Source organism: Ciconia boyciana, chromosome 2 (genome assembly GCF_034638445.1).
Source record: "Ciconia boyciana chromosome 2, ASM3463844v1, whole genome shotgun sequence".
NCBI lineage: Eukaryota > Metazoa > Chordata > Aves > Ciconiiformes > Ciconiidae > Ciconia > Ciconia boyciana.
Window position 1 is genome coordinate 158,960,122 of NC_132935.1, and position 288,358 is coordinate 159,248,479.

General features: G+C 39.9%; 4 protein-coding genes and 1 long non-coding RNA gene across 7 annotated transcripts; 3 read left to right on the forward strand and 2 right to left on the reverse strand.

Moving 5' to 3' along the window:
• The first annotated feature begins 517 nt into the window (after positions 1-517).
• MNX1 (motor neuron and pancreas homeobox 1) lies at positions 518-4,164 on the forward strand. 2 transcript variants are annotated; one of them, XM_072851533.1, is made up of 3 exons: positions 518-1,195; positions 3,168-3,323; positions 3,410-4,164. In XM_072851533.1, the coding sequence occupies exons 1-3, from the start codon at positions 595-597 to the stop codon at positions 3,892-3,894; spliced, it is 1,242 nt and encodes a 413-aa protein (XP_072707634.1). In that variant the 5' UTR covers positions 518-594; the 3' UTR covers positions 3,895-4,164. The 2 variants fall into 2 exon arrangements, with proteins under 2 accessions (XP_072707634.1, XP_072707633.1); XM_072851532.1 differs by having other exon boundaries at positions 580-1,195; positions 3,163-3,323; positions 3,410-3,860.
• A 10,896-nt stretch (positions 4,165-15,060) lies between these two features.
• On the reverse strand, positions 15,061-30,649 carry NOM1 (nucleolar protein with MIF4G domain 1). The gene is given in 12 exon segments (XM_072854709.1): positions 15,061-16,154; positions 17,163-17,272; positions 18,000-18,131; positions 18,492-18,624; positions 22,445-22,566; positions 23,193-23,360; positions 24,603-24,713; positions 25,244-25,567; positions 27,642-27,837; positions 28,789-28,913; positions 29,745-30,622; positions 30,625-30,649. Coding segments are annotated over 12 exon segments (2,502 nt in total). The 3' UTR covers positions 15,061-15,976.
• On the forward strand, positions 30,595-51,255 carry LOC140648538 (uncharacterized). The gene is made up of 4 exons (XR_012041267.1): positions 30,595-31,200; positions 40,087-40,201; positions 40,764-40,847; positions 50,965-51,255. It is a non-coding gene; the product is annotated as an uncharacterized lncRNA (long non-coding RNA).
• A 1,138-nt stretch (positions 51,256-52,393) lies between these two features.
• On the forward strand, positions 52,394-126,858 carry LMBR1 (limb development membrane protein 1). Of its 2 annotated transcripts, XM_072854710.1 has the most exons (17): positions 52,394-52,733; positions 68,665-68,737; positions 71,241-71,280; positions 73,725-73,864; positions 80,270-80,373; positions 101,274-101,400; positions 101,830-101,898; positions 104,376-104,440; positions 105,608-105,680; positions 111,775-111,855; positions 112,882-112,958; positions 113,191-113,268; positions 114,171-114,244; positions 114,478-114,568; positions 116,057-116,123; positions 120,583-120,744; positions 123,443-126,858. In XM_072854710.1, exons 1-17 carry the CDS (start codon positions 52,671-52,673, stop codon positions 123,523-123,525), a joined length of 1,467 nt encoding a protein of 488 aa, XP_072710811.1. In that variant the 5' UTR covers positions 52,394-52,670; the 3' UTR covers positions 123,526-126,858. The 2 variants fall into 2 exon arrangements, with proteins under 2 accessions (XP_072710811.1, XP_072710812.1); XM_072854711.1 differs by lacking the exons at positions 52,394-52,733; positions 68,665-68,737; positions 73,725-73,864 and having other exon boundaries at positions 71,262-71,280.
• A 6,821-nt stretch (positions 126,859-133,679) lies between these two features.
• Positions 133,680-148,786, reverse strand: RNF32 (ring finger protein 32). The gene is given in 11 exon segments (XM_072851629.1): positions 133,680-133,855; positions 133,858-133,918; positions 134,273-134,437; positions 140,468-140,576; positions 140,796-140,920; positions 141,368-141,400; positions 143,113-143,255; positions 147,964-148,169; positions 148,171-148,217; positions 148,220-148,234; positions 148,763-148,786. Coding segments are annotated over 11 exon segments (1,104 nt in total).
• Positions 148,787-288,358: the final 139,572 nt, after the last annotated feature.

The following is a 288,358-nucleotide window of genomic DNA, read 5'->3' on the forward strand; positions in this document are numbered from 1 at the left end:
TCGGGCCTGTTCGGGTTAGATAAGCAGGTCTAACAACACTGCTGACAGAGCCGGGGTTCGGTGGCAGGCCTGGCTCCCTGACCCGCAGGTGTTTATTCTTTCCGACTCGTTAAAAAGCGGTCGGCGGCGCGTTCGCGGCAAATATTTGCCGTGTGTGCGGGAACGGTGGAAAACTGTCACTGAAGGCGCGGCGGGAGCCCCCTCGGCCGGCAACGCCGGGCAAGTCCCGCGGCTGGGAGGGCTCTCCCCGCGGAGAGGTGCCGGTTCTCCCCCCTACGCCGGACCTTCCCCCCGTTAACCCGCTGCCCCCGCCTCTGCCGGAGTCCCCGGGGGGGGGGAGCGGGGGGAGCGGGGGGGAGTGGAAGGGGGAGGGCCGTCCCCGCTCCGCCGTGACAGGTGGGCGACGGGGCCAATGGCGGGCGAGGCCGCAGCGGCGCCGGCCCAATGGGAGCCGCCTGCGGCCCTTGAAGGGGCGCGCCGCGGAGCGCGGCCGCACTGCCGCCCGCCGCCGCCGGGAGACGCGGCCGGCCCGGGGCCGCCCGACGCGCCGCGGTTCCCCCCCGCCGCCTCCCGCCCCAGCCCGCCGGCGCTCCCATGGAAAAATCCAAAAATTTCCGCATCGACGCGCTGCTGGCTGTCGACCCCCCTAAGGCGGCGGCGGCGGCGGGGCAGAGCGCGCCGCTGGCCCTGGTCACCTCGCTGGGCAGCAGCAGCAGCAGCGGGAGCGGCAGCCCCCCGTCCTCCTCTTCTTCCTCATCCTCTTCGTCCTCCTCCGAGCATCCCGCCGGCGGCCCCGCCGACTGCCTGCGCACCGACAGCCCCTCTCCGCCGCGCCTCCTGGCCGCCCACTGCGCCCTGGTCCCCAAACCCGGCTTCTTGCCTGGTACCGGAGCCGGCTCCCACCCGCATCACCACGCCTCGGCGGCCGGCATGGCCCTGGGACTGCACCCCGCGGCGCCCGGCGGGCCGGGCATGCCGGCGCAGGCGGCCCTCTACGGGCATCCCGTGTACGGCTACTCGGCGCTGGGCGGGCAGCACCCGGCCCTCTCCTACTCCTACTCGCAAGTGCAGGGAGCGCACCCCTCCCACCCTGCCGCCGACCCCATCAAGCTCAGCGCCGGCACCTTCCAGCTGGACCAGTGGCTGCGGGCCTCCACCGCCGGCATGATCCTGCCCAAAATGCCCGACTTCAACTGTGAGTATTTGCCTCCCTCGGCCGCGTCCCCTCCGTCCCCCATCGCGGTGCGGGGGCCTACCGGGAGCTGCCTCCGTCCTCGAGGGAAGAAACCCCCTCCCTGCCGCGGCGCAAATGAGCTGCGGATTTAAACGGGCGGTGACTTGGAATTTTTTATTTCATTTTTATTAGAAGGAGGAAACCGGTCCGCAATGGGTAGCGGGAGTGTGGGGGTCGCCTCGCCGTTCCTGGCCCCTGAGGAGCCCCGACAGCTCGGTTTGTCATGGCAGGTTAAATAGGAAGGTGGCAAATCGCTTCCTGCCGTTGCAAACGCCCTTTCCCGCCGTCCACGGGGTGCAGAAGCCGCCGGGGAGGGGGGGACGGGGGGCGGTGGGGGCAGGGGCAGGAGCCCCGTGGTCTCCCCCAAAAACGCGCTCTCGATGTATCCCCCCAAAAATACGGGGCGGCAGGTCCCATCACCCAGCCACCGTTCTCTAATTTTATTTCTCTTTTATCGGAAATGGATTTATAGTAATTATGGCAGGCTCCTCTAGGCCAATGGGTGTAGGGAGGATCTGGGGTTAGCCAAAAATTTGGTGTCCCGCGTTCCCTGGGGATAATGAATAATGAAATAAATATAGTTGGCAGGGTTTAGGTTTGGGACCAGGGAAGGCTGAAAACGCTGCCTGGCAGCAGGCAAGCCCCAAGTCCCGGCCAAGGCGCGTTGCTGAGCACTAGGCCTCACAGCGACGGGGACTTTGTGTGCATCTGTTTTAGGCAAAGATCATTTTCGGAGGTGTGAGCTCTCTGCGGGAATGGTCGATTTAACAATACCGGAGGTGTAGTTTTACGAAAATCATGCCAGGAAAAGAATTGCGATTTTTTTTTTTTCCCCCCCCTTCTCATACTCTGCACACACATTCGCAGACAAAAAAGTCCATTGTTTTCGCTCGAATTGGGGTTGTTTAGACTGGAACATTCAGGAAGAAAAAAATAATTAGGAGAGCTGTCAGAGCCCTGCCTCTCAAACAAGGTGCAGGGGGGGAATAAATAACCAGAGAGAAACGAGAAAGGAGCCTCGGAAAATCGCACCGCGGTGAGAAAAATCTCCCCGGCGCGGCTGCCGGAGCGGCCGCTCTCCCTTGCTTTCTGCCCGCTTAACGAGCCGGCTCCGACCGCGGCCAGGCAGCGAGAGCCGCCCCTTCTTCGTTTTCTGATTTTTTTCCAAACCAAATAAGCCAAAGTGCCAAAATGGCCCCAGAAGTGCGTGGGAGCGCGGCCGCGGCCCATCCCCGCGGGTGTCCGGGCCCCGCGAAGGGGCTCAGCCCCCCCGTGCCCTTCCCCTTATCCATCGCCGGGCCTTTTTTTTTTTTCGTGCAATCCCCGATTTTAATTATTACTTCTGAACACGGAAAACACGCTGATTTTTTTTTTTTTTTTTCCCGGTCAAAGACAGTTTTCCAGCCCTCGCTGCTGGTTTACGCTCCGACGGGCGGCCGGTGCCCCCGGCCCCGGCCTGGCGGAAGGGTGCCCGCCTGCAATCCCGTTAATTAAACGGCTATGGGCGGGCTGGGAGTGCGGCAGGTTTAACTAAAGCATTAAACGGAGCAAATGGCTGCTCCCCGGAGAGCCCGGTACCCCTTCGCCGCGATCCCTGGCTCCGTTTTATTGTCTCGCACTTGCTAGACCCTTGGGAAATCAAGAGACGTATTTTTCTTTATTTCAAAGATTAAATTTAATTTTTTTGGTTGTTGTTTGGGTCCCTGAGGGGATTCCCTGACACTGTGCAAGCCGAGAAACCCCGGAGGCGGAGGACATCCCTCCGTCGGTCCGTGCTCCGGTGGATCACCGGCCCTCCTGCCCCAACCTCCTCCCACCGCCTTTCCTCCCTCCCTCCCTCCCCCGGCCCGGGGGGTGCCCGGCCACGGCGGGGCGGCCCCGCGCTCACCTCCGCGCTCCCCCTCCCCTCCTTTCCTTTCCTTTCCCAGCCCAGGCGCAGTCCAACCTGCTGGGGAAGTGCCGCCGGCCCCGCACGGCCTTCACCAGCCAGCAGCTGCTGGAGCTGGAGCACCAGTTCAAGCTCAACAAGTATCTCTCCCGGCCCAAGCGCTTCGAGGTGGCCACCTCGCTGATGCTCACCGAGACGCAGGTGAGTCCCCCCGGCCCCGCGGACGGGGGACGCTGCCGGAGGGGGGCGGTGGATGAGGCGGTGTCTGTGTCCCCCGTCTCCCCCAGGTGAAGATCTGGTTCCAGAACCGGCGCATGAAGTGGAAGCGCAGCAAGAAGGCGAAGGAGCAGGCGGCGCAGGAGGCCGAGAAGCAGAAGGGGGGCGGCGGGGAGGAGAAGGGGGATGGGGACCTGCTGCTGCCCGCCCCGGAGAAGAGCGGCGGGAGGAGGATGCGGGAGCTGCCCGACAGCGAGCCCGAGGACGAGGAGGAAGAGGAGGAGGAAGAGGAGGCGGCGGCCGGGCGATGCTGCCCTTACCACTCCTCCGACTGCTCCGAGGCAGACGAGGAGGACTCGCAGCCCCGGGGCCGGCACGGAGCCCCGGCGCAGCCCCAGTGAGCCCCCCCGCACGCCCCGCTCCCTCCGGCCCGGGGGGAGCCCCGCTCCTGGTCGGCACCGGCCCCGCTCCCCCCTTGTTCCGATTTCTCCCTGCTTGGAGGGGGATGGAGAAGAGGATCCCCCGCATGCCGGGCGGGGAAGAGGATTTACGGTGAATACAGTGTTGTTATTGACTGACAAATCAGACAAAACTTGAGCCCCCCCCCCCCCCCCATCCCTGCCCCCTTGAAGCGCACTCCTTTCGCTGAATATTGGAAATGTTTTGTTCTTACTACATATCGGGAAAACTGTTTATGTCATGAACGTTAAAACTGCTGGAAATCTCAATACTGTCTTTATTTTTGTATATTGTATTTATAAAAAAAAAATACCTCTACTTATGCATGTTAAATTATTCCCCAGGCCTTCCTACCTGCGCGATGGGTTGGAAAATAAACGGCGTTTTGTACTTGAGATGTATGAGCGCTCTGTGCGGGGGGACGCTGGGCTCTCCCGGGCCGGGGGGTCCTGGTGCTCCGGGCGGAGCCGCAGCGCCCGAGAGGGAGTGGAGAACCGGTTTCTAACCCGAGTTTAATCCGGTGCTGCAGCCGCCGTGCGGTATCTGCCATGGGTGTGGGGGAGCACCTCGGTACGGGGGAGGAACCGGGGTGGCTTCTCCCACCGGATTCTGCTTTGCTGCTTTCCAGCCCCCCCGGCAGCGGAGCGGCGGGGTCCTCTCCGCCGTGCCATGCTCTCGGCACGCCGGGGCTGGCAGGGGGGAGCCCGGACAGCACCGGGGCCCCTTTCCCGCCCCCCCCCCCGTGGGGCTGCAAACCCGGAGCCAGGGCTTGAGGCTGAGGGAGCAGCGCTGGTGTCTGGGCGGCTCGGTCGCAAACAAGCGAGGAGCTCCGGCGGGTGGAAGGGGGCGAGGGGACCCCGCGCCCTCCCCGGTAACCGGGGACGGGACCCCCCACCCCCGAGGGCCGCCCCGGCAGCCAAGCGCGGGCTTTTCGATAACTGCGGGATTTATCTCGCCAATAAATTTGCAGATCAATTCATTCTTGTCACCGCAGCTCTTCCACAAATCAATTATAGCGAATTTAAATATAATCACTGGCTCATCCCCACCAGCTCGGGGCCACGTCTGGCAATCCATCCCCACTCATGAATCACGGCGCGGCTCGGCTCCCGCTCCCGCGCTGGGCCGCGCAGGGGGGCGGAGGGACCAGCCCGAGCCTGAGGGTCCCCGGCCCCCCGCACCCCTCCGCACCCCCCCCACCCCGGGTACCGCCGCTCCCCCGTAGACCACCGGAGGATGAAGAGCTCCGAAATACCGAGTGTTCCCACTCCCGTATGCCTTTTTTTTTAAAGAAAAAAGCGATTCTTTACAAACCCGCGTTAACCTTTTCCATGAAAGCAGCACGGCCCCTCCAAACCGCTTCTAGAACAACCCGTCCCGTACCACAGGGGCTGGCGGATGCGGGAGATGATGGCAGAAGGAAGAGGCTTGTCCGTCACGGAGAGCTTCGGCTGGTGCCGGCTGGAGGTGGCATTTAGGGACAAGGGGGCAGTTCTGAGCTTACCGGCCCGGCACACCCAGCGCGCCGGGGGGTCCGCCGTCAATCACCCACGTTCAGGGGGTAAAACATAAATCTGGCTGGATCCCCTATGTCAAAAAAACTTGATCGGGATAAACTTGATTTGGGCTTGATGGATACCTCCCCCCTTGCGCGGAAACAATCTCGTCGGAGGCTCCGGTTTAGGTTTGTGAACGATTTCCTTTCGGCCGCAGGTTGTAGAGAATTTAAGGCGATAGAAAAAGAAAAGCATTAGCTGCTCGGCGATTTTCCACGCCGATGGTTGCGGCTGCACCTTCGCGGGTGAACGCGCGCGCAGAGCCGCGCAACGCCCGCGCAGGCCCGCGGTGCCTCCTCCGCCCTAAACCCGGCGGCGCGTCCGAGTTACTTCCAGCAGGATTTACCTCTCACTTACACCTTAAAAATACGTAAAACACATCAGTCCGGAGGACACCTCGTTATCTTAAAAAAAAATCAAAAATAAATAAAATAATAATAAAAAATCAAGCGCTACCTGAGATCACCCTCCCAAAAAAAAGATCCTCCCTCAGCCATTAATTTGCAATTAAATACCCGCTAATTAAGCTGGCAGACGTGCACCAGAGGGCCAGAAATTTACTGTATGCCCAAAGGTGTGTGTCCAAACGTGCCCCAGCCCCGCGGAGAGCGGCCCCGGGGGCAGGGGCAGCCCTTCCCCGACCCCGTATCAAAGTCCGACGGGTGGACCGTGTCTGTCTCCATAAAATTAATCTCCTTAAAGCCCAGCGTCTCACAAGAATACCTTCAGTGTTCCAGACTACAAGGGCAAATATGTTTTTCAGATTCTGTTTTTATGGACGGATTAAAGTTTATTTTCCATAATAGGGCACCTAATAAAACTCATAAAGCTCTGTCAGTCTTACAGCTGGTGGCCTCATTTAACACTTTCACTTCGTAAATCATTTTACAACTTGCCAGGTGTTTCCAAAACTGAAAGGAGAGGAGGGGGGGGAAGAGAGCGAGGAGAGGAGGGGAAGAGAAATTAAAGTCACTTAAAATATAGGTACGGTCCTTTGGCGGTGGCTGCCTTTGCCTTGTCGCTTGGAAGGGCTTCAAAGAAGGTGTCGATCCCAACGGGGGAGAAAAGCCTTTTAATCAGGATTTCCCACGCTCTTTTGAAGTGGGGATGCTCGTCCCCGCGTGCAGCGCAATCAAAGGCTCCGGGTGATTAGCGGAGCCCGGTAACGGGGGCGACGCGCTCCGCGCCCCGCTTCGTGCCCGGCCCGCGGAGGCTCCGCTCCCGCTCCCGGAGCGGCCCGGCCCGGCCCCGGGCGGGGGGTGCCCCGGGGTTTGCCCAGCCGGGCAGCATCGAAGGGACCCCGTTATCTGCCGCAGCCCCAGGTCAGCCAGAGCCCGGGCTGGGGACGGAGGGGACGCACCCTCCGGCTGAGCACCGCCCTGGGGTGCCCCCGCCCCGGGGTGCCCCATGGGAGTTGGGGGGTCGCTTTGCCTTGAGAGTCAGCACAGGCAGGGCTAGCAGGGCTTTAATCTGACCCCCTGTTTGTAATTTCATTATTCGATCGGTTCCCTCCCCCAGACACAGTAGGTAACGAGCCTCTTAAAACTTTCATTGCTGTACTTGAGAAGTGGTAAGTATGAACATGGACCTTTGGTAGACATTTTACTTGAAAAAGCAACGTGGTTTGGGCATGGATGTCATTAACTGGCAATTTCATAAGCATTAAGTGCTAAAACAAAAGAACCAAAATAGGATCCATATGTTCGAGGTAAACCTGCTAAAAGTCTTTCAAATGGGAAACCATAAATATATAATCCCCCTCAAACTCTCTGTGAAACTGCTGGGAATGAAATACTTCACCAGCAGAGAGACTATTGATTATTTCTGAAGTCCAAACTGGTGTGCTCATCCAAAACTAAAGGATTAATGTCACCTTTTTCTCTAGTTCTCACTAAGACCCCATCCCACACTCCCTCTTCCTCCTCTTACGCCCCTTCCCTTCATGCCTGCAGGGCCACGAGCGGGAGGGTTGCACGGCCACTGCTCCCTGTGTGATTGTGAGCGGCTGCTTGGGTCCCATGAATCCCTCCCGGCTCTGATTTCTATTCCCAGCTCTGATTTCCCTGCCAGGGCCTACACTAGGAGTTGGTTCCCCAGGTGCCACCGTGGGCACCAGTGATCCCTCATGGCAGTGAATCTCAGCATAGATCCCCTTCTTTCTTTCCCAACTCTCCCCTTGCGTGCTGTGAGTGCTGGGATAACCACATGGTGCTTCAGCTGTGAAAGTAGAAACATTATTTTTCAATTCTTCAATTCATCATTCCTGTGATGTGCAGGGTGCTTCTTGGTTGCCTGTTTGAATCCCATGAACAGCAACGCAGGACAAATAGTGGAAGGGATGAAGGTCCCAGGGCACCTTAGTCTCTCTTGGGCATTGTGTGTAGTGACCAAATTACAGTCCTTCTGTCCCCAAAAGGCTGGTGCAAGTCTGGCCAGAGTTAAATGCCAACCGCATGTTACTCTGGGAGTTACTTGGCGACTGATATTTTGATTTCTTATTTCGCACTAATGCTCATGCAATGAGGATCACATCTCCCGTGGGTTGGGTTGTCCCTGATTAATAGATTAGGCGGTTTTGTATTTTCTGGGACTTTTTGCTTTATTTTTCTTGCCTTGAGGAGTGAGGGGTTGTGTAATGTCTCCTCCAAAGAGTCCTCTGCTGGGGCAGAGAGCCAGGGAGGTATTTACTGTCTTGTTCTCCCTACCCTAAGGGCTCAAAATCTTTAGTTTAACTGAAGTCCTGGGGCTCTCCTCATGTGGAAATGGAGTGCCTGCATGGAAATGGGATCAGCTGCGACGTGCAGGATGTCAGCGTGGTTGTCCAGTGGTCTTTCTCTGATCACAAGCTACTATCAAAATTTGGCATTCAGCTTCCTTTTGGAAAAGAAACAGGTTTTGCTGCGTTAAATCTAACTGGGACTGGTCTCTCAAATCAGTAGATGAGAAGAACAATGTCCTTTTCTTCTTGTAAAACCCAGCAGAGACAATGGCTTGCAATGAATTGTGTAGCTGGAAGGCTTCACTCCATTTTACTGCTTGCAGGACATTTGCAAGCAGATCACAATTTCCTCTAATTAATCCATTATTTGAAATTATTATTCACAGGACTTCTGTTAATGTTCTTGGCCGATGGCAGCTTTTGGCAGGTTGGACTCATGTCTGAAGAGGGAGCAGGGATGGGCAATGCAGAAGCCTCTAATTCGGTTGCCTCTTCTCTTCTCGCAGAGAGGAGACGGGGACAGAGCATTCCTGTTCCCATCCAGCCTTGCTGGGCTGTGGGTACCATTTCCATAAATACAAGCAAAAGGCAGCCAGCATGGATTTTAACCTGGGGATGGGGCAGGGGAGCCATCCCAATTTAGAACAACATCTCAAGGGATGGGGCAGATCGTCCATCGCTTGCTATCCTCGGATGCCCTTTCTGGAAAGTACGTGAAAGCCAAGCACAAGCCACCAAGCCGCCTCCAGTGCTAATTTCTGCAGTGTAATAGTGGCTGGCGATGCGCAGAGGTCTGCATAGACGATCTAATGATTCTTTCTGGACTTCAACATGATGAATCTATAAAGTATGTATTGCTGTAGCAGCTAGGTGCAATTTTAGAAATGTTAATGAGTAATTACATAAAGGTTGTCCACAGCCATCGATGTTAATCACTGTTCTTTTGCCAGGGATAATTAAGATGACACTTCAGCAGCATCAGCCAGTGGTTCCTGCTGTCTCTGCTGCCTCCTTCTCCCTTCCCAGCTCCTGCCGCAGCTCTCACCCTCAGGGGTGAGATCCTTCAGGGATCTTCTTGACTACCTTCACCCCTCCCATTCCCTTAGCCCCCCAACTTTTCTGAAGGGCCTGATTGACTGTGGCCTGAGGATTTTTAAGATGTATATGAGCATTTCACGTGATCTTGTGAGGGTGAGCTGAGGGTGCCAAGGAGAAGCAGCCTTGGGTGATGCGAGGCAGTGATATGCTGCCTCCGTGGTCCTGCCCAGAGCATCACGGCACTCAGCTCCGTTCTGCAGGTAATTTGCTTAGACAATGTGTGCACCTTTCTTCGGCCTCCACCTCATGAACTAGCTGGCCTTCCCACCTTTTTTGCCTTTTTGTGTGCCTTGGAAACCTCTGATGAAAGGATCATGGCCAGTATTAATGACTGTGGAGGAGCTGGAATTACAGCTGTGTAAGTATATGGTTTGCTGTAATAGAGCTTATAAATTTTATCCACATTTTCACTCTTCAGCCGGTGATCAGACACTGTTCAGTGTAATGCAGGTTTCAGGTGATGGAAAGCCCATGATGGAGGTTTTAGCGGAGGAGAGAGACCCCGGCTGTGCCACTGAAAAGCGTGGGTGGGTGGGTTGGGGTGTGAGTTCATCTCGTGCTTCTCCTGCAGGTTTCCAGGGTAAATGAGTCGAACTGCCTGCGTGCTGGCTCCCCGGCTGTAGGACAGCGAGGAGACCAGTGTGGGACCTTTTCACCTGCAAGGACCACGGAGCCATGTTGAGATGGGAAGGCCAACCTAGGTGTCTGAAGCTGAATCACCCCCAGGGAGCAGGAGCTCTGGGCAGCATGTAGGTAGCTGGCACTTGCACCACGAAAAAGATCTCCCATTCTGTTGACCCTAAAACTGCCCAGAGAGGACACCTCTCTCGTTACTGCAGCTCCTCATGGGTGCTCTTTGCTTTGGGAGTGGGAGGAAGAAAACTCTTTCATGAGCTAAGGATGGCAAGATACCTGAAACCCCACTCCTTTATTCTTCCAGATCTTCATCTTTAGGACTGATAAATACATCTAGAGCTTACATTTGAGGGTGGATTTTAGCAGCAGAGGAATATGGGATAATGTTGAAAAAGCTTAATGTCCTCTTCTGCAAAACCTGTTAATCCTCTGCCTCCACTAGCTCCACGTCAGCCTTTGGGTAGCCCTGGCTCCTCCCTGGAGGAGGCCATTTCAGGGAAAGTGTTACTCAGCATCTGTGAGGGTGTCAAAAACCTGGCCAGGAATAAAGATTTGCTTCTCCAGCACTTAGCAGTCTGAAGGTTTCTTTAAACTCACAAACCTGGTGTAAGGTTTCACAAGAACAGGGCAGCCCAAGAAATATCGATGGGTCTAGTGTCTCTCCGGACCTGATTCTCACATTGCTTTCAGACCACAGATAAGAAAAATGAACTGAGTCAAAACCCACAGCAGCTTTTGAGCCAACCTACTGCCTGCTGCTCAAGCTCTGAAGCGCTGGTGAAGAGCTCCCTAGAGCCTCCCTCGACAGCTTTTATCATCGTAGGAAGCGTTTAGGATTCGCACGTGCTGTCCCTGCCTTTCTGCACTGCTTCCTAATCTCTGCTGCACAGTACCTGCATAATCCTTGGCGCAATAAAAATCTTCAAGAGACCAATAGGCTTAGTTTCATCTTCATACAAACCATTTAGTTAGGGAATTTGGAAAGTAACCACCACCTAGTCAATGTTTTAAGGGTGAATTGAACTTCAGACTAAGGAAAAAAAAAATCCATCCAGAATATACAGCTTTGGCTGAGGAAGTGAGATGATTTTGTGAATAAGATGCAAGCCTAGAAAATGCAATCAGCATGACTTATTTTTCCCCAGGGTGACACTGAGCATACCTTGACTTATTGTCTAGGTATAGAAATATATTGTCTAGTACAGACTTATTGTCTCTATACTAGAAAAATGCGTTGCTCCATCCCCTGACTGTAACTGAAGGCTGTTCCCGCTGTGGGCTTCCCTGCCTCCTAACAATATTCCCTGTTATTTCACGCCAGGGCCGTGTGTGCTGGCACACCCAAGAGAGATTCGAGGGTACTCTTACCGACTGAACGGTAAAAGGTCCGTAATGGTTTTTTTAATGAAAAATGTGTCATGCTTGGAAATCTTTCACATTTGAAAATGAAACAACCATTTCACTGTTACTGACAAAAGATTTTAAAGGAACTATTCAAAAAAGGTCTCTATTTGTAATCTTATTGTGTACCTCTCATTCTAGTTACGTTACTTCATAATTTTTTTAATGTGTTCACTTTGGAGTCCTCCATTCGCACAAACGGAGCCAGTTTTGGTGTGTGAACTGTTTTGTCCTAGGACACAAGTTTTAAGGAATATTTGGTGCCAGCTGGCTCTTCCTAAACTTATTCTTGATAGATGCTCATTTCATTTCCTTAAAGCGTTATTAGGGAAACCACATGATATCCGATTCTGAATTGTGCATGCATTTCAATTAGTGGAAGGCTACTGTAATTAGTTTTAAAGCAAGGCTGCAGGTCGCACCAGAATGTGAGGACAGCACAGCGGTTTTATACGGGCAGCTGCGATGTCCACGCCCGCGGGCCTCATGGTAAACTAAGCTTTACTGGAGGGCGAAGGAAAGTTCCTCCAGGCGATGAAATCACGAGAAGTGGCATATGGTAAAAGAGTCTTATCTACCTACAATTTCCTGAAACCAGTCCAAGACAAAAAAGTCTTGGGTAAAGCTTACACCCTGCCTTTGGAAAAGCGACCCTGCAGATCAAATTGTCTCCTAAAAACCTAAATGCTTCATCTACTGCAGGAAAAAATCACGTATTGATTCTCACACACACAGGACGTAGCCAGGCACTAAGCCGCTATTACACTCAATGCAACAAAAATTTGAGTATTAGAGTTGCCACTTGCGTATTTATTAATCTGAAAGCACTGTCGTGCACATTTGGCACCGTGCTGCTCCCGGGCTGTAACTTTTCACGTGCAAAGTTCACCCATAGAACAATGCGAATCAAACGATCCCAGATGTGCTTTAAGTACAGTATTGGGTTGCACACCTTCGCTAGCGCGAGGCAGGGCAGACCTGCTTGCGTCTGCGCTTTCGGAGCACGACTGATATCAACCCGTCATCCCCGGTGTGCAGGACAATGGAAACATGTCAAGTTGAAAAAGCCCTGCGGATACTTGGCCCATTCAGGTGCGGTGTTAAAACCCTGCCAAAAGGACTTGCATATGATTTATCAGCGTAACACTCTGGCCAAAGCTAAAAACCAGACTTTACTGCCCTGTTAATTTTGATACAGAAAACAGAGAAAGTTAAAACATCACTGTCCAGCTTAAAAGAAAACAAAAATTGAAACCGTGATAATAGCTGTGAGTGGATAGTGCTGTTTAAAGGGGGAATTGAAATCTTCTGCTATATAGCTAAAAAATCAAACATCCACCTTTTAGTTAAATGCATCTAAAGCAGATCACGTCATATTTTCCACGGGCTTGTCAGGCGTCAGGATTAGTGTTGCAACTGTAGGTGCTTGGTTTTCCAGTGTAGTGTATTTTTACCAATTCAAAGCTATTTTCTGCTCATGAAGTAGTAACTCCCCCAAACCTCCTTTACGGAAGTACTTTAGACATTTTAACTGGCATCTCTCTTATTGGAATGATCAGGGAACATTTCTCACAGAGGCTTGATGTCAGCTAATAGACGAATACTCAATAGGAAGAAATCTCGACATGCTGTATTTTGAGTTATGTGTGTTATTGAACATTTATTCCACGGCAGACAAAGCAAAACGTCTCCAAGCCCAGTGTAACTTCTCCAGCAGCCTCTGCTGGCAGTCAGTGCTTAGCGTGCAGTTCTGCAGGAAGGCACTTGCCAGCATTTGGGCTTGCTGCTGTCACAGAGACCTATAGCACTTACAACCCTGCTATAAGGAGGAGACACCTGGGCAGGGCTAGCTTTGCTGGTGACAAGTTTTTTCTCCAGGGTTAAAAATTATATATATAAAAATATATAATATATAGTTATACATATATTTATACACACATCTATAAAAATAAATAAAACATATATCATTTTTATATATATATAAAAATAAATAAAAAATCATCTCAGCTTTCCTTTTCACATGTGCCTTATATCCCTGGGAAGTGACTGGACCACAGAAGCACCAGCTTGCAGATGTGCATCACTAGCACCCTCTGACAGGCTTTCCACCTCTGTCAAGGCGTGGCAGTTTGGCCGGTAGGACCATGGAAAAAAGTGTTAAACATTACAAGATCCAAGACTCAGGAATTCTCATTTATGCTAGAACTGTCAAATTTCTGTTTGACAGTTATTCCCTCACTTAATCACAGTGAGAGGACGGGACCTACTCCGAAACACCCGCAGCAACTGTCCTTGTACCATGACTACAGCACCGTGGACTGGCAGCGTATTTTGGCCACTTGCCTTGAAATTCAGTTTTTCAAAAAAATTCATGTTTATACATAAATGTGACAAATGTAAAAGCTGCAGGCAGGTGAAGTCTGTTTTCTTCAGAAAAAAAACAACAGCTCTAATAACTCTAAGTTTGAACAGCACGTACTAGCTCTTTGGGATAAATAACAAATGCAAGTCCCTATTAAAAAAAAAAAAAGCCATTGTAATTTTCAACTGTAAGGTTAAAACCATCTCCTCTAATTGCATGGCAACACCTGCATCACACTGCCTCAGGCAGCTGCAGCAAGTGAATAGACTCAGACCCATAAAACACTAGGCAATCTTTCCACGGGAAGCAAAGGGTGGTCGATTCTGACCACCAAGCAAAGCATCCAAAGAAGGAACCAGCAGCCTGTCACATTTAATTTAAGGAAGATGTTTCAAGATTTATCTCGGAAGAGGAAAGTTGCCTCAACCTCCCAGCTAGAGCAGTGTGTTTCCATTTATGTGTTACTAAACCACAAACACGTTGAAACGCTGGGTCTACCTAAACTCCTGCAAAAAAGGTAATTAATTAGGTGGCTGCTGCAGTCTCAGGGGAGCGATTTTTACTCACCAAGGTTCCATGCATTCCACAGCAGCCAGTTTCTAGGGGCTTGCACAGATTTTCTCCCAAGTCCAGCCTCCAAAACTAAGATATGAGATTTGGCACAGTTGTTTGCAAGGGAGCTGTTTACATGCACCCTCCAACATTGTGACCTTTGCATCCATCAAAATAGCAACAATTCTTCTGCTGCCCATACTTTTGTGAATTAGCATGAATTTTAGAAATATTTTAACTAAATTTCGGCACACTCTTCTGCTGGTTGCATGTAAGAGGCAACTGAGGGTAAATGACCAGTTTTGTGTGCTTAAAAGCTGCCAGTGGTATGAAAGAGGCTGAAGAAGCATCTTGCTTTGTTCTTTTGATAGTCATCTCTTCTGTGTTAGTTGTTACCGTGCTCGTGTAACCTGGGATTTTGGAACTGGGTGTCTCTGCTCCCAGGACACCTTGTTCCCTACAACTTGCCCTTTCCAACAGAGGAAAGGTGAGAAAAACAGCTCCCTGGCTGCTGGGGGAAGCACTCCTCTGCCTGAAAACATTATTCATACCACTGAGCAAGCAGAGTATTCTACGTTCAACTCTTTGCTTAAAAAAAAAAAAATTAAAAATTCTTGTCCACCTCCCTTGCTGCAGAACTGAAAATTTTCTGGAGGATGCCTACTGGGAGCAGATTTTCCCCGACAGGGACAGATCCAAAGCAGCCGAATAGATCAATTGGTATCAAATGCAATTAGAAGGCACTGTGAGTGGACTATTGGACACCAGTGGGCAAGCCCAGTTACAGAAATAGGGCTGGCAGCTCTAGCCCAGGTAGATTATGCAGATGCAGTGTATATTGCAGACCAGAAAGTGCTTCTCCCTCTCCCTCCAATTTAAAGTCATTCCCTTCCTGGCAAGCCAGCTAGAGTCAAGCTAATACAAACAGCAGAGCCTTTACAAAAATTGCACTTTAATGTGTAGTGGTAAGGTGACAAAAGAAACAAACCATTAACACTGACTGTTACAGAAAGAAATGTACATGTGTTTTTTTTGGTTTTTTTTTTAAGAATTTGCTTGCATTTTTCATTCAGATGTTTAAGGAAGGTATTGTCTTGTTAAAAGACTCATACTGATATTATTCTTTATGTCTAGAAAAATCTGATTAACACAAGTGATTAGGCAACTAATTTTTAAGCTGCGAAAAACAGGCTAAAAGAGCAATAAAACTATGCTGTGATCTCTAAACCCAATGTAATTGGGCAAAGTCAGATCTTCAAGTCGTTTCACTACAGCTTTGAATCCAACTGAAGATCTTTTCCTGACCCACAGTCAGGTAAACAATTCACAGAATTAGTGGATAACTTCAACACTTTAAGAAAAAAGTCGATTTCTTCCAAAACTGACTCACCAGTACTTGTGCCATCTAGTGGCCTGTTTCTTAGGCAAGTACAATGATTAGTTATTAAAAGCCTTTGGTTAAGGCTGCTTCTTTAACATACAGTGGTCAGCATTATGCTATTATTTTAAATGAAAGGTTACAATATGCAATGCAGAATGCTAGTGCTGACTGGCAGTTATCACAGAAGAGAAATTCATCCTCTTCTCCAGATATTAACCATCAACATGAAGCACTCATACTAAAAAAGGACATGACAAAAAATATATTTTCCCTCTCTTCAAAAAGGCCTTGCATCACCTTCAATTAAACCTATAACTAGTGTGTAGAGTAAAGTAACTGTTTACATCAAAAAATGGATTCTTTAGAGTAACATGGCTCTACTCATTCTCAATTATTTGGGTCTGAAAGACTAAACACACCTTTGCATCTTCACGCAGACTCAGTTTTTCTACATATTTTATTATAAAAACAGAACTATAGCTTCAATTTGGATTCTTTTGCTTGCAAAGCCTTGGTTGCTAGTTCAATTCTTTCTTTTAATAAGCTAGCTTCTTCAGCACTTTTTTGGGCTTGTACATTTTTCAGTAAGAAGTGGTTAAGGAAGAGTTTCAAGCCTTCCCGTAGCATTCCCAGTTTGGGGTTGTCAGATATCCTGTAAGAATACAGATCAAAAATAGTATTTAGTCTTCTACTGTTTCAGAAATTTTTTTTTTCTTTATCTTCTGCAAATAGAGACATAGAAACAAATCCAACCTATAAAAGGAGCTTTTCTGAAGAGGCTTTCAAATTACCAGCAAGTCTACATTGGTTTGGCAAACAGCCCAAACACACTCAACATACAATTGGTTCTCAACAATAAAATGGGATATTGGAGCCTTAGACTTGCTTTATGTAAACAATTACATTACAGCAAAACCCGAGGAAAACACCACGTTTGAGCTTCCTTGTGGTACAGTGTTAATGGTTGAAACATAATCACCTAATTTTTTTCTAACTTTGTGACATTACAAGTTTAATACAACAAAATCACGGAATAATTTAAGTCGGAAAGGATGTCGGCAGGTCATCTTGTCTGACCTCCTGTTTAAAGCCAGACTAACATCCAGGTATGGTCAGGTTGCTCAGAGTCTTATCCACTCAAGTCCTAAGCATCTCCAAGGATGGATATTTCCCAGCCTCTCCAGACAACCCTGTCCCATACACAAAAATATGATTTTCCATACAATGTTGATGTAAAAAAAAATAATCCCCCAAACCTTTCCCTCATTAGTATTTCTTTATTTTTCCTTCTTATGCTAAAGATACCTTCTAGCAAAGACTGCTGGGCAAGTGAATCCCACTGCACACAGACAGCAAAGCAATAAGGAAAGCAGGTAATTACAGAGCTCTGCTCATGAAAATCCTATGACCAAAATGATACACTGAATATCCAAAAGCCTTATTTTGTATAACACTTCTCACAGCTGTATCTATATCAGAGCCTTTACTAACACACAAATGATACGCTTCCCCCCGCTCACCCAGAAGAGCTTACTTTTTAAGGGATGGATGGCTGATCTTTGGAAAAGGCACTGTATAATTCCAAACAAAATAAGCAAACTTCTTATCTTCTTAATTACTACTCACCAAGGGCTCCCTGGAGATCTCTCTGATCACTTACCTCACAAAAATGTCACTAAGTTCTTCAGCATCTGTTTTGGTTAAGAGCGTGCTTAATACTTGTCGCAAGAAACGGACTTTGGGTTTATCTAGTTCGCTGAATTCAATTACCTAGTGGAGAGAGGGAAAGGCAGAATTAGATTAATTCAAGTATTTCAAACAGCTGAATTATCTTCTAAATGAACAGCTTTTAGCACACCAACTGGCCTCCCATGTATACCAAGCCTTAAGTTTGGCACGGAAGAATTAGCTGAGAATGCTGCCTCCAGAAGCCAATCAATAAGGAAGCAGAGAAGTTTCTAAGGAATAACCTGTCTACTAGTACCAGAATACCGGATATAATTTCTCAATTAGATAAATACTTCAGAAGTACCTAGGACAGTCCATATAATTGCTTGTTTAACACATTTCAGTTGTTCTTCTAATAAAATTCTATGGACTCCTCATTCTGAAATTCAAGTGCTCAGTATATTTCTTTCTGGTCTAATAAAAATCAACATCAGCTAAAAAGCATAGCACAGAATCCACTGACAAAGCCTGTTAATAAAGGGGCCTCAGTTCCAACTCTGGATACTCTACAGAAAATAATCTTACAACTGCTCTAGACATAGAATTGTAGGCTTTCTGTATGCCTGGGTCACCATAGGTTCCCCTTTCCTCAAATGATAGCACTACCGTAATCAATGGGATTAATCTGGTAATTTTAGAACAAGTTTTGTCTTAGCTTATGACCATGAACAGCTAAAGTACCAGCTAGGTAACAGAGAAAATACATTTTCCATAGAACTAGCAAATGCAAGGAAAACACGGAAGTATTTTGAAAAGATGACACACCAACCTTGAGAACTGAAAGCGGCAATGACTTTGTCCTTATTAAGTGAGCCAACAGCGAAACCAAGTTGGAGATGGCAGTGGCTGACAGGTTTTCTAAGTCTCTGATTTTGTCCCAAATACTAAACTGAAATGTCACCTAGGCGTCAAAGGAAAAAAAAAAATCCTACAAGTCAAGTGACTATTTAAATGAGTAACAACACAACAAAACCTTTAGACCTTCTATTCTTTATGAGCCCTCTGTTAATTAACAGAGATGCTTGATCAGACTGTTCAATTCTTTTAAAATGTGTAGAAGAGGAAAGCAAGCCTTCTGCAGTAGTTATTCCTATTCAGAGCTGACCCTGAGTACGCCTTACTGAATGCATAGCTATACCAGCAGAATTTTTCCTCAGGATCAAGATCGTAACAGACATGCATCCATTCTCAGGTATTTAATAAATGTCTTCCTAACTACAGTAATGACACTAAACCAAAGCAGAAACAGATTTTTCTTCACCTGAAATCGTCTTTCATATTGACAAAACTTGTTAGCCAAAAATGCATAGAAGGGGTTATATGTCTTCTCCTGTAAGCAGCAGTAAAGGATAACGTGAACAATTTCTCTCTCCTGCTGATCTTTCAGTCCAAGCCTAAAATTTAGCAAGAGAATGAGAATCGTTTAGTAAGGAAAAAATTACTGCCACAAAGTAAGAGCTACAGTCAACATTCGAGAGTAATACTGAAAAAACCCCACCAAACACATTAAATTTTACTTGTTAGAAAGTTCTTACAAAGTCTTTAAAACACTGAATGGACTCAAACCCTTAAGACCCTGGGCTAAATCAGTATCCTGGTACGGCAACATGGAAATGCTACGGTATCATTGGTGTTAAAGGAGTGGCTGCAAAGGCAAGACCTCAACAGACAGAAGTGGAATGATACAAGTATAATTGCCGCCTGGGGAAGGAAAGGTAGCCCACTCCATATCTGTAGCTCTCCATGAAGAAAAACAGAGGAGAGGGCCCTGTCATCATGGAGTCTCGTGCCTTTGAATGTAGCAGTAGTACTGCAGCAAGCGCTGCTGCATGGTGTACCACTACAAAGGTTAAACAGTGAAACAAGAACTGTAGGACCCTGTTGTGGTTATCTCACACTTTTACCTACGGTCACAGGAGGAAAAACAGCCTTTGGATCAGCATAAGCCTATTTAGAGACACATGTCCAGGGCCCTTCACTTCTGTGGTACTTACTAGGGATAAGAAAATATTTTAAGATGTTTTTCCTACTTGGTGATATGAATCTTTTCATCTCTAGGTGAACTCCATGCTACATAATACCTGAAGGTCATTATCGTTTGACAGTAGCCTAAGAGGATGCAGTCAGTGATTTCAAACCACCTTAAAAAAAAAAAAAAGCCTGAAGAAAACAGTGAGTAGCAACGAGTACTTATGTTGGCTGCCTCAGCGTAAAGGCCAAGGACTGAACAGCCTTCCCACTTGAACAGCTGACCAGACTAAAAGAGGGCTGAGACACTTTGGCAGGGAATGGTAACTAACTTGCAATGCACCTGTTCTGTGAATAATATGATTTAGCTTCCAGGGCTGCCAAATGCTTGGCAGCATTAAAACCAATTAAAATGAAAAATGCTTCGTATTATAATCTGAAAAATGTCAAACGAAATTCTTTTCATTGCTTCAAGCTCAAGTTTCATATGGCATCAGTATAACTCAAGTGTATTTTCTAACTCAGTTTGACTCCACTGGAACTTGCTCTACAGTCTGTAGAGTACAGTTTGTCATTGCTTGAGTCTAATATTCCTCGTTTGTATATACCTCCAGACATCTGCCATTGCATTAGATCACAGACACGTACCAGATTAACAGAGAAAATATTGCCTCTCAGCCAAAAACCCCAGAATTTAAGGTTTTACAATATGAAAATCTGGGATGATTTCTAGGCTGATTGCTAATGAGCGGTGAAAACTTAGAAGTCTGCCTCTCCAAAAGAGACCAGCACTGTAAGTGCTGTCTCTGTGATATAATTTGCTTGCTCTCCCATCAGCCAAGTTCTATCTGATTTTATTACAGAGCAACAAAAGTGTGTGTGTGTTTGTTTTTTTTTTTTAAATACACAGGTTTTCAGCCACTGGACGTGCATTTAATAGATGACTTGTGAATTTACATTGCAATCACTAATTTGGTACACTCTCCTTTTCCTTGTTCATCATCACTTCTACCATGACTTGCTTATTTAGGAAATATTCATGTTGCCAGATGGTCGTAACCAAGTAAATTGGCACTTTGCTGTTCAATTTTGTTCTTACCTTCACTTCTTCACAGACCTAGCAGTATTTTCTCTTTTCAGACCTAGCATTCCTGAACATCTACATTTAAGAGTCTTTCACTGCTGAGCTTCACTACAGATTTCATAAGCTTGATAATCTTAGATAAAGAATATGCAACCACCTCACCTATTAAATCATTCATGAGTTACAATATGCCCACGGACTTGTATGGCTTGATCACTTTAGGAATTTCCCCCTGTGTATGGGACAACTGCCTCTGGAGTAGATTATTTATCACCAGCAGAAGCCTGCCTCTAAGTAGGCCAGTTATCATCAGCTGAAGTCCAAGACTATCATTGCCTTTAGATCAAAAATAGCAATACTCAAACCCACCTTTTAAAGTCAGTTCAAATGATTTCAGTAGATACAGTCACACACTTGCTATCCTAAATTACACACCACACTACAACAGGATATCTAAGACTTTTATAAGTTTCAATTTTTGTGAAATGCAAAGTTTCTCAAATTCTTCACCTCTATGAAATAGCTTAAAAAATTGCCTCTTCATCAAACTTCAGCAGCATTTGTTCCCCCTCATGTGTGAATGTGTGGTTTGTGAAGGAGGTGCGGCCTTTCAGCTGATGAAACAGATCAAGTCTCACTCTCTTCTCTTTGTCTCCAGTGATGTTTCCAGTCCTTCCTTTACACTGACACTTCTACAATCACAAGCTGAGCCACTTCAGGGAGCTGTTCTGGCTTCAAACTAATTACTTTCGTTTGATGTAAGGAGGAGAAAGACAAGCAGAACTATAGCAGCATGGATTTTAAATGGTTTAAATTACCATTTAACCACACCTCAACTCTGCCAGAGATCTAGCAGCAGATGAATCAACAAGCGCAGTTAAAATATTTCTTTATGTATTTCTCAGGCTCTTCCTCATGAGACTCACATCAAACATAGGAATATAAATTCCCATACACTCTGGAACGCATGTTCACATTAAAGTTAATTCCTTTACTGAAAATTCTGTGTACTTTCCATTATACTCTGCCAGATGTGGGCAGATTTGAGAAGTCCTCTCTCTGAATTTGCTGTATAAAAATCGGTATCAACACACACCAGGCAATCTGTAGACAGAGTTTTTCTGACAAGCCTGTATGTATACAGATTTGTATACTAGTTTAAATAGCACAGATGAGAGTCAAGGATCAATTTGCAAATTGAACTACCAGGTCTTGGCAAAAACTGCAGCAGCAGCAGCTAATTTCTTTTAATTGAACAGGCCATATTAAGATATTGGAATGACTCCATCACAGTCTTAAATCCAATCTGTGTTTTGCAGAAGTGGCATTTAATCAAATATTAGTTGACTTTATTACAAAGTCTGTTTTGGTTTGGTTAGCAAATTAAATAATTGCATGCCATCCTGGTAAGACAATTCCCTTGAATTACAAGGCTGCAATAGAAAAGTTCAGACTTGATCTCTCCCCTCCCAGTTACTATAGACTTACAATTAATATTCTGACAAACACAAAGAATAGCTTAGTTTGAGCTTTTCCCTGATCACATCTTCTTCTACACTGTTTGCCAAGTGGTAAGGAAACTGGTCTTAACTTGAAATGTGACCCTGGAGCAAATCCAAAGCTAATAAATTCTGCAAGAGGGAAGTGGAGGTGCTAGAACACTACCAGGTCATGCAAGTATGGACAGAGACCTACAAGACGGCTTAACAAGGTGGCAGGAAGTAAAGGAAGTGGCAGTAGCATGGAAATCCAGCGACAAAACCATGAGATGTTCTGAAGGAGCTTCTGGTCTGCCTCTGTAAGGAAGCAAGCCTGCAACAGACTTCAATCCGCTAGACTGGGATGCATATCTTCAATGCAAAAAGACACAAGCTTCTTAAGTCAAAAGATGCTGTAAATCACAGTTATACACATGAGTGACAATAACAGGGGCTTCTCCTTTCCTCTGACTGCCAGTCAGTTCTGCCTGCCCCCTACTAGTCCTTACACCAGGGTTTTGGTCCCTCTCTTACCCTTTTACCCTACGTGGAGCCCTAGCTATGCACTTCTTTAATTGTATTATCAATTAAATGCTTTTAAGCCCAGACCAGCAATGTTCTTTTTCCAATCCAGCTAATGCTATTTTTAGCTCTGGGCTGTCTTCTGTGCTAGTCTGTACTTACTTGAGAAGCTTTTCAAAGGCATCCAGGAAGTCTTCACTTGTCATCAAGACACAAAAAATACTTCTCCTGATATCGGTGTTCATTCTCTGCTTACGAGCAAGCTCCATTATCTTTGAACTCACCTGAAAAAAAAACCACAATTAAATGCTATTTTATTTATGCTTGCTTTAAGAAAGCTATTTCTGTGCAGCCTCTAGTAAGACCATTAATGAAGATCTCCAGTAAACTATGAAGCATCGATCCAAAGGTCCTGAGCTTTTGTCCAGAGGCATCATCAGGAGCTTTTTCAACCAGGGAAATATATTTTAACGTAAAAATAATTGGCACAATTAAATTAAGATGTGCTTCTCTAATGCAAGTCACTATGACCATCTCACCACACTACTTTTAGAATCAGCTTAGATATATGCCAGCCATGGACAGACAACACTACCTGCCAGAACTCATACTAGCAAATCCACTTTAGGTCAAGACTCTTCTTCCACTTACATGACAAGTTACTTTTGCAATTCCACAGGATAAGAAAAAACAAGCTATACCATAATATTTGTAGTAACAGCTCTTATGAAGTGCATGAGTACAACATTTTGAAAAATGTAAGAGCAGAATTTACAGTCCAAAAACTTAGTCTTACAAGAGTCTGTGAAGATTTTTTTGGTGGGCTCTCAAATGAACTTATTCACCTGTATGAAGAATATTCAAAAGATCACAAACACTTAGACTTATAACCAGCACTGCTTGGATTTACCTTTCCTATATGCAGTTTTTGCTGAGTCTTGCTGTTTGTATCATTGATCATTGGTACTCCACTCCAGGATGACCCTACGATCCACCAGCGACCAACCTGATCAGCACTGAGGAGAGATTCCAGGGAGACACGGAGCTGAGTTTCTTTTCCAGAACCACTGCTGTGAACCTTGAATAACAAAATACAAAAAACCCCAAAAGTGTTTATTTGAAGCTTTCTTTTTAAAAAAACAAAACAAAAAAACCCCAAATACTTTAATTACTTAAAATTACTTTAAAATAACTTAATCTCCATAAAGGTCTTCACATGTTTGCCCCCCACAACCTTTAGTTTCAGTCAGCAACCTGAAAAGAATTTACAAGTTTCCCATATGCTCTAATTTCTCAAATACAAGAATTTGCTTAAATCTACATTTAGAAGCTCTTGATTTTAAAATTTTTTTTAAAAAAAGAGACAATCAATTAAGAAGTACCCATCTTCCAATCATAAAACTTGATTAGAGTTCAGACTTGATGCTGACATTGAAAAATCACTTGCAGCACCTCACAATCTGGTCATGATTTTCCTTCTGAACACTTGTGATCAAATAAAATGACATGACAAACTGCCTTAAGTTTTGTACAATTAAAAAACCGAAAAGTTTAAACTCTTTGAACAAAATAAGAATTTTCACAAAGGATGCTAGAAGCATACTAAGAGGACTGCGAAAAACAAAGGAAATTCTACAGAACTAGGTTACCTAGCTTATTTTTGCCTGGCCTGTTATCACTGATGTGCACATCCTGCACTTACAAATTTCTGAAAAACAAGATGCTCTAGGTGCTGTGGACAAGTAGTGTAATTTTCTGGTTGGAGATACAAGGGACTCTAAAACCAGATTCAAGTCTTGTGAAAATGAATTAGTTCTCAAACCAAAGAGACAATTACTTTCATGCATTTTATACTGGATTGTTCTAGACAAACTGCCCTCTCTCCGCAAAAGAAAAACAAGAAAGAAAAAACATCCAGGTTTTCAGAAGTGTTAGACTTCGAAAATAATTCTGGTGAAGTTAGGAGCGGGTGCCTGCATCCAAAATCTATGGAAAAAAGAACTTGTCATAATGACTCATTTCTTCTGCACAATCATTAAACATCCCACAATCTCTTTTTCAAGTATAGGACTTTGAGGCAATGTCTTTGGCTAAGTATTATGTCCTTTCTCAAACTGTTCTGCAGAAGGCTGGTTGACTGCTGACTAAACTTAGACACAGGATATAATACTTAAGGATCTAAGAAGTGATTTTTGTCCACGAGAGTTTCAGACTGTTAAACAAATTAAAAAATACTATAGGTCATCAAGTCAACGTACAATACAAATAATTACTTCTAGTTTAAGAACAGCTATACTACATATGTCAAGAAAGTTCTCACCAGTGTTCTTTGCAATTTGCGGAGTTTTTCAACTGGTTCAGGATCGTAACCAGGAATCTTACGCATGTCATTATTCCTTAGTGCCAACATAGTCTCTAGCATAAATCGGACCTATTGGGAAAAGAAATATTTCTGTGGATTATGTGCTGTGAGTTTCTTTAATAAAGGAGAAAGTGTACTTTGAAATTACTATTCTGTGAGAATAAGCAGCTCAGCTGGCAACATACATCAAAATTTAGATTACATGAATACAAAGAAGGATGTTTACTTTAACTCCTATTATATTCATTTCTGTTCAAGCTTCAATTAAAATCTTAATCGGCTAAACACCATGCCTCAGTGACCATTTTTTGAAGTGTACAAAGTATCAGGAAACAGAAGCACTGTCCATTGCATAAGACAGAAAACAGTCCTAGTCTCAACCATTACGAGCATTTTGGTGTCTGTGTCCTAAGAACTAATGGAGAAAGACAGACAAGAAGAATGCAAATAACTGAATGCAACAACTGAACACTAATCGTAACTTAGAACCTAAATAGAGTGTAGCAGAAAACATTTTGGTAAATTAACACATGTATCCAAGTGCTCATTAAAGTCTATTCAGAACAGAAAATCTTTAACACACACGCACACACACATACCCTAGTCTGATCCTGGAGTTTCTTCTCTGCTGTGTTTGCTTTCCTCTGGGCTTCAGTGATAAGTTCCTTCAAAGCCAACGCATCATCTTTTCTTAAGGAAAAGCCCACGTTTTTCAGAAGAAACAAAATCAACTCAATCTCTTTTTCAGTGAAAGTGCTAACAAGCTTTTTCAGAATATCAAAGATCAGCAGGGAATGAACCACATGGAAGTTATACAGATGAGCAATCAAGGCAAGCAGATTTTCACATTCTTTCCCTTCAGCATCACTTTTACAGAGTTCATCAAATTTCTTCACCACGGCTTCCAAAAAGTGAGCGCCGACCTGGCAATAGTTCCATTGGGGGCGGGGGGGAGGGGGGGGGGAATAACCAGCAGTTAACCATAAGTAGATTTTATAGACATCTCTAAAACATTCATTTTTGAGGCACTGCCACTATTAATTTTAAAGAAATGTTGTTGCTCCTCTCAACCAATATGGATGTTCTACACTTACACATACAAATATCTAAGTGGTGTGACATTTTCTTAAAGTATATGTTATTTACACCTCATATATGCCATCCAGTTGCCTTTTAAAGTCTGTGCAAGGAAAGCAAATGTTATGAACTGACAGTACACATACATCAGAATTTGTTTACATAATTTTCATGGACACATATTAGCACCTTCCCAGCTGTCAGGCTAGCATGCTGTTACTGCTAGTCATTCATCCAGTAAAAGCTGCATGTCAAAAACCAAATGCATCACAGAGTTCAGCATTCCAGAACAAAATCCTTAACAGGAGGGTTAAAAAAAAAAATTGTAAAACAACCCCCAACATACCAAGTTTTCACAGTTGCTGAGCATGAGCTTAGGCTGATTTTGAAGTGGGGTAAGTCCTAGCCATTTGTCAGTGGTACAGTTGGGAAAAGAAATTTTGGAGTCTCTATATTTGTGAAGAGAGAACTGATGCTAAAGACTGGAATTATAAAGCATACCAAAATATAGGTAGGTAATGAACACATTACCGCTAAACAAGACTTCCCCCCCCCCATTATTATGGTGCTATTTGCTGATTGTTCTTACGAAAACCAAAGTCCCAACAGCAGTACTGACTTGCATTAGAAGCCTTGACGGGCTTAGGTTTTAACTATCCAACGATCATATTGCACAAATGTATAAACACAGCTATTGGAATCCCAACTTCTGCATTGCTCAAACTAATCTGCAATGCAGCTGTGCTATCACACTTTCGTGTAACGCATAAGCTACATTTATTTTACAGAAAAAATAATGGGGCTTTATAATATACTTAAATACTACAGCCTTAGATTCAAAGATGCTGTGCAACAGAGTCAGTAGTACAGAAGACAGTCTGGATATCATCTATCTATTTCTAATACCTATTATTATATCTATATCTAAAACCTATTACTAGGTATTTTGCAAAGTTTCAACTTCTAAAAAGATTGTGTTTCTCTTCTTAAAACAGCATTGTAATATTACGTTGTATTTGCAGTCAGAACTGCCTTTCAAGCAGCAAAGAGGAACAAAAAAAAGTTGAATGGCAAGGCTGCATGGAGAAAGCTGCTGTAATTGCATCCATCTGATGATATTTAATATGGTTTCAGAGACAACATTCAGATCACTATATGACAAACTGAAGAACTTGCATCAATACAGCTTTTTCATTGAGATGTAGAAAGAAAACATAACTTGATGGGAACATGGTGCTGGAGCACCTCAGTTTCCTGAGAGACATTTCACTGAAATTAGCTAAAATCTTCCCTTTGACATCAGTAGTTTCAGCTTCTTCTTAACAGTAAGCAAGAGATATTTATCTCAATCATTCATCAGGCCTAAAACCACAAAAAAAGCCTCCAAAAAATTTGCCATGCTTTTTGAAGTTTTTCATATTCTGGAGTCATTGATATACCTAGTTAATTCCACCAATGATTTGCATGATTGGGCTTAAAAAAAGGACTTTTTCTATGGATGTAAAAGGATTTCTGTAACTGCAGCGCTTTCCTTATCTGGATATGCATTGTTCAAGAACAATACCCTCACGTACCCAAGAGAACAGAAATGGATCAGTGTAATTAAAAGAGGAGAAAACTTGAAGCTTAAAAAATTCAGGTTTATCGATGCAGAAAGATTTTGATGAAAAAAACTGATGTTTTGACAAGTGACCAGTGGTAACTCATGGAGGAAATAAATTAATTAGATAAAGCAACAGACTTTGTCCCTTTCGTTTGTGGACACCTAGCAAATAAGCTACAAATACTGATGAAATTCAACTAGAGATGCTTTTTAGTGACACACAATCAAAAATGAAAAGGCAATTCAAACAAAATATCAAGGAAAACACTCTACAATATGTATTATTAAACAAAATCAGTCCCAACCACAAGAATTACCTCAATTCCTACATTATGATGAAGAATGCTGACCAAAAGGACATGCTCCATCATCAATCTTGCAGGCATGGCAACTGCAGTAACGCAAGCATTCATGAGAATATCTGTCAGAGTTTCATTCATGTCCTTTCTGCTGTTGGCCATGTAGAGCTCTTCCATCTGTCCACTAATGGAGGCCAAATTCGGTTCACTCAACCTATTAAGAAACAAAATCCAGTGTTCACTTTTTCTTCCCTTTACATGGTCCCACAATTTTCAATTTACCCAACAAACAACCTATTCATTTTAGAGAAACTAGCTTGGCTTAAGAAGAAAGACTGAAAAGATGACTGGAAGGGACCTTTTGTACATTGCTGTGTTCACTAAACTAAAAAAAATACAACATATGTTTAATTCTGGGTTTTTTTTTAGAAAATATTTACATGTAAAAACAGATTAGCAGCAGTATTTACAAAGCACTGCCAATGTACTTACTGTCACACTGAACAGACTTATTAAGGAAAGACTTTGTTCTTAGCAGTTGTAACTATAGCATATCACAGTCGTCGGAGAAATTGAGTATGAAAATACCTCATACTTTTCTAACATATAAGGTATATCAAATTCTAAATGACTGAACAAACAGCATAGTGTAGTCTGCATTTTACAGATAACATAGATAAAAGAAAATGCCAATAGATTTCTTATTTTAAAAATACCCTAAAGTGTTAATTACATTTTCTGTTCTTCAGTACTTTAAGCTATGAAATGTTGCTCCTCCTCAGTTGTAGTGTTGGAGAAATTTAATTTTATTTAATTAAAAAAAGAAAATAATGCTTTTTTGGGGGAGTTATAACTCACACTATGAGTTTTTTCTATAGGCATACGCCAACTGACACTTAGTGAATTATACCTAGCACTTGCAGGCAACTGCTGTGTGGAATTCAGCCCAATCTTAAAATTTATTTTCTAGATTTTTCAACTTCTATAATGACCAACTTTGAAGAATTTATATCAACAAAGATAATTATTATTAAGGATAGCAGACCTGATTGCCAAATTAAAATCAGTTTGTGAAGAGAGAAGTCACATCCTTGCCACTTTTCTTTGAATGATGAGCACTGTCACATCAAACCAGAAAGATTAATGACTTTCCTTATTATATTACCTATTAATGAGACCATTCACCATTTTCTTCAGTCTTCCCAGTTCTTCTCTTTTCTTGTCATCTAGTGTCTCCTGAGCTTTCCTTACTTGAGGGGGAACATACTTTGTAGCACTGTGATTATGACTCTTACCAGGAAAACAATAAAATAAGATACCAAATGAGACTAGTATCTTAAATATTTGAACACAAATATACATTTCTATTTAAAATTAATATACCAAGCTTAAGTATATCTTTTACCATCTAATAACTAATGCCAAAGGAACAACTTCATACAAAAAAGAAGCACACAACAAGTTACTGCTTATGACCAACTCGATGGCAGCTAAAAACCTCTTCCCTTTACATGAAATTTTCTTTAAGTTATTGTTATTAAAACCTGACATCTTAGGTCTTGGTTTTATCAGCTGCAGACGTACTTACAGTCTAAGTTAGTGCCATGTGGGCTAAATGACCCGTTTGGCCTCCTCTTCTCCACCTGTGCTACAAGACCTAAAGCAGGCAGAACCTCTGGGATCATCCAGAAGAAGTAACACTTCAGTTTGCAACAGATATTAGTTTTAACATAAGCACTTCTGCTAAGAGCAGAGAGAGCTTAATCATGTTCTTAAACTCTAAAGGCAGGGTAGCACCACTGTTTTGTTCCTTTTATTTGCTGATCTCGGATACAGAGACAAGGCCACAGGCCTTGTGCTTTAGTGTACTATCTACCAGCATCCTGACCTGGGGGAACTCTACCCTCCACGCCTAACAGCTGTCCCTGGGACTTGGCAGGCCTCTGAACTCAACACTGTTGCTGGGCCTGGCGCTGTTTTGATCCATGACAACACTCTGCATGGCCTGACTAGACCGCAAACACCCATGCTTTACAGAGCCGATGTAAACTCTGCTTTACGTTCAGGTTGTGGCATGTACTTTAAGAAGCAGGTTTGCGTTATCTGAGGCGAACGCCCTACCTCCTCCTCCTCCTCCTCGCCCAGGGGCTCGCTGGCCTCAAGCACCCCGCCGTCCTCGGGAGATGAGGACGAGCTCCCGCTCTCCCACTGTCCCTCCACATCGTCCCCCTCGGAGGGATCTGAGGCGTCCTCTGGCTCTTCCTCTTCCTCCTCCTCGTCCTCCTCCTTCGGCCCCGGCTGGCCCTCCCGCGGCTCCGGGGCCTCCTCCTCGTCGCTGCTCTCGCACAGCCTGCTGAGGCCGGCCCGGGAGCCCAGGGCACCCAGCACGTAGCCCAGCCCGTCCCGCAGGAAGCTCTGAGGCAGCTTCTCCGCCGCGGTCCCCTCCTGCTTCTTGCGGCGCTTGCCGAGCCCCAGCTGCCGCTCCAGGCGCCGGATCTCCTTCTCCTCCTCCTCGTTGGCCTCCAGCAAGGCCCGCTTCCGCGCCGAGGCGGTTGCGGCAGCCGGGGGGGCCGCGCGGGGTGTCGGTGCCGGCACCGGCGGCCGCACCGCCTCTTGCTGCCGCGGCGGCCCCGGCCGCGGCTTTCCGACGGCGGCGGCGGGCGAGGCCGGGGCTTTGGGGCGGGCGGCAGGAGCCGGCTTCGCTGGGGCCGGCTTCGCTGGGGCCTCCGCTGGCTCCCCGCGTTGGAGGCGGCGGCGGCGGCTCCGCTTGAGCCTGCGCTTCTCCTTCCTCGCGTCCCGGCGGCTCCTGCGGTTCTGCCTCTCCGAGTCTTTCAGCAGGGACAGCGGCGGCTGGTCGCCGGCTGCCTGCACGAACTCCTGCACCGCCTGCCGCAGCCTGTCCAGCTTCCCACCGCAGCGAGCGCGGGCGGCCACTGGCCGCTTCATCTTCCTCTCAGCCACGCCGCGCCTGGGCGCCGCCATCTTGGGGAAGAGCCGACCTTCCTCTTCCGCCGCGTGGCCGCCATTTCGGGCCGCAGCGCCCCCTGCTGGGCGTTGGCCGCGGGGCGGCCCCTCAGGCGGTCCCAGCTCTGACGAGATAGTCTCCGGGGGGCTGGAGCTCGCTTGAAACCCGTACCAAAGCCGCTAAATCCGTAGAGATCCCCTCTTTTTTTTACATATTTGAGAAAATGTAAGGTTTGTCCCTCTTCTTATAGAAGGGACTGGAACAATTCGTCCCTCATAGCTTTGGCTGCGGTTGCAAGGCCCTAATGCCTGCTGGGCACGAGGCTGTTGCTCGAGGCCGCAGGAGCAGAGGGATATCAACACCCCTGGCTTCTCCTCCACCTGCCCAGTCCCCCATTTTAAGCCCCTTCCAACCCTGCCAACCTCAGGTGTCTCTTCCTGAGCATGCCAGAGACAACGTCCACGTCTACAGCCTCTGTCCAGTACTAACTTCTGTTGGGGTGTTTCCATCCACAGCGGCGTGCAGGACAAGGTGATGCAGCTGCTGGGACCAGTGGCCCCTGCCACAGGGACGGGATCCTCCTTGCTTTGCCTGGCCTGGCACGCGCAGCAGGTGACAACTCGTCTGTCATTTATGTGATCAGAGGGAATTAAATGTCCCGTGGCAGTTTCCTGCTGTCAGCAGGAAAACCAATTGGTTGGTCTTATTTTTAGTCTGTTTGCTGTACTGGAGGCTTATGCAACCTGCTGGGTTTGTGTGTCTGGCCCTGTGTCTGTGTCTTGTCCTCCCACCAACTTTGAAATCTAGTGCCAGTTTCAGTCATGTCTGGCAGATGGCTGGAGTTCCTGGAAACACTGAATTTCCCCAAGTTTCATCAAAATAGGTGGCTGGGTAGAGGAAAGAATTTCTCAGCTGAACAAAGTGCCACAAGATGAGCTTAGACCTTAGCAGACACCAGAAAACACAAATGAAAGCCAGCGCATATGACCCAGTTTCAGAAAAAGGGTTGGTCTTGAATCTCCTGTGGGGACCAAGTCCATAGGAAGTCAGGCTTCATTATTTTGTTCTTTGGCGTTGCACTCCTGACCTCTCTTGAACAATGAAGTACTGCACAGGACTTATATTTTACCTGAAAATTTAATATGGTTTTATTATTCAGAAGATTATTTTTGTCTTTCTGTGCATGTTTCCATATTCTCTCATTACAGCATATGTCCTAGGTGACCCATGCTTCAGAAATCCAGCTTTCTCAAGGCTGATGCATAATGAATCTTTCACCCTCAGTGACAAAATATGTTGCATTGATTTGTCAAGGCATTCCTTTTGCTACATTTGAAACTATATATTATGCTATAATTTATTGCTGGGCTGCTCTTTATTCATGCACAGACAGCTCAAATGCATTTTGCATCCTATTTATAGATTTAATGATAACAGTAATCCAGCAGCATGCCAGAATGCTAGATAAATACAGCTGAATATAATTTGCAAAAATATTAGGTGCTTTTAAAACCCCAAGATTTGCATCTTCCGTCTGTCTCATTGTGTAATTTGTCATTCAGGGCAACAGAGCTTTCCCATAATGACAAATTTCATGTATCTTCAAAGAAAGAAAATGTCAATATTTGCCTTCTTCAGTACCTCATGTCACAAAGCAAAATGTGGAAAGTATGTATTTTGCTGAACTCCACAATCCCAAATTTGGGTGAAAATGGGCATCGTACTTTTGCAGAAAATATACTAATAGAATTATTATCACCTGTTTGTGAAGTAAAAATACTTTCTAACAATTAAAGCAATATTTCAGACAAATTATAAATATAATAATCAAGAAAATGTAATATTGAAAGGAATATCAATCTGCTTAGTAGACTAATTCAGCATTCAAATCTAGTGATGCCATATCTAAATAAATACATTACAACAAATATTTCAGATACTATCCTAGAATATTGTGGTTTATTATTTTACATTTACCAATTTGGCTTCAAGTACCTGGTAAATACAGTTGTTTTAAAATCTAAAATGTGAATAATTAGAAAGTCCTGTCAACTACTTTTCCAACTTTCCTGTGTTGTCTAAATACCAGAAAAGGGGAGAAATCCAGTTTGCATTTTACAAATTTCACATTTAGCTCTCTGCATCATATGGGCATCAATTACCACATAGGAATTCTGAATTGAGGGAACATTTTGTAATTATTCTTTGTTTTGACAGTGATCCTGCAGCAGAGAACAAGCCGCAAGGGCAGGTTTTGCATTTAGAATGAAATTGAACATAATGGTATGATTCACTGGAAATGAAAGTTCATATAGAATTGTTGCTTCAGTAAATTTTTGCTTCCTGCTGAGATAATATTTGTTAACAGATTTCCTTTCCTATTAAATTATATTAATGGATTATTCCCCCCCCCTGCAGAATGAGCAGAATACAATTCCTTTAGCTGTCTGTCTGCTATTGTCTCCTGGTCACCTCCCACATGCCATGAAAATGTGATTTAGTGACTACATGATACACATAGGTAGATTCTGGCTCTTTTGTAATTTGCAACTATTGAGAATATTGTGCTATTTATCACCACAGGAAAGATCAAAGCTGCACCAGGAAGAATTTTAGACTGAGCTCATAGGGTCATTCTTTGTTCTTATCAATGGAGAAAACAGCCTGATTCATGTAAGAATATCGCTTTACATCCAAAGCCTTTTTTGACTATGCAGACTGAAAGCTTTGTGCCAGAATGAATTTATTCTAAGCAGTGAGAGCCTCGGAACAGTGCAAGTTACTTGAATACTCTGCTGTGAGTCTCTAGCATGGCATCCATCTACTTGAGGTATTGTTTTCCCTCATGTCATACTGTCACCACTGGGGTCAGCAGAACTGAAATTTCTGGGAGAGAATGGCTGTGGAAGGATACTTTTCCTCTGGAAAACATTTTCCAAAGTCTCAAGGCAGTACTGAGTTGTTGGCTCTTCAAATGTGCTTCAGTTCCATCTATTTCAGAAGGTATCGGCAGGTGACGAAAGCGATTCCCTTAGTGTTTTAAAGATACATCCCTGTTGCTCAGAATCTTGTTTGTTTTTTTTTTTTTCCAGAGGGTTATGTGCTAAGCAATTTCTAAAAGCTCGGTCCTTATGCAGCTTAAGTCAGGCATGATGAAAACTGAACTACACAAATACTCTAGAAAAATCTCTGTCCTGGCACTTACTCCCACAATTTCCACAATCTTTGTACCTGACCTTGGGCTGGTCATTTATCTTCTCCATGCTGCTTTTGTACAAAATGAGTTATCTTCCATCATTCTGAGACTAAGGCCATGCAAATATATCCTGCATCTCCAGGTTTGCCTGCTGAAGAAGTTACCACCCACAGCATCTTCCCTTGAGGGGGCTTATTACTGTCTCTTTTCTGGGGCTGCCCCAACAGATTTGCTGAGTGAAAGCTGTTTGCTGAGTTTTTCATATAATTGCTTTCTTTTAGTCACTGAGATCAATGTCCTTTCAGTCAGTGCTGACTGGTGATACTCATTAAAAGAGATCTACAGTTAGTTTACACTAACTTAGGCTGTTTTGATTGAGACAAATTAGGAAGTAACCATATGAGTAGCTCTGCAAGGGGATGCAAGGGGATGTCTGCAGCTTGTCCTCCCCCCCTGCCCCCCCCAAAAAGAAGCAGCTGAAAGTGGTAACCTCAGCTGGCAAAACTAGAGTAGGGAGAAGACGTGTATTCACTGACTTTAATCATTAATATCTTTTAGTTCATTGGAAGGAAGGAGTAGGTACTAAAGGTTATTATTTAGATAAATGATCCAAAAGACAAGCATAAAAAAGACAGATATGCTGGGTGAAAGCAGAAACCCATTTCCCCAATCCATTAGCATTTTTAGTTTTAAACTATAAGGAGATTATCTAATACGTGACACAAGGATGACTGAAAAAATGTAATCAGATGACTTGTTATTAAAAGGAAGAGGTAGGTTGCAGCTAAAATGAGCTTTTAAATTAGTGCTTTCTGCACATCACAGTTTAAAAAAAAAACAATTATAAATCAGGATAGCATCATTGATCAAAGTCCCACATTATGGCACTTTGCATTTCCTATACAAAATTTATATAATCAAAGTTTTAGTGCCAAGAAATGTAAGTCTCTATGGGAGACTTAACTCTATGCTGAACGCTGACCTTACCTAAGGAACACTTGTATTATATTGTCATTTATAAGGCAGTTTTTGTTAAAAAAAAGTAAATATTTAACAAGGGACATTTCCTTTTCCCTCTGTTCTTTCTCCTTTGTTGTTAATTGCTTACCTTTAACATACCAATTGTAATTCTGTTCCCTGAAGATCAGTCTTTATTTTTATTAGCTATTTCTTTAATTCTGACAAGGCAACTTTAAAAAAAGAATATTTGGAAGTAGGAGTGACACTCTGGAATAAATACCTACACATACTTGAATTCAACAAACAAATCCTCTAAAATTAACTGTTACTTTGTTAAAATCACCTTTTACCTGTTTATTTATCTATAAAAAGTGAAAACACTGGCAAGAATAAGTATCGTGCCACTGACACAGGAGCAATTGCACCAGTAGTAGTGTGCAGCATTACTGTTCATCCCACTGCTAACACTGTCTTTTTTAATATGTGGTGTAAGGTAATTGTTTTTAGGGACAATTAATTTCCAGCAGCTTTTTGTAGCTCAGTGGGGTGCTCCTAGCTATTAACAAAAGTCTCACTGCATTTTTCCTGAGGCTTTGTTAAAGCTGCAAAATATGTATCTGAGCCAAATACAATGAAGAATTTGGAGGTCTTTCCGGGACAACAGCAAACTTTGGATCTGGTAATTTGTACTGTAACAATGATATCAATTTATATGTGTTCGTCATTCTACATCTTAATCTCTGTTCCTATAATGCATTATGTTACTGTTTGTAATACAGTATTAATTTAATATACAGTTCCTGTTCAGGAACTTACTTACCTGACCATAACCAGAGTGCAGCAGTGGACTGCATACCACATCTCTAGTTAACGACCATTCTCCCAAAGTACTTTGAAATAGCAACACTGATCTAACCTTGACAGACAAGATAGAATTCTTCTCCCTCAGTTTAGATAGACATCTACAGCAGAGCCAGTCATCCTGCTCTCTGTTTATAGTCAAATGGAGAGAAATAGTAACTTTTAGAGAAAAATCTAATCTAATCCATTTTAGGCTTCTGCCTCAGGACGAGATGGACAATGCCTTAGACTCCATTAACCCAATGGTTAGACCTCCATTGATTTAAAAGGGAGCCATGCACGACACTCTTAGATGCAGGCAACTGCATTGCAGATACCGAGTTAGGTGACTCGTATGCGAAGGAAGAGGCAGTGAAACAAAACTATATATGCATGAGCTGGAATAATCTCATGTTTACACAGTTGGTGTCTGGCACATATCCGACACTAGAAACCACCCTAATCTACTCCTACACCTGCTAACATCCCTTTCAAGCAATCACCATCTTTCAAGACTGCAGTTTTGCACCTACTTTAGGACAACCTCAATCTACCATGCACTTGTCCAGGTAATGCATTCCCTCATCTTTCTTCATGTTAACACCAGGACTTGTGGCATAATGCACCCAATCCAAGATTTGATCCAAATAAAACTAATAAGCTTTTCAATTGGGCTGGATTAATTTTCTGATTCAGCTACAAAAAGAGGTAGTTAGCAATAGGAAAGAGAAGAAAACTGCTCCTTCCAATGGCAGCATAGTCTAAGATCACCCTACATCAGTTATGAAACCACACCATTAGCAGATTACAAAAATTATTGTGTCACGGTAACCTGCTGGTAGGGTAGTTATTGCCCATGCTGCTTTAAAGGAGAATTCATTACTCTTAACAACTACAGCTGGTCCTTCTGTTGCCCGATCTGTAAGCACTTGCACCTGTGCCCAATATGAAATAGGTTTTGAAACATGGGTGAAAACAGGAACTATTACAAAAGCCCTTTTTGTGTAACTACAATGTTTATCATGAAAGGGTTTGTCTTTTTTTCTCTCCTGAATAATTTTGCAAAAAATAGCTTACTAATAAGTGAGCTAACATTAGGACAAAGTCCTACAACTGGATATGTATGTGTATGCCTAGGGAGCTGGTTGGTTCTGTACAGCTTGAATTTTCTACTTCTCAGTGGAATTTTCCTCCTTGCTTACTGGTGGCAGAGGTAAGATATCTATTTTTAGGACAACCCACATTTGTCTGGATGCACTTTCAGAGTGGCAGTGTTAAGCTTACTGTGGCCCATTCCTGTACATAATCACAGGAAAACACACACTTAAAATGAGGTAGGTGTTAGTATAATTTAGAATATTATGATTACAGAAATCAACTGAAGAGATGGTTTTATTTGTCATCTTATAATTGCAGTTGTAAATTCTTAACTGCAGATGCCATATTTTCATTAAGTGCTTAAATATGGGGCCCTGATCCCTGATGGGGGCCTCCTGCAGCACCATAATGAAAAAGAAACAACAATAAGAATAAATAACTGTGCCCTTGCTTATAAGCCATGCCAAAATGTTTGTTTGAATTCCTAGCTGTTTAATTAATCCTGAGTCCTGTATGTGAGTGGTTCCAGTTCTAAGACCTGTCATCTATGTGGTGATATTACTGCCTGGTTTTGAGGTCTGCAGATGAAAGAATAAGCTTGAAAGGAAGAGAAGCATACCAGCAATTTGACTTTTTTTTTTTTTTTCAGTAGAGAGGATAATTAAATGTATAGTAATACATGGCAATAATGATGATGTTACCTCTCTATGGATGAGGTGCCTGTATGCAGGACTCGTTTCCTTCTTTGGCATTCACAGAAGTGGAACTGCACAGTCTATGTGATCCTAATGCTGCTTTGTAAATTGGTTGCGGCTTCTTTCCATTTCAATTTCAGTATTGAAAGAAACTTGATCTAATGTATTTGAACACAGGACCAAAGACCAGATACAACTGAGTTCCAATCCTGATGTAGTAAACGTCCTCTTTGTAGCCTTGGGCGAGTCACTTAATCTTTGAATTGTGAAGCTTTGAATTTTGTTATGTAAAATAATTATAAAGATGTTATGATCTTAATTTGAGCCACATTAGTGGTGGGAGACCTGTTCAGATGCTCTTCACCACCCTTTACAAAGAACAAGGGTGACAGGCAAGAAGTGTCATTAGAGATACATCCGAGCAGCAAAATTCAGATACTGAACCTAACCTGGGTGTCCCTAAAGATGAAAAAGCACTAGGATTTAGGGTTCAATATGACCTCGATTATTTTTTTTATTTACAGAAGCAAGCAGTTGACCTGTTTTGTTAGAGATTCCGAATTCCTTATTCTTCCATAACTTTCATATGCCCAAGTGCAATTGCTTTTTCCCATCAGCAGAAAAGGTCATTCTCATTAGGAGACAAATAATGCAAATTGGATACATCCAATTTGCATATTTGAATATGCAAATGAACACACTTCTCATTTTTTTCCCCCAAGTACTGACCTCCAAGTCAAATGGAATTTATTCTACTCTAAGCTGAAAGTGAACTTCTATACAATAAAGATGATTGGGTGTCACAGGGCATCTGACATATTTTATCTAATTGTGATTCCAGGTATTTGATGGCAGACAGAAAGCCTGTGGCTGGATTTCTCAAGAATAAAAAATTAGAAGTCAGCCTAGATTGCAGTTTTTGTGTAGAAACAGAGGTGATTAAGCAAAATTATTAGGCCTGTTCAAGGCCAACATCAAAAATTGTTTTAAAGACCAGTGTTTAAGATTGATGTTACTAGCAGCCCCTTGATGCAGACTGGGAATGTAGCCACAGAACAATCCTAACCTCCAGCAATAAGGAAACAGAGATTCAAGGTCACTTGCAAGCTGAGGTGGTTTATATAGCACATTTCAATGCTTGCTTACATTCTGGACTGACCGTAGGTTCTTACAATATCAGGGACTGTCCTTTTATTAGGTAATCACTATGAGTGATTATCAAATGAGAAAAATCTTGCCATCATTATCTGTGATGGACAATACACTATTATTCTGCAATAATACACTATTATTCTTTGATAGAATTTTAAAATATAGTCGCATTTTTTTCTTTAGTAACTAGGTTGAATAAGGGTGTGATCCAGTGTTAGTCTCCAGTTCCTTCAAAAATAATTACACGCTAAAAATTGTAATACATCAAAAATTTAATTACATTAAAAGTGCTTACTAATGTTTTGTTATTACTCTGTTTAATCTTGGCATCTGCATGCCATCCATTAATTTATTTCAGTAAAAACTACAGGTCACATTGTGAAGTTATTATATTTCTATGTAGTAAAAACTCCCATTTTTTTTTCCAATGTGTCGCTTCAGTGAAGACATTGAGTGGGGGCACATGGCTTTGTGCATGCAGTGATGCATCTAAGAGAGGAAGATAACTAATATGATGCTTTAGTTTATGTATATTTCAGATTTGTATATAAGCTTATTTTTTCAGTTTATATTACTTGAAGTTATCAGTTCTTATAATTAATTCAAGCAGCCATTTAAATATTTCCTCCATGTTAAAAGAAAGAGTTTATTTGGGGCACAGGCATCAATGCTGCTCTTAAGTAAATAAAATATAAACCACATAATAAAATGGTAAACTGAAGAGACATTCCAACAGTAATTAAACTACATTTTTCTTTCTTTCATATACATACTCTCACAAACTCATATGAAAGAATACTATAAGCTGCTGCTTCTTTATAAAGGCAAAACTACCATACTCAGTAAAGTCAATAGACAGTGATTTTGTCAAAAAAAGGAAATACCGGTACCTTGATTCAAATTAACTCAGCATACAAATCAGTATATTTTGGCTCTTGTAAAGAAATTCTGTAGAGGGTGCTATGAAATGCTGTCTTCCATAGCAGCTTATTTTAATACTATTGCAGGGTAACAATATATTTCAGAGAACTTTAAATATAAAGTAAGCACACACACACACAAAAATATATAAATACACAGACACACATTATGTATAAGTATACATAAATTCATTTAATGATTTTAGAATGTACACTTTAAAATTTATTGCATGAGTGAATCTTTAAAAAGTTCTTCCAAAAAATGCAATAAACTTGTCCTGCTGACATTGTGCATAAGTATTTCTTATTCCACAACACAGGGCAGGAAGAACTATCTGAAAATTATCGTCTGTAGTTATTTCTTGACTCATGAATCCTTTGTGAGGATGTGTGCATAGCAAAAGGACAATATAGTTTCTCACATTTTCTATTACTCTCAGTACTAAAAATGGCATTGGCCAGACGGAAGAACATATTTGTGATTGCTCTGAGTGTACAGTGTAGCTCACAAGCATTTCTCTCTGTAACGGTGGCTGGAGTAGCTCCCTCTGCTCAGTTATGTAATTCCTTGTGCTGTGGAACACGGAATGAACTGGATCAGAGAATTCATTCTGATTAAATTTTTTATTTTTGCTAGGTTATTTTCCCCAAGTCTGTCTGGCCATGTATTGCTGTGTCAATACTGCTGAAGGGGTAGTGGGAACAACTGAACAAGAACAAAGCTGGACACAATCAGCTCTACAGCCCAACAGGTACTTGCTCGGGTACTTTTACAAAGTGCTAAAATGAAATCCTCACTTGGGCTTTTCGGAAGCTCTATGGAGATTATTAGCCTGCAGTAATATAAAAATCAATTAGATGTAGGGAACTTGGAGTTGTGCAGTGTCTGCTGCAGGATTACTTCACAATGCCACAGAGAAAGAATTTGAGGCTTCCTTCAGAGCTATTTGCCAGGAAAGCTAATGTTCCCTCAAACCTGTCATGATTCAAGGTATGACCAGAAAATATGACGGGTAGAAGGATGTACCAGCAGATCCTGCTGCGTGGTGGTGGTGTTGAAGACGGGAGTCAGTGGTGCGGATGTAAGACAAAGGAAGGGAAGGAGCATGGCTGGCATTTCAGCCATTAGAAAATTGTACCTTGCTAAGGTGTTGCTAGTGTTTTAATGTGGTGTGTGGGGTGAAGAGAACATGGAAAGGTTACAAGCTCCCTGCTGTGTGACCTCTACTGCTACAACAGAAAATCCAAACATATGCCATAGCATACAGTGTTATTTAGGACAACAGCAATGTTCAATAATGATTTCCCTCACAGATTTGCTGGCAGCCTGAATACATTCAAGACTAAATGTCACTTTGGTAACAGAGTTGAAGTGTGGAGAAGACCCATCTGAGAGAGGTTAGTTGTTTTCTTACTTTGTTGATGATATCCAGGTGTTAATACACAATGAGACAGCAAATAGGTCTGAAATTATATTCTAATTATGCTAATTCTGGGAGCATACAACTCTAAATGGACCAAAGCGTGTAGTGGGCTACGGTTTAAAAAAGGCGATGACATCAGGTCAGCGTATGCCTTGAGTAATGGCACTTGGGTACCCACAACGATAACAGGACAGAGTGCGTTATAGGGAGGTGGGCCGTCAGGCTACAGCAAGTGTTCAGCGCAGACGTGACCACATTAAATAGTAAAACTCTGTCATATGCTATGCAGCATTACCAGTACTTCAAAGAAAACTACGTCCTGTGCAATACTTTAGCAGTGACTACAAACTGCAGAGTTATTTCCTATGATTTGTTATTTTTACTATTCAGGACGAAGTGAGCCCTTTGTATCCAGGTTTCCCAGTGTGCCTTACAGTGACTTTTCATGTAGGCTTTTAATGTATGTTTAGCTTTGGCAAATTAACAAACAATACAAAAAATACTGTTTCTGTAAAAGCAAATAAGTTTGGAGGTATCAACACACAAGATACAAAACAATATGAATGTATCCTATGAAACCTTGTTAACTTTGTACTATCCCTACAGTTTAAATAAGTGATTACTCACAGAATGATATGATTTAGAAACAAAAGGCCATCTGTCTCAAACAGATGACATCTTTGTAACCTTATGAGTACTGAAAATAGAAAAACTAGATTCTGCAAGTTTATCAATAACCAGTTTGTAGGAAATATGCTTCAAAGAAGAATGAAGGAATGGCGTACTGGCTTTTACACTGAAGAAACTCCTCATCTCTGTGCTTCTCTAAAAACTCTGCAGCCTTTTATCCTCCCATGTATGATACAGAGCCGGCATATTGTGGTGAGCTAAGCTCATCAGCAGCTCTGAACTTGTCACATGATGGGCCACATGGAGCTCTATGCTTTTTTTTCTCCATAAGGTGGGACCAGAATTTTGGGAAAGCCTGACTGCAACAGCCATATCAATGTGGAACATGTGGAAAATAGGGGGAATTGGCTAGAGGTAATAAAGCTGAAGGACACCTATAGCAAGGCCACAGGTATGATTTAACTCCTTGGGCCAGGGAGAAGATGCACTCCTATGTCTGGTAGTAGTTATTACAGGTTGAGCCATGTATGACCACATCTTTGATGAGAAATGGGGTCAGTGACCATTACCATACACTGGAGATTGAAGGATGAATATTGACACTTTCAACCTTATGCAGATAAGGCTGGGAGTTGTTCCACTCCTCTCATATCAGGCATTAGCAGCATGTAGGAGAGCAGGGCACACCTGGTCAGGCAAAGAAGACATCTTATGCAGTTCAACAAGTTCAAGATGCAACTTGAAAGCCAGTAATGTAGGCAGACTTCTCTGCTGCTCCTCTGTTGAAAGATCAGAAGACACATGCCTTTTCTATGTGTAGGATTCAGCCAACAGTGAGAGGGCTTGGGATGATTCATCCTAGCTATGGATGAGATTTACTGAGGGAATGGCAAACAGACAGGCCAGGGAGTAGTGGCATTGTCATGAAGAACTTTTGACCCTGCCTGCACACCTCTATTTGGAGCATAGGAAAACCTGAGACAAAGATGGTGGCATCGCATAGCCATGGTGGCATATGCTAAACCCGAATCGCCAGGGGGAATTGTCAGGGTGTGCTTCTATAGTTGACCGGTCCTGGATTCAGGTGCCTCCATGAATCCTCCAATCTAGGAAGCAGCTTCAGATATACCTGAAAGCCTCTTAACAGCCTGATCAATGCTATTTGACTAGACAATCCAGGCAAAAGATGGGGCAGAGAGAGCATCTGCAACATTTTTAACATAGTTGGTGGCATCCCCAGCTTTATGAGATCAGGGGAAAGAGATATGCCAGGGCCCCAGCACCTTCAGTGAGGACCAGGCAGGGTGAGGGTTGTTTTTAGTTGGATGTGGCTAATCTCTGCCACCTACCCAGAGGTCAGTGGGTAGATGTGGCATAGGTGGAGGTTCCTGGTGGGGCTCATCAGGGGCCTGTTGGGACATTCAGGGCCCTGACAGCGTGCCCCAGGGAACAGGCTAAGTACGGTCTCTGCTTGTACTTAGTCTGAATGTACTTTGAGAGATTCCAGGTGTCCTAAGGAACATGGGAAGATAAACTATGTCTTTCGGTGTCTGATAAATGTCTGCCTCGTTTGAGCTCACTTCAGGAAGAAGGCTGACCTTTATGAGATACTCTTCTCTTGTGGTTTTTTTTTTTTAGTCTTTTAAAGTGTGGCCTGGTATTCAAGGCACAGTTCTTGGCAACAACCTCTCTATGCGAGTCAGAATAGGTGGAAGTGAAGAAAGCAGATGACAGATGAGAAGTGTGTGGACAGTAGTCTCTAGACAAGCCTTGGATTTCGAGGGTTTGTAGGACAGCTGCGTGCTTTATTGTATGTTATGTAGACTGACCTTTCCTCTTGCCTAGGCTGAGGGCTATGGCTCAATAAAACTGAAAAAACCCTAAGCAGGTGCAGTGTGATAGTGACTTTCAAAGGGGTGCCTTATGGAATGGCATGAAGCTGTGTCAGGGGAAGTTCAGATTGGACATTAGGAAAAGGTTCTTCAGTGAGAGGGTGGTCGGTCACTGGAACAGGCTCCCCAGGGAAGCAGTCATGGCACCAAGCCTGTCAGAGTTCAGGGAGCATCTGGATGATGCTCTTAGTCATACGGTTTAGTTTTAGGTAGTCCTGCGAGGAGCAGGGAGTTTGACTCGGTGATCCTTATGGGTCCTTTCCAACTCGAGATATTCTATGATTCTGTGTGACACACCACCTGTAAAATATGGTCAAATATCATATGTGTGCCTTGGAGCATAGACATATATGGAACATTCAGCATGGCGTATCTCTGCAGTTGCAATCACTGGCAGGGTGGGTATAATTTGAATCTAATGCATGGCTTACAGGACCTAAAATTAGGAAGATGAAAATATTTTAAAGAGTTGGATGAATCACAACCTATTCCTTGTTCTGTCCTCCCACCTTCAAGACAGTATGAAATCTCTGGAGTCCTCCATTCAAATACTTAGATATACCCAAATGTTTAAAGTCACTAGAGATGGCTTTTGCTTTTATATGAGGGCCAGAGGACTATATATCATCCCAGGGAGGATCCTGCCATATTTTTGTTACTTGGAGGTGTAACTACTGTAATGTAATATCTACTTGAGAAAGGAAGTTAAACTCTCAAGAACAAATTAGCTAATTTCACGTGATTTTTGTTAAAAGGCCTGCTAGATCTGAGTCTAGTTTCTGAAAATAAGTATTGTCTTATGTTATAAAATAACCTGTTCTCATTATGTCAGCATTTTCTGATAGACCACTGGTGGAATGGATGACTGCTATATGTTCTGTGGATCAAACACTGATCATCGGAGCTCTACTTAGAGTGTAGTCTTTGATGGGATAACTGCATAAAGTTCTCCTGGTCAGGAGATCAGACTTGACAGTTGTAGCGGCCCTTTTTGGCCTTCCAGCCTTTGATGCTAGCAATAAGCTTATACAGCGAAGAGAAACTTTAGCATGGTAACTGGCAGATATTGTAAAAGTGCATTATATATATGACTGTCGCATGAAGAAATACCTGCTGAAATTTATTTGCGATGTCCTTGAACAACATTGAATTCTCCAGATTAGGTGGTGCCTGTGGAGCAAACCTATTCATTTTGCTAATGAGACAGAGGAGGAAGATAAAGATATAAAAAATGCCTGGCATCATATTTTATTAGTCACCCAATATAATTATTGACAGGGATCGAGGATGTTAAGTTCCAGAAAAGGACTACTTATTATCTTAACACTCCTGAGATGCATTAAACACATTTGAATTTAATTAGAAAGGAGTATCCATGATTTAAGAATAAATCTTGCACCTATTAATTTTAGAAATTAAGATGATTTATTTCCTTTAAAATTTCTAGCATTTTGGATAAAAGTCCTTCATAAAAGGTGCATGGCTTACTTTCAAAGACTAAATTTATACAATGGGATTTTGTCAACCAGGCTGAAAAACGGTTGTAGTTTAACACTGGATAGATTTTTGAAATGCCTTCTGTGTGATATTTAACAGTACAGTCATCTTAGTTGTGATGAGTCAGGTACTGAATTTAAGAGAGAAAAAGAAAATTATTTAACTAATACAAAAAATGTTTTTTAATTGTTTAATGATTTGGCAGTGCAACCCATCTTCTCCAAAAATTGTAAAATTTCATTTCTCAAAACTATGTAGCTAACAAAAAATGACTTAAGGATAGTTTAGAATGAGCACAGATGGTCCAGCAGATTAATGATTTCATTTATTTTTTTTTAAGGACAATGAGTACAGCCATGTTAAGTAGTCAGGAACTGATAATATGGGTAGATATTTGCATTTTCATAATTTATAATACAGCTAATGCATGGTCACATGTTTTAGAATCAATAGTAAATTGGCAGACTAAGATGTCTAATGAAAGAGGTTGAATGGCCCACAAATCAAAGGAGAATATTCAAAAGGGACAGAGAAACAATGAAAGGTAAACAATTGGCAAAACTCACAGAGAAAGCACAGATGTAGTGATGGGTGAGGCTCTATAGCCTGTGTAGCACGTTGTGTAGATGTAATGCTATAGTGCTATGTATGCAACAAACAAAAGTGGAGCAGGGGCTGGAGTAATTTTAAATGGTATTATGTAAGCACTTCAAGAATGGGAACTAAACATAGACTGAAGAGAAAGCACAGGAGTGAAGAAAGCATCTGTTCTCTAGCAACAGAAAAATTATTTGTGACACCTTGGTTTCAGAGACACATGCTGGTGCTATTATTCAACCAGTGGTGAGACAACATTAAAGCTTCTAATGATTATTTGCTAACACAAAAAATATTGGCTTCACTCTCAAATAACTCTTTTGGATCCCATTATGATGTTGCCATGGAACCAACCCATGATATTAGCAAGCTCATATGGGCAATCATAACACTCGCAACCAGTAGAATAAGTTAGTACGTCAGGAAGTTCCCAAAGATGAGAGAAATTATAAGAAAAATTGATTTGGATTAAAAAAACAGGGATGGAAATGAATTTTTTTTTTTTAAAGGATGTGTTTATTCTGGTCGACAAATCACTGCTAATACTACTGGCAGATGACACAAAAAAGTTGGCAAATACTGGAAATAACAGACTGGTAAATTATGAAGATGAGCTAATCATACAGAGCAATCTGAAATGTTTGGGAAGCAGAAAACAAAAGAGGCTTGAATTCAGTCAAATGTCCATGGATGCATCAGGAACAAGGAATCGAGGTCCTGTCTACAGAACCAGGGCTGTATCTGGAGAAGAGTGATTCAGAATAGAAATTATGGATTGCTGCTGGTTGATATGAGCAAAGTTCAGAGGTAGCCACTATTTTCTCCCTCAAGGAAATGATTGCTCTAGGATTTGGATTAAAATGTCCCTAAAACTGGCTTTACTCTATATAAGCAAATAAGTGGACATGGCAACCCAAAACAAAGATAAAGAGCCATTAATCTTACTTTAGGTCTGCCACAAGGAAGTCTCTTACCTACAGCCAGACCTCTTGTAGCAGGAAGACCGGAGTAGACACAAGTTTCTTCAACAGCACATCCCATTTGCTTGTGGGAAGTAATAATGTTTTTCACCTCTGAAGCTGTGTGCTGTTTTCCTCTGTAATGGCTAAAATGGTCTGTAACAGAGACCATAAACGAAGGAGGTGATTTTACATCTGTTCATAGAATTGCTGAAACCAAACCTAGAATACTGCTTTCAGTTCTTTTGCCTACATTTTAATAAGTATGTTAAAAGTTTGGAGAGAATTCAAGGAAGAAAGAAAAAAAAATTGAGTTCATAGTTGAGAAAAATCTTTAAAGAGTAAATTTACTTAGAGTAAATCTTTTTAACTGACTGAAAAGAAGATTTTGAGGTGAATTGTGATTAGTAGGAAATATTAAGTATTAAAGTTCTTAGCTGTAGCTGGGAAGGTCAGAACAAGAACCATAGGTAGAAGCTGAAGGCAGTAAAATTCAAATCAGAAATAAGGCATGATTTTTAATACAGATGGTAATTAAATATTGAACACACCATAAAGAGAAGTAGTGAGTTTTCACTCTTTTGATCCATCCACTCTAGCTGAACATCTTTCAGAGGCTGACTGAATCAAACACTAATTTCTGGGCTCAAAACAGACATAGACTGGTGAAAGTGAGGCTTTTTTAGTTGTGGGTTTTTTGTTTGTTTTGGTTTGGTTTTTGATTCTTTGACTCTGTAACAATATTGACCCTGGCAGGAGTTTAGGAGTTCTACCAATAAATACCTACTTGAAGAATCAGCCAAATCAGCGATGGATAGACAGCATGGGGCAGATGTCCCTGGGCTTGTTCATACATCTATAGCAGGTGAACTTTGACTTTTATATGCAGCCACATATCCTTGAATATTTCCTTTTATCTCATTCCTAACCACGTTTAAGCTGCAATGTGGTGGGGTTTTTTTGGTGGCTGTTTTGTTTTGTTTTGTTGGGGTTTTTTTTGTTTTGTTTTGAGGAGTGTTTTAAATCCTCACAGTGGGACATGAAAGACACAGTAAAGGTGAATGGAAGCAAAATGAGCTTTCAGTCATTTCATGCTGCCTAGATAGGGAATGGAAACTGTTCTGGCTTCATGACATGACTTACGCTTCCTTTACCTAACAACACCAAGTTCCTGCAGAGTTTATGCCTCTGACTATAAACTCTGCAGAGGTCTTCTGACTCTAGGCTCCTATCAGTGAAACAAACCTAAGGACTAGAGGGGTTTTATTCAACACTGAATCCAGTTCCTTGGTTATTGAAAGCAATCTCACTAAACTTTTTATAAATGGACCCAGCTCTAAGTTAAAAGTAGTGGAGATATTTTACTCAGATGTTAATTTCAAAAGCTTGTTCAAAACTGTATTACTTTGATGATGCATTTTTTAATTCTAGTTTTGGGGGTATAGATTCATCAATATATTGAAGAATACATATATAAAATCCAGCACATACCTATGTGGGTCTATACTGAAGTAGTTTATATGCATTTTTTTGGTGCCAATGTTCTAATTTTTGATTTAAATTTCTATCCCTTGGCTGTTTCAAAAAATATGTATCTTGTGGCATAATATAGCATTTAGCTGGTGAGTTAGTGTTACTGGGTTGACACAATGAAGATACAGGCTGGAAGTATTTGGAACAAAAAAAATCATGCTTTTTTATTTTAAAAAAGCAAACAAATAGAAAATAGAAAGAAGGTATGAATAGAAGTGAAATGCCGGTCAGCAATATTTCACGTTGAATCCAGATCCACAACTGATGATCTGGCTTTCTCAAGTTATAATGCAATTCTTGCTATGCTTTAGCTTCCAAAATATAAGACATTGAAATGATCACCCAATAAATAATCTTAACGTACATAATTATGATAGCGTAACATTTCTTTTATACTGTGATAAAGTTATTTTAACTTTTCCATCTTTCTTTTTGTCTTCCATAATTGGCTTTTGAGTATGTAAAGTGCTGGGTATTATTTGTGGCGTGTGTTTACCCTAAGTTCTCTTTAAAATCAATGATCATTCTCAGCAACATACTAAATTGGGCTTCAGGCTTCAATCTGGCCAATTCTTAGGCAATATCTCGAATGTAGTCACCTAAGTAGTCATATTAACTGAGAGAAGAACTTCCTATTTTCTGTTTAGTCCAAGCTGCATTTGGCTGAATGGTGACTGGAAAAGAAGGTCTCACCTATTCAAATGCTGCTAGATAAATTTAGATTTAAAGGCATGGTGCCAATTTCACATTTACAGTTAAAGAGGGTGATCTAAAATCCATTGACAAATTCTGTGGGAACCTTCCCAGTGTAACAGTTCCAACTTTAGCAACTTAAATTTTAGCCAATTCAACTAATTTTATTAGCTTGAATATCCAGACATTTTTTCTGGAGAATCTGAGAGTTAACCCAGTGCACATAAAACCCTCCTTGGGGATTCAGGATACCAGATAACACAGGGTTATCCTGAAGCTGAAAAACTGTTCATTTAAAACTAGTCTGAAAAAGAATAATCTGAGCAAAATCTATTAAATCCACTTCACTTTTACGCTGAGCGGTTAGGCACCACTAAATGTTAGTAGAAGTCTGTTTTTTCATTACTCCCTTTGTGTGTGTATATCTGTACATTAGCAACTTGAGAAAATGTTCTATGTACACCTAAATCATGTCTAGATTAAACCTAGACCAAGCTCCTTAGGGTTGCTGAGGAATTCCTAAGAATTGCTGAGGACAGTCTCTCCAGCACTGTCTCTGTTATGTCTGAAGTATGGAGGAAAAACATCTAGGAGTCTTTTAATCACCCTCTGGTGCAAGGTCCCTCAAGCTTAATTTTTGAGGTTTTTCTTTTGGTATACTTCAAAATACTACTTTTGTACTCCCATCAAAAACCAGTGGGTTCATCAGTCAGCCTTCTTGTCAGTTTGTGGCAGCTGCCTACTCTAGACTGCATTTCCTTCAATATACATAGATTTTGCTGTGGTGGCTACCATGACCTTCCTTCGTGATGTAGACACCTCAGAACTGAGCAATAAATTCTGCCCAAGAAAGGATCGAAGCTATTTTTTTTCCTGTCTTCTTAGCAAATGTAAATGTGTATCATGTTTCTGATGATTCATCTGCTATAAATGGAAGAAAGAACTTGCCAGTCCATAGTATGAGACAAATTATGTATCTCCTCCTCAGGTATATTTCAAATTAAATATATTAAAAAGAAAACATACAGCCCGAGTGGAAGCGGAAGGTTCAATTCTGCTATGTCTCAAACTTAATTTTATTTCTAAAACAGCTACAAAAGTACAGCTTATTTTCCTTACAACCTTCTATTTCAGAGCAGCGTTTACTATGTCTGCACATAAAGTTAGAAATGTATGAAATCCTTAGCGCCTAGATACAACTCTCAGGCCTCCTTAATGAAATAAACTTAGTTTCAGATTCAATGAGCTGTTCCTTAGCAGTGGGTGAATCATTTCCCAGGTAGCTCAGGAACTGAATCTTACCTCAGGCCTAGATTCCTCACCAACTGGCAGTAGGTATTGGTATTTACTGGCAGAGGTTCCCTAGGAGCCTATAGGTTGCCCTGCCCTAAGCTTAGTTCCTTCTCTTGACTCCTAACTGTGTCTTTCACTGCCTCTTCTTCCCCAAACTGCTTCACTCTTCCATCTGCTTGTCATGGGTCATCCTTGTTGCCTGGACCACCTTGCTGCTTGACTGTGGCCTGAACTCCAACCGTGCTCCTCCTTTGCCTTGGTATTAGTATGTCTATTTTAAATACCAATTGCTGGCCTAATCTCTGATTGAGCCCATTTTTTCCCCTTTGACTGGACCTTCTGGTCTCCCCAGTTCCTACATCTGGTTTGTTCTGGCTACAACACTTCTGTCTTCATCACAAACCCGGTGAAGGCCTACGTGCTAGGTTCCTCACGCCCTGGTTATAATACCACTGCAATTTCTTGTGTAGGTCTTCTATATGAGATTATGAAAGCTGGGAAGCTATCTGTTCTGTACAAACATTAAGTATGACACTTTGTAAGAGCAGGGTTTGTCTTTGAGTCCACTGACATAATTTCTGTAGGCAGCTGTGAGAGAATTAGATTTCTCTGGGGACAGGTTGTTGCAGTTGTGTTTGTTGTTGCAATAAAATATATTACTTCTACCTATAAACCTCATCTTCAGTTATGCTGTTCTCTCTGGACCAGCTCCTGAGAGGGGAGCAGCACTAGCCACTCTCACAAGCCAAAGTCTCATGTAATGTTCCTCTTGGCACCTACAGATGCTTTCACCGCTTTCAATGTACCAAGAAGAAAAGGTGAGTAGGAATAGTTGAAGAAAAAAGTCAAATGAGTAATCATATTGTCTATTGGACACAATCTAGTGCTGTGCAGGGAATAGCTGTAAAGTAGGTCAGCTTTTCCCAAGAAGCATCTCAAAGACTGTGCTCCCTGTTCCTTCAGGTCTGCTTTTAATGGTCCTCTCCTGTTCCTACAGCCTCAATGAATACCTAGGAGGTCTCCCCCCTCAAGCAGTGGACTTCAGGAGGAGAGAGACTGGGGATATTTCTGGCCTCTCACACCCATGGTGTGATTCTGCCTGCAAATACCTTGTCTGTATCTTCACAAGGACCAGAAGAACATGGGTGAAACCATGGCTATACTGAAGCGGAAGGAAATTCTGCATTCGGAACTACACGACATACATTACACAGTCAAAGATTACTTTTACTAACTCTAAAATTTAATAAATACTTCACCATCTGCTTTTAACCAAGAAAATGGGCCAGAGGCTGGGTAGTAAATATAATCTGAATTGTAATTGGCATGGATATCGTGTATAATGTATCAACAGATGTAGAGAGGCAGAAAGTGATGATCCTTATTTTTGAAACTTCCTTGGAATAATACTACATATTTGGATAGAAATAAGTGTTTGATTTGCTAAATCACAATCTATAATTTATAGTGTGGCCTAGATTAATAGCTTTTGTGTATATTTAGACAACTGATCTACTTACAAACTGAGAAACAAAGAAGATTGCCTGTGTGTATAGAGGGGGTAGGGAACAACTGGGCGATTGTGCCTTCGTACTGCGGCGCGTGGCCAAAAACCACCACAGCAGTTTGTCGATAGAAATCACTCAGAGGCACCAAGCTGCTCCAGGCAAGTGGAACGCAAGTTTGAACTTCGGTTTTAAGTACAGTCTTTCAAACCAGCAGTTCTGATGCATTTACAGGGCAGGCCGAGTTCAAGGAGGGTCAACTAGACCAGAACATCCCCAGACTCCCTCACGTTGCCCGAGTTCAGTGGGGCCAGTAGCTATCGGGCTCCCCGGGGGGGTGTAACCGCTGCCCACACCCGTCTCCTGAGGGGCCGTTGTGGGGGACTCTCGCGGGCGACCCCTGGATCAGGACAGCTCCGGTGACTCCTCTCACGGGGACGGGGCTGCTGCCCGGCCCTGCGCCTGCAGCTCTCCCCCTTCCCGGACCCGGAAGGGGTCTGATCCTTCCCCCGCCAGCGCCTCAGGCGCCTCAGGAGCCTCCTGTCCTGTCCTGTCCTGTCCTGTCCCGTCCCGTCCCGTCCCGTCCCTGCTGCTCCCAGCCCCACGACGCCCTCGGGCACCGCCTGTCCCCGCCAGCCGCCCCACGGCCACAACGCTCCCCTGCTGGGGGAAAACCACCCAGCGCCCCGCCCCGCGCCCCGCCCCTTTTCTCTCCAGCCACTCCTCTGGCTCCGCCCCCGCCGCGGCCACGCCCCTTTCCAGTCTCACTCCCGCCTTCCTTTGAGCCACGCCCCTGGACGTTGGTTCGCCCTCCCTTCGCTTAACGATAAGCCCCGCCCCTTGCCCCTCCCCCGCCTCGGGGGGTTTGGCCACGCCTCCTGGCGGTTGTGGGCAGGGCCGCGGTGTGCGCGGGGACGCTGCGTGGTGACGCAGCAGGAGGAGCTGAGGCGGTGCTGCCCGCCCTTCCTCCTCCTCCTCCTCCTCCTCCTCCTCCTCCTCCTCCGCGCCCCGCCGGGCGGTGACAGAGCGGCGGAGCCAGCCGGGAGCGCCGCCGCCGGGGCCCCTCAGCCACCGCCGGGGCCCGGGGGAGCAGCCGGCGCTGCCGCTGGCCATGGTGGCCCGCCTGCCGCCGGGGGGGCAGGAGCAGGCGCGGCGGCGGCGGCCGCCATTGCGCGCGGGGGCCGCGGGACTATGAAGGATGGAAGCGGACGAGGTGACGATCCGCGAGCAGAACTTCCACAGCCAAGTGCGGGAGTACACGGTAGGAGACACCGCCCTCGCACCGCCGCGCCCCTGCGGCCCTTCCGTTGGGCCCCCGCGGCTGCCTGCCCTCGCAGCTCCCCAGCTGCGCGATCCCCCCTCCCGCCTTCCTCCCTGACCTGTCATTGCGGTGTCCCGGAGGCCGCGCTGCCGTGGGACTCCCCCCCCGCCCCCCGCCCCGCGCCTTGCCGTGCTCTCCGCCCCCCCCTCCCCGGTCCCCGTCGCCGGGCAGCCGTGGGGTTGTCCCGCTCTTTCGTTGCCTGCCCTTCGCTGCTTCGCCCCTCGCCCCAGCTCCCGTGTCCAGACTGACTCGGGTGGCCTGTCCCGTGGACATAGCTGTGCGAGCATCTCCTTCTCCAGGCTGGGTGTGAGGATCCCAACTCTGACCCCGTTGTGGGTCTTCCTCTCCCGGTACCTTCAGCGAAAAGGGGAAATACCGTGTATACATGCAGGACATGGGCGTGTTTCTGAATGTGCTCTTGTGCGCTGTGCTGTGTGTTCAACACCTCAGGCTTCAAGTGCAGCCTTGGTACTGCTAGGTTTGCGTGGGATTCCGTGTTATCGCTGTGGTACTAAGCTCCTCCTGTCTTTTGCTGCAGTGTTTACAATGGATCCCTGTAACCTTCATGTTTTCCCTAACCCCTCATGTCGTTCTTAGTGCTGCTGCTGCGTGTCCTATACTTTCCAAGTGTAGCGATACAGAGTGCAGTGCCTGTGCTGTCCCATCTTCCTCAACCTTCTGTAGTCAAGTGCAACACTACACCTTACATGCAGATGGAGAAAACTGTTGCAGTTTCCTCTCTGCCTCATAGTTGTTTTCAGGACTATTCAAAGCCAACAGAGGTGTTTTGGTGGAGCTTGTCTCTCTTCTGCTTCACATCAAGGAGGGAAATACATGCTGCACATAGGAGACATGCAGTGTTGTCTTCTATGCACATGCTATGCTAACTTAGCTGGGTAGTTGCATTCACTTTGCAGTTACCGCTGTTATTTTTCAGCTGTATTGGGAGACAATATTAAATATCGCTGTTGACTGATTTATGTAGGCCTATAGCTAGGTTATTTGATAAAAGAGACTTGGAACCCTAGTGTGTTAATTTTTTTTCTATATTTTAAGAATCCATATGTTAAGACCTTCTTGTTTTTGGTGAAGTATTATATTTCTGGGATATTTTTTTCTGAAGAGGGCAAAACAAGTCTGTGTGAAGACAACTGTTACTTTAGGAGATTTTCTGGACCTTCACTTTTCTGTGTGTGGATGTAGTGTATGTTGTGAGAGCTGTGATCAGTGGAGGGGCATAAAAAGAAAAATACTCTTTTGTAAAGAAGTCTTTAAGGATTATCTTAATCTCCTTTGTGCTATGAAAACACAGGTGTATGTGCAAATCATGCATCTCTTCTGGATGCTAGCATCCATCTTTTCCCTAGTGTCCATTTTTCCTTTTGTATTTCTTTGTGCGCTACTTATCTTCTACTTACGTCCTCCAGAGTCTTGTTCTGATACATCGTATGCTACGTATTGTGCTTTTGTACGTAGTAGGGTGCACAGATTTTGAGTCTGAAGGAATAGCTGTGTGCACCGTCTCCAGGTACTCTTACAAATAGTGAAGGTCTATTAAATTCTTAAAGAACTAGCTTATCTATACTGCAGCTACTTCTCTAAAGCTTTTTCAGCCCCTCTAGTGCAATTGGTAACTCTTCCTATTTGTGTAATCATGTAAGAAATTACATAAGACATCAAGAACTCATATTTTACAGGTGCAGTGTTGCTTTCTTTGGACAGTGAAGGCAGGATATTCAGTGAATGACTTCTTGCTCTTGAAACTGTACTTTGATCTTTAGTATTGATGACAAGTCATCTAAGTTATTGTTCAATCAGTGGGGATAATAACAATTTGCCTTTTAAATCATGCATTGGTACAGCTGTGATCTTGTCTTTAACTTAGGTTGGAAGACAGTGGGGTTTTATGAGGGCATAAACTGCTGCCATCCACAGCTGAGTATACAACCTTCTTGTGGCTCTCGCGTAGCTGCAGAAGCGTATTGCAGGTCTGATTACACTTGTGGTTAGTTTAAGCATAACAAAGTACACAGAGTATGTTGTTTACATGTACCATTATGTTAACATCCCCTCCTAATCATTCCTGCCTTTGCTGGTCATGAAGTTACATGGTGAATATAATTTCTTAAAATATGCAAATAGACAGTTGTCATGTGGGTAGTGGATATAATCATTGGCCCCTCAGCTGGAGGAGGGAACGTTTCTGACACATGCACAAGACTGTCATTCCAGCTGCAGGTGGGCTGGGGGCAATGGAGCAGTTAACAGAAGGATTTGATGTTTCTTGTGTAATGTTACAGTGGAGGAAATCTCTATCTGCCTGTAAGAAGTAAGTCAAATTTATGGAATCTGGTACTATTGTCTTTGGAGACCTGGTTGTGTGGCCCAATCTTTACTGGAGGCTAAAATGGTATATTCATGAGAGGAGAGAAATCAAAGTACGTTGATGTAGTTGAAAAGAAAACCCTTTTCATGCTTCTTTTACAACTTTTATTCATTTTCTTTGAATAGATACAGCATTTCTAGATCGTGCATTCTGATGGAGTCCTAAGGGTATGCTAAGCTTAACTTCAGTGTAATGCTTCATTCTGTTTAATCTGTTCTCTTAACTGGCAAGCTACAAAGTTTTCCATAAAGTTGTGTTATGTAACAAAAATTGAAGGCTTGTTATCCTTCTGCTGGTGGTGCCTGTCTCTTTCTGTGGGTGCCAACTTGTGCTAATTCCACCTTGAAAAGAGAAATGTTTCTGACACATGTTTATAGCTTGAGCAAGGGTAGTAAAAGATTATTTTTTTAAACAAATCCTTCATCTGCTTTTGAGGTGACTGTCTCTGTGATTTAATGCTTAATTTAACTCAGGCCCTTTCACTCTTGACCTTGTTTGGAGTGTCTGAGTGGTACCTGTTTTTTTTCAAGAGGGTGGCTGTTTGCAACAAAATAATCTGCCTTGTATTTTGTTTCTTCATGAGGATGATCTTTTACTAATAGGAGGTTAACTCCCTAGTCTAGTTTCGGCATGGCTCTTCAAATATGGATCTGCTGTGTTGAGGATATGTTGTTTGGAGTAGTTATTGAAAACATCCAGACTCTTTCAGACTTGTATGAACTTTAAAATTCAGATTCAGTGAAGTAAACATGGAGATTGAGAACTGATGACCCAGTATAAGAGATGTGACACAGCCATGAGTTTGCTCTAAGTCAGTGAGAGTCTTGAGTTCAATAAAGCCGGAGTCATACTCAGTTCTAATTAAAAGGGGCATCTTTCTGAAAAACAGCTTTAGTTGGTTACAAGATATAGAAGAGTGTCTGTGTTCTGTACTCGATCAGCATTCGTGTGAAAGAGTTGTAAAGGCCAGACAATATTCTGTACTGGTCTGATACTGTTAGTTTTGTACACTTAATTAGTCTGCCTTTCTTGTTCGTTTAGATTCATTTATAGTTTGCTGAGATCTTGCACATCCGTGGAAGATATTTAAGCTTTTAGGGAACTGCTTTTCCCTTGTGTCCTGTTATAATTATGTTGTATAAACAAACATAATAAAGTGTTCCATTCTCCATTACTATTGTTGTGAAGTGTTTATTTCAAATGCAAATCAAGTAAGTGCAATGGTTCAATCTCTTCGTGTTCCCCTGGGTTTACTTTTTAGAATGTTCTTGCACTCCTTTTTTTCCAGTTTGAGTCTTCTATTCTGCAATAGTAATTTGTATTTTTAAAATTTAGATCTACTTTTTGATGTTATTTTTCCATTTACAAAGTGTAGGATTTTGAGTGTGTAAAAGTAGACACACACACACTTGGTTATGAGGTTTCTTTGGCAAAATAAATACACTGTGCTTGCATTTGTAGTGTGGGGAAAACTGTGGAAGAAAACAATTTGGTGGCCATAGAATTATTAGTTAGAAAGCTTAAGAGCAAACAATTTATTTGGAAATGACTTAATTATATTAAAGATGTCATGAAAAAAATCAGTCTTGGCAGAATAAGTTCAAATACAAAAGTGCTATTATAACTCTAATTGCTTTGTGCAAGTCCAGGCAGACATTGAAACTGGTGTAGTATGTAGTTTTATGAATAATGTCAGATGCTTCCATTTGAAGGACTAAATGTCTTCAGGGGTGTAGGCTTCAGATGCTACATATTGGGAGAAAGTTGGTTTCTCTACTTCTTAATGCAATTCCCTCTACAAAAAGGCTTTTTTTAAAACAAAACATACCACTTTTAAAATTTATTTTTGCTTCAGCTATATTAAGGTTGGTTTTTGTGGTTTTTTTTTTTATTATTTTTTTTTATTTTTACAGGTGATACAATGGTTATTTAGGGTGTGTGTAAATCAGAATCTAAAAATTTCCAGCAGTTTATAAAGGCAGTTTTAGGTAGTTGCAACTGTATCATGTCTTTGATTTTTGTATGCAACTTCACGCTAATACCACTGGCTTTGTTTTCTTCTCTGGTTTCTTTTTGTACCTTTTGTCCTCCCATCCTATTTTGGGGTAGAGAGGTGTTCAGGATTCTTCTATGTGAACTAGTGCGTTATGGTTACTGTTGGCATTTGTGCCCTATATATGGCTGTAAAATGAGAAAGCTGATTTGAGTACTGTACTACTCCTGTTGGTAGTGTGTTCTTGTTCCTGACCAGCTCTGCGTCCTTAAATTTATGCCCCAGACAAAAACTGTAATCTTCATCGACCCTTTTTTATGCCAGAAGTGATGATATTCTGATAGTGGGCCAGGAAGAAAATGCTGACTAGAAGCATGAGTGTGTGTGGCTCTCTTTTTAAGAGCAAACTTATTACAAATACTGAAATGTTTTTGTTTGAATGTTTATGCAAGTTTTATCTCTTAATCAATAAAATTGATGCCTTTCAAATTTTTTTATCTATGCTCTGAAAATTTGAGGAGTGATTTATATCTTAAATGGCTTCTTGTATCTCAGAAATAACTTTGCCTAGGTTTGTTAACATTGCTTCTTTTTTTAAATGCTTTGGAAAAGAATTGTAACTGAATAAAGGAGTATTTGTGGCAGTGGCATGAGAAACAAGGCTGAAAGATTGGTACATTTAACATAATTACATATATAAAATGTTGGCATCATTCTATCATCTTAAAAATATACCTGTACTTGTAAACATGGGTGCTGTACTGAACTTTAAGAAGTGATGAGTCATCTGGCTGCTGGTCCTCAGGATCAGCACTGGTAGATCCATCTGGAATCAATAGGCATCTCCAAGTACTTGGCGTAGACAAGTGGCTAGAGAGATGCTTATTCCCAAAATAGGAACAAATTTTGGAGAGTTCCACTTTTTCCGTTTACATAAAATAAGCATGAAAGGCTGAAGTGTAAAAAGTTGCTATTAGTTACAATTCAAAATAATTCCTTTTGAATCCTGGTGTGTTTATTTGTGGTAGCAATTGACCAAAAGGGTGACACTTTCATGGGAGGTACAGACATCTGTTTAAGAAAATTTAGATTAAGGTGTAAATTAGATTTGAGAAAATGTAATGAAAAGTGAAAGAACTGATAGCAAACAAAACTAGTTATTGATTACAAGACCACAGACAAGCATATCCATCTTGGGTTTTGTCTGGATAGCTGGTCATGTAGTAGAGGGACTGGATAAGATGGCAGGATGTAACTGGGAGATCGTAGGGTTGTAATGATTGTCTTGGTCTTTGCTGTGATTGAATTTATAAGCCCAAGACCTTCTGGAAGGAAGTGTTTTCAGAGATGTTGAGGTGGGTTGAGGGGTGGGTGGAGCAGAGCAGCAGAGAAGGTGGTAGTATCAGAGTGGAGAGAGAATCTGAAGCATGTTGCCAGTGAAGTTATGATAAGAAAGTGAGAGTTCAGTTCTGGTGACATGGATGGGAATTTGGATTAACTATCTAAAGAAAACATTTCATTCAATATAAGCTTATTGCTTTTATTGGAAGGTTATGTAAGTTATATGTACATATATATATATATATATGTGTTTGTTTTTTTTTTTAAACTGCAGTGCTTTCTCCTTTCCTGTCTTTCACCCTCCCCTATTTCGTTTGGTATTTATCCTCATTTAGGGAGGGCAGTGATAACTCTTGTTGAGAAAGCCTTAGCTTCTGTGATACTCCCTGCTCTCTCCATGCCCTCCCCCTTGCCTTGAAAACCACGGATGCTTTCCTGTAAACATGTACTTCTGTCAAATGACTAGGGACACTGACTTCTTGGTAACATTAATGTGCAAGAATTTACATAACTTATAACACAGGAACAGGAGAGGCTTTGAAAGTCATAATTGTAGTTTAGGTTTTTATGCATATAATAATTAACAGCCTGGGTTGTTGGATCACTCTAAAAGGTAAGCATACAGCTAGGTAGAGATGACCTGGAATAAGTTACTACTGTAACCTCCTTATTAGTCATTCATGTGACAAGTGAAATTGCTTCATACTTTCAGCAGCTTTGAGCTGTTGCTCTTTGGGGCTCAATTTACTCTTGTGAAGATGGTAACAAAACTCATGTTGACATTTTATCAGCTTGGTGTTGAATATGTATCGTAGTGTTGCTGAGCTGCTTCCCACACAGAGGTTTCTAGTTTCTTGATTAACTGAATGTATTAAAAGTTGTTTCTAACTATCATCAACATGGTTCCAAGAACGACCCCAGTGCTTTGTAGTGTTTTGATATTTGAGCACGTTGATAATAATTTTGCTTTGAAAATTTTGATTAACTGGAAAATATTATTCTACAGAACTTTGTTTCAGTTCCTCTGTTTCCATATCACGTGTCCTTTCCGCAGCAAGTAGTATGTATATAGATGGCATTGAAGCCTGTGTATGGCTGAGTTTAATATATAGAGGATAGAAGCAGTATATGTGCATGATTTCCCCCCCCCCCCCTTTTATCTTCTTAGCTTATAGTGGTATGGCTTCCAGTGTTAGGCTCCACAATTGCAATCGAAACGTGGTGCTTCACGGTTTTACTGTTGGTTTTAAGTGCCTGTTTATGCCTTGAGTATCCCATTTCTTCCATTACCTAACCATTACCTAACTGTTGTTCCCATCAGCTAAATATGTTAAAAATAGTAAGTATTGATGCTCATGAGTTTGTGTTGAATTTGACAATAGCAACACGTCTAAAATATTTGCTGAGTTTAAGACTGTGTTAACTTAGGTCTAGTAGAGAGTCCACATAATTGGTGAGAATTATGAAAACATACAAGTATTGCAGTTTAAATATGTTTTTGTTGTGGGAGTGGGGGTGAAAAAAAAAGTTGTGCTACTTAAAAATTCTATAGTATGTATATGTGAGAAGACAAGGAAGAGAGTTTTTATGAGTTAGGAGGAGAAAATTCATTAGCTCTGTCTTCTAAGAGTTACGCATCTTGCCCTGGACATTAATATTAGCCAAAGAAGCTGTCTTAACACAAATAAATAATTTACCAAGTTTATATTAATGAGAATTTTGAGGTTATTTTTTCAGAAAGGAATTTTTAATGGAATGACTCTGTGAAGTTTTAATATAACTGATTATTATAGCCTGGCTGTAAAGTGTTGAATAATAACTTCATTCAGTGGCAGAATGTTAGCATGATCTAGGTTGGTGCTGTTGGTGTTAATTCTAGAGGGTGTTTTTAAATCTTCCACTAATGCTGAAAACTATTCTTGAATCCAATTTTAATGGCATTGCTGTAGCTCTTACAGGTCAAAGAAAAATGACCTGCAGTCTTTTTTTTTTTGAGGGGTTTTGAATGTGTTACTGGGTATAGAATACAGTACCCTGAACAAAGGTATCTTGGGCCTATTACTAAGGGTTGTGGAGGTGTCATAAAATACCTGTTTTTCCCTCTACTCAGCAACATAAATACATTCCCATTAAGTACATAAAAGGGAATGAAAAGCTAACATTCATATATTGATTTGAATTCCTTCATTAGTTTGAAGTGGGGCTCTGCTGGTGGTGAAGTTAACGTGAAGGTAGTTTTAAGTGAATGACATATGGAAGCTGCCTTCTGAAGGGCTGTAGAGGCTGGGTTTTTTTATCTTCAGCTGAACAGTATTTCTAGCACATGGAATATGTTTTTGGGTTTCTTGTACTTTGTTAGATCCTGAAATTTTTTCCTAGATGAGCAAGTCTAGGCACCCAGCCTCTGAAACACTTGTGATTTCTTCATGACTTAGGAACCAACAAAAAAAAGTGGGTCAACCTCTTACATGTGTCTTAAACCAGGGAGGAGTCCTGAGAGGAGACCATACACGTTGGGGAAATCATAGGTGTGGAGGGCTGTGTTAATGAGTAAAATTAATCTGTAGTCACAAGACGTATTTGACATTCTCATAAGGTTGAATTTAGTGTGTCATACTAAGTGTATAGCCTGTCTGGGTTAGAGTGAACTTAATCTAACCACAGAGCGTAGAGTTTTTAAGAATAAATAATATTTCATTTTGAGAAAAATGAGGTGTCCAAAGTGGATGATATTATGAATGCCGAGGTCAAACTCAGAGCAGAGCTAAAAATTTTAGTTTTCTTTAGGGTACGTAGTTTGTTATAGGTAACTGTTGACACATCTAAAACAGGTGGAATACCTTGTTTGCTTTTTAGATGTCAGTAGGATAATGCAGTGATTAGAAATAGCCCAATGAGAACTGCTTGTCTCCACCTGTATTTTCTTGCTATTTATTCCTACTATCCTTTCCACGAGTCAACAAAAGTGGGTGCCAAGTGGGACAGTAGGAGGAAGCTTTTTAATTGCCATGTGGTGTTTTAATGCATATTAAAATACTTTAGCAGCATGAGAGCAGGAAGAGATGGGTCTACAATGCTATATTTAGTTGTTTTCTATTATAGAAATTAAAACCGAGAAGTACAACACTACTACTTTTCTGTAAGCAGTAATCACAGTCAAGCAAAACACTGACAGTTCTGTTTTCCACTCTTAAACATGTTCTTAGATGTATTCTACAGGGTGGTGTTACCCAGGGTGATTTCTGTCTTCTCTTTTCTCTGTGCCGTTTTTTCTATTTACGGAGAAGGACGCTTTCTGTAAAGTAACAGCAAGAAGTGGAGATATTCTTCATTATATTCTTCATTATGTCTGTAGCTTTTTTTTTGCATATCCTTTGCATAGAAATTCTGGTGGATGTAATAGCAGTAACTTTTTTGTTTTAATACTGACACAGCCACTACTTCAAAATAAAGTTATTTCCTTCCTTCCCTTATTTCTTAGTTTTTTGGAGCTTCTTGATCTTTCATTTCATACATAGCATAGTACAATGCTGTTCACTTCTTGTCTGTCTTCTCCAGATTTACTCTCCCTATTCTAAATGGTAGTATGCAGTCAAGTGGGAGGAAATGATCACTTTTTTCACTTTGATGCTTTTCAAGTGGAAATCTTGAACCTGTGTTTCACATTTGGAAGTGTGTTATATCAAAGAACATTACTAAGGTCTGTGACTTCTTCCTGCAAAGGACTTCTGTGGTGGTTCCTTACCTCTAAAAGATGTAATTCTGTAAGATGGCCAGCTTTTTCATAGTCAGAGGACATCCCTGACACAGTCCTACAGGGGCCTGTGCTTACACTAATACTTTTAAACACTCATAAATGACCCGGAGAAGGGTATGAATTACAAGATGACAAAGTTTCTAATGGTGCTGATTATTCAGGATAGTAGAAAAGAAGGCTGACTGGACCGCAGCCTCCTGCTCAAAGCAGCGTCAGTTATGAGATCAGACTAGGTTGCTTAAGGCTTGAAAACCTCCAGGGATGGAGACTGTACAACCTTGCTGGGCAACTGGTTCTACTGCTTGGCCCTCCTCATGGAGAGGATTTCTCTTTACCTCCAGTCTCATCCTCCCACTGTGCACTGCTGTCAAGAGCCCAGCTTTGCCTTCTTAATGACCTCCTCATAGGTACTGGCAAGCTGCTATCAGGTCCTCCTGAAGCCTTGTCGTCCTCAGGCTGAACAAGCTGAGGTCCTTCAGCCTGTCTGCACCAGGCAAGTGTTCGAGCCTCCTGACCATCTTGGTGATCTTCCTTGCTGCTATAACCAATGTCTTTCCTATATTGGAGGCTCAAAACTGGGCACAGCAACTACATGTGACCTGATGAATGCTGACTGGAGAGAGATAATTACTTCCCATGATTATTAGCTTAGCTTCTGGTAATACAGCCCAGGATGCTCTTGGGAGTGTTTGCTGCCAGGGCATACTGATTGACAGGTATTGAACAATTACTGGACAACGCAGCTGTATTTTTTTTTCCTGGGATAAACTACAGCTATATTTCCTGCACAACAGTTAGGAAGAATATCATGCTATGTAAATAGAAGCTGTTGATCTTTCTGTACACGAAAATGCAGCTTTTAATACACACACACACACACACACACACATGAACTACAATTGTGAATGATGGTTGTATCTTGTGCATTTTGAGCATATTCTTTCTTAGCATGGAAGTGTAGCTCTAACACTTGCAACAGAATATGATGCTTTACCAATCTGAGGCATGAATTTCAGTGCCAAAGTTTTAAAGATCATCCACATGGACAAATTAATGCCAGCTGATCTTTAGTAACTGTCAGTGGGCTAAGTACAATGGAATTTGAGTTAGCTAAAACTTTTATTGCTTGTGTTTAATGCTAGACTCTTCAGTGCCAGCCGCTTAGATGCACTTAGTTATGAACTGAAATGCATGCAATTTATCTCCAGCTCCATTCTCACAGGAGCTGAGAGCTGTCTGGGACAGATCCAAAAGTATGACTTGGATCATACTTGGATGACTTTGGATGACAGATCTGAAAGTATGATACTATGGAAGAGATGGATACAAGATACCTAAGAATGTAGTGCAGTGCATCTTCAGAAGTAGCCTCTCTTGGCCTGTCTGGTGTGTAATCCAAGCAGGAGCATAAAGCACTTCCTTTCCCAAATGAAGTTTAAGAACTCCAGGGGAAGATGGGTTTCTTTTGCTTGACTTACAAGAGGTTGTATTTAGTCCATGCAAAGAGATGTAAATAAATTATATGCTCGAGGTTTAAAGACTTCTTAATATGCTGCCTGTTAAAAGGGAGCCCCTAGATAATAGCGTAGAATCCATGCATGTTGTTTTCAGTTACTGAGTGGTGTGGAGGGGGAACACAAAAAAAGACATTAAAAATTATTAAGAATTGCTTCGCCTGACTGTTTGGCTATAACCATATAAAATTCTCGGACTCCTCTTAACTTCCTTTATATTTTGATGCAGCTGGTCACACAAGGACTGAGAGTATTTCCCCTGTAATGTGACAACGTACCATAGTTGGGTTTAAAGGAGCTTCCCAGGAGCAGTCTAACTGTGGCAACAGATCCACAACTACTTTGCCCCTCCGTAAAGTTGGAATGAATTTAAGGAAATAGATTTTAAGATTGGAAGTTATTATTTGTTGGTGTGTTCTTTTTTTTTAAATTGACACTATCAGGGAATGTCAGAAATCCTTATTCATCACAGTTATGTACATTCTCTGCACAGTGTCTTCACTTTTGCCTCAAGTCAAACTTGGAAGAGCTTCATTTGAGCTCCAGTGAAAAACTCCTTGCAGAGAACTTGGGGTTATGAGGAATATAATATGTATATTATATTATAATATATAATATTATAATATACAATATTATATTATATATTTTATATATATAATATATATAATATGAGGAATATAATGTCCTAGATTTGCTGCATTTGCAGCATCCTTAACTTTTGTCAGCTTTTATTGTGGAGATGGGTGATGGCATAAAAGACTGCTTTTTGGTTGAAAACATGGCTTGCAGTATGATTTGTATTTAATATTGCATTCCAATATTGGTTCCAATACTGGCACATATAATAGTTTTCTGGAGAAAAGATGGCATTTAACGAATATAGGCTTTTTTTTCACTGAAGATATCGGTGTAGATTTATGTATGGTGTTTTTTTTTTTATTAGTGCCCTATTTCAGTATGACTACCTATGCTTTTTAATAAGTGATTAGAAATGAAAGTTGACAGATGATTTAGGATACTGTGAACATATGTATATGTGAATTTGCCCTCTTCTAAGGTTTTTTTTAAGAAAGTCAAATTAGGAGTTGTTGAGAACTGTATTTTCTGAAGCCACATCACTATTGGTAGAGTGTTTCTTTTGCATATGCCAAGGGCTATACCCAGGAAATGCATTGAAAGGTATTTCTTAAACTAGGGTCAATGCGCCTTAGTAGAAGAGCTGTAAAGTGAGTAAGAAACTGGCTGTAGTGTACATGACAATAGGTGTTGTGTTTGGGGCGGGGGGAAGCTACTATTCAGTTTCCCCAGGTATCAGTATTAAGAGCAATCTTGCTCAACGTAGATGAAAATGAAGTAAAACATTCTGTTGTTAGCACAAAACTAATTCTTTAGGAGATGTAGGTAACACAAAGGAGGGTTAGAACATGGTGCAGAAAGGACTCGATTACCCCAAAATAATAGATGTAGTATGAAATTAAGGTGTGGCTTTTAAAAGGGGAGGGAAAAAAAGAGACATGGTGATGAACTTGAACCCTAAAAACAAGTTTCTACTGTAACTTGAGAGCTGCTCTGCTGGAAGCAATTGGGGAGGACAGCGTGGATGGATTCAGCAATCAGAGGGTAATGCTAAGTTACTAGCGTGGTTCTCAGGTGAATGTGTTGAAGTATTTTCAGTACAGAAAGGAAGACTTAGTGCTGTTATATATAACTGTAAGACCTTACCTGGAGTACTACGTACAAGCCCAGTCATTCCTAATTGAGAAACATGAACTGAAGCTAGAACAAATACAAACAAGGGCTGTATTTTTTTCACAGTACAAAAATGTCCTGGAACAAAGAGCGATATGAGGAGTAAGAACAGAGGATTGCAGTGTGACAGGACAGTGGAATCTATGCTTTGGCTATCATGGGCAACACATTCCTTTTCCCCAACTTAACCGAGTTCCACTCTAAAAATAGTTAGGATGCTGGCTTTTGCTACTCCCTTTAGAAAGCTATTCAGAATGCATGATTAGAAATACTTCAGGATCATAGGTTTCACGAAGTATAAGTTGAGACTGAAGTAATATTTCTGAGTTTGCTTATTGACTTGTTTTGGTCAGTATGAAGAACTTTTAACTTATGAATACTCTTTTGTTAAGATCCTAAAGCTTTCACTGATTATAACTTACTCGATTCTTTTCTTGTTGATTTGTTTTAGAATTATGTGTATTTTCAGTAATAACTTTATCAAATATTTACAAAATCGTTCTCAATTCTGACAGAAGTAGAGGGATAATTACGCTAAGATATATAGTTACACCTTATTGCTGAGTTGCAAAGTAGCTGTCATCTAAAACTGGAAATACAGCGTTTGACAGTTCATGTTACTGGACAGCTTTCTCCTGCTGTGCCCTCAAAATACCTCCGTTATCTCAGTGGTACCTTGTAAGTACAGACCCACATTTTCATTGTAACCTTGCTATCGCAGATAGAACAAAGGTCACCTATTTTATTTGAAGATACAAACAAGACTGCTGTAATTTTTATTCTTGTTTTAAATAAAATTAAACAAAAAACCAAGCTTAACTATATCTTTAAGTTTATTTTACACAGGAGCAGTGTTATTTGGGTCTGATAGATTTTTTTTTTTTTTAAAGAATTTTAATGACCCTGTATATGTGATACCTAATTTTCAAAAGTGGATGCCTAAAATTAGATGTCTCTATCTATAGCCTTGGTCTAGTTTTCAGAGGAACTGGAAACCTAGAGAAGGACTCTTCTTTCAGCACTGACATTGTGTTTTCCAATACTGACAGGACAAGCTGTGTCACAGTACTCTGAAAACCCAAGGCTGTTCTCAGATTTTGTTCTTCCTGATTCAAAAATATACCAGCATTTTTTTTAATTAAATCTTAATAAAATGCTTTATTAATAGAATTCTTTATTTAAATAATTAAATTCTTTATCAAACCCCTTTCCTCCTTGAGGCATCTTCTGGAAAGTTGGAGTGGTGAACTCTATTCAGATTACATAGTTGAATTCAGAGATCTAGTTATGAAATGTAATTTTCAGCATCTCTATTTCAGATATCACCGTTGTGTGTTGCTTGCGTAGAGAATGAGTTCAGTTGCCATTTTCGGATCTATGGCACTGTAATACTTCCGGGGGGCATCCGTAGGGCAGTTGCAGGCACCCACATGCCATGCTCAGACACTTGGCTATGCTTTGGGGTTGGTTTTTTTTTGTCTAAAAGGTCTGACTACATGAAAGAAATAACTTTCCCAGTTTATTTTTATTAGTATTTCCTAAAAAGTCTCTTTCCTGATTGGGTGATACATTCTTTCCCCCTCTGATTCTGCTGATTTGGATGTAATATGCTTATTTAGATGTAAATTTTTAAGGGATATAATCACTACCCTCACTTTCACTTTTTCCTTTCACTTAGGGTAGCTTTTCTGCTCCTGATTTTTTTAGGACAGTAAGTTCTTAAAGGCAACAAATATTTAAATGACTGATTAAAGAAATAGTTCAGTTGTGGCCCAGTGAAGTAATTTTGCAATTTCAGATCACAAAGCAGATTAAAGCTCAGACTGAAGCAGAACCCATTTAGGGTGCCAATATTATGAACTGCAGATCCAGGCAGGGCCAATTAAACAAAACAGCTTGTACAGGTAATAGGGTAAACTCAAATAATAGTAAAAACTGCTAAAACAGTTTTGCCTGATTCCGTTGGTTAGCTGCTGTGTGTTAAGACTTATTTGGTGGCTGTTAGTGTTGTGCACAAGCAAAAGAATCTTAACAGTTTGGACTACTTCAAGTAGCTTCTCAGCCTGTGGTGGGTAGGTTATCTGTTTCCCGCAGGCTAATAAAAGGCAAAATACATTGTGTTGGTATACAGCACTGTTCGCTATGACTGCTCAGGTACTAGTGAAGGCTAAGGGCCACAGCATCACGGAATGGCATGCTTTGTTCTTGTTTTGTTTCTGACTCATGTTTTTAATAGTTACCAACAAACAAGATTAAGGAAGCAGTGTTGAGCCACTGATGCCTCATTCAGGAGCAAAAAAAATGTTTTTTTTCTTTTTGTTTCCTACAAAGGCTTGGAGGGTTAAAACTGTCTTGCTGTTTGATTCCTTTCCTCTGAGATTTCCAACATATTTGTAGGTGTGTTGGTCTTACCTTATTCTATTGAAATTCTAGTGCTAAATCTTAGAAACAGCTTGATGCAAGTCATGCTGGGATCAAGGTACATCTGACTTAAATAAGCTACCTACCTTAGGAGGAGGGAAATTGTGCCCTTGGCTTCTGACTGTAAAGGAAATGTCGTGTTTGACTAGTTCATGCTTGGACACCCACCTTAGGCAGATGAGTCTCTCTTGTGTGTATTGTCGCCTGGAATTTGTTTGATTCAAGACATGATGGTAACAGTAAACATAACTGCTTTCTTCTTTCCACATATGTTGATAGTTTACTCAAAAATAGATCTTCAAGAGCCCATCGTATAAAATATGATTACCCATAGGTTACATGTGAAGGGGATACAAAGCGTGGTAACTTTTACAACTCAAGTGGATTCAAACTTTAAAAAACAACCCACCCCACCGCACCCACCCCTCCCCCAAACAAAAAATCGCACTGTAAATAAGGCTTTTTCTTAATTTGAGAGTAAAACTTGCTGGCCATATAATTGATCCAATGCCTGTTACTCTAATTAAACTGTTCTTATTGGTTTAACTTTCTATTAATAAGATATAAAACATAACAGTGTTGACATTTACGTAGAATACAATTTTGTTGATCTGAATTAAATTAAATTGCTGATACTGGATTTCCTGTTTATTCTTATTATAATCCAGGCATTTCTTCACAACCTAATAAATGCAATGTTTTTTTTCCAGATCTGTTTTCTCCTATTTGCTGTTCTCTACATAGTTTCCTACTTCATAATCACAAGATACAAAAGGAAAGCAGGTAAGCATAGACTTTTTAATATCTTGAAAAATAACTTTGTTTTTCAAGTGAATAGGTGATTCTTTTTCTCTCTGCCTCCACAAGGAAAGCAGAACAACTAGATTAGATCTCTGACCAAAAGGGTTTCTCAGGCTGCTGGTCTGTGGCAGCCTGGACTGATCTGATTGCATGTGCTGCTGTCTTGCTCTCTATCTGCTCCCTTTGTCTTGAGCCATGAGTTTCCATCACCTCCCTTGTGCCCACTCTTGCACTTCCCAGACCCTTCAATGGGCCTTCTAATATCACTAACCAAGGGACAGTGCACTGAAGCATCTTGGAAAAGGATCAGTGAGTGCTGTAGCTGGCACTCTGAGTGAGAATGGGTGGCTGTTACGGAGGTGGTGTGGATGGCCACAATCAGTTGTTCTGTTGTGATTCTGTGGCAGACTAAATTTAAACATTTTTGACAGGGAAGAAAGGGGAGAATTTCAAGTAGATGCTTCTGCCTCCCTTGCCTTTAGATCCTGTTGTTCTCCTTTCATGTCAGCTTTTCCAGAATAAGTATCTTCAGGTTGTGTTCTAGTACCAAAATCAAGTTCAAAGCTATAGCTGGTAAAGTGAAAAGGTTGCCAGTAATACAGAAGGGAAGTAGCGGTTTTCTTCTAAAAATCCTGCTTTGCTCAGGTACAGTTATTTCAGTGTTCTTAATCTGTTCCTTATGACCTTATCACTGAAGTCTGATTCCTTGAGATAATCCTGTATATTTTTTTTTCCCTTTAGAAACATTGTCTGTCTGAAATTAATCTGTAGGGACCCCTGTCATTTTAATCTATATTTCTTCTGAAGACAAATAGCCTGAAAACCAGTATAAAATGGCAGAATCGTTGACTCTTGACAGCTTATCTGGGACCTTGGTGCTCGGTAATAGTCAGTCATGCTGGAGAAGCATTCTTATTCATGATGATCTTGGCACTTTGAACTTCAGTGGAAACTGTTTATTGAGCTATAGTGACCTGTGTTACCAGAGCTGCTTTCTTAGATGGACTCATGTTTTAAAAAGTAAACTCTTCAAGAAATTTAATACCTTTAAAAAAACAAAGTGCACCTCTTTAAACATAGAAAATAGTTAAACAAGTGAGTAAGACAGATACTATCTTCTGATCCTGATGTATATTTTGGATACCACAAAGCTGCTACCATTTGGAGATAGGGATGAACAGGGAGAGGGAACTGGTTTGGCAAATACTGTTGGATGTAAAGACACTTTTATTACCTCTTTGGCAGTTGATCACATCAGCTAGTGAGAGGAACTGCTCTGCCAGCTCTCCTGACTTTATGAAAGTTTTGTGAGCATTTAGTTAGGCAAACTTTGTAGCCTGCTAGGATCTTCCTGATGAGACATGTTTGAAGAGTTAGCACTTCTGGAATTCTTTCAGGACAAATTGTTTGCTGTTTCTACAACAAGCTCTTTAGCCAAAATGATTCATAAGAGACCTTGACTTAATCTCTCAAAAAACATGAGATTCCCATCAAAAACCCAGAAACAATAACCCAATGTACTTTCACAGAAGAATTTCAAAATAACATGATGTTAGTGGCTACATGTTTATTTCAAGTGTGTGCATGACTCTTAAGAACTTGAAACAGCTGTCTTTATTTATTCTTAGATTTTAAAATATGATTGAGTTACCTCTCATGGAAAACCTGGGAGACTTAAAACAACAAAGCTGACTCTAAAGTTGTTTCAAATGCAGAAATGCATACATTTGTGTACAGATGTGTGTAGAGAAGGATCTAAAGAATAAATGAAAGATATATTAGTGATGGACCTCTGAGTTAAGTGCTGATAGTATTTTAAAAAGTTGGAATATTAACTATGGAATAAGTGAACAAAAATGGTCTAAAATGTGAAATAGCAGAAGGGAAACCATGATATCTTAAATCCAAAACAACAAGAACAATGACAACTCTTCTTCCTCCTCTCCCCCAAATCCCCAGGAGTGGGAGAGAGGGATGAGTAAGGGGAAGCAACTGAGTGGTCATCACTACTATTGTGGGTATGCTTTCTTGTTTTAAAAATACATTAATACTGAAAATGAAACATCTATTTAGGGATTTATAGTAGTAGTTAGTACGGACCCTAAGACTCTTCCCGTAGCTTGCCTGCTCTCCATAGTTTCAGAGATGCCCGAAGGGACAGTTCCTAGCAGCAGCCGTGGTAGTTGTAGTCTGAAAGCTTGTTTGCTGTAGAGCTCTCTGGAAGATGTTTCCAAGAAGTTTTGATCTGCGTATTTAAATAAAGTGAAATAACTTTGTAGTTACATTGATTGAAAAGAGTTTAAGACTAGCAAAAAAAAAAAGTATTCATGTTTGGTAGGAACATTCTTAAAATATAGATGCTAATAAATCGTTTTAGTAATTCTAAATTTTAGTTGTAAATTAAAATTATTCCTATGTATATACATTTTAGCCTGAGGAAAGGTGACTAAGTATTGAATATAACCTGCTGTAATTTAATTTTCAGATGAGCAAGAGGATGAAGATGCCATTGTTAACAGGATATCGTATGTATAGCTCTTTTTTGCAGAACTTCTTTTGCTGAATATATTGTTATGATAGGAATCTTGTATGCTTCCAAATAAATAACAGTCCATTTTAAACACAACAGCAAATAGATTGCTAAAGAGCAGAGGAAAAAGATTTGATCAAGTGGCACCTTGTATTATGAAAGGCATGACAAGAGGCAACGCAGTTTGGTCTAGGGCTTTTTTTCACCTGTGGTTTCCCTGGTAGGCATGAAGTTGGCCAGAATACTGCATGAGGACCTGATGCAAGAGGTGGAATTCAGTGCAAGACCTGCACCTAAGTTTAGGTCTCTAAAATATAGGTGTTTATATGGGAGGTAGGTGTTTAAGTTCCTCCTGCAGTTGATACAAGCCCTGTCAAGGGAGGCAATGGATCCTGGAAAGAAACTTAGCTCACCCTGAAGCAGACATCTGTATTTGATTATCTTAAAGCTTAAAAAAGAATAACAAATGGAAGACAAACACTTGCCAGATCTGCTGGTCTGCCAGCATCTCACTCTCCTCTTCCTGTTCCTTTGTAAAGCTAGATATTAATCTCTCCTATTTAAATATGTCTGAAGGTTTACAGAACATCTATGAGCTGTTGCTGCCCTCTGTTATGTGATTTGCCAAACAATGTGGACTTGCTACTTGCTTATTACAATGTTCTTAGCTCTTCTATGGTGGTACTGTCATCCTCTTGGAAGGAGAGCTCAATGAGTATTTTATTGATTTGTCTTGTACCCTGGGAAAGTGCCGAGTACATTGCAAGCTGCTCACTTTTAGTTGTGCGTTAGTGGCAAGCTTGAAAGATGTACAAAGATGATGTAAATCTTAGGCGCGCTTCTCCAGGTAGTGTCTGATACCCATGCTTTTTTATGAATTTGAAATACTTATTTGCCACAAGGTCTACTTCAGATCTAGAGAGAGAAGAATACATACTTTGAAATGCTATGAAGCTCTTTGCTCTCAAGTAGAGGAGCATTTCTCCTCTGCTTTTAAGACTACAGTGAAGGCTCTTCTAGACTGAATGATTTTCATAGCAGCTGTGGTCTTAGCATGTTACTGAATTTTTCAACATTCAGAGTAAAATTTGTCTTGTTAACTGTTATCCCTCCTGTATCTATTTTCTAGTTTAGCTCTAAAATACGAGAAATATCAATTGTAAATCCTGTGTCCTTCATGCGAAAACAGTGTAAAACAAGATTAGCACTTCCATCAGAGTAATAGCCTTTCATTAAAAGTGTTGTTATAAATATAAAATGCTTCTTGTTCTTTCAGCCTAAGCTTTCTTGTTCCTTAAGTGTGCATGTTATTTTCCAAAAAGCAATAACTGTCAAACATATGTAGATTGATATTTCTTTGCTTGGCGTAATTGTCAGGACTTAAGAGGTGGGTGCGGGGAGAAAACAAAGCCAAACTGCTGTAGCACCTTGAAAGGTTTAGTGTGTTAGGCTTCACAATTCTGGCTTAGAATACATAAACATCCTTAAATAAAAGAAGAAAATACCTCAAACCAACAACAAAAACATAAAGAATGTATTTTTAAAATAAAATTAGTCACCCAGACTTTCTTCTCTAAGTTAAGTATTGTGTGAATGAAGGATAGATCTGTAGACTGTTAAGGAAAAGTAAGATCTCTGTAAGCAACTTCCTGACATTCCTGTTGTAGGAATGATCTATTTAAGTTTATCTCTTTTCATGTAATTTTGAGAATTATTTCTAAATTTATTCTAGCATTGGATTAGTTCTGTAAGAATGTTTTTGTTTGTCTTATTTTTTTTTGAAGAACACAGTTCTTTTTAATGCCACAAGATGGCATTTGATATAAGTTGTATTTGGGATCTGAAAAGAATAAGCTTAAACATTTTAAATAATTCTGACAATGTCTCTGTATTGACTTTACAGCTATCAGAAAACCCTAAGCTCTGAGATGATACTTGAATAACTACTTTGTTAAAGAAAAGCAATATTTTTTTTCAGTTTGGTGTTAAAATATTTATGTATAATTATCCCCACTTTTTAGACATTAAAAAGCTGCTGTGCTCTTAAAAATTGTAATAAGAATATAGAAATGAAAACTTTTTTCATTCTGAGTGTGTATGTGGGAAATAAAAACTACAAGAGGAGACTTATGAAATGATATTCTGTGAACTCCAATAATTTATCCTGTGTATGATGCTGGAATTGAATGCATGCAAGACCCAAGAGAATAATTGTGGTAGTTGGTGAAAACTAATTATTTTTACTAGAGTCTGTAAACTACTTGGTATTTGAAATTTGCTTTTTGGAAGTGAAATATTGTGGAAATCGGTTTCTCCCTGACCCTTTACAATGTAAGAATGTGTTGCCTTCAGACACTGATTAATAGGTAGGCTAACTACTTTTTTTACCCTGTTCAGAGCATGTTGGTGGTAACAGTGGTACATTTCTTTAAATTTCAGGCTGTTCTTGAGCACCTTCACTCTAGCAGTTTCAGCTGGTGCAGTCCTGCTTCTACCTTTCTCAATAATCAGCAATGAGATCCTGCTTTCTTTTCCACAAAACTACTATATTCAGTGGTTAAATGGCTCACTAATTCATGGTTAGTACTCAGCATAATGTAATTAAAATGGATGTCTTCATTATATGTGCACAGATGTTCTTATTTTCAAACTAATAACTCCATTTTCATTTAAGATGCTAATTGAATTGTTAATATGTTATTGGCTAGTTGGTTTTGCTGCTGTGTAATATATCCAAAAGTCTGTCTTAGCTGTTCTGTTGGGTTTGTTTAAAGAATTATGTGTACTTGATGGAACTAAATGAAATTCACTGCTTTGAATATTGATGTAGAATAAGAGCTACTAGAAGCTAACTTGAAAACACACTGTTCAAACTTCCTCATGTGTTAATGTAAGATTCATAAGCCTGTTTATGATGATACATATAAAATTATTCTCAAGATAAAAAATTTGTTTTAAGAAACTTGCTAGCTATGAGCAGTTGGGATTGGATAGTTAAATTCAACTGTTAGTGATTTATTTGTAAACAAGGAAAATTATAGAATATAAGTGTATCGAGTATGGTAAAGAGGCCCAATAAAAATGAACTTTTTCAAGGAAAACAAGATGCAAGAAAAGAATATTACTTGTACTTGCAGAGATGATGCCTTGGTGTCTGGCAGAGTGAGTTCTGCATGCTTTCCGATATTGGTTAACATGCTTACGACTATGACTTGTATAATGGATACAAATATTTGAAAATCATTTGGACACTTGTATGTGTCTAAGGCAAATAACTGGTGGAAATAGGACATTCTTTAGTAGATTTGGCTGGAGACAGAAGATGGTACCTTTGCTATGTTAAACAATTTATTTAATCTGGAACAAATAATGTACAAGTTAACTGTGCTGTCCTTTTTCTCTTCTTGTGAAGAGATAGTAATTGGGCTTTGGAGGATTTTTCTCTGAAAATGTACTCTTTTTGCTCAAGGTCTGATAATACTCACAGATAGCAAATTCTTGAATTCCAGATCCAAAGTTTTTTACAGCGAATTAAATGTGGATAGTGAAAGTACTAGTTTCATCTTTCTGAAACTAGTTGAGTATTTTTTGTGTTATCTGGACAGTAAAAAAAAAAGTGTGGTTTTTTTTTTTAAACCCTTGAATAAAGAGGAGCTGACTGTAGGTGTGGTGGTCAATGATGACCCTGACTGTGGTGACGGAGTAGTTTAAGACCTGAGAAAAGTGAGGAAGAAAAATAGTAGAATAAAGACATGAGACTTTAAGAGAGTAGACTTTGTCCTCTTCAGGAAATGTGTATGTGGGATCTTACTGGAAAAAGCCCTGAAGGCAAAGGAAGCCAGGAGAGATGCTTACTTTCAAGGATAACCTTCAAGCACCATAATGTGCACCTCAGTGTGCAAGAAAATGAGCAGGTGTAATAGGAGGTCGACTTGGCTTAATGGGGAATTCCTGAGCTCAAAACCAAAAAGGAAGTGTACAGAAGGTAGAAGTAGGGGTGACCTGCCCAGGAAGGGTGTAGAAATATCACCTGGGTTAATATCCTGGTGTGAAATTAGGAAAGCCAGGGCACAGCTGGATTTGCAACTGGTGAGGGGTTTGTATAGAGCCAGCTTCTTCTCTGGGGCATGCAGTGAGAGGCGACGAGCAATGTTTGCAGGACTTAAAGCAACAATTCTTCACAGTGGGAATGGTTGAACACTGGAAAAGGTTGTCCAGAGAGACTGGGAGATCTAAATCCTTGGAAGTTTTCCAAAACTCAGCTGGTTAAAGCCCTGAGCAACCTGATTGCAGCTGCAGTTTAGATGTTTTAAGCAGCAGATCAGACTACATGACTTCAGAGATTCTTTCTAGTTGAGTTATTCTGTGATCTGTTTTGTCACACATCATGGGGGATTGCTAATTTGGTACGTCTCCTACTTGGAAGAAAAAAACCCCAGCTAATTCTCATTTTTCACATGGATTTAGCTGCTCAGACAGATTTATATTCTTTACTCCCAAACATGGACAAAAAATTAATACTTAATGGAAAATAATCCTTCCTTCTGTGTCTGAATTGACTTTGGAAAAACTACAATAAAATATTTCAGAGTGAAAATTATATAATAACAAATTCAGAAATTTTTACTCTGTCAGAGTTGCTACAGTACTTGGGTTAATTAGAAATCTGCCGGAAAAAGTAGCTGTTGCATAGGAAGGCCTTTGAATTTTCAAGTGACCATCTTCTTTTGATTTTAATGTGATAATCTTTTGAAAGTACCACTTTATGCATGCACAGTATAACTTGTATTTCTTAAGTCCAATAGTAATGGTTAGCAAGGAAGTAAATTCAGTAAAAACACCAAAGTCTTGGTGTTTCCAAGTTTGACTGTGTATTGCAAAGCTTACAGTAGTAAGTTCAGACATGACTGAACTAAACCGAGATTTACCACAGCTGGTGAGAAGACTTCAGAAACATCAGTAGATTTTTTTGGATGGGATCACGGGCTTCTGTGACTGCAATTTGACAAAAATCAGTGTTCTTGGTTTCAAAACGTTACCTTGGGGAGGGGCTCCCTCTTGTGGTATTCACTAGGTTGGCACAATAGCATTGCACTGCTCTGTAAAAACCTATTCCATGTAGCGGCCATACATTTTTGAAATTAGTTATGAAATATGCGTGCAAGTTTTGAGAGCTGATAGTGCTATCACAAGCACTCAAGTTCAGAAAATGTTCATATCTCCATAACACTCTGCCTAGGATAGCCTTTATGTATGGTTTGCTTGACAAATGTTATCCAATGGGAAAATTTGTATTGCTTTAAAACACTTTGGTGTTGCTAGATTTATCAATTACAGATAGAGTCTGAGGTACTTGAATGTAACATTAAGGGGTTTTATACTGTACGTTGTTGCATTAGTTGTGGCATATAGAAAAATAGAAAATACATGCCTCTGATTTTTGAAACTGGGCAGAAAGCCCATACCTGGATCTAGTGTAAACTCTCTTACCTAATGCATGTTGAACTAAACCCAGAAATACTCCTGACAGCCGGATGTTCCCTTGTGCTGTTGTTGGATGCAACCACCAGGTGGGGGTAAAACGTAATGAAACTGCCGTGAATAAGAAGGTCGAAAAATTGCTGAGGGTCTAATCTGTTTGCCAAAGACTGAGAGAGTTTTAATTTTTATGTTTTATTAACTTGTTTTATGGGGGGTGTTCCTAGGTCGCTACAAATGCAAAAAAAAAAAAATTCCAATAGACTGCTTAAAGCTTTTATATATGTTGATATCTGAAAGTCTCTATCTCATGGAATTTTATGATGCAGTCAATGTAGTAGGAAATAATTATTTTTCTGAGTCTATTATAATTTGATTTCTGAACTATCAAATTAGGATAAGAGATATGGTAGGGGAAGAAGAGGGCCCTGTATGTTCCTCACTTTGAGGAAAGTGTATATGTATGTCAGTAGCAGTACAGCACTGTCCTTACCTCTCATAACTTTACAAACATCTTGTAGCTCTGTAGTTTAATATTCTGTAGATGTGGTTCCTATCAGCTGCTAATGTCTAAATTTTTGGATTTTAACTTCTTAAAAATCACCCCAGATGTGCACCACTTTCCCCTCTCTTAAGATGCTCTGTACATACTATACAGCTCCTGAGCACTGTTTTACATCGTAGATATACATGTAATAGAGCTGCTGAAATTAGAACACCCCGGTATTCCACTTTACATCAGGTAACTGAATGCACTGTCTTTGTTAGAGAAAACCACTGAAATAAGACCCTCACCCCAATGTAGTAGTATTTCTACTCTAACACTGGTGTCTTCATTTTCTGGAAAAAAAGGAAAAAAAACCCCCACATTCTGCTTGAGTTAATGTACCTCTAGTAAGGGCTGTTAATGACATTCTTGCTGATGTTGCTATGTGTGAATGTTCCTTGGATGGTAACAGGAGCTTCCTGGCTAAGCAAATTCAAAAGGAAAAATCCCCCTCTTTGTTAACTGGAGTTTAGCCACCTTTAGGTTGTCTCTTTTCTTTAGCAATTATTATATTTCACGCATCTTTTGAAATTTTCTTGTTTTGTTTTCCCTAGCTTATTTGGCTAAGTTTGGTTCTTGGTGTCCTGGTGCTATCAATTGCTGAAGAAGTAGATTTCTTGGCCCCCCACCTCCCTCCTCCCACCCTGTTCTTATTTCTATTTGAAATTTAATTTCATTTAAAGAAAAAGGAAGTATAAATGGTGAAAGCATTTTTTAAGGTGGTGTAGGTGAAGATAACTGCTAATTATTTTACATTTGGAACTAGATACAGGAATTTCTCTTAATAATGATTCCCCAGACATGCAGTAAATGTTTCTTTCCTTCCCTATTCTTTCCAAAATGGAAATTTCAAAGAAAAAAATGAGCAAACCTGTACATGAGAAGAAAGAAATAACCAGAGCTGTTAGTTCAAATTTTCTTATCATGGGGGATGTTCTTTTTTGGATTTCAGGTGATATAACATAGTCCTGCAGAATTGCGGAAATGTGTGTGTTTTGGGGAAAGTGGGGGACTAAGCCTGTTTTTCTCAACTGCAAAATAAAACCTGTGTTTTCTGGATGCAGAACATGTGACACTAGTTAAACCTGTTAGCTACACTAGTACTAAATTGCAGGTAAGCTTCTGCTTTTAAAAAGAAGAAACACCACATCCTGCACAACTTTTGATAGGATGATGATGGGTTCATGTTTATGCACCAGAAACTGGCTGTTCAGAAAGTGTTCAGCTTAAAAAATCTTAATAGAGGAGATACCCTTAATGGAGATCAGTTATCACTTCAGGTTGTTTTCTAAACCTTTCCCCTTCCTGCAGATGTCACATGTGTCTTACAGATGTCATAGTTGTAGTCAGTTGTTGCTTTTTCACCTAGATCACAGAATGGTTGAGGTTGGAAGGGACCTCTGGAAATCGTCTAGCCTGACTCCCCTGCTCAAAGCAGGGTCAGTTAGAGAAGGCTGCTCAAGGCAGTGCCCAGTCAGGTTTTGAATATGTCGAAGGGTGTATATTACAGAACCTCTCTGGACAGCCGGTTGCGGTGTTTGACGGCACTCACAGTGGGAGAAGTTTTTTCTTACATTTAAATTGGGTTTTTTTGTTTTCAGTTTGTGCTCATTGCCTCTTCTCCATTCACTGGATACCGCTGTGAAGAGTCCAACTCTGTTTTCCTTTCCCCCTCTCTCATCAGATATTTATATACATTGATAAAGTCCTCTCTTCTTAAGGCCAAACAATTCCAGCTTTCATAGCCTCTGCTTGTGTGATAGATGATCCAGTCCATTAATCATCTTTGTGGTCCTTTGCTGGACTTGCTCCAGTATGGCCATGTCTATCTTGTATGTAGGAGCCCACAGCTGGATGCAGTTCTCCAGATGTGTGCCACCAGTGCTGAGGAGAGAGGAAGGATCACCTCCCTCGACCTGCTGGCAGCACTTCTCCTAATGCAGCCCAGGATGCTGTTGGCCACCTTTGTTGCAGGAGCACATTGCTGGCTTGTGTTCAACTTGGTGTCTGACAGAACCTCTAAGGCCTTTTCTATAAAGCTGCTTTTGGGATGATTGGTCCCCAGTGTGCGCTCTGCCCACTTGTCCAGCCTGTTGAGGTTCATCTGAATGGCAGGCCACTGTTCCTCCCCATTTTGTATCATTGGCAAACTTGATGAGGATGCAGTCTCTCCCATCATCTGGATCACTAATGAAGATGTAAAACCCAATATCGACCCCCTGGGGTACACCGCTGATGACTGGCTTCCAGCTTGACTTTGTACTGGTGATCACAGCTCTTTGAGCCTGGAAGCTCAGCCAATTTTCAGTCTACCTCAGAGTCCGCTTACCTAGCCCATACTTCATTAATTAGTCTGAGGCGGTTATGGGAGATGATGCTGAAAGCCTTACTGAAGTTGGGATAAACAACATCCACTGCTCTCCTCTTGCCCACTGATCCTGTCATCTTATGAAGGCTGCTGTTGCTGTTACCATGATATCTTCTTTTAATTTGGAGGCGATGGTGGTATTTGTGTATTGCTGATGTTAAAATCCATTATTTGTCTAAGTTTCTCTCGAGGAAAAAAATATGGGAGGAAGTGAGTACACAGAACTGAATTTTGTGAGATTCACTGATGGTAGTAAAATAGTTTTGTCCTGAAAATTTTTTGAACAGTTGTCTAAACAGCCTGGAGTGGGATATTGTGGAAGTAGTCCACCTGAGTTTGCAGTCTGTCTTCCAAGATTTCAGACAGTTGCTGCTGTTTAAATTGGCATTCAATTTTTATTTGAAGATTGTTATGCAGAGAAATGGGTATTTTTCAGCAATGACCTGTAAATAACTATGTATCCATAAAAACCAGGCTTCTGTTAGCACTTGTATGTATACTGGATTGTTATATGTAAGGGAGGAAAATGTAACATCTTTAACTTTTAAAGCTGAGAAACTTATAATGTAACCTTTTTCTTATTTGTTGCAGGCTTATGGAATCTTGCTTCTCTTTTTTCAAATTTATGTTTGTTTGTGTTGATGCCCTTTGCCTTTTTCTTCCTGGAATCGGAAGGATTTGCTGGCTTAAAAAAGGTAGGAAAATACTGTTAAATACAGAGTAATTACAGTATGTATTCAATTTTCAGCCCTCACTTCTGGTGAAACTGAAATTACAAATTTGGGAGGACTTGGCACTGGGATTTGTATGCTTATGTGAATGTTTATGTATAGATGTGCACTGTTGCACAAGGAGGTGAAGCGAGTAGTCAACTTAAGACGGCTGAATATTTCAGCGAAGCATGGAATTTGGCAAAGCAATTTCTGAACAATAAGATGATAATGATTATATTAATATGTGAACTAAAGAAATATAATGAAAAATTGCTATAATGGGAAGCACAGCAAAAGGAATTTCAAATCATAAATATCAAATAAATTAAACCGGAATGACTGTCTGGGGACCAATTGTAGTAGGTTTTCATTAATCTTTATCATCCAAATGATTACACTTTTGTTTTTAATGATACTACCCTTGAGGGAATTCTGCGCCCTTTGGATGGCAGTTATTGGAAAGCAAAGGATCTTTAAAAGTGGTCTGAAATCAGGAAAATGAAATGCATTAAAGATGGATGCAAAAGGCTATGAGTCATTGGTGGATTGCATGTAACATAAATCAACAAGGGGATGATTGTGGTGGGAAGGAAAAGGTAGTTCCTGGTTGCATTGACAGGAGTGTGGCATGGAGGCAATGAAGTTGCCATTTTTGTTCTTGGTGTAATTGGGGAAAACTCAACTGAAGTACTGCATCCAATTTGGGATTTTAGGGTTCATGTAGACACTTGAGAGAAAACAGAGGACGGCAAAGAAAATAAGATACTTAGAAAGTACAGCATGAAGGAAAATTTTAATTCAGAGAGAATAATGTGAAGAAACAGAAATTTTATTCTATAGCTGAAGCTACTGGGTGGTTACATAGACTGAGCATGATAGCTGCATCAGAAAGGACCTACAGGACCCAGCCAAGATGGTGTGTAAATACTTGTTTGGTGTAGCCTATTCTGAGCTCCTTGATGCCACTGCAGTGTTACTTTGTATTGCCTGAACTGTGGATGTATCCAAGTTACTTCAGTTACAAGTTTGAATGACCAAGCTAATGAGTTCAACTTCAAAGGAGTTTGGGGATTTGCTAAGTATTGTCCATACTACTATGTTTAACTCTACTTGCCCAACTTGGTTGGAAAACACTCTCCTCCCCTCTTCTTCCTTCACTTCAGGTATCTATAGGGCTAAGAAAACTTTCAGCAGCTCAGTTTGTCCTTTCATTTTTCAGGTGGAGGCCACTCAATTTTCCTTTTGGCTCTAAGTATCTAGCCACAGCTAATGTAATCTTTTCTTATAAAAAAGAAATGTTAACTGATTTTAGTGGGGTTTGTGTCTCCAGCAGTCGAACCAAAACCAAGGATTCTCTCCTTTAGCGTACCATGTACAGTACTGCTGGTGTGTCCCCTTGACTTGTACATTTCTGTTGGCTCCAACAGATGCATTATGTATCCCAGCTGCATTAAACTTGCACTTTACATAAAACTTTAATAGTTACAGCGTAACTTTTAAACTTATGACACTGGCTATCAATAAATCCCATTCAAGATAAATAGGATCACCATTGCATGTTTACACTTGGAAGCATTTGCAACTCCAGATGAGATAGAACCATAATCTGTCTGCGAATGTCAGGAAAAAGATGATTGTTGGTGCTTTAGAGTAGTTTTGCTTCTTCATGGGGGTAGATGAGATCAGATTTTAGTATCAAAATCCACCTGTTGTGAGGAGGGGGGGAAACCCAATTTTTGGGATGTTTTGTTACTTTGACTTCTCCTGGATGTTTTTGGTACATCCCAGAAGCCAAGTGTGATTCCTAGTACAGGTACTCAAGGCCTTTGTCCAATGTCTGTTGTACCTGGCAGCTCTATTTAAAAGTATCCAAAATGGATGCAGGCGTATACTGAATTGTTTTACCAGCTTTGAGTGAGCCCTAAAGCTATTGGTGAAGATAGGAATTGTAGTCCATTTTTATATGAATATACCTTGTGTTGTATTGCTTTCTTAGAAAGTAAGTGGCAAATGTCACTTTTGGACTAAGTTGATAGTTAAAATTGAGTGTGCTGTTCTGTTCAAATTCTGATGCAGATAAGTGATTCTGCTTGCAATAAGTACTATATATGTTAAAGAATTACATGACATAATGGGGTGATTGGAATCTGGGAAAACTTATGCTTAATTGAACTCAGGATTACATGTAAGCTTTTCAGTACTGGAATCTGTGAAGGGTGCTTCCCATCTTTTTTACTTCTGTTAGATTTTGACACATTGCTTATCTCTCTTCAGAGAAGATTTTGAGACCATGATCACCTTGTAGAATTCTGGTACTTTAACAAATGATTTTGGTTTTGATTATACTTGTGCAAGTTTAAAAAAAAAAAAAGCCATATTTTGTCATTCATCACATCAGATTAATGGGCCAGAGAGATAAAAGATCATTCAAATGCTATTACTGTTAACTGGGAAAATCAGATTTTAGTGATCTCAATTTAGAAGAACACTTCATACATTTGGGAAAACTTGCAGCATTTAAGAGAAGAACGATCTACTGTAAATGTAAAGACATTCAATAAGGAGGTTTGACACAGGATATGTAATCTTTAATCTTTCAGTTGGGAGCTGGATACAAGGAGTAGGGAAAGCAGTTGATTCTAGATATCCAGCTCAGCTCAAAACTTATATAAAAAGACACTTCCAGTGGAAGCTTTTATGCAGGTCATCTTGAATTTGTCATAGAATTATCTTCATTATAATGAATAGATAGGCCACGTAAGATTTCGGTGTGCACAGTCAAGATATCTATTTGAAGGTGTTCATGTAAGAATCACTTGTTGCATTTGAATAGAAGTTCTGAAAATGAATGATTAAAAGAGGTTCAGTCCTGAAATTGAATGGATTTTTTTCATTTTTAAATGGATTTCTTTGTTCAGCTTAAATTGCGACAGTAATGTTAGTCATTATCACATATGGGTCTAACCCCCAAAGTTTTTAGCCGTCTGTTTGAGTGTTTATCATAAATTGTGCTATAAAAGTTGACTTTTCCCTATTCACTGTAATGTGAACTTTTTGCAAGCTATGATATTTCAGATAGCTCATAGGTTACTATTACGAGCTTTGTATAACTTTTCTTTCCATGTTCTTGTAAGGAGGTATTGCCCCCTTAACTGCTTAACCTTCATGAATCAGAATGGGTTTGATTAACCATCTTCCAATTTACTATGGCTTTTTTTTCTTGGTTGCTAGTATACTTTCTAAATGGCACATGGCCCCTCTTATAGACTCTTTTCAATTCCCCAGGGCAACAGTTTAAAACAACCAAGGACTTGCATATTGTGCAGAGGAGAGAAATACGGAAATTAGGCACTCACCATGGACGGATGCAGCGTTGTACTGAAAATCAAACTGATTCTCTGCCTAGTTTTTAATTAAAACCACTATGTTAATTCAAAAAGAGCATTTTGGGCCTAAGGGGGTTGATCATGCCCTTTTAAAGAGCTTAAGTGCTCTTCCTTGCTATAGTTTATTTCCATTTAATGGCAGTTACAGACTTCTGTTATCAGGAAAATAATTACAAGACCAATATTGGAGGTGTATAATATATGTATGTGCATATGTATATCTTTTTGTATATATGTGTACATGCCATGTGTGTATTTATGCACACGAATGTATTTTCATACACATGTGTGAATTAGGCTTTTCAAGGCTATTGAAGTAGTTGGAGGTCATTGTGATATATTACACCTTAGCCGGTGCTATTAACTGAGCTATTGTAGTACCTGAAGTAACTTTAATCTCCTGCATTGGTATTAAAAACTTTTTCATATTTTTCTATATTCTTTTTGTCTTCCTTTGTAGAGTCTGTGCATAAAGATCTATTTCTTGTTTAGATACTGTTTCAGTTCTTTGTCGCTGGCCTTCTCAAATTCTGTAGTACAGTTATGAAACAAAGGTGTCAACTGTGTTTCTTAATGTCAGAATTAACCTCATTCTTTATCGTTCTCTCTAAAAAAGGAAAATTGTGGTATTTGCAGTTGAGCATCTGTAGTTCACAGTGCTGATGTTTCCATGTGTGATAACAGACTGCACAGAAAATTACATGTGTGCTGCTGTGTGAAGGAGGCAAGCATTTTTGAGGAGATAATTGCTATACCTTTTCTTGACCTTTAAAATATGCTTTCTCTCGATGTAACTTCAACGGAAATTTGTATTTGTTTGAAGTTGACAAAGATAAAGATGTTTAGGCGTAATTTCCTTGTAAGAAAATACAAATAGTGCAATTTACTGCTGTGAGAAACTGGAATAACTAGGTATTGCATAATCACGAGTGTAGAGTTTTAAAAAGACTTTATGAAGTATTTTGCCTTAATACTGATCTTTGAACTTGAAGTCATGGCATAAAGTTTAACATGAGCGACAGCAACATCCTGACCAATTATCCAAATTATCCAGACATCCCAAAATGGTCAGAACACAACACACAGAGTCTGTGGATTAAGAGGTTAACTCCTGGAACATCAAAAGAAGTGCATGATAATAAAAACAAATAGTACAAAAATTTGAGGTAACTTCCTTGCTTAATTAATTAGGTAGACCAGGTGGAAGCGAAGAGGCCAGAGCTGGTGCTCAGAATGTCTATAAAGCTGAGCAACATGACAGCACAATGGAGGAGGAACAAAGATTTTTTTAATATACTTCTATCCTGTGTCACAGTTTGAAATTGTCCTGGTTTATGTCCCTTTTGGCAAACTTACATAAAAGTGACCCTGTACTGTATTTTATGACCAGATGACTTTTTTCCCAGTGGCTAATTTGTATCAGACCCCCATCTTAAAGAGACACAGAAATGAGTAGGAAGTCCAAGCCGGTTTGTCTCAATGAGCTTTCATTGCATGCTTTCATTATTTTTGCTCGTTTTTGCCACTGATCATCCATAAATTGTTGGAAATGAGTGATTAAGGAAGTGCTGCTTAGTGTTAGTGGCACATGCACATTCTTGGTATGTTTTTTTGTGGGTGAGAGGAAATCGCGTACTGCACAAACAAAAAGGAAAACTCCTGCTGGGATCCTTTCAAGGAAATTTAACTTGCATAATGTTTTGATCTTGGTGTTTATTACAGAAAATAAGAGTAATATTTCACCAGCTATTGTTACGTGTCAGCTAGTCTCTCCATCTGCTTGCCTTTCCTTGATATCTCTTCCCAATTTCTCATTGAGTTTATTTTAATAAAAACACCACTTAAAAATGTAGCAGTTTATTCATACACTTAAGGCAGGTGAGATGGGCCAGCGTTCATAACAGTTTATTGCGTAGTGCTTGCTACTGTATAAAGATTTGGCTGTCATGACTGCAAAGTCCTGCCTGTGTTAGCAGTTGCAGCTTAGCCGGTGCAAGTGAACGTGGTGAGTAGGTTCCCTTCCAAATAGTGAAATACAGTGGCTTCTGCTGTTAAAGGCAGATTTCCTCCCTTCCCCTCTTTCATTGGAGCATGGCTTTTAAAAATGTGTGTTGTAAATAAAATTACTTATTTGGGGAAGGAGTGAAATGTTGAAGCTTTGCAAAAATACAGTTACTAGCATTTTTGAAATGGCTTTTTTTGCTGTAAAGGTAAGCTATTGTTACCTTGCTGAGCAGCTGCAGTGTGTAGGTCTTCCATCTCCTCAATATTTGAGTTGATTTGATACACTCTATCAATAGCAATGACTTTTCCTCGTCATGTTACTATATAAGACGACTGAACTAAGCTTAAGTTTCTCATGTGTTGTATTGCAGTGCACTGTATTTGCAAACTCTGGGTAACTAAACACAGTAATAAACAGAAGTGAAAAGTGAACCTGCTGCTTTTTCCTTTCTTGGTGGGTATGGAAATTCTAGTTTCTATATTTTTCCACGTAGAAAAGCTGTACTCCCCAGTTTTGCTGTGTGTACCAGTAGAACTCTGGTACAACTATAGGTGTAGAGCACTGTAAAATACATTTTCAGTATGTGATGAAGCCAATGTAGGAAGTACATTCAAAATTAGCTGTGGAGCATTTACTTTCAGAAACTTTTTTGCTAATCTCAAGCAGTATTTCATGGAAAGCAATTGTTCCTATAATACAAAATACTGGGGCAAGTGGCTTCAAAATCCTTTCCACTATGAGATTATCTCCAATTAAAACCAGTCGATTTTCTAAATTTGTCTTGATTTTTCTGGAAAAGTGGTTTGGAGAGTGCAAAAGTCTTGAACCTTGTTTGGAAACAGCATTTGACTTCGTGTTTTATGCTTGCATGTACCTCCGACTGCAATACCCATGGGCCACTGTGTGTAATGGCTCACCAGATAGTCTTGAGGTACCCTGTTAACGGTGTATGTTTATTTGGCATTTAAGCTCATATTTATTTGTCTATAAAATCATTCAGCATGAACTGAGACTTTAGTGCTCTGATGTCCATGAAATGTTTACTAGTATGTAACTGAATTATTGTACATTATATTACAACCCATTTACTCATTCCATTAGTAATACCAGAGACAAAAGTTGTTTAATCAGTCAGATCAAAGGCAGCTGTTTGGTTTTGTATTTTTGACATAAGCTAACATCTTAAGTTCAGATATGAAGTCCAGTTCTTTAAACTGGAGTCATTTAAAATGACACCACTTAAAATTTATTAGACTTTTGTTGTTGTTTAGAAGCAGATCCTGATTATTCTGGGCTTCTGATTTGGCAAGTAGCTTGATCAGGGTTTTTCCTCCTCCCTGTTAAAATAAAAGCATACTTAACTGACAGTTATACAAACCCATAACATAATCTCTAAGATGTAAGGTGGATAGTGAAGGACTATATTTAACAGTAAATCTTGCGTTAAGAATGGTGCAGATCTTGACTTTTTGTATGCTTCCAGCTTCTGCTGAAGTCTCAGAAATGGTGTGTACGCAGCTAAATGTGGAGTGTGTTTATCATTTGTAACATAGAGGACAGGCACATCTAATGTTAAATTTGAGAAGAACTTATAAAATGGCAAGAAATGGAAGATGAGAAGGTTTAGCATACTTGTTAGCATGTCACACTGACAAGTGTCTACACTAAACGCTGAGAACATGTTAGAATTACAGCTTTACACTACCAGGTCCTTTATTTGCAGTTCTGCAGAGGAAAAAAAATGTTCTTACCTTACAGGTATATTTCAGCAAATTAGTCTGAAAAGAGTTATGTGAGCATATGGCCTGCTTTTGAGGACCTGTGATTGGAATATGTAACTATTCTGTAGATTAGTATGAGATGAAAATACCTTTGTCTGTAGAAGTATTGCAGGGATGTCTGGTTTTCTGTCCTTTCATAATGACTGTAAGACGAAGTTAAGTTAAAGACAGTAAGAACATGAAAATTACTACAGGTAGGTCAAGAAGAGGTTGGGGATGTTGGTTGTATTAATCTTTGCATTACAAAGCCTAGACTTCAGCATGCATAATTTTTTTTTTTTTGGTGTCTGTATTTAGACATGTAGGAACAAAGGCTGTGCAGGACAGGTAAATAACATGCATGTATTCTTCAATTTAGGGGCACATCATGTTTCAATGAGAGCAAGATAAAAAGAAATTCAAGAATCAGTGGCTAGGGGAGAGAAACTTGCAACTGAGGAATAATGGCTTAATGTGCATTTGTTTTTGTAGATATATAAAACATTTTATAAGGTTTTATAAGATGGCTTGCTTAAGTCAGTTGGGGACATTATATGCAAAATCTGTCCTTTTTATTTTGCCATAAGGAGATCTGTGGTTTGTTGAATATATGTAACAGTTCTGTATCTGGGGACAGCTGAGGGGGAAATCAGTGGATGTTGGTTGGTGCACACATTGGATCAAGATGTGACGAGATGTGATCTGTGCTCCGTTTCATTGAAGTAGTTAAATGTCACTTGGTTGCTTCCATAAATTAGAATGTACTTCTTTTAAAGAGGCCTCAGTGTAAGTTACAAAAAATAGGCTAACAGGAGATAAGCTAATGGTATAGTTTGTTCGGCTTAGCTTTTCTGCACTACCTGCCTCACTGCGAGTTCATTAGCTGAGCAATGATTCAGCCTTTCTGCAGTAGTTTATGGGGTTGAGATTATAATTACTTTTTTTGACCAACTCTTTAACGTAGATAGAAAAGCAAAGTGTGTCAGGTTAGTTTGTGTTCTTGCAACGTTTTCATGTATTTGAGCTATGGAAATTAGTAGAGTAACAAGATGAAACAGGGATTGTTGGTAATATTGGGGTAAAAATACTGTGCAAAGAAAATCCCAAACACGCTCAGTGTTGTTTGAAAATGTGGTTTTCTGACCATTACTTCTCCAGCATACTGTGAGAAACTGTATTAGATGACTGATGCATTATGAGTAGGTAGAGTCATCTGTAAAACTAATTAGTTTTCGAAGCTAGCTCTGGAGCATTAGTTATTCCACCTCATCTGAGCCAGGAACAAAATGCATTGCTGAACTTTTGTGCTTTCCCCACTCCTACGTCGTTCTGAACTTGTACATTTCTGCTGTATTTAGCATGCTTATGGTTTGTGGAATTTCCATAGTTCTTTGCTAAAAGCTTTAATATGTAGCTGGAAGCCTGCAAATGGAATAAGATATGAATATTTTTCTCTGCTGCTCTCTTAGTGAATAAATTGAGTGGCTTTTTTATGTTACAGTTTTTATTTGTTTTTAGGATAACTTATGGAATTCTGCATGAGTAAAAATAGACATGTGAAATACTTCTACTACTTGTAAAGTGTACAGATGGTAGAGCTACCAATACTAAGCTTGAATCTCTTCATTTATCATTGATGTAAACTGAAGCACTGGGTTCTAAAATACTTTTTTTTTTTTTCCCTAAGATACTTTTTTTTTAGGCAGAAGTGAGTAGTTTTCAAATTTTGTTTGGATGGAGCATTCTTAATGCCCTCTATAGACCCTTCTGTTTGTGGTAGATGATAGCTGTATATCTAAACCCTGAGATGTATTGCTTCATTTTTTTTTTATTGTCAGTTTATAATAAAATTCATATAACTTTCATTTAAATAGAAACTTTTGCTATCCTTTGGGAAGGAAGCGAGTATTCACACATGCAGAATCCCTGAAATAGCTGTGATTCAGGGGATCTAGAAGCCTCCTCTGTTAGTCAGTGGAAGAAGGCAGATGCCTCTCAGAATTTGGCATGTCCAAGTTAGAGGCTTCAAGAAGGCAATGTGAACACCTTTCCATCTCAGTATTTGGGTTTCTTTTATTAAATGATAAGAAACATTAAATTGATCTGCTGCTGTTTTTATTTGAGCATGGTGATTTATTTTATAAAAATGGCTGGTTTATGCATGAGGAATATTTTATTAAGATTTGAATATTTGAATATTTTCACATTAGTCTGTGTTTTTGTTTGCGTCTTCATTGACATCAAATACTGACCTTTCAGAACAAGCAAAAACATTGTATCTATTTTAAGGCTCTTCATGCACTTTGTTACTTTATCTAAAAATAAAAAAATACTTTACAGATTTAATAGAAATGTCATTTTAATTCAGAGAGGAAAAATGCCATATAATTTTATATTGATAGTAGCAAGTTTTAATATAAATATCTTAATCATAGAAAGGCATGAAACAATTTTCTAATAGGCTTCTTTTTATTAAATGAGGCTTTACTAGGTAAACACCACTTCTGATTCCCTCTCTAAAAACAATGGTTTTTTTCATTAATACTGATAACCAGCAATGTGATATTTAGACCTTTAGCCTATATTACTTATTTAGTATTACTAGAAATACTCCACGTTAAGCATTGCTCTATATTAAGAATTACTTACTCTGAATTGACAACACAAGGAAGGAGCTAATGCATCTGTAGTGAGGATTTGTAAGGCAGCCAACAACTTTATTTACAAAGGAGGGGAGGAAGGTGGACCAATGAGTTTGGCTCCCGTCCCTGGCCATTTTCTTTTTTTATTTTTTTCTTCTTTTTTAAAAATTTTTTTAGTTTTATTTTATTTTTGGTGTACCTTTTTGAAGGATATCCTAGCTTATTAAAAGGAACTTCCAGCAGTCTGGTGCTTTGGCCAGTTCCTAGAAGTGTGCTTTGTTCTTGATCTTATTCACTCTTGCAGGGGGTTAGTAACAGACATTGACACCAAAAAACCTTCTGGTTTCTCTTCATTTTAGAACATTAATAGCGACCTCTGTGCTTCTTGTGTCATTTGCTTTTGGGAGCTGTCTTTGTGGTTTCTTTCTGCCAGAAACACAATCACAAATTCCAAGTTTTTCTTTATACTTTTGCATTACTTATCTTAATCCTCTGCCAAGCTACAAAGAAGTTGGAAAATATCTATTTATCTTCCTATCACTCCAGTCTAGCAGGAAAGATTCTTTCTGATCCAAAAGTAAATGATTAGAGGGAGACTCATAGTGTCAGAAATCCCACAGCTCCCATGTTGTTGTTGCAGGTGGCTTTGGAAAGTCTGGGAAACTTGGTAGGTGGAGGGAGTGGAGCATCTAAGAGCTAATTAGTGAGGGCTGGGCTAGCGAATGGAACAAGAGAGGAAACTTGTGGGGGAAAGGGGTAGCATTGGGACAGTCATCATTTTACTATGTGCATCCTTTCGTTTCTTACTTCCCTTCTCCCCAAAAGGTTTGGGTTGTATGCTTTTACTATAGTGTCAATAGATCTGCATTTGTCCTTTTTAGTAAGAGCTTAGACACAATCCTGTTTGGTTTTTGGTTTTTTTTTTTTTTTTTTTTGCAATAGTTTCTTTCTGCAAAGGAGGGAAGGGCAGGCTGCAGCAGGGTAGTCGCATACATCTGACAGCTGTAGGCTGTAATTCTATTCCAGCTAGTAGGTGTTTGCGTTTTCTCTGACATTGTCTAGCTTTTCCTCATTTTAACAAATTGGTATGTCTTCTGTTACAAAACTTGGAGGGAATGTTTTTCTAATATACTGTTTCTATGTTAAATATGCAAGAATGATACCTAGATGTGGAAGAGCCAGGTGTATGCTCTTTCCTTAAGTAATTTGAATCCATGTATTTGAAACAATGCTTTAACTACTAGGCAATAAATGAATCTTATGTTATCATTCTCACTGGAGTCCATTTTGGATAATTAAATAGATCCTAGGGAAAAAAGTGAAAGAACTGTTTTTTATCCCAATCACGAGGATGCAAGTCTGCAAGGAGTCCATCTTGGTTCTTAGGTTCAGTGAGTTATTTGCATGCAATGACATCAACAGGAAAGTTTGACAGATATGGACCCCAAACTATATCTGTGGTTTGGATACTCTTCAGGGACAACGGAGAAGAGGGCCCAAGTTTTCTTCAGCAGAGGAGTCACTCCAGTGGGTGTACTGCATCCTGGATAGATGTCCTCTTCACCAGTCTACTAAATAAAGATGTCTTTTTTTTTTTTTTTTTGACCTCTAGTTGAGTGATTTTGGTCATTCATTTCCAGCTTGGCAGGCATAGCTCTAATGCTTATTGGTACATGTTTTTAGCCAATACCCAAAGAATTCCTCTTGTTTTTTCCCATTAAGTTCCTTTACCTTTCATTTTGTTTTTCTCTCTCCAGTTCTTAGTTTCTCTTTGAAATTTCTGGATTTTGTTACTTATACTGTGTAATTATTAAATTCTATGCAGTTAAATGATTTCAGCTGCCTCTTCTTGCTCCATTGACAGAATGGTAACCACCATGAAATCACTTGGGAAAAGATACTAATGCAAAAATCAGCTGAAAGTTGCTGGAAATGTTTTGTGACTATTAATTTAAGATTTGTATTGTGTGGAAAATAAATATAAACTTTAAAATATGCTCGTTCTGTTGTGATGAAAAGTATTCGTATTAATCTTAAAATCCCCACACACGCTGGAAAGATTCTATGAGGGAAAAGGTGGTGTGGGAGAAGACAGTCAGCACTGCTTACCGTCTGGTCTTCAGTTCTTGCATGGGCAAGGAAACTTTTTTTAATTGCTTGAATCTGATGCCTGAATATATTATTTCTTGATGAGAATTTTTTAGCTTGCTCTGTGAAGGTTCTGAGTCATTGGCTTCTGCATTTTTAAAATGAACTGAGTTTTCCTAAAACTACAGCTTCTGTTTTTGACTCAGTAATTTGTGGTAGTCTCATAAGGTAATGACCCCTTGACTAAATATCAGTGTGCTAAATGTAGTATGTGTTTCCGTGTTACCTGATGGAAAATGGGTCTCCTTTATTTACTAGAAAAATTGTTTCTGCACTGCCTTAAATAGGTCAGAACAAAGATTGCTCCAAGTACGGTTTCCAACCATAGAAATGGTTAGAATGCTTGAAGCTGATTGCTTCACTAATGCTCACAAATTGAGAGAGAGGGGGTATTGTGCTAAAAATGTAATTGATGTTAATATATAACATCCCCAACCTCATACCTGCTGTAATTCTTGGGTTTGTTTAGTACCTCCATTTATTTTCTGCAGATGTTAGCATGCATGTTTGTTGCAGTCAGCCTCTCACTGAACAAATCTGAAGGTTACCAAGACTCCTTTTTTGTCACATGAAAACAATAGGCTTCATGTGTACTTTCAATGTGCCATGATTGCAGAAATGTTTCCCAGGCTTTCCCCATGGGTCAGGGCATGGTGTAAAAAGTAATGTTTACCTACCTTGCAAGAGGTCAAGATGTCCAAGCAGAACTGTGTTCAAATATTCAGCACCATAGAAACTTTGTTAGGACTCACTGGTTTTGTGTGTCACATGTTGTAATTTTTACTTAATAGGTTTTTTATTATGTTTTTTTCTGCACAATTTGCAACCAAATTAAAATGTAGGATAACTGGAATTAACAAAAGCTGTACCATGTCGTACATGGGTGATGTAGTTCCAAAAATGTCCTTCTTAAAGGAGCTAATAATATGTTCATCAAAATCACTATAGCTAGGTAATGTTCCAGCAAATAAATGCTTTTTCTTGAGGTAGGGGTGGGGCTGTAGTTCTTTGGTTTTACCAGGAGTTTTGCCTCTAACGGAAAGAGAAAATAACATGTTGCAAGTATTTTTACTCCTTCCTCAGTGTTAAAGCACAAGAACTCTTGGTAAATGTTATCTGTACGTAAATGTTGAAATCCTTATGGTATTAGAAAGCATTAAAATTATGCTAAAATTGCTGGAAATTAATATTTGTGTTCCTAATCACAACTGGCAGAGCAAAAAGTGGCTTGATTGCTTTCACTTATGTAATAATTCTTTCCCAAAAACTCACAACTTGTGAGTTTCTGGCACAGGGTTGTGTCACTGCTTGGAAGATAACCGTTATCTTCCACAATGTGTTTCCTGGATATATGGTGCATGTTTTACCTTAGCTTTGCAAGGATGGCAGTTGTCAGAGATTTCCTTTTAAGCCTTTCCAGATTTTGTGTGTGACTCTTAATGGAGAGAGGAGCAGTCAGCAGGTTTCTTGCCTACGCACTGTCCTTGTAGTCAGGAAAGATCCCTGTGCTAAGTGCTAGTTACGCAAGACACCTAAAACCTCTGCACAACCAGTGTGCAGAACAAGGTCTTCACTTGTTACCTCTGCTAGCTAAATGGCAAAGCACTTTGTATTGTTACATTTATATAATTCAAAATAGTTATAGAATTTCAAATGGGGGTGGAAAAACCCCAACACTTCTTACTGTCTCCATTATCAAGAAATCTCCCTTTTCCTTATTGAAAAGCTGTAAGAAACTGTCACCAAACATATGTTCTCTTATAAAGTAAAAACCAGCCTCTCAGTGTTATGCATGAACACACGTAGTGGGAAAAGTCTTAATGTGTTGCAATTGGCATAATAGTCATCCTGCTTAACAGAAATGTACTGGGGAGGAGAAATGGTTTCCTTAGTAATTATACTTTTTGACTTCCTTGTATGACATCCGTCATCCCTTCAGGACTGTTGTTGCCATTGTACTTCATTGGGCTTTTCAGCTGAAGAATTACCTTTTTTGGCCGTGTGCTGGTTTTTAATATGTTTTGGATATTTTTCATCCAGGGTGATGTATCTGTGTCAATCATAACAGGAAAGAAACATGGTAAGATTTTGATGATGCCTTCCAGAGTAGCAACTAAAAATTTGTCAGAACACTTCTAGAATAATTAAAACCTTTCTTGCTAAAATTAGGCTTTTCTGGAAACATGAACCCTTAGGCCCGCTGCTCCAGGCAGCATGAGTAGCTCAGGATTAAACAACATAAAAACTTTTGAATGTCTCAGCAATTGAATTTTAAAGAAGTAGAAGTCTGAGAGTCAGATATCTCTAAGGCTGTACAAACCACAAGATCCTTAGAATGTGTTCGTAGGACAGCTTTTATTTGTAGGCATGCCTTGAGAGCTTCAAATGCTCTTTTTGTTCATCTCCCTGCCACCCCCCCATTAGTATACAGAGAAGATGACAGCTATTACTAGGCTTCTGGCAAGTTCCAGGCTGCTGAGATTGATGTGTTAAACATCTTTCCTTTAAAAAAAAATTACACTTGATTAAGTGCTCACGTTAAAGAGCTAGGTGGATTTTGAAGACGTGCTGTGAGTAAAAATATAGGTGAGCTGTTGAGTCTAAACTGTGAAACTTTGAAGTTTAAAAAAAAAGGCGGGGGGTTAGAGGGTATAATCTGCCAGTCTTTTTTTCCCTGATTTTCTTGATAAACAGTTTAATTGTAATTTCTATCAGATTATAGTAATTAGCTTCCAGAAGCTTTTGTTGACCATATATTTTTTTTCATTGTCCACAAGAGACTCCTTTTATGTATCAAGTTGGCTGGCATGATGCCAAGCTTCTGCTTCCCTGGCAATAGGGAGCCACGCAGGTAATTCCCTTTCAGAAGTCCGTTTTGCCTTATGGATAATCTGAAACTCCCTTGAGGAAATTGCAAGCTGTTGGATGTGTTTTGTTTTCCTGTTTAGCAGTTACCAAAGATCATCTTACGTGCTTGTAGCGCTGGAAGCAGTGACAGGTGATGTTTTGTTCTAGATGCCTTCATGGAAAAAGGCTTCAAATTTGAGCTACTAAAACTAAAATCACTGTCCAGCAAGAGATAGTGCCACCTTCCTTCAAATTGTGGTTCATGCTTCCCAAAGGATGGCCCTAACTGAGTCCATCCTGGGAACAACATTCCTCTCATTTTTGGACCTACAGAGAAATTTATGTACGAATTGAAGACCAAAGATCAGGTTCTTCTCAACACTTCTACCTTTCTTTTAGCTCGTGTTATTGCTGTTCCTTTCCCTTTTGCTCTATCTGTTTCACGTCCAGTTCATCTCTTTCTCCTTCTTCGTAGTGTTTTATAGCCTTCCCTTTTCTCTCCATATCCTTGGGGAGCAGGAGCAACACCAACACCTACAAAAGTGAGGATGCTTTCTGAGCCCCTTCTCTATAATAAAAAAAAAATCTGTTCATGTCATGCTTGCTTTTTTGAGATCTTCAGGGAGTGTCTGAAGAAGTAACCACGGTCTACATTGCTTCACCCATTTTCTTTGAGGACTATATGTCCTGGTTACAGATTCAGATTTTCTAATCTTCCTGACTGGCAAATAATCTTTCTAATCCCAGGCTTTATTATTTTTCTAGAATTTTTTCTAAATTTCTACATAGTTTCTGTTATGTAAATTAAAGTAAATTAAAACTACAAGTTTTTTTTTGAAAGGAATATGTTTCTTTTCTAGGTCCTCCTGTTTCCCTTATTTCTTTCCCACTCCTCTCTCCTCGTGCACACAAATGTAAGCTGAAGTCACAGCAATATTCTTAGTGTGTAGCAGTGAAAGCATGAAAAACCACCACCTTAGCATGTATTTCCATTCCCCATTTAATTTTATAACTTCAAGCTCGATTACATTTTGTGTAGTGTGATTTTTTTTTTTTCTTTTTGATATCTGGTATTTGTAGCACTGTAAAAAAGATTTTAAAATCTTGGGGTGTGGGTTTTTTTTGTTGTTACCTCTCCAACTTAACCAGCACCCCAGCAGTAACTGGCCAAGAGAAAGTGAGGGATTTGACCTCCTCAAAATTGACATGCTAATAGAAGTAAGTACTGCAGGGGTCAGCTTCTCTTACTGAAAATAAAGTGTATTGCCTGAGCTCACTCTTCTTGTTTAGAATTGTCTTATCACCATATTTAAAAGCAACACAATTTAGCCTGAGGTGGAGAGGAACATTTTTAATTATTTCTAAAGGCTACGGTTGTGTTCATCTCGTAAGTCTATAGCATGGGAGCGTTATTTAAGGCTGTGTAGTTAATGCTGTGCTGAAACCCGAGTTTGATGTTTTAATTGATAGCGGTGTCAAGGTTGTTCTCCTTATGCCCCCCTTAATAAGCTGTATACACACTTATAACTTGTTTCAGTCTGCATCTTACGTTTGAATTCTTCTTTAAATACTAGAACATAGGATAGATGCAAACCAGTCTTTTTTTCCTCACCGTGTCAGTATCCTGGAGGTATCCTTCTGGTGCTTCACTGTGCAGTCCATGCTTGGTTTGGAGATAAATAAATCCCTCCTCCCTTAAAACAGGTTAAACTGCAAGTGGAATCGCATTAAAATAATTCATAAGACAGTTAATTAATTGTGGTATATGCATTCTGTTCGTAATGAAGGACACCTTAAGAATGAAGTAGTATTTGTGTTATCAAATGCAGGTTTGAAAGTTGAGATCTAGAACAACTTTCTGAAAAACCTGATGCAAGCTGGTTGGTTGTATAGTGCTTACTTTCCTTGTTCTTACCTGTCAGAACCATTAGGAAAAGAATAGATGAAGACTTGCACAACTTAATTTTCCTTCTCGAATACAATATGGAAAGCTAAAAACAGAAAGTATTTTCCCATTCCTCTTTCTTATAATCAGTTTAGTTTCCATAGGGATGTTAAGCAGTGATCATAGGAGCTCATGAGGCAATATCTCCTGATTAAACAATCGAACTGGAAAACTCTGATGTAGAAGGTGACTATTTCCCCCTTCTTCCCTTACCCGCACCTGTAAGTGTGCGTATGTAACGCATGCGCACGCACACTTAACTTGCTGGGTCGGTCACCTCCTTCATTTGTGTGGTAAAAGTTTCCTTTGTTTCTATTTGCGCACTGACGATGAGGAATCAAAGAACTCTTCCAATTGATTCAAATACAGTCACTTTTTTAACACTAAGATTTAGTGCTGTGTGACTATTTTCCTTTGCTTAGTTAGAATGCTAATTTGAAGTAGTCCTAACATACCTACACTACACATTTTTTCATATTGTACTCATTTGTTAATTCTGTACTCAAGACAGATACGATGGTGTAGACTGAACATGAACAATAAGTGTACTCTTACAAGTTGATTTGAAATCTCCAGTTTTAGATGGGATTGTTGCTGTTTTTGAAGATGGCAGACTCTAATGCTTCTTTTCAACAAACGAATGTGAGGAGTAAATGGACTCAAAAAGTACAAGTATTATGTGAAATAGAAGTGGCAATATCTTCTGTGCCATGAAGATATGCCGTGACATTTGGTTCATCTAAGAAATCTGAGTAATATAATGGGGCTGTGGGAGAGAAATGAAATGACTTGAAGAAATGTTAAGCCAAAACCAAAATGTCAGTGAAGAGGGTTTTGTTCAGAAAAAAAAATAATTCAGCATTGAATTTCAAGGTTTATTTGTATAGTTTTGCTTTCATTGAAATAAAATGAAATGTTGCTTCTATTTACCTGTTTTTTCTTTCTGTTCTCAAAGTCAGGACTATAGATTTTTGCCCAGCTATTAAAGTAGTGATGTTACTAATGATAATGTTCAAGCTTTAAATTTTTCACCTGAACAAACAAAACTACCTTCAGCAAAAATAAGAAGTAGTTAGGGTGTCTAAGGCTCACTTCTTTGTGTTGGTTGTGGTGTGTTTTTTTTGTTTGTTTTTTTTTTTTTTTTTTTACTGTGAGGGTGCCTGATCACTGGCACAGGTTGCCCAGGCAGGTTGTGGAGTCTCCATCCTTGGAGGTACTCAAAAGCTTCCTGGACACGATCCTGGGCAACCGGCTCTGGGTGGCCCTGCTTGAGCCTGCCAACCTCAACCATTCTGTGATTCTCCAGAAGTTTTCTGTGTGTGTGTGCTGGGGGGGGGGGGGGGGGAATTCTGTACCTTTCATTCCTTACAAATAGCAGCTATTTGACAGGTCCACTAATGTATGTAAGTATGAACTAATGTGCCTGGAACATTAATGTTTTAATAGGGCATAGTCTTATGGGTGCCTAATTGAGATTAAGTATTTACCTATATGCTTTAAGCATCTTGATTTTTCTTTTTTTTTTTTTTTTTAAATCCTGGACTGTTACCAAGTATTCATTAGCGCCTATGACAGAACGTTTCTATCTAGTCACTCCACTGAAGTTCTTCAAAACATTACGATTTTACTATTTTTAGATGATCATCAGTGTGTGAATCCTGTTGTTTGTGTGTGTGCTGTGTAATATAAAAATTGTTCTGCCCTTGGAGTGAACTGGCAGTCCTGCTTTTCAGTACATACATGAGACTGCAGTATTGTTGATGTATCGCATATCATATGATAATCATCATATCACATATCACATGTTGTGCAGAGATAGGTGTAACTAGTGAGAACAGGAAATTGATCCAATTTTCTGATAATCAAAGATTATTCAAACTAGCCTGGAAACCAAAAAATGGGGAAGGCTCGTTAGGCAGCTAACTGGCTGTTTTTAGAGTTTGTGCCAATGGTACTTTTTGCCAAAAGCAGTGGTTACCTCTGAGTACTTGCTGTGGCCATCTCTCTCTTTTTGAGAGAGAGTGTTATTTATATTGTCCTAATCTTACCTGTCTTCAGAGAACACTTGCAGTAAATAGGAAAAAATGTTATTTACAGTTGACTATCTCCATCACAGTGTATTTCTTGTTTATCTGTTTTGACAATTGTGCTACTCTCTCCAAGGGAGGAGGATTTGGTGTTTGGGTCACCATGTAAAATGAAATATTCTCCAGGTTTGTCCAGAAGAATCTGTTGCTGTGAAACTTGAAGTCAGAGAGGCTGAGATTTCTGCATGTGTCTCATAGTAGGGCAGTAAGGAACCCACTTTCTGTGGCTAAGGATTTCAGAAACCCAGAAGGTAGCTTTATATTTTCCTCTGCCTCGGAGAGGAAAGGAGTCTTCAAGGTTTTTAGGAAGCTTGAAGCAGATCTCTGTGCATGCATCCTTGAATGTTTTGGGGTTTCTTCTAATCCTGTGACTTTCTTCTGTGGTAAAGTGAAGGCTGTATATCAAGGCTCAGTACTTAGACTGTAATCTGTTTGTTTCCTGGTAATTTATTGCTCAAGTTCAAAACTTTAATATTAAACGTATGGCTATTTAATCTTCAAATACATATATTTGGCTTAGATGCTCACCTTCAAACTAACTCATGGAAGACTGAAAGCTAGTTTCTGAGCACTACAAAAATAACATTTTAGTAACTTTTAACAACCTCAAAGACACTTTTATTAGACACAAAATACGTTCTAGGAGTAAATCCATATCCTCTCCATACTACCTTTAATTTGAAATGTGGTGTTTGAGATCCTTTATGGAGTGGACTTAATCTGCCCACTTAAGCCTGAAGGGGAATTTTGTGAAGCTCTCTTTTTGTCTGGTTCTTCCTTTATGCTACCTTAGCTGTTCTGCAGAGGATGGATGGTGGAGAGGAATTGGTGTGCTAGAAGGGATCAACGCTCATGGTTAGGATGCCTGAGGTCCTCATTCACAGCTGAATGCAGTGGTTAGGTAGGGAGCGTAATTTTCAGGGTAAATGTCATGTAAAGATTACCCTCTTGTGTTAAGCAGTGAGGGAAGAGGTGATAAAAATAGACAAACAATCAAGTAAAACCAACTTTCTGCTTTTAACCTTAAAGTAGACTTTTCAGTGGAATATGCCCAAGTTGGGGTGAACCTGTGTGAGAAACAAGAGATTGGGTTTGCTTGTGGAGATGTATACTGGCAAATGAAGAAAAATAAAAGTAAAATTGTTATATGAACAGCAATCTGATGGTCCCTTAATGGCATGGATGTCTGAAGAAAGTGTCCCAATAGGTCTATTGCTGAAATTAGTAAAAATAGTGTTAAAAACACCAGTAAAAAAACTCCAACTAAATATGATTTTGTGTATTATTTGGTATACTTACATTTGCAAACCTAACACTCAACTATTAGAGCGTTGTTACATTTTTAGACTCGAGCGAATGCTATGATACAACCTTGTAGACCTGTGACTTGTGTGTGTTGGAAGCGAGGCGTACGTGTTCCATCGGCGTGGGGCGTGCAGAGATGGGAGGTAATGGACACAGCAGCGTGTGGGCAGATTAGGAGTGAGCAGTACTCCGGCCGTACACTTGAGGGCTCTGAAGACTGTGCGGAATGGTGCAGAAGCAATTGCAGCTGAAAAATGTATTTTAAGTAAATTGGTGCATTGTACCTGCGCAGGGTTTAATGCTTGCTGGGCCATTTGGCTATTTGCCATAATTGGCTTTCCATTCCCTTGATTGGAATCATAGATAAAAATTTGCTAATCCACTTTCTTTGCTGAAAGTATTAGAAAAGTAATCCATCTTTTAAAAATGCTCAAGCAAAATCGTATGGTATAAAGAATACTTTATGGAATAATGAGATTAATGAGAACTGTAAGGCATATACAATTTAAAACATTTTTCTATGGTTTTAAGGGGAAAAACACAATCTGGGCACTATAAAGCCGTAAGTACTTCCTTTTTTTATGCACTGCCTTTTAAATGTGTATTACATGTTATGCTTTTGTCTACATGATAAAATGTGAGTATGTATTTAGGAAGAAGGAACTGCTATTTATTTATATTTTTCTTATGTTTGAAAGTATCTGATTCAAAGTTCTTGGCTGTGTTCTTTCCTCCCTCTCCCCTCTTCTGCCCACAGGGCATCAGAGCACGCATTTTGGAAACCCTTGTAATGCTTATTCTTCTTGCACTGCTTATCCTTGGAATCGTATGGGTGGCTTCAGCACTCATAGACAATGACGCTGCCAGTATGGAGTCTTTGTATGGTATGAAATTTAAAAAAACACCACACTCATTTCATTTTAATTATGGAAATGGAGGTTTTCAATTAAATGTATTTCTAGTAAATGCTATGTGAGTATTGCACAGGTTGTGAAGAAGCTGTATTAATTTAGTCAATACCATTTTTTCTGTTAAATCTGTTTTTAGCATGCTGAGAAGTTCCATGCTCATGTGGACACGAGGTATGTTAAAAACAAGTGACTTAAGTGATGAAAGCTGAAGATATTTTTCAAGCTAAAGTATTTGGGGATTTAGTTGCCTGCAGGATTATTAACTGACTAATTCTTAGTTTATACTTGAAAATACAATTGTTCAATCCTGAACGCTTAAGAAAAGAAGTTAATGCAGTCGTGTTTGTGACATAAGGAGCCTATTTGTAATAAGCTAAGGCTGTGCTCAATATTTCTTTACAGACCTCTGGGAATTCTACCTCCCGTATTTATATTCCTGTATATCACTGATGGGATGCTTGTTACTTCTGTGTAAGTATTTTCCTGATTATTCCAAAAGATGTATTATTTTATTTATTTTTTTTAAAGATTAAAGGAAGCTGGTTTTCATTGTGAAAATTAAGAGTGTGAAAAATGTTTTTTTTGGTTGTTGTTTTTTTTTTCCATTCTTAAGTTTAAATTCAGATATAAATTTGTTTGGGTTCTGAAGCTTGTGAACAAATGCTACCTTACACTTTCAGGTTTTGAGGAACTTCACACATCACCCAAAATAATTTCCATCTTTAACTTTTTAAAGCAGGTATTTGAAAAATAGGGACTCCATTCTGCAAAGAAAGGCACAATTTTTAAATGAGATGTCTGCAGGAGGTCAGTAGTATGGAGAGAAAGTTATTTTGGAACACTTAGTTTGTCCTATATTCATTAAATGATCCTGCTTCCTTTTTTAATTGAAAATCTTCCTGTATAGACAGAAGCTGGAACACAGTGCGGTTAGCTTTCATAATCACAAAACTGGTATCTGGCCAGTCTGGAGGTTAGTTATATGATTGTATATAAACCAAATGCAGTAAAAACCCCCAACCTTATACCAACTGGTCGTAGCCAGAGTTCAGTCATCCATGTTTAGGGGAATAAGAAAGATGATGGAAGGCTCCCAATCCCACTTATAATTTCAGTCGTGTGTGTCGTGTGTCCGTTCCCCCCCCAATAATTTCTAGAAAATTGCTGAGGGGAGAACAGAACATCTCCCTTTCTAGATTATCATCATTCCACCTGTTCTCCAGGCTTTATAGGTTTACAGCTAACACTTACAGGGCTGTCACTGGAGAAAGGGTGGGGAATGATAGTTTGAAACTTCCTTAAAACTAAGCAGATCTGTCTCTGAAAGGTGTTGCTCATAGAGACCTCAGTGAGTCTCCTTAGGTTCTCTGTATGTGGAGATCCTTAAATCCACTTTAATGGAGGAAGGGGGGGTAGTAAAAAAAAAAAGTGGTTCTGAATGTCTCATGTAGGCTGTTCAAGAGTGTGATTCACAACAGTTGCTGAATGTTTTAATGGGGAAGTTGGCCTGCAAACTTCCTACATCTGTCTTGCAGTTTGTTTCTGCAGAGCTGAAAAGACAGCATGTGTTCTGGGGCTACTGTAAACCAGTTCACCAAAATAATTGGGATTAAATGCCAATTTTTGGAAGAGTTATTTGTAATTTATATGGGCAAATCACTGAAGTTATTTAAGGCCTTCCAAGCTGTTACATCTGTGTAGCTGAAAGGGCAGCATACAGCAGTGGGAAAGTGGTAGATGCTGGGGTAGAGCTTCATTAGATCTTCAGCTGGCTTAATTGCTGAAGCAGTGTATGAGTGAGGCATATTGTAGTGGTCATTTGAAGCACCGCTTGCTTTCTCTTTTCTCCTTTTCCTGCAGGCTTCCTCTGTAGTAAAGGAAGACTAGCTTAAGTTAGCCTTTTTGAATACTCTTGTATTTTTCCTGTAATACATAGTCATAGTGAAACACTACTTAATACAAATAAATTTAATCCTCGCTATAAAATCTTGTGTGCTTCTCCTTTTTTTGACAACACTGTTTTATTATAGTGGAAACTATAAATGCATATTCTCATCCATGCTTTTATAAATTCCTTCCTTCTCCTTCCATCTCCTACACACTTCAGTATTTGAAAGCTGTTCTCCCTAAACTATTGATTTTTACTAATTTCTGTTATCATGGTTTGAGCCTTTCTCCCAACAAACGTGTATGCACCATACCTGGAAACCATCACAGGCTATGATCAAAAAGGGCCAATTGTTATTTCATAGAAAAGTAGCTTAAAATCTGGTAGCTGAGCCTACTATCAACTGAAGTTGCAGTGTAACTTTCAGAGCAAAGCAGCTTCACGATCTCTTGGCCTTACAGCTACACCTGTGCTAATAGATGAAATGTGCTTGAGATGTTCCCCAGTGCTATGGCCAACTAGTGTCGTTCCATCCATGATATTGCAGTTTGCAGAAGGTGGCTGTGTACGTATTGCCTCATGATAATGGTTCCTGGGCTGCCTGAACTCCAGAACTGCACCTGGGAATTGTTTGGGAAAGTGCTAACTGGCCCAGGGCAAATCATGCCAGGGATGGTTCTAGCAATTTACTGGTGTAGACAATCAAGTCTTAATGCCCAGGAATGTATCCTGGCACTGCTGAATTTACTCATGTAGACATAGCCTCTGGTGCCACATGCTTTGAATAAATAACTACTTGAGCAAGTTTAAGGTATCTGATTATATGATGTTCCTCGTTGGCAAAAAAAATCAGTTATGCTCTTAGAGGGCAGAGATGCTTGTCTTGCTCAGAATTCATATGATAGCAATGCGTTTTAAACTTCTTATTGGAGTTTGAAGCTCTCGCAGTTCTCTTCAAAACCATACTCGGTTAGATGTGGAATAGCACATTGAACATCCAAATAAAAATTGGTCTTTGACTTACAAATCACTGTTTTGCATAATCTTTCTTCTTCTGCAGTATGCACGCCGGTGGGACTTTCACGGATGTTTACAGTAATGGGTCAGTTGCTGGTGAAGCCAACAGTAAGTGTGACACAAATCTGTCCTCGCGTGCTATCTGTTAGGAGGTAGAATGGCATTAGGGTACTTTCTTTTAGAATGGTTGCACTTCTACATAATTCTTGCTTCAGCTCATCAAAGTTTCTATAGTCCATATTTACGTACTTGTCTGAAATTTTTCATATAGCACAGAAGTGTGTTTTTTTTCCACAGAAAAAGTTTTTTTTAAATAGTATAGACTTCCTCTGATTTTCCAGTTTATATAACTGCTACTAGCATTAATATTTATTGCCAGTATTGCCTACGTCTGTTTTGCAAATGCCTGAAAAGTGTGGGCTTGTTCTGAGTTCAGGAGCAAAGGATACAAGAGCAAACTAAGGCTGGATGACAAGAAGGGTACCTGGGGGTACACTTAGATGGGTGCAATGTAGGTAGTTGGCATCTGTAAGAACTTGTTATACGTAGATAGTCTACTGTTCTTGTACTGAACACTGTGAGGGAAGGGAGAAGCTTGTACCATGTGCAAGTACTCTAGTGACTTTGCTGGCATGTTTCCTAGTTTGTATTTACTAGAATTTGGGTGCACTTAGGTCTTGCATTCCTTTTCATTAGTCAGTTCAACCCTGAAAATACAAAGAAAATACACGGTGTTTTGCTATCTGTAAGCTTTAAACTCAAAGCATCTGATAGTAAGGTAGAGAGACTTCATTTATTTGGTTTTAGCTTCCAATAGCAATTTATATTTGCTTGAAATATTGGCTTATGTGAAAAGTCACTTTTTAATATACTTTTTCAAAATCTGCAGTTATTTTTGTTTAAATCAAATGGAGTGTGAAGGTTGATAGGCTGTTAATTTTTTCCCTAGAAATTATTTAAATGATTTGAGTATAGGTCAGATGTACTGTCCCTTCCCCTGTTCCCTAAGTCTCTTCTCTTTAGATTGAAACTGAATATAAGAGCTTTAACCTGAAATTAAAACTTAACAGAAAGTTTGCTTACGGTAAAGAAATAGATCTGTAACAGAATGGAATAATCTTTCGTGGAGTCCTTATTTGTGTCAGTATTGTAAAGTTGTAGACTGTATATTTAAAATATAGGTTACTAGAACAAAACAAACCTGACTAGATTAGTACCGTCAGAAAAACAAGTGACTGATACTCAGTCAGTTCATGTTTCTGTTTCCAAATACAGATCCTTGAAGACCTAGATGAACAGATGTATATCATCACTTTAGAGGAAGAAGCAATTCAGAGGAGGCTTAATGGTATGCTTGTTCTGATACCACTTCAAATACAGTATTTAGAGTAGAGTGGTTCTGGTCACGAGTGTTGATCTCACTGTTACATGGCCTCTTCTCTCAAAATAGAAAATTTAAACATCTTAGTATGTAACAAGCATTATAGGCTTACATTTCATTGCTCACTGTGTTGTTCAAGATTGGCGCATGTGTGTGTGGTTTGCTTTGTTTTGGTTTTTAACATGTTCAGCTCTAATATGTGCTCTCTGTTCTGAGACTGAGAAAGCAAACTGGGTAGTTGACCAGACCCGCCACCCTTACTGCAAAATAGTTTGGATTGGTAAATGATTGTGTTTTAGCCTTGTCGGAAGAACAATGAGCTTATATTAGCAAGAGGCTCAACTTCCTGCATTATGAGTTTTGGCTTTTATTTGGAGGATTTTTTCTGTTTCAGTTCATTATTATTTAGAATCTTATAATTCATTATAATAATTCATTAAACATCAGAGGAGTCCTTTCTATTCTAGGAGCTATTTGGTGAATTTAATAATTTTAATAGTTCTATTAATGAATAATTACAATGAATAATTATACAAATGTTTTAGACCTCTTGTATTTACTATTACAATTTTGCACTTCATGATAAGGTGTTTCTGTTTTGAAGTATTTCAAAAGCAGTATGAAGCTCTAGCTTCTAAGTAAGAGTATTGCAGCATGGCAGGCATGATTACGGAAAATAGATCAGTTCCATAAACCTGGAAATCATATTGTACAAATTCTCTTTTGAATTGCTTTTAACTGCATGGATAAGCCATCCATCCACAATTTATACAATTACTTCAGACTGGAAAACCAAAGAATATTGATGTAATGACACATCCATTGTTGTGTTGTCTTATGACTCATTTTAGCCTTAATTTTCTTAATTTCCTGTCTTTCTCTCTTACTTTTCAGTCTTCTGTCATATATCTCAATCTTTTCTTCTTTCAAGTCTCAGTAAGTCTTCTTTCGAAGTTGCGTGGTCAGGGAAAGCACCTTTGATAACAGTGGATCATGGTGGTCGTCTTTATTCCAGTGTTTAAAATTTGTGGAGAAGTAGTGACTTCTTTGTGCTAAAATCAGCCATGATTTCAGTTTAAAAGTAATGTTCACGTTTGCTATTTTGGAAGCTTAGGTTTTTATACTGACACACGTATATATATGCACACACATACAGACACACAAAAAGGTACATGCAGTGAATGTCTTTGAAGCTGTGATGGGGTAATTATAATTGTTCTGTGTGTTTGATGTTAGCTAGCAACTGTAAAATATTTGTTACTGAATATTTTATGTTGTCATGGTGATTGTGCTTATCTACAAGAACAGCGATACAGAAAAATGACCCAACAGTTATTCGGGTATCTGTTAGAAGTAGCACAGAGTGGTTTCCACTATTCAGGTGGAGAATGTGATTATTTAGGCAGTGATTGTCTGCTGTTTTTCTGCGTAGAAGTCTAGTCAACAGCTGTTTATATTGCAATTTAGTAATATCACTCATGAGGTGGACCTAGCCTGTTTGTAGCCATCTATTAATTGGATCTGGATTTAGGATGTGTGCAGGTGGCTTCCCTAACCGCTAGCCAAAAGACTGGATTCTCTTCCAGCGAATCGGTTAGTATTCAACATTAAGTGGAACTGCAACCCACCCATGCTGCACAGAGCTCTCAGCAGCCTGCTCTTGAGAGGTGAAAGATGTGGGGCTTAAGTGTCCTTTGACAGGAGAGGGAACTGAATTCTTCTGTTTCACATGCTGAGGGAATGGTACTGACACCATCATCTGAAGGAATGCTTGAAAACCCATAGTTTGGTGTACTGAGAAAATTAATGGGTTGAAGCTGAAAAGTAAATAAAACTTTAAACTTGGATAGAGCATGTAGGTGGAGGGCAATATGTTATATGCACAAGAAGATACTCTGCAAGATTTTTGTGAGTAATTATTTAAGTAATTTATAAGAATGGTTCTCATTTATGTGGCAAGCACGGAAAGCTTCATCTCTGCCAGAAGACTTTCTAATACATACAAATTATGCCAGAAAAATAGATACCATTTTTGGCAGAACTACGAAGACTCATGTTTATCATGTTTCTTGCATTTTTAAAAAATGTGTGCAAATGGAGGTGTGGTGCTAATTACATTAATAAATGTAGTGCTGTGATGTTAGAGGCCATAATCTGTGATTTAACAGCCAGATTGTCTAAGTATTCTTGTTGCTGTATTGGAGCAGATATATGAGGCTACACACTTCCCATGCCATGGCTATTGCAACTCTTCCACAGTTGTGGTAGTGGAAATATATGTGCTTAAGTAACCCTGCTGGACACTTTTGCAGTAAAGTGTTCTGAAATATATACTCAATTTATATGTATAACCAGAGAGTTGAATTTTTATTAAAACTGAAGAGGACCAGAGCACAGGCTTAAGCAATACTTGGTGATTGTCAGTGCTGATTTTCCTTGGTGGAATAATTGCTATCACTCTCCTAGTGCTGCTTTGCCCTGTCCTAATTAATATTTCCTCAGACAATGCCTGGACATAGGAAGGGGGTAACATGAGTCACTGTTCCCACTGAATAGGCTGGGTAAAGCCTCTGTTTTCAGAGGAGGAAAAAAATTTAGCTGTGTGAGCTGGTGCCCTTCTTGATTCATATAGATGTAACTATTGTGGCGGTGATGCCATTGGTGGAATAGGCTGTAAAGCTCTTCATATTTGAAAATAAATCTAACTGTGAAACTGCATATCTTCTTTGCGGAAACTGATTTTCTTCCTTCTCAGATGTCTACAATGTGTAACTGAAAATTGGAGAAGGAGGGAGGGGAAAGTTTGATCGTGTTATCTACCCTAGTATTTTTATCTACTGAAGAGATACTGGGCTTTGGGAAAATGTTTGTTTCCAGTGTATTATATTTCAGTACCCACATCACTCCTACAGTCAAAGAATAAAGCTGGGACTTTTTTATATTAAAAGAAAAAAGTTGCCTTCAGCTATTAGTTTTCCTGAATCCAAAGAGATGGGTGGGGTAGGATCAAAAATACTTACTTGATCAAAGTTATTGGCTCTGAAGGTATCCTTACATAGGTAAGAAAGATGAAAGGTGTTGTTTTTATTGCACGCTAGTAACAGTGTAATTTTGAACTAATTGGTGTTGAACTGCCAATCACCTAGGGGGAATGCAAATAGATACTCTTACAATTTCCTTTGAGGTACTGAAATCTTATGTCGGGGCTGGAAGAAAAACAGAATAATACCGTTAAATTGACCTTAAATGAGCTGCTTTGTGGCTTTCTTGGAGAATCCCTTCTAACTTTTCATTGCTAGTCCAAACAAGTCTTGTCTACCAATTTGATTTATTGGCTAGACAGCGCTGACATTGAACTTTGTGCGTGTTTGAAATAAAGCTAATGTTATAGAGCTTTTAAGAATTTAGCTGCATCCTTTTCAAATACTCTTTTGACTGATCTGAAACTTTGCCTTCCCCTCTTGTAAAATATCCTTTTGTATAGCAACCTGTTGTTTGCTACTATTTTTAAGGAGGAACTACAACAGCACTTAAATATGATTCAGAATTTCTACTGAAGTGTCTCTTAGGGACCTAATGTGATCATGCTGACTTTGTTGGAAAGAATCCCATGAATATCAGTGTTTTGAGCTCTGGATTTTTATATTGAGGGAAGGAAACAACATATATCTTGACTAAAGCTTTTCCTCAGAGACCCCTAAATCAATTATGGAGAAGAAGAAAATGTCAGATGCTAACTTGAGTTTTCTTACTTTTTCAACTGCTTCCATTAAAGTTCTTGAGACTTTTTCCACTGCGCTCTATAGCTATCCTGTTTCTCAACTCATAGTAATTAGTCATTCCATAAAACAGATGTTTCAGACTTTTTTCAGAGGGAATGCATCAGCACAAAAGCTTATTTTTATAATGATAATGAGATTTGTTTGTTTTTTTTAAAAAAACCTTTTTCTAAAAACCTCCATATTACAATTACTTATTTAAAAAACACTGAGAAATTAAACTGACATTCATATTGCAGGAACTTCAAGTGAATAGAAGTTGTTACAAAACAGCATTTGTAGGTCTTACTGGTTAGTCCTGGGATTTGAGAAACTTATATATTTGAAGCCATTGTAAATATTACCACGTACACATTATATCACTGATATCAAAGATAAATGTTTAGGTATAGCACAGAGGTTATATGTAATATGCAAAAATATGTGTGAAAGAAGTGGATAATTAAACATTTAAAAGTTAATTTTTGAAACAGTTGGATGCCTCATTGAGAATTTGACTGCATTGAACAAATCAGTATTAATACTCTGAAATAAAAAGAGTAAGGTTTTTTTTTTTTAAGTCTAAGAAATACTCTTGTATATCTTGGTTTTCAGGTAGGACCTCACTGTGCTGGAATATGGAGAATGTGGGGGCTGGATGGGATGAGAAATTTAGCTTGTCTTGTACTGAGATAGCTGGGTGGATGAGCAGACAACAGAAAATAAGGAAATAATGAGACTGGACTGTAAAGTAGTGTTAGCGTGCCAGCAACCTAAGTGCTATTTAGTTTTTGTAGGCAAATGATCAAGATGTGAGATAAAAGCCTGTCCAAGACTATTAATCTTAGAATTTTATTAAGAGTGTTTAAAAAAAAAAAAAAGTATCTGGAGCATGGTGCTGTTACAGGTTAGCCCGCAATCAAAGGTGAGGCCGAGGGTAGGGAATGGCCAGCAGGTGAAGGGTGTCGATGTAAATCAAGAAAGAAGATAACAGAGAGGACTTAGGGCTTATTAAGACCTTGAACTGTCACTGCCACAGAGTGAGTTTGGCCTGGAATAGACAGGGAAAATATGAGCCCTCTTAATGTATTTTCAGGTGAGATTATTCAGAAATAAAAGGGATGAAAGTGGGGCAAAGATGAGTGGAGAGTGTTTCTAACTTATGCTGGGAATAATATTTCCAGTTTGTGATTGCAAAGAGTAAAAGCTAAAGTAGAAATAGTGAGATCAGAACTGAAATAGCAGCTCTCTAGTCAGCGTTTCAGAGCTGTATCGTTGCTTGAACACTGTGCAGTGTTTGTAGAGGAACTGGAATCAAGGAGAGAAGCCACAGTGTGCTTGCTTGCACTAGGAAAGATGGGTGGTTGGAAGAGAGTGGGAGGTTGAAGAGAAAAAGGATGGAGAGGGAACATGGGCTGGGTTTCCTAGAGCCCACGTAGGGATAGGAGGAAGAGTTGCTGAGCAACTTTTAGGCAGAAAATCAGCAAGGGAGAGAGGAATTAATATTACGGTTGTCAGTTTTCAGCTGGTGTAGAGGAGAGAGTTTGAGGAGTTGCACAACAGTGATATGCATATGCTGTAAACTGTAAAAGGGAAGGTGAAGGAATATGGTCTCATGGGTGGTTGTGAGGAAAATCTAATCATGGTTGTCAGAGGGAGCTCTGCGGCACGGAGAGACTGACCAAATCAGGCAAACTGATATGAGCAGAAGATATGTCAACAAGCAGATATCAGCAGTATGGAAACTGAGTTTGCTGAGTAAAAAGGACTGGGGAAAGGGAGAGAGGGACAGAAGCTGAAAGTGGAGGTCCAGCCACCAGCTTACATAGTTTGGAGGCAAAGGTCCACTTTGTCTTTAAGCTGCTAAATAATAATGTCCTTGAAGAGCATGCAGAGATTCTTTACATGTGATACATGAATCATATAGAGATACAAGAATGAGGCATTTGAGACATCGTGTGTCAGGCTGCCACACCATAACTGGTTTTTGGACCTGTGCAACAGTTCAGCAGTAGCTGTTCTTGTAGTTCTTGCAGCAGCTGGTCAACAGAATAGGCAGGGATCACAGAAGGTCACACTGTGAAACCTCTGATGTGTTGAACTCTTCTAGTTAGATGGAATTAGAAGGTTCTTGACTAAGCCTCTGTTTTTTTGAAAAGTAGTTGAAGAGTCTCAAAGAAACACCTGCAGTTTAAAGCCACAAGTGTTCATGTGATGCTTCCTAAATCTGAATTGTCACAGTGTCTCTTACAGTACTATAGTTAGTCTCATCCAAAAGAAAATACTCTCTTCTGTTTTAAAAGGTGTATCTTCCACGGTGGAATACCAGACAGTAGAGTTGGAACGGGAGCTTGAAAAAGTGAAAAGCAAGAAAACGAATCTAGGTAAGAAACTTTTTTCTACTGTTTCGTGTGGATTGCAGTTTTGTAAATGACCTTAAGATGCTGTGTTTAGCTTGTAGCAGTTACTTGATTGATTCCAGTTTGTTCTTAACCAAATTTGTGCACGTGCAGTCCTTTCGAATTGGCATAGTTTCTACAAATACATTACATGGAATCATTGCTCCCCTCTAACAAACAAATTTAAGTAAGGAGTCTGATTTGGATCTTATTTTTAACATAATTTTAGAGAAATTGTAACCCTCTTGACTTCCTTGCCTGGACCTTAGTAGCACAGTCTTCGTATATAATGATAGGCTTATTTGGGATAATCTCAGACATTACTTTCCTCTCTGTTTTTGAATTATTTCTGTAAAAGTCCAATTGTGTTTAAGAACAGTAAAATAATTCTTAGCAGGTTTGAGTCTTTTTAAAACTGAAAAGTGATACTTCTGGTAATGGCAGCCACTCAACAGGAATCTCCCTACTTTATTCAAAGGCTTGCAGGATTTTGCATTTATCAGTGTGCTATGTGCAAAACTAAGACTGTGGTAAGAAAAAGTTGTTGGGTTTTCTTTTTAGACATACTAGTGATGTCCAGTGAGTTAGTCTTGTATCTCTTGCTTTGTAAGAGGAAAATACTGTTTAAATATTTGAAATTCCCTTCTGTCCCTTTAGGTCATACTAAAATATACATGTAAACAGCATATTTTTAAATTCAGTGTATTTTAAACATTGCAGAGCTGCTGTATGCCAGGGCAAGAAAATGTTATGGTGAAACATGCCTGTAAACGAGAGAGAAAAATCAGCTTCTCTGTTTCCCCAGCCTTCCTCTAAAGAGGCTTCATATTTTTGGCATTGCTTTGTACAGCTCTTCAGGGTGGATATTTTTATGAACTGGTCAGTGTCGGTTCAAGATTACTTTTGTTACCTATAGTTATAATGAGAGCTTATAGATAGCTGAATGATTTTTACTTGTTTCATTCAAAGGTGATCTACGGTATTAAGCTTCTGTTTTTCTCTTCTGAACAGAACGGCGGAAAAAAGCTTCAGCTTGGGAAAGGAATTTAGTCTATCCAGCTGTTATGATATTGCTACTGACTGAGACGGTAAGAATTTTTGCTCTTTTCTTTTTCTTTTTCCCCAACAAAAAGTATGAAGAATTCTTTGGTCATTTGGGGGAATAGTTTTAAAATTTTTGAGTGATGTGTGTTTAAGCAACAAACTTGATATATTCTTTTCTTGACGATTTTAAAAGATGAAATCTGGTAAGGATAAATGTATACATTTTTAAAACGTGGAATACTTTTAAATAACAAGACTGTTTCTATTTCTTTATAGTCCATCTCGGTCCTCTTAGTTGCTTTCAACATTCTTTACCTGTTGGTTGATGAGACGGCAATGCCAAAGGGATCAGGGGTATAGTAAACCTCTCTTATGAGTTTTATAACTTTAGTAAAGCTTTGGAGCCCTTACAAAAGTGCAAGTGAGAACTTATGCTTTAATAATGTCAAAACTAATGAGCCTCAACCTTGACTTTGCTTCTAGGTTTCGGTGCTGTGCATTCATAAACATTTATTACGTGTCCTGTTATAATGAGTTCTTAATAAAACTAGTCCAGAATCTTTATGAAGATACGTTGATTCAGTAAAGTAAATCAGTAATCTGGAGTTTGCATTTTACTCATGTCTCCTACTTTTATACAGACTAGAAATGTTCAATTTAAGAAACTATGTTAAAAACCAACATTAAAAGCCTGTCTTGGTTTGTGTTCCTATTAGAAACCATTATATTTTTTCCTCCTTTATTATAAAAATACTTCAGGGAAGTATAGAACAGCACATTGAGTAGTAGTGTCTTTAATCATGAGGGTTTTTTCATTAACTTGGTAATGCTTTCCCCTGCGTGTAGCTGTATATGAGCTTGCAGAGCTGTAAAAGGTGTTTGGTGGTGATGGCCACTCTGCCTGTGGTATTGCGAACAACTAGAAGTGTCTTCTTTTGAGACATCTTATTTTAGTTTCCAAAGTAATGGAGTATCTATAAAATGCAGCATGGTGGGTAGATGCAGGGTGCGTAAAATGTGAATCATGGTACCTTCTGTCTTAGTAATACATTTCATTCAGGTTTGAAAGCTAGCTGATGCAATTGCATAGGATGGGAGACTTGCAGGTTAGAACATCAGAATGCCCCTTAAATACTGAATTGAGAAAAGTCTGTATTTCATGTAAGATGGTAGGTTTTTTGGTCCTGGTAGAAGTTAACTTTATGAACAGTTGCATGTATCTTGATAAATTACGCAAAGTATTTTTCTCCTTGTAGGGGCCCGGAATAGGAAATGCCTCCCTATCCACCTTTGGTTTTGTGGGAGCAGCACTTGAAATCATTTTGATTTTGTATCCTTTCTTTAAGAATTCTGTCTGTTAACAAGTGTTCTGTCTAGTTTTCTGGGACACTGGTAATTTACTAAGACACTTGCCTGGAAAGAAGAAAGAGATAGGTCAGTTTTTCTCAAGCACTCGAAGTGTTTTTGTTTTTTTTCTTTGGTTCTTAAGACTTTTAGGAGACTGCTGAGGACTTGAGTGAAACTTGCATTCCTTGGAGGTTCCTTTTTCCTTGATTCTCACAGCTATCTTATGGTATCCTCTGTCGTCGGCTTCTACAGTCTTCGTTTTTTTGAAAATTTCACTCCCAAAAAGGATGACACAACTATGACAAAGGTAAGGTAAAGTCTGTGATGAGGATGGGCCCCTCCTCTCTTTCTTGCCACCCAAGACAAACTGACTCTTTTAGTTAGTAATTGCCCTGAATGGCTCATTTGCAGTGATCAGTATTTGTTTGTAAGCTGCGTAAACACAAACTGGAAGATTTTCAAAATGCTGAATGAGTGGGAAAAAGGATGTGCTCTGTTTAGTTTGGATGGCATCCATTCACTTGTAAAAAGCTGGGAATAGCAGAGCTTGTTAACTAGCTATAGAAAAGCTAGTGAAAGAACTTTTTTCAAAGGAAACGTATTGCTAATGAGTAACTTTGATTGTGCTAACTGTACTTCAGGGAGCTTGTTTGAAATCTGAAGAACTTGGTTGCTAGAAGTAATACAGACGAAGTAATTCAAATTTGAATAATTAAACTAAGACTGAGGAGGCCTATTCAGCAACATTTTGCAGTCTGAGGCTAATTTGACTTTCTACAATTTAGCACTGGCTTCAGAATAACAAATGCTGTTACCTAATGCAGAGGAACATGCTTAGGTTTTTGGCGAAATATTCCCACAGCTGACAAGGGGAGGTGATCAGTAACCAAGGAACAGATGTTGAATTTCATTATTTTTTTCAATGTGTTTCATTGTTTTTTGTTTTTTTTTTAAAGTGATGGATAAAGACATTTTTACCATAAATTGTTGGAAGTGAGAAAGTAGATAAACACACAATGGTTATAGTAGACAGGTAGTAGGGAGTTGGAATGTTCTTAATGTTTTCTATTGATTGTTTACAGTATACCAGGAATAGCGTAGAAATAAATAGCTAAGGCACAAATGTCTTCCTACTTTCAAGAAGTTTTCTGTTTTTTTTTTTCTTTTGGGTTCTGGTAGAATTACAGCTGAAGAAAGTGATCTCTTGTGAGAGAAAGTTTCAATTACGCTTTATAAAGGCTTCACAAAAACTAGAGTAAAATCTAACAGCTGTGAATTTTTTTGTACTATTTAAAGTAGTCAACAGGCATTCAATTGAAAGGAAGCTCTTTGTTGTAATTTTTTAAATAATGCTAATCCTGCAAGCAGTTACATACAAAGCTTAAGCTGATGTATCAGTCATCTATTCTAAGCCCATGGAATGGTTCTTTTATAAAAGTTTGCAGGAATTAAGTAAACAGTTGATGCCTTGCAACATGGTAGTTTTGAATAATTTTGAATCTAAGCATATGTAACACTTTGATTTAAAAGCAAATGATTACATATTTGATTTTTTTTTAACTCGTCTCTTGGATCATCTTCATCTTGTGTAACACCATATGGAGAAGTGTGACAGAAGTAAGCAAGACTAACAGTATGTTACTGTAAATTAAATTGCTTTAGGTTCAGTTTGAAGAATGTAACTTTTAGGAATTCTTCTTTTTCATCTTGAGTACTGTTGGGTGGTGTTTTGTTGTTTTTTTTTCCTTCAGCAATCCCATTTATAATTTAAATGCTGTTTGTCATTTTCAAACAGATCATTGGAAACTGTGTCTCAATCTTGGTGCTGAGCTCTGCTTTGCCAGTGATGTCAAGGACACTGGGTAAGTGAAATGGAAGTAGAAAACATTGTAATAAAGGATGTTTAATTGAGTTTAAAAAAAAAAAAAAAGGAAAAAAGAACAGCCTGTAGCTGTACCTTTCATAGCATGTGTTCAATTTGCCATCACTTTCAATAGAAAGAGCATGTACGTGTGGCCTTTTCTACACCAACATGAGCTGCTGAAAATACATTCTACATACACGAACTGCAGAACATGCATTCTAAAAAAAAGATGCTAAGCATTTTCTAGAGAATATATTCTTTTAAAAAGGCAGGTCAGATTTTAAACTTCTTAAAACAGGAGATGATGAGAAGAATAGATGCGGAGACTGCTTGTTCAGGGCAGTATAAAATAGTTTCATGTTCACTGTGAAATTAGAGTGCTCAGTTTTTGTGAAAAAATACATTTGGAGATCTCAGGTATAAAATTTGGGATAACGAGCGCAAATGTCTTTTTAAAAACAGTTAATGACTCTAAATTGATTAAGTTTTTTATCAGCAATGATACCAGGCTACTTTCATTTTCCCTAAAATAATCTGCTTGCTTTCTTTGTTACTTCAGTTTTCAAATATAAAAATTTGGAATCCAGCACAGGTAGAACTGAAGAAGTTCTGATTTTATTGTTAAGAACTGGCAGTAGCATTTGAAGTGGAAAAACTATTTTAACCAGTTGGAAAGACAAGATGTTTTGCATCTTCATTTTGTTTAATTAGGTAATCTTCAACTTGAATTCTTGAAGTTAGATGGCAAGGCTATTACATGTTTAAGTAGTGCAGGATACTTGCAGCTAATGTGAATTTCATTGGGAACATTAAGCAGAACAAAACAAAAATCTTCCCCTGGGGCTGTACGAGCCTTAAGTACAAGCTTAGGAGTTTAAGCTCAGGCCCACAGACCAGTTATGTGTACCCAATAGTTCTGTAGCTGATTTTCTTTTCAAGCAGAATACTATCAAATCAAGAATAGTTAACATTTTCCAGTAAACTATACTGTATATTCTCATGCTGTGTGTATCTACAGATGATGAGTTTTATTAGATTTACTAGATCATTTCTATAACGAGCAAAAAACCCTGTAATGCATTTTGGAGAGTTGAATCTTAAAATACACATTCTAGAGTTCATGTTTTAAAAATCTGTAGTAAAACTTCACAAAAATACAAAAGAATAATTCAAGTATTTAAGTAGTGTAGTTTTAAAATATAGCCAGTATGATAAAGATCTAAGTAGGAAAGCAGTTCTAGCACTTAGAGCAAGATGTTATGTTGAAAAATTAGTGTTTTACAATAGAATTTTAACATTAGTATTGTGTCCACTAAGTTACTGCATTCATGATTTGCTTAAAAAAAAAATCTGTTAATGATCTATGAGATTAACAGTTGATAATAAATGCATTCTGTGGAAGTAAGTATACATGTGGGGTGCATTGTTGTCTCATAGGAAACAGATTAATGGTAAAACTGACGAGAAAAAAAAAAAGACTAACAAATGAAATTCCTGAATAGTTTGCCATAGAGATAAATGAAAGAAGAAAAAAGATGGAACAATTAACACAGAGCTAACAAATGCACAGCTGTCCAAACAGGATTAATAGAGTGTATTAGAGTACAGTGAGTCATGTGGTGCTTTGCAAAAATATCAACATGTGTTGCACTACATGCTACCGCCCTGTGGCACTGAATAGATGAAAAGAAATAAATATGTTAAGCAGATTCATAGTCTTTTCACTGTATTAAAAAAGCGAGTTTCTAGACTATACGGAAAAGACTAGGCTTTATCATTATGGGAAAGGTAAAAAAGCAAAAGTTATCTAATACATGTACTGACCTTTTTCCAGTTTTAAAAATGGAAATAAGATAATTTTTTTATGTGTTTCATAGCATTCTCATCAAATACGTAGGTGGTGGATGTCTCTAATCTGTCATTCTTTTAGAATGCCAGGAAAGTTTTTACTAAAATAAGTTATTTTACTAAAGTAAGATAAGTCATCTTTTCCAGAACTTTTCAGCCCTTTAGTACTCCTTCTTGAAAAAAGTTTCCCACCAGCACCATATTGCTAATCACTGTGAAACAAATGGAGAACAGAGCACTTAATAGCCAGGAATATAGAGATGAGGAATCGCAAACAAAATTGAATTTTCTAATATACAAAAGTATTCCTAGAATTCTTCTCTCGATTATTATGGTTAAGTTAATAGTGATTTAAAACTTATTTGTATGTACAGTCTAAAAACATAGTATTTCTTTTTCTTTAAACCTGAACAAGTATTTAATATTTTATTTGGTAAATTGTCACCAACTTTATTGGATCTATATTTCTGTCCACTAGAGATGTAGCTTTCTGTTCAGTTACTGAGTAGTCTTTCAGATTGCAGTCTTGGGAATTTTTTTTCTGTGGGCTGAGTAGATACTTCTGTAAGAAAGTCAGCAAAAGCTTTTTATTCCTTTTCTCCCACAAACTTATAAAATGATAGTGTCACTTTTTTTTTCTGATGAGCAGTGACTTTTTTTATTCATACGAGGAAAATGAATGTAACTTGTAGGCAATATTTTTTCCCACCTGCTCCAACAGAAGTGTCAGGCTTCACTTTTGTTTGTCCTCATAACACCTACTCTATTGCTCGCTATTCTTCTGAACCCCTTTGTGTCAAGGGGTATTTTTGCTTTTCCAAAGAACTCTTTACTCAGTGCTCTACCTGTGTTGCTTCTTTTCCTTTAAAGGTCTGGAAGCCTGTACGTTCAAACTCGACTTTCTCAATTTTTTTGTAGCTCAGCATTCTGACTAAAACACTCTCTGCTTCTTTGAAAATATTCTTAAGGACACTGTTTGGCTTCAAGTGTGAAAGCAACTCTGTGTTTATTATCCTTCATCTGTTCACTGGTTGATTCAGTCAGCCAGTTTCTTCTTCTTGTGCTAAGACCTTCTGTGCTTTTCTGATATCTCTCCCTGCCTCTCTTGCTATTTTCATCAGCTTCAGTAATTTTTTTTTCCTGCTTTATCCTTTGAAAATTCTCCTTTTCATTTGCTTCATTTTGGCATGCTTTTCTTAGATACTAAATTTGATTTGCCTTTTTTTATTTATTTAATTGACTGATGCTGAGTGCAAGAAGTGTGCGTATCTTTTAACATTGTGATAGCTGGCTGTAAGTCTTGGGTATCAAGGTACAGTGAGATTCGTAAGTGCCAGGTTTACCCTTGAAAGAAATGTAACTGACCCTGAATTCTATCTCTCTTCATTTATTGCCACTGTTGATGTCACAGTTCTTAAAAGTCCCCAAACCTTTTCAAAATAAGATGATAGAAAACTCGCTTCCAGGAACTTCAGTGCCAGGGTTATTTTCTGATTGCCTAGTTTTCTGCTGCCATTTTAGTTCTGGGATGAGGTAAGCTTCCTTCCTTTGCTCTCTTGGTCTTAACTGTTAGAGCAGACATCACTGTGACATCATTTGTGCCAAAAGTGTTTTGGGAATATAATGGTTTATCAATCCTCGACAACTGTTACTTGGGTATCACCTCAATATTCCGCCATTTATTCAGTGCAGTCCTTGATGTGGACCTGGCAAAGGAACAACCTATGGTTCTTCCTCTTTCTGCCTTCTGGGACAGACCTTATAGCTTGTAGACGCTTCCACGTTTCGGAAAGATTTGGCTGGCTTAGCTTTAGTGATTGACTAGCCTTTGTTCAGCACAAAGCCCAAGTGTCAGTGTTAGGAGGTCCACTGTGAAGAAGACCTGTCAGCACTGTCTTTCAGGCAAACTCTTTTCCTTCTTGGCAGATGCTCTGTGGCTATAGTGGCAGGTGGATCTAGGAGAAAAACTACAGCTGGAAAGATGTCTTTAAACTTTGGTTTCAAAAGCAGTGGCTCTGAAAAAAAACACTTACAAAGGCTTAGAATTTACTGTAAGATACCGTGGCTCTCATGGAAAGGCTTTTTGCTACCTGTATTTTTTTAAAAAGAAAGCCTACAGTGCATTTCATCCCTTTCTGGAATAGATAAAGATTTCATAGAAACTGAGATTTCAAGCAGTTTTCATACTAGTACTGATTTTTTTCCCTATTTTTATTGAAATATTTGAATATTGAAATATTGAAATTTTTCATTAACATTTTTCAATTTTTTCAAAATTTTATTGAAATATTGAAATATTTCCTATATTTATTGAAATTATAAAAGCAGAATTCTTATCTAAAATAGAGAATTTACTTCAACTCACATTATTCAAGCATTTTACTAGGAAACTTAAACATTTTGATAAGTGTGTCTTACCGTTTCATAGTGGCCAATGAAGTGGAAAATGACCTTGAGAACATTGTCTCGTGTGTTTAACCATGTGTCTTACAGTGTGTTTTCTGAAAGAATTTTGCTGCCATATGTAAAAAGCCACAGAATGAAATGTTTGTGTTTCTTAAAAAATGTAATCAAGATTTTGATGTAAATCTTAAATGCAATTTTAACAGGAATCACCAGATTTGATCTGCTTGGAGACTTTGGAAGGTTTAACTGGCTGGGAAACTTCTATATTGTATTATCTTACAACTTGCTCTTTGCTATCATGACAACATTGTGTCTGGTCAGAAAGTTCACTTCCGCTGTGCGAGAAGAGCTCCTGAAGGCATTAGGTAATACAGCACTGAAAACTTAGTTTGTACTTGAACGTTTCCTTTCTCCACCATTGCTACCTTGACATGCTACTGTTAAAGTTCCGTTACAACTCACAGAATTTTTTTTTTGGTGGAAGTTTCTATAAGTTAAGGTGAGAATGCATAGCTTTGTGTTATTTTCTGAAGAGTCGAGAGCTAAGGTACAACATTGATCTTAATGATATGTCTGTGTAGTTATTGATCTGCAGTTAGATTTTCAGCCTTTAGAGAGCACAGAAACATTCTTATTGCTACTGAGCCGTTATTCCAACTTCAACTTGTTGTTGGCGTTGTATTCCAACTGTGAAACTTCAACTTGTGTGTGGGTTGGCTTTTTTCTTTTTTTGTTTAAAGCAATTTATTAATTCCCTGAAAATAGTTTAGTAGAAGTCTTAGCTGCCTTGTTGTGATGCTTTTTTTTGAGCACTACGTGTTCAGAAAATCTTTGGACAGAGTATACAGAATCTTAGTAACTGGCTGAGTAAAACCTGTACTTGATATAATCAAAATTTTGATCAAATTGTGCATTCATGTTTCTTGGCCATATAAGAAAGGCTTGAAACATATTTGATACCAAGAGGAGAAAATGTACATATTTAGTAATTGTGCTGTTACTATATCTTATCTTTACTAATTAATGAAGCTCCTACCTCTTTAGAACCCTAGAGCAGTATTTGCCTAAATTGAGAGGACTAATGGTGAAACTTCAGTGTTTCTTTATAACTGTGGATTCAGTTTGTAGTGCACTGAAAGGTACTTACGTTAGTTTCCACTGATGCCTGCTTTCCAGAGTTGTCACCCTGGTAAACAAAACCCAGAGTGCACCTCTACTGGTGGCAATTAAGTTAAAATCAGACCTACTAAATAGGGAAATACAGAATGACTGGCAGTGTAGGATTATAACAAGCCATTCTGTGATTTTTGATGTTGAGTTTTGAAGCTCCAGGGGAACAGATTAGTGGGCCAGGAGTGTGTAAATCTGTCCATTGATTTTTATGCTGAAAATATTTTCAGAGAAGTTCCATTGCTGATTGAGACAGGTGATGTGAGTATGATGTATTTGACATTATCCCCCAGCTTTTAGTTAAGGTCATTTTATGAGAAGACCTTGATTCATCTCTTTAAGTTGACTTGCATAATCCTTTTTTTTTTTTGTGTGCAACTGTTTTGACTGTAGAGGTATTACTTTGTATAACGTAATGGCTGTTGCAGAGCTATGAAAGAAATAAATTAACATCAGTCAGCATGGGCTTATAGCAACAGGTCTGATAAAACTTTAAAGTTTCTCTCTTAAAGCAAATGGTGTAAAAGATTTATGTTGATAATTCATGGCACTTTATTAAACATGTAGTGTTTAATAAAAAAAAATATGTTGAAAGCAGATTAACAAACTTCAAAACGCAGGCGGAGTAGGATAATGGTCATTGGATGGCATCATTCTAGAGGATTTTTTAGCGATTTTTTTTTTTTGGTCTTTTGCTATCACATATTGTGTGATTTTGTGTAAATATTGTGATCAAAATGGAGAAGCAATGTAACTGGTGAAAGGTTTACATTTGACACAAGCAGGGAGTTACAAATTCTGAAGAGCACAGGTTCCTGACACAAACTGGCTTTGCTTTCAGTGCTATGCATAACAAAGTGCCTGTTAAAAACTGTCACATGGAATTCAAAGAATGAGAACCAGAATTGGTGTGCTCATTTCTCTCCCAAAACTGTGACACTGAGGACTAGAGGCTGGTGGAGCATCATAGCTAATTAGTGGAAGGTAAATTCCTGCTGCAGGCCTGTGACGAAAAGAATTCATGTCATATTGGGACTTAAAAATAATACAATATTGAGTAGATGTTGGTTTTTTAGTAGTGTGGTCAGGAATTCCAATGATGCAAGAAATTTAACTTGGTACATCATGGCACTTCAGTAAAACTCTCACTATAGTCTACGCTAAATGAATAAGAAGCTCTTTCCATTTTTGATCCTTAATTTTAGAGACTTGATAGGAGACTTCAGAGAGAAACTGTAGGAAGCAAGAAAGGACTGCCATCATACCTCTTGTGAATAAAACACAGCTAAATTTACCATCCTTCCCCATCTACCCCCCCAAAAAAGAGTAGTTTAACTACTTGCCTGGGACAGGATGGGAGACTTTAATTAGCACTCATAGTAGAGAACTATGCAATAAGAACAAATGGCTGGAAATGGAGATAAATTAGTAATAACGTAGGCCTAAAGATATTATTAGACATATGAACAATTTAGAGAGGTGATGTGGTCATCACCAATGATCTTAAGATCAGCAATGGATGCTTTTCAGAAAGATGCTATAGTTTAAAGGAAATATTTTAGGTAACTATTTTGGTCTTTGTAGGTTGACAGAGTGAAGGATTGCAAGTCTTTCTCTGTTCTTAACGTCTAAGTCTGTGATTTAAGCAATGTGAAGTTAGACTTCTCTTGCTTCCAAGCATGTCCATTGTAATGGACTTTTCTCACTTAAAACACAGCTGAGGGAATTTCCCAGAAGTAATTCTTACCTGAGCTAGAATGTCAGCTCTGGTCTTCAGCAAATGCGAGTCCTTAATCCCAAACTAGAATTTGGTTTGTATGTATTATTTTGGATAGCTGTAGGCATGAACCATGGGAGAATCTCAGTTTTTCCTTATTGTGTAATGTTTTGCAGGATTAGATAAACTTCATCTGTCAAACAATCCAAGAGACTCGGAGATAAAGCCGTCTGCAAATGGGCATCAGAAAACACTGTGATTAACAATCACCTGCAATCAACATAGCTGAAAACATCAACCTCATGGCATTCCTGTCATCTCATCAGCATTTTTATATTGGTTTTATTTGTTGATAATTTGGGTCCAACCTTGTCTCATTTTTTGATATTGTGTGCTTCTGAGGAAGTTGAGTATATCAGATTCTTCTCTTTCCAGTGAACTTTTGGTCTGCTTGTTTATTTCCCAGTAAGTTAATGCAGGAGGTGCCTTGAAGACTGGAAGCTGAAGAGAATAATGCATTCCTTTTTATTTGTTGACAGTCTCATATCTTTAGATATAAACCTGCTACCATTTGAATGCACAGTACCTCCTGTGTTATATAGACACAGCTATAAAGAATAACTTTGGGACTTGGGTTAAAAAAAAAAAAAAATACACTTGAAGCCCTCTATGACCCTTACTGGAAGTGTAAACTACCTGGAGTAGGTATTCTTGACAGTAGATAAACAGTTCCACTAAGAATGTGTTAAAACTGAAAGTAACTGGTAGAGATCACAGTTCCTTTCGCACTGGGGACAGTAGGCTGTTCATAGTCTAATGTCACGAAGCTTTCTTGGGAGGCCAGCGTTTTCAGCTTCCTGTTCTTAGCTCTAAATGCCAGGTTGCTTTACTGGTAGTCAGACAATGTCTTACCGAATAGAGTGAAGTACAAGATGAAGATTAACTTCAGCGTTAAATCTGAGCCTAGTACGCTTTGTAAAAAGCTGTGTAGACCCCCTGTCACAGCTCTTACAGTTCTGTAAGCTATTGTGCCGTGGAGGTCACTTACCCTGCCAAGTACATCCCTGTAAAATTCTTTATGAACTACTGTGTATAAGCAGTACTTGTAATCAATGCAAGTAGCACAGGCCTAGGAGGCTGCAATTGCAGTTTTTTACAGTCTTCTTTAATTTGAAGTAAATTATTTATCTGAATTTATACTATAGTTACCAGGATTTCTGTTCAGTGGCATAATCCAGTATCTTTCACTAGCCTGTTTTTTAATGTACACATGAACCTGTATATAGGCCTATATGTGTAGATACCGTAAATTAAATTCTAAGCTTATAGAGATGACATAGGTGGCTTGGTAAGTAAAACTTGTGTGTTCAGTCTTGGTAGTATGAATTTCTGCGGTGTTACAGTTTAACTGCTCGGAGGCCTTAGATTCAGGATGGCATCGGTGGGTGGTAACGTCCTTTTTCTTAGCATTACTCCAGCCTTAGGAATCCTTTAAGCAGTTTATAGTAAAGAAAAAAACCCACCAACCATAACCCAAGTAAGTATTCAAACTCTGGTTGCACTTTTGTCCTCCTCTGCTGGAAGTCATCTTCCAACAGATTGGCCTGGGGACACCTTCAGTGTGTGCCCATTCCGTAGCGGGTCAGATAGCGTTCCTGTTCACTTCCCATTTCCGTAAAACAAGTATGTCTGTCTGTAGTTTGAGGTCTGATACGTGATCGAGTGGTGACAACTCCAGCGTGGTTCCGAAGTAAGATAAACCTTGCGTCAGAAGCTCTTTGGCTGTTCTCCCGAGATGACTGCTCTGGGCTGCAGACCTTACTGCTGTGTGTGTGAATGTGAGCTTCCCCCCGCTCCCCAGAGTGCTTAAAAAATCAAGCTCTAGTATACACGAGGATTTCTCCGTGGTTTTGGGTTTTTTTTGGTGTGGGTTTTTTTTTTTTTGCAGCTGCCTTTTCTGACTTGAACTGGGGCATAATGTAAATACTGCTGTAGTAAATATGATGCTAGAGAGTTACTTTTTTTGGTGTGATTTAGTATAAAGTCAAGGCTTATTAAACTGACTATTGATGTGTTGTACTGAGTCTTGGAAGACAAAGTAAAATTGCTTGATTTCACTAAGATTTACAAGCATCTTTTCTGTTGTTTGAGTTTAATGCTGACATTTTAGTGAGAAATCTTTATCTGAGTCAAAGTTCTGCAACCGAGAACAGGGAGCTGTAATTAAAAGTTGTTTTAAAATGTGTTTACATTTAAAATATTGGGAGATTTATTATTAGGGGTGTCATTCAGGTATTCGCAGAGCTTGTAGCCTTATGTATTAGCATTATGGTTAAAAATAACTGAACTGTATCCACTTGTCCATGCAAGTGATTGTGTGACCAAAATTGTCCTCGTGTCTTAATGGGGCTGGTGAATTGTGGTGTGTGAGGCTAGTCAGCTTTATTAAAATATTTCTATTACAACTTTAAGATGTTTTTTAAATACATTCTGTGAAACTGAAGAAATGTATTAAAGGAATAAATCTAGGGAATATGAACCAGCATAGGTCTTGCTCTTCATGCTTTTGGAGAGATGTTTGTCCTGGCATCAGTGACCCAAGATCATAGAAAAAGATGGGAATATAATGTGTATGTGGTTTCTGAAAGTGAGTTGGGCAATTACTTAAATTGAGCAGAGACAGTCCCTGCTGGTAAGCACACAAGTTTCAGGGAAGACTTTAAAACTCTCTTTCAAAAGAAATGCTACAGCCTTGCCTGTTCCCACCCCTTCTGCTGGATCCTACTGTCAGAGATGTGTAGGTTAAGGCTATGTTAGCGAAGATTTTTACATTGAAATATGGAGGATGGTTAAGATGCTGTGTGGTTTCCAAGGTGGACAAGAAATTCAGAACTACCCTGTGCAACTACTGACAGTGTTTTGTTTTAAAATCAGCTGTTTATATTGTGTCACTGCCCACATTAAAATATGCCTTTGGCCTTGAAAATGACATGCTTATGCAAAACTTCTTTACAGATACAATGCTACAAATATACTACATGTAAGATACAGGTCACTATATACTTTTCACAGAAGCATATGGTCACTTAAATACAAGCAACTGGTAATTCATTAATGGATATTGACGATACATTCCTAGTATTTTGACTCATGTAGAGTCAGGTGGTCTATACCTTCAAGGTATATACAGCTGATCTTAGTAACATTAACATCTGCCTCACTTCTTATGAGGCAAAAAGCACATAAATGCTTCCATCTTCAAGTAGATACCACACAAGACCAAAAAATAGATGTAAACTAATTGTTTTAAGTTAGCCGTTTCTTGGCTTTATTCTGTGTTGGTAGCACAATATGAAATGCAGTGGCAGAACTGTAATATTGTGGGATTTCGAAGCGTAAAGCACACATACTTATCACTGTAAGCTAAAAAATAATAGTATTGGTTACTGTACAAGTAACAGTTTTTGCATTCATAGGAAGCTTTGTTTACTGTCTGTAATGTGATGATTGTCTTTGGCCCTGTTCCTCCGATGATACCTTTTACCCTGTTGACTGTTTCAGTGTCATAGAAATTAAAGGATTTGACAAGTTGTTTTCCTGGTCTGGTTCCAAAGTACCACCTCGAGTACCATAGAGGCACGGCTGTGCGCTGCAGCCGAGGCTGTGCAGACAGGAGCTCGTGCAGCCGTGTGCTGAACGGGGCGAATGCGGGTGCTGCGGAGCGACGCTTTCTCCAGCGTGTCAGCAGGAGTGACGAGTGCGAAGGGGGCTGCAGCCCCCCCCTGTCCCACCAGGTCTCTCCTGCTTGCCCATACGTCTCTGCAGCAGCTGATGCTACTTCAGGTGCTCACATGTGCCCACTGCTGTGTGGTAAAGACAAGAATGCCCTTTTCTTAAAGACTTTACAATCAAAATGAGAAAGGAATAAGGTGGAAACAAAGAGCAATTGGCTTCTTCATGCATGTGACTTTCCTTGAACATTGCAAGAATATTGTAACCTAGTCTAGGTTACTTTCCTTTCTCTTTCTTTTCCTCCTCTTCCAGAATCAGGATGGGCTCAGCCTTACGCTTAGTGAACTAGCATCTACAATTTTGAAATATCAAATACGGGAAGACAGCTAAATCCTGTTGTTTTACATATACTCTGATTTTTAAAAGATCAATTTTTTAAATCTAGGTAAAGTCATTTAAGCAGAGACAGTACACTAAGGCCATGTTAACCTCTTTAAAAAGAAACGTGTTTAGTTTTGTTTAAAAAAGTGTTGATGTGAACTGTGAACCTTTAAATGCTTTAAGGAAATAAGATCCCCTACCCCCTAGTGTTAGTATTTTTGTTGTTGTTTTAGTGCTGACTTGAGACAATATTGCATACACTAACTTCCCTCCCCAACCTGTATATTTCAGGAGCTGAAATCTTGAGCTCCTGAATATTGAATTTACTATTGGCAAACCGGCAAGTTATTTGTCACATTAACAGCATTTGAACTTTACAAACCTGCCGCTTCTGGATTCATCCTGTTCAGAGAGAGCAATCTAAGCCAACAGCCATCACCCAGATGGTGATAACCTCTGCCACCATGTTCTGCCTTGCCCAGTGCCCTTACCTCAGGCAAACAGTCTCTGACACTGTCGTAAGAAGTTGTGATGCTCCTTTCCTGTTCCAGGTGTGAGGACATCAGCCTGTGGTTTGTCTGTCTGCCACATGCAGTTCTGGCTGCTGAATTGGGTTATTTTTGCTGGGGATTGCAGACTCTCAGGGTTTCCAGGTGATAGCTGTGCGTGTTCTTGAACCGTAGCTTTTCACTGTCAGCTCTGTTTTGTTGGGACTAAGCAGTCACTCAGGATTTTCTGGTTGTAAGTTTCTGTGCAGGCCATTCTGTGTTTGAACGGCTTCTTGCTGTCTCAAGAATGCTGCACGGTTCTGAATAGAACCGTGTCCCCCCAGACCATGTCCAGAGAGGATCTCCTACAAGTTTCATTTTAAAAATTAAAGCCTGACAATATGGGTCAGAATCTCAGGAAGGAGAACACATCTGGTGGGGAATTAACACTAAATGTGACTTCCAGAATCCCTGCTGTGCCCGATGACTGGGGAGGGGTGTGTGTGGGGGAAATGCCATGGAGCTCACCTGTGCAGACAGTCTGTTTTCCATTCTTTTTCTAGTTGATCTTCAAAATTCTGTATGACTAAAAATAGATTTAAAATCCTTAAATTCATGAAATTCAGGGGCTGATGAAACTTTTTGCTAGATCTGGCCTTAATTCTTGGAGATATCTAACATCTTGGCTTGCTTTCCTTGTTCATCTTTTCAAGTTATTCACTATCTTATTTGATGGCATTGATATTAATAGCAGGTCCTCTTCTTGATGTGGACGAAATGTGAACAGAACAAGAAGAATTTACATAGATCTGATGTCTGATCTGTAAGAATATTTACCAGCAGGAGACATAAATGGGAAGGTTTTTTTGAAATGTTTCACAATTGAAGCACCTCAAACTCTTCTTTCAAAGAGAAAGAAGAAACACATGTTAGTACTTGAAAGTTGATTGTATGTTCTTTAAATATGCCAGTAATTCACTAGCACTGAAAAGAACTTCATAAATTCTTAAAATCTGTTTTGTGATTCACAGTGCAACAGTATCCTTGACTTTAAATTTATAGAAGCCTGTGAACTTTTGAAGATAGCTCTGTCTTGGCAACAGAAAACCTGAGGCTGCTCGCTAGTTCTGTATTAATTACTATATTTTTCTAAGTAACTTTTTCAGTTTCATTTATTGCTCATAGATTTTTTTATATATACTTAGCATTAAATGTTTTAACAAATATAGAAGGTGACTCCAAACAATCAAAGGGATAGTGTCAGAAATACCCTGTAAGTGTTGATCATCCTGACATATCTAATTCCAAGCTATTTAAAAGCTGTATCTGTGTGAAGGCCTCACATAAACATAGAAATTAGGAAATCCCAATTCTTAAAGGCTTCAGGTATCTGACTATTCATTTGTACCTACATGAGCACTTCAGGATACTGCTTCTAAATTGCCTCTAAACGATTGTTGTATGTTAACCTCAAGTGTTGCTGTTGCTCCTCCCCCTCCCCCCCCCCCCCCCATTACATGAAGTTTTATAGTCGGCATCACTGGATGAAGCTCCTCTCATGAACAGTGCTTTATTTTGCATTCCTTATGTATTCAGTGCTTCCATAGATACCAGCTATTGAAGTATCGGGGCACTTGCTTTGATTTGAATGTATTTCTTTTCCCACGTAGTCTATACAGAGACATTGCCTAGTTAGAAATGTTCTTCCATTGTGAAAATGTCAGTATTTATTCATTCATTTGTGCTTGATCATTTTTTTTTACTACTGGATTCCATTAAAACAATTCTGTCATTAGAGTGGGTCCTCTAACAAATTACCAAGAGCTCATGTAAGTCTGAATTAGGAGCGAGACGAAAATGGTTTAGTCATTGCATATATATGTGCTTTTAATGTTCAGTAGTGTGAGGCAACCGGCCCACTTCTCGGTGAGAGAGCAGCGTGCTTGTACAGCCGATGTGAGGCCACGCCGACGGCAGTTACTCCGGAGTAGCTGACGTACTGTGGAACCGCTCTTCGGTTACTGTCCTTGTAATTTGTAGAGTAAGACTACGGCTCTTGATGTGCCTTGCTGCCTTACTCGATGGGAGGTCGAGATGCATCATTCTGGTGTGTCGGCAGCATGTAACTCTCATGTTTTGATCAGTCACAGTTTGCGTGGTGCCAAGGTAAGACTCTTCGTGTGTTCTCTGTACCTTTTGTATTTCACGGGTATGAGCATGTTTTGGACCGTCTCTCTCCTTGTAAAATGATCATTCAGAGAAGTGGCATGATGGTAGTACTGCTTTTGTGAATATGATAGATGTGTTTAAGTGCTTAAGGAGAAGATTAACTGTTTTCCCCCTAACCGTAAGTTTTCCCAGTCTGGGCCAAAATACTTAAATTCACAAAATCTGTGCGAGTAACTTTCTCCTCCCTGGCTTTATATTACAAAACAAAGTTGAGCCACTTCCCATTTTTTTAAAGGTAGGTTTCAAAGTATTTTTGTCTTATTTGGCCTGACTTCTATTGCTTCAAAAACAAATGGATAGAAAATGAAGATACATTTGGGTCATGGATTTGAAATCTTAAAGTGTATGAAACACATGCTTGTACACAAAAAATATGGTTAGATTTCCTTTACTTTCTTGTGGGGTTAGGAACCCAGCCCTGCGTTACCTAAATAGAAAACGTGAGTTGCTCTTGTCTTCACGAAGCTTTGTCTCTCAAATTCCCACAGAGGAGACAGAATATTCTTTGAGTGCTGCTGGCTGTCTTGTCACACGGGATCAGCGTCACGTGGACTTGGGTGACGCGGCTGTAAAAATCCAGTTCTGAACTAGTGTTTCTATGGGTGTTGCTGCTGCGGGCGCTGTAACAATGGCAGCAGGTATCTTCTGTCATGCACTTCCAGGTCTTTCACTGCAGTGTTACTGGTTAAGATTTCAGTTTACAAAAAAATAAAATAAAAAAATTACGCACAATCTTAACTGTGTGTGAGGCTGAGAGATGTTGGATGGGATCTGTGGTCCCCTCTTGGTCCGACTTGTGCTTAAGGCTTTGTAAACTCCGCAGTCTTGAGCAACTGATGTTTGTTTCACATGGATGTGTCTTGGACCAAGGTAAAATATAGCTGAAAAATTATGCTTTTAGTGTTACTTTAATCAGAACAATTTTCTGTGTACATACCTTCTCCCCACCAAACCCCTCCTGGTTTATTTTAGGTCATCCAGAAGTATGTTTTATAATATTCTCAGTTGTGGATACTTTGCTGTGTTATAAAACTAAATGAAAATACAGTGGTAATGTTTGGTTTTTTTTTCCTTTGTTTGAAATGTTACACTGAATGTTTTGTAGGAGTATTTTTTTTACTGTGTTTTCAATAAAGTTGAAGTGTGATTCATAGTGGAGTTTTGCTTTTTTAAATTTTATTTTGAGCAATGGAAAAAAAATCTCTGTGGTATTCTAAATTATCCTGTTAGTAGTTAGTGTGAATAGTTGCATTCCTCTCTTCTTCCTTCCTCCCCATAATTTAACATGCTTTTGAGATTCTCAAATGGTCAGGTTTTTACAATATGTGATGTGAGGTATGTGAGGGAGATTCCTGTACATTCAGAGGCATTACAGCCCTGTGTTTAAGACAGGTGCACAATTAATTTGAACCCTCTACTTTAGGTAAGTGGGGTTTGTTTATAGAAGAGTATGCTGATTATGTAATGTATCCGTCATTTCCAATAGCTTAATAGTTTGACTGAAGAGCAATTTTTATATATTTAAAACCCTGACCACCATGTTTCCTAAGCTATTTGAAACGTAAACAGCTTCAGACTTTCCATTTCATGGAAGATTTTAGGCCGTTTCTAAAGTTCAAGAATCATGTGGCTGGAAGGGACCTGGAGACGTCTGATCCGTTCAGCTGCACAGGATCAAACATACCTACGTTATTCCTGGTATTTAACCAGCCTGGCAGGGACTGTCTGCGACGTGATTTCTGTGCTCTCTCTAGGCAGTATATTCCAGTGTTTAATTGTCCAGGGTTTCCTAAATGTCAAATGTGAACGGCCCTTGCCACGCTTTAAACTTTACTTTGGTTCTCAAACGTCCACAGTAAGACAAGTCTTTCTGCTTGCACCAGCTTTTTCCACACCTGAAAGGTTACATTTCCCTTTATCTTCTGTGTAAGAAGTGCCTCCTAATTCCCTCGACTGTTTTATGTAGGCCTCTCGCCATCCTTTTTGCTGCCTGTGGGAGCCCTCGTGTGTTTCTGGAAATGCAGAGCTCAGAGCTGGACACAGAAACCTCCAAGCTTGAGCCCTTACGTTACATCATGTCTTCAGTACGTTTTTTGTTTGGGGTTATTTTTGTTTTGGTGTTTTGTTTTGGTTTTTTTTTCAACATAATTCATTCATACTGAACTTGTGTTCTCAAGTATATTTCTAGGTGTCTTTTTACAGAAAGTCTCTATATTGCTATCTATAAGATGCAAGTCATCTCATACAGGGGGTTATTCCTACATAAGTGTATATTTTGCACTTTAATTTTTTGTGACACTACATTTTCTGCTTCATCTGCAGGACTGTATCCTGTTACAGAAATGAACTGAATTGGCTTGATGCGATTCTCTTCTTGGCATATCCCATGTCAAATACTAGTCCTTTTTAAGTAGTTTGTACCAGTGTTTTTCTGGGAAATGAAGCAAAACTAATGTCTGCATTTCCCCAGGATTTCTTCCCTCCTCCCCGGTTTCAAGATAGGTTTATCAATTCCTAGTCCTTTGGAGTGTCACACATTCTCCACAAGATCTGGTAGACAACCAACTCCAAAAGCCCTGTAGACAGCTTTCTGGCTGCCCAAAAGCAGAGTCGATCAGCAACTGATCTGTAAAACACTTTTTATGTAATGATTCTCTAATACAGCCTTTCCCAATTCCAGCTTAAGACTGTAAACCCGTACACCTGGTATCGTGGGGACCACCTCACTTAATGCGTGACACTATTTGATCTTGTCAGCATTATTTGGAAGCTCTCTATCATTTCTGTAGTTGATCAGTTATTGCCTTTTTATGCAAAATGAATTTTCTTGTTATCTTGATATGTTGGTATTTAATTTTGTTTTAGTGTCTGACTCTTGTCTTAATTTATAAGAAAAGTATGAGCACATAATCTGTGGTGACCTGACTTAGTTTCAGCAATGCATAGCTGAAAAGTCATAATCATAATCATAATTATTTCTCTTGAAAGTGGTCAGTACTTACTCTGGTTCCAAGTTCTCTGAAGTTCTGAAATGATCCTGCATCTTTGAGGATTTTCTCTACTTTTATCTACCTACAGCTCTCTCGAGTTGGTCAGAGGCATTCAAGCAGAAGCAGCAGCCAGGGTTCTAGTTAGTAAACGTGGCTGAAGGAAAAGGGAAAAAAGGTATTTCTTGCTACAACCACCAGTTGCAGTAGTGGCAGTCCTTGTGAGTGGGAACCTGTGCTGCAACAAATGAGGTGTAAAGAAAAAAAACCAGGTGAGGGACAGTAGCGGGTTATTGCTGAATGAACACAATGCCCGAAACAACTGCGGCTCATCTTTGGGAAAGGGAAATGAAAATGGAGGAAGCTGGGAGTGACAGAGGAAGAACAAAAATGCTGGAAGACCAAAGGTGAAACTGAGTATAAAAGGGAAGCAACAGCACCCTTCTAACTTTCATTTCTCTAAATACAAGGCGAGTACCATTGTCCATACAAAATCATTTGTTCTTGGAAGATCTGGCTCTGAAAAGGCTCCGAAGTTAGAAGTACATGTAGATCGTAGCTGACAACACGAGATAGTTCATTATGAGCTATATGTATCAACCTTTGAGGATTTTCTTTTGATAATATGAGTGACATAAAGGACAAATATGTCATTCTCCCAAGGAAAACTCTTCAAATGCTTGAAGACAGGTATGATGAAAGAAATGTGAACAAGAAAGCAGAACAGTCTGTCGTGAAAACTGATTGCTGTTACCAGAAAAGAGACAGGCAGATGAACGGTAGGACTGAGTGGCATGATACAGATAGGACAGTCAAATATCTCTTGCCGAAATGCCTGAGTAAAAACAAACCAACCAACCTGTAGTGAAACAATGGGAGGTAAATAAATCAGCAATATGCTAATTCAAATGTTCAAATATTATGACTGTAATATATTTTGAGAAACTATTAACACTTTGATTCTACATTTTGTCTACAGCCTCTTTGGGCTCTTTGAGTAGAAAAGAGATGCTGCTGAGGTAAACCTCTGAACTGTAAAAACCTTTTAATATTCCTGATTTGGAACAGATGGACCAAAATTTAAGAAAACAGAAAACACTCAATTGTGCTGAAAAGACTGCCATGCCTCAAAAGAGCATAAAAAAGCTTATAAATGCAAAACACTTAAAAATAAAAAAAGCCAACCAACCTGCATCTGGACCTTCTCCCAGTCAGTTTCACTTACTAATATTTCTTTTCCTTCCAACTGCTGAAACACATCTCGACTTGCAGCTATAGAAGAATCTATCTCAGAAAAAAAATCATCTAGGTTGATGTTGTAAGAACTCAACAGTCGATTGCTGATCTGTTGAACCTGAAAAGAAAATTGCCTGCTGTTAGATTTGGAGTTACTTACAGGTAGTTCATACATGGCTGAATTGTGAGCGGTGGGACAAGTGGGCCTGATTAGTTGCATGATCTGTGGAATCTTGTTCCAATTTGCAGCTGGTGTCCAGTGCTGATTTAGAGGTTAAAAGCGTAAGGTCCCCAGACTCCACTGATGGACTATTATCCTTCAGAGAAAACACAGGATTTTCATCACTGAACTTTCCCAAGATAGCTGTACTATTTGTGACCCATATGGGTGCAGCACAGAGGGTACAGCTGTGTTAGAGAAAGGGAGTATAGAACTTAGGTGAGCAGTGGTTATTTGATGGGAAACCAGTGCATCTATGGGGTTAGTTAAAGGCATGATAACCAGTGAGGGAAGAGGCATCTTAGGTGTTGTCCTTGGTATGGACTTTCATGACCTTACGTATGTTTCTGCATATTGCGCATAGGCCTAAGCGATCTGGTCGTCATATCTGAACATGCTCCTATCGGTGCTCAGCAAAATAAATACCTAAAAGCAATGAATGCTTTTCTTAAGCATAATCATCTCCTTGAGTGCAAGCCCAGCTCACTGTGGCCACTTTCTCTCATTGCTACCACAGCAGCTGAAGGTTCTGCGGGGAGTCACACAAGTCTTAGACTTGCCTTTTGTGACTCTGATTGATTGTAAATGCTTTCAGCAGTTCTAAGGAACATTTCAACACCTGTATTGTGGCAGTGCAATGTGAGCCTTTCTCTCCATGCATTTCCTGTGAGTGAAAACGTGATAGGAAAACAGGGAGCCATCTTCTCTGGGAGGATGGATGGAAAGTGGAAGGTGAGGTGGCAGAAGGGTTGTTGTCAAGGTCAGACAGCCTGTTGGTACCTGAACACCTTCCTGTTGTTTCATGGCACTTTTTTTTTTTTTGGTAGCTTTTCTCTACCAGGACATGTGCTCCCTTACAATGGCTAAAGCATGTAGCAGAATATTCAAAGTGAACTTTTCTAGGCCCAAAGGAATCAAGAGCCATTTCCCACAAAAAGCCCACAAAAATCTATCCAAAAAACTCACTTAACATCCTAAGATTCCATTTAGACTTTGAATTTCCTAAATTTCCTTCTAAAACTATAAAAAAACTCATCAGTTTTTTTTTTTAAATTATGTCCATATAACATGCAAGTATGAAAGTGTCTTCCAGTGAAACCCATAATGTTTCTCAATAGACTTTAGAGACAAACATTAGAAGTGTCCAGGCAAGGGAAATGGTGAAAACCATCACGTAAGACAAGTTGTTTGCTTCTTGATGTTAGATTTGGTCCTGTGTATTCTTTTTATTTTATGGTCTGATTTGCTGCTGAGACCAATTATGACACTGTATTTCCAAATGATCCTGATGCAACAGTATATTGAAAAGATGTATCCATGTGTCAGCACAAATTGGATTTAGTTACCTTGTTAGTTAATGCTGATGTATCAACCTAACTTAAAAAAACAAACAAACAAACAAAAACCCCCTCAAGACCCCTTGTATAGTGTATGTATTTAAATCACAATGCGATAGGAAAAGCAGCAGCCCCTTCTGTACTCTGTGGGAGAATTCTGTATCTAGCAAAGAGCAGATGGGTAATCTTGTGCTCCCCTCATGACTGTTCACTGACAAGAAAGAAAAAAAAAATTGATTCTATCCTACGCAAACATGCATGCGGACCTTCAGTGGTATGTGTAAAACAAAACCCAAACAAACAAGAATCCCACCACAGGCCTCCTTCAATATTTACACTTTGTGGTCTCTAAACAATCCCAAACGATGACACTGCGGGCTTCCTGAATGAGACATGAAGTACTAATGCACTACACTTTAATCAGGTTGTCTTTAATATTTTAATGTGATTATGTATTTAATTAAGCAATAACAGTCCTAGTAAGTTTTATCTGAACTGTTGTTACCTAGGTTCTAGAACTGAACCTACTCCACATTGCAATTTTAACTGCTCTTACTGATTTCATTTTAAAATCTGACTTCAGGAAGAACAAGGTAAGATTACACCTACAACCTTACATAATTCATGGTTTCTGTTCAACATCAAGTAAAGGTTGATCCCTTTGAAAACAGTTTTGGTCCTGATTTATGCTTGGTCTTCATTTATATTGGTATCAAACTTGAACAGACCTGAACTATTTTCATAAGCAAGCTAGGGGGATGTAAAAGAAAGCTAAAGCAGCCATGACAATGCTTTCTAATAGCCTCTCAGGACCCAAAATTGGAGGAAAAGGAACCACGTTTTGACTCTGCCCTTATTCAGTGTCTATTTCTGTGCACATGAGAGCAACACAGACAGTATGTGGTCAGTCCCAGGACTTGGCTTGTCTTTGTGAACTATACTGTGACTAGACATCCTGCTGAGGAATACTAACCAACAAGGAGAGCTCAAAGCGGTGGGCAGAGCAGGGCTGGGGTTGCATTAAGCAAGCAGTGCCCTCTTTCTGTCTGTGCCCGGGCTGCCTGTTCCTTTTTCCTTCAGCAGGGAGAAGCCCTCCATTTTTCCCTGAGCTTGCACTTGTGTTTCCCTTCCCCATTTCACTAAGCGATCCTGAAAGTCCTCTCACGAGCCTCCTTGAGCAGGAACTGTAAAAATAGAGGAAAACTCTTTTCCTTCCTGAGACAGTGATCTATTAAGTTCCCCTGCTGCTAAGATACTATCTGCTTTGAGCTACTCCTGTATTTTCTGCAGTATGACCTGACCCAACCCATATCCATCAATCAGCAAATAAAGTCTAAGGTTGGGAAGAAAAAAAAGTGTCACTGAAATTTAATCCAAATTTTTTGCTAACTAACTGGCACATTGGTGTGAACTATCAATGTGAACAGAAAGGAAATAAGCATTTTGTATAATTTGTTTCTGTTAACATGTTCTAGGATTTAAATACTAAATCCTGCTGTGTCTTAATGCATAATACTGAATAACCTTTTTTCCCCAGAACAACTGAAACTGATTAATTGAATTTATTTCTGAAAACACCATACCTCTACATTTTATGTCTGTGACTTCTTAAAACTTGAATCGAATGGCATAAACCGAGTATTTGAAATACTATCAGTATGAACAACTACATCAGTCATCTGTACAGCAGCACAAGACTATGATAAAATAAAACACTGAAACAAAGCACCGAGGTGAACTTTGTCCACAGGGAAGCCTTTTTAAGTGATCCAGTGTCAGCAAATTGCTTACTAATGTGTTGACTTATGGCAACCCTCAAAAGTAAAATGAAAAGGTTGGAATTTACAGCATATCAATGAATCAGTTGATAAGCTTTTACTGGTTTAATATCCTCCTAGTTTTGCTGCTTGGAGCCACTTCAAGTTAGCAACAGAATGTTTACCATCTCCATGTGATAAAGGAAGTCAAACGACTAAACAAATTCCAGGACCATTATACTGTTTGGTGAGATTTAAATTAAAATCGTTGGGAGAAATCATGTGGAAGGGGGGAGGAAGAAACTGAAGTCAACTACATCATTTCACAATGACTTACCTCGCTTCCTAACAATGGCAAGATTTTTAGCAAAGCTGGAGATAATGTAATGCATTTGAAAAGATTTAACTGCACCAATAAAAGACTATACCACAATTAAATGACATACAGAAGTGACATTTATAGGTAGGATCAAAGAAATTCACTACCTAACATGCTGAAGCAACACCCTGCTTTCTGTGCATAGTAGTGCTAAAAAGTAGTCTACTTTGGTTTCAGTGACCTTTCTTATCTCCTTTGATCTAGATTATTAAAAATTTTAATGATAGGTGTAATAAGGGCTACTGTAGCACCCTGAAACAAGTAATATGGGTCCTTCCTAGTACTAATACTTCAGACCTTGTTTTTTATTTTGTGATATTTATTTAAGAGTATGAATCTTGACATTTAACCTTTGTGATCCTTCTAGAGGAGGCAGGGATATTAAAAATGTGATTTTTTTTCCAGTTATGATGCCCTTTGATTATGCTAATGTTTAGGGAGTGACATTTTAGAAGCACGGCACAAGTTTGAGAGGCAAAATTTATTTTAGAAAAGCTTTTTAGCATCTGGAAATGGATAGGTCCTTGTGAAAATTTTCTTTAGTGTTTTCATTAACCAACACTTAAAAGTATAAGAGCGAACGGCAGGAAAACTCATCTACAATTCCCACTTGAAAGCCACTAAGAAAAAAACCTATATATCCTTTAATCATAATTGGTACTGAATTCATTTAAACCTGGCTAATCCATATGAGAAGACTTTATAAATTTATTCTTAATAGGTGGTGAAAAAGTAATGCCCATTTTGTTCCCTGCAAAATCCTGAAGTGTTACATAGGAGAATAATTTCCTAATGCTGTGGGCTATATATGGAAACTATGTTACATGGAGACTTTCCCATGGCTTATAATCAGCTGATGAAATGTGGGCAGTTTATCAGTCTGTTTTTCCCCTAAAATAGCTATCTAAGATAGGGGCCCTAAAAGCTAGCCCATTGTGGGTAGCTTGGGAGACAGCTACTGTAGACATCTGAAGTTCAGTGAGAGAAATGTTAACAAATGATGCTCAGCTGCAGCTTTTGGCATCATTAGAAGCCTTCTTCAACTTCCCTTTACTGAGACCTTGTTTGTAGCTAAGCATGGTATCTTGAGCCTACAGTCACAGTCTTGAGGACTGTCACAATCCACCGAAGGATTCACTTTTTCCAAACTTAAGTGCTTGAGCACTTTCAAGTGTAACATTAGCTTTCTTCAGTTACCTCCATATCCCTTTCCTCTGTTACGGGGAAGGACTTTGTATTGATTCCAAAGGCAGCATAGCAACCAGCAAGCTGTCTCTGTATTAAGGCTGAGAGCAGTATTTCCTCTCCCCTGCCACTGTTACCACACAAGCAGAACAGTGGTACCAGTTTTGTTGCAAGAGTCTGCAAGATCACCTCTAGGGTACCAACCTCACCATCATACATACATGCATAACAGTGCAAGAGAGGGTCTTTGCCTTCAAATCTCTCCTCCAACAGGATACAACCAAGTAAGCGTGAGAAATAATGACAGCCAGTAAGCAGCCTTTTTCTGCAAGCATTCTTCTCTTTAGCCTTTTTCTCCAAGCACTCTTCTCTTTAACTAAAGAAGTGATTTAAAAAAAAAGAAAAAAAAACAAACAAAAAATGAACAACCAATGTAAGTATTGGTTTAAACCTACCACTGATTTAGCTTGCAACTTGGGTAAGAGTATTTTCCTCATTGCACACAGTAGCTACATTTAAATGGCTGCCTTGTGTGGCTTTGTTAATCTCTGTTAACCAGGCTGTTTGGTAATCTGGACTGGAAGATGGCCTCTCTGGCTCCCTGAGGGACGGTTTGGTAATTGCTGAGGATACGTCAGAGCCGTTTTTGTTACTGAAAAGCTGAACTGGACTGGCCGTTACTAAACTGGGGGAAGACTGGAAGTTGGCAAAGGAGGACTTGAGGATTGCACAGGGACTCTGCAGCAGCTGTGTGCTTAAAGGCAAGCAGGGTCATTGCAAAATGGTTGCACCTGATTTGGCCTCATTTGTATGGGGTCAGGACCCTCATTTATTACAGTCTGACTTGCATCCGAGCAGAAGTTAGAGAAGGGCAAAGCTATGGAGTGGAACTACCCAGTTCGGTGTCCAGTGAGGGAACAATGACAGTGAAAAGAAGTTATGATTGTTTATGGATTTATTCATTTCTCCCCTTGCTATACCCCCCTCATATAATTCTATAGGAAAACAGATTACTGTGCTTTATCAAAAAGAGAAGGGAAATACAGAGCCCCACAAAAAGCCCTTAAAATTAAATTATTTTCCTTACTTCTACATTGTAAAGAGGATGGAATGAAGAGACTAACAAAACAACTGAGTGCCTCCAGTGCTGCCTGTTTGATATGAATAAGAAGGAATAAATGAAGAGGTAGAGAGCTGATATTCAGGAGTTTTGATTTAAGGGAGCTGAATCAGACCAAAGAAACAGACCAAAGCAGCAAATGCAACATACCTTTTTCTCAAAGAATTGCTTTCTTTATTTGCTGTCTTTAGGAGGCATTGTTTTTCTCAAGTTTTTATACCATTTTCTAACAATATATCCCTTCCAGGAAGCTTGAATTCTGTAAGACACAATTTTGCTCAAGAAGAGGAAACTCTCATTTATATAATTTTACTATTTATATGAAACAAACATTTTATGCATTTTTTTAAAACTTTAACTTTTGTAGTGCATTCATTCTGTCTAGTTTCTTATTATATTAAAGTTTTAACACATTTGGAACATTATTTAGAAATAAATATTGTCCAGTGACAACACCTGTAGCAGAAGTAAGGCTTACCTAGTAGCGCACTTTATTTTAAACAAGCGTGCCCCATCATGTATCACTCTGGTCTGATACTGCTCTTTTCTACACATAGGGCAAGACTTCCTACCTCTAAGTTTTTCAAAGGCTTTCAGGCGTGCCTGAAAAAATAACTGCAACTACTTACAATATATTTCATATCATTGGAACAGATAAAACAGGATAGATTACAGAATGTAAAAAGTTTATTCATCAGTCCATGAACACTCTACAAGATGCATATTTTTATAATTAAAGTGTTAAGAGAATTTTGTAAATCTCCATATATTCACATGAAATTTCATGAATTAAACTATTCCCACTTAGTATACAAATGTGTAGCTCAGTTACAAACTATGTTTTCCCATATGGTTTTAGAAAAGGTAATAAAATGGAATAAAGTGCTTCATCATAAAACAGCCTTAAATTATATTTCTTACCATAAAAATCTGGAATCAAAATTACTTTTCACGGCGATTACATTTAATTCATTAGAATATTCACTTAAGTAGTTTAATTAAAATACTCATGTATTATGTGCTTGAATAGTTATACAAAAATGTACCCACTTTATAGAATACATGGGAAGATGAAAGCAGCACCTGTTTTTCAAGGAAAAAAAAAACAAACCCCAACAAACCAAATCTGACTTTAAACCATTCTAAAAGCTGAAAAGTAAAAAATGCTGACAAGAAAAATTCAGACTGCCTGAAAGGTCATCGGTTACTCTGCAGTCTTTCCGTGAAAATAAAATCAGTCTTCTATAGAAATTACTTAACATATTACATCTTAAACCAGTATGTGAATTTTGTGTTAACAACACATGGAGTAGCAGAAAGCAAGAAATGCCAACTGCTACTGACTGGAGGAAAAGATTATAAAACAAGTACTTAAAATGAAAGCTGATTAATTTTTTTCCCTTTTCCCCACAGAGATGTTAAATTTCAAGAAGTGATATACATCAAATGCAGCATTTCACACATACAAAAAAACAAAAGAGAAAGCATGTTCACAGGCTGCAAGAAAACTTCACCTTTATCTGACCTAAATTCCCACCAAATGCTGATGATCTCCATCCTGACAAAAGATACAGAGTTGGACAAAAAAGGCAGTTGGCTCTTAGAGGAAGGAAAAACTGGGAAAGGAGTGAAAACCAGAACAAGTAGTGTGCACTATTGAGCTGGCAAACACAAAAGGATTAATGGCTAGCAGCCAGCTGAAGGGAAAGCTTTCAGATACAGTGGCTTTCTTCCCTTGAGGGAGGAAAGCTAACGAAACACTGAGGACAAAAAGAATTCCAGAGGCATTTCCCTTTTTGTGCCAAATCTAAAGTAATCTTTTTAATGAGTGCTGTCTTTTGCTCTCTCTTGTCAAGCTTTAGACTTTCAGGGTAGCCAGAAACTGGCAGAATGGTCTTTTGCCAGATCCATCCCACCTGTCTGTGGACAATGGTACACCTTCAGTTAATGTTGCTGTAAAAGGAAGCAAAAGCCCTGTATCTAAGGTTATTAAAAGATCTTGATTCACATGGCAGACTTGGCTGTAAAAAGTCTTCAAGAAAAATTAAAAAAGGGAACAGGCAGAAAGAAACCACCCTAAAAAGCACTGTGGAAAGAAACTTGCAAGCAGTTGGGAAAATTCTTCTAATTACCATCATCACCTCTCTGAAGCAGCACTCCTCTTCAATCAGTCACTTGTCCCTTTTGCTTCATATTTGCAAGATGATAGATGCGAGAATCCAACAAAGCATGATGTATTTATGCTTATGCTACACACATGCATTGAATAAAGCCATCAAGGTAAAATGCAAGCATTTCTTCAGACAACCTAAGGAAGTGACTGACTGGTATTAAGAGTACACCTACCTCCATTTTCCAAATAGAAATAGCTATTGTACTAAACTGCAATTAAAAAGACTTGTGAGAAAACAAAATATACCTTAAATTGTATAATTAGTGAATATTTACCATTCTGATGAATGAAGGCTAGGATCATATCTAACAGGAGTTTAAATGAAGCAAATAATAGCCTATATCTGCTTTGCAAGAACAGATAAAAAGGCTGATTACCTTCTCCTCTGCTGTCATAAGTTCAGAAGTGAACAAACACTACCAACCTTTCTCTACCATGTCATGTCCAAAATGCTTTCAGAGTTGGCCACTGACGGCTGGGTCCAGCTATTCAATGCTAAATGGTGTCTTAAAGTAGAATCTTTCATTTCTTTCCTTTCTTCCTCCAGCTAATGATTTTTAGCAGTAACTCTGGAAAAACTTTTTTAAATACAATGGTGTAGTTCACACAATTATACACGTACCTGAGGCTGAAGTGGAAATTCTTCCCTGCATATTGCACAAGGCTGTATGGCATCTCTATGCTGTATGGATCTCTGCCTTATTTTTACTCATTCTTCAGCAGTTAGTGGCAAGGAAGGAGGCTCAGCTAGGCCTAGTTTCTGAGCTGTAGACAATAACAACAACAAATTACTGAACAATACCCATTGGCAGATGCAGACAATGGATTTTCCTCATGTGAAATTCATCGATGATGCACTTATTTAAAAATACTTTATACAGATACTTCATATAAATCTATCATCAGACAAACCACTGGCAGGCAACATACTCCTTACTATTAGTTAGCTATTCAGTAATTGTCAGAACCTCTTTTACATACAGGATTTATACAGGAAATTTTAGAAATGTAAACTTTTATTTGCTGAGTAATTTGAATTTATTTTGATACCTTTCCACAGCCATTACGAGGGAGACTATTAACTAGACAATGTAACAATGCATGATAATTTAATTTTGTTTGTACAAACAAAATCTCTGTTAGAATTCATTTTTGTGAAGGTTTCCTCAACGTTACATTTTTGTATTCACAAAAATAAAAATGAAAAAAGTGGTATAATAAAAAACTGTTGCTGGTTCAAAATGCTGAAGTGTAATGAGACTGTGATGGATGCAAGAGAAATAAAGAGCACAAAGAAACAGAGAGATGGTTACAAGATACCAGTGATAGCGTCACTGTGATAGCTGAGCTTGTCGATCTCAAATGACAACTGTGAGGTGCCTTGCTGCATGTCCATGTGAAATCTCCACCTTCTCAAAGACGGAATCAGTGAAAATACTTACAATATTCCCCCCCAACCCCACAAATGACAGATAAAGTCTAGTGTCAGTATCTCAGTAGTAAAAAAAGATGCTAGTAGGTACAGCAAAGAATAGATCTTTGTCATCTTTGGAGACCAGAGCAAGCAGCTGGTGTGGACTGACCAAAGTCAACGAAGGAATGTCCGAGGTATGTGTAATAAGCCAATAACGTGAGTCCATGATGAGGCCTCAATGGTATTTGCTAAAACCAGAAAGGAAGAGGAACATGCAATAGTTAGAATGCAAGCTGATGGCATCTAGATGAGAGTTTTAGCTCTAAATGGGAAGGAAAGGGTCAACTCTTTCATTCATACCAAAATCTTTGCATAAGCCAGACATTAATAAGCAGCACTTTTTTGTTCTGTATAAGCTTTCAAAACCCCATCAGACAGACTGTGTATCCAAACTAGGTAGTTGTGAAGAGAAAAGGAATCCTAACAAACCAAAGAATGGGGTTTTGGTGATCCACTTGCTCAAGTATCTGATTATTCTAGGATAGGATTTGTTAATTTTTGAGACAAAAATTCTGCTCCTGAGCTCATCCATCTACAGATGTGTATCGTTAATCATTTAAAATTTGCACAAAACTGTCTTTGATCTTTTTAAAGAACTTTTGTGAGGTAATAAAGGAATCGTAAGGAATACTTTCTTCCCTCTAGTTGAACTATCTGCCTAACCTACTTCCTTGTAAGCTCATGACACCCTTCAAACGTAAATCAATTTGATTTCATATCTTAGAACAACAGGATGGCTTTGAGATTTCAAGCTGGGTCAGTTTACACTTTTGGAACTACGTGGAAAGTGTTTTCTCTACATATGGTTTGGTTCACATATACCCCACCTTGTTACTTTTGTTACCCTTGTAAAGGTACCAAGTCAAAGGTAAGCAATGCATATAAACCTAAGTATCAAAAGAAAATTTGCATCCATGAATGCCGTGGATGACACTGGTGGTCATATATGAATTGTCTGAGAGGCACACTATTTCAGTTCCTGGACAACTCAATACCCAGACACAAATACAGGACCTCCACATGTGCGGGAGCTCACAGCTCTGCCTGCAGGCTATGGGCTAGAATTCAAACCACTCCGTGTCAAGCAGCAAAGCATGTACATATGTATTTACGGCATCGTAATTTCAGAATGTAAAATATACGCTGTATTAACATAAAATAGCATTGTGTATCAATTTTTGGTGCAGTAAAATGCTTTTATCTGGTGCTCTTGATGGTGAAAAATAATATAAGCTTTAAGAGAAACATGAAAGATCCTGCAAACTTGCTAGAGTCTCAAAACTAGTTCAGAACATGTATTTTGCTTAAAGCTTACGCATGAATTGCTGAAATTGGTAGCTGAGTGACAAGGAAGTTTTCTTAACTACAAGTGCTTTCCCTCTTGACCATTCAAACCCTTGAAGAGCATATATTGCACAGAACAGTGTTTCTGCTACAAAAGAAGAATCAAATTATAAAATACATAATAAAAGTTTCAGTAAAAACATCTATCAAGTTTCATCTGACAGTAATACCTAGGAGTATCAGTGAATGAGTAAGGAAACAAGATCCCGTTTTGATAGTCCAATATACACAAGCCATGGTCTTTATGACAAGAAAATCTGGATCCACAAGGAGTGAACAAGACAGCAAGCCAGTCACAGCATGAAAGACAGTATCACAACACAAAAAATGCCTACCCTTGATTTTCTTCAAGCACTGTGGTCAGAGACTGTTTTAAGGAAGACAATGAGATGGCTTTGTGGAAAGCCTTTTGTATACCCCCGGGGTATGAAAAAATGCTTATTTAAAACTTTCAGAAATGGATGATTAAAGCTGCCAAATAGGAAGAGATTGGCGGCAAAACCTAACTTCTAAATAATATAAACCAGATGGGATATTTGTGAGGGACAGGTTATACAGGTGTTTAGAAGGAAAGCTTTTATACAACATAGTTGAAGGAAAACTGGCAGCAGGACACACAAGAAGGGATATGTGGTTGAACCAAAAGGCTCTGTGAAGATATTCTCAAAGCAGCACTTTGAATAAATACAAGCAACGAAAGCCTCCATTTATCACAGCTCAAGACATCCAAGAGTTTTCATCCTTAAGCATCAAGTTTACAAGCCCAACCCATTTCCTGACACACCCATTTACAACCAAGTGAGTTATTTATCCTAAAATGAACATTAGCAACGTGATTACATACATTAACCTTTAAACTATTATTATTTGATTTTAGGACGCAAGTCCCTATTGAGAAAAATGTAATGTTAGAGGCCTGTGAGATTTTGTTTGACTACTCACAAACTCAAGATGAAAAAGCGGCATTAAACTACGTTTTCAAAGTTGTTTCACAGCTGTAAGGTTTAAGCCACACAATTCTTATTAAGAAGAGAAAGCTTGACACAAGCATTTTAAAACAATGAGAGACTATAGGTGAAAATACTAATAAGCAAAACCCAGAAACAATTGCAATTTTCAAAAATCTTTCAGCACATTCTTTCGAATCACTTGCACAAGCATTCATATGGGACATTTCAGTCAATGCTATGATTTAAAGAGAAAATACTTTGTCTTTCTTATAATTGCAGAGAACATGCTCACACTTGGGCTGCATTTTTTCACCACAACCTTTAGCTTCCATAATCACTCATTATTTATATTTGCGTTAACCCCAGTACCTCTCTGCTGTTTTTTCCCCCCCACTATCCTCTCTTCTTTCAAATTCCTCTTCAAAACGAACCAAAGAAAAAACCCTCCCATCTTTAGAACTATAACCATGTAAACATAGTAATAATCACCTTGTCTTACTACCTTTGTCCGATCACTTGTTACACTCACTTGTTGTGTATTATCTTAAGTTACCCTCTTAACCTTCAGCTGATTCCAAAAGGCAGATGCCTGTGCTTGTATGGAGCCTCATTGATTTACATGGTTCTCTTTAGAGCTGGGACTACTGTGACAGTTACTATAGCAAAGGCAACATGATCTTCAGAGAGGCCTAGGGGCATTTCTACGAAAAAGAATAAATAAAACAATTATTAATGATTATGAAAGTTTATTATGCTTAAAGCTGCAAGTTGTGGAGCCGGAAGGTCCTTTAAGAAATGCCTAATCAAGACAACTGAAAGGACGGCGACAAGATGTTCATGGCAAGAATACCGTAGAAACCTTTAGAAAAGGGAAATACAAGACTGAAACTGATAGGCGGGAAGCCCATTTGGACTCCTGGTCTGTTAATATGCTCCCTGGCTTTGTTTATTTAAGCAATATCGTCTGTTGCTCCTGTACAACTGTATTATTATCATACTATTTAAAAGTGAGTTTTCTCACCAGGCATCATTCCAAGCCCTCACATCTGTGACTTTTATCTTGTTGCATGTTTGCTTCTAAATTTGAAAAAGGTATTTAACTACAGGTGTTAATTCTTCCCGGGTTTAGCCCCAGGACCACTGTAAAAACAAACCTTTTTAACTTTGAGTAAAGGTGGGTATATATTAACAAAGAATACGTTTAATGCAGCACTAGTAAATGTCTTTTTACTGAATAAGGAATAAAACAAACCATTTCAAATAGACTTAAAAAAAAAATCTTAATACTAAAGCATTCCCTCAAATAAATACAATATCAAAATCACTGATGTTTGCTTGCGAATATAAGGTAAAGAAAGTTATGACAGTGAATATACAAAACATAGTGAAAAAAGTGTAAAAGACTTCCCACCTCTTAATGAAGAATTCTTCTTCATCAAGGTGCACTAGCTTCTTCATTTTTACCTTCATTGTCACAAGAATAATATTTTTAATACATTTCAGATATGAAAAGACACATTCAAGCCACTGATGGCAATTCCATTGTTTACCTGATGGCCTAAACTGCTGAATTTTGACAAATTTTGAAACAAGAACTTATGTTGTTTAACATTAAATTATCTTATTGAACAGAAAGCTTAGCTTCCTCATTTTAGTTTATTTTAAATGAAAACAAAAATTCACAAATCAGAATATAATGGTTTACCTAATGTTAGCTGTGCAGGACTGGGATCAAGAACATACTCCTTTTCTGCATCTTCCTTGTTTTTGTGGCAAGTACTCTTTTTTCTTAGTCCAGTATCTACTACTGCTCTGACCATTTCTTTGTTCACGGGTTTGTAAATGTTCTTGGTATTCCTTGTCCTTGACTTAAGAGGATCTGCTAATGAAAGATCCTGGAGCTGATGACTGTATTATATGATCCTGTAAAGCAACTGCAGAAACTGCTATCGTCTCTCTGGTTTGGAGGAGCGGCCCTAGAAAGAAAAAAAACCCACAACCTTGAATAATTATTGTTATGAATGATTTTAAAACATATTTATTATAGTAAATTAAAAGAAATTCTGCTCTTAGCCAATATTTTTGACTTGTCAAAGGCTTTTATACACGTGCAACTCCCATACTTGAAGCCTAACGTACAATTACCATAATATGAAATTTAAGATTGATGTTTCTGACACATCCTAGTTTTAACTTATAAAAAGTCAAATGAAATCTTTGATTTATCATTTATATTAAATAAAATAGCAGTAATTTTTAAGTTTTAATTACTGAGCCCATAATTATTATATGCAATAAACTCATTATGGACTATAAAAGTTTGGCATGCCCAAACACATTTTTACTTCAATATAATTAAAAACAATCCCAAAGGCTAACCCTGCCTTCCAGAACACTGCATATAAACAAGAATATATTATTTTTATACAGGGAATGGGCTTATCTATCTATTCCTCCATTTCTCCCCACCCTTCTGCCTTATTTTAAAAGATGTGAAATCATACCTTGTAAAAATCATGATGCTCCATTGATAATCTCTAGCTGATTTTACAAGAGTCGTGTGGCTCTACAAACAGACATGTACAAGAACTTGAATAATATTTCTCAGCAGAAATGGCCTCATTGATAGCAGAAGAGAAACCTACCATTTCACTCGTTTTCTCCTAGGCCTACCATGGGAGACTGCTTAACATGTATTCCAGGCACAGAAATTAACTCTGGATCCATAAACCTCCAACTGTGCCCCTCTCCTGTCAGCCTCATCTCACCCCCAGTGGACTGCCCATAACGTACACAGAATAGCTTCAAAATGAATGGCGGTAATCACAAATTTCAAGCTGAACCAAGGAAAAAATATGGCCACAGCAATAAACCCCATTGAACTGTCCTGCCAGATTAGTTTATTGTAGGCAAGGAAGCCTGTGATACATAGAGGAAGGACGATGTTAGCAACCCCTTTGGGGCTGAAGCTGCTCCGCTGCAATCTCAACCATCTCATCGGTACAGCAGGAAAACCTATGGCGCGGCTCGGTAGCGGAGACTGGCAGAGGGTGAGGCAACACCCTTTAAAGCTGGCTGTGGCAAACAGGAGCCGCTTACAACGCTGTTCTGTTTCAGTGTGTAGTTGTTCCTCCTGCTACCACAGCCAACCGTGTGCTCCCGGAGTTATGGCTCGAGTCCGCCTTCCACCTCTGGGTGACCAGAGTGGCAGCACTGTCACTGCCACAGCCCCTCACACGGAGCAGCCCCGTCCGTGGGCGGGATGAGGGCGTCGCACCCTGCCAGTCCGGCCACGCGGCCGGGCCACCTCACGGCACTGCTGACCCTGCTCCTGGCCTTGCACCAGCCCCCTGCCCGTTGTCTCGTTGCTCTTTTTTACCTCTCGTATCTTTTTTACCTCACAGACCTCGTCTCCGCGCCTGACACCGCCCCAAGGGCCGCCCCGCGCACCGGCGCTCATCCGCGGCCGCCGCGACCGCCGGTGCCTCTCGCGGGAGGGGCCGCGTTGCCAGGGAACGCAGCTCCCCGGCGTGGCAACGGCGGCCGAGGCTGTTGCGCAGGCGCGGTGGGCGCGCGGGAAAGGCGCCGAGTAGGAGACGGTCTTCTCCCTCAGGCGGTTGTTGCCTGTCGCCTTTCCTGGCCCGGCCTCAACGGCTGCTCGTAGGGATGCCTCTGCAAATGGCTCGTTGCTGATTTTTTCCCCAACACCGAAGCTGCACACTTTCCAGTGTCTTGTCCTCGCTGGTTAGTGCTTTCTCCTTTAGATCCTGTGTCTGTGTTGTAACAGGGGGTTGGTAGTGCACATTAATGGAAGCCCTCCGTGTGAATTTTGACCTGAAAACTATTTTTCACTTTGCATTTTTCAATTTTTAATGTGTATTTTTAACTTCAGAGCTGTTTTTAACCTGGCAGGTGGTAAGATGAGAGGGAGGCTCTGCAATTATCATACATGGAAGGACTTCCTTCAGCAGTGGCCTTTTAGCAGAGCTCTCCAGCTTCTAAAAACTTCCCAGCAATGGTGATGGGGATAGCATGGTCTTCGGTCATTTGCTCCAGTAGTTTCCCTGGTTAGTGATGAACACTGAGTCACTATTTGTGCTGCATTAGCGCCAGCTGGCTGTTGATCTATGATCCACTGGGGATCAGTTAAGTTGTGGGTGGCTCTGGCAAGAAGAACACCTTTAAGGTGATTATTTCGGTAGTTGTGACTGCACCTCTTCCTAAGCATGGCTGGGTGGGAGTTTACGTTTTCCCCTCCATTTAGCAAAGTCAGGGTGGCCTGTTTGAAGTTACGCACTGGTGGCTTTAAATTTTAAGGGAAACAACATCACTGCCATTCTGGGTGACCTGTGTTTTTGGCAACTCTATAGAGTCACCATTTAAAAAAAAAAATTCTATACAAAGAGAACAGATGAGCGGTATCCATATAGATCACACCAAAGATCTTTGTGACCTAGTGTCCCATCTTTGTCCATGGCAAAAAGCGGATAGCCTGGGGAGACTGCAAGGCTGGGGTTAGTGTACAGCAGCAGCTCCTTCAGGGACTTCCCAGGCTTCAGAGCATGGCTTTCTGGGACAGCAGCATTGCCCTTGTTTTTAATAACCACTGATGTGTTTCCTTCAGATTCAGAACTGTGCAAAGGTACTTTCTGCCCCTAGTAGGAGTCTAGGCTTCTTCTGGACATTTTCCTGATTATTCTCACTTGGCGGCCCTTTATTTCCCAAGAGGACAGGTACAGATGCTGCCTCAAGTCCAGGTGTGCCATTTCTTTAATCTTTTGGGTTTAAATAGTTGTCAGAGTCCTTCTCAGCTGCTACTGACTTGAGAGATTTGTTTTCTTGTGGAACTGACATTTTCCGAGCAAAAGCAGTGAGGCTGTCCTGAGAGTAATCCTTCAAGCAGCATATAAATGGAGTGATTAATCCACTGGATGCACTTCTCTGTAATTATAAATAATTACTTTAAAGTCAAATCTGCAAATGAGAATACCTCTGTGTACTGTAGGGGAAGACGTAAAAAGCAACTGAAGTGGCTATCTTTAAAATGACATTAAATCACTGATTGTTTCTAAAGACAGGGGAAGAAAAAAAAAAATAATGGTTTTTAAAGTGAACTTGCAACTTAGCTTGACACCAAACCTGACTCAGTAATACATGAAGGGATATTTTACAATATAAACTTTTAAAGATTTTTAGTAATAAATTTTAATTAGTAAATAAAGTAGAAAACTTGATTTTCTGCTGTCTAGAATGTAAATGAAAATGTAAAGGCTGTAATATTTGCAAAGATAAACCCATTGATGTGTAAAAGAATCATTAGTATGTATAATTTGAATACAAAGATACTGAAAAATATCTCTCATACCTATTTTTGTTTCACTGTTTTACGCTTGAGCTTGGTCCAGCATTCTTGTGTCTTTTCAGTCTTGTGTCTTTTCAGTATTGCATTACTTTTTTTTTCTTTTTTAGGAATCTTTGACTGAGTTTCTCCAAGTTGCTAATCAGCTTCTTTTAAAATAATGTTTGCCATCTCTTCTATTTCTGTCATACCTCATTAAGGTGATCCTATACACATGTATGCTTAATTAAAGCTTTTCATTAAAATAAGCCTTTAATCCAGAGGTGCTGGGCCTTAATTGAAACTCAGAGAAGATTAGTGTCGTCTCTTATTTTGGTTTTCACTTTTACTGTACTTCCTACTGCTTCTGAACTAAAATGTCTATATTAGCCTTAGCTGATACATGGTCAGGAAGAAATTAAAATTCATACTGGAGAGTAACATGTCTCAGTAATTGCCATTTCTTATTAAGTGCCACCTTTTACCAAGAGCCTCCACTTCAAATGCAAAAGGTTGCTTTAAACACTCCAAGGACATTAACATAATGAACACGCTGCCTGTTTTGAAGGTGACTAATAAGTGACTAATGATACCTGTTTTTATCCGTGTGTGTAATTTTAAAATGTTAATTGTGTGTTTAAATAGTGCTGAAATCATGGATCTGTCTAGAATGGTTGAGTTTTACAGAATTCTTTTTAAGAAGATTTAGGAAAAATGAGAATTTTAGCCACAGGTTAGTAGCACTCATCTGAGGTACCATACGATGTACTAAGTTTTAAAGCCTTTTTGAAGAAGTAAGACACAGATTCAACAGCTTCTGTTCTTCTAGAACAAAATGCACTAGCCAAAGAGCCAATCCATTTTCTTCTTGTAGAGCTGCAACCGAGCATGGTACTGCTAATTAGCAGAGGCAGGTGGCCTGCTGCCATCAATGGGATGAGAGTAACTTTTCAGGAAGAGCTGATAAATTGTGTGGGTTGAAGAAATTTTGTACAGAAACAGCAATGCTAGGGCAAAGGTTTGAAGTAAACTTTCGAGTATAGTGACTGTAATGAGCTTCACTGAAGCTGTGTCTTTATACCATGATACCATCTGTAATATGTTTTTACACTTCCATGTTAGAGGAGTGTAATAAAAATATAATATATTTGAAAGGAATGTACTTTTGTGCAGGTTACTTCAAATTGATTGACATTTGAATAGCGGTTTTAAAAGAACATGTTATAAAAATGTATATTGACACAATAAGTAAGGCCTGTGTTGTAAACAGCAAGAATGGTGAGTGCTATACCTTTTGTAAGCTTATCCCTGGAAGGGTTGTTCTGTAGTATTGTTACAGTGATGTTGGGCTGTGTTATTGTCTCTAAACCAAGCTCCAGGGTGTGGAAAGTGAATAGGATGGGTAATGACCTTTGCATGTGTAAAGATATAGATCCCCCCCCACTGCCCCCGGAAGTAAGGACATTTATTGCTGCTGAAAGTGTACAAGCCAATAATTCTTCTAAGAATCAAGTGCACTGCTGTCATAAATGATGAGAGCTGAGTCTGAATGCGTTAACGAGGAATTCCAGCTTGAAATACTTCTGCTGGCTGAGGAAGGCAGGTTTTGGCAAATCTGCACATGTGAGCCATGCCTTTGACTCAGCAAGGAACACGGTGTCGCAGAGCTTTGTAGTTTCCCAGTTAAAGGTTTTTTTGTAAGAGAACTGAGTCAGACATCCTTAATTATAAAAATACAGTGTCTGCTCTTTCTTCTCAGAAGCTTGAAAATGTTTTACCTCATTTACTATTTGTTCACATATATATTAAATATATTTATTGTATTTGTTTATATGTATGTGTACATACACATACTGTGTATTTTTCATGTTGTGCTTTTTGTTTACTGTTTGCATTTTCTGTCAGTTTCTGCTAACTTTCAGGCATTTGCTTCCAACTCAGTAGGAAAGCTGCATAGTTTTAGTTTGTAAGGGTAGTAGAGATGTTATTAGGTCCCATGTAAAGTCCTTTCAAGTCAGTGAAAAGGCTGTCACTGGTTTATAGTTGAATTAAAAATCTGTTCTGTTAAGTAAATATTATTTCCTTCTCAGGGAGGAAAAGCTTAATTTAAGGTGAAACTTGTATATGTACATTTTTGGAACAAATTAGATTCCAAGCCAAATGTGATTTCATGCATGACCATTGATTTTTATTGAGCATATGTCATAGTGAAAATTTTTTTTAATCCAATAATGGACATATTAGTAAGGATTTATAGATCTGAAGTGCTTTATATTTGTAAACACTTTCAAATATTTTATAAGAATGCATTGGAAATTACTTAGGTAATGTTACTGTAAAAAGAACAAAACCAAAACATCTGGTTTGCAGTATTTCTGATGCCTGTGTATTAACTGCATATGGTACCAGGTTGTGTAATGCAGTAGATGTATGACTGTTTAGTTTTGGATGTATCTGTGAAGTGCTGCGTATGTTGTAATCTGTAATTTCCGGTTAGATGAATATTTGCTTAATGGAGACACTTTCCACTTTGTGGGAAATCCGTTTAATTATGTAAAGGGTGAATTTTCTACAATTGTGTACTGTGGGGTAAAAGCCTTGAATTCATACCATTGTCAGCATTTAATGCACTGATATTGTTTCTTCCTCTCTGTTTGTCTTTGGAGAGGTCCTCATTCCTTGAGGATGAAGTAAAGCTCTGGTTCCATCACTGCGGTCTTCAGAATTAGCACTGAAAACACAGGATTCTTTTCCTGGGTTGATGAAAGTAATTTCTTGTTTGCTGTGTCAAACAAAGCATGCTATTTGTCACATTGTGGTTTGTGTATCTTTTAAGAAGCTTTCAACTTTGATCTGAGTCAAGGTACACTCAGTAGCACAGATGACAGAAGTAACAAACCAGTGATGTGCATTGTCATTCATACAAACTCTTTAAGTCAACAAATACTGAGACTTAGATGTAGAAAACCATATTGCTTTTGAGGGGGCTTGTGCATTCTTGTGAGAAAATGCAGACCTTTGCTTTTCTTGTTTCAGACAAAGGTGTGGAACAATTTATTAGTTAAGGATTCAGTTCAGTGTCTGCAGTCAAAAGGTGCCTCTTGTAGTCCAGATTCTGGCCCTTGCTTATATTTTCTAGGTAAACAGTTGCATTTAAAAGACATTGTAGAGGTGGGCTCAGTAGCACATAAAAGCTGCTTTCTTCAAACTGTCATCACAGAGGTTTTCAGAGCATGCTTTTAATACTTCCAGCCCTGGCGTTTGTGTCTCTTTCTCCGTCCCTCCCTCCCCCCCTCTCTCTTTTTACATTAAATGCTATTTGAAACAGGGGTGTTTTTTTTTAAATGCCACTTTCACGTGCTTTTTACCTGATCTGTCTGTAGGGAAATTAACCTTTTGTGTGTAACAAGACAGAGGGTTAGAAAACTGTTTCACAAAAGTACCCTTTTAAGAGAATGCAAAAAAGGCAATTCTAACAAATGAAGAGTTGTTCTGAACGGTTGTGTGATTCTGGAAGTTATGTCTTGCCACATATTAAAACTTTCAGGTTTGAGGCACAATTTGATCATCCAGTCTGACCTTCTAAGATTGTGCAAGGAATTTTATGCGGTTAGCAAAGTTTAGAACTTAAACCATTTGTTTAAATCATATCTTTTAGAAAGCCATTCAGTTTTCATCTAAAAATTTCATAACTTGGGGGAGGTTGTTTGTTCGAGTGGTTAATTATTGTGACTGTTACTCTTTATGATATCTCATTTGAATTTGTCTGGCATCAGCTTCTAGCCATTTGCTCTTTTTATGCCTTTCTCAGCTAGGCTGAAGAGCTCTTTATTAACTGGTATTTTCTCCTTGAAAAGATACATTAACAATGTCATCAAGTCATCCCTCAATTTTTGTTGCTAATCTGAATAGATTGGGTTTGTCAGACCACTCTTGAGACATTTGGCTAGGCCTAGAATGTTTTCCTGTCTTTTTTCCACACTGAGCATTGTACAAATTTTCAGCTTTAAAAAATTAAGCTACCTGAACAATACAGTATTCTGTTCTTTGTTTCATCAACAACTTATACAAAGCAAAAATATTTCTTATTCTTCCTCAGTACTATATGTTTCCTGATAGAACAAAAGTGTATGCAGCAAAAAACATTCTTCACAAGACAGGGTATTTTTCCATAGTTTTGCTTTTCTCTTCTTGGTATTTTCAGATGAAAATGTCCTATTTCTTACGTGCTGTTCAGACCTCTCATCTTTGCAAAATATACCCAAGAATAGGAGCTACAGTAAGTAACTGCAGCTGTGTTGCAGCAAAGGTGTAAAGACACCTCAAGAGGAACATTTCAATAAAATAATAAAACTTGCCAATACTGATACAAGGAGCTTAAAGGAAACTCTGGGTAGGGCTTAATGTCTGGCATCAAGATAATATAGGTGTAATTTATCACTTGTGAAATATGGTGCTCATGAAGAAAAATCAATGAGGTACAATAATTCATTTCTGTATACTGTGTAGGAAAGACAGATTGGGATGTGGAAGTGGGAGGCTGTTCTATAAATCCTATAGTTTTTTTTCAGGCAAGAAAAGTGAAGAGTGTACGATACCGTGAGAGAATAGCTGGGCTAAATACTACCTTGAATAGGTTAAGTATGACAGTAAAGAGCACAAAGCAAAGACTGTTTTCTTCTCCAATGGGATTTTAAGGACAGTATGTGTAGAGGTAGGTGACATCATTCAATGTCATGTCAAAATGTGTATTATACAACACAATATAAACTAAACACCTTATAAACCTAAGGTTTGTAACACATCTAAAACTTGGAATGTGACTTTCGATGTTTATTTTAAATAATAGGTTTTTATTATTATTTCAAAGCCACATCCCTGTAATACAAGTGTAATTAATCTCAAATAAGTTAGAGGAAATCTGAAGAATGTTTAGAGTTACAGTGATAATGTGCTGGAAATACATGAGGAGTCACCAGGGCACAAAGGGAACAAACTGAAAAGACAAAGAGTTTATGCAGAAACAAAGTGTTTTGGTTGCTTAGAACTTCAGCAGAGCAGATCATAAGAAACTACCTGCCTTAGCATTCACTATTTACAAATAGCAAGTGTTGCCAAAAGCAGTGATGTATATACAGGGTTTTGCAACAACCCATGGAATTAAATGACAGTGAAAGTCTGAACATGTGGCATTCATCCAAGAAATCTGAAGGAGCTAAAGAATTCCTAACTGAATTCCTATTAAAACTTAGGTAATTAATCAGCAAAATGTGATTCAATAGAGGAAAACTGAGGGTAGCCAGCTTCATACAAAACTGTTTTGGGGAAAATGGTTCTGAGAACGATTCCAGGAATTAGAATGGTGAACCTTTCTTTGGTGTCAGGAAACTTAATTGATAAAATTGTTAAAGATAAAAAAAACCATAAAGAACCTGGATGGAGTATAATTCTAAGGAGAAGTAACTGTGACTGTTGCAACAATATATCTTGCTGCTCCAGCCTTATAGTATATTTTAAAGGTTAACAATTTAATGGAGAAGGTTGGCAATACAAGTACATATATAGTTTTATCAAAAAGATGTGAGTTCCACAAAAAAATACTAGATGAGGTTTTTAGACAGTAGTTAGTAACACAGCTAATCATAAAAAAGAACTTGATAATTAAGGTTACACAAATAAAGCCAACGTGGGGAAAAACTAGATCGGTTTTAGAAAGCAAAAGATTTCATCAGAAAAATAAATCAGTCGGTGGAATGTCCAAGGATCATTGTGGATGCGTTTAAACTGCCATCGAGACAAAGCACGTGCACCTCTTGTTCTGACGCAGCACAATAAGCAGGTCTTATTACCTGAGGTGCCATGCAAGCTGCACTGTGTGCTTCCCTTCCTGCACCGTGCCAAACCGTGGAGGTGTAGCAGCCTGGGACAGCACTGTTGCAGAGCTTTTTGTGCTGCACCCTATTGTGAATCTGTGTTTGGAGGAGAGGCTAGAAGTGGTGACTAACGACATCCCAATTTGCTGATGAAACAAAGCATTTTATCACTACATTTCTAAGATAAAAACCCAACCTCAAACACAGGAAGGGTCAAGGGGGAAAATAGAAATGATTAGAGGCATGTGGGGAGCTTCTTTACAAGTAAATTAACAAGAATGGTCCAGATTTGCAGCTGATGAAAATTGGCATGGTTCCACTAGAATCAATGGCACTGTGCCAATTTACACCAGCAGAAAATCTACCTCAATGCTTTTTTAATATGAAAAACCAGGGTGATTATAGCAGAGACCTGCAGTAAAAGACCAACATAATTACAAAAGCAAGGCTGCGAAGGTTAGGAAGTGCCAGAATCGACGTTACGTTTGTCTTTAGAGGGGTGTTCTTTTTTGAGTGTTGGTTAGGATCAGTTTTTACAGTCACTGCAAAGTTGCTTCCTATTTTTTGCTGTAGAATGCAGATTTCTCCTGTCTATCCCAGTCTGCTCCAGTCTAGCCCTTTCTCCTACCTTCTCACAGTTCCTATTCCATTGGCATCAGGGAGGTTTCTTAACTATTCTGCTTAGGCACCATAGAGCGAAAAGGGGAGCAGCTGAGAGCACAGGAGCCAGCTCAAATGCCCATACTGCTGTCAAAGATGTGCCTGCTTGTCTGCCGTCATGCCCAAATTAGATTTAAGATGGGGAGTTCACCTCCTGCCTCTAAGTCTCTGCAACACACAGCTTAGTGGGAGCTGTAAAATCTTTCTGGAAAACTGAGTTAACACTTAGGTGGTTGGCCCACACTCAGCTTAAGGCAGATTTGGCTGTGGTGTTAAACTGCCTGGGTTATATTGCCCAGATGTGTATCCACAGATCTTGGGCTGCAGCATAAGACTAAAAGTCATAGCTTTTCTGATCTCAGTCCCTGTGCTGCTTACACTGGTATCCCCTGGTTGCAGAAAAAGTCCTGCATAGACTTTTAGGACAAGGATAGAGAACAGTCAATTGCTAGGATTAAAATATGGTCAATGTGGTTTTATTTTCAGAGCTCTAGGAGCATGGAACATGTTAGCAGGAGACAGAGGCTTTAAGTCTGCCAACTCTAACAAGACTCCCTTGAGCATATGTAGAAGGACATGCCCAAATTTTATCTCTTTTCTGCAGTTGTCACACCAACAATATCAGTGACAGGCACAAGTTTTTGAATGTAGACAAAACAGTTTTTCCACTCACATAGAAGGCTTTTACAGAAACTTTCCAGAAAATTTTCTTCCCGAGACAGAAGCCTGACGTGGAAAACAATTGAAGTTTGGCAAGGTTGTAAGCAACTGAACACATGTAATAAAGTGGTGTTAAACCACTTAATTATAAACATAGTTACCAGCTAAATAATTTGAATAGTGAAGATGTGCTTGATGCAGCTAATTGCACTTCCTGATACTACCTGAAATAAAAGGTGAATTAATGAGAGGGAAACACAAAGTTAATGAGAGTTAATAAGATACAAGAAAACATGCATATAGATACATCCACACGGGGGGGTGAGAGAGGGAATCCACGTTGCTTCTGTAGGGCAAGCTACTGCATAAAGTAGTAATTCCATCTATAATTCATTTTTTCCCTGTAAGATTTCAATTTGTTTTACCAATCACCATTGCTTCATAAACTCTCATCACAATCTTTCTTGCTCATCTTCTCATTTGCCCTTGCCTCCTCACCTATTTTTTTTTTTGGTTTGTTTTGGCCTGAGTGGAAAGTCGTTCAAGGAGTCAGCGTGCTCATCTTGGAGAGGAGGAGAGGGATACCTTAGACCCTGGCTATGCATTTGCCTGCCATTGTTTATGGCTATCATTGCCTTGTGTGTGTATCCAGCTTGACAGGGTATAAGCTGGTTTTGGGGGATAGGTGTTACTGAAGAACAATTTGAGATGAGGTCATTAGTATCCAAAATGATTTGTTTCTAGTAATAGTAACTACGGCTGCTATAAAAGTCCAGTTAAACCCAAGATTTTTCTCTTAGCATTGTATTGCACAATAATAGATCTTTTTAAGGGATTGTTTCTTCTTCTCAAACAGAATTCACTTAATATTTTAGAGACTGGTCACTGGGCTATTGGTGCACTCTGATGCCCAAGTATTTCTAATCTTTAATTTTTCTCCCTGTTAATTTTTAATAGAGATTTTAAATTTCTATTTTAAATGCCTATTTAAATGTCTATTTAATTTCTATTTTAATTTCTTATTAAAAGACAGTTAAAAGATAGTAAAGCTGCATCATCATCCTCCCTTTAAAATTTCCTAATGATCCTGATATTTCTAATTAGAGTTTATCTCAAAGGTAGAAGAACCAGTAAAAGATTTGTTGACTGGAGATACAAATGCTGTTGCTAATAATGTGGTAGTGTTGTAGCTATTGTGCTTGTGTGAGGCTTATGTGCCCGAGAGAAAATAAATATTTATTCCAAGTATATCTGTTAATCTAACAAATGTTATTAAGTCTCTTATATATATTATCTCTCCTAAGTAGAGCTTTGCATTTTTTTTTTTCTAAAGGTTATACTTTGGATTTGGAATAATAAGCAAAATCAGACATTCTGTCAAAAAAATATGCTAACATTTATGTAGTTAGTCCATACAATTAAAAAAGTAAATCACAATTTAGGTTTAGCCTTTACGCTGTCAATACTGGTGGAAAGGTAGCTGAGTAGTTCTTGTTGAATGAGATTTTCTCTAATGTTTAAGCCACCAATAAAACCCCCAGTTAAGCCCTTCATAGGAAACTTAAGAATTGACTGATGGGAGTCACATGGTTAAATCAGTGCTTGTTATTCATAATTTATTCAATGGTTGATGGAAAAAAATTGTCCAATTATTTGACAAATACTGCTTGGCAAGATGATTTACAGAGAATAATGCAAGTATTTGTTGAAGAATTTAAAGTGACAAAAAATGCCAAAATTACGGCCTTTATTCTCAATGCAGTGATTAGAGCTGATTGAATGATATTCAGACAGTTTGACTAATTTTGAATAGTCCTTACACAGGCAATATTCCCATTGACTTCAGCTGGAATGTTGCCAAAGTAAGGACTACAGGATTGGGCCTTTGAGTGTAAATGTCTTGAAAGGGTCCCTTTATAAAGCAGCAGCTTAAATTCTGAACTGCAATAAGAACCCATTTTCACTTTTCTCTGTTACTTTGCCTGTTCTGTGGAATTGCTCTGGATGAATGTTAATCCCATTCCCTCTTTATCAGTAGAGGGTGCTATGGGAGTTTTGTGCTCTCCAGTAGCCTTTTGTTTATGCACAGTTCAATCTAATTTAAGTTGAACTGACCATTTCAATGGGAGTCAAGTGTGTATTTAAATGGTGTGTGGGAGAGCCATAATTTAATGGCAAATCATTTCCTTAATTGATTCAAGTTAAAGAAGGGAGACATTTTAAAGTGGGTAGTTTCAGATTCCTGGCCTCTACCCCCATACCTTCCTAAATGGGTCACTGAACATGGTCTTATACCCTTACGTGATAAATGATAGCATTTTCACGTATTTTTGAGAGGCAGATTTGGTATTCCAAACTACTAGAAATGTATAATGAACTAATATTTTTGAATATAGAGTTCAGTGACTTTTTAAAGTTCCTGATTTTTTTTAATATTAGTAGGATTTTAATACCAAAAGGTGTTTACAAATCCCTGACACAGAAATACTCAAAAGTGGAAAAATGGTTTTGGTAAGCCTGTATATCGTATGCTTTGTTGCAAGAGTGTTAAGATTTTAAAGTCAAGTGTAGAGGAAACAGAAAATACATAAGCAATCTTAATTCTGGTAATTTTTCTGATTGTTCATCCACATCCTGACAGGGATATTAAATTACATGATTGCACAGCTACTTTTTTCTATGAGACGTCTGCGCCTTTAACGTATACAATAGACACCACTGAATAGGAGCTTTATGAAATGTTTCTTTTTATCTGAATTGCTCAGTGTATGCCACTGAGTTATTTGCTGCACACCATTCTGTCCAGCATTGAATGCATGATTATCGACTTCCTCAAGTACCTTTCTATAGTGCTACCATAAGAGGGTAGTTTATTAATCCTTTGATTAATCACTGTTTAATATATTTTTGCATTTAACACACAGGGTCAGAAAAAATGGTGAAATGCAAGGTAAAAGTGATCACTAATTTTATCAATCCAATTTGAGATGCCTTAAACCTGATACATTTCATAATACTTTGCACTTCTTGTAGCGAAAGCAGATGTGTAGCTGACTCTTCCTGCAGTTCTGAATTCTCAGCCCTTTCATAAATCAGATTCTGTGATCTCAGAAAATCTGGATTTTCAGAAAGGAAGGGCCAGACAGTCAGAGTTCAGCAGTGAAAAGTTCAGGGTGATCTTTTCAGCATCGTATAGGCTGTGGTCAAAGCTGAGCAGACTCCAGTACTTGAGGATGACATTTTTTTAACCTTAAGACCATGTTTTTTCCTTTCCTCATGCACTGCCTCTCTTTCAACTCCTGCTGTAAAGGAGAGAGGATCTTAAAAATGGCAGTCTCATTTGCTGCATAGCTGTGATGGGTTCCCAGACTATTGGCCTCTTGGTACACTGAATGAAATGGTTTCATGTGGATGAACATCTAATAGTTAAAAACTACTGAGGTGCTGAAGTGAAGTTATGGGGGGATTCCAGAGTGTTGGGTTGGGTTGGTTTTTTTGGTTTTTTGGTTTTTTTTCAGCCTTAGTATTTATAATGCCATCCTGTAGAGGGAAATAAAACTTTGAAATTGTTGCAAATGTGGTTGTAAAGCTGCACCTAGAAACATACTGATTGCCTGAGACACTGGCAAGGCCAAAGGATGCACTGAACAGTCTGCTGCCATTTGTTCTTTGTTATGTGGCCCAGCTTCTGCTGTACACTTTGTAATAGAGCTGCTTTATCCAATCTTCCCCAAACTTTTCTGCCTGATCCTCATTCCACTGTGATAATTTGTGATATTCCTTTCTAACTGTGACTGAGGAGAGGAAGGATAACAGACAGAGGCAATAAAAAGCACAGGAGGGAGAAAATTTACTGCTTTCATTCCTAGGCAGTGGGCCTGGTGGCTGCACACAGGCAGAAAGGCTTGCAAAGCTCTGCCAGGGGATGAACCTGCAATTTGGGAGGACGTGGCATGCACACCCCAGCTGGCCCAACAGGTTTAAGTGGGTGGAGCTTGCTTCTTATTATCTGCTATATGGTCACAATTTCCGCTCAGTCTGTGTGGGCAGATTTGTAGAAGCTCATAACTTGGCTGAATTTGTGGACATTTTCACAGGAACAACAGAATATTGACACTGTGGCAACTGCTATGCCATGTTTCCAAATCCTGATCTGAGTCATGGAGGGAGCTGTAGCATCTCCACCAAACAGCTGTAAAAGGTGTTTTTTATTTAAAAAAAGAAAGGGGGGAGGGAATGGGGGAAGCAATGTATTCATCCTCTCATCTCTGAGAAAGAGCAGAAATGGTTTAGGTCAACATTTCTCAAAAACTTCAGCCTTAGTCAGAGCTATTTTCAAAACTTTCAACCCAAACCAGTACAGCCTGAGGAAGCTGTGAAATCCTGGAAAGATGGTCTTTTAATGGGAAGTCTGAGACAGCCTTGTTTAAGAGCACTGTTCTCTGCAGACAGTGCATTCTCTACTGTAAAGCATAATCTTCTGGCGGTGAGAAAATTTTGTTCATTACTTTTGTAGTGTCTCCTAACCCTCTTAGAAATACATATTTTGATTTACTCTAGTCCTTGTTAATTCTGCTCCACATACAAATTTGGTTTCCTCTGGCATCATCAAAAGCCTTTTTATGTTTGTTTTTTTTTTTCTGAAATAGCAGTTCAAAATCCAAAGGTGACTTCTATATTGTTTGAGGCTACTGATAGAACAGGTGTAACATGATGAGTTCCCTGAAAATGTTTGTAATAATATATAAAAAAAGTTGGCTTTCTAAATTGAAGACTATCCATCTTTTTTGTTTGACACTGTAACCAATCAGTGTGCTTCACTTCCAAATGTATTTAACTGGAAATTTTGCTTATTGCTCATTTTCACAGTTGTATTCTTAGTGCTTCCAATAATAGAATTTTCTTGTAGGTCACGTTAATGTCATTCTTGCTTACTGGTCTCTAGAAGATGGTCTTCCTTTCCAGCTACTAAGGAATAAGTATGTTATTGTTAAGGATGTTGTTACTGTGACATGACTTGTAAGTACAGAAGTGAAGAATTTCTATATTTAGGTAGGTATTTAGGAAAAGTGATATAATACTCTTCTTAAACCTAGTGCTAGAGGAAAAGATTTTGCTTGTTGTTTATTTGCTTATATTCAGTGAATTGGAAGGGGATTTTAAGTATTGATCTGTACTAGAACAAAACAGATGCGGAGAAAGTAAGTGAAAGAATTGTACCTTAGAAGATTTCCTAGCAAATTTCTTTCTTTTACCCCATTAGATCGCTCATCCTGAAGGGACTAGTAAAATGCAGTCAGTGACCAAGCCCATCATCATTTGAGTAGAAAACAAAGCAGTTCAAATCATGTCTGTATCCATATATCACTTGTGGAAGAGAGAGTGGTCAGATTTGGTTATGCTAAAAACTATTCTCTTCTTAGGTCCTGACTTGTGCTTTTAGTTTGCTTAAAACTGACATTTTTTGTGCAATGAGTTCATTGTCACTCAGGACCTTATCTGAAAAAATGGTTGAGCATGTGCTTAGCTTCCAGCCAGTGAGCCAGCCTGGTCATTTAATGTATACTTAAACATCTGAATGTAGGTAAGATTTACTTCCAGGTTTGACCCTGTGGCATCATGACAGGTTACCTGCAATGAGAGTGAGTTAGAGAGGTCAGTGTCTGAGGTATATTGCTTGCATAGTCTTTGCTAGGAGCTTTCAATGGTGGGCTGTGACAGTTTATTCAGTGTTATATCTTTAGAGAAGACCCAACTGAAGCTTGTAGGCATCCCAAATAATCTTATTATTCAAATATTGTGTATGTTTTTCTGTTTCCAAAGTCTCTGACTGAAACCTCAGCTCCTCAAACAATTTTTTAGTTAGTAATTCTAAGAGGAAGTGTTATCTATTGCTATATATTTTCAGATATGTGATAACTTCTTGTTGATAAGGCCCATGAAACTTTTTACAAATAAAGGACTGGTCCCTGCACAAGTGAACGCAATGTTATCTTGTAATTTGCTTTTGTATACCAAGACCATTTTGTAGACCCTTTTTCTTATACCCATTGAGAAGGTTAAGTGAAGATGGAGATTTTTCATTGCATGTAAATATTAGGCTGTGTGTGTGTTTTTACTACTGCTGTAATTCTCTTTAAGAGTTGCTGAGCACTGAAACATAAGCAGTCAGGGGAGAATAAACTGTTAAAACTATACTTGCTCATCAGGAGGAGCTTTCTTGCAAAATTCTGTAGCATAGAAAATTTTTTATTTTGTTAATTTTTACTGTTGTAAAAGTCTCTTTAACCTGCATTTCTGCAGGTTGCAGTAAGGAAGCCAACGGTTTTCCCATATGCTTTCCTTGTTTGTTCAGATCACTTGCAAAATTGTTGGCACCGAACTTAATACTGCTCTATCTTTTTCTTTAATTATTGCTAAGCTCTTCTCCCACACTGTGTGTTCTTATTTTATGTTATGTCCAGCGTGAACAGAAACTGTCCTCATATTGATCCTTGCGGTGACCTGCTAATCATTTCCCTTTGCCCTACACTTTTCCATTCACAAGGGCCTTCTTTCTTTGGTATCCTCCCAGTCCAATAAACAGCTCCTTCCCAGTGCTGGGGATGTTTAACTTTTAGATTAGGATATCAAAAGGCCTTCTTAAATCTCAGGCAAATTATATCTAAATCTGTTTAATATCAATGTTTATCAGATCCACACTGGCTATAGTAATCTGTTTTTCCCATTTTGTGTCTCAATTATTTCTGATTGCATCCCACTGATTTTGTTTCTTTTTCAGCCCACCAGTAAATAAGATCCCCTATTTTCAAGGATTTTGATTATTTTTACAGTATACTCTTGTGTTGAAAGCATTTGAGCATTCTTTCCAAGAAGGATGGGAAAAGGAGGCACTACAGAAGGAAAAACTTACATGGATGAAGGAACTGGAAGAATGAAAGAAGAAAAGAAAAAGCAGGGAAGTCTAGTTATTGATCTCCCACACAGATATGGTTTATAATTAGAAGTCACAGCTCCATGTGGAAGGAAGTATTTGTTCCTTCATCACATTATTAATGTAATGTAATATCCTTTTGCCAGGGCACCGTACAATATCTAAAGTACACCTGTAAAGTATTTATTAGGTATCAATGCATTTGGATTTTGGCTTGAACACCAAAGTGACCTAGAATATTTTGTTCATGATGATCCAAAACCTGCAGGGGGGCAGATCTTTCCAGTCTGAGTCACTTAGATAACACAACAAATCAAAAGGCCTGGATGTTCAGAGGGCAGAGCACTTACAGCATGAATTGGGAAAAGTTCAAAAGTGGGTGCTCACCTTCTGATAAATCTTTATGAATAAACACTTTGCAAATAAAACAAAGCAAATTGGAAAAACAAATTGGAAAAAATGTGTGAGGTTTTCCTTCATAAGGTTTAGTGTGTTCACTAGTTACCTTGCCAGCTTCTGTCAGGAGGGACCAGGCAAAAGAGGACTCCTTGCATATATATGCTAGACATATGCTAGTGTGATTGTTCCTTATTTTGCAATAAAGCCTTATAAGGAACTGGGACTTAAAATTCCAAACCCTGCCCATCTGCTGTTTCCTTGATGCTAACAGCAGACTGATTGGGAACTACCAAAATATGCCCCCATTCAATAAACAGTGTAGGAAATTCCAGTTTCTCCTGCTTATGGAAGCTTAGACTTAGTCTAAAGGCCACCTGAGGTCATTATGTATTGCATTATCTTCCAGTGCCTTTATCCTGGGAATTCCAGGAAGTCATTTATCTCATGATACAATAGCCTTTGGTCAACAGCTTGTACCCTTTGTACGAAAAGTAGATAATGGCTAGTACTAACAATACTGTCCTGGGAGTATGGGTTGTAAATCCCTCCCAGGAAGTCTGGCAAATACTTGGGTATTTAGCATGAGTATTTGAGCTAACTTCATTGACGGTAGCTTGTGTATGGCTTTGTGCGTGGCAGTGACAGTGGTGTAGATACTGTGCCAATGCACATAAAGTTTGAGTAGATATTTGCCAGCATAAACTCCACTCATTTAATTACTGACTGTATTTCTCTAATGTGGAAAAGTGTGGTGGAGAACATTGTCCACAGTACACTAGAAATTCCATTACTATTCTTGAATGTTAATCAAGGACAGCTGACACTTTGTCATTGTGAATGGTATTTCATAATGCTGATGTTATCAGGTTGCTGCTTAATTCCTCATCTGTCACCTTCAACCTTATCCTAGTGCTTGGTGAATAAATACACACCCTTCCTTTGTAAGCATTTTTAGAACAGTCAAAGAATTTTCTTATATTTCAGTTTTTCTGTCTGTAGTTACCCACTATCATTCTTTAAAGAGCCTCTTGATGTCACATTTGTACCATCCATGTAAGTGAAAGAACATAGCTGCGATTTGAAGTTCAGAAGCATGGAGTGTTTTGATGTTCACTTTTCCTTGTTCTACTGCATTTAAAAAACCAAAACAATTCAGCTTCTGTTACCTTTTTATTTAGTGCTTGGAAAACCCTTGAGAATTACTTTCCTGGAGATTGATGTCTGTTGTTCAGTCTCAGCTGAATGAGTAATATTGGCACAGGTAGGTGAAGCAAACGCTGTGTTACACTGTACTATCCCTTCCCTCTTCTTCCAAGACTGTGTGTTAAAACCAGCAGCCCTGGAGAGACATGATATGGATCTGGACATGGAGATCCATGATTCACATAGCCTAATCACCACTTATTTAATGCTTTCTGTTGCATGAGAGTCCTTGAAAGCCTAAAGGCAACAAGCAACAAGAGTTAGGATTCGGATAGATTTTGGGCTGTAAGAGTCTGGACCATGAGATATTAGGAGCTGAAGTATGACCACCATACTTCCTAGAGAGATTGATGTGAATAAGCAGAGGGGAAAGGAGCTGGGTTTTTGTTAATGACTTTAGAGGTGTAAAATAGTTGAATAGTAAGATGGTAGCAGCACCTTGCAACATCTTGTGACTTGCTTTAGATTGGCATGGCCAGCTTAGAAGTGACAACATCTGTATTCCTTCAGACTTGGGGATCTCAGAGGTGTCTGTTCTTTCTCAGATCTTTTCCACTATGTTCCTCTTTACCTGCCATAATGAAACTCTTAAATGAATTAAATGCATTGGAAGCCACCTCTGAAAAACACAGCAAATTTTCTTGAGTATCCAACTCCAAGAGTGGGAAAACGCTTTGTTGTATTTTCATTAGGAAGTGGGAAAATGTGTGCAGCACAAGTGAGCTAAGGAACAGTGTTTCTAGGTAGTAACACTCTCAAATAAAAACCAGAAATACTTTTTGATGTCTTTGCAATCTGTCCAGTACCTTCAGATGGATTTGGCTTGGGTAATGCATGGTATCCTATATACCACCCTTAAGCAATGACATGATGTTACATAATGTTATATTTTGTTGGCAGGCCTAAAACTTTTCTCTTCTGGGAAGAAATTTCCCAGACTATATTCCCACAAGAAGTATGTTTTAATATGGATGTCCCTGCTCCTTTTTTTCTTCTGTTCAAAGAAAATGTCAGCTTTCTTTTCCATTGGCCAGGAAGCATTTGTAAGAGGTTAAGTGATACTACAAATATTCCTTAATTGAGTTTAGATGCATTCCATGCATTTTTACACCAGCATCAAAGAAAACATCTTTCCAAAGATAAGCAGCAGCTTCTCATATTTCAAAAAATCATCACGTATTTTCATCAAGCTTTCAGGAATGAAAGCTACTGGACTGCAGTGTTGTCATAATAAAAAAGAAAGGTGCACACAGAGGTACTGTGATCCAAAGGTGACAAGTGCTGAACAAATGGCGCGTGAAGACGTCTTCCTAGCTGACAGCATCCGTCTCCATCAGTTATTGCTCTTGTACTGGTTCAGCTATATTTGATCAACTTTCACATGATTATCCTGGCAGGAGCAGGTGAAAGCAGTCATGATACTTTGATTCAGAGTAACGTACAAGGCAGTCTGAAGGAACCTTTCATTAGCAGTTGATACTCAGTTGACAGTGAGACTCCTATGAGGAAGTCAGGATGAAAACAGTTTTCCATTTCCCTCCTTTATAAGAGAGGTTTGGTCAGGGTAGTATGAGTGTAGTGAATTTCTACTTACTGACTTGTCTGTTAACACATCTGGTATTCAGGTTTACCACTGCAAGATATGAGTATAGAAGGGAGGCCTTCTGTTCTTTTTGTACTATTTGTTTCTTTGCATCTAATATTTTCAGTTAAGTGACATGGTTATTCTTTCACTTGGGTTTAAATTTTAAAAGCAACTTTGAAACACACCTATTCCTGTGACAAAACCAATGCAATTGTCTGTGTGTGATTTTAAAGCATTCCAGTTTCAAGCATCTCAAACTAAAACCCAAACTAAAACTTCCCAACAAGAAGTTGATTATATTGGTAGCAATAACATTATCCAATTAAATCAGTCTTTTTTTCCCCCTTGTAAATCATTTGCAGATTGATTCCAATGTCTGTGAATGTATTTCTTTTTCATAAGTATTCGCCAAATCATTCATGGCAATTTAATTTCATTTTATGGCTTCTTCTGGGCTATTTCCCTGCTCTATTGTTGTTTTTCACTGTATACTTTGGGGTTGGTTACCTAGTACACATGATAATGGTTTTGCTTTCCGAATAGATTATGTAGAGCTGTTGATGCACATCCCAAGATGTTCACATCAAGTATGAGTCTTTGAAACATTCTCCATTCATGCAAATGAAAATGAGTTCAGGAGAATATGCACGAATGATGAATAAAGAGATTAGAAACCTAGTTAGTCTGAATAGTTTTTGGAATATGAATACTTCTTTTTTTCTGTATTTAACCAGCTCTAGTGTTAAATAATTTAATTTTAGTGAAGAACAAGATTTAAATTCTTGTCAACAGTGAAGCAGATGAGGTCATGCAAGTAACTCCAGTGGGGTTATAGTTTCACCATATGTTTCATTTAAAAACTCTTGGAACCTGCTTTTTTTTTTTTTTTTTTTTTTTTTCATTCAAAGCCACTTTAAACAAACAGAAAGAATAAAGGCTCCATAACACAAATGAGAATCAGGCCAGTGGTGTATTTTCATATCCCTAATATCTGTGCCTCTTCAGCATTCATTGGATCTCTTTGTCTCATGTGATCATTTCATGCACCTTCCATTTCTTGTACCTGACATCCTACTGTTTGTATCTTTTAATCTGTGTCCATCTCTTCTCACCTCTGATACTTTACAGTATTATTTGACCCTAAACTTTGAGTGACATAACCTACCTTAATCAGATGGTTTGGTTTAGTTGGCTACTAATGTTAGCTGCTGACAGTTGTTATCCTATACACATTTGAGAAAGAAATGCCTTTTGTGTTACACCACTTTATGTTTTACTTTTGCATTTAATCAAATATTCATGTTTTGTCACTATTGTAACCTATTAAAAATTCTCTCCTTTGCTACCAGGAAATGTGATTTTTAAAAGTAAATAGATGCTTATGCAGGCTTTAATGGTTGTAATTTTTGCACTTCCTCCTCCCAGTTTCCTCAGTGAGACAAACTCTTCAGTTGTTCTTTATCTTCCCTGAACCATGAATGGTCAAGAGTGAGGTGAGATTGAACTGTGTTGGTGCACTGCGAGAGATGAAGGCTGGTTGGAGAAGTTGAGCTGTGAAATAGAATAGAGAGGGTACAAATGGCAACCAAAACCATAATTTGAATTTTTTACTGTGCCACATTTACACAGTTGCATCAAAATTGGATTAGCTCCTCACCTGAATAAAAGTTAATGAGATATTAAAATAAAATTCTGCATAGCTAGATTCTACAGAACCTCTTCTGCTTTTTAATATTAAAACCAGGAACTCATACGAGTAATTTACGTTTTCTGCAATACCTTCTCAGTTTTTCCTGCAATTGAACAAGACTTACCATTAATCAATATTTAATTACTTATAAGATTGTAAAAGGGTTCCATACCTTATTCTGGATGCCTTGGCATAATATTCTTCAATAAGCATGTGAAAGTGGAGTTCTCTTCCAGTATCAATAGTTACAGTGAGCGCAGTTAACTAAAATGTGCTCCTACAGGCAACACCCTAAACAAAGTACTCCTTTAGAGACAAAATCATCAGGAGCTGAAAGGCCTCAGCGCCTTTGTGGCTGTTGTTCTGGGCTCATACACTCAGGTTCGCAGTGAATGTCTGATTGAGAGCCCTGATATCTTCAAAGTTTATTATCTGTGTCCTCCATTTTTATGGTCTTTGTTCACTGCACTTGCAAATACCCCTCTTGTGTCCTGACAAACTCCTTTAGCAAAAAGAAGTGTATGAGGAAAAGCCTCGAGTCATTTGGTTTTTATTTGCTGTAATAACGAGCTGCATTGTTGACTTTCCATTGTTTTTCAGTGAGGAAACTTTGTTCTAATATATGTTACATTGCTTGGTTGTAGTGATGCTCAGGTCTGCTGTTGTAAATGAAACATACAACATTTGCCTTGTAGGGGATACCTGGTTCTTGATGCAATGGGTATGAATAAATGAGTAATCTTTCCTCTAATTCTTATCAGTGTTCTCTTGATTCTGATCTAATTTCTGACTGCACTGGCAAAGGTCTTGAAAACAACAGAAAGCTTCTTGGAAATAAGAATAATTTGAGACACACATTTTGTGATTATATTTTGAATATGAAATTAATTTTGACACAAGAAGGTGCACACTGAAAGTGGAAACTTTGAAATTCCGACCCGTACTATCCCACCAAATGCCTAATTCTCTATTACATCATGAGGTTTGAGAGTTTCTTTTTTTTTTCTTTTTTTTTTTTTGACAGTGGCACATTAGAGAGCAACTTAGTCTTTGATCCGTAGAATGTCCATATTCACTCTCAATGTTAAATGAAGAAAGAATTTAAAGCCCAAAGGCAACCAAAAATACATCAATAAAACTTTCAGGCACTATAACAATTGAAGAAGTGGGGGCCTTTTCAGAGAAGCAGCATTTTTCATTCCCACAACAGATTTACTGCTCATCTTGTGGATGTACCATTTCAGATGAAACTGAAGCAGCAGACAGCAAAATGCATCACAGATTTGGGGCATCTTGGCTGTAAGAGGGATTTTCCTTACGGTGACATCCCCTGCAGTGCAGAGGCCTGCCCAGTTTCAACTGTCTTTAAGTAACAGGGAGAGATTACAATGATAGCATAGACACAGAAGATTCTTACACTATAAAATTTGTAGTAAAAAGCTGTTTTCTTTCACCTGCGTTTACTTCTATGGCATATCCTTTTGCCTGCACAGCTGAAGTGATCATTATTAATTAAAAAACAATAAAACATATACCTCCTCTTCAGGTTGTCCCATTTCTCAGCACTTCACTGCCACTGGGAGAGGCCACGTTTGGAAAATGCCCAGTTGCTCCCATGCCTTTGGGATGGTTACATACTGTAGAATTCTTGAAGTTTAACCTGATTTTTTTTCTTTATTTTACCATGTCTATTTTCGTTCACTGAGGTTGACTCCAAGGAATTTTTTTTCGCCTTCCTGTGAGAAAGGAGGACACCCAAGGCTTTTCTTAGAGTTTACATACATGAAAAAGTGAAGAGAGATCAGGCAGAAAATTTAAATGCCACCACTTGCATAGACTAAAATTGTAAATCCCTACAAAGTAAGGCTAATTAAAGACCCTGTCTTCACTAGAAGACTATTCATACTTTGTCTTACTCCAAAAACACCAGGTACCTGGGGGATTAGTGAGTGCCTGCATTATCAGATATCTGGCATCAAGTAACCAAGCAAGATGTCCAAACTTCTGTGATTCATTGGAGCTGTTTATATTTTTCCAGCTGGAGCAGGCATTCCTCAGCTCTGGGAAAGCAGGGAGGGAAGTACACCACACCTCCAAATCCCGTTTACTTTCTCCTTTCCCACAGGAGAGAATCACTTTGTTGAGAGACAAGGTGGTTAGAAGTTAATTGCAATTTAATTACCCCACCCATGTATACCTTTGCAACTGAAGGGAAAGACAGCCTCTCAGTTGCTATCTTCATGCTTTCAAAAATAGCCCAGGTGAGGCTTTCAAAAGAGGTCTGTAAAATTGGGGTGTACTTTTTACACATATAGTCAAGTGGGTCCCCCAGTCTTGCTCTCACAAATGCCACGGGGCAGCATGGCTTTTTTTGGGGAAAGGTGGTGTGTCTCTGATTAAAACTAAGATTTCTGAGACCAAGCTAGATATTTTCATAAATCAATTAACACAATACTAATGACAATATTACTAGTTTTATTTATTATTGCTACGATGCTGACATATAGGATGAGGTCTTCTTTCCTCCAGGTGCTATACAAACATGAAATAAATAGACAGCCTCCCTTCAAAAGAACTTAAATATTCTCTTACAGGGCAAATTTTCAGATAAACCTCTGAAAATCTAATCTATTCTATGGCCATGATCTGTTTTAAAAATAGTATAGTTATTAGGCTGATAAAGACTGCCTTTTAGCAGGTCTGTATTGTGCCATTAACTTGAAAACACCATTATTGTAATATGATTTTTCTTATTACAATTAAAGATTGTCTTGATTTTACAGGATTGGGTGTAACTGGGTTTTATAGAAGCCTCTATAGTGAAGTTCAAACATTTATCTGAATTCAAAGGTGCGTGTGTCAGTATAAGATTGTAGTTTACTCAGTATACCTGGTACAGAGGTGGGGTGAAAATATGTGTAACAAAGTAAATGTTAGAACCAGCATTTTCTGGGGAAGATTGATGTGTAGTAGATACGGCAGAAGACTGAGTTTCAGGAATCAAGTGCTGCTTTTTTTGTTGTTGTTTTCATTGTAAAATGTTTTAAATTCTTGTGTGAAAAGGCCTATGTAAATGCTTAGTATTGGCTTGTTCCCATTTCTTCCACAAGCTCCTTGTTTAACCAGGGACTAATAATCACTTAGCTTTTGTATGGCTGAGTTTACTCATGAATGTATTCACTATGAGTATTTAGTCAGAGATGTCTTTAAGTTCCATTTCTTTTTGAATCTGAAGATAAAAGGCTCTATTTTAATAACTAATTCCTGAAGCAATACTGACATATTAAGTAAAACAGTACACAATTTTTATAGTGTCTTCTATTAAAAATACTAAGCACTGAATGTTTTTTACAGACGTATATTTTCTCCTTCATATTTAGAGAAGGGGAAAGATGTATGCTACTAGCATTTTTGAAATGCAAGAAGAGCTGATGGTAACACGGTGCATCTACAAACAGTGCTCTGCAAGGCTCTGAAGCCTCTGGACTACTCATTTTAAACTGCAAAACACAAAATTTAACCTTGGACACCCTACAGGATGGTTTGGCACTATCTGAACGAAGTCCTTGGGGAAAGTGACAAGAGTAACACTTTGTACTTACAATGCCTTTTCATTGGAATAGCTCTTCGTAGTGCATTTTGCAGGTGGGGAAATTGAAATACAGAGGAAAGGCAAGGCTCCAATGCAATGAGACACTAAAGCACATCTTTATTATGAGCGATTGTTCTTTAACTTAAAATTAAGCATATGCTCACATGTTATGCTGGTCTGGGGCTGAATCGCTTGTTTAAGGTCAAACAGCAGACAGTTCCAGCATTAAGACTATTGGAATCTGTTGATTCTTGCTACTCTGCTTTTTTCCTAGATCGTGGATAACATCAACAGCAGAGATGAGAAAATGCAATCATTAGAAAAGAATAAACCTGACCAGCAGGTGTTTAACACTTTTACAGAATATGACATTTTCCATCTTCACTAGCATTAAATAACCAAGCAACGCTGATGGTCATGGAAGAGAATATACTACGAGAAGAAAATGCCGTTAAGGGCATTCCATGTGCAATTCAAGGCTATATGTGCATTGAAGAAAGACCATTGAACTCTCCTGAGAAGAGTAAAGTTGTTAGTAATAGTGTGACATTAAGAGATGATGTGGTTATTATGCTCTTTGACATTAATCCTCGCTAATGCTAACTAAAGTTTTGTGCATGCAGCTGTATGAAAAAAATATCTGCATTTGCCATAGAATTCCTGCAGATCGACAGCTTTTGTTATACAAAGTGTATAGTATTCAACAGACACTTTAGCAATAACATATTTTTTCTGCTTTTATAAAGATGTAAATCATTCAGTGCAGTGTATTTGTACAGCTAAGATATTTTATTGATATCAGGTTGCCCCAAAGTCCGGCTTTGGGCTTTGGAAGGGACGACATGGTTTCTGGAGGTTTGTTGTTTTGACAGGATTAAAGAATGTAAAAGACTATTTGTATTAAACAGATTAAGCTGTTAGTAAACATGTCCCCTTTAAATTAAGTGGTGGTGAAGACAAAGAAAGTGCTTTGTTGTTGTCAGATGGATTTGTCTTAAGTCAAATGGGCAAACAAGTTAAACATCAGTCCTCTTTAAATCCCTAATGGCTGTGCAGATTAAATCTCAAAAGGTCTGTAAAATGAGTAAAAAAATCAAATTGCTTTACTTCTTCCTGTCATTTACTTTGGCTAAAGCATTTTTCTTCTTCCTTTTCTTTTTTCTTGTCTTTTTTCTTCTCATCCAGCTTTAGAGAACTTTGTTTTCAAACTGCATTAGCATACAGACAAATATTAAACAAGAATTTCACTTCTCTGCAGTCTTGTCACTTGTGATGAATACATCCTTGCCCGGTAAGTGCTGGTGACACATCATTGTGGCAGCTTCTGCCTCTCAACAGAAGGATAATTAATCTTGCTATCAACACTCCTAAACAGGGGTAGCTAGTTCAAAGTTTTATTCCATAGAGCTGCTTTGTGTGGGGTGGGATTCCTTCATTTGAAATGGCTGCCTGTGAGTCATGGCCTTCCTGTGATTAGCTTTTCTTTAATGCTGGGGGTGTTGATCTGTGTGGGAACAACAAAATGCGCGGGCTTTGTGCTGTTCTGACCTGGCACTTTTATGCCTTAATAAAGTAGGTGGGTACAGCATGCAATTCAGAAAAGACACCAAGAGCTAAGGTGGCCTCATAGGAGTGTGGAAATGGATTCAAGGTGTCGTTCTGTGGGTTCTTCTATCCGTGGGACTACAGTGGGAATTTGTGTGGTTTGGTTTCTGGCAGGAAGAAATCCTGGGTGCACACGTTGTTTATACGTCCTAGCTATGAGTGTGAAAACATTTTCTATGTGCATCCAACAGCTGTCAGCATCAGAAGTATTAGAAGGGGGACAGACTGCTAGCTAGCTAAGCATTTAAGACTGAGTATTCACAACTTTTTCCCCCATGAATTTCATAATTCCAGCAGCTCTGTGATGATGAAAATCAACCAACAGAGTATTTGCTCCAACTGGATTTTCATTCAGTTTATTAATGATAAAGAAACCCAACTTCATGCATATTAAAGGAGTGTTGATTGAAGGTCACAGAGGTGTTAGCTGTGGTGTCCTGGCTAAATTCCAGTTGGCTAATTACAATCTGCCTTCCTAAAACTCCCTTGTAGTTTCATTATTTAGTTCATTAGCTCTTTATATTTTGTTCCAAACTCTTAGTAGCACGGCTTTATTTTTGTTAAAGTGCTTTCACCGTTGAGCATGTTGGTTCATCAGAAGGCAAACGGTGAAGCCAACTTTCTGCCTCTTTGAATGCGATATCAATGATATAGGTATGGGATCTAAGTGGGAATACATCTAGCTCCAGTAAAAGCAACTGAGGCATGTTTTACAATGTCATGTCACACTCTGTGACTGTCATTTGCTATGCTAGAATCAGATGGCACACATATGGAAAGGTGTATCTTTTTGCTATTTTCTTCCAGTTATCTAAACACATCATTTGACACGATTTTTCCCCCCACTCTTTCATTTTTGAATTGCATGCTACTTACTCCTGCTTGCCTGATGCTTTATACCCTTCTGGCAAACATCCTTTTTTTGCAAAGGTCAGTTGAACCAAGCAGGTCAGATGGGCAATCTCTTTTTGCTGCTTGTCTCGTACCAGTTGCTTTTCCAAAGGCGTGTGAGCTATCCGTGGCCTGTCTAAAGGAACCATGCTGGGAAACACCTAGGAATATGTTTTCTATTTGGTGGTGCAGAATACAATTGCCTTCTACTCCAGATAAACCTCTGTTTGGTCAGGCCTCCCAAAGATCTCTAGGAGACAGATGGGTTCTGTACTTGGTTCTGAAATCAGGCAATCATGTTGCAGCTTGCAGAGCTGATCTGTAAAGTTAGGTGGCAGTTGGTATCTGCAGTATTGTTTTCACACTTAACAGGGGTCACACATCAATGGTGTTTCGTAGTAACAGACTGAGATCAAATTTGGCTGTGGTCTGTACTGACTTTACTCTTGTACTCCACTTGTTATTTTTGGTTGTTGAAGGTCCACTGCGAACACTGATGGAGAAGAAGCAGTGAAGCAGCTATTTAGAAATGGGTTCAAATGCAGTTGAAATAATTGGCTCTAGAGATTAGGTCCGTGCTCTTAATTGAAAAAAGGAAGGAAAATGATTTATCAATTATTCAAGATGTTTTCTTTGTACAAAACATTGAGGGTTTTTGTAAGTATACGTGTCTCAGTATAGTGTTTTTATTGAACTATTAAATGTAATTAGAAACCAAAGGTAAATGGTGTCTCTGAGTCAAGAAAGCCACAGAGGAGCTGAGTGGTGTCTGTAGCTTTCTGAGCACTGTCAGTTCCCCACGAAGCCTATCTAAGGGTGATTAGCTCTTTACTCACGCTTACTTCAGCTTGTTTCTAACTAATGATGATTTACCATTTTGCTAAATGCTAAGCAGCATTTGTTTGACAGAGTGCAAAGTGCAGGCTTAGAGAAGAGCAGGTAAAGATTCACTACAAAGGGCCTGTCAAAATACTTCTAAAATATACTGTCATAGTGTTAAACAATTTATTAATAAGCCTATTAATACCCAAGGATCTTTTTTGTGTGTGTCTTGAGGTTCTGTTAAAAACATCAGTGTTTAAGATGCTATCCACACAGGCTTAATGCCAGGGAAAGCAATCCCATTAAATTGGACCTCATAAATATTTCATGAGGTCCAATTTAAAATTAATCTTGGCATGAAGCCAAACCAGGCAGTATATTTGCTACTGTATTAAAAAGAAGCAGCAGATGAGGTATTTCTTCCACAATAGTAATCTGACTGGATTTTTGCACAATCCTAACAATATTTTTAATAATACAGCTGTTACTTTTGGCAGGAAGAAATTAATTTCTTTCATCACTCGTTCATGCAAGAATCATACAGCAACTAGCATATTTTAAATGTCATCATTCTAGAAGATATTTTTTTTTTTTCTGGTGATGAAATCTCTGTTTTCTGAAAAAAAAATCACCTTGTTACTTGAAAGGAAATAAACAGTCAGATCTGTAACTTAACAGTGAGAGTGTAGGTTTCTTTGGGAAAGAGCTATGAAGTAGTCAATTTTCAAAAGGGATTTAGGCAGGTAGGAGGTTTTCAATGTGATTTGAGTCTGAAGTACCTAAGTCAACTGGGAAATAAAGTTTAGGTTTTTAAGTCATTTTGAAAGGATTGTGAAATTTACTTCTGGTCACAGTGTTAGCAGGCAAATTGGAAGAACTGCAGTTTGACAGCAGTTGAGACTCAGTAAAGATATATCCCTAGGTATGATCAAAATCTTCTAGGAAAGCCTTTATATATTTTTCAGAGACAATGTATCCTGATTTAATGCCTCTCTGAGTCAATCGGGGTTTTAATCGGTGGATATGGAATCAGAACGCATAAGACATAGGCAGAGAAAGGGCAACTCATTTACTTTGCTCATTTAGGAGATCAGATGGTTCTGGGGGACTGCCTGATGGGAAAAGAATTCAGGCTGCAAAAAAATCATTGCAAAAAGAAAAAGTCTCCTACTCTTGTCAATAAGCATCAGATGAGATTTCTAAATAATTGCTCATTTTTGACAAGAATATTAGGAGACTCTTTCTTTTCTGTCTTTCATGTATTGCTTATTCTCCTAATCTGTGACCAAATTCCCGCCTCAAGAATTTCCCTTGTACATTTGGAAACCACTTAAAACTGTGTGTGTGAGCAAAGGGAAAAAATAATAAATACAATGACAGTATAAGTGCTTGAGTAACACTTTGTGTTGTATGGCTTTAAAACTGGTTTGAGGATGAAGAAGAAAGCCTTTTATGCTGGAATAATTTCTGGGAGACACTGGTAAGGAACAAGATTACAGGGTGTTTAGAGATGTGCGTTTCAATAAGGAGCAATCACCATTCATATGCATACGTTTCATTTAAATGCATTATATACACTAGCAGATTGGGAGGCAATCCTGAGACATTGAACGTAATTTATTTGGATTTGAAGAAAGCCTTTGCTTTTGTGCCTTACAATGGATTTGATTTACTAAGTCAGGAGACGTAGTGGAAGCAAATTCAAATGGACTTGCATTTGGCTGAGGAAAGAGGAAAAGCAATAATATCGATGTGGAAATGGACAAAGGTAATGTGTAGGAAATGGCATGGGGTTCAGCTCACCTGACTTGCTGCCTGAAATTCTTGTTTAGGGGTAACGGAGTGAAGGGGGAAGGGGAGGCTTCTTCAGATAGCAACTTGTGCCTCCTGTCTGAGAGATGAATTGCATCCTCTTGTGAAGGTGCTGCTGTACCCCATTTACTATAGATGGAGTCTAGAGACCTAGCTTGGACTAGATGCCTCATCTGAAATTAGAAGAGGTGAAGCTCAAATTTGTTATTTTCTTTTTGTGTTAATTGTCTCTTTTCTTGATTGCAACCAGTGAGAGACCTAAGGGTCCATTTATTTCATCTGGGCTCTTCTCTAGTGGGTTTTGGACTGGGCCCTCTAGCCTTATTGGTGGAAGGGAAGGAAATTAAATGCTTCCTGTCAAGGAAAGGTGACCTTGATCAAACACTCTGTACACTGGCAATACTGGATGGGTTATGCAGGGAAGGAGCGAACGGCTCTGGCAGCCAGCAGGGATGCACTGAGGATGGGTCACCTCCAAGCTGATAGTGAGAGCTAGTCACAGCTCAGCAGCGAGGTATGTCAAATGCTTCAGTTACATATAATAATCTTCAAGATCTGTGTTTAAAAGAGTCTTTGAGATATGAATAAAAGGGCATGTAAGAAACCAGAGGGGCTTGTTCCTCCCAAAGAGGGGCTTGTCAGTATGGGGGAAGTGAAAGATGCAGACTTTTGAGAAGTAGGGATTTCATTAGTTCAAGGAACTCTAGCCATAAGATTTTTATTGTTTAGCAAAATTTGGTCAAAAGTTGAGTCTTGTTTAGCTTTCAATTTACTTTCCAGAGTTACGGAATCACAGAATGATTGAGGTTGGAAGGCACCTCTGGAGTTTGTCTAGTCCAACCCCTCCTGCTCAAAGCAGGGTCAGCTAGAGCAAGTTACTCAGGGCCATGTCCAGTCGGGTTTTGAATATATCCAAGGATGGAGACTCCACAGCCTCTCTGGGCAACCTGTTTCAGTGTTCAGTCACGCTTACAGTATAAAAGTTTTTTCTTATGTTTAAATGGAATTCCTCGTATTTCAGTTTGTGCCCATTGTCTCTTGTCCTTTCCCTGGATGCCACTGAGAAGAGTCTGGCTCTGTCTTGTGTATACCATCTCATCAGGTATTTATACCCATTGATAAGATCCCCCTGAGCCTTCTCTTCTCCAGGCTGAACAATCCCAGTTCTCTTTGCATAACAAATGGTCCAATATCTTAATCATCTCTGTGGCCCTTTGCTGGACTCGCTCCAGTGTGTCCACGTCTCATAGTGGGGAGCCCAGCACTACAGCTAGCACTCCAGATCTGCCCTCACCAGTGCTGAGTAGAGGGGAAGAATCACCTCCCTCGACCTGCTAGCTGTGCTCTTCCTAGTGCAGCTCGGGATGCTGTTGGCCTTTGCTGCAAGGGTGCGTTGCTGGATCATGTTAAAATTGGTGTCCACCAGGACCCCCCAGGTCCTTTTCTGCTGCTTTCCAGCTGGTTAGCCAGGTTATAATGAGGTTGTTCCTCCCAAGGGACAGGACTTTGTGTTTCCCTCTGTTGAACTCCATGAAAGTCCTCTTTGCCCATTTCTCCAGCATGTGGAGGTCCCTCTGAATGACAGTACAACCATCTGGTCTATTAAACACTCCTCCAGTTTTGTATGGTCTGTAAACTTGCTGAGGGTGCACTGTGTCCCATCTTCCAGTATTAATGAAGATGATAAACAGTATTGGCCCCAGCATCCATCCCTGGGGTACACCACTGGTGATTGGCCTCCAGCTGGTCTTCATGCCAGTGATCACAACTGTTTGATCCCAGCAGTTCAGCAAGTTTTCAGTTCACCTCACAGTTTAGTTATCTAGCCCGTACTTCAGTTTCTCTGTGAGGACGTGGGAGACACCACTGAAAGCCATCCTGGAGTCAGGATTGAACATCATCCACTGCTCTCCTCCACTGCTGTCCGTTCTCCCACCAAGCCAGTCATCTCATGGTAGAAGACTATCAGGTTGGTCAGGCATTTCTTCTTCATAAATGCATGCTGACTAATCCCAATCGCTGTCTTGACCTTCAGATGTGTGGAAATGGTTTCCAGGGTTGTTTGCTCCATCACGTTCCCCGGAAGGTGAGGCTTCAAATGATGCAAAATAACATAAAACAATAATTATTTTGAATAATTAGATTTTGACTTCAAAGTCGACCTCCACAGGTTAATATTGGTAGATCCAGATAAAAGATGAAATAAAATAAATGGGAGGAAAGATTACACGGTAGGGGAGGGTGTATAAAAGCTGCAAGGTCAGTAAAAGAGGCTCTGAGATTCTTCTGCCAAGATCTTTGGCTTCCTTGGACTTGAGGTCGTCCAGGAACTAAACAGCAGGCAACTACTAATGCCATCTGCTGGAAAAGGGAAATTGCGACAGTGGGTCTGCTTCCCCACACTATTTTTAATCTACTAATCATGATGAAGATGGCTGTTTTGGAAATAGTCTCATTCTGAGGGAAAAGCCATTATTATGCATCAGCTCCTTGGAAAACAATAACACAAATGGAAGTTTCTTACAATGGAAGGTCAGTTTATCGTATGTACATCTTTATATACTGGAGTACATGCAAGGCCATGGTAGTGCCATTGTTATGAGTCTCGCCATTGCTTTTAGCATTGTTCCCTGCGCAGCCTAGATCCTGTTCACAATACCTTTTTCTAGATACCAGATTTAAATACCCAAATATAAGAAGCTAGATTGTCTGTCTGCAGATAATCAGCTGTTTTCATCTGCTTTTTCCTGCTCCTTTCTTGCTCATATCCTCTCAACAGAAAGCGACCCTGTTTTCTTCTTTGCCCAGGAGGTAAATTGTGAACCAATAAAGACCTTCCTGAGATATGCAAAGAATGGAGAGCTTGCAATGGTTAAGAGTGAAGGTGAGAGCTCATGTTTTATCAAAGAAAGGATATATGGAGTGGTGGTAAAAAGATAACTTAGCTGGGTATATAAGAAGGAAGAGAAAGAAATGAAATAAAACATCATAGTATAAGTTAGAGTTAATAAAATGACAAATCTGGAAGCTCACCCACTCAAAATGACAAAGCGGGTAGAAAGGCTGGAGTCTGCTAGTTAATAACAGGATGACTGTGATTCACCCAAGTGACTGCAGAAAAGGCAAACAGAAAAACCGTCTCAGACGCGGTGTTTCCAGTAGTGATAAAGAGTATTGATGTCATCACAAAAAGCATTGTTAAAGCCTAGCATTGTTTAGCCTAGCAAACATTGTGCTGTAAGTGTATACGGCTTCTCTCTGTAAACCTATCAAGGGAGGAAAAACACTAGTGCTATTGAAGCTAGAAGATAATGTTGGCATTAAAACAAATGGGTTTAATCATCCACAAGTAAGGCTGGCAATATGAACAACATTTGTAAGTATCAGAAAGAGCAGTTAAAGTTCTGGAGCTACCTCCTATTACAAACTGTGGGGAGATAAAAATTTAAATAGCTTAATGATGGAGTGTGCTCAGTTTATAAAAGAGTATAATGCAGTAGTCTATGACAGCTCACACTGTGTCCCAAGAGCTTTCTTCTAGTAAACATATTGCTATAGTCACAAGAGGTGGGATTCAGTTGCCTAGCCATAGGTATCTAGTGCCTTTTGAGATACCTTAGGATATAATGGCTGGCCTTCAGCTGCCACTCCTGAAGGGTGTAAGTCTCTCAAATCCTGCGTCACATCTGATGGGTGTCAGGTAGATGCTTCAGAGTCTCTATGGTATCTCAAATGGCATTAGATGCTTGTGTCTGGGCAGCTGAATCAAGCCCTGAAAGTCAATAGACGAGAAGTTAGGAAAGGTAAACTCAGCTTTGCTTATCTCTGGTTTGTAGTAGTGAAATATCAGCACATTATGCTGATATAGTGTGCTCTTGCATCAGCTTATTAGCTTTGATATGTGTTTACGTTTGTTTTTTATGAACTCATTAGAAATGAAGGAATTAAAACTATGTGAAGCATAGTTTGTGACTTATGTAAAGAAATACCTATTGCTGCCGAATACTAAACTATGCTGTAGAGAACAACATAGGAGCAGCCAACAGAAAAATCTATACAACACAAACATTTTTTTATCACTATCAGCAGTCTATACTGTCCCCTTGCCCTCTGCAACTTTCTTCAGTAACCAGTGTTCTCTCACATTTTAAATTGATGGGTAAACAGTGACATCTCCAATCTTACTTAAACGTGTCAGCTTCCCGAGGTGCCATTATATGTTTGTAACAGCGTTACGGTATAAGCTGTATAATCTTTGGTACTAATGAATGTTTGTCTTAAACTAATAAAATATAGGATGACTCCAAAGCCTACTGAAATGAATAAAATTAGTTGAATGTTATATTGATTTAGTGAGATTTAGAACAAGCTATGCATATGGAAATAGGATTAATTAATTTTTATTGACTGCAACATAAATGGAGAAAATTCTCCAAGAAGAGGTAGAGGTGCCCTTAGAAGTGGAACTGGATGATATTTAGTGAAACTCTGGATTTGATATTAGATAAATTTGGCACTCTATGAAAGCAGATCAGCATTCCATTCCAGTTGTCATGCTCCCCTTTCAAAAGTAGACTTTTATCTTTTGCCTTCAGAAGGAAAGCATGTGATTTTTGCAACCAGGTGTTTCTGACCATATGCCAATATTATTAATATCAACACATTAATAATATTATTAGAAGATTATCCACCATGCATAAGGACCTACATAGCATTTGCAATTTCATATGTTAATGAGTTTTGGGGATAAGATGGAAGTTGAAGTAGATTTGTATCTCTACAATAGCATGCAGCATCCTGACAGCATGCTACTGTTTCTCCATTATATGGGGTAAGATTTATACCAGACAACCAGCACACAAAGTTGAAAGCATTATCTTTGGCTATATATTTTATAGGGGAATTTTTTTAATAGAAGGAACTTGCTTGATACTAGATAAGACTTTCTGTGGAAATTATGGAGCTGCAACTCAGCTATCCCATTTGTAAGCTACACCTGGAAAAGGAGAAAGCATTTGACTGAGTGGAGTGGCAATGTCTACTTAACGATAGTTCAAGAATGTGTATGAGATACAGGTGATGTACCCTATAATATCAGAGCTTTCGTTTTTGGAAGTGATTTAGTTTCAGTTCTGGCAATGCTTTACTGTTGCTTCTATTCATTCTGTCTTTGGAGTTTCACGGATGAGGCCATTGCAGAATTATGGGGTTTATGGCTCTGCTAATTCAATTCTGCACTACTGATTTAGATATTTAATGCACTCCTGAACCAAAGATATTTTGGATTTTCCATGGCACATCTAGATTCAGCCAACATTTTAATTTTGACTCACTTTATGGTGTGGGATTTTCTCTGTCTTTGAAATCTATTTAATTTCCCTCCTCTTCCCGCTTTAAAATAAACCACCAAACCACATTGCGTTTAGACTGATTTCCTCTGCAGATGTATTTTTAGATTGACCGGTGTTACCCTATTATTCCTTAACTTACATTCTCCTTTGTTTCCTTTTATAGGTTGATGGCCCTAATGTGTTTTGATGTATTTACATTTCTATATGCAATCTTTTTCATTTTTTATAATAAATACTGGGATATGTCTTAAGAGACAAAGAATGTAACTCAAATACTTACCTTCTAGAACACATTTTTGATTTAAATAAATTAAGAAATAAAAGTTCTCTTGTGCAAAATCCACAGTTCAGTTTAGGCTGACTAAATATGAAATGTTAAAGCATAACAGTAGGAAAAGCCAATTTGGACCCATATTTTGCAGATAGATGGAATCTACAATGTGGTTACATTTAGGCTTAGTAGAAAACAAACCATTGCCTGCATAGACAGGCTTAGGTTACAGCAGAGGAGCGTTTCTTACCCTAATTTTATGGTTTTTATGTAGTAAACGGGTATTCCCAAGTGGAGTGAAATATCTTTTGAACTTTCTCTGGAATCTCAAAATTGAAATTACATTGTTCTTCTGGTGTAAATGGGTATAGACAGGTAACACAAGGCCAGGTGAATTGTATCAAGAAGGCATTTTTATTAATTTGGCATGCTTACATAAATGCTTTTAGTCTGGATGGCAATCAAAGCTCTGAGATTTGAACTAATGTCAAACCCTTAGGACAACTTCTTGGTATTACCACATAGCATGATGCTTGCAGAAAGCTAAAGAAATCTAGCAAGTATCATGTGTTCGATGAGTTTGGCATACCTAAAACATTCTTTTGGTTCCCCAAGAGTAAATTGCAGGGGAGAATTAGATGTTCATTTTTACAAATATGAGTGGGTAAAATTCTCAGTTCTGATAGAGGATTATATATGGAAGTAAATTTTAAATGTATCTATTTTTAAATGTTGCAGGGAATGGGGGACGCCATACATGTACTTAGAGGTAGGATTGATTATTTCTTAGATATGGTTTTATTCCAAAGATCAAGATTTCTTGAAACAGGACTTTGTGATTTACCCTGTTTAAGACCGCATCAGCCATAGATAATTTCACAAACATCGATAGCATGTTATAGGTAAAAGGAGATACCTGTGATTTTATGCACTCATGCTAACCCGAATAGTTTGTATTTCTAGTAATGGTGAAGTTTTTATTCCATTGATGAAGAAGGAGGGGGAGAGAATTTGATAAATAACTGAGATCGTTCCAAACAAATTGGGTGGCACAAAGTAAGGAATATACATGAAAGGAGGTGAAGAGGATGGATTTGCCAGAACTAAGGAGTGTAGGAGGAGATGAAAGTAGAGATGTGGCTTTGAAAGAAAGCTTTGAAAGAGAGAAGGAGAAACATGGATGTGGGAGATTTGAGGAGACACACTGAAGGAGAGGAGCTGTAGGGAGCTGAGTTTCAAGTGCAACTGAGCCGGAAGGGTTGAGAGTGAGAATGTGTTATGGAAAATGGGAAATTAAGTTGAGTCTTAGCAGTGAGAATGATAATACAGGACACAGCTGGAGACGTAGAAAGTGGAGAAGCTTCAGGGTCTGGATATGAGGGCTCCACAAGGGAAAACGATGGGGATTTCAGCAATAAAAAGGCTGGTGTCATCAAACAAGTAATAAGGAAAAGAAATGCGTTATTATTCATATTGGGTCATATTCTCTTTGAGTTAAATGGCCTTTACCAAAGAGAGTTTGCCTACTGACGTGCACTACTAGGATTAATTGATATCATAAAAATATAGGCAACTTGGGTATAACAGGATCTGTAGAAGGTGGAGAGACAAACCTTTAGGGTATTGCAGAGGAGGTCACCTAAGTGGCTGAGAAAGGTAATTAGCCTGGAGGAAATTGTCTGAGAGAAAATCAAATGAAGAGCTTCAGAATGCAAACTGAGAAATGCCACTGTTTTTTATCAGTTTTGCCTCTCCTAAAGATTTATAAGAGACATTTATTGCACCAAGCAGTTGCTGCTATGCTAGTGGACTGCAGATATAGGAGCAGAAAGATTGGTGTTTAGAACAGATGAAGTTGCCTCTTGAGAAGAATGGGTGACAGTCTGCACTTTAAATTTTGTTTTTAAAAATTGATTAAACCCATTTACATCTTCCATTAAAGCAGAAACCACTTGAATCTTAATCTCATTTTATCAATGGTCTAGGATTTTAGAAGAAAATTTTGATTTTGCCTCACCTCTGTTTTGATGAATCAGCATGCATTTTGAGAAATCTCATATCAAGGCAGACAGGTCTGCATTTTTGTTTTCTTTTACAAAGTGTGTTTATTTGTGGTAGGTATGTTCAAATAGACTTTATATTTAATCTAAACCACCACATCTCAGGAAATGATCTAGCATAAAGTCCATAGTTTTTATTCTCCTCTTCATTTTATAAATAGGAAATCACTGACACTGATTTCTTGTGAAAAGAATGTATTGATTTCTTAAAAGTAGCTAGAGAGTAAAGGTACTTAAAAGAAGTGTGGGTGTTCAGTATCTTTTGGGTTCTCAATACATTTTTTTAGCCTCTTGCACAGGTTTCATTTACATTGCTCTTCCTCAGCATTAAAAAAAGGACTGGGAGAAAGCTGGTGAGTTTTTGAGGACTTCACCATATTACCTTGCTTCTATAATTACAGTGACTTAAATCAACTGATTTACTCCACTCTGAAACTAAGTAAGTCTTACTCAGCCTTATCGCACATATTTATCAGCACAGTTCTGTTTTAAAATGTTATTGGCTGTAGCAATTACAGTCTTCATAATTTATGATATTATAATATAAGCTCTTTTTTGCCTGGAGCTCTAGAATTTATTTATGTATGTTTTATTTACATAACATATTTATTGCTTATGAAAGACACTTCAGTGGTAATGCTGAAGAGCAAAAACATGGAATGCATGCACAGAAGAGTGGTTTTAAGGTATGTGCCATCTTCTTTGAGATCATCTTGCGAAGCTGGTAGTCCCAAGCAGCATCCAGAAATGATTCATTCCTTTCTTCTAAGTCGGTCTATTCCCATTTTAGCAAACTACTCCATAAATGGCATGTTTTCAGCATGCTCTCTGTGTGTATATTTAGCATTTGGACTTCTGTTGATACCAATAGCACTATATGGCTAATTTCTGTCCATCCATTCAGAAATACATATCCAAGAAAATGGGGCCATGTAGGAATATAAGTTTGGTATTGGTGACCAGACTCACTTTCTAAAAGTTCCATTTCCTGCTTTGTAAACATTCCAGGGCTGAGTAATAATGAGCTGTAAATCTTGAACATAGTACCAATGAGCGTCGACGCATTGCTTAATGCCTCCAGACTCCTGATTTGATTGTATATTTGTGAGGAACAGTGCACCTTCTTGCTTAATCTTTCTGAGTTTTGAGACCCTCAGTGTAGTGTCTTGATTCCATAAGCTGTTGGTGCTCCATGAAATTTATCTTCTATTAGCCAACTAGACCAACATTAAGTACTAAAGAAGCAAAACAAAGGTGCTGGTCTTGGTTTGAAGAAGTTAACTGCTATAAATGTGAAAATTAGTAATCGACTTTAGTAAAATCACTCCCAGAAACCTAACTGGTTTCTGCAGACTTGTAGTATAAGACTATGTGTAATGTGAAATTCATGCGAGTCTGCTCCCAGTTTTCAGGACCTCTTCCTTGCATGTAAGAGTACTTCCAACGTGTACGTGCAGTCCCAGGGAAATGAGCAGAAACACTAAAATGGGTAATGGTTCTCAGGTTGAGCCTCTGCTTATAATAAGAGTAGTGGGTGGATCTCAATGCAAACAAAAGCTTGTCAGTACACAAGATTGTGGCTTCCGTGGACACATCATCATAATTAAAATCTTACACTTACTCTGTATCTTAAATTCCAATGGAATATCAAGAGTTCTCAAAATGTGATCAATAAGCTAGCCTTAAAATATGACATATTGAAATACAACGTAGTGTCTTGCTTTTAAAAATGAATGGGATCAATACATTTGTTTAGATGTCCACAGTCATGGAATTGATTAATCTTTAATTCTGAAAGGTAAGTGAAAGTGCCTGAAACATTTAATAAAATAATACATCAAGAGGATCACTATAAACACAGTGAACCCTATGCCCTAGAGATGCCAGGAAGGAATGTGCTTTTCATAGGTAATGCTTGTTGCTCTGGACACAGTGTTTCTTCTGCAGGTTGTACATCCAGCATGACATATTAATGTCACTCTATTTCTTTTTAGTATTGCTGATTGCATGGTATTCAAGTGTGATTTTTGCTTTGGTTCAGCAAGGTGGTATGTCATGGGCTTCCATACTCATGTGTGACTTGCAGATAAAGAACTAAACAATAATTGAAGCTCAGAGTGAAAATGTTGGCATCATGTTTTGGCACCATAACTTTAAGTGGTTCCTTACTTAGACTGTGGCGGCTGGGTAGGAGGGTTCTGCTAAGAAGTTGATATTGCAAAAACTACCATGCTTGACTTAAGCAGACTGCTTCAGAGGCAGTTTAACCAACTCCATGCCAATCAATGGAAGAGTTGTACAGTATTTAGCAGGAATTTTTTTTCTTTTTTTTTTTTCCAGTCAGTGTGATCACAGATGTTAGGAGACCCTAGGCCAACTCTGTAGGCATCTACTGATAAGTTATCACTATTGAACATGGATTTCTGTGTCAGGCAGAGTGATGCATTACAGAATATTTTACTCATGCTACTTGTATCAGGGAAGGAGATGGTTCCACTTTGCAAACAAACTTGCCTCGGCTGTAAATGTTTATGGAACACTTTATTCCTGAAGTGAGTATTATATATTCAGTTATAGGTGGTACAAGATGATTTGTACCACTCTGAAGTAAAGCTAGTTAAAAACAACCACCTAAAGTTAGTAATAAAAGTGATGTCCCAGCAAAGTATGTCTCTAATATAACCTTAATAATCCTTCCATTGCCTTCTGAATAGTATATTTGTTTTGAAAAATGTTATTTTGGGTGAGTCAGAGTGATTTGTGAATTTAGGTTACAGTGAATATGTTTTCCTGAAGAAACTACCACGAAAAAGAATCATGCTTCATTGTAATTGCACAGCCATGCCTTACACACTTTACAGTACCCATGCCAAGATTTGAGAGCTTATTTGCTAATTGCAGATAAATATGCCACTTAATTAATTAGGTGCTACACACCCTCAATTGTATGTATCTATCATACTGATTTAATTTATAGTGATACATTTGTCTGAATAATTTATTGTCCACGGAGGGAGGTAAATCACCCTGTTTATTTAAGGCATCTAATTTAGGTGTGATTTAGGACACTAGAAGTTAGGAACTTCAGTTTCCCGTGTTAGGGGAGAGTAGCAGGTACCTCCAGAGGGCAATTCAAAGCATGTACATCTGGACACGTGAATACACTCCTCCTTGTGAGCAGTAGTAATGAAATTAGAGAGTTTATCTTACAAAACAGGATGAGTACTAATCACTAGGCATTCTCATGAGTTGCCAGAGCCTTGGATTCAATTCCTCCTCATCCTAGTCTTTTTATGTGTCCATGGAGGCACCTAAGCTCATCCTCTCTTTCTGCATCAGCTCCTGTTAGTGATGTGACTGTCCTCAGTCCTACAAAGTGAGAGTCATCTGTATCTTGAAAATCTGATTCTTGCTTGCTGAAATTTGATTGTCATTTTGTATGTTCTTTGGAACAATGTATAGTTTGCTTATTTTCTCTCCTGTATCATTATCTGCATGTCATAGAAAAATTTGAATCATCTGTGCTTTAGAAATGACCATAACTGGAGCATAGTAATTATTTGGTGTATATATATGTGTGTGTATGCAGCTATAAGCTTAAGTATATGGTACAGGACATTGCAAAGGCAAAGTGATGTACATAGTGTTACTGTTTTTAACGCAAGCCTTTTAAGAGTTAGCAATTTATCAGGGAACCAGACAGGATCTTAACCTTTTTTTGTATGAAATGTCTATGATCATAAAGATTTTTAAATTAAAATTTTTGCTGAGCTTTGGAGGGGAATCTCACTTACGAAGTATTCCCCCAAATAAAACTAAACCCAGACAAACAATAGCTACATATAAAGGAAAAGTATTGGTATACATTCTGTTACTGTATCTTTGTTAAGTTTACTAAGGATACGTACAGTGTGGTTGTCAGAATATATTTGCTGCCCAATGACATATAAATAAATAACAAATCATGTCAATACATTTGAGAGATCTTAATATTGTTAAAGAATTGATTTACTAAATACATAATTTGATGGTTTTACTTAATAATATGCTGTAATGTGGAGTTCTGTCACAGTGACCCTAAGGTCAAGACCTGCAGTTTATGGACTATTAATTAGCCATTAAGTCATTCGCTCATCTGACCTGCAAATCTATCAGATTGATGGATAGCAGAGACCTTTATGTTCCTAATAGGTATTCTATTTAACTTTCAAAATTTTCAAGCAAAGTTTGATCACTGAGTAAAATGAAGTGAGAAGAGAGCTTAACAATTTTTTTAAGGCTATTTCATCACCTTTCACTTGAAAGCAGATATTAACTTGAAGAATACCATTGCTGTCTTCACTGTTCTCCCAGGACCACTGACTGAACAGTGCAACTGGTACCTTAATTTCTTTTCTTTAAAAAGAGGAAATCAAAATGATTTTTACAGATCTTTTGAATGCGTAATATCAAGCATAAATTTTAATTGCACTTCATTTACTAAGTGGTGCATTACCTCATCCTTTGGTTTTAACAATGGATTTTCTATAAATCTTCATATGGTTAAACATGATAAACTGCTCAACATATCATGGAACATGGCAGTGCTTATTAGCACTTGAGAAGTTATTGATTGCTTATCTTGATTAATCTTTTATGGGTCTCTGTAGTATTAATTCCACAGAAAAGACTTTGGAAGTTCTGTAGCATTAGTCTCCTCATTCATACATTCACCTTCAATTACATGGATTTCTCTGACTGCTCTTGCTAGATTAATTATAACCTCTTTGTCACCAGATCTTGCTTTCAGTTTATCAAGAATTAGAATTTTAATGAAAAATACATATTTAAAAGATTCTAAGAAAGAGTGGCATTAATGAGATGAGATGTTTCCTGCAATTTGGTAGAAGGAAGAAATTCTTAGGTTTCTGGCATAAGGAGAAGCGAGTATCAATTTTAGAGGCAGAGTTTATGATGTAAGGGTTTTGCCAGATATTCAGCTACTTCATTTCAGATACAGCCTGGGAAGTTTCCTCTCATGTTTTAACTTAATTACAAAGCTTTTCTATAACAAGCAGTATCAGCTTTATCATAAAGAAGAGGAAGACTGCAGCTTGCTCACCAGTTTTATCTTTGGGAAGGTAGGCAAAGACACAAGACCTGCCGGATAAATGCTAAGTGTATCCTTGAGGGTAGGTTTCCTATGTCCCAGAGAAGTACCTGCTCTAGTCAGCTATAGGCTATTTTAGAATATCTTGCCTCTCATTTTTTAAATGGAAATCTTGATATGTTTGCATCTTCTTTCTGGTGAAGAGTGAAAATAAATTCCATGATTCAAAATTTCATAACGTCTTTGGTTTTGGATGGTCCTAAAGTCAGAGAGCATAACATACACACTTGTAGGCATAAGGACTTGGTAAACAGAGGTCACTCTAACAAAAATATCCTGACCAGAGATTTAAGCCACAAGATCTGAGAAGTTAATATTCCGGTTTTAATTTAATAGAATGTCATTGTTTCATGGTTAACTACTGATGAATACTTGGGTGCTGTGTGGTTTGCCATCACCATCCCAGTGCGCTCTTGGTCTCAGTCTCTGCTCTGCCTCTACTCTCATTTTGCAGTCTCTCTAAATACGCATTTAATGAGCACTGGGATTTGGGGAGGAGGGGAAGAGAAGGCTTTGTAGCCACTCAGTGTCCAGCCTGGACTGTTGCGTGGCAGCTTTATGGACTTTGCATTTGCTACCTTTTGTATAAAGACATTAAAGAAATCTACATCTATCATATGTGTATATTGAAACCTTAGCGGATTGTACAGTTATGGAGGAGTCCTAATATGATGCTGTGAAACAACAACAGGAGGATGTGGAAGTTTCCAGTGATTTACAGTGGGGTTGATCCTGCTCCAATTCAGAAGAATGGAAAAACTGTCATTGTCTGGAATGGACAGGGGTCAAAATGGTGTCACTGCAGCAGCACTTGTGATGATCTCACTTTCTTACAGTTCTAAACCATTGGCAAGAGCAACAGAGCTCTGAAGTAAACAAACAAAAACCCCATAGCAATAAAAGGCTAGCTTTATTCTGATGTTAACATCATATTGAAGGAGTAATGAGTCATCTACCTTATTAATAATGGGCAGATTTTCAATACCAGCATATTTTATTGTCATCAATCCCTGTTGCATGTGTAGGAGCTGGAGTACAGCCAAAAGGAGAGGAGTAGAAAGGACCTTTGGTTTCATAGGTTAAAAGAAAAAAAAAGATAGAAAGCAAATCAGCTCAATTCCTGTTTCTGTTTAAGTTGAAATAAAAACATCTTTTGACCTTGAAAAGGCCAATATTTCACCCTGCCTCAGGACTTTTCCCTTTTCTGTAACATGCTTTTATATTCAGTGGTAGCTGTTGGGAGCTCTGCCATCTTCACAGATGTGGTGTGAGAGGCTTAACTAATCTTGGTAAAGGGCTTCACATGGAAGGTGCCATGACAATGCAAATCATGGACAATATTGGTGACTGACTGAGTATTCACGAACATCTGTAAAGGAATCTCTCATGTCTGCATTGTATTCCTAGGAATATTTTGTATTATGTGTTAGTTCTGAAAGCTGTTGAATGTTAACTATTGAATATTTACAAAGTTATTACATAGGCAGACCAAGTCACTCCTTCCAGATACACTGAACAAAGAAATGGACCTATGGTGACTTCCTGGCCCTAGGACATTTATCAATCACATCTTGAGGACAAAGATTTCACCACACAAATCCCTCGGATTTCATGTAGTGTCAGAAAGGGCTTAAATGGAGATATTTTATTTTACGGGAATGTGCGGGCTGCACAGATAGATAGCAACCTGCCACGAAATTCTCAGTAAGTTGGCATAAAATAGGATTTATACTTGGGCTGCAAACTAAATGGATACATTAACCAAAAGATCCCTATTAGGGGAAAAGAAGTGGGCCATGACTCTAGTGTAGCCTGAGGGTCATGGCAGCAGCTGCAGAGCAATTGTTCTTTGTGTCATGCAAAATGTTCATCTTCTCTTGTTTCCACATGGGTCTCTACAGAGGGAGAAAGATTTTATTCTCTAATAGTACTGGGGAAGTTATTCCAGTCATTTTCAAAGGGTAAACACATGATGTTTCTTATTAAGCTATACTGTCAATTAAAAAAAAAAATCAGTCTGAAAGAATCCTCAAGTTTGCTTAACTTTATTTTGAAAAAGTAGATCAGAGAAATGTCTTTCAAATGCAAGCTGGTCATGTTATGTCTCTAAGTTAGTCTCAGTATCAAGATTATATGAGAGGGGTTGCATTTTTCAAGTTGACTTTCTGAACTTCATGAACAAATTTGATTAATAGGTAATAAAATTAAGAGCTGCAAATAGTAGCCATGTCTGTATAAGCAAATGTGGAATTTGCACAGGGAAAAGTTTAGTTTAAAGTTTAGTGAGTTGGTTTAAAATTTTATTCTCTGTGTCTACAATGTTTGCAGGTAAGAGCCTTCAGCTTCTACTTTGACCTATACAAAAACGTGCACATGCCACACCAGTGTGTTTCTTGAAGGTGCTACCCCTGTGCTGGACAACACTTGTGCTCTCTCACAGCCCTTTAACATCTGCATGCTCAGAACATCTGCAGTATGTATCATCCATCCTCTACCGTATGGTGCAGGGCCCCTTTAAAACCAGTTAGGGAAGTCATGTGAAATACTTTGCGATTTTTGCTGGTTGAGGACCTTTGCAGTTAGATGGTTTTACTATGCTGCACTGTGTTTTTTTCTTTAATGAAAGATGCTTTTACTTGAAAAAATAATCATTGTAGGAAAGCTTTTTTGCCCAAAATCATGTTACACAACATCAGAAATGAACATGTTAAAAATTAATTTTCACTTACAATCTCTTCACTTAAAGGGTAACCCATAATTCTCATAATACTCACTTGAACTTAATGTTTTCCTGTCTTCTAATGGACATTAATTGAGAGGGATCCATCATCTAAATGATACTCTAGTGCAGAGAATCACTTAGAAAAATGGTGCTATAAACTGGAATCTCTATGGTAAAAATCAATCCCTGGAAGCTGGTTAGTTTTAAGGAAAGATATTACCTAGCTGTTAGACTTATATGTAGCTTTATTATGTTTATATTAATTTGCATATGGAGTTTAAATCTGTCATTTTTCTAATACGAAGTAAAATGATGGCTCTCATATTACAATTTTTTTTTGTTTACCCATACTTCCATGGAACACTCTGTCTTCTTCACTGATGTAACTGCATACAGTTTGCAAGATTTTAAGGATGTCCTTACAACATTAATTAACAAACACATTCTTTTCTGCTGAGGGTTTCAAGAAGAGTCCAAGAAGTCCTTTCTTATTCACATTGGGTCTGTAACTTATTCTAGGTGACTGCTTTTTACTGCTTGTGGAAGAATCCTAGGAACTGAAACCTGAGGTAAGAACACTGTTGTTCTCTGCTGCACAAGGGGATTTTCTCCAGCTTGAATCCTTCTGTTGTAGCAGAACTTGGTCCCTTTCTGGTGAGAGATCACCAAAACAACTGTGGGAAAAGCCTACAGGACATCTGGAGGAAGCCCCCGAGTCATGGGTTATCAGATGTTTGAGAGTATATTTTTGGAGAGGGATCATTTTGTATCAGCCCAGTCCTTAGCCATCTCCTCCTGACTGCTACCCAGGGCCTGACACCAGAGATGATATATGGATGCCACCCTACTAGCATGCCTATTCCCCAGTTCTAGTTTAATTAGATAGATAGATAGATAGATGCCCAGGGCACTGCTTCCCCAAATCCAGCCTCCAGACACTCTCTTTCCAGATGTTTGGTGTGTTCCTTCCAGCTATCATCAATATCCAATAGCTTCATTTCCGAAGTGGCTCAAGTAAAGACAGCAGCAGTCAGTGGGACCTAGGGATATTTGCATGCTGCGGACATGTTCTCCACATACTTTTCATGTGTCTTTGCTTGTGTGCTTGTTTTGGCTGGGATAGAACTAATTTTCTTCACAGTAGCTAGTATGGGGCTATGTTTTGGATTTGTGCTGAAAACAGTGTTGATCACACAGGGATGTTTTCGTTACTGCTGAGCAGTGCTTACACAGGGTCAAGGCCTTTTCTGCTTCCCACCCCACCCCACCAGCGAGGAGGCTGGGGCTGCACAAGAAGTTGGGAGGGGACACGGCTGGGACAGCTGACCCCAACTGACCAAAGGGCTATTCCATACCATATGATGTCATGGTCAGCATAGAAACCTGGAGGAAGAAGAAGGAAGGGGAAGGGGACGTTCAGAGTGATGGCGTTTGTCTTCCCAAGTAACCGTTACACGTGATGGAGCCCTGCTTTCCTGGAGATGGCTGAACACCTGCCTGCCCATGGGAAGCAGTGAATGAATTCCTTGTTTTGCTTTGCTTGCATGTGCAGCTTTTGCTTTACCTATTAAACTGTCCTTATCTCAGCCCACGAGTTTTCTCACTTTTACCCTTCCGATTGTCTCCCCCATCCCACCGTGGGGGAGTGAGCGAGTGGCTGTGTGGGGCTTAGTTGTTGGCTGGGGTTAAAGCATGACAGATTGCCACTCACAGTCAAATAGGGAGCAGGACTGACAAGGAGCTCATGACCACTGCACCATTATTGAGAAAGTTTAATACAACGGCACTAATGAGGGCCTTGAGACTATCATATAAGCATGATCAAATATCTGTGATCCTTATGTATGCTTTAATGAATGCAGTGCAAAACACTTCTATTTTATTTTCCATGTTTTGCAGCTGGAACTTTGAGATGTGGTAGAAAAAATTTCTCTGAAGTCATTTAGGAAATCTGTGGAAGACCCAGGGATAAATGCAGTCCTGCATCCCAGTCCAATAATTTAACCAGAAAATATTTATCTCTTCTCTTCATAGCCTCTTGCAAACTCCAAGGGCCAGTAGGGCTAGATGAAAACTTTAGCAATATGTACTGGGTACCATATTTGAAAATTATTAAGAAATTCATCATAAAAGACAGCAATGAGTCTCCTCTGACCAGCTTTGACCTTGAAATATCCTTCTCCCCTGACACATCAGTTTTCGCTTTCAATAGCTGTGAGAAGCATTTTCCTCTGAGAAACCGTGGGTATTCCTTTTGCCAGTTTGTAAGCAAAACACAAAGCAATTTTAAAAGCTGTCAGCTACAATGACTTCTTCAGGTTAAAAAATACCCTTTGTTTTTCCAGTAACTGCTAATGGTTTAAAGCACTTTCATAAAAATCTGCACTTTGGGGAAAGGGCTAGTTTTATATATCTTTATTAGAAAAAAAACCCCAACAAATCTCCAGAAATCCAGCAGCCTTGATATATGAAGGATTTCCTTCTTCCTTTATAGGAACCTGTACCGTAACCTTTTTTTTTTTTTTATTCCTCAGATTTAGACAGAGACAGCCTGACAGTGTCTGGTGCTGTTCTTCTCCTTGCCACTTATGTATGCCTCCTCACAGACTATGATATCACAACTCATTAATCAGGCAGCAGGCTGGCTTGAGTGAGATCAGAGCGTGGGCCAATGCCAGTGCCCCTTTCCTCTGATTCATCAGGTGATTTTTTTTTTTTCTTAGTGTGCTCACAGAAGTGTATAAATAGAAACAGTATTCAATATTTTATCCCCAGGCTAAATTTAAAGGTTTCACTGAGATCAGGTGTATAAGATGGGCTGAGCATCTAAAGTAAGATTTGTTAAGCAGGTAAAGTAGGTGGCAATTGCTAAAATACTGTGTAACTAGAGAGGTTTTGTTTAAGAGCATGATAATGGAGTCTATGCCACCTTTTATAAAGAAATGTGAAAAGAAATAAGGAGTCTTCACTTGCTTTACATTTTCATATAGGGGCCAACCTATTTGCTCTGGTTTTTGTTAGTGAACTACAGAAGGCAGATCACTAACCAATGTCCAGACCTGCTAGCAGAGTTACCTGGCTGCAGAGAGAAAAGCCAAATAGTTCCAAAGTTGGGCAAGATATTACCCTGAATGGATTAATTAGGAGGCTCTGGGTTTTGTCGTTAACACTACTCACATTACTATTTCCAAAGTATTGGGGAGCATAATCCCAAGGATAACCGTTGGCTCTTGAAGAAAATAAGTTGTTACTAAAGGAAGGCAAAGAAGTTTTGTCAAAGAAACTCTGCTGATTTAACTTGGATCTTTGTGTCCCCTTGCAAGTGGGGAAAAGAAGCCAAGGAGGTGATTGAATTCATGTCCCTTTTGCAAAGGGTTGTTCATTGTATTGGAGTCCATTTTTTTTCTCTCCAGGTGGAACATCTTGGCTGAATGAGGATTCAGCCTCTTCCGGGGGTGACTGATCTGTTCCAACATGACAGCAGTGCTAGGACATTACTTGTGTTTTTTAGACATTCGCTTAAATTATACCTTCCTCTGTGGCAGTTCTGAAGAACTGCAGGAAAGGACAGTCAGTGGCTAAGGACTGGACTGTAGCTGCCTCCTTTGCAGAGCAAAGGCTCTCAAGCCAGATAAAGGAACACAGCAAGAGGAGCAAGGAGTAAGCTCTTTACAGCCTACACATGACAATCTGCAACCGACAGTGTCTGGGATAACACAGAGAAGTACACTGCAGTTTTTTCACTTTTCCAGTGTCAGCACAATGTACACTGGGGAGGTTGTGTCATTGCCAGCAAGAGCTAAGATGAGGCCCTACAAAATGCAGAAAAAATACTCATCATTTTGTATTAAAAGACACATTTCCATCTTAGTGAATGCAAAAATCTTTGCTTTCCAGGAATATCTGACTGGTCCAGGCTACTGAGTCTGTATATTCACAGGGCAAACCAGTATTGATTAACAGTGAGTTTCCAGGTGTTGATCCTGACTCCTGAATGAGCTTTTTATTTTCACTTGGATGGCAATAGCATGGCAGTAGCTTAGTTGCAGCTGAGTTGTGTAAGAAGGAACCCAAGTGTTATCCTGTGGCACAATGGGTTCATGAATTGTGGATTTGAGGAAGAACTCTTGTCAAATCATCTAGCAATCTAGTTCTCAAAAGAAATTCCCTTTCTTCCTGTATCTTGATTACTATGAGCTTTTCTACTTGCTTTTCTACTTACTTACTATGAGCTTTTTTACTTTCTTCCTGTGCATCCCATTTCTTTGTTGCAGCCCTTACAAAAACCTTCCTTGCCTATCTTTCCAGCTTTTTTATTCTTCAACGAGCTCATTCTTTCCTGCTTCAAAAAATTCAGGCTTTGCATTCAACCCTTTTCACACCTCTGTCAGTACCATTCTATGTGCTCTTGCCTATGATTTCTCCAGTTTCCTTTGAAGCCAGCCAAGTCCATTTCCCCACGTGTCCATGTTTTTATTTTCTCTTCTCTGATACAGAGAATTATGGTCTATATCTCTCTATTTCTTGTGACTTAATCCCTTATTTGATATCTATTTCTGACGTGCACCTTTCAGGGAACTAGCTCACAAGCCTTAAGTAGAAGGCTATAGATGCATAGCAGTGTTTATGTTAGCATAAAAAATAATTAGATAGACTGGGGAAAAAAAAAGGTCTCGGACAGTTCAAGCCTTTGATTGTGCATTATGTTACTTCTTCCTTTCACTCCATACTCGGTTTGTATGCAGTCTCAGATACTAAGCTCCTTAGGCAATCTAATTCAAAATGTTTGTACAGCACCTTACACCAAATACAGTGCAGGGGCTATGCTCAGCCTTGCCGATCGGCAGTATCAGTAACCATCTGCATGCCTCCAACATTCGGAGGTTCTATTCCCCACTATGTCAAATCGAGCTGGTCTGTGTTTACAGTGATTTAAATCGAAATTGAATTTGGCCCAAATTTTAGTAAAACATTCTTCCTAAAGTATCACAGTGAAGTCAATACTCTTATTGTTTCCTGCTGTGTCTTTATTTGCATGTTAATGGCAGATTATTGTCTTTTCCAGTGTACTTCCCCAGAGACTCTATGCATGTTTTTATTGATTAGTTCCTCTTCATTTAACATTTAAATGGATATTTTCAAATTGGTGCAAAATTATAATAGTGTGTTTGCTCAAGGCATTTAACTGTGGTATTAGCAGAATCATCCAAGTCTGCTGATTATGCATGCTCTGTACAAAAGAGTTTAAGGACTGCAGTGCAGACCTGCAATTAGGTCTGAGTTACACAAGCAAATGAATCCTGGGCCAAAAGCACCCATCATCTCATTTATCTTCCTCAAATGTTAGTGCAGGTGAAGTATGAAAGCAGAAACTACACATTAACATAAGAAGAAAATAAATCTGAATTTGTAGCCTTCAAAAAAGTTCTTAATCTTTTTTCAGTTTATATAAATGTTATATGCCAATCTTATACATTATCTAAATTATCTCTTTCTGTTGTAGAAACTTGGGAGTGGAAGCTTTTAAAAAATGAGGTTTTATTAGGTTATCATGCATACTTTACTGCATACAGTAGTGAAAATTTTGGCTACGTGAACATGCACTGTAAAGACTGGTTTGCAGCTTTAAGAGTATGGGCTCCAATCTCACCAAATTACATAAAACTCATCTGGCCTCCTCAATATCTAAGTAGAAGAAGCATAAAAGCTGAGGTTTCAGCAAATAACACTTTATTTAAAAACACTATTTAATTTAATAACACTATTTATTTAATAACACTAATTTCGGGGGGGGGGAGCATGAGGGAGCATTTATGGGTTCTACTGGCCTTGCAAATTGGCTTGCTTCATTGTTTCTACAGGGCTGGCAGAAACAATACTGTTTCTCAGTTGTTTCTGAGAGGCCTGAAGATATGGTCATCTTTGCCTTGTTTCTTCTGAGTTAATCTTACTTCCAGCCAGTGCTTTTAAATAGTCTCAGGGTGGCATTGGGTGCCTGCTAGCAGATCCCAGCTGAGAGTCATAACCTGTTGAAAACACAATGACACAATAGCCATTTTCACAACAGAAAAACCCAGCTCTTCTGGCTGAATTCAACTTTGTTAATTAGAATCACAGAATAATTTAGGTTGGAAAAGACCTTTAAGATCATCGAGTCCAACCATGTCAGACCTTACAAACACCCATGGTCTTTTTTTTCTACAGTTGTCTTCCTTTCCCTGCGCTAAGGTGCAATAAATGTAACTGCTCTGCTCAACAGCTTCTCAGTTTTGCCCAAAGGGTTCTTTTGGGCTGAGCAGGGAGCACTGCTTGGAAAGCACCCTGGTGCTCGGGAGAGAAGATGCTACCTCTGTCAATAATGTTCTGTTGGTGTGTTTCGTGCCTCACAGTATGTTTTGCCATTAATGTTTAAGCAGATTATATACCTGAAACTAGAAGGTTATGAACAATCCTAAAGTCACAACAGAATAGGCTCTTTGTGGACAATGGGGGGAAAAATATAGTTCACCTGATGTGGAGGAGTTAAATGGCAAAGCTCTGAGTGATCTCTGGGTGGGATGGATGCACTGTGTGTGAATAGCCTACACAGCTCACTGTCTACCTCTCGGGGGGAAATGGAGGTTTTCACCCAATTCTGTGGAATTGGTGGAACTTATACTAGAAAGTTTTGTACAAAGAAAACCACTTCAGATTTCAAATAAATGGAGTTAGCATATGTTTGCTAAAACTGGCATATTCCTTGAATGTCTAATCAAATGTTCTTTAAGACCAGAATTTTAATGCACTGTGGTTATTTCACAGGGTGCATTTGTGTTTGTTAGGACACTTAAATGACTGAATCTCAGTCCTTCTTTGGTGGCTGTAAGGAGAAGTATCCAGAGTCCTTCCTGGGCTGGGCTCTTCAGGAACCCGCAGCAGGAGGAAGGCGAGGGGTCCCAGCTGCCACTCTGCAGAGTCTTGTGTCAGGGAAGGAGGGAAACGCAGATCTGGAGTCCTTCCTGTGGTGGGTCTCTGTGGTTCAAGAGGACATTATGGATCTCCTTCCTTTATGCATTATAAAAGAGTGTTAAAGTTGGTTTAAAACAATCGGACTGGGAATATAACATAGCTAAAGCCTAGAAAACTGGGGCACTGAAATCGTGCTCTAGCTGGTTACTGTGGCACAAAATCACACGCTCCTTACAGGATCTGAAATTACGTAAGGATTGGTTAAAGGTAGAGTTTTTGCTTTTAACTCTGCATTTCCTGGCTGTTGTCAGCTTAAAGCAAGCCCTAATGTTATTTTAATGTAGTTTGGTGTGTGGATTGCATCAAAGTAGGTTATATATTGATTGCTCAAACCTCAAAGCTCTGGAGGTAAATCTCTACTGAGAAGTGTCAGAACTTCAGTTAATACACGTATTGATAGGCACAAGATGTCACTATTGTGCTTACTGCAGAGATAACATTTGTGTTGAAATTTTAATGCCCATAATGTTTAGCCTTTCTAGACTATGGCAAGCTAATCAAAGAACCTTCTCTGGTATATAAATCACTGCACACTACTGAAAATTGTAGACAAGATAAATCAAGATTTTCGATCAATTCAGTCTTCAATCATTCTTTCCAGCAGCACAGAAAATATAGTCCATGCTGTACTTACAGTTTGATAGCAAGGAGATGTTTAACATCAAGGTTGGAGATTAACGGTGACAAGTTTTATTGTGGAGAATGTGAAAGACTGAAATATTAATTTCTAGATTGATGTAGAACTCCATAATTGAGGCCATAAATCAGTGCTAAAATCAACTGGATTATGCATCATCTGAGCTAATACTCTGGGTCAACATGTTCAAAAACTAGTTTATTTAGTCCACAGTTTGAAAATCTGGAAATTAGAGTAGGAAGGTGAATCTGGTTCTGCACAATGTATTCTATTCTGGAACTTTGGTAGTGTTCACCACAATTGAAGAAAAGTTTTTTTCCTCTTCATTTTCACAGACTGTTCCTCTTCTTTTGAAGACTTATGAAGTGTTTTATTAAAAGATCTGTATCTAATCAATAAAGGAGGTGGTTTATTTATAATGAACACCTTATTGTACCATTCAGTCTCTTTTGCTGTTTGTGAGTTATCTGCATATAGTTTTTGACCTTCAACATTTGTTCATTATATGGAAACATTTATTTTAATACATTCCAGCCTATGGGCTTCACTTACCTTGAAATCAGAGTTTATCAGTATCTGCTGTTTATTCTGCATGATTGGTCACCGAGGGCATGTGGTTTGTTTTTTTTTTTTTTCCAGTTTCTGTGCTGAAAACCACAGAAAGCTTTTAAGCTGAAGCTACTTCTGCCTGGGAATTTAGGTCCACAGTGGATAATGACATACAGAATAGTAATTATATAGTTGAAGTCTTCTCCAGTATCAGTAATGGAGGTGTGTCCGGGATAGACATTTTCAGTGATACCTGGAAAGGAAAAGTGTATTTAAAAAAAACAAACACCTGTTCTCACAAAGGAATTTCTCGTGCTTTTGCCAGTGGAGGGCTGCATTGGTAAGCTGTCCCACATTTAGAATCTAACTTGTCTCACACCAACTTTTTCTCTTGAAGTAGATGGGAAGTGTGTAGCTGGTCAGAACTACATTTCCCAAAACACAATTCATCTAAAAAAAAAAATATAGAAAAATTCTGCTGGCATGAGCTGCAAAGGGGCATGCTGGGAGCTGTAGTGTTGGCTGGCAAAGCAGCTGCGTAAAAACCCAAGGGTGGCTCTATATAGTGTTTTATCAAGTGTAATTGCTTTGGGTTACCCTGTGAAAGACTTTTGGCCAAGTAATCTCTATATGAAGTCAATGAGACAAAAAATCATGCATTCAGAGTTTTTGTGTGATTGATTTCCCTTCATGTTACAGGTGGCTCTCCAAAACTGATGGAGTGAAATGGTTGACTGCCCTGGGTGGACAAGAGGGAAAATGCATTGTGGTTTTGGCATGATATGTTTCGGACAGATTAGAAAATACTCTGTTAATTAGGGGAATTCCAGGCATGTACAGGAAGCATATTTCAATAACCCACGATTATGTTGGGTTTCATGTAAAGCTATTTGTTTGGCTGCCAAAGTGTTTTATGGTGTGATGCCAATTGTAATATATTCAGAACCCAAGCTAAAAAAACCCCTCCAAACTTTGATGCTTGATGAGTTCATAGGATGGGAACAGAAAGACAAAGAACCTTGAAAACCTCAACATGAATAATGAAGGTAAATAGACAGGCCATTCTGTATTGTGATTAAAACATAAGGAACTTTTGGGCATTACATAGCTATCTAGAAATTCAAAACTTCTTAAAACAAAAGCATGTACTGTAGTATCTCTATTATCTATTACACTGCACAATTTATTATGAGCTGACTTACTTGCCTGTCCTTTGTGGAAGGAGTGCGCTGCCGTTCCAGCATTATTTCCACCCTCAGAGAATTACTGGCATCCTTTGAAAATACATCGAAATAAAAGTCACTGGCATGTTAAAGTTTTCAAGAGAATCCTTAATAGTTTATAGATGCAGGGCAAATAACATATCAAATTGTATTTTTGGGTATATTATATGCACTTAGGTAAATATGGCAGTTTTGTAAGTACCATAACCTGTGAGTTCGTACTTGAAGCGATAACTGGAGCTATGCCAGAGTATCCAAAGCTCTTACAGAGGAGTGAGATTTGATGAAAGGTTGTAGGAAAAAAAAAGAAAGGTGAAAAAATAAGAGGAGTAATACAGTAAGTCACAGTGTTGCTGGATGCTGAAAGAACAACGTACAATAAGCAACATGCCTGTGACTCCTAGCAACAGAGCTGGTGTTTCTTAAAACCGCAGGTGATGGGTAAGGACTGGCCGGAGGCTGAGTCCAGGCGTCGCTATTTGAAGCCCTGGTTTTAAAACACTTAAAAACAATTTGGGGCAAAAGCCCAGGCCTGGCTGTGATCACGATCGCTGCCTGCCGAGAACCTTCCAGGTTGGGTGCACCTGGGTGAACGCAGCTTTTCTGAGTCGCGTGCCAGGCGCTGCTCCTGCCCCGCTCCAACGGGTGCCTGGGGAACTGTGGCAGCCCGGAAAGTCCAAGAGTGAGGTGCAGAGAGGCAACAGGACTGTGGAAAATCGGTGAATTCCCCCATACTTTGGTTTTGGAGGCTGGGACAGAGATGATTGCCAAGTCTGCATGTGTCAGGGCTTCTTCTCCTGACCTTTCCCAGGGCTGGCTGAAATTGCCTCGGCCCCAGGATGGGAGCAACCCCCAGCATGAGTCAGCCGGCGCGGCACTGCAGGCGTATGCCAGAAATAAAAGAGTGCAACAGCATCTGCACCCCTGCTCTCCCCCTGGGCCCAGCATAATGAGTGTGGCCAGGGAAGGAGGGTGTGGTGTCAGACAGCTGCCGAATTAATTAATTGGGAGCTGGAAATACATGGATTGACTCAAGGGCTGCTTTGGGGTGTGCGCTGCGGGATGGATTTGACACTGACCAGAGCTGAGGAGCCACAGGCTGGGCTGATAGCAGCTGGTACGCCCTTCTGAGGTGACCTTCTGAGATACTGCTGAGGGCCTGGCTCCCAAAATAGTTTTAATAGGTTGCAAATTTTGGTCATTGTTAATTGTTTTGTTTATAATCCAGATCTGCAGGGCTGTTTTGTTTTAATGAATCCATTGTCAAACTGCAGCTAAAACATTAGTCTGATGTCCATTTTCATTGCCTCTGCCTGGGAAATGGTGTAAAAATGTAAATAGCTATTTCCTTTCTCCAGCGAAGGAGCAGCAGGATCCATGGAGAGCAGGACCATACAATAAAAGCAATATTGGGACTAAAAAACAGAAGAGAAGTCTGCAGTGCTGTGCCTCCCTCCTGCCTTTGTCATAAACTTTTTGTTTAGTCTTAGTGAAATCCTTTGAGCTCTGTATAGCTCCTGTGCCCCACGTGTGTAAAGGCTGATCTCTGGGATTACAAACCGCAAAGGTATAATAAGGCGTATTCTTCTCGTGTCAGGCCCTCCAAGAGAAGGTGCTATGGGAAATGAAAGAGATCATTTTTATTTTATTGTGTCATTCAGCACCTAGCATCAGAAAAATTCTGCTGCTGCAGTTTTGCTCTCTGCAGAGGTTGAATCTCTGGCACGGGGATGAAACAAATTCCTAGATAGATGCATAATTGCGCCGAGATAGGGCTCACCGTAGCTAGAATGCGTGTTTGTTGTTTTAACCTGGAGGGCTGTGCTGGTTCACCCACGCAGCCGAGGACTGGAGTGGGCTCTTGTGCTGCATCAGCAGGGTCATTTGCATTGCAGCATCTTCAAAGATGGTGAGCAGAGGAGGATGGATAGGGAGATGTGATCTGCTCGTTCTGCTTCTGAGTACTAGGAATATTGTGTTTGCTCTCCCTTTTAAATGTCTGGTTTCTGATCTGGTGCATGTTGGAGGCGATGTGTTAGCACTGGCTCTCTGCTGGCCTGGACTGCAAGGACAAGTAGCACCCTCCGTCCACTGGCTCTGCTCCTCCCTGAGGGACTAATGGAGGGGCAGGAGGAGAGACCCAGGCCTTCAGCTCTCCCCGCTAAAGACAGGCGATTTACATCAGAAAGCACCTAGAAATGCTCCAAAACTAGAAAGTCGCCAGTTCCTCCTGCCCTCCTTTTCCCTCTTGTGGAGGTTGCCCTTCTTGGATGAAGGCTGGGAAAGATGCCCATGTACCAGCTTCTCAGCAGCTGCTTCTACAGGTCAGGTGTTGCATACCATTGATTTCAGCTGAAGCTGATGTGCCAGGGTGTAAACAGTGGCACTCACTTGTCTATAGCTGCTGTGGTCTGTCGATGGCAGAGGAGCCCTGTGGGCAGCTCAGACTGTGCCGGTGCAAGTATAAAAAAAATCTCCCTTATCCAGGATAATGGAGTGGGGGGAGGAAGAGAGAAGTGATGTGATAACCCAGATAAAGCTACAAAACAGACAATGCAAAGCCTTTATAAATTAGGGCATGAGAACAAATTTAGTACCTCTGCTTAGAAAAAAAAAAGCACTTCTTTTTAGAGCACAAAAGCAGCACTGATCGGAATAGTGCAAATTGTGCCAAAGTTGACAAACATGGAAAATTACTCCATCCTTTTATTTGTTCCTGAACCTTGACAGTATTTCAGTTTCTATGGAAATGCTCTCTCAGGGATGAAACCCTTCTCATCACCAGAGGGTCATCCAAGGTGGGCTTGGGAGGAGGAGAGGAGAGGTGCCTGATGGGGTTCCTGAGGCCAAATTCTTCCGTGAGCCACAACAAGGCTGTGGGTTGGCCCAAAGCTGGAGAGGACCTGGCAGTCAGGTCTGTGATCTGCCCGATGACAGAGCCCGTCCTTGGGTAGATGGAGGTGGGTGAGGGGGCTGCAGGCAGCTGTTGCCACAGTTCCAGCCACTGACTCTGAACATCTGGGGAGCTGCCAGGAGCATGCGCTGCTGGGGCTCTTGAGTCTGAAGTTGTAGCACTTAACTTCCTAGAACATCGTGCGTGTTTGTGTACCTGCAATAGCCATTTATAAATCATTTATAATCCTGGCATGTTCCTCAGCCTGCAGATGAAAAGGGAGTTTCAATCCAAGATGGGGTTTGCCACGATGTTGCAATAATTGTTCTTTTCTGTGCATCATTTCTATGAGGCTCTGTCAATCAAAAAGTTCAATGTCTTCATTATTCTGTAGGTGCATGTCATGCTTGAGGGGAACACTAGCAGGCTCAGTGTTGGGACTTGCCCTGAAACAGCAGTAGAGGTAGCTTCACCAAGAATCAACAGAAGCTTATCTGTACTACAGGTCTTTTCTGGAACGTCAAAGTAACATCTTAAGTTCAGAAGCCCTTAATGAACACCCCAGACCAAATTCTGCTTCAGAATATGCATGTGCGGCTCCTATTGAAGTAAATGGGCACTCTGCCTGCATCTGAGATAAGGATCTGGCTTGTAGCAAAGCTTAAAGGGGTATACACTGGGTTTTAATAGACTGTCGCCTACAACAGAATTTATTTTTAAGCTATTTTCAGTTATTTCTAGTGTTGCGATCAGTAAACTTCCCTTGTTTTGCTGCTACATCTTCTGCATACCGGTTTAATAAGGTATAGAAATGGAAATAAAGCAATCCAACCAGATAGTTTATTGTGGTTTCTTTAAGGCAATGTCAAGATATTTTACAAGCTTGCAAAATTAGATTTATTACACTCCAATCATCTGGCAGACCATAAACACTCCTGAATATTTCGGTTGGAGGAATGGCAATTTTTTTTAAAACCTAGATAGGGAATATGAGTTTGTTTGAAGAACGAGTGAATTTGCCTCAACATCTTTTCATTTTCCTTTAATTTGGCCTGTTTGGCCTTTAAGAGCTGTGCCTCCGACATCTGTTTTTTCTTTCTGACACCATTCAGGCAAGTAATCAAGGAAAAGTCTGACGTTGCTTTTCGCTGCACTAAGTGTGTGTGTTTGTGTGTGTTTGGAAATTACAAACCTTTTCCGAGGAGGAAAATGGTGAGATGTAAGAAAGAAAGGATGAAACAGGCTTAACAAGGTAACAAATAAAATAAATTCCAAAGGTAATAAGTCAAAATAATAAAAGTTAAGAAAAAAAACCCCAACAACCGCAAATATAAATGTTATAATAAGGAAATACATATAAAGAAGCAAGATTAAACTTAGAGGTGTGATTCTGTTTCCTCTCACAAAACCTAAACACGGGACTTTTTGGGACACCATACTTGTGTTGGAAATGTGATGTAGGAATCCTAAGGCAGAAAGTGGAGCCCAGCCACTGGTCCCTGTGATGCTGCATCATATCTGTGGGCCTTCCCTTAACGCTTTTAATTCAGAGGATGCTAATCCTTCTCCTACAGCAGAAGATTAGTAATTCTGACCCAGGATCAATGTCCAGGGTTCCTGGGCACCACTGAAATGTGCCACTTATTTTACTGTATGTGCAATTCATAGGTGAATGTACTATATAAATATGCCAAATATGAACACATCTCCTAAATCCATGGAGAAAGCTGGAGCTAAAGCAGCCTTTTGTATACTTACGTTTGGGAACAGCCTGTGCCCTGAGTAAATAACAAATGAGCTCTTTGCTCAAGGGGAACTCATAGTGGGAATGTCAAGACTTTTAAAAGTTTTTCTTGAGTTCAGAGTTTAAGACTTTAGTGTAACTGTGACTGGGTTTAATGCCACTGTCAGTCTGTGAGCACGCCAAGGGTGGTCTCTGTATGTCTTCAGGACTGACTTAGAATAAATTGTGAGTTTGTGCATATAGAATGCACCAGTTCTATACGATTCTTCTCCAAGACTCATAATATTTGGTGTTTCTTTCCTTCAAAACCTTATCAACATGAGATAGGCAAAAAAAAAAAGGGGGGAGGGGGGAAAGAGAGAAAACTCAGCTCAAAAAGATGTATACATTTATTATTTTTGAGCTCTTATAACTTATAAATGCATCATGCCTATTACTTTGACTTGTTGAAAATACCGCTTCTCTTGGTAAGGTTATAAATCCTGCTCTACAGCAACAAGGCAGTATATGTATAAAACCTCTGGGGTGGGCCAAGACAGAGGCATTTCAGTTCTCGTTGTCTGGGTATGTTTGGGGAAGACAAGTGGACAGCATTTCAGAAAGGGCTGTGCCACTCACATATAATTGAGTTAATGTGGAGCCAGTGATGAGAAAGTAGTCCTATCAACAGCAGAATTTATAAGGTCTAATTTATTTTTAATTTTGTATCTTGTACAATGAACAGTCCCATCTCTCAGATCTGGAGAACGCAGATCTGGAGAAAGCAGAACTGGAGCTTTTTCTTCACTGGGGCATTTGAAATATTTCCCTTCTTGTGGCTTCTCCACTAATATGATTGTGCTGTAGCCTTTCTCCCAGTGGGAGCAAAGATTCATTCAAGTCCCTTTCCTCGGGGTGATTGCCCACTTTCATGAAGGCCTTTATGAACTTTACATTTTGGAAGCTCTGCTCCTCTTTCAGATAAGATTGAAATTTTCCAGCAGCTTTAGTGGTCATGAGGAACTGGATAAACATTGTTTCCTTAATACACCGAAGTACAGGAAAAGAAGAAGAAAAACCCAAACCACAGCAACACAAATTGTTATGAGTTGAAGAAGATGTGAGAGTGAAAGCTTTCAAAAATGGCAGAAAAGGGAAAGATGCTTCATATGCTGGGCTTACAGCTTGAAATTATTTAATGGAAACAAACATGTCTGCAAAAGTGCTGAGAAATAATATGAATGGATGCCCTAAAATAACAGGTGAATGGTATACATGTTGGAGCCTGCATTCCGCATCGTTTTAAAGAGTCTGAGCTTGTGCACCCAAATGAAAGGCACCCAAAATCATGTACTATTTTGGTATGCCTTGCTGGGCAGATCCATAATATTTTTCATGGTGAAAAGGTAGTGTATCAAACACACTGTTATATTGAGAGCACCCCATGCCTATTTTGTGATCAGATGGAAAGAGACTGGTGAGCTGTGATTGCAGCAGCTCTGCAATGTGTTTTTCACTTCAAGGAAGAGAAATCTACTTGCAAGCTTTTATGGAATTAATACTGAGAGACACACTCAAGTTCACCTCAAGTTCTCAGAAATGTAATTGTAGCAAGTGAAAGTCTGTTTCAAAATATTTATAGCATAATTTAAATATGCTGAAAAGCAGGTAAGAGAAACAGTACAAATAAAGGAAGGACCTTATATTTTGTCATAAAAATATAATAGGGATGATTTAGAATGTGATTATCATTAATAAAATTCAGGGAAACAGAATTATACAATGAACCTAACACACAACCAAAGCTTAAGGTGCCCAGGCTATTTAACAGATTAGAAAATGTGAGCAAAGAAAGACTTTTGCAAGGTGCTAGCATATTCCAGTAAAAGACACAAAAAGGAAGAAAGGACAAACATTGGAAAAAAATCCCTCGTCATCCAATCTCACTGACTTGTCCCTGACTCTGATGGATTTTTGAGAGCGATACGGGGTTTCAGTTACCATAAGTTTTGTCCCACTGATTTTTCTATTAATGTTTCAAATACAACCAGTGCAAGTTCTTGCAAAGACCCAGAGTCCTAAGCCAAGTACTGTTACCTGCTTGACGGCTTAATATTCCCAGGCCTGGGATTTCTGCCAGGAGAACATATGAGTGAAGTGGGGATGAGAATATTTGTTATTCATCCATGCAGAAAGTATTTCCATCAGAACTTCACAAACTGAAAGCAAAATTGAAAGAAAAGGAGATATTAGGGATATAGAAATGGTAGATGAACTAGTCAAGAGGATTTTAAGAATTAGTATGTTGAGTACAGCATTTTTTTTCCAGTTTTTGAAGGGCTGTGAGACCTGAATAGGCTGGGAAAGGTGCATATTTTTTTGTCTTTGTAACAAGCACTCCCTAAAAGTGGGATTCACCTTAGCCTGTCTGCTCCCGATCTTAGCTGGGTAAATTGCAGCTCTAGGGAGCACCATCCAGGAGCCACCCGAGTTGTTGCCCACCACCTTCTGCTGATGTCTACCACTTCTGAGCTTCATCATCTTTCCTTCCAGGTTAGCCCTGCCTCTGCTCTGCTCTGCTCATGGGACAGTCACCCAGGGAGGCCCTGGAAGTTTTGGCAACTATATAAAATAGCCACACGGGGAGGCAGGGGTGATGCTTGAGTATAGGGTAAAGGAATTATCAAAGAAGGATGGTTTTGGCTCCAAGAATATATACCAGCCCTCGTTTCCTCAGTTGGGAGGTTAAAAGCAGCAGGGCAAAATACAAGTGTTCACCCAGCCTTTTTTAATAGATCTGGAGTGGGGAGCAAGGCTGCTTTCCTATCTACTGTGTTTTTTCCTGCTGTCTCATTCTGGTTAATTGGGTAACTCGTGTTTCTTTGAAAGCACTTTGATTTGCCATATGAACACTGGAAGTATAATAAAATCAGGCTGTTTAAGAGTGTGTCTGGAAATGGTGATAAACAGTCCGTTCTCTGCTCTGCGGTTCGTTACGTCTATGGATCATGGTGAGTTCCCATCTACTGCTGGAGGCCAGCTGAATACAGTGGTGTTGTGGAGATGTTGATTATTAATTCTTTTCTTGGGACATTTGCAAAGTTTATTAAACTAAAGCCATTGTGCCATGTGCAATCAATAAGTAGAGAAATACAGTAGAGAAAGACAGTGCCAGAAAGGACCGGTCTTTCTCCTTGCGTCAGCTTCAGGTGCCCTCCCAGTACAGGCAGCCTGAAATGGGAAAGGAAAGAGAGTGAATCTGTGATCAGAAGAGTTATGCTGTGCTCAGGACATCAAACAAAGCAACATTTGCTGATAAATTTGTAAGAAAAAAGAGAGGTGGAGACCTGTGCCTGGAAGTTCACTTACGTTGAATTGTTACCCTGTGTAAGTGGTGGGAGGAGGGATGAAGTGATGCAGGTAAAGGGCGATGAGATTATTTTGGATCATGGCTGTGTTTGGACAGGGCGATGTGTACTAGGATCTGCCCTCGGTACTAAATAGCTTAGGGATGCCGTGCCAGCGAAACTGGAAATAATAGCTGTTAATGGAACTAAAAGTGTAAAAAAGATGTAGACAAGGCATTTTGATGGTGTGTGTCTTCAACTCTGCTTTGATTTTCCCGTCCCAGATTTAACCCTTCAGAAATCAGACCTTGGTAGAACATGAGGGATGTTCTTTACCCTAATATTATCAGATAAAAAATTATGTCAATTTATTTGGAAACAAAAAAAGGAAGGGACAAACAGCAAGGCATTGTACAAGGAATATTATTAAAGTGGCTGGCCTGTGCCCAGCGTCCATCACCCCCCCAGAGCTGAGGGGCTGGCAAGGGCTGGGCCATATGCTTTTCACCAGGCTGCAAGGACCAGCATGGGGGAGTGGGGAGAAGAGTCTCCCTGGGCAGAATAGGTGTAACGCCTCTTTGGTGAGCGTGTAAAAGTAGCATAAACCTGTGAGGATTCACATTGGTAACATGCAGCCAAATCTTGGGAAAGTTGTTGGGTGCTGCATGTCTAGCACTGTCAGGGCCCTTTAAAAATCCCAGCCTTCGTGTCTAAATTATCAAACAATTCATTCACATTTTGCTATTTAGAGGAAAAGTGCAGAGTGGACTTGGTTATTTGATACTAATTATTTAGCAGGTATAAAAGCGTATTCAAGTCCCTAATCTCCTTTCTGAGCAGGCAGGCATGCTCATGTTCAAATAGTTGCATAACTTGCCCATCTCCAGTTGACAAACCCTTCTAACTTTGTTTTCAGATCTAATGCAACCCCACCCCCGGACAAGCTGTGTGCATAGCTGGCCTGTAGTCGATCTTGCTGTTAACCTTGTCCTCTTTTCTCTGCTCTTCCTGCAGATTGTTGCCTGCTTTCCATATAAGTTTAAAATACCAGCTGTTGAGGAAAGGGCTGCTCCAGCATTTGTACAGTGCCTGGCACTTTGGGTGGCCAGGGTGATGTTCAGGGCTTTTGGTAAAACAAATGAATGAAAAAATTCAGGACTAAGTCTTGTAACTGACCTGAGATGTAAGCGGATTTCACTGCTAGATCTCTCTCTGCCTCTGTCTCTTTGTCTCTCTCCATACGTCTATATATGAATAGATCTATATCTGTAGATGTCTATATACATCTGTTTGTGTTTGTGTGTGTATATGTCTGAAGAGCCAGTATATGGTACCAGGCTATATAGCAGAGCTCCTGGATGCTGTGAGGTGAACACAGCTTGCAGTTGATATGAATTGTGAAAGGTTTCTCATTGGCAGGTCTTTTCCTTGACTCTTCACATCTTCCATTCGATGAAAACTGACCAAAGTCAGTGGGATCACAGAGGATTCAAATCAAAATAGAACCTGGACTGAGCCTGATACTGGGAATTTTTGCTGAATTAGGCATAAATTAGATGTTATCTCCCAGCCAGTTACGGTGATACTGAAAGCAGATACTTCAAACTGTTTGCAATGTGTGAGAGCGTCTAATCTTCTTTCATATAATTTAAAAACCAACCCAAGGACAGGGTTGTGGTTTCAAGTTGTAGATGGAACAGACACCGTATTTATCTGGGTGCTGAGGAGGTCAAAGAAATAAAGCAATCTTCTTTCAGCTCCGTGCATTATCATCACAAACAATAGTCTGCTGGCACAAAACAAGTTTTAATAGATTGTTGTTATTGATTTTACAGGAAGCAAAGCAGAAGAAATACAACTTGATTTTTGTAAGCCAGGGTGACCTGAAAAATACAAAGGAGAAAAAGAGAATATAAAGCCCTCTCATATTTTGCCCAGTTCCGTGAGTTTGCAGCTGAGCACTCGATAAAAGCCCTCTCCATTAATTCTCTATGTATTTTGACCATATTGATTTTCTCTTTATATAATGTCTATCTGAAAGTTTTATTCAGATTGTCTGTTTTGTGCTGTCACTGTGCAGATCAGACTCGTTCCTTATGGCCAGTAATTTAAACACATCTCTTCCTCCTCTTCCTTGCCACCAGCCTCAAACCCACCTGGGGAAGAAAAAGCTTCACATAAAAGTTTTAGGCCCGTTGGTAGCATGACTTGCTCCTTTCTGCTGATCATCACTTTCTGGAGCATTTTCTGTTCAGGCTGAACCATAGGTATGGGATTTATTTCTGCTCACGCTGCTCTACCAGTGCCTGTCTGGGAGCAGATGTCCTGGGCTGTGTATAATCATGGGCTGCCTGAATAATCATAGAAACCCAGTTAATTAACCCAGGTGGGCTGGCTGGTGTTCAGCAGGGGGACCGTAGCTGTAGATAGCCTTTCTCCTGGTCAGGAAGGGAGGAGATGGTGAACTTCATAGGATGCTGCTCAGATTCCCTCTTTCCTGAGCTCCCTTGGGCATGGTTTAGGAGTCAAAGTGGGTTAAGAGGGAGGATTTCATTGGTGGTGGATAACAAAGTTTTTGCAAATGCTGAGTTGAAAGAGAAGAATTTTCTCACTGTTCAGTCTTACATGTTAATTTTGTGAATTTTGGTGTAGGTGTGTGACAGGAGGAAGGTATTGATGGGAATGGCAGTGCTTGGCACTTTTACAAGAGGAGCCAGTGATTCCTTGAATTTTAGGTAGACTCTAAATGTATATATGGAATTAATTAAATCACATGGATAGTGTCATTCCACAAAGCTTTAAAATGATTAACAACACTGAAAATATTATCATAGATTTTACTGTGATCATTATTAACCTAATTAATATTATTATTAATAGTATTAATAGTATTATCAGCTTACACAGTATCTGTCCTCAGGGACTGTGTAAAATACCTTCCAAATGCAGAACACAAAGATGCTTACAACCACAAAGATCTGAAAATTAGTGTAAGTTGCTCTCTTTCCTTTCTCCCTTCTTACATGTAATTGTTATTTTATTGTGACTTGGAATATTTATACAAGAGTAGTAAAAAACCTACAGTCTTGTTTAAATTTGCATTCTGGTTTTTATTCCTTTACTTACATTTGCGAGATTTTCTTCTTGGCAGCAATGGCTAAAAACATCCTCTCTTCCAAAAATAATAATTGAAATAGTATGACTCTAGGAGCTGGGCTTCTAAGGAAAATATTAAGTTTTTGCACACCCTATTTTAAACTAAATGTTTAGTTATTTACAAATTATTGGTTTTAATGCAATGAAGAACGATAAGTTATTATTCATATCCCCAAATGAAATCTCCTGTGGCACTGCTTTACTCAGACAGAGCCCTTGTATTTCTGTCCATAGCAGCTTGGCAACAACATTCTTCCCAGAATGATATACAAGGAAAAAAAAAGATTTCTTTTTACTTTTGCAGCACCCACCCAACTTTCCCACCAAGTGATCTGTTGTTAACGTGCAGGAAATCCCAATGAATGCACATCATTTGGTGAAAGAATGACAGCAGACACCACAGCTATCCTTAGCAAGCATCCACCTGCTCCCGTGGTGTCTTTTTAAAGCAAGTTCAGCTTACCTCTTCTCCTCTTAGTTTTCCTTTGCTTAATTGCAGGTGATGATTCCAAAGAAGCCTTCACCTGTTTGAGTGCGCTTTCATCTTTCTAGACAAAGCAGGCTTGGGCTTGGTGCTTGATCTGTGGCATAGTTAGGGCCTTTGGTATTAAAGGCGTTGGGATCACCCTGAGGCTTTTAAGGTTTTAGGGTTAAATTGATGAGCGTGTATAAAATGTAAGCTTTGTTGTTTGGCAGAGTTTTTCACCATTTGTTATTCTTTTTTTCGTTAAGAAACCATGGGACTACACTGCATTCCTCAACTGCCTCTTGCCTATTAAACAATGCTGTCAAACAGAGACCTCTTCGACTTGCATAAAACTAGTGATTCATTATATTGCCTTTAATCCTCAACAGCTATCTAACTTAGCTGAGATGTCCAGGTATGCCTTCGTACCAGATCAGGATGTCTGTTTCTCTATCTATCTGTTTCATTTGTACTGTGCCTACTGGATAATAAACATTTGGTACACTGTAGAGCTGGGAGATACATCAGCTTCTGACCACAGAGCCTGCACTTAGACTCCTACTCTGTCTTCTCAGTTATGGCTACCAGCATTTAGGAATTCAGAGCTGTTCCATGAAAAATCCATATCAAAAGCCAAACAGTTCCCAAATACCCTTTTTTGTGTTTCTTCCCCTCTTTTTTTGAAGTAGGGAATAAATTGACCAAAGGCCCAGTGGAAGGCAATGCCCTGACCTTGACTATTGGTGAAGAGCTTTAAGGAGTGCTGCCCATCGGTGCTAAAAATGAAAGCTGTTGCTTCTAGAAAAACGACGTGCCTGGGTTTCTGACTGAGATCCCAACACCTTGGCTGCATCTGCTGTGGAACGGTTCCCCCCACCCCAGCAAGTCCTGGTGGCAGAACTGGCCCTCTTAAGGAAATTGCTCTCCTCTGGGAGAGGAGACAAGTAGTGGCTTTAGTGAAAATGTTTTCAGCACAATTTGCAAAGTTGTAACTGAGATTAAAAGCTGGGTAAAATGGTGTTTTCTCACTTTTTTTCCTCCTTCCTCACCCATTTGTATATGTGACATGGGGGAATTTACCTATTTTCTTAGATGAGGTTTGAGATAAAGTTTCCTCTGGCAATTCCCAAAAGTTTTGGATGCCTTGCATAGTATAACGTGGGTGACATGCCCAGCCCAAACTTTCTCCCATATCTTCACATGCAATTCCTTCACATCAAGGCCCAGGAAAGCTTTTGTGAAACGTGGTTGGACAGGCAAGCTGCTGCAGCTTAATGTGTTCCTGTTCTTCATCCACAGCAAATGTGAAGTAAACTGGGAGAATAAGCTACCATGTGTGTTTGGTTTGATGGTGGTAGTTTAAAAGAATATGTGTCATTTAATACTTTTAATACAATTTTTTTACAGTTAAAACCATATACTTATACATATATTCATACACATATATATGTATGTATTTATATAACATGCATATAACTTCTGCAGTTGTCATGTCTTAGCTGATTGGGGGTAACTTGTAAAACTTCAGTAACCCAGTTGCAACTTTCTGTTCATTCCAGCAGTAAGGGCAGGACTGTGAGTGGTGTCCACATATACACTTAAAAGGGAGAACATTTTTTTTCAACAGGGAATAAAATGGAAATCAGTGAAGATCTAAGTGCAAGAAAGGACAATGTGTTAGCTCTGCTGCTAATGATGCTAGCGGCATTATCCGGCTTTGCCGTTTGCCCCTTGTGTCTTAGAGGCAGTGTGCAGCCATCAGTCTGGGGGCAGATGCAACATCTCAGGAGGAAGGCGCAAGTACCTCTTTGAGCAGCCCCAGAGATTCTGGCCACCAGGCTCCTACTCGGTCACACTGGTTGCTTCTAGACATGGTCACTAGGGTAGAGCTCCTCTCTGTGCTAACTTCAAAACTGTTTCTTACCAACTACATAAGCTTAAGACAGTAAGGCCAGACTTGGAATTACTTGCTTTTAAATTAGACATTGGCACGTATTCGTATTATGCTATTGTCTTCTGAAACTGTTTTCTCCTTCTAAAGGCTATAGATTTATAGGCCCTGATTCATCTCTTAACTTTTGCTTTGCCAAGTGAAACCCTTTGGGCTTCCTAAGTCTTTTTGTGTAAGTCAGATTTCTGATCCCTTTAATTATTTTTATAGGCCTGCTCTGAACCTTCTCCAGTTGTCTCAGTACAGACTGTAGAAGTGGATTCAGCATTTCAGCAGTGCTCTTTCTCAATGCCATGTTCAAAGACATATTTTCCTGTAACGTTTCCAAGCCCCCTTACCTACAGCATGAAAAAGAAAGGTCAAGAGATTGTCTGTCTAAACTTTTTTTCAGTGTTAATATTTTCTAGGATATAGTCCTTTATCCTTCATATATACGCAGGCAATTAGATGGAGATGTTAACACGTGAATTTGACTAACTAGCACCCAGAAGTGCATAGCTGATGGGGGGTCTGTAGACTTCAGACCTCCGTTGACTAAGTTGAGACATGAAGTTTACAGGTAGGCACCAACATACAGGTACCTGAATTTGGAGCTGAGTCTCTCTCTGGGTGGTATGTAAGGCTATGCTTGGCAAAACTGTTGAATATACATATAAATATATAAAAAATTAGTAAACTCTTTATGACCCAAAATAATTTAAATAATTTATTAAAATAATTTAAATAAATAATAATTTAAATAATTACGAACTGCTCCTAGTTAAGACTGCTGGCTGCAAATCTGTGCCATGCCTGTGCCGTGCAAACAACCTGAAAAATTCCATGTTTTCCTGACCTTCCTTGACAAAATGATCTGGAGTCAAGTTCTCCTCACTCAAACTTATACCCTTCAACTGACTTCAAAGGAGATGAATGAGTCGCTCAGCAGGGCAGAATACAGGCTTGTTATTCCTGTAACACATTCTATATGTCATTAATACCCTTTTTCTTATCTAACTCTTCTAATAGTCAACTAAATTTTAAGTGTTTTACACAGTTGGTTCATTATTTTTTTTTGCATTTAAAACTTGGGAAGGGTATTTTTCCCCTTCCCTTCTGTTTATATTTACATTTTCAGATAGTACATATACAGCCTAATCATATCACTTTGAAAGTGATATAGAAAGTTGTGCTCTCTTACTCAATCAGATTTAATCAGTTTGGATGGATTCCAAGTACTAAGCATTAATCTCACTTAAACCAAACTCCTGATAGTTCATCTAGCCTGAGTATTCATGTCAAAGACATAAAACAATCTCCTTTAATGCCCACAGTACTTTTTAAATTGAGCTTTCACCGTCTGTTAATAAAACCTGCTTTGTACTGCTGGTTGTGTTCTGTGGAATGTGTCAGGGGTGAGTTTCTCTTTCCCTCCAATTCTTAAAGGCCTTCTTTTTTTCAAAAGTATATGAAAATTATGCAATATATTAACAAGGAATTAGTCACACCTTGGCAGAATCTCCATTACCTTGGCTCACATCAAAGGGAAGGAGAGAAGCGTGGTCCTTACAAGCTTATAGCATTCCTTTGCCTTGGAGTCCCACTCTGTGATGACAACTAAATTGGACACTGATGCTTACTTATTTTTCAACATGTGGGTGTAAAGCACATTGACCTTGCAGTTGACTCTTTTAGAGGACCTTTCATTGTGGGCCCAAGCCCACAGTGTGATGCAGAGTTCTCTGTTGACTTTCAGGAGTCCCTGGGGAGGATTATTCAGAAGCAGAGCTGCTGAGCTGAAGTCCCTCTTTGATGCCCTCTGTCTTTCAGCATCACATGTTATTAATCCTGGGAATGTTACTGTAATGCTTCCCTATCAAACTGTTGCAGAGATCCTGCTCAAAATAAATAATGCCTTAAGATGACGTTTTGCATGATTCAGTTTAAGGTCATCATTTACAACAACAGGGGAGTGAACTACAAATTAAAAAGTGCAAGAGTAAGAATCCATGTTTCTCTGGGGCATGCTTTTCAGAGCACACTGCTGGCTTTACCGACTGCTGCTGCTGTCAGGAGCGAGCTAGGTGTATTTGATTCCAGCTTTGCCTGGGAAAGCAGGTGAGGTATGTGCATTAGATGGTTTTAAAAGTCATGGCTAGGCTTGTTTTCTATGATTCTGCATAAAAGTAAATGAAAAAGAGAAGTGTTTTTGTTGATTTGAGGAAAAAAGGGATGGATTTGAAGGATGGATCAAGTTTCATTCTTGATGAGCAAGAGACTTGATTGTCAACATACTTGAGCTATGACACTGGGGTCTAAGCAATGAATACGCATCCAGGTACATGTTTATTCTCCACAAGAAGGAGGCTCTGGACACTGGGGTATTTTGGAAAAGTTTTGCAGCTAGGGATATAGTTGCTTGACCTTCTGACTACCCCAAGTCAAAAAGTATTTCAGAGCGGTCTCAGAGGTTTTGACGGTTACAGGACAAGTACAGGAAAAGTGTGAACTGTCAGAAGGCTGCCACACTCAACCCTTCCCTAGTGTCAAGCCCTCTTTTCCCAGAAACCTGCTTCCCTGGGCCGTGGAGAAGTGGTCCCATAGCATCTGACCTCAATGCAAATGCCAGTCTGAAGGTACTAGTTGTCAACCAAGATATGAGCACTGGATGCTGTCCCCTTGTTAGTGCAGTACTTAATTTATTGTCTACTTTAAGAATAAGGTTGCAAAACCTCCAAGAAAGCAGTATGGTCTGCAGCCCTGCAGGCTGTGAAAATCTCTGCTGTCTCCACCTTCATACTGGGACATCCATCCTTGAGACTTGCTTTCAAGGCAGACTGCTGTGGAAACAAAGACAAAACTAATTTATACTTGCAAAGTGGGTAAAGCCATGTGCACTCTCACCCCTCACCTCTCATCTTGCAAGTCTCTTTCTATCCTTTCAGGACCAGGAGGAAGCCCCTAATGGAAAGCTGATGGTGTTGTGGAGCTGACTTGTCTTCAGGCTTGCTCTTGAGATAAGGCACGTGCTTAGCTGGGTTAAAAAACCTGTAATCTAGCTCAACTCCAGTCTTCCTTCACATCTTCTGGCATGCAAAATTTAAAAGAAGGGCCAATTCTGCTCTCTTTATGCTGGCTAATACACTGAAGGCTGGGAAACTGTTTTAAAGTAACAATGGCAGAATTTAGCTGAGATGATGGTTATGATGGTGATGGTGATTTTATGAGTTTCAAAATGTAACTTGAACATGGATTTCACTTGGCAGATGTGTTAAATAACAAAATACACCCTGGAATTCAATTTGTATTTGATTGCACAATAGCTAATTTCTTCAGCTACTTTTTCAGCTTCCTCTTAACACTTATGTTTTTGCTTGTAAGTTTTTTGTTTGGATATAATGAGGCTTTGTGTCTCCTGATTCCTTATCTTATGTGGGTGGTAGAAAAATTGCTCTACTGCTCCAATATTTGTGGTTGTGTGGGGCAGGTGGTTTCACGCAGAGCTGTGCAAAATGTCTGTAGTAAATAAAAGAAGAAGGGGAAGCCTCTTTCCTTGAGATTTCTTTATACACCTGGAACCTCTGCTGCAAACCCCAGGGACCCAGCAGAAGAGCTAGTTTCAGGGATGGAGAGGCCCTTTGCCAATCTTTGCAGCTTCCAGCAACCTGGAGCTGGTTTGGGTTTTCGTTGTGCATCACAGGCCAGCACGTCCTGGAATTCCAGCTGCCTTCTGCATTGCCCGGGGGTCCCACTCCTTCTCTCTCCTTTTGGGCTCCAGGCATCATTTTCTTCCACCCCTCCCAAGACTCATGCATGGAACAGGTTAAGACTAGCTCTTTGGGACTTGTGTTCAAATGCGAGATGCGGCGTAAGTCTACATGTCCTGATATACTCTCCAGAAGCGTCAGTCGTGTGGCTCCTTGCATAACAAGCATGCTGAGCTCTTCTTCCAGGCACAGAGGTGGATCCTGGACATTTGTCATCTGTAAAAAAGAAATTCTGTCTAGATACTCTGTTGGGTATTGCTCACAGCTAGCTGGGGAACAGACCAAGTGTAATACATTCAAATTAGATAATGTTTAGGATTTGATGTTGCCACCTAAGGACACTAGGAATTTAAGTCAAATTTATTGTAGTAAATTGCTCAGGAAAATTTCATCCACTTGTTGTTAATGGTAAGCTCCAGGACTCAGGCATTAGGATGTTCATGACAAAGAGTTTGTAGAGTTTGAAATTCATCCTTAATGGACTTACAGTTGTCTCTGGAGCTTCATGCTAACACCTTCTGGGACTGCTATGACATCCCACATCCCACCCAGAATACCTGCTGGTCTGCTGTCTCTACACATTACAGTAAGGCTGATTTCTGGACATCTGAAATTATGGATCCTGTAGCTTTGCTCTAAGACATGTGTCTTTGGTGAGCTTAATGTGGAGCTCTGCCTTGAGCCAGAGGCCCATGCACAGCTAGCCTGCCTTCCTTGGCCAAAAGTAGTGAAGAGAAGGCAATGCAACTCTGAAAACCCTGCTTGGTCCAGGGGCAGCTGATTAATTCCTGTAACAGCACAGCCTCTTCCTCAACCACCTAGCACTGCATCCAGCAGGTAGATCTACAGGGAAGATCTCCAGGGAGATCTACAGGGTAGATGTCTGGGGAACTACAGGCCTGTCAGCCTGACCTCGGTACTGGGGAAAATTATGGAGCGGTTCATCTTGAGTGCGCTCAACAGGCATGTGCAGACCAACCAGGGGTCAGGCCCAGCCAGCATGGGTTCATGAAAGGCAGATCCTGCTTGACCAACCTGATCTCCTTCTATGACCAGGTGACCTGCCTAGTGGATAAGGGAAAGGCTGTAGATGTTATCTACCTGGACTTTAGTAAAGCCTTTGACACTGTCTCCCACAGCATTCTCCTAGAGAAGCTGGCAGCTCATGGCTTGGACGGGTGTACTCTTCGTTGGGTAAAAAACTGGCTGGATGGCTGAGCCCAGAGAGTTGTGGTGAATGGAGTTAAATCCAGTTGGAGGCCGGTCACAAGCGGTGTTCCCCAGGGCTCAGTACTGGGGCCAGTTCTGTTTAATATCTTTATCAATGATCTGGATGAGGGGATCGAGTGCACCCTCAGTAAGTTTGCAGATGACACCAAGTTGTGTGGGAGTGTCGATCTGCTTGAGGGTAGGAAGGCTCTGCAGAGGGATCTGGACAGGCTGGATTGGTGGGCCAAGGCCAATTGTATGAGGTTCAACAATTGCCAGGTCCAGGCAATTGCTCAATTCAACTTCAACAATTGCTCAGTGCCAGGTCCTGCACTTGGGCCACAGCAACCCCATGCAACGCTATAGGCTTGGGGAAGAGTGGCTGGAAAGCTGCCCGGCAGAAAAGGACCTGGGGGTGTTGGTTGACAGCCAGCTGAACATGAGCTGGCAGTGTGCCCAGGTGGCCAAGAAGGCCAATGGCATCCTGGCTGGTATCAGGAATAGTGTGGCCAGCAGGAGTAGGGGAGTGATCGCCCCCCTGTACTCAGCACTGGTGAGGCCACACCTCAAATAACGGTGTTCAGTTTTGGGGCCCCCACTACAAGAGAGACATTGAGGTGCTGGAGCGTGTCCAGAGAAGGGCAACGAAGCTGGTGGAGGGTCTGGAGAACAAGTCTCATGAAGAGCAGCTGAGGGAACTGGCATTGTTTAGTCTGGAGAAGCAGAGGCTGAGGGGAGACGTTATTGCTCTCTACAGCTACCTGAAAGGAGGTTGTAGTGAGGTCAGTGTCAGTCTCTTCTCCTAAGTAACAAGCCATAGGACGAGAGGAACTGGCCTCAAGTTGTGTCAGGAGAGGTTTAGATTGGATATTAGGAAAAAATTCTTTACTGAAAGGGTGGTCAAGCATTGGAACAGGCTGCCCAGAGAGGCGGTGGAGTCACCGTCCCTGGAGGAGTTCAAAAAATGTGTAGATGTGGCACTTTGGGACATGGTTTAGTAGGCATGGAGGTGTTGGGTTGATGGTTGGACTAGGTGATCTTAGAGGTCTTTTCCAACCTTAATGATTCTATGATTCTATGATTCTATGATCTGGCAACATTTCTTCTGTCCTAGTGTGCAAGCCCCATGCCTAGGTGGGACTAGGAGGTTTTCTTCAAGTCGTATGACAAGTTTTATATCAGGTTGTGTGATGGGACAGCAGTCCCACTGGTCGATACAGCACGGAGCCCTCCAGCCACCTCTGCCCTGCTCTCCATGGGAGCAGGACGTCACCACCACTTTGCTCCCCATACCTTTGGGTACTGGACCACAAAGCAGGACATCTGGAAGGCAAGATCAAAGAGCAGCAGGAAAGACTATAGCATAGGGCAGTATGAAATCCAAGCCTAGCTGTGGTGGAGCACAAGGCAGGAGCCCACCTGGTGAGCTGGATGCTCAGTGCCTGAGATTTGACAACTCTAAGAGCACTTTCCTTGATACTGGGTCTTGGATCTGGAATAAGGTGACAATTTGTGTCAAGAGTCTCCTGTACAGACTTCTATATGCAGTAAGGCATGCAACATTTGCTAAAACTACTTAAATCCTTGCTTTCATGGATGCATATATGAACCTTAATATCATTTTTTCAATTATATACTTGATGTGTACAGAATTTATTTATTTAAGTGATGATATTTTTAAACCAGGCAGCTGATATTTCTCATACAACAAAGCAGGGGTAGGACTGTGCAGCAGTAAACTGTACTGTTACACTCAGATGGTACAACATCAAACTGAAAGAGAGGTGAGATTTTTGCTTCTGGACTTCAGATGGTCAAAATCAGTGCAGGAACTTTTCCCGGTGGTGGCAGCTGCAAATGTCAGGGAGAATTCCATTCCCAGCAGCTTCCCAGGACAGATTTTCACAGTCAGAAACATTTATTTCTTGTGTACTGTTGGAAAACCATAATAAAACAAACCTGGGTATTAGTTTGAGGTGATTTTTGGGATGAAGAGAGAGGCATATAAGCAAGGGACTGCAACAAAAATTTTCGCTCCTGTTATATTTGGTGTGTGAATAAAAAGAACACCCAAAGCAGGCACTGATCAAATATATACTTATTTAAAAGTAGGAGACTGGAAATTTGAAATGCCTGTGTGGCATTTGTGATAATGCCATGGTCCTAAATATTAATAACATAAGTATTTATCTATGACAATTTAATTTGCTGTAAACCATATAACCCAGGTATATAATAACATGGCACATGTATTCCACAGCAGACCACACACAAGCTTGTATCTGTTTGATAAACTGCTTAAACAGCTGATGTGCTGTATTTGTTATGTATCTTGGAGAAGTTCATGGGCAGTCTATCCCAGACACTTGACTGGATACTTCTGAATTGTTTCAGTTGCTTTTAAATGAAAAAACAGTGATCATCTCCACCAAACGTGGGTGATAACTTGAAATCTCAAAAGACAGCCAACAGAGTTATAAACAAGACCTGTAGCAAGATGTTTGAGTACCAGCAAGTCTTCACTCCTGTGATCTGTCTGGGTACCCCTGCTCCCCATCACGGCCCGTCCCACCCAACAGAGATCTGCAACATCAGCCTCTAGAGAGTAGCTGGTGACATGATTCAGAATAGAAGGCTTAAGGTAGCACTGGGGATGGTTGGTTTTTTTTTGTATTTTGTTTTAGAGACATCTTAACTGGTATTTTCTCTGCTGACCTGTCGGACAACCTCAGGAGTGCAGATGTGTGCTTATCTGAGCAATAACACAGCCAGCTGCCTTCAAAGGGAAGGGTGGGTAAGCGCCTATCTCAGCAAGAAGTAAGGGGTGGAGAAAAAGCACATTCACAAATATGGCCTATTTTTTAATGACTAACACTCATGGTTTCCTGTTAAAATGGACAAAAGGGGCAAATGCGACTCTCTGGGTACGTTACTGGGGAATTAAAATGTTGATAGAAGTAGGTGGCAAAAGCCAGCACTGGTAATGCAACCACCTCCTTTTCACTGGTAGTTTCCCTCTTTAATGTTTTTTTACTTACAGTGAAGCAACTTGAAGCAAGTTGAATTGCCACAAGTGTTCTTCAGGGCATGACAAACTAGTGGAAGGAGTTGGTGGCTTGTGTTTGTAAGCTCTCAGGTTCCTTTGGAATAGGAGCTTTCCATGCCCCCTATAGGAGACCCAGCAGGTGAGTTTGTGATAGCTCATGCAAATACTTGACAAATCACACAAATCCTTCTCCAGCTTCCAGAATAGATCCCTCACAGGCTGGTGAAGCTCTGTATCCCAGGGAGGGTAGTAATCTCCTTCTAAAGCTCACCAACTACAACATCCACACAGGTACTAAAACCTCTCCTGATCATTTAACGGCACATGATGGTTACAAATCTGGATGCTGCCTGGAGGTTAAAACCTACATAATAACTATTAAAGAATAGGCCAGTCCTGAATTTCCAAAGAATCATTTTGCAATCTTAGACTCACACAAACTTCATTAATGTAACAGAGCATTATCTTCAGTGAAGCAAAATGTTCTATTTTATGTCAAATGCCATTATCTCACTGACATCACATTTCAGTATCCTTTATTTCTTTCATATATACATCAAGATTTCTACTTAAAAAGACTCCACAGCCCATCTCAGGGTCTGGTCCAAGACTGCTCTGAAAACGTGGTTATAGGTTCAGCTTAAGAACCCAGAGTAGTACTGAATGGTGCATTCTGATTGAAAGGTCATCATGGATATTTTAGAGCAAATAAAAGATCTCTGGAGCTTCTGAGGTGCATTGTCTGCTTGGTATGTAGGTGACATTTTGGTATCATAAAAAGAATTACTCCTAGGAAACAAAAGGAATCAGAAAATACTGGCTAATAACATGCAAGCATGACAGAGAATTTTCTAAGGCAAAAATAACTGTTAGATGAACTATTAACTTTGAAAATGTCTTTAGATTTTTTGCTAAAGATAGGTTATATATGGTGACAATGGTGTTTTGGTAACTTCCCACCATACCTGCTTAAGCCTCCCATTCCTTGTAGCTATGTGATCTGTACAAAATCCACATAGGCTTGATTTTCCTGGCTTGATTGTGCCGCTATTTCCCCATGTACGCAGTGAGTTTGAAAAGCTGTTGGTCTGAACAGGCACCCATAAATGCCACTTTTCTTTCTCAGATGTCACTGTCCACACAAGGTCAGAGGCAGCAGAAAAGCAGACCTCTTGGCTCTAATTGTCTTTTCCTACATTGTAAAATACGGATAGGACAGGCTGTCCACCTGGGGATGCTGGGAGCATTAAACACCAGCTGGGAGCCTGCCCTAACATGCTACAACTTGTACAAAGGTTGCTAAGTGACTTAAATCCATTGCACAGAATAGAACCATATAGCCTCAAAACAGCAGAACCTGACTTAGTTTCTAGTAACTCATTAAAATGACTCTACAATTCTTTTGATGTTCTGTACTAGTCTGGTCACATTCCTTTCTGTTTTATAGCACGGTAATAACAACATTCTTGTAAACAGTCATATAAACTCTAACCTTCATATTGCTCTCTTCAGATCATCTGAAAGCATTTTCACATTGGGATTTGGCTTTCTTACCCCCATAAAGCATATCCCACCCTAATAACCCACACCATCAAAGGAGCAGGGGGAGAAAACAGGGATGCAAAAGTTGATTACTGCTGGGTCACTTGCTTAGGGCAGCCATACCATCCTGCAAAGCGAGAAATTTTTTGCAATCATTACCTTTATAAATTCATTGTTCAGAGCTATTGGGGTTTCCATTCTCTTTGAGAGGAAACTCTTCAGTGGACAGATAGACTCTAGCTTGGATGTTTGTCGGTTAGCGCCTACCCGTCGATGATTAGCAGCCTGTACTCTCTCCATTGTTATCCATACATCATCATCCCCTGCTTGCGCAGATCTACAACCTGGGGTAATTTTTTCCGGGAGCTCGGGTTTTGTATTGTGTGGCTGACAATGGAGAATTACAGAAACAGAGAAGGCCTAGGAGGCAAAAAAAGAAGCCACTCTGGTTTAGCCATGCCGCTCTTGTCCAGTGATAGCATCAGATAAAAGAAAGACAACTGACTTTAGCTACCGAAGTGTGTGCTGTATGTGCTGTAAGGAGGATAGGCAGCAGTTTCCAGATGTCTCTGGCCAAAGGCTTGGCACTTAAGCATTTGCTCAAACAAAAGGGCCAAGGATAAGGGACTGCACCCTTTGCAAACAACGCGGCACATGGACATGCACTCACATGCAAAGAATTTACATCGGCTGAACAGTTTTGCAGGCAGTCAGTAAATATGACATATGCCTTCTCTATCAATAGTTTAAACAATCTGGGAGCAAAACCAGATACAATAGTCTCCCTGACACTGTAAAAGACAAGGAAAGATTTCACACGTTTTAACATTTCCTCAGCTTGCTGCTTTCTTTTCTTTCCCTCTGTTTCTTTCTTTTTTAAAAATTTTTTAAATTTTTCTTTATCCAAGACAGCTCTGTGTTTTCTTTTGGACTGTCCAGTTGGAGCAGAGAAACAAAGTCATGTACTGTGAACCTATCACAGAGCATAAAAAGGAAGCTGTAAATACTCAACTGAACAAACTGCCAACAATCTCTAAATAAGCAATGTGTTACACAGCATATCTGTTGAAGGGTGGTACATTTATAGTAGTTGCAATCTGTTGGAAAATTATTTGCAAGTAAAAAAAAAAAAAGAAGCTAGATTTGACAGATAAATTTTTCAGTGTTACCCTTTGTTTATAGACCTTCTCTCCTTTTCGTGTACCCTAGAGCAAATCTCTGCCTTTTCAAAGGGCCACGCCATTGTTCAACTGAAACATTATTATTTCTTCTCTCAAGTTTGATTAAATAACTTGGCACTCAGACAGAAGTTGATAATAATACAAATGCAATGATTAAGGTGGCAGATGTGCCGTTATTCTCTTAATGGCAAATAACTAATTCTTCAAATTGTGGCTGTGCAGTTTTAAAGTGATACAGGGGCTAAGTGGGTAACATTATAACCAGTTTTACGTATGTTAATTGAAATGGGATCGAGAATTTATTGGAGAACATTTAAATAATTGCTTTCCTTAGAAAATATAGTCTGGCTGTTGGTTTGTGGATTATGCGTGTGTAGAGATTGCAGAGATTAGGGCCGGAGAGGCAAGTGGAGGTTTAAGGCAGCAGGCTGACAGCGCCTGTGCAGCTACGGGGGCTCAGCTGCCTTGCAGGAACTTGCTCCCATATCTAAGCCCTAGGATAAAAGGTGTATTTTTAAAATGTGCTAGTTAAAATGTTTTAATTAACACCTGTTAAAGCCCTGGAATAAGCAGCACAAAGTACTTGCTGGTGTATCAACTGATGGAAAAATGGCCAAATCAGGTGAAGGAGTCAAGGGAAACGTTAGGACACCCTGGTCCTCTAAAAGGACCTGGAGGTGAAAAAAGCGACTCCTGCATCCTGGCTGGGGAGATTAAAGTAGCCACGGTTTGAGTGAGGATCAGAAACCAGGGATTTTAAATATATTAGCTCAAATGATTGAGCTAATAAGTTTTAAAATAAATCTTTTCTAGACTACACAAGCCCTGAGGGAAGAGCAAAGAGATTAAGGTAAAAATAGAAAACATGAAGTGTCTAATAATGAGCCACACCTGTTTAGTGAAGTTTCCCTATCTCTGGTCTGGTCTACAGCCCGTTTTTGTATCAGTATGACCAGCTTGGCCAGGAAAGTGTTTTTCTAAGGGACTGGGAGGACGAGCAGTTTACCACGAGGGAGCCACGTGACAGTGGTGAAGGTCTGGAGGGCAGCCACTGAGTTGTCTGCAGAAGATGTTTCCCTCTCATTTACCCCAATACTGGAGGAGTTTTGGTTGTTTCATGTGTAGATAAAAATAAGGACTTTTTAAGAAGATCTAAAAATGATTTAATAATTTAATTATTTAATTACTTGGAGACAAGTGGTTTTCATTTACTACAATGGATTCCAATTTTGTTGGCCTCCAGGCTTTATCGTACTGTAAATATTATTACTCATAATAAAAACCAACCTAACGCTTTTCCCCAAAACTCTAAGTTTTCGTCTTCAGCTGCTGATGCTGGTTCAAACTGGAAGAGGAAGTAGACAAAAAACACCAAAGAAGTCTTCTTTGAGATTTCTGATGTTATTTCACAGATCCCAGAGTCCACCTAACCTCCAGAGAAGTACAGGTTAGCACCCTGCAACCTGCCAGTCTTCTCCAATCAGTCCTTTTTGTCTGCCATGAGAGCTGTCACAACATGTGGTGATGTCCGACTTTGCCCATGGCTGTACTTTACATTGCTATGGGGCAGCCCATGTATAGGACATACTGGCTACAACAGCGGGTAACTCATAATATTACACCCATGTCTTTATTTTGGAGCTGTAGTCTTTTTTATTATAGACAGGAACCCGTCATTCCTTGCTGAAAAATATTGACATCCTTTAAAAGAGATATTAAAGATTAGGCCAGATTAGGGGAAGCTCAGTTTTGAGACCCGAGAATTTGTGTTGTGTAAAACCAGATGACCTTTCTGCCCTGTTCATGGCCAATTATTTAGCTAGTAGAAACCCATGGGTCTCCCTTACCCCCAGAGGAGCTGTGGGAGCTTGAGCATCTGAATGCCTAGGATGGCATCCTGGTTTTACTGAAGTCAGCAGGAGTTTTGCCATTGCATCTCCTCCTTAGAATCTACCCCACGCCCTTGTTGGAGCAGGCAATAATCTTGATGAAACTGTAGGACAAAAGCAGTCATAGTATAAATAGAGATATAAATTATATTTGGGGTTAAGAGGCACTTATGAATATATATTAGGTAGCTTACATAACATAGGAAAGTTGCCACAGGGAGTCTTTTTTTCCTTACACCTTCTTATATCCTTGTCTGTGTCTCTTCTTCTTACAAACTAGCTATTCCATTCTAATGTGAAGGGTGAGGAAGCATTTATTCACTCATGTTGATTTTTAACAGTTTATTGCAATATACTTCATAGCCTCATCGCAGCTGTCTGTCTGTCTCATCAAGATGGAGGTGTAGGCTCCATCAACAGATTATTAGTATAGACCTGAATTTGGTTATGTGTCATTACAGTAATAAGGCTTAGTCCTTCATTTATAAGTGATCTACACACATTTACTTTATTAATCCTCATAAGAGCCCTATTTAGAGGAAAATATTTTATTTTCCAGAACATTTTTCTGATATCTTTAAATCTTATACAGTACAATTAGAACGCAAATGAGACAAGTCAAATGTACAGAACAGAAGGAATCAGGAACCCTATATAAATGATTTTTATGCTCCTGTTTTCATAGTACATGGCCATCTGATGATCATTAACTGTGAGATAACAACCTGGGCTTGGTTTTGCAAGCAGCTGAGCTGAGTTGATGACTGACCAAAAGAGGAGGTGATTTCCCATCACCCTCCTTGCTTACTTCTACTTTCCCTTCTGCCCTTTTTCCTCCCTCCTTCCCTTTCCCAGCTGCAAAGTCCCACTCCTTTGACACCAGTGTTGGTATAGTTGGATTCTGCTATAAACCAGTTAAAACTCATTAACCCAGCAGAAGTCTTTTTGGTTTTCTTGTGATGTTTATTTTCTGCTGGGTTAGTGAGTTGAACCAGCTCAAAGGGCTCAGTGAACACCAGAAGTGGAGCCAAATTAATAACAGCAGTGAAGGAGGATGAGGAATTGACTGAGGAAGAGAGGGAACTTCTCTGTTTTGGTGGCAATGAGCTGTCAGAGTGGCTCATCCTGAGTCATTAAATTGTAGCTTGAATTGTACAAGTTCATTTCTACTGAAAAGGTCACTTCTGAGTCCTTCTTCCCTCTGGACTCCTGGCAGATTTCTGCTAGTTTGGTGAGATGAAACAGCTCACCAAAAGGGGAGAAGAGCTCCTGAGGCCATGCCTTGGAGGGGAATGGAGGAGGAGGTCCCCTTTGGTGGCAACGCGTTACAGTGGATCAGCAAGCACATCTAATTGCACCCTAAGTGTCTTGCCCAAGATCATGTGGGAAATCTGTGGCAGAATAGAAAGGTGCCCCCCTCTCTTGTAAGAGCAAGAAAATTGCTTTACTCCCAAAATCTGAGGATCTTGCTTCTACTGGTCCAACCAGGATTAGGTGGTTTAGAGGACAGTGATGGTTCCCCACAGATACAGGATAATCTGCTTTATCCAGCAGCTCAGCTCATCCGACTTTCTATAAATCAGAGAACATTTTAAATTTGAAAGTGTGGGATTATTAGTCCTTTCCTAATTTGTCAGTAAAAATGGTTGCTCTGAAAAATTCTGGCTCCAGAACCATCTGAAAGTTTAATGAATTTTACTAAGTTCTCGGTCTCGGGGATGTCCTTTGGCAGTGAGTTCCACAGGCAGAATAGGTGAAAAAGTCTTTCCTTCGTATCAGTTTTGAATTTCCATATCTAAATTTCATCGGGCACTCCCTATTCCTTAGGGTTCGCAGCAGCGAGAACAAATTTTCCCAGCTCACACATTCACACCGAACAACGAGACCCATGCTTCTGCCCGTGCTCCCTCTTGCTGGGTGGCTGCTGGGCAGCGTTATAAATCAAGGATCCTGAATCCGATTGTGACTTCCACACTGATTCCCTCTGTCATCTCGGTAACTCAGATTACCTGTTTGCCTCCGCATAGCTATTTGCAAAAGGAGATAATGATACTTGTCTAACTGACAAGGGTATTGTGGGATGATTTATCTCATTAAAGGGAGTGAAGTGCCTAACGCAACTGCTACTTAGTAGAAACGAAACACATATTTTTTAGAACTTGAACGTCCTTCCCTGTGGCAGCCTATTCCCTGCGTGTGCACCAGATGGCACTGCGTTGCAGGTCCAATTATGGCACAGACGGCAACTACCTTTTAATTTGTGAAATAGACACAACTGATAACCATTCTTTTCTATTTCCACAAGACTCACATAAGAAAAAATCTGGAAAATTATAAAACTGTGTTATATTATATTTTACTGAATTTTCTTTGATTTCTTTTTAATGAAAGACTTGGTGCATCTCTCTTCCCTCAAATGAAAGAAAGTCTTCAAAACCCACCAAGACACCGTCAGCCACCATTTCTGACCATGGAGACTGAGAAGTACCATGCCATAAATTGCAATTTGACTTGCTTTTTTCTTGACCATAACTACACAATATACATAATACATGAATCTAATAATAAAACCCAGGACTTACATAGTTCATTTGGGATAATCAAAGTGCACTTTCACAGAGGTATTAATAAGATTTATGATTATTTACATATTGTCTCCAGGGAAGAAAGGGAGTGGTTAAACGATTTGCTCAAATACAAGCAGTACAATCATAGCATGGGAGAGAAAAGAACTCCACTTTCTTTAGCCTCAATCTCTTACAAGCCTGCATTGCTTCCAGTATTCCCATTTCTAGTTTATATGTGAAATGATAAGAAGAAATGGAATGCTTCAAGGGGAAGGGACTGTTGTATCCACATTGTAATTTTCATAGTCCTGCCTTAAAACACAATTTATCTTTATTGCCCACATAGAGGTGATAGATAGCCTCACACAGTAAATAAGCAAGGTGGACTTTGTGGTAAAATTTAAACTTTTACATTTTCTTGGGTTATAAAAATATTCCTCCCTATGGCACCTTTTTTTGAGATTAACATGTATCCTTTCACAGAGTATTTTCAATGCCGCAGTTCATGAACCCCTGCTTTTTATGTCTCTCCTTTTAGTGCTGGAGCTGAGGAACTGTCAAAAGAATGAAGAGTATATATTGTATTGTTTCAATGCACGTAGGTTTTGCAAACCCTGTTATCTTATTTGGGACATCACAGAGAATATATGAAAAGGTGCAGAATATTGGTATGCACAACCCATGGGGCTGTGTCGTTGCATTGAACTTCATGGTGGCCTGTGAAGCTGTATGGACAGAGTGAAATGTATCTCTGTGGACAAGAGCTTGCTGCTGGGATCATAATTTTTCCTCTCCCCTAGTCTGGCAGGATGAAGATCTGGGAGGAGGGCATGGGAATTTAGACAACAAGCCATCTCTATGCTTTATGAAGGGAAAAATATCTCAGCCTTCTGCACTCATCTAGATGTCATGACTTGGCCTCCCTCCTTACGGCCTGGCAGTTTGCAAACCTGGCTCTGAAGGTTGCAGGTGAGAACAAGGCTGTGTCTGGCCTCCCCTCTGTGCAGGGATGACACAGAATAAGCAAACAGCCTGTCTGGAAATACAGCTGCCAGTGGCAGGAGGTGGGAATTTGGACTTTCACTACTGTTTTCTGAGGATTTGCTGAATGTCACTGGGTTTGTTGCTGGAACTGAAGGTCCATTGAAGCTGGATGTTCCAGGAGCCAGTCCTGGGGTTTGCAGCCTGCAAATGCTCCTCTGGAAAGCAAAGAGTTCAGGACAAAGGTCTGGGACTTGTTTAGGATGGGAGCTGAAGCTCAGGGGCATAAACTCGCTTTGTGTGAGTCCCTTTGGATGAGGAGGGGAGTCAAAGCCAAGCCACCCTCATTCCCTTCACACAAACTATCCCGACTCTGGCTCTGGGTTAGCACCACGTATTCCTTCCCACTTGGTTGAAGGGGTGAGTGAAGTCCGGGAATAGCTGAGCTTCCTGGACCCTGCTCCCATTAGTCAATATTTGGTCCATCAGATAGGGTTTAGAGGAGTTGTCCTCTGCTGCCAGTATGGGCCATTGCACTGCTCAGCCCTCCAGGGTTGGAGTGACATGGCAATGGGAAATACTGACTCAGAGGGTGTTTTGCAGTCCTGAAGGTTGGTTGTCAGTGCTAAAGAACAAGGTGCCTTGTAATTTCTCTGCATCTGCTCTCCTTTTTTTCAAGGTGAGGTTTTATGCCCCAGCTCATTTTACAGGTCTGTCCTTACTCCTAATGAAGCTAAAGGTAAAACTCCCACTAAGAGAAGCCTGTCCTGCATTTACAAGCAGCTGAGGACTGATGGAAGCTTTAATTACAACCATGATATTATTTGCTATAAAAGAGAAAAATAATTAAAAAAAGGGAAGACAAACTCTCTAGCTAAGGCAGCTGTCCTTTCAAATTTGTTCTTAAATCAATGAAAAAAATTTTGAAAGTTTGTTCCTGTTTCTAAATACACATCTCACATAACAATAAAACCCACAAACATTTGTATGCGTGGCAATTCAAATGCTGCTTTTGCAGAGTTTATTTAAGAAGCGCCAAAATAAACCTGACGATAATCGCACTTAGACCGAAGACATACTTAGGATAAAATAAATACACAGCCACAGTAGTTATAGTCTAAAAGTGACTAGGGTACAATAAAGTATAGTCACAACTAAATTATGTCTTGGACTGAAGTAGATACATACTATTAATTGGATGTAGGCCCTTTAACCTTTTTGCAGGAAGCAAACTTGAGATCTAATAATTTTTGTAAAGATGAGCTTTCTGTACTTCCAGTAATATTTCTGGGCTTTGAAAGGATCCTGACTTTCCGTTCAGACTGTTTTGATGAGATTGGCTCTAATATTTCAACCATGCCAACTGAGCAGAGGTAAGAGAGGATAAAGGAGGGTAGAAGTTTGATTGCCTTATTCAAAGGATAAAAATACCCTGCTGGTAGTATCAGTGCTCCACTGCTGATCCTTTTAAGGTACTTTGTTGCTAGACATTTTCATAGATGTGAAAAATGGTGGCAGAAGGGAGTGTTCGCTAATGATTCAAGTATCTCTACTTAAAAAGAAGAAGTAACCTACTGGGAAGAAGACGTGAAGGCAACAGTGTTTATACCATACACAAAACTGATTAAATTTTCATTTCTCTGTTGATTTCACCACCTTTCATTACCATTAACTGCGTCCAGAATAAGGTCCTAAATTAAACTTTGTACTTTTAAAGTATACAGGATGATATAATCCCACCCACTAACAGTTATCACCTCTTTAGCAAACTGTTTCCATTTTAACCCCAAACTAGTGCTGACTTCACTAAGAAAAGCTGAAACCCTAATTCAGGTTGACAAACCCACACCTACAGTTTAAAAAGTAATGGGTAGGTTTTTTGTGCCTTGCTTTTTTTGTGCTAGATTTGACTCAAAGGATCCAGGACCTCAAAATGAGGTTCCTCCGAGGCTGGAATGAGACATCAGGAATGGACTTCATCAACCCTAACTCTAGCTCTGAAGAGTTTTGGAGGAACCTAAAGTGCTCCTGATGTGCAGTTTTCAACTGTCCAAAGTTACGGAAGACGCTTCCCCCTCCCTCATTTCAAACTAATAATCCAATCTGTCTTTCAGGAGTTGTTCAGGAGGTGGTAATGGTGAGCAAAGTAGGAATGAGCAGCCAAAGAGCTAGTAACAGCTTAAGCCATCACCACCATTTCTTCAGTGAAGGTCTGGTCACAGTCAAAGGGCGTTAAGGTACATCTTATAACCTAATAACTGAAGTGGGCTAAGGGAATATACATGCTTAATATGTATATTTTATCTGAAGAGCCAAGATTTAACAGCCACAGTCCATAAAAACTGAAATCCTTTAAGGATGGGCTGCAGGCGGGGAAACCACCACAGGCTCACCAGTGGGCTGGATAAACATTTGCTATTAATTTCCTCTTATTGCAGATGCAGTTTCATCCTAACAGCTGAAGGTTTATGAAGGATCAGATTTTGTTTCCTTGTAAAGAGAATTAGAGAAATGTGTAAAAGCCAAAACAAATCTGAGTACTGAAGGGTAATGACATCTAACAGGTCTGCAAAAAACCACTACTGCTAGGCTCTGGCACTAATGCTCTGCATATAGGAAAGGAGTTAAAATTGATAGCACATGAAATATAACTAAATATCCTTGAAGGTTAGGGCAGGTGCTATGCAATCATTCAATCTTTTACATGCTGTCAATGGTTGTTTGTAAGTAAGGTCAACAAGATGTTTACTGTATGGTTGAATGCTTTATCTGAAGTAAAGATGTATGATCTTTGAATGAAGATATTAATGATGTGACAAAAAAATCCTGAAAAAATACTGCTTTCAATGGGATCTACAGTTAAAGTCGTGTACTAACAAGCTAGATGCCAAAAGTAGCTGCAAGGAACGTAATAATATTGATATTTGCTGCAAAAATAGAAAACAGGAAAAGCACTAAATCTGTAAATCTATTCAACTTTTTAAACCTAGATTTGGATGTGAAGTTATAATTCTCTCTCATTATTATAGCTACTGATTTTCTTAATCAAATCAAAACTTTCTTTTTGATGTTTTACACATTCTTCCTAGGTACAGATGATGTTAACTTAGAATCAAAAGCTGGTTCCTTTTAACTTAAATCCCGTTCCTCAAGTGTCCCATGTGACAATGTAAGTTCCACTATTAGGAAGAATGAGAAAGGAAAAGTTTTAACTACAATTGCTCATTGAGGGCTAGATTCAAATGATTTATATTTTTTGTAGCATAATTCATGCTGATCATTCTAATGATACATTTCAGTGACTTTTAAATGTTAAATTCTTTAAATTATTGTTGTAGATAATACACACAGACAAATGAAACCCCAAATACCAGTCTTCATCAAAAGTGTATTAGCTAATCTGTGAAGTCAAGCTATGAAAGTGAAGGAATAGCCGAATTAAGGTTACCTTTGCAATCTTAATTTTGTTACTTTGGGCATAAGGAGTGGGCTGTAATTCTTAATTACAGATCTACGTTGGCCCTTCTGCTGCTTCCCTTCTTCTTTCACTGCACAGATTGGCCCATGTTGCCTTAATGAGTAAGTAGTATTTCATTTTCTTTTCGCTATTCATCGTGTGACCTTGAGTCTTCTCTTGCTGCCTCCTGCCAGTTCCTGTTCTGAATTCAGCATTATTATTTTTCTCTAGGCTTTCCTACAGCTTTTAGCTCTCTGCTGTCTGGGAGTTTCACAAAAAAAGAATGGATTTATTTTCACTGCAGCCCAACAGATGAGATATGGCATTAACCTGGCTCCGTAGGTGGGGCATGGTGGCAGGCCAGAAATGTTTGCTGAATTTGAGTGCCCAGTTTCTGCTAGTTTGAGTTTGACTTTGCACAGCACAGAGCCGTATTTTATGTGATAGCTGACTGTGAGTGCTCAGCACTTCTGCAGCTTAGAGACCCCACAGTATCTAGTCAGGGACCCAGAAAATGAAGCCATACAATTTATAACTGTGAGAGAAAGAGCTGGTTTAAATTGCTTGCCTAGCTTTGCATAGGAGCTGAACAGCAGAAATACAACCAACTCTCAAGGACAATGGTGAAACCTTCCTCCCTCTTCTGGTAAGGCCTAGGAGCAGATTTAGTGAGAGAAGCTGTGAACTGTAACCACCTTCCCCAGTGCAATACCTGCACTCCAGGTCATACCTGGGGAATGGCCATGCCGCAGTGCATCTCTTATTACTGTGCCTGAATCCTCTTTTTTTTTTTTTTTGCTATTATAAGCTGTCTAGCTTTTGAAGTCCATATCCTACAGGCAGCAGTCTCCCTTTGTTATATCCTCCAATCTATCATCGGTGCCATCCATTTTGTGCCCTGCAGGAGGGAGAAGTATATGATCATGCTATTAAAGATAATGCCTATGCAAAAAGGGATTGAATCAAGGCTGGAGAGGCAATTTGATTCTGGCACTTCCTCACATCTGATTGCAACTGCAAGATTCTTTTAACACAGTTTGAGGTGTGTAATTTCCCATATTTAAAAAAAAAAAAAGTAGGCTGCCAAAATAGGCATTTCATTATGCAGGATCACAGTGACTCTCAGGAGAGCCAGCGGGGCTGGAGTCTGTGTTGGCCACTCAAACCTCTGTTACTTCAGTTAATGGAGTAGCAACATTAATAATCACTAGTTACCAGTGTCCTGCTGAAAACACCAAGAGGCTTGTTTTCTATGAGGCAGGCTGGACAAGTTGTTAGTGGATCTCACAGGTATTTCAGGGCAGCAGGGGATGGGCAAAGCCCCAAAACTGCGTTTTCCACTCCAGGTTCAGGAGACGAGTTTGATGTTGTCCTATTTTTCTAGATGCAACCACTTTTACTGTGCCTATCCAAACGAGACTGGGACAGGAACACTTAGCTACTCCTAACCTCTTTGCCCAGCCACATCCAGTTTCCTTCAGATTTCTCTATTGCCAGGGAAGTCCCAGCCTTCTTGCTCTGTCATCTTCAGTCCTTCCTAAGATCTTCATAGTTTTAGTAGTCTTTGTTTTTGAGGTCACCTTCCTCACTGGTTCCCCACACTGTGCTTCCTCCTACACAACTGGCATTAAGCTTTAGCCTCCCCATGTTCTCCATCTCCCCAAACAAATGTGAGGCTGCTCTTAGGTTTCCAGTCTGTTTCTCAGTTTATTTTTCTTCACTGGCCCCTATATTCTCCCAGTTCCTCCCCCACTTCTGACTGAGAGACCTGTTTCCATAATCTCCACCAGAGAGGTTGAAAGCATGGGTAACTTTCCTCTTGCATCTTGAGTACCCCAAAATGACTGGAAATAGCTTGTAGTTACCCAGAGCAGCAACACAGTGTCAGATCTCTTTAGCTCCAACCAGAAACATTGGTGTTGTGGATGTAACTTCAGGGAATGACTGAGGTCTCAGAAGCGTCCACTGTTCATGTGTGACCTGCAGTTTTCCAAAGGTTGTAATAGTGCCTTGGAGTAGATTTGTACAGAAGTTATAAAGGTTGTGTTTCAGGGACAAGCCACATCTTAATGCCAAAATTCAAGTATCTTTTCCAAAGCATACAGGCATTAAATTTCTGAAAAAAAAAGGTTGTCACAGAGTTTTAACATGGACAAGGCAGGTATTTTTCCATGTCTTGTTCTTGGAAATAGCTGAACTGTTTTGGCTGAAATTTTCAAAGCAGACTTTTCAAGTTCAGACAGGTGTCTGACATGTCAGAGTTCAGCCTGCTCATCTGAAGTTTTGCAACACTGAGAGCCTAAAATGGGAAGAATCAAGTAATCTCAATATTTGTTGGTGCTACCAGCAATGCCTATGAAACTTGTATTCATTTTGCCTAATTCACCTTCATATTTATCCAGTTTTATGATGATCTAAATACACAGAAATACAGGATGATGGGAACTGTGGAATATCCATGATAACTGACAGGCAGGCATATCAGCCAATGATGACAGATGATATTTATGCCAAAATGTTCATGAATAAGAATGTCTGCTTAAAAAATCCCTACAGTTGTTTGAATCCCATAAACATTTTCCAGAGGGTTTTTAAACCTAGACTAGTCTTTACAGATGTTAACTTCAGCAGTCATCCCAGAGCTAGGAAAATCTATTGTCACGTCTGTAAATAGTATCTGCTGATGCTATTTGTTTCCTGAATAAGTAGTTCGGTAAGAAAGCAAGCTGTAAAGCTAGTAATGGGTTTTTCCTCATTGTAGTCTTAATCACACTATAGTCAATACTACTTAAAATTGGGATGAAAACTTTGTTGACAGGTTGGAAGAGCTAAATTTTGTATAAACTGTGGATATAAAAAGCCTTTAAATTGCTCAAAATTATTAAGATAATGAAAAACAGCTTATCAGCATTTCTCATCTTCACTCATTAAAACACTTTCTCTACAGTGTGTTTCAGGTTGGACTTTCTGCAGGTATTTGCAGAACTTCACATTAAACCACCTGTTGACTACCTTTGTATGCTGGAAGCATTTTATATTACCATTCATCTAGAAATTTAATTACCTTAGATCATGACTTCTTAGGACTCAGAGTCACAATGAAATTACGGTAATCTAACAAATCATCATGCCCCAGTTAAGCAGCAAGTGGCAAATAAGAACTTTTCCCACTCTGAAAGAGTGTTACCTAAGATAATGTGCCTTGCAACAGGCTTGGGATCTTGAACCTATGGGACATTGCCAATTATTTTGACTTGGCTGATTTTAAGAGGCTTTTTAAACTGAATTACTTTGTGAATCTGAGCCCTTGCTCACTTATAGTCCTGGGTACATCGTGGTCTTACAAGCCTTTCAAAAGTAGCTCCAAAACATAGGCTCTATATGAGAAATTAGCTTAATGTGAGAATTTTGGAAAATCCTAAATAATGTCTCTGAAATTATGGGTATCTGATCTATCTCTGTAGATGAAAAAAAATCTACTAATGTCTTTGACCTTCTGCTGACAGGTTTTTCTGTTGACTTGAATATTGTGGGAGTGGCAGCATAGTTAAAGCTGGAAATTCCCACCCATTTTTCCACCATCTCTCCCAGTAGACCAACAGATGTTCCTCATTAACTTTTAGCAGATAGATTTCTTGTTGATAACTCAGGTTATTTTTTTTATTGCATGGAGGAAGCTGGGAAGTGGCTTGCTATGAAGCATAGCTTTTAAAAGACATCTCCATATCCCAGGATTTTTTGTAGTATTTCTAAAAAATACTGTGATTTCAAAGCACGATGATAAGTCTTGTTGGTTGAGTCTTCAAGAGTGTATTGAAGTTCTAAAATTAAATGTAGAATATTAAGTAGTTCCTTGATTAACCAAATCTCCATGTCTGAACCTCTCCTTGGTTTTATTAACTGTAAGAGGCCCTACAATCTCCCTAGCAACATTATTTGAAATTTTCTTGTACTGAGGACTTTACAAGTTAAAATTTACTGGCTCATGTGCTCCTGTAGCCATATCAGGAGGGTATTGCCACTGGAGACTTCTTTTTGCTTGAAACAGGTCCTGCACAGAGTCTGCTCAGTATGTCTCTGATCCCAGCTGGGACCTAGCAATTTTTGGCAATTTTCTTGGCAATGAAAATGTTTCTTAACCAAAACTTGAATTTTGAAGTAAATAACTGAAAATGTTTTCTCCTGAAATCTTTCATAAAAAGACACACATTTTTGTAATACATTTTAATGGTTTCTGTCTCCATTAATGGTGGGTCACAATGAGTGATCTGCCTGTAAATGAAAGTCTGCTGTCCCACTTATTGCATCTGTTTAGCTTGTGTGTTATTCAGGTCATCTGTCTCATCTCTTACATGTAAAGAATCCTGATGGTACTGGGGCTTCTGTGTGTTATGGAGACTATTAATACTAATGCTTACCTTTAGCTTCCTGCCAGAGCTGTATATTTTCACTGTACCAACAGAGATGCCATCAGCTCTTGGGAGTTTAAATTACATTCAGGGTAACAAAGTCAGTGCTTTGGCCAATTAATAAAATTACACTATTGACAAATGGCCAAAGCAGCTGTAATGTTTGATGCATAATTGCTATCCAAACCACTGTAAAAGAGACATTATAGTGAATCCCCTATTAAAATATAAAACTGTGCATGCACAAGGACACACCACTACAAGTGCTCAGTGTTAGGGAGGTTGAAGACATGACTGATCTTCTCCTGCATGTACACAATTGTCAGTGCATGTGCAAAATGAACATTACAGGTGAGTTTGAGCCCATCTCTGACCAAGTGTGCACGTTCCTCAGCTAGACAAGGGGCACGTCAGTGGCCAGTCCAGCATTTAAGCAAAATGGCAGTCACATCTAACACAGGAGCTAGGTTTCTCATCACTGTGTAGAAGCATCCTGTAGCCAAGAAGAAGAGTTGTCTCAGCAAAAACTTGTTGTGTGCTCCCTCAGATCAGCCTTGTCCTTGTCATACCACATTCTCCTGCTTTGGGCATGTCTCTTTGGTTAGATGCTCTCCATGCCGAGGACTGCCAACTGAAGGCTTATCTGGTGTCTAACGTAGATGGCCGTACTCTGCCCTGGTCCCTAGGCAGTTGCGTAGCAAGCATAAGTAGTAACAACCTGTAGCTAGCACAGTTAACAGGCCTAGTCCTACTCTTTGGTCTTAGTGGAATGAGGCTCAAGTCTACTGGCATATGGCTACTCCATGTTGTCTGCTAGACAAGGGAAAACCTTCATCAAGAAACTCATAAATAAAGCCATCCCTTTCCCCAGATTTCTCACCCCACGATAGCTCCCTGCCTTCTGAAACCTGTGAGAAAGCAATTTGCTGAAAGGCAAGTGTCTGTGGAGATGCGGGATCGTTTAGCGCTGGTTACCACCTCGGGCGTTCTGGAAAGGCTCTGCTGCACGAGGTGCATTTCAGAGATCTGAATATGTGCTAAACGAGTCCTGCATCTCTGCCTCGTAGCTCTGGGAATGCTCGGCAGGTAATTAAGAAATCACACGGCACAGGTGTGCCAGGTGAAGTTTGGTAGCTTGCTTTTGATCTAAATTGAGATGCTCTGGGGATTTAACTTCTTAAACGAAAAGGGCATAAATAAATAATCAGGATTTTTTTTTTTTAAGGTTGGAACATGCAGGCTATAAAATTTTGTCTTGGATGTACACAAATAGGCAATGCTAGAAGATTGTTTAAGGCTAGGGCTTTGTTTTAAATGGGGGTGTTGTTTTCATTAACTTGGGTCTGATTAGTTTTTTCACTGGGAATTTCCCCACTGATACAAACAGGAACAGTGTTTGGTTTTAGGGAACTAACTCAGGAATAAGTTATGAAAGTGTCTGTACAAATAAGCCTCAAAAACCCAACAAACCAAACCAAAACCTGGAGTATTAATTATAACACAGAAGTCACTCAGAGCATTTCTTTTTAATATTCATAATTGAAAATGAGATGGCTTTAAAGTCTCTAATGAGTCCTTCAGCGTACTGCACTCTAGTTAGAGCATTACTTCATAGCTGGAAGCCAAGAAACAGGCTGACAATCAATTCTTAAATTATTCTAAGCCCACACAATAGCCTCTTGCCACAAAGTTTCGGCATGGTGCCTGTTTTGCTGCCATGTGGGTGGGGTGAGATTGGGATAAACAAGAACACAACTGCCCACTTTTGAATTTTCATCTTCGCTTAAGTTCAGTCTTGCACAGATAGTTTCTGTAAGTTCGAAATATTTCAATGCCTCTCATTCTTACACGATTCCCTGACAAACCTGAGACCAAAAGGTGTGTGAAAAAGGGTCGACTTGTATTTTAGAGTTTGAATAAGAAAAGGAAGTGCCAGAAAATAAGACTGTCGCTCTGAAAGCTTTAGCCTGGTTCTTTGGTCTTCTGAAGTAGGAAAGCTTTCATATGCTTTCTCCAAACAAATTGGGTGGCTATCTCTGATCTATCAGAGTGCCCTTAAATTACTTCTTTTGATACCTTGGGGAAGAAAGATAGCGCAGGTGATGTCATAGGGCTCCTTCCAGCCCCACTCTATGATGCTGGCTCCTCTCCCTCAGAAAGCCAAATACAAGGAAGGTCATACACAGTGTGGGCCTGTGGAAGGGTGCTGATACAAAGCAATAGCAAAAGCAGGAGCAGCACTCTTGCGACACTACAAATATGCTATAGTCAATTTTCAAATGTTAATTATTTGCTTGCTTTTAAGAAAAGCAAAAGACCAATTCACATCATGGGTTGAAACCTCTCTTCAGTGAGACTATGGTAGGGGGTGTGATTTACAGCCTGAAGTACAGTACTGTGGGAAAGCTGAGATTGCAGGGTACCTGTGTAGTACATGGTTTTAGAGAAATGCCTAAATCTGATGGAAATAGGCATGGATGGAGGAGTTGGTCTGGAACTCTGAAATCCAGAGCTCAGTACAGATAGACAGTGATTTTGCAAAGCCTGGGTTCTGGTTTGGGTCAGATAAAGAGAAAAACTGAAGTAGCAGAGAACTGCTCCAGAACCGTTCTTCCTTTTTTGCTGTAAGGTTTGGACCACTGCTTTAACACATCTCCGGCAAGAATAAAACATCATGTTAAGTTCTTCTCTGTGTAGTGTACTGAGGGGAGAATCCATCCCCATACAATATTATCTTACAGTTGGTTGATTTGTTTTCTGCTAAAATGTCCTCTACTGTCACCTATTAGTTTTATCATAAGAACAAGGTTGTTCTGTCACTTTTACTCTTAGGAAGTCCAGAGCATTAACAGGGGTTTCTTCCACCTCACTCACCACTTCCTCTTCTTCTCAGTCTTTGTCTAAAATCCGGAGACCAAAAATCAAATATTTTTACTTAAAAGCACTTCAAAACATTACCTCCTTCTGGAAGTTAATAAAGGATTTTTTTCCCCTAAATATTCTGTAGAGAGGAACTCTTTTTCCCCCACCAGCTGAAGCACAGGGAAATTCTGCCCCTTCATATCATCCTTTCCCTCACTTAGCAGAGTAGAAAATTTGCCTTTCTTCCTTCTTCACTACTCACCAATATTTCCCACATCCCTTTCCCCCCAATTACGTGATGAGTAAATTAAAATGAAAGGGGAGCTTATTTTCAGCTAAACACCTCGAGTTTGGATTTCTCCCCAGCTGGTGTTTGTTCCCCCCCGAGCTGTTGGATTTCTCACGAGAACAAAGGTGTTCTGGTGTTTTGACTTTGAGGAGATCTGGAATCTTAATGATAACACGAGAGTAATGGGGAACTCTGGACTGTGAGTAAACTCAGCCTGCACTTCACTGCCGTCCCAGGCATGAGTCCCTCCTGCGGTGTTGCAGGGGATTGTGCACTTACCACACTACTTCTGGTCTCATAGGGAATCGGTAGACAACATTGAAGCAGTTCCCAGCTATGAAGACAACACATTTGTCCTCCCAGAGCTCAAGGACTGCTTTCTTTTAAGCAGACTTCAATAAAAATTTCTTCTCCTGTCTCAGTAAAAATAAGAGATTCTGGTGAAACCATTTAGAGGACCTCCGTAAAAATGAGTTCGGCACACTGGATATGAATTTGACAAATCTGAGAGTGTTATAATCATATTTAGACAGATGGTGCTGACCAGTCTACCCTGGCTCTTCCCATGATGTGGGTTGGTGGGATGCAAGGTAACTTGGGACTGAAGCTGCAGGGAGGAGCTGCACCCTGGCTAATAAAGGCTCTCATCAAGTTGTATAAGTGCAGACCCAGTGATGAGCTACAAAGCTTCTAGGTAGGTTGATGCCTGGACATACAGACACAAAAGATGGCTCCCACCAGAAGACATGTGGTTCCTTATTGCCTCCTTCTCATGTTAAGGCTGGTCGAGTGTCTTCCTCTTCACAGAAAAGGTTAAAGAAGCCACTCAAACATGCTCCAGTGACACATGTTGCAATTGGCCCATTCATAGAAATGGGCAACCAGAGAGTTTAGCCTTACAGCCCCTTTCAGGGAGAAATGCAGGCACAGGCAGAGCCTGCCCCATCAGTAGCATGCACAGAATTCCAAGAGTCCATTAATTAGGGCCACGGATGATAGACTCCCAGAAATGACACAATCAAAGTCAATCACTACTTTCACCATGTAGCCCAGAGCGTGGAGCTGGATATCATCTTGGGATCAGACTCATACCAAGATCCTTCACCCCATCACGTCAGTCTTGCTGCAGTGGCAGCATATTAATTGCTAGGGAAATTCCATTTCTTGTCCTGCTTAAACAGTGAGGGCCCAAGCCCTGCCAAACACAGTGGGGACTCTCCTTGGTTTCAATGGACTTGTGATCTCTTACATCAGTAATGTATGCTCAGCCGTTGGAGGTGATTAATCTCCCATTTTACAGACAACAAATTGAATCTCAAAGAGCTTATGCGACTTCATGCCTCCATTGCAGCACTAATCCAAGGCACTATTTCCCCAAATCAAAAAGCTGTTTCAAGGCTTGCATAGGCTGGATTTGAGTTTAGAACTTATTTAGGTGTCATAAGTATATGAAATGAAGAGGCTGACAGTAGGATCTATGGCTCCTCAACATTTGTATGCATATATGCAAGCATGTTTGTAAAAATATTTGTGTAGTATAAAACATTAAAGAAAACCATATAATTGTTTTAAAAAATGCAAGCAATTGATCGTTTGATGTTTTCATGCGTAGCTGAGTTTTTACTTTTAGGTAGGTACTATCACTAGTGTGCTCCTTTTGTTTATTACCTGGGCAAATTTGCCATTTGATAAAACAAAAAACAAGTAAACAAAAAAACCAAACAAAAAACACAAGTATGTTGCTGACTTATAGCCAGATCTCCCTCAGGTAAAAGGCTTATTTTCTTCTGTTTTGAAAATGAAATCTTAATCTAATTAGATCTTGGAGGAAAATAGTTGTGATATGTTTTCTGTAGGTAAAAGGACTTGCTTAATGTGCTTTGTTTATGTTACTGATTTTACAGTAAGTAATATTAGTACTAGGGGTATTATCCATTTATAGAATCTGTTTGACAATGGCTTTTTAATGAAGTATAAGCATCTCTGGACATAGGTTAATAAAACACAGTATTACAATAACACAGGCTTTGTCAATAGGTCTCTGAAACATCGGAACATAAATGGATCTCAGTCCAGCTATATATGGCTATTGATTTTGGTAGCAGACCAAGAATTGTGCCTTGTATTTATTTGTTTATATACTGTAATTTTCCTGCTCCCTCCATCGAAACACTTCTCTTGTCCCACCACTTTCTGGGGTATGTGGGCACGCTTGGAGTTGTACCCAAGAGCACTCTCTTGGTGCGGACTCCTGCGTCTAGTGTCCAAAGCTCAACAGCCTGGCAGCTCAGCACTATAAAAGACCCAATATGCAAGGCAGGTGAAGAGTTTAGAGATAAAAGCTTATATTTGGAATTACACTCAGAAAGAGATGCAGGTGCAGACTCCTAGGGCCAAAGCAGAGTAGACCTTGGTAATCCAGATGGAAGGAGCCAAGGGCACAAATGGTAATGGTAAGGGTCTGCAGCTCATGCGAGAGGTCACAGCTTCTTGGCCATTAGTGTATTGGATAGAAAGAGAGCACAAGGCTCACCATGCTTGTTTGGACATCCAGACATTGCTGAGATTTCCATATGATTCCAGCTTTGAAAATTTGGACTGACAAAAGAGGGACAACTGTCAGGAAGGGGCCAGTTGGTATGTACCATTTGATTTGATTATTTCCCTGCACATCAATCAAATCTTTATACAGATGCTGAAGAGGGGAACATTGCTGATGCATGGCACTATAGTCTCTTTGGATACTGAACCAGATGCTGAAGAGAGAAATAGCTCCTCTAAGCCTTCTACACCAAAAGCTGCAGGTATTCCTATATCCACTATTGTCTTTGTGGCTTGTTTGCTGAGGAGAGTCTTGCATAGACCATGAATGTCAGCACATACCATCCCCTTGAACCAGACAGCTGTTTTAGATGACCTGTAGACATATTTACAAGTGCTCTCAAACATTTCGGAGTGTAAATCATTCTATTAGGGTATTGTTTATAGGCTGCCTTTTGTAATTCTTATATAACCTATAATAAACTAGTGGTCTAGATTGTCTACTGAAACAATAGAAAGTGACAATCAACAACATCATATCCTGCAGCAGAGCACTCCTACCTAGTATGGCAGGTCTGAAAAGCATTATGCCGGCCTTTCCACGGGACTGGGAATGTGGCAAGGAGTTTTCTGCAGCTGTTAGGTGGAGTGCTATATCTTATAGAGAACTACTAGATATATATAAAAAAAATGTCAGCCGCTGGGCGTTTGTTAGATTAATGTCCTCTCCTTAACATGAATGCATAGAAGGTAGACCATGTGATTATGCAGGTATGGTAATTATCCTTCAAAGAGTTGGAAGGCTTTGACGTAACCCCTGTGTCCCAAATGTGCTGGTTCCAGCACTCGCTAGAGGGAAGAATAAGGACTTGAATCTGCAAGCCTTTCCCATGTGACAATCTGGTATTGTGCCTTATAAAATCTGGCAAAATTGTAAATGACGGTAACCTTTATAAGAACTAAATGACTTAGCAGAGTTTGGTTTTTTCCTGATAAATAAATTCTCTGATGTGCTGTTCTAACATGCAGAGACATGCATGAACTATTGTAAGTACTCCAATTTATAACTGCTTTGCAACAGGCCACAACAAGCTAGCATCATCTTTTAAGTATTTTAAAATTATTTTTTTACATGTCTTTACAACATGTTATAATACATCTTATAATAAAGCAATTTCTCTGCTGCATATTATTATTCTCCAGCAGTGTGTTGCAGTGCAGTGACACTTGACTGGAAATGTGAGGGCTGAATTGGCCTCACACCAGCTCACCAGTGGAGGAGAGCCCATGTTCATAGATCTCCATTCCAGAGGTCTCAGACGAAGACAACAGACATCCAGCATCCAATAATCCTGCAATTCTTTCAGTTATTTTGGTTTGACCAGACGTCCAGTCTGCTTTGACTACCCCATCAGCATTTTAACTTATATTATTTTTGCATTGTTTTAAGTTGAAGTAGATGTTCTTGCCAAGAAGGGAGTCATCTGAATCACTAGAGATGGTTAGAGACGCATTTTTTTTGGTCTAAATCCTTATATCCGTCATAGAAGATAAGTTGATGGGCGATTAGTTCATGCCTGGGTCTTGTGGGGGAGAATTCTCACATGTATCAGGTTATAAATGTCTTCAAATATTTTCCTATAAAGGAAGCTGTTAGGGCCCTGAGGGCACTTACTGGCCCTGCCCAGCCTCCACCCACGCCTGCCCATGGCCCAGGAGCCCCATTTGAGCCCAGCCTGGGGCTGTCAGACCATGTCCCCGCAATGCCATAGGAGTGTGGGTCTCCAGCTCTTTCTCTGGCCCTGTCTACTTCTGCTCCTGGCTGGCCCGCTTGGATGATCCCTGGCCCTGGCCCATGTCTTGGTGTGTTGGGGGCTGCCAATGGACCCCGTTACCAACCCCTGACTCTGCCCACCGCATCAGCCCTGATCGGACTGCAGCATTGAGGAGGGCTGGGACTGCGCTGGGTCCTGCTCAGCTCCCCAGCCCCAACAGTGCAGAAGCATCCAGATTTTATGGCATTTTCTATGAACTGTCTTTCCCTGCTTCTAGAAAGAATAGCAAGCGCAGTGCTGAAGTGCAGTCAGTAATATTAGACTTGTTTCCCAAGCTTTGTAGGGACACAAAGCTTCTCTCCCAAACACAGACAGCTATCTTTCCCCCACCCCTCCAAGTCTGTGCCTCCTTTGTGTACTTTTAGGTCTAGCTTGTATTACTACTCACTCTGAGGCTCATCAGATTTTTTTTGTGTGATTCAAGTGGAGTCTTGCCAAGAAGAAACGTTAATTCTCGTTTCTAATCATCAATAAGAACAGGTGTGGCAGGACACCTATGAATCAGTTGATCTGGGTTCTTATCCAATAAGGATACGGTTTTTAATATGAGGTCATACCAAACCCAGACACCTTTTTTTTTTCCCCTCTGTTCAGAAATCCTTCCCAGCTGCCAGCAGACAAAGTCCAACCCCTTTGTACAGAGGAGGTACTGTGAACTAATGTTAGTGTCAAACTTCGTTGTATACATCCAAGGAGAAAAACGTTAAATTTTCAAGATCAATGAAGTTCATCTACTTTCATGATGCATTGTTCTCGCTAACAGTGATGTACGGGAAGCACCTGAGAGTCAATCTGGAAACTTCGTTGGCCAGGACACAACAATATCTCTTGGTTGTTGCTGCGTGGTCTGGCAGCTGTTGCTGCTAATCTGGTTATCAGGGCCTGCAGGTGTATCCGTATTTACACAACTGGCTTCTAAGGACCTACATTTATCAAGTCATGATTTATACTCCACAGATTGCTTGGGTTTTTAAATTTTTTTTTTATTGAACACTGAGGATAAGGCAGAATAAGGGAAGCTTGGTCTTATTTTCATGTAGGTTCAAGGTTTATTAAATTCCCCTGCATCAGTTTACCTTCCCAGATGTTTTGCTGTCTTTGCTGAGATGAGTCACCACGGAGAGTTGGTGGCAGCAAGGTTTAGGTACCATGCACAGCTGTATGATCCATGGGAGCGTAGTGCTGCATCAGCTCTGTGCCACGTGTTACTGCTGGATGCTGAGAAAGAGAATTTGTTATTTGGGTGCAATAGCCTATGAATATGGATCTCCTGCCTTCATGACCTGATATGGTGTCTCCTCCTGGCATTGTACTGAGCTGGTATGGGGATCACTGCTGCCAGACTAGATGGGCCCACTGTGGTCCCATCAGGTTGTATCCAGATAGGTGAACTTTCTGGCTTTCATTTCATGCTTTTCTCCCCTAGATCATGGGGAAGGCAAGGGTGGGTCTGGCAGACAGTGCCCCAGGCAATGGTTTATTTGAGGAGTCTGCAGGTTATAAAAATGTGTTATACTGGGTTAAGGAATAAAGGTACTGCATGCCATTTCAAATGCCCTTAAGTTTTCAGCAGGGAAGTGACTCTCAAGACTGTATTTTGGGCTTACCAGATGTAATTCTGTGTCTGTCAGCCCCATTAATAATGAACTCTTCTCCTGCCTCTGAAGGCATCTTGCTTCAGCTGTAAGGCCAGAGGTGAGGTTCTGGTTCTGGCAAAACTTCCATCAACTTCATTAGGTTCCTGCCTGCTCCACAAATCACTTGAGCTAATAACTGGATTTCCAGGAGAAATGGTGCTTCTTGGAATGACAGAGCCATTCTATGAGGTAGTTATATCTGTAATGTGAAATTATTGTCCAAAGATCCTGTCTTTTTATTGGTGATTTTTTTTTAAGATTATTTTTTGTTCTTGATGATAACCTCAATTGCCCCATGATATGAGCAAAAGTTTCTTGGCAGCTAGCTGTCTTTCATGTAAGGAAGATAATATTTTTATTCATCTTATTTTAAGTGGCCTATAGACATTTTGATGGGAGTGTATATTCACAGCCATGATTTGCAGAGGAATGAGACTGAAATCTTAGTTCTCACTAGACCTCTGAAGGCTCCTCTTTTTCTTTCCCTTCTTGAATCTGTCACTGAAGACCCTTTCACTTTGGCAATCAAGCGGACCATTAATGGTGACTCTTCCAAAAATAAATGTTCATAAAAATGAACTAACAGTAGCCAAGCACCATCAAGCAGAAATATTGCAGTAGGTACTAGAATCCATCCAAATTCATGACTCTGCTCTTGGAATTTTGTTTAAATCAGAAATTCTGTCAGTAATTATTTACTTCCATAATATTCCAATTTATACATGGCTGCACTTTTTAGATGTAAAGAGAACTATTGATTATTTCAGCGATGGAACAAAACCTTTTATGTTACCTTGCTTGTGGTTTCTGGTGAAGTTCCCAGGTCCAGCCCACTGGAGATCTCAGAACAACCTTGTGGCTGCTTAGTGAGATGGGGAAACATGCCCTCCTCGATCTCTTTGTCAAAAAGGCAGCTACCTGGAGCTTGATGCTCATGGAACACAATCCTCTGCATCAGATGGGACCGCTCATATGAGTGCTCTAGTTGCTAGTTAGTCTTCCTCCTGATGACGGCCCCGATTGATTAACCAGTTTCCTGCAGTGTGGACATCAGTAATGGGGAAAGACAGAGGACTATTTAGTAAGGGAATTGTTCTCAGAATGTCCTGCCATTTGAGGACCACATTGATTTCTGTGTTGTAACTGGTAAAATAATGAGGTGGATTTTGCAGGGTAGAGGGAACCTTGCCGTCTTGCATTTTGCAGTGCTGGGAGTGCATCACAGTATGACAGCCCTTCAACATGGTGCATCTGCAGGGGCAATACACTGAGAGGTATTTCTGGGCAGGGAACAAGACTAATTTGATGATGAGCTGTTTGGGATATGACTTTGCCTAAGTCATTCCTCCCTGAGCTGTGGCTCTGTTCCAGGACAATGACAGCAGGACAATGACTGTCACTTAGCAGAAACTTACTGTGAGCCAGGAGTAGAGAACATGCTGGGCTGTATGTGGACAGCCTTAATTCTCCTTGAATCCCTGGGCCTCGGGAATCGCTAGAGCTAGGCACCTCTGAAGGTCTATGAAGAGGTGACCTGGAAGACCTACTGAGAACTGAAGGAACTGCAGCCATTGGGAAGCAGTATGTACAGGATTTATTAGAATGAGGCTGTCTTAACAGGAGCCTAAGTAGATATCGAGTTTTACAGACCTCTACTGATTCTTGTCCATGTGTGCACAGCACATACTCTAAATTATTGCAAAGCACTTTTTGCACTGACTCATAACACACATTGGAATGACAAATAGGGACAGATCATTGCATTCATTTATGTATGGGGATAGACTGCTACTCCCCAGCACCATTGAAATACCTGTAAAAAAATATAAGTCATGTACTGACAAATGTACACAAAAGGGGAGAAAAACCCAGGTAATATTTTATTGTAGTGTTGAGCCCCATTTCCGCAGCAGAGTTCCCTCTTTGAGCTGAAATGGGCCGTTACTATATTACACTGCAAACTCTACAAAATTTCAAGGGAAAATAAAGGGACATTGTCATCGTATTGTCCTTCACTAACAAAAGTTACCTCCACTGTTTAAATAATATCCTTGGTCTTTGGCTCCATGCATTATTTAATAATCTTGGAAACTTCTGTGACCTTTAAGCAATAGTAAACTGTGATTGCTTGACAAATAGATCAATGTTTGTATAATAGTTGTGTCTTTGGAGGTACAAAAATATTCATCAAAATGCTTTGACTGACTTCCCCCACCCTTCATTTCTTTGGCAGTTTTCCCGCAGCATTGCCCTCTGTTAAACATTACTCCACTTCAAGGGTATTTGCAGGACTAGGAAGCAGGCAGTATATTATGGTCCTTGAAAATACGGGGCGGGGGAGATTGTATGTCTCCAAGACGCACACACATGCACACACATATATGCCATGAGTAGCTGTTACTGGTGGTAGAAAGTATGTGTTAAAAAAAGTCGGTAAAATGATTGGGTATCTTGTGTGCTAAGCACCTTGGTGTAGATATGTTGGATTTATTCCTGGTTAACATGCACCCTGTTTTAGGGAGATGATAAACTGGTATTTGCTGTTTGAAGGGCATACTTGAAAGCAAGGAACTGAGTTTGAACTTCTGGTTTTATTGTTAGCAGTGTTCGTTGCAGGGCCAGTTAAGCAAACATGTGGGCTCCTGCATGCTCCTTAGCAATACTTAAAGGGAAAGTTGTATTGACACATTCTCTATTACTGAAGTTTGAATTAGGGTGATCATAAGAGTCAGAAGTGGTCTCAAACAAGAATATTGAAGAATGCAATAACTTTGTTCCATGGCATTTTATATGAAAGTGTCTGTAGTTTCACCATCGACTGCTTAATGTTAAAAGCCTCGGTAATATCTATTTCACACTGAAAAGTGTGGCCCAGCATAGCTGCATAAGAGTAATGAAATATCAGTTTCACTTGAAAAACCCAGATTTTCTTCCACTGCAGTGTAATATACATACACAACTGTAAGTACAAATATAAACACATTAATATGTATTATCATTATATATACTGTTTTGAGGAATGTAAAACATGGGAAGCAACTCCAAGTTTTTTAATGTCGTAAATATTCTGCCTGCTTTTGCCTCTCTTACAGTGCACGGTCGTGTTGGTCAACATACAGTTATTGCACTCAAAAATTTCACCATACCACCTGCTACCAAAATTCAAATCCTGCTTCTTACAAAGAAAGCATACATGAAACATCAGCATTTATTATTTAAAAAATTCCTTAGTTGCAGCTGATATTGTGCTTCAAATCATACCTCCTTCTTGAGCATCAAATGAAGAGAAAAGATAAGAAGATCATTTTGATAACAGTTTTCAAGAAAACAACTAGAAAATTTTGATTTCAAATGAAGTTCTGGACCAGTCCATAAGCAGGATGTTGACCATAATTTTGTGTGGAATTCTGTACCAGACATCTCTAGTTTAAGTGCTGAAACCCATTTTGTGCCTGACTGGGGTGTATTATAGTATATCTCAGGTCAAGGTCTGGTTTAACAATGAGGAAATCTTTCTTGCTTGGGGGGGTTACATATACACTTGGCATATTTGAACTAAAGCATCTTTATCTGTTGGCTTTTTTTTCAAAGGTGGAAGCTCTCAACACTTTCAACTTGAAGCACGGTAGAAGGAGCCGTTGGCATTTTGGTGCCATCTTTGAGTTGGATCTCAAGGATAAATTCCTGCCCCCTGCTTGGCTCACACCATTATTAATGCTCTAACTGGGACACGCTGTGAAGTAGTTGTGATTCAATAGTTCTCCATTAATTAATTAGTAATCCTCTATCTGAGAATACTGCCAGGTTACAACAGATACTGGTAACTCCTAAGTATTCATTGCATTCAGTAAATAGAGGCTTCAAAGAAGCTACCTGGTAGTGAGGAGGAGTAGGCTTTTTAATTATTTCCAGTGTTAAAGCTGTGAAAGGAAACTATAAGGGTGGTAAAGGAAACTAAAGGAAACTATAAAAGTTTTCTTATAACTTTTTTTCCCTTGGAAAACAATCAGCTTTAAAAAAATTATCTTTATTTAATTTTTAATTTTTGGAAAGAAGTTTTCTCATACATTCTCCTAGGTTTATACTTTGGCTGATAGCAGACACGCATTTTGCCTGACAGCAAAGCAGAACCACCTCTTAGCTATGGGAGCATATGCAGAGGGCAAACAAGAAGTAGTACAGTTTTGAGATGAAAGGATTTACAGGCAATGCTATAAAAATTAGAACCCCAATGATACACTGGACTTCAGTGGCTGCAAGGGTCCCTTGATGAAACCATTTAGCACTGCTTTGGAAACTAAGATCTTTGGGAGTGTAGTCCTAGTTCAGAAACAGGGTCCAGGTGCTGTAAAGTCCAGTGAAAGACCAGCTACAAATGGACTCACACCTAATGATCCTGGAGCAAATTGTATCATCATTCAGATAATGGTTAAGCAATAATGATCTATGCTAATTAAGATCTGAAATAGTAAAAAAAGAAAAAGTATCTGAGGTAACTGCTCTATTACAGTTAAGGTTTGGGTATATTAGCACAGGAAAATTAATTCATGTATTTACTCATTAGCAGTGACTTCAAGCTGCAAATTGTATATATTTGCAAAATATTCACACTATTCTAAGTATTTGTTGAAAAATCAGTCAACTTGAGAGGAAGGATCTAAATGTGTTTAGTTTTCTTCATTTAATATTTAAAGAATAACGTTTTTTTCAGGAGAGAATCCCCAAATATACAGACAATCTTATTAAACACAGAGTTTATGGTAAAAAAAATCTGAGAGCGTAGAGAGTCAGGTTTGGCAGGGAAAACAGTTGTTTGCAAACAGTTGGAAATGTCCTCTTGAGTGTCACTTTTTGTGATAATCCATAGTCACTGAGGATATCTACATTTACAAGAAAATAAGAATAAGATAAAATAAATAATAAAATAATAAAAAAATAAAAAAAAAATCCTCTTAATAGTGAGTGGTGTGCTCATTGGAACAAAAATGAAACTTTCTAATAGTGCATTTGTCATCCTCTTCCTCTCCTCTGTGCTGGCCCCTCCTGGTTTCATTTGCTGTCTTTCCTTATGTTTCCTACTTTCATTCCTCTGCAGTCTCCACCATCTCTTCTCATTCTTCTTCCCTAATCTTCATCCTAACCTTCACTCTCCTCACGTATCTGTGCAGTCTTATGTCTGCTCCTGTTCACCCCAGCCATGGATTGCCTTCTGTCCATGGCCACTTTGCTTAACTCTGAAGCAATATTCCTGGTGTAAAAATGGTAACGCTATATGGAGTATGTTTATACTCTCTCCTTCCAGCTCCTATATATCCCAGAGGCTTGAATTTATTTACCTTGCCTTGCTTCCAGGACTTCTCTTTCTTAGTGCACCCTCTTGTTGTCTCCTGTTCCCCGACCATGCAGGGCCTGGCTGGGTGTTTCTTTTTCCTGTTACTTCCAGTACTTTCTTCCTGTCGCTTTCTACTTTGTCATTGCTGTAATCAATATCTACTTAATTCCTACTAATCTCTACTCAATTTCTCCTGTGCTCACAACACTTAGACTCTTTAACTTTCTATTCAACCCCACCATGTCTTTCTCATTTGTTGGCCACCTTCATCTCTGATCTGATTCCCTCATGACCACATTTCAGTGTACCTCACCCTGAACTATAATGTCCTTCTTTCCTGCCATGAGTTGTGCGTGATCAGTTTTTATTTTTCTCCCCCCCCCCCCCCTTCTTCTTTCTCCTCTTTTTTCTTTTTCCTCCTTTTTTTTTGGCATTCACAAATGCAGACTGTTCTTTATTATGTGCATCAGAAACATTGTGGCAAAATTTTCCTGAACTCAGCTTTAAACCACATAACTTCTCCTTTGCGTCCTTCTACTTCCTGCCTCTTCTGAATTACTTCAAATGTAATCTATGTTCACTTCAGGTGTCATTCACAACCAGTTACTGCCTGCCTACTACCCCTTGTCCTGATGAGTATACCCATTCAGTTGTTCCCACACATCAGTCTTAAGTGCCCTTCTTCAAATTCACAAGCATAAAATCAATTTTTCTGCGGTAATTTTAATTCTTGGAAGAAAATTCTTATCACCTCCTACAAAAAAATCAAGTATTATTTTTAGCATCTCTACTCTTAAGATCTCTTTTTCTATGATGCTTGCAAAATAGAAGTTAGGGCACTGGTATACAAAGACTTTCTGATTGACATTTTCATTTTCTCTGTGTACTTTCATCCTTTTATGGACATGAAAAATTGTCTATAGAAGAAGGTAAGAGAATCTTTTAGTTCAGTAGATACAGCACTTGCTGCAGTGGGCTTCTGTTTCACCTATCTTCAACGTTACATTATCATTATTTTTCTTAGTGAAATTTTACTTGATCAAATTCCTAGTGAAGTGAAGTAAAATTTTCCCAGCTCACAAAAGTAATATGGCACCTAAACCAACTGCATAACAAGATTTCCCATCTCTCTCCATCCTACAGTTATACCAACATATAATGAGCACTGTGTCACCCACAAACTCCTATGATATTACTGGAAAAGTGTATTTCATTATAAGATGAATTTCAAGAAGACTTAAATGGCATTTTTATCAAATTAACTAACTTTGAACCAGTGGGAGGATAGCTGGGAGAGTGTTTAAGAGGAGAGAATATGATGTCCTCCCTTCCACGCAACTCAAGTCACAGCACGTCCTGAAATCCGCAAACCAGTTCTGCTCTGACAACACATGGTGACCTTGGTGGAGAAACAGTGGTTTGTCAAAAGGAACTGTTGATTCAGCATGTTTAAAACAAGCCTTCAGGATTCCAGGAAAATGGATGCTAGGTGAAATATCAATTATAGCTTTTATGAGTAACATCTTTAATGTGAAAGCTATTGCTTTTTAAATCCACCATGATTCATACTAATAAATGAATATACCTTAAGCAATGAGTAGAATACAGGATTGCAGAGAGCAGCTCAAAACCTACAACAACTCTCTGAGTTGCTCAGTGGTGAAAACAGAAGTAGAAAAGCAAGTAGATGAATTACACTATATACTCTGCACCTTTAGCATCTGTTGAAATTGATGGGAGCTGAAGCCGCATATAGCATCTCACAGATCAAGGTTTTGTCACCAACTGTTATTCGGTCCCTTTCCATTATGCAAACTAAGTGCCTACAAGACCATCCTTAAATTCTTATGTGATAAAACTTAGCTCTGCATCCCATCTGAATCTTGCTGAATGTCCTGTACATGAAGTCTCTTACAAGTGAAAACGCGAGTATAGCAGGATCTCTTTGTGTTGAGGGTGAAATAGCATACCAGCTGTATTTACTTCTTGCACGGCTCATGGAAAGACAGGCCGCAGATATCTGTGATACTTGTCTTTGGCAGAGGAGGAGACTCCCGAAGTGCCTTGATGCATGCTCTGTGTGCAGAGCTGGAAGGGGCAGAATTGTGGTTCTGACTCCTCTTCGCCCTGCTCTGCAAGGGGACCCTGCACTGCACGTTAGTTACATACGTCTCGTGAACCTGTTCTGGATTTCAACTATTGTAAATGAGGGAATGCGGATCAAGTGACTTCTTCACGTACTGGAAAAAAATACAAAAAATAGCGATCTCAATTGTTTTTAAGCAACCGAAGAACTCATTGAAAAATCATTACAAAGCAATAAATGTTTTATATGTGATGTATATACATCAAGGCAATGAAACACTGGAAGTAAAGAATGACATTTTTCTGACCTATCTAATATAAGAAGATGATCACAAGGAACAGTAATTTAAAGAAAATGCATTTATTTATTTTTTTCTCATATCTGTATTACTGTAAATTACTCTGCTGTGAAGGAAGATCAATTGTTATTATGGCTATTGAGTGCTTTTTAATAACATTCTTATACATGGCTTTTTGGTAAATGTTATTCTGAATTCAAACATCTTTGTAAATATCTTATGTGGACTATCTTATAACTTAGATACGATTCAAGTTATGCTTGTAAAATCTCCACTTAAAACGAATCTCCATGTGACAGGTAATTGGCTGCAGGCCTGGTTTTTGTTATTGATTTAACTTAATGCCAATGTACACAGGTGTGTTGGCGGGTTGTTCAAGCTTCCAAGGCACCCACATTTGGCAGGACAATAAATTGTTGCATAATAAGATTATTTTCCCCCTTCAGTCTTGAATCTTTTCAAAAGTTGTATTTTAAACCTTTGTAGGTATGTACGTGGGTGAGAGAAAAATACCCAACAATGTTACCATGAGGCATGTTTCAATTTATTGTTTGAGGTGCTCAAGGAAACAGCAACATGTAGATAAGATATCTGCAAATATATATATTTGCCAGCTGAAGAGAAAAAACAAAACCTTTATATAAATTATTTCTTTGTTTTTTCATGCTATATAAAATTCTACATTGTTGTCAGACGAAATTGGTTATTTTAGAAAGAAATACAGCACTGAAAATACCGGCTGTTCAATACCAGCTTTAAATGCAGACAGCAGATGCGCTTTGCCCTTGCACACAGAAATATCTGCATCACAGACATCCATCTGAGGCCTCATTTGAATACTTTGAGCAAAATCCTGGCTCTGTTGAAGTTGGTGGGAATTTTGCAATTAACTTCAGTTGGGCTTCGGTTTACTTCTCTAGTAATGAAATATGTGGTAAGGCAGCAATCCTTGAGGAACACACAGGCTAATATGGAGAAAACGAAGAATGCCACAGCAGGTCGCAGGTAATGCAGGTTCTCGGGAGAGCAATGACCTTGGAGGAAAAGAAGGGGAAGCATTGCTGTGGGAGTGCTTTGTACAGAGAAGTGGGAGGAGATTTCATGAAAGGATGTGGAAGACTGTTCCAAGTATAGCAGGTAGCATGATTGAACGTGTAAAATCGAGAGGAGGAGAAAACACTTCTACTTTCACAAGCCTGACGAAAAGAATGGAGAATGAAGTGTTGTATCCAAACTTTGGAAGAGTCTGAATTGGGGGAAAAGCTTTATGATGGCTCTTCTTTCACCCGGATGTTCCTCTTGGGCTTAGTTCAAAAAGAAGGATTTATTTAGCCTTCCAGATTTGTTCACTAATCTGTGTTTCAGAAGAGAGCATAGTTAGCTGTCCCATCACAAGGAAAAGGCCACAGCTGAGAAAGCCAACTCAGGACAGGAGTGAAATGCTTCACCGGAATGATTCAGAGCAGCTGTGTTGCACTTGAGTAGGCAATCCCTCTCCTGGGCCAAGGGCTGGTTTTTTTCATCCTGGAACTGAATTTTGTAAGAAATAAAATACTGTCAGCAAGTTAATATAATGGCAAAGCCCCAGTGATGTCTTTGGAAATACCGTGGTTTGTTAGTGTTTTTCCACAGTGATCTCAAGGAGCCATCCTTCTCCACAGCCGGTGCTAGTTTAGTAGAAGTGTATTAGATACTACAGGTAAATGGATACTTGGGACCTCTAATATTTGCATTATTACAGATCTATTATATTTTATAATGCTAAATCCATCCCAGTAACTTCTTGAGCAGCAAAATTCTTGACATAAGCTACAATTACTCCAAAGGAGCTGTTGCAGGCTATCATGTCACGTTGTGCTCTGAGATGCCTTAGGTTAAAAGTCATCGACACCATGGACGAGAAGTTGTCTGGGTCTGTACTGTAAAGCAGATGATACACATTCACTAAAAATCCTTATAAAATATTTATCAAAAGCTCATTGCTCTGGATGCCCACCAGACACTATTTGAAAATGAAATAACTGTGTTTTTTTTTCTTTAGATACCTGAAGACTTTATTCCAAAGTATATGGTGATGGATTAAAACATACCAAATTAAAACCTTGTCAAAATAGAGCTTTGTTTTAATTTAAAGGAGTACAAAAACTGCTCAGAAATACCCTCTTTTTTTTTTTTGCAAATTTTTACATCTGAAAGATGCCAATCTGGAAAATGAGATGCTGTGCATGTATACATGTAAAAGATGAGGATGGTGGAGGTTTGCACTCCTCCAAAGGGCTGTAGAACAAAATCAGAGCCAGGTCACTGTTTTGAAATGGTTTATTAACCCTGGAAAACAAGGCTGGGAGCAGCAGTATCACACATGGAAAATGCTCCCAGATGCTGTGATCACAGTGTGGAGACAGGTACTGCCATGTGTGCTACTGCAGACAGTGGGAAGCCCCCTGCCTTCCCCTGTCCTTTAAAAACAAAGCAAAACAAAACCAAACAAAACAAAACTCATTTTCTTCAATGCACACGAGAGAATGTTTGGCATCTGCTACTGAGCAGCATTCTTGCCGTGTTTCACTATCTATCAAATGGCACGCTCATCCTCTGCCAAGAAAAATACTTGTTCCCAATACTAATCATGCTCCCTGACTACCCTCTAGTGTATATTCTTCCAGGACTGCTATCCATCCATGCAGCCATTTGAAAGATATTAAAATGATTACGATGAAATCTCTCACTTACTGTGCTGGCAAAAGCTGGGATGTGCTCCAGAGTCGATGTTCCCAGGGAGAAGGGAATGTCTTACGTCTCTCTTTATCAACTGCTCCCATCTAAATGAAGAGTCATCATTGCAAGGCCTCCGTGGGGAGCCACAGGCAGGACTCTGGTTTAGGGGGAAGATTGTCAAGGTACAAGCTGTTGGAGAAATGGCAAATAAAGGGATGAAAAATAGCGGTTGGTAGATAGATCCCAGAGACTCTCGTGACTGTAGGTTTAAAAGGAAAACATCATTGTAAAATGCCTAATAATGCTTGAAAGGCAGTAGCTGGGAACTCGGTAGGAAGGGTTTTCTTTTCTGCTGTTTATTTGGTGAGATTGACTCCCTGTATCCCCACAGGCCCCCGCTCCTCAGAAAGGGGATGATACAACTACAGGATGCATCCCTGGTCAGATCCTTTAGGTAGCTCCTAAGACTAAGACTGAGACTGTTCTCGTCAGCCTGTGGAGTTCCTGGAAGCACTAGCAATTTGTTCCTCCACCTGAGAAATTGTTTTGGACTTCTCAAGAAGGAAAATGCTTCTTTTCTGATCAACATATTGACATCTCTACCTGGAAATGAAATGTCCTAATTTGGTTCTGTATAGTCCAAGAACTGAATCCCTTTCAGGAATCTCTAAATCTTTTGACATTTGGGTCCCTTCCTACCAATAGGCTCTTCGTGACTGCAGCAACAGGTGCTCTGAGACACCTCTGCAAACTGCTGATGCTGAGCAGTCCTCAGAGAGCAGCTAGAAGCATCTCCACATGTTGCTGTCACGTGCTTTGCAGGCCACAGCTAAACCACCATCATTATGGCAAATTCTTCAGATGTTTGTACAGACTTGAGGGTGAGATTCATGTCATTTATCTTTCAACATCTACAAAGTAGATGTCTACAGCTGTGCTAATCACTCTAGGCTCCCTTTATAGTCAAGGAAGAGAAATAAGTGCTTTTAGGCTGCAGTTTGCCTGACCTATTATAGACATTTACTTTAGGATGACATGAATCACACCCAAGGTTCCTATGCATAGCCTGCCTAGGTCTGCACTGACTATACCGACAGCCTGGGGTGACTAGCTTAAACGCACACTATGCGCACATTTATGTACCTCTGTTTAATTAGATGAGAACCACCCACTGCCCATTACAGAGCTGGCTTTGAACATACATGACGTAGGCAATTTCTGCAAAAGGATAGCAGACTGAAGCAAGGAGTGGAGCATCTTCTTTCCACGAGGTGGAAGAAGCATCTTTGTTCACAGGAGGAGCCCTTGCACAGGGATGCATGAGGACCAGTTACAGCAGCCACAACCTCTTGTTCCCCATCTCTCTCCTTCTCAATGGAGCGGGAGCAGCAGGTCTCTTACAGCCCATAGCTGCTGCTCATGACAGGAACAGGGCCTGACCCCACCTCCCTGCATCCTTTTCCTTCTCCCTTGTCTTTCCATCCCCTATGGGAGAAGCAAATGTGAAAATAGAGGCCATTGAGGTAGGCAGCAGTGTGGACTGTGGGAGAAGGAGTTAACTGAGTCCAGAGGTAGTTTAGGGACACAGGGGGATGCCCTGGCTCCTGAAGGACTGAAGGAGGTGAGTGACCTGGTTGGGGATGCACTGAAGGATTGGATGGAGCTCCCACCCATACCTGCTCCAGGGGTGCGAAATCTCCCTGTGCCCCATTGCCTGTTCCCAGCCCTTCTTTCCCTCTCAGAGACTCCTAAAACCTCTTTCTCACAGCCCCCACACTCACCTTCCCCTCTTTCCAAAACCCAGCTTCCACCTCTGAGCCTGCTCTCCCCACTCTCCGACTCACCTCAGATGCTTAGGTGCTCCCTTCTGGCCTCCTTTCCCCAAAGCCCCTCTCCATTTCCTTCAAAGTGTGAGGGTCCTGGATTATCAGATGGTGCATGGTGGTATGTGGTTGTCTGCATGGGTTTAGGGTTTTATTGTCTCTCTCCTGTGCTTGTGTTTTATGCTTTTCAAAGTATACTTTCTAAAGTATAAAACAAACTTTGAAAGTTTGGATGACCCTCTTTTAGGGGAACACTTTATATTTATGTGTACTGTTGGAAGTCCTAATAAATAAGAAATTGCCCTTGAAACAACTGAAGGACTTCAAGGGAAAACTTAGAAATTTCCTCTGGAGCCCAAAATGATGCCTAGAAAAAGGTTTCTAATGAATTATTACTATTATTTTTAATTTAAACTGCACCATGAAGGTTCATAATGTTTAATATAGTGGTATTAATGAAGTCATAAGGGTTTAAAGACATGAGTAGGGCAAGTTATATATAGGAGGAAGAAACAGATTTTATTAGCCTGATTGATGTATTGGGGAAAGCTGATAAGCTTCAGGCACGAGGTCTTTAGGTAAACAGCAAGAGAAAGACTGTAACCCCAAACTAAGTTAATGGGTAGTGTAAACTCCAAGGGGCTTGGACTCAGAGCACACATTTCTAGGAGATGGCTAGATAGATGTTTGTCATAGGAAGTTTTTAATAGGGACAATAAATTAGCTTTGGTAAATTAGCTCTAGGTTGTTAAAGCTGTGAGATGAATTCATTTTCCTGTATCTGGAAAATATTTTGCCTTTTGAAAATGTTCCTCTCTGAACTGCAATAAAAACAGAAATCGCAATAAGTTTATGAGTCAATAATGAATAAAGACAATGTTTTGATTTGACAACTATGGCATATTTCAGTGCAGTTTTTATTACTGATGTTTTTCCTGTGGATATACTCTTACATTTAATAATCAAGCTGTTTTGAAGGCAAAAGAAAAAAATCATGTTAATAAAATACCAAAGCAAAAAAAAAAAAAATCTGAATTCTATTGTAAAAAATTCAGTTTTAAAAATATTTTTTTCTGAACAAAAGAGTGAAATAAACCACCCATAATCAGCTCTCATACCCACCTGCAGACCCAGCACAGACATGCGTACCACACAGCCACCTCATTCAGCCACTCTTGTTAATAGTCAACTCCAGATTTTTAATTATCGGACAGTCCTCATGTCAGAGCTGCTGCTGCAAATCCCCCCTCCTCTCCTGAACGTGTGCCCTTGCAGTGCCTTCACCTGTGGAACTGGACATTTTAGTTTCACTAGGTTTTTGGTACAGCAAAGCAACTCCAATGAACTAGGAAACACACTTAGCCCATTGGTAATCAATGACTACAATTATGACACTTTAGAGATGTTGAAAGAATAGATAATATTTTATGTGAGGCTTGAAAATAAACATGCCTCCATTTGCACATATTGCTCATCATGACAACTGGTGATAAAGAAAGGAAGTAGTCGATCCTGACATCCCTTGAATCAGACTGCTCTATCACAAGACCCTGAAGCACTACACACACATAAAAAGAAAACTAATTGAGAGAGATCTTTTGAATAAATATGGGCCTGATCCTGAATCCTGAATTCATCACACATTCCAAGAAAGGAATTTTCAAAAGACCTTAAAGTATTTCTGTAAGATGCATGGCGTGTGCCTGACCTTTTCCTAGCCCCTTCTCCTCCCCTCACACAAATCACTTTACTATGAGCTTTTCCATCTGCCGGAGGTAGCCACTGCTCAAACAGGAATATTCCATGAGAAAGGAGATGCTGGGACCTCACAGTCCCTCCTCACCCTTGATCTCAGAGACATCGGGCATCGGGTCCTGGTCCTGCTTGAGTGGGCTTGCAGATGTAGTAAATGCTGCCTGGTGGCTTTGCTGGGAGAAGAATCCAACCAACACTGAGACTTTTGGGGACTTTTCCCTCAGTAAGACAAAGGAGGAAGAAAAACAAAATAAGAAATCATGAAAGTAATTTTTAGGGAGGTTTAAAATTTGAGCTGTACTCTCTGATCCAGATGTAGTTGGGCATGTTATTAAGAAAAGGCTATAGTTGAAAAAAGGCTGCTAATGATTGCAACAGTTATTTTCAAAATGATCTAAAAAGTCCTGAAATAGATAAAATAGATACATTCAACATCCATAACAAAGAACACTTTTCAAACTATTCATAATCAAATGCTGTCCCCAAGACATTGTCCTAGACCCTGTCACCAGTTTGATATATATTTTCAGACAACTCTAAGAAAAATATGTTTTGAAGGATCTGTTAAAAGGGAAACTGTTGTGCAACTTTGGCTGTTGATATAGTCATAAAATATATATTTACACACAGTTTTATATATACAAAATGAACCTCACAGCCTACAGTATCTTACTGGAGCTCAGATGCAGTGCATGACATATTATATTTGTGGAAATGGGATCTATAATCTAATGCATTCTTGCATCAAAGAATAATGTCTCATAAATAAATCATTACAGCCTGTCACATCTATGGTTTCACACCATAGTGTATAAAATTATGTATTTTGAGATATGGAAGAAGGTGATTATCTAATGTTTCAACAAAAAAAATGTATCCTGTGCTAATGCATGTGCTGTCTTGGAGGTGTTATTCGCTTACCACTGTTCATTGTAGACTAATCCATAATATCAAATGAATGACAGCATTTCTGTTTTCAAAAACTGGTGCGATTTGTGTGTGGCTTTTCTCTTTCAGTAATTAAGAAATCAAATAAGCCTGAGTGAAACTATTTAAGAGGTTCTAGATATAATTAGAACACCTCATTCTCTCATAACTAATTCCTAATTAAAGTAATTTGTCTTTTTGCCCTTCTTTTCAAGGGTGAAGAGCAAGTGGTGATGAATGCTCAAAATCAGGAAAAGTGAAAATTGCAGTGTGTTGATTTGCGGTGATTGAGCACATTGCAATTTTTAACAGCCACCTCCAACTGAAATGGTAAATGAATCTCCAGCTTCTGTTTACATTGCATATGTGTTATCTGGAGCTTGACACACAGTAGAATTTGTCATATAAAATATCTACTGCTGTCCAGAAAGCCTGAGTATATAAAAGCTTCTTTTTTTAAGGATAACACATTTGGGGGGGGTTGGGGGGGAGAGGAGAAGAGAGAGAGCATACAGGAGAGAGAAAAAGTCTGAAATTTGTTCCATAGGGTGAAAATTGTCCTTTTAAAATTTTATTTGCAGCTGTACCCAGATGATGATGGATTTATCATATGAACCAGGGATTAGTAAACAATGTGTGCCCTATAAAGAGCAAAACAAGTCCTTGCTCATCACTGCACTTAATTGCAGTGGTTATATCAAAGCCATATAAAATTTAATCATCAACCACAAGTAAGACTTTGCTTTACGTGTGTGCTTGCTTCCCTGTTTTTCCACCTGTTTAAATGAAAGATTCTTGGAATATCACAATATGTAAATATTGTTTATGATGCAAAAATATGCTCTTTCATCTCCTCACTGCTTTGATGTCGTGATATATAAAGCTTTTAGTGCCACCACCTACCTGACACACAAAGGTCTTATCTGATTCATAAACATGTGTGCCCAGTGCAAACAGGCTGTATCCAATAGACAATTTTTCTTTTCCTTGCAATGTTTTTTTAACAGACAGAAAGAGAAAGAAAGTGTAAATGACAGAATCACTCAGGTGAAAAGAATATTTTAAGCATCAAGTAAAGATAAGCCTATTATGATAGAATAAAAAGATGTAGGTCAAAACTGATCCTAAGAGGTTAGTTATATATATAGGTATCTTGTAAAATGTGTTTTAAAAGCTGAAACTTTTTTTTAAGAGTTTTGATCCAAGTGGGAAATAAGCAGCAAGATCAGATGACCTCCTAAGAAATACAAATATCCCTAATTAGCAAGAGAAGAAAGAGAAATGCAGGAAGTAAGGTCAAAGCTGGAACCAGGACAGATGAAGCTAGGAAGGGAATAAGGTGTAGGCAATATTTAAAATCTGTGGTTCATTGGTAACAATTTTAAAGGAAAGGGTGCTGCTTATTATATGGCATAGAGTTTAATATATGATATGTCCTATAAATAGCTATTTTTACATCAATCCGTCTCTAAAACACTGGACTGGAGCCTCAGTCTGACAGAGCTTGAATTCTGCAGAGGTGCTATCTCCGGCTGAAAATGTGACACACACTTTGGGAGAGGGGTGTCTCCTTGCCAGCAAAGGTCCTCAGGGCTTTTTAGGGCAGATTCAGTTTCCAGATCCTCAGGGATCCCGGAGGCTGTCCTCGCTGTGCACGTGGAACGATCAGGACTCATGGCTCGTGCACCCATGGCTATGGCAGACCAGCACAGCTCAGGGTGGCCGCAACTAGCCAAGAGCAGAATTTGGCCTTTTAATGTCAGATGAACTGCCACCGCTGCAAGAACTTCAAGGTGTAATGCTGCTGCTTTTTCTTTTTTTCTTTTCTGTATTTTTTTTCAAGTTTCCAAGAGCACCCTGGGAAATCCTTTCGTGTTCTTTATTTCCATCTAAGCCCTGGGTTGCTTTGAACAGCAGATGTAATTGTACGGGTGAACTTCAGAGATTTGAAGGGATCAAACTTGAAAGCCTTTGACTGAAAGTGCAAGCTCCAACTGGAATCCTGTCAGGTGCTGCTAGACAGGATGTGGCGGGATGCTGCAGCAGAAGGAATCCCTGCAGCGGGGACAACCTGAACGTACGGCTCCCTAGCACAGCCTCAGAGGCCAGCACGAGCATAACTCTGCATTTGCAGCCTCACAATAGCACTATAAGTCTTTCCAATCTATAAATTGATGCATATGATTATGTGACTTGACTAAGGTCATCTATGGGAGTCTGTGGCAGAGGATGAAGAAACCATCCCTAAGTCTATTTTTCAGTGGGCTCTGATAGGCTTTCTCTGAGCATCAGAGCAGCCAAAGGGCTATGAACTGCAGATCCACATCTTTTTTGAGAGCTATATGTTCCTTTAGGTAGAAAATCCTAGGGGATTCAATAAAAAAAAGAAACAAGAAGGAATCGATATATATTTAATAGAAGTCTGTAGACAATTTCAGAAACCAATAGAATTTAAGAAAGTAGAATTCAAGAAAGTAGGTTGTTACAACACACAAGTTTTGTAACAGGGTTATACACTTTTCAAATTTTACATGACAGCCAAAACATTCCAGATGTGTTACCTTCCTCTGCCAGGTTTCCTAGATCTTCCCTTTGAGCGCAGGTGAAGCTCCTTATGTTAGAAGCCAGGGCTGGGTATGTTCTGTTTCCATTTTCCACACCCTTCTCACGCCGTATCTGACTATCATCACCGCTGAAATCCAGGAATACAGGAAACATGAGGAAACATTAGAGCTGGTTCGATTTTTCAGATTTTTTAATGCAATTTTGTCACTGTTCCTTTGGAAAAGAAGCAGGGAAAAAAAGTAAGGAGATAATTGTTTTTCCCCACTGGATTTCAAACAACTGCAGCTCTAAAAAGGAATGAAAATTATATTTATTTTCTCTTCAATTAAAATATTTGTCTTGGCCAAGAAAATCTATCTCAGTAATCACATACTGTGTCAACACCATCTGTCTTCTTGTGACAATAGATATCACAATGGATAGTCAAAGTTTATTTCCAATAGTAAAAATTCTGAGAGAAGTCTTTTTTATTGTATTTTATTCTGTTTTGTCCTATCATAAGGCTACTTGTTTACATTATTATGTTTCATTTCAATATTATCAGATAATGTTCCCTCTCTTCACACTGGAGACTGTTTCTGAATTGTGGTCTACCGATGCCTGGTAACCTCTCTGCTGAGAACACAACACGATAGAGATGCTGGTGGTCTTTTTTGGTCTGCGTTTTTTTGCTTCTTAACTGGAAAAAACACTTCCCTACTCAATTTGCTGAACCTCACCATGGTTCTTGGTGCTCTTGGTCTTTCAGTTTATGCCTAAGAGGCAGAGGTGTGAATGCAAACACCCCTAACTGATTCAGAGCAAATCCACATCAGTTCTTCCACTTCCAGCCCTCTCGCATGGGCAGCTCCTTTGGTCCTTTCTCCCTTAATATTCAACAAGTAGTATATGGCTTTCGGGGAACCAGCTGAGGAGCAGCGTTCCTCACTAACTCTTGTTGCCATCCATCTTTCTTCCAACTTATCCATTTCAGCCACTGTGTGTGATGAAGAGGTGTAAAACCTTGGTCAGCACAACTGGGTGCTGGTACCATGGTAGGAAACATCAAAGCAAACTCTCCTGTAACCATTCTGAGTGCTGGTGAGATAGGTGGAGCTGCAGCCTTGGAAACAAAAAGTTCAAGGACTGCCATCTCCCAGCTTTCTCGATGTCAAGCTCTGGGTGGCCGAACAGCTGGTGACAGCCGAGTTTATGTGAGTCTGGTAGGAAAAGGGAAACTAGTCAAAGTACATTTCTATGCTCTGTAACTGTACTTAATTTCAAGCTATCAGACAAAGAAGAATTGTCCAGCTCATGGTTCATTTTTAAGGAGTGTAGGCTAGCTCGATTGCCATGATAATGATAGTAGCATCCTCTTACTTGCAATTTACCTTGGGAACTATTTGGTCCCCTTTGTCTGCATCCAGATCTTGTGTAGGGACAGTGCCACATCTTGCTTCATGGTGTGGGTTATGGATGGTTCCTACCTGAGCATCTCCTGTGCCAGAAAATGCAAGCTCTGCAGTCTGAGAAATACTTGTCTAGCCAGGAGACCTATTCAGACTACTCACTTTCCTGATATAATTAACCATATAATTATGGAATTAAGAGTCTTTGCAAAGCACATATTATTATTAATGATAATTTGTACTACAGCAGTGCCTAGAGGAAGGGATGCCTTGTATAAGGTACATAGAAAAAATATAGTTATCTGAAGTTCAGTTTCAGATTTAGCTACAATTTGGCTCAGCCAGACATGCAAAGACTGGGAGAAAGGGGCAGAAAGCACTAGCACAACGGTGTGAAGTCAGGCTTTGAAAAGAGGAAGGAATTGCTCAGGATCACAGAAGCTGATCTACAGTAGAACCAGGAGTTGTAGATACATCTCCTGAAATTGTACTGTGGTGTACTAGCCACAATATTCCCTGTCCTCCCCTGCTGTCATTTTGCTGTGTAAAATAATGCTCAGTTGCTGACCACATAGACAGCACACTGACCCATCATGTTCTGGGGACATTCTGCCACATAGAAAAGAAATGTTCGGATGTCTAAAGAACAGTAAAAACAAAGCCCTTGTGCCCTTTTATCCTGCCAAGTTTAAAGCAGTAACTTATTTTCTACATTTTTGAAATTCTAGTGACATTAGCTAATGTCACTGCTAATGTCAATGGACCAAGACACCTTGGTGCCAACTGCACAGCCAGCACTGGTATTGCAAAGAAACTATGATGTGCTGCAGTCTCAAAAGGATCAATGCTGTCAGGCACTTGTGAAGGACAAGGAATAATTTGTACTTTGCATTTGAGCCTTTCATTCGCTTGCAAAAGGCTGCCTAACTGGAATGAGATGCACACTGTGAGCTCAACACTTCTTTCAAATTCCAAACATACTTCACTAACTCCACTTATTAGGAAAATCATGAGTTTTATCACTCAAGAGCACTAACGAATCAACAGAGAAGAATGTAAGAAAGTTCTACTGCTGAGATCCTGGACCTGTTGTTCATAGGAAGTTAAAATGAAACTATACTAAGCAGAGCAGAGATGCTTAACAGTCCTTCTATGCTCGTAAAGAAAATATATTTTGTTTGTCCTTTAGATCAAAGGAGCAGGTTAATTTTGTTTGATTTTTGAGGTATAACACTAATCTCTGCCTTTGCACCTAATTGTTGTGACCACTGGGTGCTACATTACTAGTGGGAAATGGTAGGAATTTTACACTATTAAATCTTTATCTTGTCTCTAGTATATTCATCTGTAATAAAACACACTGCTCTGCAGCTGGCAACTAAACTACAGGCACACCAACAACATGGGGAAAAGAAATTGAAGCTTTCTCCACAAGACAGGAAGAAAGGACACCTAGCCTGCAAACACGGTGCTGAAATGGTTAGTTTATGGTCTTCATTAACTTGCTTATTGTGGTGGTGCAGAGTGGCATGGTGCTTAGCACAGCACCAAATTTCAAGGAAAGAATGTGCAGTTCAGATTAGCTGCTCACCAGGGCTGTGGGCCCAGTTCCTAGGGATTCCATGGAGAAAAGGAGCATGGCTTTTATGCTATATGTGCCCAGCCACCAGTGTGAATACAGTTCTTGCATCTTTGCTAATTGCAGGTGAACCAAAGTCTAGTGGATGTAAATAGCTGGTCTTGCAATTTGCTCCTTGACATCTTAGGCTGAAATGCTACATGAGTTTGTATTTCCATTTTACATGGACTAAAATCTGCCCACAGCCCCTTTTTTTCTCCATATTTTTATTTTATACGCTGCAGTAGCCCCTGAAGCTTCAGTCAAGGCTGGACCAATTCTCAAGCTGCTTCTCCCTGGCTATGGTCCAGATTGTATCTGTCCACCCTGTGGATGTGCAGAGAGAAGTGAGAAAGGAGTTGCCAGGCACAGCAGAAGTCTTTGTTCTTTGCTGTGAAAATGCTACTCTCTTCATTCTCTTTCATGGTCCTGTGCTCTGCCCAGCTGAGTTGGGTAGATGTTGTGCAGTTGGTGAACAAAGTTTTTAAAACTTTCCTCTTGGTCTTCTTAAAATGCAGTGAGTTTTCTTTCTTCAGTTATTTGGGTTCTGGAGGGATGAACGATGGTGTCCATGGAAAACTCTGCATGAGGTGAAGATTAGAAGAGAAAATCTGACAAAATGGGAAAGCAGCCAAGCTTGAGAAAGAGCAATTTCTATCAAACAATGAAATGGAGAGGGGACAAACATAAAAAAAATTTTGACTGTTGCACCGTACCTCCAGTTTCCTTCCTGGAAAAGGGCAACTGTTAAGAGTCATTACCTTCAAATCCTGAACATTGAACAGAGCCACCATTCACTCACACTCCTCACCATGAAGGGACCTGTAGGAAAAAATATAATAGCTTATCATCTAACTATAGGGAGTGAACAAAACCAATTCTATATTCTGTGTTTTCCTTTCACCTAACAAGTTTATCTGGTTTATTTAATATTCATGCTTTTCAAGTACAATGCTTTTCAGTGGCTCTGATTTTTATGTTCAATTCATACGGACCTGGTATCCCCCCAGTCTCAGCAGCACTCAACATTTCTTTAGTACACTTGATATGTTGGCACATTTGCACCCCTACTTGGTTCCTATTTTAAATTCCATTTGCCATTGAAACAATATCATCGATTGTACCTTTGCAGGTGGTGGGGTCACCAAAAAACCAATACTTTTTTTGTTTGATTAATGATCTAAGATTGCCCTGCCACAGGAAGGTTTGAGGGCTTTCAGAGACATGAATCAACTTGGTGTTTTGAAAATTACAATATTATTTTTACTGCTCAGCTTACTGGGATAGCAGCGGAAGATGTATTTTCAGAAGACATATTTGTACACTGAACTTCCATTCTCGTTTTTCATCACTCCAGACAAGTTTATGATAACTGTGCTTGTGCCTCACCAATTAAAGAGATCATCAGTTGTTGCACTCATCACAAGTGACTGCTCAGTCTTAGTCAATGTCAGTGGAGAGAAGTGTATATTTTTGCACAGATAGAAGTGTATAATTTTAAAGAGGGTCATCTGACTTGGTCTGTAAAGAGGATCTCACTTCTAACCCTCTTTGTTGACTTTCTCTGCCCAAGAATGGCAGAGCAAAAAAGGGTGTTAGTTTCATTGCTAGGGCAGTGTTGGCTCTTTGGAAAGTTTTGCCCTGTGCGATCACTTTGGTTCCTTTTAATGCTTCTTACTTGTTTTGTGAGGTATTTAGAAAGCCTTGGCAGGTAGGCTGCATATAAATAAAACCTGTTCTTTTTTTAAAACTATTTGGAATAGGAGAGATTAGTTGGTGACTGAGTATTCTAGGGGAACGAATTCGTCTCTTTGAAACTCTTCGCTTATGTGTTACTGCATTTAACCTGCAACTCTGCCAACTTTATGGCAACACAGGAACTGCCAGGGTGTGTTATCACAGCGGTGATGGGGACGTGCCGGATAACGCCGCAGGTGCATGTGCTGCTTGTGGCAGCCACTCCCCCGGAGCTGCAGCGCTCCAGCCAGAAACGCTGCTTTTACTGAGATCGATAAATCATGTCAGCCTCCTAAATGCAGTTTTTCAAAAGGGTGAAATCATGATTTGTGTTCTGGATATTTATCTTGCTCTTCCTGATGCTTTCCCAAAACCTCTCCTTGAAGGGGAGTAGAAGGTGGCAAATGATTTTTGCCATAATTAGAACTAATTGACTGCTGAAGGGGTTTTGGACTTGTGTCAGGTCTAATCCTGCACTGCTCAGAATTAGTGGGACTGAGCCTGAACTCAGCGACACCAACATAAATCAGAATAACTGTGCTGGTTTTGAGAGCTGACTCTGACCTGTGCGATGGGTGTGCTGCAGACTGAGCTGGCAACAGTTAAGCCACGGCGAGCTGATGCTGCAAGGGGTTAAATACCTACAGCTCCTAATGATTGCAGCAGAGCGTGAGCTGTCAGCACCTCTGAGGATCAGGCCCTGCGGGGCAGGCTGGTGATTTCCTATCCTGAACCCTGGGGTTGGAGAAGCAAAGCGAAGTGACAGAGACGGGAAGAGGATGCTGATGCCCAGGCTGTTTCCTTGGCCCCTGTGCATGGACCTACATCCTGGAGGTGGTGAAGGCTCCTGACTCCATTCCTCAAGCCAACGGTACCCAGCGCTTCTTGACAAGCGGGACGGTCACCTCTTTGTGCCCCTCTGCCATGAAACAGCCGACGTGAGCTTTGAGCGCACCTTCTACGCTCTGCAAAGTGGCAGTGTGGCCTCTGCCGTCCCCCCGGCTGGGCTGAAAGCTCTGAAGTTTGCAGAGAAACATGCTGCGTCAGGCACAACCGGGCTGGCCCCACATAAAGTCAATACTTGTATGAAAACAAATAAAATCTTAGAGTACGAGGCAGAGGCTAAAGAATGCCTTCACCTCTTTCCTTCAAGCAACTATTTTGTTAACTTGAAAGACTGCACGGGTGATCTTACTCCATTCTTTCTCTACAGGTCAAATACTTGTCATAGGAGACACCCTAGTTAATATTAAACTAAAAATTAATAGATTAGATAACTATTACATGCTTTTAGTGCCAATTAATTTAATAGCTGTTTTTTTTTTTAACAAGGTAGGTGAATATAGAAGCACAGTTTACTGTGCCTGTGTGAGCTCTCAGATAGGTCTTTTGTGTTACAATTACCACCAATTGATTGGGCTGACACATGTAATCCCCTTTGGATCGCCCAGCGATATGATGTCAGTAAGAAGTCCTTCAAACAGGGCTATTAAAAAGCACATTAAACATGTCCTTATTGTAAGCTTTATGCTAGCTTATGCTAGAATAACAGTGATACAGTGGTATTTGTTTGAAAATGAAAGGATTATATGGTCTTTGTAAAATGAGGAATTTAGTGTTGGGGAGGGGCAGTGGGATGGTGATTTATTTTTTGTTTATGTTCCTCTGAATCCTTTGATATGTCAACTTCTGTCACTAACCGTTAGGCCACTTGTAATTTCTTGTATCAACGAAGATGAAATACATACTGCCTCAAATAATTTATGTCAAACATTGAAGGGCATAGATGGCAGTGCTTATTGTGAGATTATAATGAGAATTGAATTGGGGTCTTCAGAAATCCATAGGTAATTTATTGTTAAAGAGCAGGCATGAATCATTCTAACCTTTAATTGTCATGTGGATGCGCTTTGCTTTCAGCTTGTGCTGGACACAAATTGTAAAAGAAGAGTGATACCTCAGAAGAGAGGTTTCACCATGACCCTTGGTACTTATTAATATTGCTTCAAGAGTGCCATGCCTTCTCTTGGGTCAGATTCTGGTGGGGAAGTGAAAGGGATGCTTTAAAACTTGTATTGCTTTTCATGAAGAAGCAAAACACAAAGAGTAGTAGCTTATATATATATATCTTACAAATATGGGATGAGAGTCGATAAGATTTGTGGTATTTACAAAACTGCACAATAAAGGACACCAGAGGATTTTACAGCATGATTTAACAGTGTCAACTCTGAAATGAAATAAAACCAGTCTAGAGGTTTGTTTGTAATGCACCAACATCCTTGTCATTCCTCTTTGCTCTGCTCTCTTTTATCTTATAATGCCAAGGTAACACTCTGAAATGGTTAACCAACTGCTGTGCATGTGTTACATAGACGTGCTTTGTTAGCTCATGCTGCTTCTCACAAAGAGAGAAATTTCACTGTTAGCCTGAATCTAGTTGTAGAATATGTTCTTCAGAAAATCAAAGCTACCAGAAAATTGATATAAATTATTTGCAGGGTCTGGTTTTCCTTCTGCTTTAATATCATGTAATCAAAGGACAGATTACTCAAAATTACTCATCTTGAGTACTTCAGTGTAGTCATCACAGCACTCTTCTGTGACTAGTTCACAATTTCTCATAATGCAAGAATTAGGGGGTATGCAGTGAAACTATGAAGCCGCAAGGTTAAGACATACAAAAAGAAGGTGTTTTTTTTAGGAAGCATGATTAAATTTTGGTACACCTTGACACTGAAATTTGTGGAAGCCAAAAGTATAAATTAGAAAAGAATTTAATAAATTCATGAAGAATAGATTCTCTGGTGACTATTAAGCACGATGGCCTTGATGCAGTCACTATTTCAAGGAGACCATAACCCAGAATGACTAGGACGATGAATTATGCTGGGGAAGAACTCTGTATTTGATCTGTCCGTACAATCTTTGCCTACTGGCCACCATCAGAGACAGGACACTGGGCTAGACTGGTTTGATACTGTATGGCTACTCTTACGTCCCATTTGATACCACAGAAAACTCATAAAAATTTGTTATTATGAATAACAAAGTGTGTCTTTCTGTGCTTACTAGTAATAATAAAATACCACGTCATCATAATGCTTGGTATGTTACATAACACTATGTATTACCTAAATGCTATGCTTTAGGTGCACTCTGCTCTTGTGCTCCTCTGCTCTGAGAACACTCTTGCCATGAATATAGTAAAAGGGGACTGTCTGGAGATTGGCTTTGGAAGTGAAATCTGGTGTGGATTTGAGACAAATCCTCTGATTGCTGCAATGTACTCGTTGCTGTTGGAGTTGACAGAGTGGTTTTGTTATGTGCCACCTAGATTCCCTTCAAAGATGAAGCTAGAAGCTCCAACATGTGCCTCCAACATGCACCAACCCCCAATGAGGACATAAAGGTCCAAAAAAATGACTGATCTTTCAGACAGCTTCAGACCACTTGTGTGGTGGAGTTCAGGTTAGAGGATGAGGCTACACCTTCTTCAAGGCAAAATTCCCAGACCACATGTATGGCATAGAGAGATGGACCCAGCCCTAACTGCTATCATATACTGATTCATTTCCAAGAGTTCGTATTAGATTATTTACTAAATCACACATAGCTGAACAAGCTCATCAGTTGCCTAAATCCAAAAATTGGACTCCAAGAACATTGCACTGCTACTACTTAAAGATGCAAGTGAATGAAAGCAGTGGCCACCTAAAGTTCTGCTTTAGGCATATCAGAAGCATCCTGGTCCTAAAAATGACATCCAGCAAGACAGCTTATTTATACATGGGCACAAGTCCACCCTCACAGCAAAGCTCACCCCTGGAAGACATCCTCTGAACATGCCCACTTCATGGACATTCATGCAAGGCACACCACACCTAAAGGAAGAAGTAGCACTGACCTTCTTACTCTAAATCTCGAGGGCTGAGAGGCTCACTTAGAGTGTGAAAAAATACGAGGTGCAAATTACTCTTTTAAGGTGTAAGTCCCTGCAGAGTCGTAAAGGTGAAGAGTTGAAACAGGAAACAGAAACGGCGGTTGGGAGGAAACTCTGGAGGTCTTTCATCCCACCTCCCACTAGAAGTGGGAGTGTTGCCAGCTGGGGATGAGTTCAGCCATGACTTTAATAGAGTCTTAAAAACCTCAGAGGACAGAGTTTCCACAACCTCTCTGGGCACCTGTTCAAGTGTTGCACCCCCCTTCAAGTGCACTTTTTTCCTGATGTCCGACCTGAAATGCCAAGCTGCAGTCTGTGGCCATTGCTCCTTGTTACATTGTCTAGCACCATTGAGAGGAGTTTGGCTCTGTCATTTTTGTAACTCTGTCAAGTAGATGTCGACTGCTATTACATTGCCCCTTATCCTCTTTGCCAGACTAAACAAACCCAGCTCCTTTAGCCTCTCCCTCTGAGTCATGTGCCCTTGGCCCTTGACCATGTTGTAAGCCCTCTGCTTGGCTTTTGCCAGGCTTCCCACCTCTTTTCTGAACTGTCCCTAAGCTCACATTTCTATACCAATGTGCACACAGTGCTGCCCAGAGCATGGTCGTGGAGTATTGCATGGTTTTTTCACAGGGAACCCTGTGTTTACTAGAGATTAAAAGAGCAAAAATTAGAGCCTGGAAAAGCATCTGTCTAAATCCAAAAGGAACCTGCACAGGAGACAATATTTAAGACTGGTGACAGTGGTGAAAATAAAGCCGACTTTTCCTGCCCTTGGTAAAATGTGTTGCTATGGCGCATAATGCTAAAGAGTCACCTTTACTATCACAGGCTTTATGTCCATAATACTTTACGATTTTACTCTTTAAAACACTTACCTTTTGGCAGTGTACCTAACCTACACAAGTAGCCGTTATTCCAAGAGCTGACACATTTGCTGACTGAGCCAACAGTTGCACGACACTGATGAACTACAAAAAGGCAAAATAAGCACCTGTGGTCACTGCTCTGTTTCAGTCTTGGCAAATCGATGCATCAGGATCCTTCGCTGGCACTTGTGGGTGATGCTACGAAGCTGTCCTCGCGCCATTATACTGAAGCAGCTTACAGAGGTTTACTCACTGATGCATTAGGGCTTGCTCTTGAATGTGTGCTATTTGTAGCAGAACCTGGTGTGGTTTTTTTCTGCGATTAACTAGCACATCAGAGTAGGCATTCACTGTCCTGTAGCTATTTGTAGCGGAAATAATCTATGAAAAGCAACTCTGGGTCAATAAGTATCTTCACTGTTCTTATGTCTGCTTCACAGACATGATAACTTACCTTATTCTAATGTAATAAGCTCCCTGTTGGAAAACAATTCCTTCTACATAAATAGATTGAATGAAGTGGTGAAGATCTTCCCCATACCACCCCTTTACTGTCCTGCCTGTTAACAGCCTACCTAAATTGTCTGTAGCAAAAGGTGTAACTTGCCTTTCTGGGAGCAGAAGGGAAATCCCTGTGCCCATGCTGCAATAGCAGCCGATGTCACCAGAGTGTATCTGTAACTAAAAGTAAGATTTTCAGGAGAACGAGATGATGGCTCAAATACCTACAGAGGGTTAGTCATCATCACTCTTCTTTCAAAAAGGTGAGGATCTGATAACAAAGGTGAGAAGGGGACACCTTTTACAAACAGAAAGTCAGCCCTGTCACCAGCAGGTGCCCAAACTGCAGCTAGCACAGACAGAAATAAAATTTTGACCCTTGAAAAAGCACCATGGCATTGAAAGCTGTGTTGTCCTGTGCTGCCTGTGTGTGATTCATGCAGGAATTATTCCTCCGTGTCTGTCCAGGGACAGGCAGAGGGCTGCAGTCATGCACCGAGCTGCCTCAGCTCCCACCAAAGCCCGTGGGAGTGCGGGTGCTCAGCTCCTCCCGGGCTCAGGCGTGCGGGAAGGGGTGAAGCACTGCTCCTTCCAGCCCTCCGCACCGAGACAGCCCGTGCAGGCCAGCGTAGAAGAAAGGGTGCTCTGAGGGAGACAATTAATCTCCATGATTTAATGAAGACTGGGGAAAACAACAACAACAAAAAAAGGATAAACTCTTAATAAAAAGAACCGGAAATTACTTATAGACAGTACGGGAGCGATTCAGGTGCCAAAACATAAGCATGTAGCGTCATTTTCGATGCCTGAGGCCACCTGAGACAGCTACACAGGACTGGCAGGTATGACACATGATCTATGAAAGACCTACTCCCTTCTGGAGCAGCAGCTGGGGGCCAGATGCAATACCCTAAGGCATCAAAAATGGCACTAGACACATATGTTTAGGCAGCTGAATCCCACCCTGTGCTTCCAGACTTGTGATGAATAAACCTCTTTTTAATTGTCTCGGACTCAAATCCCGGGTTCTTGAGGTGCTTTCCCTAGGGCTCAGCGGTGTGCGGTAGCAGCAGATTTCATTGGTTTAACTTGGATAGAGTTGTTACAGTCCTTTGTTATGTATTTTTAAAATTGGTTTTAGGCTATAAAATCATGAAGCAGTTTCTGCTTTCATAGGCTGCGTGCATAATCCAGGTGAGACCAAAGGTTTTTCCTCGCCACAAGATGTTGATGTGATTACTCCAAATCCTGTCTCCTTTGAATACCTATTCTGTCACAGCTACTCATTAGGAGCCTGTTGTCAAATAGCCAGATTTGCTCTGAATGATATTGGAGAACATATCCCTGATGCAGTTGTTCTCTCAGATAGTTAAATGAAGCTAAGAGCTCATAGGAATATTCTCATTTTTCGTTGAACTGCACAGCTCTTTATATCCCTATTAAATTTGCTGGCACATTTGGTGAGGAAGAAATTTGGCTACTGCAGGAGGAAAGAAGAGGAGGGAGGAACTGAATTACTAGTATGCGTTAGCCTGATGCTGTGAGGAGGGAAACATTGCTCCCGTTTGGACTATGTGGTACATTCTTATGGAAAGGTTATAAAGAATCCACCAGAAAATGAAAATTTTCCAGGAAGGGCATGTTTTCACCCCATACCTCCAAAGGTGGAGGTTCTGGCTCTCTTCCAACGTGATTGCACACTGGTGACAGCTCCTGAAAATAATACAGGTTTTTTGGGGTGAGACAGGGACTAAAATATTTACCTGTTTTCCTAGCCTGATACATTAATATATATGTAGACAGAAAATAATACTATTAATTTTTTTAACTCTTGCTGGGGCACCTTCTTTAATGATAACTTAAAGAAAAGCTGAATAGGGGATAAGTCGTGACATGGCATTGGCTGTTATACCACGCTTAGTCCTTGTCTCAGCATTGAGAAGGAAGGTCAGGAAGATGAGCTGGGACTGGTGAAGCAAGAAGGGAACAGGGATGGAAGAAGAATTAGAGAAAAACATTTAAGGTTCAAAGGACAGGTCTCAGCTGCCTACCAGTGATAGATGTGGAGATGGATACATTTGCCTTATGTTGTGCTGCATTGCAGGGAAAAGACTAATTAACAGGCATGAGTTTGGGAATCTAATTTTTAGTAAGCTTGCACAACAGTCAAAGGGTATGAGGGAGCCGAAATACGTACAGTGCCCTCACTGTCCACTTTTCCTTGCACCTCAATTTGCCTTTCTGATGAGCACAGTCTGAACTGTGGGTTGTGCATGGGGTTAAATCTCAGGGTTGTTGCATGTGAAATCCCTATCATAGCTGTTAATACCAGCTGTCGAGAGGCTTTAGAAAGAGCAGCAGACAACCGCTAGTGAGCAAGCATTTAATACGTCCTCAAAAATATTTGCAAGCAGTTTTAGGAATGTTTTGGGTTAACTTATTAAACATATGAGAATAGAAAGCAGTAAATGTATCGATACCCTTTCAAAATGTTTATATGTTGCTGTATTCTTTGATATACATTCCCACCTGATTTTATTGCAGAGGTTGTTCACACATCTCACTAGGTTTCTCCAGAGCCTAAAGAAAATGAAATCCAGATGCCTCCAAGCTTCCTCAAGGAAGCAAGAGTTCAGGAGCCCTTGTAGACAGCTGCAGTTGCAGTTGCTGAGCCCACAACTAATGACCCCCTTGGTTTTGAGTGAAACAGGGAATGTGAAGTTTAACATGGTGTTGGCACCCAGACACAGTCTTCACAGCAGACATATGTCTAACTGCTTTGTTACTTAGGCACTGAATTGAAGGACTGCCTCCAACTCCTATTTATAACCAGTTCTCTGAGCGCTTTGATGGGCTCAGCTCTCAAGGCAGGCAATGTATGGTGACTGCAAGATTACTTGTCCTCATTGAGCAATGACAGTAAAACACCAGAAAGAGTTACAGCGCCCATTCCCTTCACACCATATTCCTCCCTCTAGGGATCTATAGGTCTAATGAAGAACAAGCTGTGATTTCACGACTGCTTTAAGCAAAAATCTGTGCGGGCTGTTGCCGAAAAGTGCATTTTTGTCTTTTCCTTCCTCCAAACGCAAGTTCCTGCTGCCTCCATTGTACCCGTACTCATGCAAATGCCAGTGAGGGGTGAAAATTACCCTGCTCCCCCAATTCATCATGCTCATCATGTATTGCTGTGACACATAGGATGCCAGGCTTACTCACACAGAATCACAGAATCACAGAATCGTATAGGCTGGAAAAGACCTTTACAATCATCGAGTCCAACCGTAAACCTAACACTACCAAGACCACCACTATACCATGTCCCTAAGCAATTGATTTTAGGGAACTCATCTCTCTCATCACTTGCCTCCATGGACGCTGGTCCTGGCACTGTGGGAGCACTCAGCAGGGGGGAGGTGAGACAGGAAGGAAGGAAGCCTCTTGTGACAACAGCCTCCAATTATATCTGCTTGAAACAACCTCAACCCTCCAGCCTCGGCTGCTTTGCTCCACGTGTGACGCACCCTAACTAAAATCTGTGTTTCTCCTCTGGTTCTTCTCACTTTCTTTGGACTTCTAAAATTGTTTTTATAACAGTAAAATGCTATAATAGAAGCCTAAGGGCTACACATTTGAAAACAAATCTGCTCTGACTCTGTGCATGTGCTTTTTGATGTTCCACTTCTCTTGGTTGAATGATTTGGGTAAGCTATTCTGTTGCCCTCCGTGGACTTGGCATCTGATCCTACATGACTCTCTGATCCCATGCGCTTGCTGACTCTGTGTCTGGTACTGCACAGACAATATTTTGCACTCAAAGTAAGGAGGCTGGAAATAATCAGGCCACTCAATTCTGTGGCGTGTTCATCCTCACATCTTCATTTCATCCTTCGTGATGCCGTTCCAGTCCTGGCTGGTGGCTACAGAACACATGTGGTCTGGATGAAATCACCTGTTCAGGACTGACACTGGAAACTGGGAGGCTAAACTGAGAAAAGTTGCCCCTTATCCTCTAAGCTCTCACTATTACCCATTATCTGTAACACTATTTTGAGGTTGCTGGAAACCTGGTCTACCCAGCAGAGCAGCTATGATACTTTTATGGCTTCTCACTTACTTGAACTTTTCTTTTACCAGACCTATTAGTAGACTGGAGCTTCAGTGGTTTTAATTGCTTGACCTTTTGGCATATTATCTGCAGAGCTGATCTTTACAATCACACAGGAAGGGAATGCCAGCTCTATGAATATTCTGAAATTATTCTGCTTTATGCTCTCTTCATTAAGATTTTACCTACTCCTGATTAACCCCTGTATAACCAAAAGAACACGAAGTTCATTATAACTGAAAAGTTTTAGGTGAGGACTTGCTGAACAAGTTCTTTTTTTTGTTGTTGTTTCTTTAGTGATTTTCTATTTTTTCCCCATACAAATCAGCACCTGTACAGTAACAGAGACTGCTAAATTTCACCCTTAAGCTCTGAAATCTGCCAGCAACAATGCGCTGTGTACACTGCCTATCTCAGGGAATGTTCTGCCTACAAATTGTCTTATTGACAGCAGATCTATTAATAGTCCCATAAGCACAGAGAGGGCTGGTTCAGAGCACGTGGAACTTTGAGATCAGCCGTTGAGGAGAGTGGTGCAAGCTGGCTTGTCTTCCTAAGATAATGAGTGCCTTAACAGCAGCCAGGAGTGCCATTGTCACACCATCCATCAACTGCCTTCCGTCCCTCTTAGCTGAACCCATGAATTAAGCAACTGTGGTTAAAAAGCAATAAAATTAAAAGTTGTAATGGGGAGTCATTGACAAAAGGGTTACAATGCGCTGGCCATATATCTTTTAACTAGCTAAATATAACCATAGGTTTCCATAAGTTCAAAGAGTGGTGGCCTGGAGATGAATACAACTGTTCCAACTGAGTTCTGGGCTAGGAGCCAGAAGATTGTTAAAACACCTTAGAACATGCTTATTCCCTCTTAGAACATTTTTTGGTACTTGCTCTATTAGTATGGATTTTATTTCCCCACCAAACGAGTTCTCTGCCTTTGAACCATAAACAATAATGGCACATCTGTCTCTAGGCTGCTGTACTTTGAAAACCAATGCTAAGGACACAGAGGGGTAGATTTTCAAAGCGTTGCGTGGGAGTTTGTACCAGGAGTCTAGCCAAATATTTTTCACTCATACTCATCCCTGAGCCTAACCTTTCCTCACTCATTAGAATGGCTGTTTGCTCTGCCCACATGGGGACATTTCAGAGAGCTTTTACCTCCAGGGACAGAGCTTCAGCTGGTCAGAAAAGCCTATAAATAGGGTTTTACTGATGACCTTTCAAATCTAGCAATAGATCTTTCCTGTGATCTTTTTTATTTTACGTTTCTGGCTTTGTCTGTGTTTGTATGAGATTCTGAGTTTCTGCTGAATTATTTACCATCAGGCCATGATGTAACTAAAATCCCTGATAACACTTAGACAGGTGGCGTGAAGTGATTGCTGCCTAATACGCTGCACAAAACTGTGTCAATGCTCATTGCATCCACCTGTTTCCTGGGCTGGGGAGTTAGATGGCAGCCTCGCGGGAACCAGATCTTTTTGTGCTGTGTTTATACTGCCACCGTGATAACACAGCAAATAAAGTCATGAATTAAAAAGGCCTCCCTGCATATCTCTGTGGTTGTATAAATCCGCATCGCTCACTCCATCGTGGCCTCCTGAAAGCAGGTGATCTAGCTCTGAGGATGCTTCCTTACCCACTGGCCAAGAAGGTAAAAATATAACATTTCAATAGTATGGCTAGCCATTAAATAGGGACATGGGCAGCTTTCAGTTGTAAAGATTGGTCAAGCTGCTGGGAAAGGCTTTGGTTTTAGGTTTTCTCTTTCTTTTTTATTAATTACCTCTGCTAAGAGGAATATATTTTTTAATAGACTTTTGTCATTATTCAAAGTGGCTTGGCTTACCATTCGGTAAAAACATCTTGGTCCTTAGTGCTCTGTATTTTTCTGGAAGGACTTTATACTGCTGTGGAAATTTCCCCTTTCAAAGACTATCTCACAGTGTTTCTTTGCAGATGCAGCACATGGGTATTTGCTGTATCACAACAAACTCCCCTTCCAGTTACTACTGTTCCAAGGCTTATTTGATTTTGAGGCACTTCTTGCCATGGGGTTGTTATCATTTTTCACAGTGGAGAATCTCCTTTGATGAAGTCAGCTCAGAGTTCTATCTTTGGGTGGTTTCCCAGGAAAAACCTTTTGGCTACTAGCAATTTTCCATTTAAAAATGTTTGCTGGTTGAATTCAATTAATGTCCTTGGAAACTTGTTGTCTTTAAAGATACCATTGTTCTAGGATTTTCACTGCTGGATTTCAGGCATCTTTGTGTGTTATCAAAGGCCAAGGCCAATAGAAACCATATACTGAAATCCTGTTCCTTCTTCAGAGAGACACCATGATGCAAGGAAAGGAAAACTTGTGGATCAGCAAGCTAGCTGGCGTGGGAATGATTGAATCCTTGCAAGGTGTTTTCATGCCAGTGGAAATCTCTGAGTTTATAAATTGCATGGCATGCCAGAGGTGTGACTTGGTAAAGTTGGATCATGCTTCTGCAAACCTTCTACTGAGGAAACAAATGCTTTTGTGAATAGTCTTTGGCATGAATAAAAAAAATCGGAATCCAAACACTTGCAAAGTTCACTCATGAGCTCCTAGTTCCTGGACAGGAACGGATGTGATTGCTTTGATTGCTGTATACACTCACACAACCTGCATGTCATCACCTTGAAATCGGAGAAACAGCACCTCAGCCCTGTCCCATTTAAATCTTTGTGTTGCATCCCCATATACTCAGAGGTTTTCACATAACAGCATAAGTGTCCCATATGCATGGTAGATGACGTAAGATGGTTTAAGTATTGTTCTAGTCATTTATTCTCACAACATTCCTGAACAGGAGTCTACTTTTTTGAGTAATAGACACATCTATCATTAAAATGTAAGAATGGATAATGAGCAGGCCTTCAAATGGCATGAGACCCTCCATTTTCTGATGTGAGAACTCATTAAGTCTGCCTGTTATTAAATAAGTCTCATAACAATATTTTAATATGATTAAAGAAGCTGCACCTCATTTGTTAAGAACTCGGGAAATTAATCTGGGCAGGGCATTAATGTACTGGGGAAGGAAAGCATGTGAATCTTTTTTTTTACTATTAGTTTCTTTCTTTGCTACTGGTTGTATCAGTGCCTTATCAGTTAAGTGCAGGAGCTTAACAATGGGTTCTCTCAGCAAAGCCCTCTCTTTTCGCTGGGTGAGGTTAAAGAACAAACACATTGCCGTGAGCTTTTAAAAGCTTGATTTCAATTACATGGTAGTAGGGCAAAGCTCTCAAACACACAAAACTTTGACTTTGTAAAGATTGTGACCTCCCAGGTACACGTGCTTTAAGGAGAAAAAATGTACTTGACATGTCCCAGTGCTGTTTCCACGCACCAGGAGCTGTGTGTATTGGGAAGAGGGGAGGGCGGGACGGAGGCAGCAGCGTTCGCGGTGGGATGGAGGAAAATTGTTCCTTTGGGAAAGCAAAGCTCTTCTGTTTGACTAGTAAGAATTTAAAAGATAAATATATCCCTTATCATGGAATGATAAAAAATGAGGTCCAGGAAAGACTCTTTGAATCTTTGAGTCTGATCTCCTGCATTTTGCAAGTCTATTTGCCTTCGCATTCCTATTAACATCTTATAGGACTTTGTCTTTACTAGTGCTTGTTTGCGGTAGTACCCACAATGTTATAGGCACTTTCTAGGCTTTCAGGAAGAGCTGGCAGTTTCAGTCTCTGGGTGGGCAGACAGACAAACAGACAGAAGTCATGGCAGAGGAGCAACAAAAGGACTTTTCTATGCAAACTGAGATCTGCTGTAGCTGGTATGGATTTCACGAAGGGGATTTAAGGAGGTTGTTTCTTCCCTACCCCAGTTTGTCCTTCGCTTGCCTGGAAGTGGAGCCCGTGCCTGCAACCACAGCCACGTGGCTCCGCAGCTTTCATACCAGGCTGCCTCTGGCCCCAGCCAGGCAGGAATCAGTTAAAAAAGGGGCATAAAACTGAGCATAGGAGACTGCAGAATGTGTGTGGCTCCCCAACAGGTTTTCCACCTGTACGGGATATTTTGTAAGGCTATTTGGAGAGGTAAGATGCCCACTGAAAGCCAACAGGAGCTGGATTCCTACTCATCTTTTGAAAATCCACCCTGTATTTTAACACATAGAAACTGGTAAGGCTAGACCACTGATATTGCCCATGGCATTGCTTAAAAAGAAAAAAACCCAAAGCAGTGCAAGACACTGAGATGAACTGGTTTTGTCCACACTGACATTCAGTTTTCCTGCTCAAGCCTTCTATAGGACTCTGCCTCTGAGTCTGTTGGAAGGAAATTAAATAACATTCCTAAACATAAAGGGAGATGCCTAATCCCCTGGCCTTTCATAGCTCGCCCTGTTGTTCAATACATCAGCTGCTCTGGAAGTTGTATCAGAGAGGTAAATGCAGCCTATACTGTTTTGGAAGTAAAAGTAAACTGAAAGATGCACATAAAACTAAATCAAACTGCTTGAAAAAGTGTTTTAACTGCTAGGAAACACAACAGGGGTCAGATCAGCTGGAATGATAAAGAAGCCCAGAAAATATCTCGAAAATGGTGCAGGTTAATCACTGTTCGGTTTGCAGGTCTGGTCTCATGTCTGTGCTCCGGTGGTACAAGGGGACAGACCCCTGCCCTCCCTCCCTGCTGCGCATGTCCCTCGTGGGGGTGGCATGACAGCCCTAGATTGGGCTGCCCAGCACGACGTATTTCATGGGGTCAGTGGATGCTTGTCACCATGTTGGATGTCTCTCTTTATGGTTTTTCACCTGCCTGTAGCAGCCCTGAAGTAAGAACTCGGTGTGGTATGTGACGGGGGAGTGGAAAGAGTTAAAAATCTTTCTCTTTTTGATGCTAGGTCCACTATTTGTGTGAGCGGGAGCTCTCTATCAGGGCTGGGCTTTGTAATGTATTCCATCTATTGATAAGGAGGCAAAATAACATTTCTAAATTGTTCAGGGTGTTTGCAGAATGCCAAGGCACTCCAGTGGCCTTCTATACAGAGTACTGCTGATGATAAATCATAGAGATATTCTAGAAGTGCTTATTTGCTTGTGGAAATATCTGAAATACTGGAAAGCTCACAGATTTCCCAAGGTAGGCGAAGAGGCCATTCAGCAAATTTTCCCTCTACTTGAAATGCAGTTTTCAAATCATTTAAAATCTAAGTACCTAATGAAAATACAACTTAGTCCCCATGGCTTCCCGCAGCGATACTATCCAGTCTCAGGCTCACGCAGTATCGCAAATAAATAGCCTTCACATATTATTTTGTGCTAGGTGATTTCAGTCTGCAGTACATTTAGTTTGAACCACACTCCTCTAAATGCCTTCAAAGGAGGGCAGGAGCCTGCCCACTGAGGAATAAATGCAGGAACAGAACCTCCTGTGCAAATATTAGTGTTCAGCATCTACTGTAGCCCCAGCGAATATGTTCATAACACATGTACAATTCAAATGAAAAGGTTATGTGCAGTACATGGGCATGTACTGACATGGCCAATGTGTTTCATGTGGAAGCACATTCACTGTCCTAAAGTAAATGTTGTCATCGAAAAACCACCTAATTTTCCTAATATTATTGATGCAAAGGACTGACAGAAAAAATAAATCAGGTTTATCTGGAAAATGGAGAAA

Excerpts from the sequence above, each read along its gene's own strand:
- LMBR1 (XM_072854710.1), top strand. The coding sequence starts at position 52,671 with ATGGAAGCGGACGAGGTGACGATCCGCGAGCAGAACTTCCACAGCCAA. Across the intron at positions 80,374-101,273 it reads GATTTGCTGGCTTAAAAAAG|GGCATCAGAGCACGCATTTT; the intron begins GTAGGAAAATAC and ends TTCTGCCCACAG. Across the intron at positions 112,959-113,190 it reads TATTGCTACTGACTGAGACG|TCCATCTCGGTCCTCTTAGT; the intron begins GTAAGAATTTTT and ends ATTTCTTTATAG.
- MNX1 (XM_072851533.1), top strand. The coding sequence starts at position 595 with ATGGAAAAATCCAAAAATTTCCGCATCGACGCGCTGCTGGCTGTCGAC. Across the intron at positions 1,196-3,167 it reads CAAAATGCCCGACTTCAACT|GCGCAGTCCAACCTGCTGGG; the intron begins GTGAGTATTTGC and ends TTCCCAGCCCAG. Across the intron at positions 3,324-3,409 it reads TGATGCTCACCGAGACGCAG|GTGAAGATCTGGTTCCAGAA; the intron begins GTGAGTCCCCCC and ends CGTCTCCCCCAG.